The sequence below is a fragment of the Hylobates moloch genome, unplaced genomic scaffold, assembly GCF_009828535.3.
Source record: "Hylobates moloch isolate HMO894 unplaced genomic scaffold, HMol_V3 SCAFFOLD_9, whole genome shotgun sequence".
Classification (NCBI taxonomy): domain Eukaryota; kingdom Metazoa; phylum Chordata; class Mammalia; order Primates; family Hylobatidae; genus Hylobates; species Hylobates moloch.
In genome coordinates, this window is record NW_026652284.1 from 112,178,900 (window position 1) to 112,420,633 (window position 241,734).

The window sequence follows — 241,734 nt, forward strand, 5'->3', positions numbered from 1 at the left end:
TTAGCCAGAGGATTGGAGGCAAATCATTTAACACCGTATATCAAACAATTCCCCAAAACTGGAGTTGAGGTTATTGGAAAATTGCAGCAACTCACATAATCTAAGGCAATCTCTTGTCCAGGTTGGAGAGGGAACTTCGGCTGGTGAAGCCTGTGACATTTTCTTTCTAGGGCAATACCACAGGACATTTGTTCCACTCCAGTTTCACATTTCTACAAGGAAGCATCCGACTGGCTCAGCTTTGATTACTGTATGCAATAGACTGAATGTTTATGTCCCCACCCCAAATTCGTCTGCTGAAATCGAATCCCCAATGTAATGGTATTTGGACACGGGGCCTTTGGGAGGTGACTGGGTCATGAGGGTAGAGTCCTCATCAACAGCGTTAGTGCCCTGATAAAAGAGGTCCCAGAGAATGCCTTTGCTCCTTCTACCATGTGAGGACACAGAAAAAAAAAAAAAAAAAAAACAGTTGTCTATAAATCAGGAATCAGGCCCTCACCAGATAACCCAAATCTGCCTGCACCTTGATCTTCGACTTCCAGCCTTCAAGGCTGCAAGGAACAAATCTCTGTTGTTTGTAAGCCACCCAGTCTACAGTATTCTGTTCTAGCACTCCAGATAGATTAAGGAACTCTCTTTCCCTAAACGGGTCAGCCTTGGCTCAAGGAGAGTTGGGTTGGGATGAGGAGAGTAAAGGGAATCTCCCCGCATAGCAACTGGGGCAATCACTATGGGTGGAGAATGAATGACAGGAAGCACTTAGCTCACTGTCAGACACATAATAGGGCCTCAGTGCAGCACTGCTGTGTGACAGCGTTTTGCAAAGTGTGAGATCCTTATTCTCCTACATGACTATCAGGTTGCTGACATTGTACTACATTCCAGAGGGCAGAGAGAAGTATAAGAAATGGCCCTGCCTTCTAGAATCTTACAGTCTAGATGAGAAAAATAACAACGCATAATTATAGGTTTGATTTTATAATACAGATTATAAGCACAAAAGGACAAAGCGGAGCACCTTAACAGAGGGAGGGGTGATAGCAAATGAAAAAAAAATTCCAAGAGACAAATAGAAGTGTTGTAAGAAAAATAATTTGGAAAAAATTGATTTTGAGGCCAGACTAGAAAGTAATTTTCTATTCCATTTCCTGAGCAGTCTCATACCCATAACAAAAACAGACTTATTTATAACACCATTGATTGTCTTGTATATAGAGTTAAGAATATAAAATAGGAGGGGGGCACATTCCATTTTGACAGACGCGGAAATAATAAGAAAAACGCAGTCATCATTCCTCCACTGCTCCCTCTGGATCTTTTCTGTTTTCTCTGACTCCCTGCCTTGCCAAGCAATTTAGTTTTATCCCTACGAATGAAGCAATTTACATGATTTGAGTTTGGCTTTGTTTGTGTATTACTCAGAAATGTCCTATACCTCCACCATCAATTACCTTGAACGATATTGTAAGGATTTATTCAAAAATAGATTTAAGCAAAATGTATCTTTCACACACACAGAGAATCAGACTATAGCATTAGAAGATAAATTAACATTTCCACTAATCTAATCCAAGCTGCCTGTGAAACATTTCTTAATAAGATAGACGAAAGGGCTGCATTCTGCTTATGCACCAGCCTGTGAATTTTCGCTGGGGCTCTGCCTCGCACCTCTGCTTTATGTTCTTTCTCACACAGGCATTTCAATATTGCCGCATTCTGATTTCCTGCAGTGAGAGGCGATTTCATAATGAACGGTCCTGCAGTGCAGCAAGGCCAAGGATAGCTTGGACATGACACCTTCAAAGGAAATCTCTGTTCTAGAGCTTAGACACTGGAGGGTGTGTGTGTGTGTGTGTGTGTGTGTGTGTGTGTGTGTGTGTGTGTGGTGTGTGTGTGTGTGTGTGTGTGTGTGTGTGTGTGTGTGTGTGTGTGTGTGTGATGCTGAGGCTTCCTTCAAAGAGCTAGCTGGTCCAGGAAGGAAGAATAATTCTGATCTTGTCTCTTCCTTATTCGACAAGAAAGTAAAAATAGCCAACATTTTTCATGCTGTGTTCTGGGATTTTTATACCTATTAATACTCATTAAAGCTTCAAAATAACTGAGTAAGGCCCATAGGATTCTTATCACCATTTTATAGATGAGGAAACTAAGGCATGGAGAAGTTAAGAAAGCTGGCCAGATGGACGAACTGGTGGTACACTCTGGAGGCAGGTTTTGAACAGAGGTAATTTGACCCTAGAGCTTATACTCCTTTTCACTGTTTACTAGATTTATGAGTTACATGTGCATGTTTGCTACATGGCTATATTGCATAATGGTGAGGTTTGGTCTTCTAGTGTACCCAGCATCTGAATAGTGAGCATCGTATCCAAGCTCAGTATACAGAAATAATAATATTACATTATACAGAAATATTATAATGTACAGAAATAATATTCCGTATATTCTTTTTTCCCAATCTTCCCCCTTTTTGGAGTTCCCAGTGACTACTATTTCCCTCTGTAGGCCCATGTGTACACATTGCTCAGCTCTCACTTATAAGTGGGAACATGTAGCATTTGATTTTCTGTTTCTGAGTTATTTCACTTGGGATAATGGCCTCCAGTTCCACCCATGATGCTGCAAAATGATTTTATCCTTTTTATGGCTGTATAGTATTCCACAGAGTTTATGCTCTTTAATCCTTAATCATACTACCAGAAGACATTTTGAGGACCCTCCTACACATACACCAGCACCCAGAATATGATCCTGAAAAAAAAAAATGTAAAATGTAGTCACTAATTGAAATATTCAATTTCAGATCCTTGGCTCCAGACAAAATGGCTACACAGATCAACTTGATCTGGAAACATAACTCTGTCCTTGTATTTCCCCCTCTGCCCCACTTACTGTCAATGATTTTCCATTCCCATTCTCACCAATGAATACTACTATGCTGTACAGATAGGAGAGCTGCCATCCCCCTGCACTCTGCAGAAGTTACCCAATTTAGGGTATAATGGCCTGTTGTGGGTGCCATGGTTATTGTTATTATTATATAGTTATGAAGTGCTCATTATATTCTAGTACTTATATTCTAAGCACTTCATACACATTATATTATTTAAACCACATCCCAACTCCATATGGGTTACTACTGCTATCCCCATATTTTCAGAGTTTGAGAATGAAATGAGATTTTGCATTTAAAGCCCATTGCTTACTTCACTTAGCATAATTTCCTCTAGGTTCACCCTTGTTGTCACAAGTCATAAGATTTCCTTCTTTTTGAAGGCTGTATAGTGTTTCATTGTGTTTTTATATCACATTTTCTTTATCAGTTGATCATTTGATGGACACTTATGTTGCTTCCCTATCTTGCCTATTGTGAATAATGCTACAGTGTACATGGGACTATGGCTACCTCAATTATTATTTGTCAATTAAAAATATTTTTAAGCTCATTGATCAGTAACTAGTTCATAGGAGGCACCCAAAAATGTCAGCTATTTTCATTACCATCATCTTTATCTTTTATTAGTATTGTACTTTTTACTATTGCTTTAATGCAGCTCATAGGGAATGCAGTACAGGTTAGAACTTGGATCTGTGTGCCTCCAAAGCCTATCCCTTCATCATCCCCATAAAGTTTCTTTGCAGAAATTGGCAACCAAAATGGTGAGGGAGCTATGAGCCAGCATATCTGGAGTGGGTAACAGACAGGGTGTGTTCAGTGGGGTGTAGCTAAGACCCAGGGAAGTCGATATAATATTCTGTATATTTTTTGCCACTGAAGGGCCTAAGTGGGACCAACAGTCAAGACTTCAGAGTGGCAATGTTTAACTCTCCTTGTGGAGCATTGTCACAATCTTTCCTTACTAACAATGAAATAGGATTTTCTGCATGGTAGCTGGTATTTTTATCCCTGGGAATACTAACTTAGAAGACATACAACTATCCATCAGAGACCGTGAAAAGAATTTCTTGAGGTAGTGTCATGAGTTAACTTCAACCACCCCCTACAAATGAAATTCTATGATTCATACAGAAGTCTGGCAGCCTAGGAAATTTCCCTTCCTTATCCCAACCCAGACACAAGTTGCAAGCCTTCTCCTTTGTTTACCTTCTATTCCATCCCTTTCAAATTTCACGACCTCAAAACTTATCTGATAAAATAATGGTCTTAATGTATCTCATTTTCAGTGAATCAATATCTTATTCCTTCTAGTGAATTTGTTTTAAAACAACCAAAAATATTAATTACATAAATAAAATATGTATATTAAGGAAAATTAGAAAATATTTTTAAAAGATAATTATGAGGAGATACACCTAATGCTAAATGATGAGTTAATGGGTGCAGCACACCAACATGGCACATGGATACATGTGTAACAAACCTGCACATTGTGCACATGTACCCTTAAAGTACAATTAAAAAAAAAAGATAATTATGAAAAAAAATTATAAAATCTAAGAAAAAGAAAAAAGATAACTTATCTATAATCTCTATCAATATGTTGATACATATTTTCCCAACCCCGTTTTAACTTTTTGCAATTTGAAAGATGAATTCTGAAAACACAGATATGGCTCTAAATATAGAAATGTTCTGTAGAGTGGAAATTATACATATTTTCATTGCAGTAGACCAAATATTGAGTACTTAACAATATGCCAAACATTGTGTAAGTTACTAACAATATACAATCAAATAAGTCAGGATTCCTTTTCCCAAGACTCTCACAGTCTAGGGCAGGAAACAGCACATAAATAAACATTAATAAAAGTATGCGTGTAATAAGAGTTGTAACAATAAGCACATATAGGTTTATTCGTGCTCCTAAAACTAATAATGGCCATAATCACAGTAACTAACAGTGATCAAATTTTTACATTTACCTTAGCTAGTTTTAACCTTAAGACAACCTTGGGAGTTGATGTGCATTTTTATTTTAATCTCCGTTTTAAGGTAAACAGAGAAATACAATGGATAATCTGTGGGCTTTAGAATCAAGGAGATTTACTCAACTCTGGATTCTGGTTCTGACTGGCCACATAGCCCTAAACCGTCACTTAGCATATTCAACTACCTCTCACAGTTGCTTTCAGGTTTAGAATTGACATCTGTAATGCGCCTGACACTGGCAGGTAATCCCGAAAATGCAGCTTTTATTACTGAACAAAGCTCAGAATAAGTCAGTGATTTGTCCAAGTTCACACAAGTAGTGAGCAGAGTAGGAACCCTAAAACAAAGTGTCTGATTCTAATCCTGTCTTCCTCCGCAGCACCGCTTATAGCACTTAGACAATCATCTATTGTAGGCAATGGGACAGTTCGAAAATAGAGCAGGTGCTACATAAATATCTCCATGTATCTATATATATGCATTTTAAATATTTTTCTCAGTTTTCTTTGTTTCTTAAGTGACCAGAAAAAAGAAAAGGTCAAATAAAAGTTGTGTTTTTTTTTTTTTCCCACTGAAAATCTGCTGCCCAAATTCCCAGTTCACAGTCCCCAATGTCAATAGTACAGGCTGCAATTAAAAGAGGAAATGAGAGGGGCTCATTATGCCTATGGAGAAATCCATCCTATAACTGCAAAACCTGCAAAGTAACTCTGCTCATAGGATATGGGCCATTTACCTTCTAGGCTATGACTCCACTGTCCTGTGGACAGGGCTGAAAAGCCCACCTGAGACCTCTCAAGATACCAGTTTAGTTTCCATTTTAATTTAATGGGTAATGAGTTCCCTTTATGGAAGATACTCACTTTCTTAGTTATCTGCAATAATGAAACAGGGCTGCTAAAGAAAACACAGAGCAGTGGTGAAGAGAAAACCCCAGTCAACCAGGCCATTGCCTGCTGACCATGAGTCAGCAGGTAGCACTGTTATGCAACAGGAATGCTAAAATGAGCCGCACGATCTGAGAACAACCACAGAAGCTGGAGTTGCAAGAAACTTTAGAGCATTCTTTTTCAAAACAAATTTTTTAACTCATTCCACAATCAGAAATACATTTTACAGTTACAAGCTAAGACACACATGTATAAATACATAAACAAAAAACTTTCATAAAACAATTTTTATCCTTACCTCATGGGATGCAGTCCAATATTGCCTATTCTGACCCATTCTCTTCTTTACTACTTGACAGTAAATTAATTTCTCAACATGCTATTAATCACCACATGTGGTTTGGTTGAAAACAAAACTGCTTTGAAGAATATCTCATTCAATCCTCTATGCAATGTCCATGCAAATTCTGATCCATGCCAGCATGGGGTACTCTTTAAGAGTGTCAAAATCATTCAAGACATGTGAGTTTACAGAAAATGAGGAAAGAAGAATAATAATCTTCACCTACCATTGTGAACGCTTACTAGGTACTAGGCTCCATGCTGGTGCTCCAAATCTATATACAATTTTATCGTTACAGCAAGCCCTTTAGATGGTTCTGTTATCACCTCTGTTTTGCAGATGAGGAAATTGAGGCCTGCACTGAAGGCTAGCTATTTCTTACAAAGGGTCACTTGGAGCTCAGTTATTTGCAGTTAATCCATTAATCATCATCTAGTCCATTTAATCATCTAATCCATTTGGTACTCTGTCATCGGCAGGAGAGAAGATACTAGTGACTAAAGCTTTTGTTACATTTGCTTTTCCTCTTGGATGTCACTTGACCCTGGCACTTGAGCCCTTTTTGATCTTGCCCTACTTTCTGTAATAGGAAGTTCACTGATGTGTACAGCCAGAGTTAGCCCTGGAATGACAACATGGAATTCAACAAATCATCCCTGGAATTCTATCTGTATGCATTTCTTCCCTCTATCTTCAGCCTGTTCACTTTCATTATGAGGGCAAAAGGCTACAACAGCTCCAGGCATCACAGTCTTACTTGACTGCAGCCAAAGTGGAGAGACAAGGGAGGAAAAGGGCTTTCTCCTATTTTTATTTTTGGTCGTTGTTGTTGGGTTTTGTTTTTGTTTTTATTTTGTTTTTGAGACAGAGTCTCGCTCTATCGCCCAGGCTGGAGGAGTGCAGTGGTGCGATCTCGGCTCACTGCAACCTCCGCCTCCCGGGTTCAAGCGAATCTCCCTCCTCAACCTGCCAAGTAGCTGGGATTATAGGCACCTGCCATCAGGGAGGCTAATTTTTGTAGAGTTGGGGTTTCACCATGTTGGCCAGGCTAGTCTTGCACTCCTGACCTCAGGTGATCCACCTGCCTCAGCCTCCCAAAGTGCTGGGATTACAGGCATGAGCCACCGTACCTGACTCTCCTATTTTTGGATTGGAAAACTTTTTCTTAAAGACTTCAAAATTCTTCCATTGGCCATATGCCAATCACTAGCTCACCTCAGACCAATCACTGATATATCTGCTGCCTTCCCTAAGGTGGGCATTTTGCCACGTGTACAAAATCATGATTCTGTTATTGAGAAAGGGGATTGTGACTGTTGGGTAGGCAACTAACACTACCTGCTCCATTGGCCTTTTAGAATCTGCATCATGTTCAGCTTCCCAGCCATATCTCTCCCCACTTCCTCCCAACATTGAACTCCCACGCAAACTTTACTGACCTTTTTTTCTTTAGTTCTTTCAGTGTACAATGACTTGCTAATCTTAGAACTTTTACTCTTGTTCTTTCCTTTGCCTGAAACATTCCTTACCTGACTTCCATCCTCTTCTACTTGTTAATCCCTATGCTTGCTTAAGGTCTTGAATTAAATGTCCTCTCCTTCAATAAACCATGTCTGCGTAAGGTCTGGGTTAGGTCCCTCTCATACCTACTCTCTATTTGGCTGAAATGAAATTTAGAGGCCATGTCTGTCATTACCTTTCCTGCACCCTCAGTCCCTATTAAGGTACCTTCAATGGTCTTTTGCTAAATATTTATTGAGTAAATGAGTAAAAGCCGCAGTTATTCAGTTGAAAGGGCATTGTATTTTAATATCATTGATTTTGAGTACACATCAGAGACATTACCAAATTTTTATAAACCACATAACAAAATTGCAGACTGTGTTCATCCCAATTTTACTCAATAGGAAATGAGACTCAAAGGGATCATGTTCAAGGCCACACAGCTTGTGGATGACAGAGGCAAGATTGAAAACCTTGTCTGATTCTAGAGCCCGGGGATTTTCCACTCTACCATGCTGCTGTCCAGTAAGAAACACATCAACTCAAAGTCCTTCTCTAGCCCTAGTTTTTGATATGACCTAGACAAACATTTTCTGTAAAGGGACAGATAGTGAACATTTTAGGCTTTGAAGGACATATAGTTTCTGTTGCAACTAATCTACTCTGTTGTACTTTGAAAGCAGCCATGGATAATATGTAAACAAATGAGCTTTGTTGTATTCCAATAAAACTTTATTTGCAAAAACAAGTGACAAGACAAATTTGGCTCATAGGCCATAGTTTGCAAACCCTCTAATCTAGAGCAATTCAATTCCCCAATCTTAGCTTTGTATCTTTCATCCATAAACTGGGTGGTTTGGATTTGATGCCTACTAAGGTGACTTTGTACTCTGAAATTCAAGCATTAATTACCGTTCTGAATTCCCCCAAAATCCTGTTATGTTTATTGTGTTAGTGATAAGAAAGCTACAATGTGTTATTCAATAAAAACATTAACATAAATAATATGTGTGTTCAGAAAAAAAAACTATTAAAAAGAAACACACAATGCATACGGTGAAAAATGTAGCCAATATAAACTAAAGCACAAAAAAGGAAAAACTTTAGCCATGTATTATCATACGAGAGTCTTTTGCTTTATCATTTCTACTATATAAAATAATCTAACACTTCTTTAAAAATAGGCTTTTAATTTTAGCTTGTGCTGTCACTTAAAATGTAGGTGCCATCATTCCCCTTTAAACATCTTAAATATTGATTCTTGCTTTTAGAAGGTTATAATTAACACATATGGAAATAATTATAAATAGACTTACCCATTATAAGCCTTTAGAGATCCATAAATAAATATTTACTCTTATAGCATACAGTTGTTGTAAGCATTGAATAAGATTGTGTACTTGGCAAAAACCTGACCAAAAGGAGGTGTTTCATCCATTTTAACAGTTGTTGTAGTTATCAGTTTTACTGACTTCTATTTAATGTTCATGTCAGAAATAATGTATTATACATTAGAGCTGTGATCCTCAACTGGGGGCAATTTTGACCCCCAGGAGACATTCAGTGATGTCAAAGATATTTTTGGTTGACATGACTAGGTGCTGCTTCTAGCACCCAGTAGGTAGAGACCAGGGATGCTGCCAAACACCCTTCAATTCACAGACTAGCTCCTCACAACAAAGAGTTATCCAGCCTAAATGTCAATAGTGTTAAGGTAGAGAAACATTGCATTAGACCCAGTAACCCCTATTCCTAGCATGGTTCCAAACAGAACACAAAGTATTGTCAATAAATGTTTGCAATTGAATAAATGAATGAGTGGATGAATAAAAGTAGTCACTCTTAGGCCTCTGAGCCCAAGCTAAGCCATCATATCTCCTGTGACCTGCACATACACATCCAGATGGCCGGCTCCTGCCTTAACTGATGACATTCCACCACAAAAGAAGTGAAAATGGCCTGTTCCTGCCTTAACTGATGACATTATCTTGTGAAATCCCTTCTCCTGGCTCATCCTCGCTCAAAAGCCCCTCTACTGAGCACCTTTCAACCCCCACACCTGCCTGCCAGAGAACACCCCCCTTTGACTGTAATTTTCCTTTACACTATGGGCAAGCTTCTGCCCTCCATTCCCCCTTCTTCTCCCTTAGCCTGGGTTCTTAAAAACCTAAAACATCTTCAACTCACACCTGACCTAAAACCTAAATGCCTTATTTTCTTCTGCAATGCCACTTGACCCCAATACAAACTCGACAGTAGTTCCAAATAGCCAGAAAATGGTACTTTCAACTTTTCCATCCTATAAGATCTAAATAATTCTTGTCGTAAAATGGGCAAGTTGTCTGAGGTGCCTGATGTCCAGGCATTCTTTTACACATTGGTCCCTCCCTGGTCTCTGTTCCCAAAGCAACTCGTCCCAAATCTTCCATCTTTCCCTCTCACCTGTCCCCTCAGTCCCAACCCCAAGCGTCCCTGAGTCTTTCTAATCTTCCTTTTCTACAGACCCATGTGACCTCTCCCCTCCTCGCCAGGCTGAGCTAGGTCCCAATTCTTTCTCAGCCTCTGCTCCTCCACCCTATAATCCTTTTATCACCTCCCCTCCTCACACCTGGTCTAGCTTACAGTTTCATTCCCTGACTAGCCCTCCCCCACCTGCCTAGCAATTTCCTCTTAAAAAGGTGGCTGGAGCTAAAGGCATAGTCAACGTTAATGCTCCTTTTTCTTTATCTCAAATCAGATAGCATTTAGGCTCTTTTTCATCAAATATAAAAACCCAGCCCAGTTCATGGCTCCTTTGGCAGCAACACTGAGATGCTTTACAGCCCTAGACCCTAAAAGGTCAAAAGGCCATCTTATTCTCAATATGCATTTTATTACCCAATCTGCTCCCGACATGAAATAAAGCTCCAAAAATTAAATTCCGGACCTCAAACACCACAACAGGACTTAATTAACCTCGCCTTCAAGGTGTACAATAATAGAGTAGAGGCAGCAAAGTAGCAATGTATTTCTGAGTTGAAATTCCTTGCCTTCACTGCAAGACAAACCCCAGCCACATCTCCAGCACACAAGAACTCCAAATGCCTAAACTGCAGCTGCCAGGGGTTCCTCCAGAACCTCCTTCCCCAGGAGCTTGCTACAAGTGCCAGAAATCTGGCCACTGAGCCAAGGAATGCCCACAGCCAGGGATTCCTCCTAAGCCATATCCCATCTGTGTTGGACCCCACTGAAAATCGGACTGTTCAACTCACCTGGCAGCCACTCCCAGAGCGCCTAGAACTCTGGCCCAAGGCTCTCTGACTGATGCCTTTCCAGATCTTCTCAGCTTAGCAGCTGAAGACTGACACTTCCCGATCGCCTCAGAAGCCTAAAGGACCATCACAGACACTCTGGGTAACTCTCAGAGTGGAAGGAAAGTGTGTCCCCTTCTTAATCAATACGGAGGCTACCCACTCCACATTACCTTCTTTTCAAGGGCCTGTTTCCCTTGCCTCCATAACTTTTGTAGGTATTGACACCCAGGCTTCTAAACCTCTTAAAACTCCCCAACTCTGGTGCCAACTTACACAATACTCTTTTAAGCACTCCTTTTTAGTTATACCCACCTGCCCAGTTCCCTTATTAGGCCAAGACACTTTAACTAAATTATCTGCTTCCCTGACTATTCATGGACTACAGCCACATCTCATTGCCACCCTTCTTCCCAATCCAAAGCCTCCTTTGCATCCTCCTCTTGTATCCCCCCACCTTAACCCACAAGTATAGGACACCTCTACTCCCTCCTTGGTGACCGATCATGCACCCCTTACCATCTCATTAAAACCTAATCACCCTTACCCAGCTCAATGCCAATATCCCATCCCACAGCATGCTTTAAAAGGATTAAAGCCTGTTATCACTTGCCTGCTACAGCATGGGCTTCTAAAACCTATTAACTCTCCTTACATTCCCCGATTTTACCTGTCCAAAAACCGGACAAGTCTTACAGATTAGTTTAGGATCTGCGCCTTATCAACCAAATTGTTTTGCCTATCCACCCTGTGGTGCCAAACCCATATACTCTTCTATCCTCAATACCTCCCTCCACAACCCATTATTCTGTTCTAGATCTCAAACATGCTTTCTTTACTATTCCTTTACACCCTTCATCCCAGCCTCTCTTCACTTTCACTTGAACTGACCCTGACACCCATCAGGCCTAGCAAATTACCTGGGCTGTACTGCCACAAGGCTTCACAGACAGCCCCCATTACTTCAGTCAAGCCCAAATTTCTTCCTCATCTGTTACCTATCTTGGCATAATTCTCATAAGAAAACACGTGCTCTCCTTGCCGATCATGTTCAGCTGATCTCTCAAACCCCAACACCTTCTACAAAACAACAACTCCTTTCCTTCCTAGGCATGGTTAGATACTTTCGACTTTAGATACCTGGTTTTGCCATCCTAACAAAACCAGTACACAAACTCACAAAAGGAAACCTAGCTGACCCCATAGATCCTAAATCCTTTCCCCACTCCTTTCTGTTCCTTGAAGACAGCTTTAGAGACTGCCCCACCCTAGCTCTCCCTGACTCATCTCAACCCTTTTCATTACCCACAGCTGAAATGCAGGGCTGTGCAGTTGGAATTCTTATACAAGAACCAGGACTGCACCCTGTAGCCTTTTTATCCAAACAACTTGACCTTACTGTTTTGCCTAGCCCACAAGTCTGCATGCAGGAGCCACCACCGCCCTAATACTTTTAGAGGCCCTTAAAATCGCAAACTATGCTCAACTCACTCTCTACATTTCTCATAACTTCCAAAATCTAACTTATTCCTCACACCTGACACATATACTTTCTGCTCCCTGGCTCCTTCAGCTGTACTCACTGTTTGTTAAGTCTCCACAATTACCATTGTTCCTGGACGGGACTTCAATCCGGCCTCCCACATTATTCCTGATACCACACCTGACCCCCATGACTGCATCTCTCTGATCCACCTGACATTCACCCCATTTCCCCATATTTCCTTCTTTCCTGTTCCTCACCCTGATCCCACTTGGTTTATTGATGGCAGTTCCACCAGGCCTAATCGCCACACACCAGCAAAGGCAGGCTATGCTATAGTACAAGCCACTAGCCCGCCTCTTAGAACCTCTCATTTCCTTTCCACCGTGGAAATCTATCCTCAAGGAAATAACTTCTCAGTGTTCCATCTGCTATTCTACTACTCCTCAAGGATTATTCAGGCCCCCTCCCTTCCCTACACATCAAGCTCAGAGATTTGCCCTCGCCCAGGACTGGCAAATTGACTTTACTCACATGCCCCAAGTCAGAAAACTAGAATATATCTTAGTCTAGGTAGACACTTTTACTGAATGGGTACAGGCCTTTCCTACAGGGTCTGAGAAGGCCACCGCAGTCATTTCTTCCCTTCTGTCAGACATAATTCCTCAGTTTAGCCTTCCCACCTCTATATAGTCTGATAACAGACCAGCCTTTATTAGTCAAATCAGCCAAGCAGTTTTTCAGGCTCTTGATATTCAGTGAAACTTTTATATCCCTTAAGGTCCGCAGTCTTCAGGAAAGGTAGAACGGACTAATAGTCTTTTAAAAACAGACCTCACCAAGCTCAGCCACCAACTTAAAAAGGACTGGACAATACTTTTATCCCTTTCCCTTCTCAGAATTCAGGCCTGTCCTTGGAATACTACTGTCCTCAGTCTTCAGGAAAGGTAGAACGGACTAATAATCTTTTAAAAACACACCTCACCAAGCTTAGCCACCAACTTAAAAAGGACTGGGCAATACTTTTACCACTTTCCCTTCTCAGAATTCAGGCCTGTCCTCGGAATGCTACGGGGTACAGCCCATTTGAGCTCCTGTATAGACGCTCCTTTTTATTAAGCCCCAGTCTCATTCCAGACACCAGACCAACTTAGAATGTGCCCCCAAAAAACTTGTCATCCTTACTATCTTCTGTCTAGTCATACTCCCATTCACCGTTCTCAACTGCTCATACATGCCCTGCTCTTGTTTACACTGCCAGTTTACACTGTTTCTCCAAGCCATCACAGCTGATATCTCCTGGTGCTATCCCCAAACTGCCACTCTTAACTCTTGAAGTAAATAAATAATCTTTGCTGGCAGGACTATGCTGAATCTCCTTAGGCACTCTCTAATCAGATGTCCTAGGTCTTCCCAATTCTTAGTCCTTTAATATCTGTTTTTCTCCTTCTCTTATTCCATTTAGTTTTTCAATTCATACAAAACTGTATCCAGGCCATCACCAATAATTCTACACGACAAATGTTTCTTCTAACAACCCCACAATATCACCCCTTACCATAAAATCTTCCTTCAGCTTAATCTCTCCCACTCTAGGTTCTCATGCCGCCCCTAATCCCGCTTGAAGCAGCCCTGAGAAACATCACCCATTATCTCTCCACACCACCCCCAAAAATTTTTGCTGCGCCAACACTTTACCACTATTTTGTTTTATTTTTCTTATTAATATAAGAAGACAGGAATATCAGGCCTCTGAGCCCAAGCTAAGCTGTCATATCCCCTGAGACCTGCACATACACATCCAGATGGCCGGTTCCTGCCTTAACTGATGACATTATCTTGTGAAATTCCTTCTCCTGGCTCATCCTTGCTCAAAAGCTCCCCTACTGAGCACCTTGTGACCCCCACACCTGCCCACCAGAGAACAACCCCCCCTTTGACTGTAATTTTCCTTTACCTACCCAAATCCTATAAAATGGCCCCACCCCCATCTCCCTTCGCTGACTCTCTTTTTGGACTCAGCCCGCCTGCACCCAGGTGATTAAAAGCTTTATTGCTCACACAAAGCCTGTTTGGTGGTCTCTTCACAGGGACACACATGAAAGTCACCATCATGACAGGGTTTTGCTTTTGCCATATACTTTGCTAAGGAGACTGAGTGTATTGACTTCATAGTATTTAATAGATATATACATTAGATTATAAACTTCATGTCATCTGTGACCCTATATGTAGTGTTCAAGGTTAAACCTCCAATATATGGCATAGCAATGACATGTAATAGGTGCTCAATATATAGTAACTGAATACATAGGTCATCAAAGAATAATCGGGGATATTTCCTTTTGCCTATTGTACTAAAATAATTCATTCAGCCATTATTATTGTGGAGTCTTGCTGTGTCCCGCCTCTGTCGTTTGTAGAGGAATGACAGAGATTTCCCTCTCACCCTCCCTCTTACCCCCCAAAAGTAGGTTTGCATGTTTACGTAAAATTTCATGTAACTCTCAGTTTTTCCACAAACCAGGGTAAGAAATCTGTGCAGCAAACCCTGGCAGCAAAGCACAGCCCTGCTTGCTCAACACTGACAAGTTGTATGCATTTTGATGGGGTAGAAATAATATCTAATTACACTGAAGGAGCTGAGGCAGAAAATGCAAGAATGGCTGTTGAACATGTAAGCACACAATAACCGGAGAATTCCACTGAGCCCCAGGCAGCAAAGGAGACTGCAGGTCCCCCAAGGGATAAAATAAGTGTTGTTAGTTTGTTAGCTGATGGAAGAGGTTGTTATTGCAGAGGGTTTTTTGTTTTGTTTTGTGTTTTGGTTTTGTTTTAAGCCATTGCCTTAAAGGAAGAAAAAGAAACATTTAGAGAATCATCAATTCTAAAATCTCCCATCTGGGAGAGTCTGCCCTTCACAGGAAATATTAACCTTGGCTTTATTAACCCTTGGTTGCCCACACATGTCTGAATCCATAAGGCCTCAGAAGTTTATGTAAGATTATTTTTCAGATTTCTATTTTCCTCTGGACATCTCTTATCAGATTCATGACCTCCCAAGAAAAGTAACCGCTTAACCACTGCTCTTGAATTAACTCCGTCAATTAATGCTTTTTATTAGTATGTGCCAAGTACTATGCTTAAGAATTGTATGCATATAGTCTCCTTTAATTGTAAAAATAACCCTATGAACTGCATAAAGAAAATGTGGTACATACACACCATGAAATGCTATGCAGCTATAGCAAAAAAGAATGAGATAATGTCCTTTGCGGGGACATGGATGGAGCTGGAGTTGATTACCCTTAACAACTAACACAGGAACAGAAAATCAAATACCACATGTTCTCATTTATAAGTGGGAGCTAATTGATGAGAACACATGGACACATAGAGGAGAACAACACACACTGGGGCCTTTCAGAAAGTGGAGAGTGGGAGGAGAGAAAGGATCAGGAAAAATAACTAATGAGTACTGGGCTTAATACCTGGTGATGAAATAATCCGTACAACAAACCCCCATGAAACAAGTTTACCTATGTAACAAATCTGCACATGTACCCCTGAACTCAAAATAAAAGCTAAAAAAAAAAAAAGAAAATGTAATTATTTTACTATGTGATAATGTATCTGTGACACTTTTTAAATGGCCTATGATGATGTTTACTCCTGGCTCAAAAAGAACATTCTATCTAGTAAGTGTCTAAGTTGCCAAATAATAATAATCCTATGAGGTAGGCACTTTTATTGTCCTCATTTTCTGGGTGAGACAGCTGAGGCTTAGAGAGGTTGTCGTACTTAACTATGTGTGGAGGCCAAATTCTGACCTCAGTGGTTTCAACCGTAAATCCCACAACTCAGTGATAACAGTGTTGGAGTGGGTGAATTCCATTCAGATAACCATATGTCTTGGGGTGATTATTTAACTCCTCTGATCCTCTAATTCTTAATCTATAAAATTGAGTTTTATAAAGAATAATAATAACCATTTCATCAGGTTGTCATGAGGATTTAAATAAAAAGAGTTTAGCAGAATGTGTGTCTGGCACAAGCAATACATTGTAAAGCAGGCAATACATTGTCAGTAAGCACAATTACATAGCTCGAAGACTTAGTTTCTCATGACTACATTTCAGATAAGGAAATCAAAGCCTCAAGAAGGCTGGTGACTTGCCACAAGGCCGGAGAGTGATCATTTAGGGAATAGATCTTAAGTCTCCCGTTTAATAAACCAGGGTGATTTCTGCTACGCCTAATCTCATCCAACATCAGGGAGAACCCGCATCTCCCCCAGCCAGACGAAAGCTACATAAAAGAAAGCAAATCCCAAGGCAGTAGGAAAAGGTGGTCCTCAATTGACACATCACAATAGATATTTGTAAACCACTTAAAATGGCATTAAGCAGCTTTGCTCCTTCAGTGTTTTCTTCGGCTTGTTCACTGAGATTGATCTGAGTGAAATGATAAAAGAAAAGGGAAGGCCGGACGCGGTGGCTCACGCTTGTAATCCCAGCACTTTGGGAGGCCGAGGCGGGCGAATCACGAGGTCAGGAGATCGACACCACGGTGAAACCCCGTCTCTACTAAAAATACAAAAGGCTGAGGCAGGAGAATGGCGTGAACCCAGGAGGCGGAGCTTACAGTGAGCCAAGACTGCGCCGCTGCACTCCAGCCTGGGCGACAGAGCGAGACTCCGTCAGAAGAAAAGGGAAGTTAGTAAGGCAGATGTTGAACTGGAGTTCATTTCCTTATAAGAAAATCCTGACTGAATTCCTACCTAAATCATTCTCTCTCCCCAGAAGAATTTGGAAGGATAGAGCAGTCACAGATTCTGAAATCAGACAAATCCTAGCTCTGAATTGAGTGAGCAGTGTTCTAGCTGCTCTGACACTCGTGACACTCAAGTGTAAAAGAGAGGAAATGCCCACTTTCCAGTGTGGGCAGAAGAGTTCAATGACATCATAAGACAATTTGAAAATAAGGAAGTTTAGGCTCTAAAGTTCAACAGACATGAGTTCATTCTGACTCTAACACTTATGAGCTGTATAACTGAGAAAGGTATTTCACCTCTGTAAACCTCATAGTCTTCATCTCTAAAATAGCAACAACAATAATAATATCTGTCTTGTAGAGTTGTTGTGATTAAGTAAGCTGCTATGCATGTAAAGAAGTTGATAAATTACCTGGCAAAAAGTCAGGTTTTCAATAAATGCTAACTAATAACTATAATAAATTACTATCCTTCATATTTTTGTACTGAATAGAAACTAGTGCTGATGGCCTCTGAACTGATCTGTGCATTCACTCATCAAACATACCTTGACTAATCACTATACACCATGTTTTGTGCAAGATTTTGCATACCACATTTAGAAGATCAGAACTAAAACTCAAAAAACAAAACCCACAAAATTCAAGTGGACACAAAAAGTGCCCTAAATATTTGAAGGGGTATGACAAAAAAAGGGTTTAATTTTCATCTTAGCATATCCAGAGAGAAAAATGAGGCCCAAGTACTAAAAAATTACAAGATGAAACATTTTCATTTTGCATAAAAAAAGACTTCTCCTTCTTAGAGATATTTAACAATGAGATAATTAACCTTGAAAGGTAGCGAGCTTCCTCTTACTCAAAACAATACAGTTTTATTTTCCTCCATTTCCCTGCCATATGAATATCCTGGTCTTCCAAACATACCATGCCATTTCACATCTCTGTGACTCTGTGCATGCTGTTCCTTATGCCTGGAAAGATCATCTCCCACCACGTTGACATTTTCTAGTCAAGGTTGGAAGTTTTCAAGATCCTTCCCCAATGTTAGCCTATTCTCTGTGGTCCTATAGCAAGTTGTACACCCTCCATGAAAGCATTTCCATTGTTTTAATTTTGATAACAAATGCCATTCTCACTTGACTGCTTTGGGGATTAGGACTGTGTCTCTCTCAATTTTGTGTTCCCTTAGGGTCTGGGACTCTACCTGAACATAAAATCCCCAATCAATAAGAGCTGAATGATAATTTACTACTTGCTGCATCCTGAAAACATCCCAGAAGAAATGCTCTAACCTATGTTAGACACTTCCATAGGTGGTCTGTAAGAGTCAACAGGATAGGCTAGCCCTATGCTGAGAAATGCAAAGTTCAAAAACTTCAGGTGTTAACTCATTTATTTCTCATTCATGCTGTGACTCAGAAATCAAGGCTGCTTCATTTTGTGACATCATCATCTCAACCAAGACCTCTGACCTCTATAATCTACATGGAACAAAAGAAAACCTGGAAACTCTTAAAAGTAATTTTTCCTACCCAGTCAGAAGAGACACACTTCATTTCCACTCACACTTCTGGCCAGAAGCAGTTCCATGTCTTCACCTAACTTCAAGGGGAACTAGGAAGCATAGTATTCCATAGGCCCAAAGGGAGGAAAAAAATTTGAATTTTTCGAACTTATTCATAAGTATTATCTTATTCATAAGTATTATTCATAAGTATTATCTTTGTCACATGGTCATTGGGAGTTAGTATAAAATATTTTTAGAATGCAATTAATGTTTGCCATGCTACAAAAATAATGTTTCTGAGCCATTTAAAATGTCTACTGAATTTTATTCCAATTACAATAGTTTATCCATTAACCTAAATATTACATAGAAATTAAAACTTACATTAGAGAAAAGACATAAAATATTAATGCAAAATAGTATTAAATAACATATATATCATGTCTTCAATTTTGTTAAAAAGGAACATGTGCTTACATGTACATAAAAAAGACTAGAAGCATAGGAACAAATGAGTTAAGTCTGGTTATTTCCAAAAGGTGGTAATATATATATATATTTTCACTTTCTTCACGTGCTTTTTTAAATTTCCTTTTTCTTCAAGAAAGAACTACTACTTTTGTTATCAGAAAAAATGAAGTTTTTCTTCCTAATTTACCAAAACAATGTACCTGCTGAGCCAAGAAACTATTAAATCACTCAAGGGTGGAATTACCTTTTAGTGCTTTGTGTTCTGAATACTCCTGAGGATTCATAAAATCTGCCCAAAGACAGCAGGGCTTTTGCCTTCTCCTAAAAGAATAGGTCTAAAATTAATACCCTGCAGATTTTAGACTTCACATGTGAGAAATGCCAACCCTAAATTTAAAAAGAAAAATCACCAGGTTGTAAAAACATAACAAGCACGGGCTGTGCCAGGTGTTGGGTGATGGGGGCAGGGACCCAGCAGAGACACATGCCTAGCTAGAGAGGGTGTCAAATTCATCCAATAAAGCACCCTGAGGGTCTTCCACGGGGTCAGGAGCTCAGGAGCATTTTGAGGAAAGGGTAAATAATTCAGAAGAAGGTGGGAGAGAAGTAGAAAGGGAGAAGAGGGAGGAAGTCTAAGGTAGAATGGCAAGAGAGAATGAGTGGCAATGTGGGGTAAGAAGGTGAAGGAAAGGGTGAAAAAAGAGAGAGGGGAACAAGAGGGAGGAGGAAGAGATGAACAGTTTTGGTTTTTCATACTCAAATAAAATACTCTCAAGGTTACAAAGGTGTTTGTTAAACCTGACAAAAACAAGCAATGGGAAAAGGATTCCCTATTTAATAAATGATGTTGGATGTTGGGAAAACTGGCTAGCCATATGCAGAAAACTGAAACTGGACCCCTTCCTTACACCTTATACAAAAATTAACTAAAGATGGATTAAAGATTTAAATGTAAGACCTAAACCCATAAAAACCCAAGAAGAAAACCTAGGCAATACCATTCAGGACATAGGCATGGGCAAGGACTTCATGACTAAAACACCAAAAGCAACGGAAACAAAATCCAAAATTGACAAATGGGATCTAATTAAACTAAAGAGCTTCTGCACAGCAAAAGCAACTATCATCAGACTGAACAGGCAACCTACACAATAGGAGAAAATCTTTGCAATCTACCCATCTGACAAAGGGCTAATATCCAGAATCTACAAGGAACTTAAACAAATTTACAAGAAAAAAACAAACAACCCCATCAAAAAGTGGACAAAGGATATGAACAGATACTTCTCAAAAGAAGACATTTATGCAGCCAACAAACATATGAAAAAAAGCTCATCACTGGTCATTAGAGAAATGCAAATCAAAACCACAATGAGATACCATCTCAAGCCAGTTAGAATGGCGATCATTAAAAAGTCAGGAAACAACAGATGCTGGAGAGGATGTGGAGAAATAGGAATGCTTTTACACTGTTGGTAGGAGTGTAAATTAGTTCAACCATTGTGGAAGACAGTGTGGGGATTCCTCAAGGATCTGGAACCAGAAATACCATTTGACCCAGCAATCCCATTACTGGGTATATACCCAAAGGATTATAAATCATTCTACTGTAAAGACACCTGCACACATATGTTTATTGCAGCACTATTCACAATAGAAAAGACTTGGAACCAACCCAAATACCCATCAATGATAGACGGAATAAAGAAAATGTGGCACATATACACCATGGAATACTATGCAGCCATAAAAAAGGATGAGTTCATGTCCTTTGCAGGGACATGGATGAAGCTGAAAACCATCATTCTCAGCAAACTAACACAGGAACAGAAAACCAAACACCACATGTTGTCACTCATAAGTGGGAGTTAAACTATGAGAACACATGGATACAGGGAGAGGAACATCACACACTAAGGCCTGTCGAGGGGTGGGGGACTAGAGGAGGGATAACATTAGGAGAAATACCTAATGTAGATGACAGGTTGATGGATGCAGCAAACCACCATGGCAGGTGTATACCTGTGTAACAAACCTGCACGTTCTGCACGTGTATCCCAGACTTAAAGTATAATAATGAAAAAAAAAAAATAGAATCTTTTCATTTTCTAGCTATTTTTGGCTATTTGTTAGCATGTTCTTGATATAAATGGATTCAATTTTATTCACTTTTCATATTTATACCTTAGTTTTATGCTGTTTCAATTGATTATCTTTGGTTTCCCAATAAATAATTATAAGTAAAAAATAAAAATAAAAAAGAAAATAAGCAAAAGAAAAAAAGAGACCTCAGAGAGCTGCCTTGCCTCTTCCACCCTGTGAGGCCACAGCAAGAAGGTACCATCTACCAGGAAGCAGGCCTTCACCAGACTTCAAATTTGCCAGTGTCTTGATCTTGGACTTCCAGTCTTCAGAACTGTGGCAAATAAATTTCTGTTGTCTATAAGTCACCTAGTTTGTGGCATTTCGTTATAGCGGCCCAAAAGGATTAAGACTGAAGGGGAGAAAGGGAGGAAGGGAGAGAGGGAGGAAGACCAGTTATTATTACTATAAGCATTCCTATTATTTTTTATTTCCCTCGGATAGATAATGCTAGTCTGGTCAAGGTGCTATCCATACCTGGAACAACCTGATTAATAGCACCATTACCTGGATATGCTGTAAGCCAAAGAGCTAAGTCAAAGTAGTGACATGCTGCTACATTGAAACACTTCTTCATTGTTATAAAGTTAGTTCTTCATGACCTCTTGCCTCCTGCCACCCCTGTAGTATCCAGCTGATACACACCTTCTAGTGCTAGAAGAAAAGGCTCACTTTGCAAACTTTTGCTCTGAGTGTGTGGCTGTCCAACACAAGCTTCCCAGGGGCGCTGGCAAATAATCACATTTCTCAGAAGATTCTTCAATCCTTGTAAACCACCCTCTTCTCGTGGGGCCTTGCAGGAGCTCTGTTAAAGTCTGGTTCACTGAGTGAGGATTACGATGTGGAATTATGCATTTCTTCACTTTGGTTCCTCTTTGACATAATCTTGCCAAATACTTAGGGTTGTATAACTTCCATTAGTCATCTTTTAATTTTTTTCTTCTGAATTCTAGTCCCAAATATTCTTCCATTAACTCTCTCTAATTTAACTTTCATGAATATGCTTCATACAATTTGTCTTATTCTTGGTGAAATAATCTTTCACACATTTCTTTAGCAATATACTTTAACAACATTTTAACACCATTATAGGTACATAAACACGGTCTATTTTAAGCAGTGTTAAAATACCATGTACAATTTATTTAAAGAGTATTATTTTATGAGCCAATAAATGTTTTTAGGCCCACAAACCTGACAGTTAAAATGATTAAAATTGAGTTTCTAATTTAAGAACGTGTCAGTTTGACCCTCCAAGAAGCAAGGATGAGACAGAGTCAGGAGTGCAAGAAGTTTTCTGATGGTAATATTCATAAAAGAGTAAATGGGTGGGGAAGACAGAATTGGGCAGGAAAAACATAAGATTCACGATGTAGATCTGATAAAGTTTCAGCCAACTAAAAAAGACATTTCAGAGCAAAGATTTTCCATTCTAGGAGGCCCTAGTACCCCTGCTTTGCTAGGTTATTGGCTGGAGCTGCCTGAGAAGAATGTAGACTTGGCTCCAGAGCTGAGGCAGATCCTAATCAGGTTGACAGCTGGTGAGCATCTACATGCCAAGGAGAATACAAAGGTACATGTGTGTTTAAAGAATAATTTAAATACAACTAATTTATTTGGATTTTTAAACTATTTTTATAGTCCTAATAAGCCCTTTCTTATGTTGCCCTGATATGAAAACTTTGTACGTACAATCCACTCTAATCAACCTCAGGGCTCACCTAGGAAACACAGTAACCTCAAATCACGGAAGAGAGAAAAAAAGAAAAAACCACCTGAAGTGGTTTTTATTGGATCAAGGTTTTCCTGACCTGAGGCTTGATCTCCAAAGAGTGGGTCACCTCCACCAGGCAGACCCAGATCCAGATAACAGGTGGCTTCCTGAGAGCAATCAAAGTTTCTTCCCTGGCCAGTGCACCATTCTCAAGATGTTTCTTTAAAGACTTTATACAACCTGCATCTTATCATATTTGCCTTTTTTTCTGATCAAAGAGTATCCAGTGGGTTTAATGGTTGCCCCCAAAATGAAATGTCCATGCCCCATAAGCCTCCAGAAAATAGAAGAATTTTTGTTCTCCCTTGATAGTGCAGTCAGTGAGTCATTGAGTCAATATTCATTGAGTATTTATTTAGCACTCAGTTCAATATTAATTGAAAAGAATAAACTTACTCTTGGCATAACTTGGGAGTGTGACCTTATTTGGAAAAAGAACCTTTGAAATGTAATTAAGCATCTTGAAATGAGATTGTCCTGGATTATCTGGGTGGTCCCTAAATCCACCAAGATATGCATCCTTACAAGAGCTAAAAGAGGAGAAGACACAGAGGAGAAAGCCACATAAAGACAGAAGCAGAAATCAGAATTATGCTGTCACAAGCTGTGTCAGGCCATTCCTGCATTGCTGTAAAGAAATACCTGAGACTGGTTAGCTTAAAAGATAGTAGGTTTAATTGGCTTACAATTCTGCAGACTGTCCAGGAAGCATGGTGCCAGCATCTGCTCAGTTTCTGATGAGGTCTCAGGGAGGTTTTACTCATGGCGGAAGGCAAAAGGGGAATAGGTGTCTCACACAGCAGGAAAAGGAGCAAGAGGTGCGGTGAGGAGGTGCCACAATTTTAAACAGATCTCGTGAGAACTCACCAACAGCACCAAGCCATGAGGGGTCCACCCTCATGACCCAAACACCTCCCAACAGTCCTCACCTTCAACAATGGAGATTTGTCAGGAACATAGATTCAAATTACATCTCAAGCCAAGGAACTCCCAGGGCCACAAAAAGCCAACAGAGGATTCTCTCCTAGAGCCATCAGAGGGAGGATGGCTTGCTGACACCTTGATTTTCAACTTCTAGCCTCCAGAACCATAAGAGAACAAATTTCTGTTATTTTAAGTCACCCAGATGATAATTTGTTATGGCAGTCACAAGAAACTAATACAGATCTGGCAGAAAACAGGTTAGCAGATAAAGTCTTGTACCAGACTTAGAAAAATAGACCTTGTCAGCTCCTCATTAAAGCTCCAAAAGGTATTTCAATGCTTCTTGCCTCTGCGTCTGGCACCTGGGATTTGGCAGGGAGCATTTGTCTCACGGTCCCATGAATGGACACAGTTATTCTGAGTCAAAGCACCAGTCTCTGGTTTCTATCAGTGTGAAGTCTAAAAATTAGGCAGTAAGAAATGTCTGCTACCTCTTTGCCTGGGGAATAAGGGTCTTCTAGCAGGCAGGAGGTGCAGAGAGTAATATCACACAGGTCTCTGAAGTTCTCCAAGAAGGTACAATAAAGGTCTGGCTTTGGAACGAGCAGTCAAATGGACAGTTGTATTAGGGGCAACTAGGCTTTTTCCCTGGAATGTTAGAAAAACAAATCCCTTAGCAAGAGACTCAGAAAAGTTTATTACCTTCATAAAATATTTTTCTTTCCTTTACAATGCTTAGTGAAGATTAAAAACAGAAAACAAATTGCACTCCGTTGCTTGTTTTTATGTGTGTGAACAAAAAAAAATCCTGTAAAGATTCAATTAAAAAAAATCAATAATGTTTCCGGAAGAACTGTATGATCTGAAGTTTCCCAGTATAGAACCATAGTTTGAAGGAAGGAGAAGCAACACAGAAGGCTTGCAGAATTATTAATTAAAGAAATTTGCTAAAGTGGAATCATATTTCCCTGAAATGGCTCTGAATCATCAAATCTGGCGGTTGGAGAAGGGACACTAGAGATCACTCTGTCATCTCCTAGCTCAAACACTAAACTAGAAAAATCCTTATCTGTTATTTTCCATGAACCTTCAGAAAATAAAAGAATTTTTGTTCTCCCTTGATAGTGCAGCCACTCAGTGAGTCACTGAGTCAATATTCATTGAGCATTTATTTAGCAACCAGTTCAATATGAATTGAAATGAATAAACTTGTTCTTGGCATAACTTGGGCAGTCAGAAAAGAGGCCTTCTGGGACTTTAGCCTAGTAGGTTCTCAGGCATTGATCCTTGTTGTTCCCATCACTTATAGTTTTATTAGCCTCCATTCCTTCACCACTAACATGAGGATAAAATACTGCCTACTCCACATGACTGATGAGAGGATTACAAAAAAAGAGTATGGGCCTGAAAGTCAGACAGGCTTGACCAAGATTTAGATCCTAGCTTTTCCCTTTTATTGGCTTTCTGATATTGTAAGTCTCTTAATACCTCTCGGATCAGTTTCCTCACCTAGAAAATGAATGAGCGAAATATCATAAAGGGTTGTTGTGGAAATTAGAGCTAATTTACACAATTTGGTGGGTACATGTCTAATAAATGAGTTACTGCTATTGTTGAAAGTACTTCATCAACTGTCAAGTACTGTATAAATTTTGGAAATCCCTGACTCCACCTAAAGCCTTCCTTGTAATCCCCACGTAATTGGTGTATTGGACTGCCCCAACCTGGGCATAGACATGAAAGGGTTTTCTTTTTCTCTCATTGCTTCTTCTTCCCCCATTCACTGCTGTCACCACCAATGGAGCATCTCCAATCCTCTTGCTGCATGTGTCCTCTTGCCGCACATGTCCTCTTGCCTGACTGCTCAAGCCTGAGATGGGGCAGCTCCAGGCCAGTTATGATGTGACAAAAACTCACACATCTTTGTTGGCTAAACAGTGGAAGGATAAGGCTGCTGCACCACCAACCCTCTGCTTGGCAGTTCTTTTCTGCTCTCTTTCCACCTGCCTGGGTAGGCTTGTGCCAGATCCACAGATCCAGTGCCTAAGCAGACATCCAATTAGGGCACACTGTTCCTCTCTTGCCACTGTCTTTGCTTCAACAAGGATTCTCTGGAGTCCCATATCCCTTAGATTGGAACAAGGTAGTAAAGTGTAAGCATGCTAATCCCTTCTCCCCTGTTGGCATAGAGGCAGTACTTGTTTCACCTTCAATACACTCCTCCTAACGATCCCAAAGACTCCTTCCTCTTGGAACCATCTTTATTTATAGAGAGGGAAGATGACGGGGTTGCAAGGACAATGACTAGCATGGCAAATCCAGCTAAGCTACTTCTTAATAAGCTTAAGAGGGATATCTGGACCCAATTTCTGTTGGCTCCTTAGTGCTGCTCTTTTTTTTTTTTTTTTTTTTTTTTCAGTGGTTGTTCTCAGATTTGGGTCTTGGTTGCCAATCCACCCAGCATCCTTGGACGCCAATCCACCAAGCATCCTATGATACTTGACTCACTCTAATTACTCTCAAGAGATGTCAGATCTGTTGAATGGACCATGGAGCCTATACACTGTGGCAACATCAATAGTCTGTTTCTTTTGTTATTCTTTTCCTTCCAACTTTTAGTTTAGGTTCAGGAGGTACATGTGCAGGTTTATTATGTAGGTAGGTTGCATGTCTCTGGGGTTCAGTGTAAAAATCATTTCATCCCCTAGGTAATTAGCACAGTACCTGATAGGTAGGTTTCTGCTCCTCACCCTCCTCCCAACCTCCACCCTCAAGTAAACCCTGATGTCTATTGTTTCCCTCTTTGTGTCCCCATGTACTCAATGTTTACTCCCACTTATAAGTGAGAACATGTTTCTGTTCCTGCTTTAATCCACTTGTGATAATGACTGTCAGCTGCATCCATGTTGTTGCAAAGGACATGACTTTTTTTCCTGTTTATGGCTGCATAGTATTCCATGGTGTATATGTACCACATTTTCCTTATCCAGTCCACTATTGATGGGCATCTAGTTGATTCCATGTCTTTGATATTGTGAAAAGAACTGTGACGAACATAACGTGTACATGTATCTTCATAGCAGAACAATTTCTATTCCTCTGGGTATATACCCAGTAATGGGATTGCTGGGTTGAATGGTGTTCTGCTTTAAGTTCTTTGAGAAATCTCCAAACTGCTTTCCATAGTGGCCAAACTAACAACTCCCATCAGCAGCGTGTAAGATTTCCCTTTTCTCCGCAACCTCACCAACATCTGTTATTTTTTGACTTTTTCATAGTAGCCATTCTAAATGGTGTGAAAGCGTATTTCACTGTGGTTTTGATTTGCATTTCTCTAATGATTAGTGATGTCGAGAATGTTTTCATACACTTGTTGGCCATGTGTATGTCTTCTTTTAAAAAGCACCTGTTCATGTCCTTTGCCTGTTTTTACTGGAGTTGTTTGTTTTTTGCTTGTAAATTTGTTTAAGCTCTTTATAGACCTTTGTTGGATGCAGTTTGCAAATATTTTCTCCCATTCTGTAGGTTGTCTGTTTACTCCATTGGTAGTTTATTTTGCTGTAACAAAGCTCTGTAGCTTAATTAGGTCTCACTTGTCTATTTTTGTATTTGTTGCAATTGTTTTTGGAGCCTTTGTCATGAAATCTTTTCCAAGGCCTATGTTCAGAACGGTATTTCCTAGGTTTTCGTCTAGGGTTTTCATAGTTTTAGGTTTTCAATTTAAGTTTTTAATCCATGTTGAGTGGATTTTTGTGTACGGTAAAAGGAAAGGGTCCAGTTTCAATCTCCTGCATATGGCCGGCCGGTTATCCCTGCACCATTTATTGAAGAGGGAGTCCTTCCCATTGCTTGTTATTGTCAACTATCAAAAAACAGATGGTTGTAGGTGTGTGGCTTTATTTCTGGGTTCTCTAACCTGTTCCACTGGTCTATATGTCTGTTTTTGTACCAGTACCATGCTGTTTTGGTTACTGTAGGCTTGAGGGATAAACATGAAGGGGAATTTATCCAAGGGTCCTCATATAGACATTCTTTTTTTTTTTTAACAAGGCCAGAATTATAAAGTCAAAAAATAATACACTCAGGGCTAACATATATTTAGCTCCAAATCCACAAAGATACTCAGATTCTTTCCCATCATCTACTTTATCTTTGATCAGCTTCTCTAATTTTGGCTTGAGAAGCCAATTACTATCAGTCAATAGACTACATGCTTTATCAAATATTAGCTCATTTTTTCTTCACAATTATTCTGTGGAGTAGCCATTGTTATTGTTTCCTTCTTATGAATTAAAAAAACAGAGCCTCTGAAAAATTAGAAAGCTAAGAGATCACAAAACTTATGTGTGAAATAGAACCTTTTCTGATTCCATCATTTATACTCCTTTCACTTAATGGTAATATGACTACCTTAATTATACTTCCACATTATTCTCAAAATTTGCTTTCTTCAGACAACAAAATATAGGACAAGAGGCTAAGAATGGTCTTGAGTGGATTTTACTGCTCATACAGAGTCTACTACCTACCACCTCAGCCATGGAAAGCACTGATCTCTCTGAATCAGTTCCTTCATTTAAAAATGAATCAGGGGGATGTCTATGTTGAAAGTGGTAAATACTAAATAAAATCACACCTATGAAAAGTGCTCCATGTGAAAGCTTTTTAACTTTATTGCATCGGGATATTGAGTCCTAGATAGGAGTTTTCTCCACTCTCAGGTTTCAAATAAATTAACCCATGATTTCTTTTAATACTAAAATGGGCTCATTATGTACATTCAGATACCTGATTCACTTGGAATGTATGGTATGGAATATGGCTCTCCCTTTAGCTTTGTTTAAATGTCTATTCATTTCAAATCTTTTTAATTAAAATTTTTGTTAATTCAAAAGAATGTATTAAAAACCCCTCCCCCAAAAAAAGAAAAAAAGAAAAGTGCTGTGTAAACAGCAAAGCAATTTTTGAAAGTTAGCTACTATTTTCATTGTCACTGCAGTGTCTCACTAGTTTCTTCACCTTGCTCTCCCCAAGTCATATCTGGCTTTAGAGCTCTTGGATCTCTCCCCAGTCCTGGTCATTAACTGCTTGTATGTCTGTGCCTCTGACTAAACCGAAGGTTTTTTGAGGGTAGACACTTCATTTATTTTTTCTCCCATAGTTCGCCGAGTACCATCACACACAGAGTACGCACACAACAAATGTGCAATAAATTAACTAGAGAATGACTTCTCTCATATACTGCTCTTGGAACTGTAAAGTACATACCTATTTTGGAAAACAGTTTTGCAGGATTTACTGACATTAAATATACATGTATCCAACAACAAAGCAATTCCATTTCTAGGTGTATATGCAACAGAAATGCTTACATATGTGCAGAAAAAAAAAGTTCTGTCAGTACTACTTACAATAGCCAAAAACTAAATGTGAATCAAATATATATGTATAGTTGAAGAGATAAATAAAATGCAGTATATTTACATAACAGAATCTTATACATCGGTGACAATAGGTTAACTATAAATACATGCAACAATATGGATAAATCTCACAAACGTAATGTTGAGCAAAAGAAACTAGTCACAAAAGAAAAAATACTGTACACTTTCATTTGTATAAAGTTTATAAACAGGTAAAATCAACCTATGTTGTTAGAAGCTGGGATGGTACTTATCTTTGGGGGGAATTAGGAAGGTGGTATATAGAGTTTTTGGGTACCAATCATGTTCTGTTTCTTCATCTAGGTGCTGTTTACATAGATCTATTCAACCTGTGAAAACTTACTGAGTTTTGCAGTTTTCTACATGTATGTTTTGTATCAACAGAAAGGTCTGAGAAAGAAAAAGTAGATTAATGAATCAATAAATGAGAAAAACGTGATGGGAAATAGTACGAGTTTTGATAGAGGTGAAGAATTTGAAAAGACCCAGAATAGTATACATGAGACCTTCCATAATCTGGTTGTTTTCCACTTTTCTAGCCCCTCACTTCTGCAATATGTTCCATACACTGTTTCTAGCAATATGAAAGTATTTGGGGGTACAACTGTATTGCATTCACTGCAAGTTCACTGCAAATTCTCCAATTATCTTGCATTCCCTGACCCTTTAGCATATGATGTTGAATCCATTCAGGATAGTCCTACTAAGGACTTAGGTCCAAATCTTTGTTTTAACCTATTTTTTCCCTTTTAGAATGTGTGGATTTACTTTTCCTTTTATGGGTGAATCAAGAAACAAAAGAACTCCAACTTCCTACTACTTAAACTAGAGACAATGTATAATTTTTGTGTTGTAACTAATTATTGTTACAACAAAAATATTACACATGTAGCAAAGATATGTACCCAGTTGTCATGACCCAGGAGTCAATATTTATTCCCACCATTTATTCCCCAAAGTGCAGCATGAAAGAAAATGCAGAGGTCAGGGAAATGCAGATAATATATGCATTTATGTCTCCTGACACCATTATCTCCAGTCAGTGACTTTATCCATATCTTTTGTGTCATTTCTGAAACCTGGATGGCTGTCATACCAAATGACCCCTGGCCAGTTATTCCTCGATCAGCTGAAACATGTGATATCATTTTCTTTCATTTGCTAGCAAGCAAGGAAGGGATAGTCAATTAGACAGCAGAGAAATACTTGTATTGGCAGCTACCATCTGCAGAGTTGATTAATTGTGGACTCATAAGATTATAATGGCAATCAAATGATCAAACAGGTCTAGGACTGTATCTTGGTGTGTGTGTGTTTCTTTGTTTTATCTTCTACTACTATTCCCACCTTAATTTTTTGAGTTCAGAGCTATGTCCATGTTTCTAGGTACAAAGATCAACTTTTTAGGTCCTGGAGGAGAATGACAATGCACTTTGGGGAGTTTGTGGCAGCTCTTGCATATTTTTGTGTGTGTGCTAAGTAGTAGAGATAAATGCTTTTATTCTAACTCCGAAGACCTTATTTCTTGCTCTCTGCCCAGATTTCTAGCTATTACTCAAGTTTTCCTTATTTAATGGAGGTTTCTGAGACCATCCCAGGGAGCTCTAGGGGCTCTAGGTTTGTGCTACTTTTAGTACTTTGCACCTAGTTAGGTTAAAGTCTGTTAGCCCTAATTTTTACTTACCAGCCCACATTTCTTTCCGCTCCACAAGACGCCCTATCTCTCACAGAAAGAGAATGATTATCACAGTATACCTGTTAACATAGCATATGCCCTTGGCATTCCAAAGATATCTGCTGAATTACCCTCCATGTTGAAAAATTCTCATTGAGAAAAATCAAGTCTTAGTAAAGTCAAAATATAATGTGTTTCAGTTTGTCTATCACTCTGTCACAGAAGGAAAACAGGCTAGTTTGATGTTATTGATTCTCTGCAAAGCCCTGCTATTTTTCACCCAAAACCCTGAGCTCTTACGGCTGCTTAGGAATTGATTTCTGGTAAGATATTCAGTTTGTTTGTTTGTTTCACAGTATGACACACTGATGGATCCATATCACAACGCACTATCGTGTCTATGCTTTCATGAGAATGGACTTCAAATTGCTCCTTTCATAGACTTTGATCACCTCTCCCAAGCTTCATGAATCATTGACAGTCATTGCTAGTGGTTGTCATGTCCCTATTTGACCTTGGGTAAACTCGACTTTGCCAGTTAAAACACATTCCACTTACTTAAAATGTAACCAAGATTCCCTCAGGACAAATCAATATAGTGGTTGAAAATAGGATTTTCTTAACACTAATAAAAAGTCTATTTCTCCTTCCTCCTTACACACTACTATGATTCCCATCTGATGCAAATTCTTCCCCACACAGTATCCCTGGGGGTCACTGAAAATGTCACAGATGTTAGTAAACAAATTCTCTTGGCTGCTGTCCCACCATGTTCCTCCTCTCCCACCCCTCTGCTTTGATGTGTCCTGTTATTGCCAGCCACAAAAGAGTCATGAAGTTGCCTATGTCCCTGAGGCACTGTTAACACCCACCAAAAAGTGACATCTGCTACCACATCTTCATGTGAGACACAGGCTAGCTCACCCTGCTCCCAATCCCTCTGTGCCACTCTCTGCCACAGCAGCCACAAAACAGCATTGCCTTAGGGACTTAGCATCTCGTGGTGCTTTTGCTGAAATACCTCCTTCAGATTTGACGCTCAGTCCTCTCTCTGTGTGATCAGACAAAAGTGTGATAATTAAGCCATAAACAAACAGAGTGGCAGACACTAGGTGCTTTTCCAGAATGACCCCAAACTCCTGTACAAACTATTTTTTTCTCTGTCCAAACTGCCTTCTCAGAATGTTGTCTTCCCCAAGAGATTCATGGTCCATCATGACAACAGAGCACCAGTAGGTATGTGCAAGTGGCCCTTAGACATACCCCAATATATCTGCATCATAATGTGACTATAACTTAGGGTCAAACTAAGACTCTCTTCATATTAAATAATAGAAAACTAGTAGCTACAGCTCTATGTTGTGTCTTCCTATTCTCCCATGCTATGTGTCACCCTGTCCACGGATTATAGATGACATTTAACATTTTTCTGTTTTGGGGACTTCTGTTGCCTAGTCAGCTCAATTAAATTTCATAAAAAGTTATTGAGCAATTCCAATATGCCAGATATTTGCCAGTCCATACAATATAACAATAAATAAAGCAGAAACTCTAGACTGTAGGGTTTTCTAGACGATTGGAAAGACACGAAAAAGTATTTACCCTGTAGATTGATGAATTTCATAGGAGGGTTAAATATAGATGGGAGCACAGAAGGGAGGAACTTTTGTTAGTTCAGGGATCAAAGAAAACTTCCTGAAGGACAGCATGCCCCAGTGAAGTGCTGAAGGACAAATAGACCTTATCAGATGGATCAGCATAGAGAATGGTGAGGGCAGGAGAGCATCATGAGCCAAGATTCCGAGGCATGCAGATCTGAGGCACACCAAGCCTTGGTGTTCTTGGGAGAACTCCAAGTAATTGGAGATCATGGGATCATAAGGTGAAGTATTAAAGAAGGGTAGCAGTAGGGGATTGCATCTATTTGTGGCTTCTAAGGCTTATGACCATGTCTTTATATTTAGCTTTTTCCCCAACTCCAAACCATGAGGATTTGCATCTTCTCTACGGGTTTTGCAAAAAAATAATTTAACAATCCCAAGTATCCATTACTATTAGTAAAACATTTGTAAGAGAGAAAAACTAAGAAATAAACAATTCAGTGGGTTAGTATAATAATCACTTTTGCTCACTCACCTCAGAATCCAATACAGTAGACAGCAGGCTTTGTTCCACACAGTCATTCATGTATCCAGGATTCATCCATCTTGTGGCACAACTATCTTCAACAATTGGTCTCTAAAGTTCCATGAAAGATCAAGAGAAAGCATGGAGTATTCCAGGGAAAGGAAGATATTTGGTTAGGAATGGCATATCACTTTTGCACACATTCTGGTATTTAGAACTCAGTCACATATCCTCAACCTAATTGTAAGAGAAATTTGGAAACATGGTCTTCCCATGTGCCCTAGAAAAAAAATGAAACCATTTAGTTTAAATACATGGCATTGTCTCAGACATATTTAGGAGCAAGGAAAAACTAGAGTTGACCACTGCCTTTTGTAGTATTGATCACTGGCCCAAAAGATCACAGAAAAAACATGGGGTTACCCCATCATTATATCTTTGTATTGAACACTAAGCCATTTCCTTGTAATAAAGTCAGGCTGAACACACCATCCTAGGCATTGAGAATGGCAGATGACTAAGTTTTGTGCCTCTGTGTCTGGATCTATATGTGCGAGAGAGAGCTAAACATTTAAATGAGGCCTTGTAAGCTACTAGAGAGAATCAGAGAATAAAGAATGCAGCTTTCTAAGCAAGAAGAGTCTGTGAGTTTTATTAATGAAGACCGTAGTCTGAGAACTAGCTCTTAACATTTTCCCTCTGAGTCTATAGTTTTAAGGCCGTTAGCAATTTTTTCCATATAACAAGACGTCACATTCATAAGAACACTTGGCAACACTCTCTCCTAAGACCATTTCTCATTGGCCATGGTTGCAATAGAATCAAATTAAATTTGAGAGGAAAAAATATACCTTTTTATCTTCCAGGAGCAAATACCTATCTAATAACACAGCCCATGTAACATTTACACATAGATCTAAAATATTAGCTTCTTGGGAAAAATGATAGAAAATGAGGAAGGTCGTTTTGGCTCATTACATAAGATTCTTGCAAAGCTCCACAGACTTTTGAGCTAATCCTACATTTTTTATGCGTATCATTTCAGTGCCTAGCTGTATTTGTGGGGTTGTTTTTCTAAAGACCACTCAAAATATCACAAAACATCTTTTTATCAAGATTTAGATGTTATATATGAATATAAAGCAACAGAATAGCTTGTGAAAGGGCATTACATCTCAAGAAATACCTTTATAATGTTGGTTTAGGAATGGTATTAAAATTCATTTTACAGTGGTTATCATTTTGTGTAAAATATTTGGGATTCCAAACTTCCTTCACTTTCTACCCTCCTCCTTTCACCCTTTGGGTAATTGTAATCATCAGTATTTTCCTAATGAGGATAATGAAAGTCACCTTCTTATAGTGCTGGTATGGGGATCAAATGAGGTAATATGCACATAATCATTTTGTAATAAAATTTTGCATCTGTTATTATCACTTGGTCTTGTCCAGGCAGAAGTTGCTCTCTCTCCCCTGCCCTGGGTGCGTTTCTCCATGACAGTTTTATTCCTTTAAACTGGAATTCTTTATTATAAAGTCAGGACTCTGGGATAGGTGTAAGTTAGCTTAAGGATAAACTGAATGCATTAGCTCTCAAATTGAAAAGTCTGTGAGACTAGGCTTCAAGCAAAACTAAATTTGGGTGCTCAAATTATATAGTCTCTCTCTTTCACTCCCTCCCTCCTTACTTTTTTCCTTCTTTCCCTGTCTCCTTTTCTCACTCTCCATCTCTAGTTATGTTTTCTTTAAGAGCTTGGAAGACTATTTCTGATCAAGAGAAAGCCCATCAAGTCTAAGCTTACATTGTCTTCTAGCTACTAATTTCAGGAGAGAAACACACTCAATCAGTGTTTCTTTTGGTTTCCCCATAATAACTTTAATTGGTTTTCCTGGGTGAGTCACTGTGTCCCAGGGGAATGTGAACATTTGATTAGCCAGCTTAGTCATCCACTCCAGCAGCAGTGGAGTTGGGGATCCCAAATTGACAGCCCCAGCAGAATCACATAGACTGGCAAAAGGGTGATTTTCAAAAGGCATGAGGGGCAGACACAAAATGGCAGATATTGTATCATATTCTATTCCATATTAGACTGTGATCTTCTGAGAAGATGCAAGTTGGACAAAACTTAGTAGTGAGCAGATAATAATAACACTTAAAAATATTAGTGGAATAGAAGAATTGTCCATCTCACTTTTGACTAAATGCAAATTAGCATGGCTAATCAAGAAGATAAGTTTGTAAAGCATAAAATGTGTTGGTATTACACATAAGCAACTAAACCTAGGTATTACTATAACCTGATAATAATCTCAGAACCTTTCAATTACCTTAGTAGTACAAAGCAAATTTAGTAAGTAAATTGAAAGTATGGAATTTGCATTGAATTCCAATGGAATAATAAATAAGAAGGAGAAAACAAGCAGATTCCTTAAAATCATATTAGATCTCAGCAGTTGTTTGTCTTTTTGATCTCCAAACCCAAGGCCAAGTGCACTGGCTCACACCTGCAATCCAGCACTTTAGGGGGCTGAGGTGGGTGGATCCCTTGAGGAGTCTGAGACCAGGCTGGGCACATGGCAAAATCCCATTTCAACAAAAAATCAAAAAAAAAAAAAAAAAAGGCTGGGCATGGTGGTGTGCACCTGTTGTCCCAGCTGGCCAGGAGGCTGAGGTGGGAGGATCATTTGAGTGCAGGTGGTTGAGGCTGCAGTGAACCTTGATCATGCCACTGTACTCCAGCCTGGGCGACTGAGTGAGATCCTGTCTCAAACAACAACAACAACAACAAAAAGCAATAGTTCTGCTTCTAGTACACAAATGACATCTTCAAGTTAAATTCATTTGAGGTGAACTTATTTGAAGAGGGAGACTAAGAGCAACTTCAGGAGGTCCACCTTTAAGTGGAAATGGACAATTCTGTAAAAGGTTGAGGGAAATATGTGCATTACAAAACACAGGCTTTAGGGGAAAAATGGGGTCACTAATAGAGAGGCGTATCAGGTAGACCATGAAAATGAGTTGGACAGAATTAAAGTTAAGAAGAAATTGATGAGGATAAAACCCAATACGAAGGATAGAAGCATGAGAACTCTCATTCCTGATTAGCAAATGAATACTTCAATTAGAGCCTTGGCTTTATTCTCCTCATCTGAAAGAGTCAAGAGAAATGAGAAGAACCGTAAGAAAATGTTAGACTAGACCTTTGAATCTCTTCCTAGTGTCCAAACTTCTAGGACATTATAGTACTCTGTATTCCCCAGAAGTATTTTCAGATCTCTCCATTAAAGATGGATTAAGGTGGGCTAGTCTGTTTCAGATACAAAGCTCCTATTTTGCAGTCATCACTACATACCTTTCAATGGGAGGCTCATACTATCTTCTTATAACCTTATACCCTAGCATCTGTATCCCCATCACTATCGTCAACCATCCTCCATGATTCATGTTGTTTACCACCCTGTCTCCATCAGTAGTGTCAGCCAATTCACATCTACCCTGATGATCTATCTGCTGTGTTGACTTCATGGTCATCTCACTCTCTTCTCAAATAATGTCCTCCTCCTTACCCATTTCATCTAGCCAGTAATGTGCATTTTAATGGGGGTTGTTTGTATGTGATACCTAACACACACAAAAAAATGAGTTTTCAGTTCAAACATACTCAATACTAAGGTAGAGACCAGCAGGAAAGATAATGTTGAACTTAGGGAATCTTTTAGCATGATCAAATCTATGATCTTACTTTACCACCCTCAATCAGTCATCTATAAATGCTCACCTCATAGACCCAAATATGTAAGCTCTTTTTTACCTTTCTACTTGTCTGCTCATATTATACTTTCAGAATAAAGTTAAGACTCATGGGCTCTATAAATTAATATTGTTTTGTTGCGTAACCTTGCCTTCATCTCCTTTTCCAAAACATGAGCTAAATTTAGTCCTAAGATCTATTCTTCATCTTCATTCCTTGCCAACCAGGTAAAAATGAATTGCCACAAGATAAATAAATATGAAAGCAAAATGTTATTTCACATATGGAAATTCAAGGAACCCAGAATAGTAAAACAATTTTGAAAAAAAAAGTTGGAGGACTCACATTTCCTAATTTCAAAACTTCAAAACTTATTACAAAGTTACAGTAACCAAGACATTATGGGAAGGATAAACATATATATTAATAGAATTGGAATGAGAGCACAGGAAGAAACCCTCACATTTATAGTCAACTGTTTTTTGACAAGGAAGCCAAGATGACAATTCAGTGGAAGAAAGAGTAGTCTTTTTAACAAATGGTACTGGAAAACGTGAACATCACATTCAAAAGAATTAAGTTGAACTCCTACCTTACACCATATACAAAAATTAACTCAGTGGATAAATACCTAAATGTAAGAGCTAAAACTATAAAACTCTTTGGAGAAAATAAAAGGTAAGTCTTTATAACCTTAGATTTGGCAGTGGTTTCTTAAATATGACGCTAAGTGAGCAAGCAACAAAAGAAAAAATGGATACATTGGATTTCATCAAAAGTAAAAACTTTTGTCCTTCAAAGGACATCATCAAGAAAGTGAAAAGACAATTCACAGAATTGGAGAAATTATTTGCAAATTATATATCTGGTGAAAGGACTTGTATCCAGTGCTCTTGCAACTCAATAATTAAAAGGCAAATAACCTAATTAAATATTGGAAAAGGAAAAAAGTAACAAAATAAATGGAAAAGGATCTGAACAGAACTTCCCCAAAGAAGATATACAAACGGCCTATAAAGACATGAAAAGATGGTCAGCATTATTTGCCATCAGGAAAATTCAAATCAAAACTACAATGAGATATCACTTCATATCCACTAGGATGGCTAGGATAAAAAAGACAAATAATAAAAAATGTTGAAAAGGATGTGGAGAGATTAGAACCCTTATATACTACTTGTGGGAATGTAAAATCATGCAGCCACATTGAAAAACAGTCTGGCAGTTCTTCAAAAGGTTGAACATAGTGTTACCTATCACATGGCCCAGCAATTCCACTCCTACCCAAGAGAAATGAAAATATATGCCCACACAAAATCATGTATATGACTGGTTATAGCAGCTTTACTCATAATAGGTAATAAGTGGGAATAATTCAAATGTCCATCAACTGATGAATAATGACACAAAATGTGGTATATCTATGCAATGGAAAATTATTGTACCACAAAAAGGAATAAAGTACTGAGACATGCTACAGCATGAATGAATCTTGAAAACATTAGGCAAAGTGAAAGAAGACAATCACAAAGGCCCATATATTGTATAATTACATTTATAAGAATGCCAAGAGTAAGCAAATCTATAGAGACACAAAGTAGGGTCAGTTGTTTTCTAGGGCTTGGAGGAAATGAGGAGTAACTGTTAATAGGTACAAGATTTCTTTTAGAAATGATAAAAATGTTCTAAAATTGATGGTGACGGTTGCATAACTGTGTGACTAGACCAAAAACTATTTAGTTATATACCTTAAATGGGTGAACTATATGGCATGTGAATTATATCTCAATAAAGCTGTTATGTAAGAAAAAAACAGTGTCCCGTCATTTTTATTAGCCCAGAGGAAACTGAAAACTATCACAAGTTTATCGAAAATTTGTCTTTTTGATCCTGGCTTAGTAGTCATTTCAGACTACATGGTTTCCTTTTATTGATATTCTGTTGGTGAGGTTTGTTGATGCCATAATTATCAGGGTTTGAAATACTTTTAAAAAATCACCAAAATACCCTGGTTTGAGGATCCTTTTTGCAAAGCTCTTACAAACCTGTCTGCATATGTCATACTGAGTACTCTCTCGATAGATCATTTCTATTACTTGAAGATAGATCTGTAAATTCATATTTGTTTGTAAAGATAACCACTTACTATGATAACACATGGTAGCTTCTTTATTACTTCAAGTATCAAGAGCTGTTTCTCTAGTTTCTACTACTTATATCACTGGACTCTCCCACTGAATTTTTTATGTTATTTAAGAGCTATTTCTACCAGGGGGAAGGTGAAGAGAAAAATGAGTTAAGCTTTCTGGTTCTTGAGATAATTGGGAAAGTACAGCTCTTTTCTCTAGAATTTGCCCATCTTGTCTTCCTTACTACTTGCCTTTTGGAAGGAGATTGCAATTCTTCATCCAAGACTTCAACCCTACACCAAATGCCTAAGGCACTGTGGCCTAATGTCCAGAAAGCTCCTCCCCACACATGCAGTCTAGAATAAGTCTGATCTCCCTTCACTTCTGAAATTCCTGGAATAAGCCTCATGCTGCCATCTGTCTAGGTCAACAACTTTAACCACTGCCCTTTGATTACTCTTGAGGTCACAGGTTTATTAAAAAGAAGCTCTGACTTCTCACTCTGACTGAAGGCGTCTAAACAAGAAGCTTAAAATTCTGACTAGAATCTATGTAACCAAATAACTAACTAGAAATTCTGACTAGATTATTTGACTACATAAATCAATGTGTTTGTGGTTGGCTGGGTTGGGGAGTGCTGTAATAACACTGTGGGCATGCATGGTAAGTGGGATAGGCACCAAGTATGTCATCAAGACCAATCCATATCCCATGTGAAAATAGAAAGTATATTTTCAATGTCTTCCATCCTTAGACAAGAGGACATTAAATACCTCTAAGCCCACTTTCCGACCTCAGACTATGGACAAGGAGACTTTCACTTTCCTCTCAGCTACAGAAATGTCGGAGAGAACACATCTAATCTTGTCTCTCTTTATCTTTTACTATGCCCCATAAGAGACTGTGAGATTAGAAAGAGTGAGATATGTTTAAGACCATAGCTACCTATTTTCCAACTTTTTCTTTTACCCTCTTTGTTCTTTGCTCTGCCTAAAAATGGGTTGTGAGACAAAATTAACAATTTTCTATATACCTGAATAGATAATGGGGCATCTGCAATCCAGAAGCAGATCTTAATTTCTCAATTTGGAGGAAAGGAGATAATAGGAGAACTTCACTTTAATCTCAGCTTCTAGCCACAATATCTAACCCTTTATTAGGGAGTTATTAGCTATATAATTAAGGTTAATGGTGAGATTATTGTTTGGCTCCTCATATTTTCTCCTTATTGGTTAGAACCCAGAGAAGAGAATGGGTGAGGAATTGGTTCCAAGCAAAGTGGACCCTATGGTGGAGAGTGTCCATGATTACACATGTTCAGGGCCGGAAGAGGCAGGGGCTAATAAAACCAACCACAGTGCATTTCTGTCAACTCAACAAACGTGCATCAACTACGTAAATAAGTAGACAAATAACATAATAAGATTATATCTACCACATTTATTGTAAGATAAATAATTGAAAGAGACATGGCTACAGGGTAAGGAACTTAACTCTTGATACTTTTGGTATACCATCTAGATGACCCTTCCAACACACTGGCCTCTCAGTTCCTTGGAAAATCTCTCTTCCGATGATCTTGTTTCTCATCCTACCTCAGTTACTCAATCCCACGAGCTTATCCTAGACCTCATCATTACCAATAATGGCAACTCTAGTCATTTCATGCCTTCTACTCGCTGGCTACCACCTTTTAATCTCCACCCACTCTCTTAGTAACCTGTCTCCAAAAATCTCCACTTCACAGATCCTTCCATTGACCCACCCCCCCGATGCTCTCTCTCCTCCTAAACCAGCTTAAATGTCATGGTCAATTTGCATTGACCCTTGATGTCCTTGATTCCATTGCCACTCCTCTACTTCATATTACTCACTAGATAATCCACAACTTAGTTCAAATCAACTCTCCACACCCCCATGCTTGGCATTGAGCCACATGTCTAGATATAAACACCCAACCACTGCTGACTAATATCAATTTAAATCTAGGACTGGGGACTCAAGAGGGCCCTTAACACAGCTCAGCAATTATCTTACACTTCCCTAGTCTATTCACTCTTCCATGTTCCTAAATCCCTATTGCAAAATGTCTCCTCTCTCATCAAATCTTCAACGTTGCCTTTCCTAAATTCATTTTCAATGAATAATTTTGCTTTCTATGTTTAGAAAGTGGAAGTAGTCAGATGAGAATCACCACCCCCTCTGACCCATCTGTACTTTCTTCTTATTTGTGCCCACAGATGGACTTTCCACAATCCTAACGTCAATTCTTCCTATGTTCTAGATCCCATCTCTCGAACCTATTCAACAACATTGTTCCAACAATTCTCTTCTGTCTCCTACAGTTTCTCCCTCTGTCCTAGACCACTCCCATCAGCATACATACATGTTAATATCGCTTTTATTTTTATTTACTTAAAAAAGAGTAAATAAACCTTTTCTAGATCCTATATCCCCTGACAGCTAGTGCTTTATTTGCTTGTTTTCTAATGTAGAAACTCTCTTTTTTAAAAGTTTTATATACTTGCTGCCTCCATTTTCTTTCCTTGCAGTCTCTTTAATCCACTCCCATCAAGTTTTCACATTTACTGCCCATTAGAGGTGTTGTTTTCAAGTTTACACAGAGACACCCACATTACTAAATGTAATGGCTCAGTCCTCAGTCCTCTTCTTAACTGACTCATCAGCTAAATGAAGCAACTTTTTTTTTTTTTTTTTTTTTTTTTTTTTTTTTTTTTTTTTTTTTTTGAGATAGAGTCTCACTCTGTTACCCAGGCTGGAGTGCAGTGGTGCAATCTCAGCTCGCTGAAACCTCTGCCTCCCAAGTTCAAGCAATTCTCCTACCTCAGCCTCCCGAATAGCTGGGACTACAGGCACGTGTCACCACGCCCAGTTAATTTTTGTATTGTTAGTAGAGACAGGGTTTTGCCATGTAGGTCAGGCTGGTCTCCAACTCCTGACCTCAGGTGATCCACCCGCCTCAGCCTCCCAAAGTACTGGGATTACAGGCGTGAGCCGCCGCACCCGGCCTGAACCAACTTTTGACATCGTTGGTTTACTTCTTTCTTCTTGACCTTGATGCTTGCTTCTTTCTTCATTTGGCTTTCAGGATATCACACTCTGTGCTGATGAACAACTTCTTTAAAGTCTTCTTTGCTTGTTGCTCCCAACTTCTTTCTGGAATGTCCTTGTGCTTGGAGTTTGATATCCTTCTCTCCTCTATATAGACACCTTCCTATGGTGATCTCATCCTATCTCGTGGCTTTTGATGCCAGCTGTTTTCCAATAACTCATAAGTTCATGAACCCAGATTAGACTACCCTTCTAAACACTAGACTTATGTGTTCAACTTAAAATTTGCACTGACTTGTCTAATACATTTATCAAATACATGTCTAAAACTCAATTCCTAATCTTTCCCACTCTCCCTATAAAGTTTGCTCCCACAGAGTAAATTAGTTCAACCATTGTGGAAGACAGTATGGTGATTCCTCAAGGATCTAGAACCAGAAATACCATTTGACCCAGCAATCCCATTACTGGGTATATACCCAAAGGATTATAAATCATTCTACTGTAAAGACACCTGCATATGTATGTTTATTGCAGCACTATTCACAATAGCAAAGACTTGAAACCAACCCAAATGCCCATCAATGATAGACTGGATAAAGAAAATGTGGCATATATACACCATGGAATACTATGCAGCCATAAAAAAAGGATGAGTTCATGTCCTTTGCAGGGACATGGATGAAGCTGGAAACCATCATTCTCAGCAAACTAACACAGGAACAGAAAACCAAACGCCACATGTTCTCACTCATAAGTGGGAGCTGAACAATGAGAACACATGGACACAGGAAAGGGAACATCACACAGTGCGGCCTGTCGGGGGTTCAGGGGCTAGGGGAGGGATAGCATTAGGAGAAATATCTGATGTAGATGACGGGTTGATGGGTGCAGCAAACCACCATGGCACGTGTATACCTATGTAACAAACCTGCATGTTCTGCACATGTATCCCAAAACTTAAAGTATAATTTAAAAAAAGAAAAAAAGTTTGCTCCCACATATAGCCCCTTTTATCTCAACCAATGGCAACTCCATTATTCCAGTTTCTCAGATGAATAACATTGAGGTTACTCACAACACCTTTCTTTTGCTCTCATATGGCATCCAATGTCAGTAAATCCTATTAACCCAGCCTTCGGAATATATCTAATATCTTATCATTTCTCACCAACTTCACTGCTACCATTCTAGTCTGTGCCACCATCTTCACATATCTGGATGGCTGCAATAGCCTCCTGAAATGGTTTGGATATGTGTCCCCGCCCAAATCTCATGTTGAACTATAAACTCTAATATTCGAGATGGGGCCTGGTGGTGGGTGATTGGATCATAGGGGAGGATTTCTCATGAATAGCTTAGCACCATCCCCCTTAGTACTGTCCTCACAATTGTGAGTGAGTTCTCCCAAGATCTGGTTGTTTAAAGGTGTGTAGCTCCTCCACCCTCTCTCTCTTGCTTCTGCTCCTTCCATGTAAGACATGCCTGCCTGGATTTGCCTTCCACCATGCTTGTCAGCGCATTCTGAGGCCTCTCCAGAAGCCGAGCAGATGCCGGCATTATGCTTCCTGAATAAACCTCTTTTCATCGTACATTATCCAGTCTCAGGTATTTCTTTATAGCAACGTGATAATGGACTAATACGTCTCCTAACTCATCTCCCTTCTTCTACACTTGATGCCCTAGAGTCTGTTCTCAACATGGGAAACAGAGGGATTCTGTAAAAAATATTAAGTCAGATTTCAGATTAAATCTCTCCTATGCTCAAAAAATCTCTTTGGGATCCCAATTTTAGAACTCCTAGTATTCTTTACTATAGCATTCTACAGGTCATACATGATCTGCGCCTCTGTCACTTTCTTGATTTGTTTCCTATTTACTCTCATTTTTATTCTTTCTATTCCAGTCCCCACAGACTTTTTGCCCCTCTTTAAATATGCCAGACCTACTCTCACCTTGGCCTTTGTACCAGCTGTTCCCTCTATCTGGATTATTCGCCTCCATACAAGTGTGTGGCTCAGATTCTCATTTCCTGGATGCCTTCACTGCAATGCCTCCTTCTTTTTTTAAATCTCAACTTTTATCTTAGATATAGTGGGTACCTGTGCTGGTTAGTTACACGAGTATATTATACCCAGGTAATAAGCATATTACCCAATAGATGGCTTTTCAAGCCCACCCTCTCTAGTAGTCCACATTGTCCATTATTCCCATGTTTATGTGCATGTGGGTTCAATGTTTAGCTCCCATTTAAAAGTGAGAGCATAGAGTATTTGGTTTTCTATTATTATGTTAGTTTTCTTAGGATTATGGCCTCCATCTGCATCCACGTTGCTGCGAAGGCTGTGGTTTCATTCTTTTTATGGCTGTGTAGTATTCCATGGTGTATATTTACCACATTTTTTAAATACAATCTACCACTGACTGGCACTAAATTGAGTCTATGTCTGCTATTGTGAAGAGTGTGGCAATGAACATACAAGTGTTCATTTTTGGTATAATAATCTAGTTTCCTTTGGGTATATACCCAGTAATGGGATGGCTGTATCACACGGTAGCTCCATTTTAAGTTCTTTGAGAAACCTCCAAACTGCTTTCAATAGTGGCTGAACTAAATTACATTCTCACAAACAGTCTATGAACATTCCCATTTCTCCTCAGCCTCGCCAGCCTCTGTTGTTTTTTAACTTTTTAATAATAGCCATTCTGACTGGTGTGAGATGATGTCTACCTCATTGCAATGCCACCTTCTTAATGAGGCTTACCCTGGCCACTGTTTAAGATGACATCCAAGCCCCTCACATTTTCTATCCTCTCGCCATGCTCTACATTTCCTTACTTTTCTGTAACACTATCACCTTGTACTTTGTAAAATTTACTTATTATGCTTATTATTTAATTTCCCTCTCACTGGAACATAATCTCCAAAAAAAAAATAATAATAAGTTTGGTATCTTTTGTTCACTGATGTATCCTAGGAACTTAAAACTGTGCATAGCATATATTTGGTACTTAATAAACATTTGTTGAATGCAAGATTTGTGCATGCATTGTATTGTTGAATGCAAGAATGAACTCACAGGGGCATGAATGAAAAATAGATAGGAATTTATGTGTAATGAGAACAGCAGTGAGGCAGAAGCCTATGAAGAAAAGTGTCAAGTGAGAAATGCCTGCGAGTAGGGAAGCCAAAGGACTTTTAAAAATAAGGGTATGTAAAATAAAATGTGGTTTGGTTTGCATCACTACACTGTAGTTCTTTCTCTGGTGGTGTTTTTAAAAAACATCCACAAATTATTTAACACTTCTCTTATTGAGAGGTGGGAGCCTATGTTCCCTCTCCTTGAATAAATACTCCCCATCGATACAAATAGCAGGAGTGAGGCTGTGAGACTTTTGAGGCTGAGTGAGAAATGATTGTTCAGTTGCCAGGCGCGGTGGCTCATGTCTGTAATCCAGCACTTTGGGAGGCCGAGACGGGTGGATCACCTGTGGTCAGGATTTCGAGACCAGCCTGGCCAACATGGCAAAACTCTGTCTCTACTAAATACGAAATATTAGCCGGGTGCGGTGGCGCATGCCTATAATCCCAGCTACTTGGGAGGCTGAGGCTGGAGAATCACTTGAACTCAGAAGGCAGAGGTTGCAGCAAGCCGAGGTTGCACCATTGCACTCCAGTCCAGACAACAAGAGCAAAACTCTGTCTCACCAAAAAAAAAACAAAAACATTGTGCAGCTTCTCACTGGTCGTCCCGAATGCTTGCTTGGGAGACGCTGGCTCTTGGAATCCAGGCACCACGATGTGAGAAGCACAAGTCACCCTGAGAGCCCATGGGTAGGTGTCCAGTTGGCAGTCCAAGCTGGGCACAAGCCTCTGAGTCACACATGTGAATGGAGACTCATCCAGATGATTCAGCCTTCTGCTGACTGAGTCATCCTCTGTGAAGGCGCCAGATAGCTAGAAGCAGAGCTGCCATGGCCACAGTGCACTGTTTGAATCCTTGACCAATAAACAAAACAAAAAAAAGTGCACTTAATAAAGTGATTGTCTTTTTATATCACTAATTTCCATGTTGAGTTTTTAAATGTGGTGATAATAACTGGAATAATAATCTCCATCCTCCAAAGTCACATATATGACCTGCGAGACTAAGTTATATGTTTGTGGAAATCTAGATCTGCATAGGGCAGACAGTAAAGGGCAAACACAGAAAGTGAAACTGATTTAGAGACCAAGCATCTGGCAGGAACAAAAACTCAGAGGTAGAAGCGGCTGAGCAAAAGGTCTCCAGAAAATCTAGGGAAAGCAGACAACTGACCACAGATTGTCAGATGGAGACTTGAGATAACTTACACCAGATGACTTAAACCTGAGTCTCAGGGAGGGATGTAGAGGACCTTTGCATGCTATTTTGCCTGTTAATTACCAACTAGGATCTAAAATGTAGGATGTCATCTGTAGGCATCAATATCCTAGAATTGTATCTATCAGCTGACCTTGTGTCTTGAACTTGAAATCTGGATTTTTTTCCCCAGCTCTTCTCTCTCCTTCAGCCCCACATCTAATACTGGAAGCCGGGAGATTAGAAGTAATTAAGTGAGGGACTTTGGACCCAGCTCTCTGGTTTTGATTCACAACAACTCCAATTTCTAGCTGTGAATTCTTGGGATATTTGTGTAACTTCTCCAACATTCTGCTTCCACATCTGTAAGTGGAGATTATAAAAGTTGTAACTTATAGGATATTCCAAAGATTATATAAACTAACATGAGGAAAGCACTTTAAGAAGTTTCTGGTACACAGTAATTCCTCGATAAATTCTAGCTATTCACCTTATCCGTGATCAAACTTCGTTAGTCTCCCTTCTCAACAGTCTTTTAAATGTGCCTCCACTGTTCTGTCCATACCTTCTTATTTCCTTCCTTCTCCTTCTCCATCCTACTCTCCAGAAACGCTCCTGTATTATCCTTCTATAAAACAGGTCACCAGCCAAGGTAAAAATAACCAGTGACTCCTCATTGCCTTAGAATACCACAAAGACCTTCCCAGTGTTACCACCCCAACCTCACCACTATGATGCCTGTAGTCTTTTTTCTTGTAACTGCCTTTTTTCCCCACAAATTTGTTTCCTTCACCAGCAATGACCTTTGACTGTACTTTCCTCATTCTCTAATGTGGCCATTTATGAGAGAATGTTCTTGGCAAGGCACACTGAAATCTTTGTGAGAACCCACTGACAGAGACCTTAATTCTAAGAATTTTTTTCTGCTTCATTCTGAAGTGAAAGATGGGGAAAGGAATGTAAGAGAGCTCACATCAGGGAAACTCCTTTTAATAAATGATTTTCAGGTTCTTCTCTAAGAGTGCTTTAGGTTAAACGTTCCCTAACCACCACAGGGCTATGCTGGCCACTTTTTCCCTTTTACTTCCCAGCATACGGCCAGGAAAAAAAAAATGCCCATCTGGAGCTAGCAATTGCACCCATTCCTCTAATTCTCTGGAGGGGAAGAGACAGGAAAGAGGGAAAAACAATTCAACAAAAGGAATCATGATAATGAGAAAACTTTTAATATTATAATTATTGGTGCACGTTTGTCTTTCTACCCGAACCTCCTTGCCACCCACCCAAATAGTGCAGGCACACACATGCACACCCATCATGTGATATTATCACCCCCGACATACTAAGTATTTGTGCTGCTGTTGTTTACTGTCTGTCCCCTCCTCCTCGTGTCACAAAATGCAAAACCCTCTAAGACTTAGGTTATTGTTCACTGTTACATATCAGTACATAGTAGTAGCAGCACATAGTAAGTTCTCAACAAATATTTGATGAATGAATAAACGATGAGTGAGTGAATATTGGAAAGAACTCACTAAAATTATAATCAGTAAAAGTTTTGTTACTTCTTAACTTCACAGCCTTAAGTGAGGTGTTAAACCCAGATGGGTCTCAGTATTCTCATCTGTAAAAAGGCACAAGAAGGATTTTAGAAGGAAAAGTCACAGAAGGAAGAATCCACTCTGCCCATGTCTCAAGGATCAGTTCCACACCATCACCCCTATGAAAGATTTGCCAGTCTCTCCAGATAGCATCTGGCATTCACTCTTCTAGATTCCCTCTACACTTTCTACATATGTTTACTGCAGTTGATCACTAAGGTCCAATAATGTGCTCTAGAGAAGAACAGAGTTTAAAGACTGATTGAGTAGAGACCCCGCCTGGAAAACTAACAAGCGCTAGAGGTAAAAACTGGAAATAAACCAGGGGCATTATAAGGACTCTGACAAAAATAAGAAACTTCATAAGAATAAAGGAAAATAGAAAAGGCAATAAGAAGGAAACAATGATAAATGTGCCCTGACTTCCACAAAATCAGGAAATTATCAGCATGGAGTTAGCAGGTATTTTTAGAGCAAAGAGATTACATGCTGAGGGCAACCAACAGTTCCATAGACATTAGGTCTCCCTGGAAAGGGCCATACCGACATCGTTCATTGCATCGAGACAAAGAGGAGATGCCCATTTGTCAGTGAGTCACCTTCGTCCCAGCAGAAATGCTTACACTTACAAAGTGAACAAACTAGATGTGATGTTGGAGGTGAATCTCAGGACTTAACACAGTGCTGAATATGAGGGGCCAGATACATGGTCATTGATGTCATAGTTGAAGAGGAACAGTGCCACCCGGTGTTCTGAAGATTGCTCCTGTCCACATTTAATGTTTTTCATGACTGAAAGAATTTTAGAATTTCTTTCTGCTAAAACATGCTTTGAGCTAAAGTACAGCCAGTTGATTCATTGCCAAGTACAAATGTTGTAGTCACTCATTTCATGCTTTGAGAGAGGGAGGATAAATTAGGGAAGAAAAAAAGAGGTTGTTGTGAGGTCCCAATTATGCATGAGGATACAGCCCTGCCAAAATGGCAAGAGAAGGCAATCAACACAGAGAACTGGTCTCAAAGATGTCTGCTTTGTAGAGGGCTGTCAATTGACGGGCAAGGACAAACAGAAGGTATGCACTAAAGTGATTATGCCAAAGCAAAGACAGCACAGGGGGAAGCTATGCCACAAACCCACAATAGAAATGAATGTCACCATCTGTGGGAACAGAGAAGGGTGAAACTAATTTTCCATGTACAAGAGGAAGATTAAGATGCTGGACCACTGGGGTCCTAATCCCAGCTACCATTTCCTCACTGCAAGTCTTAAGAAAAGCTACCTTAAATCTCTCTGAATCTCAGCTTCCCCTGTGAAAATGGGGATGGTAATAATGACCACACCGCATTGCAAGAAGGATTATATAACTTAATGTATTTGAAAGAGCCTAACGCAACACCTAGGACCTACAAATATTCACCAAATGTGGCTTACCGTTAAAGAAAAGACTTCAGGAAAGGTTTCATTGGAAAAGTAACTCCTGAGCTAGATCCCAAAGAACTAGCACTTCCGTTTTCTTCACTGAAGAATTCTTACCCTCTTTAATTGGAGGAATAGTTCAAACCCCCGGGACTAAGTTTTTTTGACAGATGTATATAGAGCAGTGAGGACTGAGGCAGCCTAGCCCTCCAGCCAGATCAAGTGACTCATTCCAAGGGGTCAGTGGGTGATGGCTGTCACAGACAGATCACCCAGACGTCCCAAAGAATGTGCAAGTTATCAACTTAGAGAAAGACCGAAAATGGAACAAACTCCCTATTCCTGAACACCCTTTTCTGCAAAGCTGAGGCTCTTTCCCTGAAGGCTCATAAGCTGTGACTGAAAATTGCAGGTCAGGGAGGTATTTGTTAAAGACGGTAAGAAAGGTTATTCTTGTAAACTTATGAGGGTGATCTGCTCCTTTTCAGCTTCTAATGAATTCAGAAGGCTTTGTCCCTGGAGAAGATTAGGCTCATTCTATTCTGAAAATACCAATTCCCAGAAATGCCTATGTTTTCCTGGTTGTTGAGCAACACATATTTAAATATTTCTCAGCCCTAACACTGAAATTTACAGATTCCTCCAAGTCCTGATCAACAATCACAGCAACATTTCAGGTGAGAGGAAATAGATATCTATCGTAAAAATGAAAAGGCTTCTTTCCCCACACACAGCTAAGTGGAAGCAAACGCTTCTGTGCATTCTGATGCTTTGCTTACAGCACCACCTAATGTTCTGGATCAAATCCTTTCCTATGCAGGAGAGATCTTTTAGGACTCTTAGAAAATTCATGCTCTTTTACCTTGCATTTGGCAATCACAATAAAGTGGAGATCAGCATTGCACAAGGCAACAGAAGTGAAAGTGACACACTCCAACCTAAGAGGCATTTTTTCTTCTATTTAGAAGGGCAGGAAGAGTCATCAGGGCAGAGGAATAAACTTGTGACTATGTGAAAATTAGATGTAATTCAATACGAAAATAATAATTGAGTGCCTACTGCAGGCCTAGCATTGCGAGGTCCTAATGGTATTGTAGTGCCAAAGAGGGCATAATTTTTGCCTTCAAAGAGCTAATTTCAAAATAGACAATTAAAATACAGAGTGATTAAGTATGTGACCAAGTTATAAAGAGGGTCGTAAGGATTCTAAGGGGAAGACATACCTATGAAAGTCTAGAATCGAGCCAGAGGAGCCCATGTTGAATCTTTAAAAAGCTAGCCAGATAAAGGCAAAAAGAGGAAAGAGAAGAATTGCTCAGGTTGTGGGGCTTAGAAGATATAGACAAGGGTGTCAACAAATCTGGGGGTCACCCAAGAGCTGCCAACTTCACTGATGGGATGGCTCCCAAGTTGCATCACTTGCATGACATCTCCCCAAGCCCTGCTCATGGCTGAATGGGCACCCTTACCCAACTGGAGCTGATAAATTTAGAACTAAGACAAGGCAGTCTCTCAGTGGGAAGAAAGTGACATGAAACCTAAGGAGCTGTATGCAATAGACATGCAGATCTGATAAAGCAGCAGAGAGAAATAAACGCTGCAGGAGAAAAATATAGTTTACCTACTTTTCACCACTCTTCACTACCAGCATCTCTCTCCTGGATTATTGTAAGGGCATCCTAATAGGAGTCCCTGGCTTCTGCCCTTCACCCTCTCAGTCGGTTTTATAAGTACACATGGCAGTCGGAGTGATTCAGTTCCCATTTTAGTCAGATCAGGCCGCTCACTTCTCTCCTCATCTGTTGGCTTTTGATCTCAGAGTAGAAGCCAAAGCACTTATATTAGTTCACAAAAGCCAATATGCTCCCCCTCGTGATCATCCCCTGTTAACTCATCTTTCTTGTCTTGTCCTTGGCTCCCATCTCCCTGGCCCCCTTGCATTTGTTCGGACTTGGACTTGCTGCCCCAGGACCTTTGCTGGGACTTGGACTTGCTGCCCTAGGACCTTTGCTGGGACTTGGACTGGCTGCCTCTGGACCTTTGCACTTGCTGTTCCCTTGGTCTGGAATCTCTCCCTCCAGACAGCCACATAACTCACTGCCTCCTTTAGGACGTGCTCAAATGTCAACTTTTTAGTGAGGTCTTTCTTGATGACCCAATTAAAAATTAAAACACTCAGCCGGACGCAGTGGCTCACGCCTGTAATCCCAGCGCTTTGGGAGGCCAAGGTGGGTAGATCACCTGAGGTCGGGAGTTCAAGAGCAGCCTGACCAACCTGGAGAAATCCTGTCTCTACTAAAAATACAAAATTAGCTGGGCATGGTGTCACATGCCTGTAATCCCAGCTACTCCGGAGGTTGAGGAGGGAGGATCGCTTGAACCTGGGAGGCAGAGGTTGTGGTGAGCTCAGATCGCACCATTGCACTCCAGCCTGGGTAACAAGAGTGAAACTTCGTCTCAAAAAAAAAAAAACTCTACAACATTTCTTACCCCATTCCTGCTGTATCCTTCTCCATAGAATTTATCATTATCCAACATACTGTATATTTTCATTATTTATTTTACTTATTGTCTGCCTTAGACCCTATTGTGACCCCCACTCTCATTAGAATATAGGAAAGCTATTTTAATTAATTACCTAACTAATTAATGAATGGAGTGGGTCCCTAGTGCCTTCCTAGCTCCTGATCTTGATCTCTTTCCAACCCTACACATGCCCATCACTGAATTCAGGGAAATACTCCTGCATCCTTTTATGAAATTCTTCTCTTGTGGCTTAAGGTTTTAAAACAGCTTTAGTGCATGTTTCTTATAGATTTTCAAGCTGAATGCTAACTGATACAATGGAAAGACAGCCCCTAAACTTGCTGTGTCTGTCGTTACATTCCCAGGTATCCTTAAGGCTTGCTTTGTTTCTTCCCTTAGGTCTCTGCATAAGTATCTCTGTAACATTGATCCCTTCTCTGACCACCTTATCTAAAATAGCACGCTGCTCTCCCCATCACACTCTATGCCTATCCATACTTTATTTTCTTCATGGTACGTACATCTAGCCTAATATATATTGATTTATTCATGGTCTAGCCTTCTCACTGGAATGCAAACCCAGAACAGGAACTTCACACTTTTATCACTGTATCTTCAGTGTTTAGAATAGTCTAATATATAGTGGATACTCAGTAAATGTGTATTCATCTATTCCACAAACACGTATTAAATGCCAACCACTATTCCAGTTGTTGGAGAAATTTGTGCCCTTTTGGAATCTACATTGTAGTAGGAGATTTTTGTTAAGTATGAATTCAATGAACTCAAAGATGAGAAACAGATGGAGCCTGCACTGAAGGTGCTGCTGGACCTGAAGATTCACATGGGAGCTAAAATTAGAAATCACTTCAGGGGGCCTGGTGAGTTGTAGGCTTTGACTGGTTGCTTCCAAATCATCTCCCTCCAACCCCTGACACAGGATCCAGATTTACGATTCAAGAATTACCCTTCTTCCATTTTCAGCAAGAGTCTGGACATGAGCGACCTGACCTTCAGCTCTAGGGGGCTGGCCTTAGCTGTCCTAAGCAATCAGCATGTGACCCTCTGGACACTGACACTGGTTTTCAGAAAAGCCTAGGACTCAGTTAAACCAGGAAGACAGGAGGAGACATTTGTTGGAGTTTAAGGGAAGGAAGTGTCTGTTTTCCATGGAAGGTGAAATAAAAGACTTCTCTCCTGCTGTGGACAACTGTGTGTTCTACAAATGTTGCAGCTAATATTGTTACCATAAATTAAAGGGTTAACAGTATAAGGTGACATGTGGAGGTCAAAGCAACATACAGAGAATGACAGAGTCCAGAGACCCGCCCTGATGAAAATCATGAACCGCGGAAGCACAATGTCTGACTGTATTACTCCATTTTCATACTGTTATAAAAATACTACCTGAGTCTGGGTAATTTATAAAGAAAGGAAATTTAATTGACTCACAGTTCCACATGGCTGGGAGGCCTCTGGAAACTTACAATCATTGCAGAAGGCACAGAAGAAGCAAGTACCTTCTTCACAAGGCAGCAGGAGAGAAAGGGGGCAAGCAGGGAAGTGCCAATCACTTTTAAAGCATCAGATCCCATGAGAACTCACTCACTATGATGAGAACAGCAAGGGGGAAATCTGTCCTGAAGATCCAATTACCTGCCACCAGGTCTCTCCCTTGACACATGGGGATCACAATTGGAGATGAAATTTGGGTGGGGATACAGAACCAAACCATGTCACTGACATTTTCATCCAATGAGGCAATCAACTACCTTTATGGATTAAATTCATTTTATAACTTTCAAGCTATAAAAGCAATATATGTTTGTTGAAACATGACAGACAATAAAAAGACTTACAACACAAAGCTAGCCTTTTTTCCATATGGCTTCCCTTCCCACCCTCTGAAATATTTCATACTAACAGATGAATGTTGTTACTGGCTGAATTTCATTCCCCCAACCACCTAAAAAAAATTCGTATACTGAAGTGCTAACCCCTCATACCTTAGGATATGATTGTATTTGGAGGTAGGGACTTTAAAGAGGGAATTAGGTTAAAATGAGATCATTGGGGGTAGTCTTTAATCCCATGTGACTGGTATCCTTGCAAGAAGAGATTAGGGCACAAACACAGAGGGAGGACCACGTGAAGACACAGGGAGAAGACAGCCATTACAAATCAAGGAGAGAGGCCTGAGAAGAAACCAACCCTGCCAACACTAGGATCGAACTAGGATTAGATTTGGAGGCTAGAGCCTCAAACCTGTAAGAACATAAACTTCCATTGTTCAAACCACTGCTACAAACTGAAGGTTTTCATCCTCCAAAATAGGTATGTTGAAACCTAATCTCCGATATGACGGTATTTGGAGGTGGGCCTTTGGGAGATAATTAGGTTTAGTTGAGGTCATGAAGGTAGGGCCCTCATGATGGGATTAGGGCCCTTCATATTCGATAATAGCCCAGAGTTCTCTCTCTCTCCACCATGTGAGGACGCATCCTGAAGACAGCTGTCTGCAAACCAGGAAGTGGAGCCTCACTAAGAACCTGAGCGTGCTAGCACCCTGATCTGGGACTTCTAGCCTCCAGAATTACGAGAAATAAATTTCAGGTGTTAAGCCATCCAGTCCATGGTACTTTGTAATGGCAGCCCTAGAAAACTAAGCAGATTTGTATTTTTCTACCCCTTCCTCCTTGCTTTTCCCTATACCTATAATATAGCTACACATAATTAGCGTTCTATGCTTGTTTTTGTCAAAATAGTCACACTATCCTCATTATTCTGCAATTTTCTCTTGTCAAAAAAGCATGGAAATTGCTAGAAACCAATTTAAGCCAATCTAATTATATCTGTTTTCTAATTTTATAATGCATATATATAAATATAATTTTACATAAACATAATCATATGCATGCTGAGGTTTTGAAGGTATTTGGGTTTTTATGAGATTTATGGGTTCTTTCTTTTGTTTGGGGAGTTTCTTTTGGTGCTTTTTTCTTTTCATTTCATTTTTCTCTGGGCTTGTCCCACCTTCTCTTTCTTCACACCCAAGATAAATCAAATTAAAAATTTCAAGTGTGTCCTTTTAGCCTAGTTTTCTCTGTACCTTATTATTATTATTATTATTATTTTAGAGACAGGCTTTTATTCTATCACTCAGGACAAAGTACAGTGGCATGATTATAGCTTAGTATAACCTCAAACTCCTGGGCTCAAATGATCTTCAGACCTCAACCTCCAGAGTAGCTGAGACTACAGGCCCGTGCCACCACACCTGGCTAATTTTTTATTTTCACTTTTGGTATACATGAACCTGAACTTCTTATTTTGCTTAAGGTGATCTATCTTCAGCAGGGCAAAGACAAAATAGATTAGAGAGACTCCAGATCCAGAGAAATGCTGTGAAGAAAGCAGTGGACTTTCACACAGGGTGGCCTCCAGATCCCTGACATTTAGGAAACAGCTCTGTGGTTGCTGAGTGCGCACCGTTTCATGCCACACACCAGCCTGTCATCAGCGTGTGTGTGCCCTACCATGCTGTTCTATTTTCCAGAGCCTCTGGTTTCACCTCTTCCTCTGGCTTAGGCACATGCTCAAGACTCAAACATGCTAGAAATATCATGGATCTAAGAAATGGGTCATTTTACAAATCTGTGGGAAAAATACAATCTCTTCAAAAAGAGATTATAAGTAAAGAATACACACAGGCTATGCCGGTGACCTGTAAACAGATGAAAAAAATTAATGTTCAGCTTTAAAAGTAAGCAATAAATGCAAATCAAAACCATAACTAAATATTTTTTGGCCAATCAAAAAGCAAAATAAAAAATATAGTGTTGGTAAGTATGTAGGGAAACTGGATTGTCATACACAGTTGATCAAAGTATAAATTACTAAAGCTTCCTGAAAGGCAATTTGGCAATTAATAAGCAAATAAAAATGTGAGTACTTTTGACCCATAATTCTATCTCTGTGAATATAAATTATGACATTTAAGCATTTTATTATCATAGAAAGCTATTCATGAGGTTTTTAAAAAGTATGCATAGAGAAAACGTATTCTCTCTGAGAAAAATGTCAGTATACTCATGTGCACACATACATAAAGAAAATTCTGGAAGAATGTACATAAATTTTAACAATGGTTACTTTGGGGCTATAGACTAATAGATAATTTAATTTTTCTTTTTGTTTATCTATATTTTTCTATGAGCATGTATTCATTACTTTTTGTTTAAGTTTTTAAAAGGTTAAAATTGCAAAACAGAAATGGGGGTGGCATTCTATTAAACAACATACCTACATTCAAGGAGGAAAGAAATAGACTAGCTTTCCCATATGCCTTACTCTTTTTCCAAATTTTCTACAAGAAATGTACATAGCAATTGTTTTTAACTAGGAAGGAAGGCTGGGAGGCAAAGCAGAGGAAATGTGGCACAGCCCTCACCACATTCTCAATAATGGTCTCTCCCCAGGTTTTCCTCCCCTCCTGGCTCACCACCTTCCTCCCTCCAAGCCCACAGCCCTCATAACTGGGACCATATGCAATGAACTGGATGGTTGTGTACCTCTAAAATTCATATGTTGAAATCCTACCCCCTAGTGTGATGGTATCAGGAGGAGACCCCTTTTGGAGGTAATTAGGTCATGAGAGTGGAGTCTTCATGAATGGTATAAAAGGGACCCTAGTGGGGCTCTTTTGCTCTCTTTACACCATATGAGAAGACTACAGAAAGTCAGTATTCTGCAACCTGGAAGATGGCCCTCAGAGAACCCGACAATGCTGGCACCCTCATCAGGGATGTCTAGACTCCAGAAGTGTCTGAAATAAATTCCTGTTGTTTGTAGCCACCCTGTCTGTGGTACTTTGTTATAGCAACCTGAATTGACTGACACCATACTAGGGCTTTTGCCTCTGTTAACTCTGATTCCTGCCTTTGCATTCTGCCTTATATGTGAACTCTACTCTGACCTCCAAATTCTCCCTACAGCTCACCCCTTCTCCAGTCATGAGCATTTGGCTCTGATTGAAAATACCTGGTTGACTGAACACAAACAATACTTCTTTTAAAAGAGCTTAATATAAAACAGTGACCATTCACCAAGCACCTGCTAGATGGCTGATACTGTGATAGAACAGATCAGATCGCATCACTCTTCCATCCTAATGTCTACACTAGCCTCCAATCTCATTCATAATCAACCTGTTATCACAGTGGCCTACCAGGCCTTGTGCCTCATGGCCCTTGGTCACCCTCTAACTGCATCTCTTCCTACTCCTCCCTTTGCTCACTCTTCTCCAGCTACCCGGCCTCTCTGCCACTCCAGAGTATACATGGACACTCTGCCTTGAGGGTTTTCTATTGCAATTTCCTCTGCTCTGGAATTTTCCCACAGATATTCACTTGGCTCACACTCTCAGCTCCAAGGCTTTGCTTAAATGTCTGCTTCTTATGAGGCTTTCCCTCATCCTTCAAATTAAAACCAAAACCTCCCCTGACCTCAGGACCTTGTCCCTTTCTTACTTTTTCTCCATAGCACTCCCCACCACCTAACTCACTATGCATTTCATTCATTCATTTATTATCTGCCTTCCCCCTAAAACATTGGCTCCCTGAGGACAGAAATTTGTTTTCATTTTTGTATCCCAGCCCCTTGAAAAATGTCTGTCACATACTAGGTTCTGAATAGATATATGCAAAATGAAGAAATTGGTGATTTATGGACAATACTGTTCATTCTCATAGCCATTTCTGGAGGCAGGCATTCAAAATTCCATTTACAGAAGAGCAAACTGAACCTCAAATTAAGAGTGTGAAAATGTCACTCAGCAAGAAACAGTAAACTAGATTGCAAATCCACAGACATCAGGCTTCAAGGACAATCTTCTTTCCACTACAGCTGCCTTACAACAACCCTAATGAAACATGTTTTCCAAAGGTGTGGAGGGACTGGGAACATTCTAGTGCCTATTGTACCTTTCAAAATCCTGCTAGCCATATTGATAACCATATGCCAGGTTTAAGGCGCTTAAATCAATACGTGATAAACATCTATTCCATTTGTAGGGCATTCATGCATCTTGCCAGAGACCGGTACTCTTGCTCCAGATGTTCTTTTTGGCAGTGCTGTACCATTGGCCCTGGCAAAGCAATTGGCTTTGCAGTTAGACATACTCGGGCGCCAGCCCCAGACCCAGCGTGCACTACCTGAGTGGCCTGAAGCAATTTGCCTCCCTCTCCTGAGCCTCCACGTTCTCATCTGTAAAAGAAGGTTAATATTCCAACCTCAGGAGATTCTTGCTAGGATTAACTAAAAGCATGCACACAAAACGCCTAGCATAGTGCTTGGCACTTAGTAGTACATGTGCAATAAAAGATCCCCGTCTTCCTCAGGAGGTGACAGACAAGAGTAACAGTGAATTTCTTGGGCCCATAGTCAAGGGCTTAAACACATAGGTGAGAACATATTGATGACAAAGATGCCCTTAGGCTTTTGTACTCTACAAAGATGCTCCCATTGAGTTCAACCACTTTTAGCGAATCATTGAAAGACATTTTGTTGTCTAACTTTTTGCGGTCCCCTCATGAGTGAAGAACGTAATGAAGACAGCATTCTCATGCAGGGGGTCAATGGCCATTTCTGATGCTTCCGTTTATTCCTTTGTAGCAGTTTCTTAACAAATTAGAGTATTTGTATTTTGTCAGAAAAAGTGAATTGTACAAATGTTATACTTCATCCACTTTTTGCTTCAACCTCATGCTAAGGTAATTTGATTATTACAAAGTATGTGTGTGTGCATTGATGGCACATTCACTGTGTGTAATTATTCATATACTATGTCTCAATGTTTCATATATATTACCTCACTTAAGAAGGTAGTGAGACACCCATTTACAGATGAGTACACCATGTGATTTTTTTTTTTTTACTATGGCACTTAGTATTTGAAATTACCTTATTCACTTATTTAAATGTTTATTATCTTTCTCTCCTAAACTATGAGCTCCTTGAGGGGAGAGGCCATGTCTGTTTTTCTTTACTCCTGCATCTCCAGTGCCTAGATCAGTGTCTAGAACATATTAGGTTGGTGAATTAAAGTTTACTTTTAATGGCAAAAACCTCAATTGCTTTTGCACCAAGCTATAATTCGTGTTGAATACATATTTGGCAAAGAGAAAACGTAAAATACATTTTCCTGAAAAGAACTGACCAGCCTGAACCAGAAGTAACCATCCATGAATCCCCAGCAATATGCTTTTCTGAAAAATTACTTGATTACTTGGTTATATTACTTGATATATTAAAATCCTGAACATATTTTCTGGAAAATTACTCAACTATTATGAATATTTAAAATCCTAACTTGTACTATAAGCAACTGATACCACTTCTGGATGATGTGTACACTTTCTTCCTGCCAACTTTACCCCAACTACCCAGTCTTCCTTAGGAGAACAGAAAGAAACATTTTTAAAACCATCCCTGAAATCCCAACTATATACTCAGCAGATTCTCTTTATTCTTTTTACTAAATTCTTGGAGGTTTTTATTGTTAAACCATGGTGAAATTTCATTTGTGTTGTTTATAGTGTAATAGTGTTATAATGAGATCTACAAATATATAAACAGCCTAGAAATATTTTTGTGCATGGCTTGGAGAGGTGTCTTCAAGAGTATCCTTTGAGGTATTCTTAAGAGTAAAAATGCTCTGGAGTTATACCCTTATTGTTGTTGTTTTCTTCCTTATTATTCCCACACAGGAGAGAACATATTGATGATAAAGATGCCCTTAGGCCTTTGTACTCTACAAAGATGCTCCCATTGAGTTCAGTGACTTTCAGCGAATCATTGAAAGACATTTTGTTGTCTAACTTTTTGCAGTAGACTAGGGCAGTAAAAGATTTTCAACATCTTTTTAATAGTCTAACCAGATCTTATAAAACATGCAAGCTGTATTTTGAAGAATACAAAAAAAGCTCTAATATGTACTAAAAACTGAAAGAAGGAAAACAGTAAAAAGCAAGAACAAATAAAAATTGCTAAAGCCTTCCTTTATTTCCTATAAGGATTTTTTTAAAGAATTTTACTGTATATATTTGAAGTTTCCAAAATGATGTTATGGGATACATAAAGATAGTAAAATGATGACAATAATGAAGCTGATTAACATATCTATCATCTCACATAGTTCTTTTTGTGTGACAAGAGCAGCTAAAATCTACTTATTTAAAAACAAATCCCTAATACAGAGAGTCCTGTAAGGTTTTGATTAGACCCAACTTTGTTAAGCCTGGAATGGGAAGAGAATAATGAACTTCTACTTTGGGAGATTATGATAATCAGAAATTCTGACAATACTGATTTACTGCAAGGCACAAGAAAGGCCTGGTCTCAGATGGTGGAGTGGAAGGGCATGCAGCTGCAATCTCTGTGAAAAGGGATTAGGTGCTTGGCCAACACACTTAAATCTGTGTGCAAGAGCTCATGATCACTCCAGTCTATAAGAATGCAGACATTTTTTTCCCATCTTCTTTGACATTAAAAAATAAATAAATCCTCTCATTGATACAGTGGGAAAGAATTTCAGAGGCCATGTGACCTACATCCCTTTTTCAACCAATGGGGTTGAAGCAAAGAAGGGTTTTCTAAAGTTCAGTAAACGAAATAGACCCACGAGAAGGCAAATAGCTTTTTTCTACTTTTAGTTGTTGAAACAACAGAACAAATTAGCAAATTATGAAAAAAATTAAAAATCAAATTCTACCGTCTTAGTAGTTTCATTTCATCTGTGTAGGCATAAAGATTTTTGAAGTTGGGATGAGCAAGATGGATGATTTCCAGAGATTTATGTTATTTTATTTATTTAATTTTATGTTTTATGTTTATGACTACATCAAAGCTTTTATTTTCAATAGAATTGATACGATTTAATCATAAGACTGGATGTGGGGACAGAAGATAGAGACTGAAGATTCCCAAGAATCTGATATGGGTAACTGGGCAAGCACCTTATGTAAACACCATCAGCCCAAGAAACTAATCAGAATCTCATTTTCACAAACTATTCTTAGTGAATACTTGGCTATGTGAGTCCACAAATAGGTTCTACCAACAGACGCACTGGTTCAAGATGTCCATTAAAAAGTGAACAATGGGAAGCGGCCACCAGGATATAGAATTCCTTTTCCCAGAGGTCTGGGAGTGAAGTAGCAGAGGTTCAAGTGTACAGAGGCTAGTATCCTGTGTCCATGTCCAGGCATGGCATCGGTGAGGTCTACTGTATCAGCCTTGCATTGTGGTTTAGGGAATAATTCTTGAAAATGAAGTTTTCAAACATGATTCTTTTGATTTCCTTGGGAGTCCCTAAGTTACTTGTTACTGTAATACATTTCTTTCCTGCTCAAGGATACTAGAAGGGTATGATAACTGACCTCCAAAGATGGCCCCCTGTGAGCCTTACATTCCAGTATCCACAACCTTGTGCTGAACCCTCCTCTTGAATCTGGGTTGGCCCTGTAATGCACTCACAGCTAAATGTAGTGTAGTGATGCTGTGACTTTCACGACTGAGTCATAGGAATTCTTAAGCTTCCGCCTGTGCTCCTTGAAATGACGGCTCTTGGGAAGCTCTCATTTGAAACCCAGCTGCCATGCTGTCAGAAACTTAAGCCACCATCCTACTCCCTCCTCCTAGGAGTTGGAATTTTTTAGATTCCATATGTAAGTGTGATCATAAAGGATACCTGTCTCTCTGTGCCTGGCTTATTTCACTAGTGTAATGTCCTCTAGGTTCATCTATGTTGTCAAAAAGGACATAATTTCTTGTTTTAAAGGCTGAATAGTATTCTATTGTGCATATATATTACATTTAAAAAATCACTCATCCATTGATGGACACTTAGGTTGTTTCCATATCTTGACTATTGTGAATAATGCTGCAATGAACATGGATGCAGAAATATTTTCAACACACGGATTTCAGTCCCTTTGGGTAGAGACCCAGAAATGGGATTGCTGGATCATGTGGTAATTTTAGTTTTAGTTTTTTGAGGAATCTACATACTGTTTTCCAAAATGGCTGTACTAATTTATAATATCATCAACATCGTACAAGGATTCCCTTTTCTCTTCATCACTTATTATCTTTCCTCTTTTTGATATCAAAACTGGGAAAGTGAGGTGAGCAGGGAGAAAGGAGAAGTTACTCAACTAGTACAAAGTTTCAGATCAAAAGGAGGAATTCTAGTGTTTCACTACACAGCATGGTGACTACAGTAATAATGTATAATTCAAAATAGCTAAAAGAGAGGATTTAAATGTTCTCACCACAAAGAAATGATAAATATTTGAGGTGATGTGTATGCTAATTTACTTGATGTAATCATTCCACAATTGATACATTTATCAAAACATCACATTGTACTCTATAAATACATAGAATTATTATTCATCAATTAAAATAAAATAAAACTAATGAAAACGAGAAACAAGCCACATGCAGAAACTATGTATAGTGTCAGGACAAATGCAAATTAAAAGTAAGAGGCTTAATTCTCTCGATTGAAAATAAGGGAATAAATTTCCCTCCCCTTCTTTTCACAGCATTTATTTTGGAAAAATCTGTCATTTTAAATACTTTCTCCTTCTTTGAGGGGATAAGTCCTTTTTTCTAGATAAATGGTTTTAAAGACTAGGTAGGCCTTTTCTCAGCAGTATGATCCAGTAATGCCTTCCTCTAGGGACTGGGAGCCATTTCTTTGAAATGGAACATCAAGGGAGACAGCACCCCTACCTCCCAATTTCTGTGAGAGAATAGTAATCTAACTTTGGTGGGTATCTTGATCCAAGTTGCAAAACACCTCCTACTACAGAGATATAAGAAGTTAGCTACCACAAATGGTCACCCAATTACCAGGTAAAGTCAGGATGAACTAAATATGACATATGGTACTGTCAAGTCATCTTACTTGATGGCTAGTTATTGTTTATCTTGTAAACAAGTATGCAATGGGTGATATTTGCTTGGCTATATAAAAGGGAGAGATTTTTTTTTCAGTCTTTGCAGTGTCTTAGTGGACTGCCTGTGATGTGCATTGTATTCTGGTTTAATGTTTATTCAATAATAAAACTTTTACTTATCTACTACCTTTGTGGACAGATTTTCTGGGTTGGGAAAATAAATTTGTTTTAAATTATGTTTCCCCAACAGTAGATGGCCTGTGTCAGCCCCAGTGGAGGTCCCAGATGACAGCCAGCATCAACTGTCAGCCATGGAGTGAGCAGTCCTGACATCCAGTCCCTTGAGCTCTCAGATGACTGCAGCCCCAGCCCACATCTGACCGCAGCTATGTGAGACCCTGCAAGCAGGAAATGCCCGGCTGAATCCAGTCAATCATAGAACCACGAAAGATAACAACCAATTATGGTTTTAGGCCACTATGTTTTGAGGTCACTTATTACACAGCAAGAGATAACCAAAACAAATAACTCGTTCTTGCAATTAAGAACTCTGGCTGATACAGATAACCTTTCCTCTCCTTGGTGAAAAGTATCCTGAGAAATGAGAGTGCTTTCCATCTCTGAATTCCCCATTGAAACTGGTGTTATTTTCTTCACACAGTAGTTGCTAATAATTTTTTTTTTTTTTTTTTTTTGCTTAAATCTCTTTTTGGACAGATGGGGATTTAAACAAAATAAAAACAACAAGTTGGATGCAATGCTTGTCAGTTGAACAGAATATTTTTATCTAACAACTGCCTCTACAAAGCATTTGCTTCTGTTTGTTTACACACTCTGCAAATAATTTTCCTACAGTTTAAAGCCAATACACAGGAAATTATGTTTAGAAAGTGCCAAGGCATTTTCAAAACCATTTTCAAGCTCTGCTCTTGGTTTATTGGGCATTTCACGCTTATGCTCATTTCAGGTGACACGATTTTGGGCTTCTGTGCCCACCTTTCTTCCATTTTAACGGTATAATTAAAAGCTCCCTATTTGTTCACCATAGGGACCTTTTTCATAAGCATCCACTGAACACTGTAAAGACTGAAACGAAATGAGTAGGCACAAACAAAAAATGCTATCTGGAGGGATTCATTGTTCCCTTTCTCTGGAGCGTCAGCCTGTGCATGTAACAATTATCGGATTATGTTTCTGCAGATGCATACTGTCTCCTGTGGTTTGACTTTCCCATTCCCCTGACAGATTACTGACTCCAAAGGTTTGAAGATGAAAGCAATTCAGACATAGTCTTCATGCTTTTTTCAGGATTGGCAGATGCCTTTTAGTTGAGATTTAAATTGAACTTTGGAAACTTAAAGCTGCTTTCCTTAGCTGATCTGGATCTTTCCTAATGTGATTAGTCCTCAACTGAGATGCTCTGGAAGCATGGGCTCGAAGCATCAATTTCCCATCTTTCCTCACGACCATTTTTAAAAGCTGCACATGACAGGAATCAGCAGACCAGCCATTTACAGATTAAAGATTGTTGTAAAGGAAATATATTGAATGAAAACCAGACTGCAAAGTCTATTCCAGGCAACTACCTCATGGCTGGCTTGCTGAAATCTCTTGTCTTAGCTCTGTCATCCATGGAGCCTCAGAAAATGACCTCATGACAGGGAGTAAAAAGTACTTGAGCAATTTAGAAAAGTAAGGTGAGCAGTGAGGTCAGGGAGAATTCATTCACAGTCTCAGCAATCTTATCTGAAACAAGACAAAATGTTAGTATGTATCTCCCAGAGTTGGCAGAAAGCCTAAAAATGATAAGCACTTAGGTAATAGCCCTAGCATTGTGTCTGGCTCCTTGTAAAGCACTGAATCAATGTTGCCTTTCAGTATTGCCATGTCCAGGATAACAAATGGGAGCAGTGCATTCTGCATTGGGCACTAGGCTTTTTTTTTTTTTAATTATACTTTAAGTTCTAGAGTACGTGTGCACAACGTGCAGGCTCGTTACATAAGTATACATGTGCCATGCTGGCCCCTTGCACCCATCAACCCGTCATTTACATTAGGTATTTCTCCCAGTGCTATCCCTCCCCCCACCCTCCACCCCATGACAGGCCCCAGTGTGTGATGTTCCCCACCCTGTGACCAAGTGTTCTCATTGTTCAATTCCCACGTATGAGTGAGAACATGCAGTATTTGGTTTTCTGTCCCTGTGATAGTTTGCTCAGAATGATGGTTTCCAGCTTCATCCATGTCCCTGCAAAGGACATGAACTCATCCTTTTTAATGGCTGCATAGTATTCCATGGTGTATATGTGCCACATTTTCTTAATCCAGTCTATCATTGATGGACATTTGGGTTGGTTCCAAGTCTTTGCTATTGTGAATAGTGATGCAATAAACATACATGTGCATGTGTCTTTATAGTAGCATGATTTATAATCCTTTCGCTATATACCCAGTAATGGGAGCACTAGGTCAAATGGTATTTCTAGCTCTAGATCCTTGAGGAATTGCCACACTGTCTTCCACAATGGTTAAACTAGTTTACACTCCCACCAACAGTGTAAAAGTGTTCCTACTTCTCCACATCCTCTCCAGCATCTGTTGTTTCCTGACTTTTTAACAATTGCCATTTTAACTGGTGTGAGATTGTATCTCATTGTGGTTTTGATTTGCATTTTTCTGATGACCAGTGATGATGAGTATTTTTTCATGTGTCTGTTGGCTGCATAAATGTCTTCTTTTGAGAAGTGTCTGTTCATATACTTTGCCCACTTTTTGATGGGGTTGTTTGTTGTTTTTTCTTGTAAATTTGTTTAAGTTCTTTGTAGATTCTGGATATTAGCCCTTTGATAGATGGGTAGATTGCAAAAATTTTCTCCCATTCTCTAGGTTGCTTGTTCATTCTGATGGTAGTTGTCTTTGCCGTGCAGAAGCTCTTTAGTTTAATTAGATCCCATTTGTCAATTTTGGCTTTTGTTGCCATTGTTTTTGGTGTTTTAGTCATGAAGTCCTTGCCCATGCTTATGTCCTGAATGGTATTGCCTAGGTTTTCTTCTAGGGTTTTTATGGTTTTAGCCCTAACATTTAAGTCTTTAATCCACCTTGAATTAATTTTTGTATAAGGTGTAAGGAAGGGATCCAGTTTCAGCTTTCTACATATGACTAGGAAGTTTTCCCAGTGCCATTTATTAAATAGGGAATCCTTTCCCCATTTCTTGTTTTTGTCAGGTTAGTCAAAGATCAGATAGTTGTAGATGTGTGGTGTTATTTCCGAGAGCTCTGTTCTGTTCCACTGGTCTATATCTCTGTTTTGGTACCAGTACCATACTGTTTTGGTTACTGTAGCCTTATAGTGTAGTTTGAAGTCAGGTAGCCTGACGCCTCCAGCTTTGTTCTTCTTCCTTAGGATTTACTTGGCAATGCAGGCTCTTTTTTGGTTCCATATGAACTTTAAAGTAGTTTTTTCCAATTCTGTGAAGAAAGTCATTGGTAGCTTAATGGGGATGGCGTTGAATCTATAAATCACCTTAGGCAGTATGGCCATTTTCATGATATTGATTCTTCCTATCCATGATCATGAAATTTCTTCCATAAGTTTGTGTCCTCTTTTATTTCATTGAGCAGTGGTTTGTAGTTCTCCTCGAAGAGGTCCTTCACATCCCTTGTAAGCTGGATTCCTGGGTATTTTATTCTCTTTGTAGGAATTGTGAATGGGAGTTCACTCATGATTTGGCTTTCTGTTTGTCTGTTATTGGTGTATAGGAATGCTTGTGATTTTTGCACACTGATTTTCTATCCTGAGACTTTGCTGAAGTTGCTTATCAGCTTAAGGAGATTTTGGGCTCAGACGATGGGGTGTTCTACATATACAATCATGTCATCAGCAAAAAGGGACAATTTGACTTCCTCTTTTCCTAATTGAATACGCTTTGTTTCCTTCTCCTGCCTGATTGCCCTGGCCAGAACTTCCAACACTATGTTGAATAGGAGTGGTAAGAGAAGGCATCCCTGTCTTGTGTCAGTTTTCAAAAGAAATGCTTCCAGTTTTTGCCCATTCAGTATGATACTGGCTGTGGGTTTGTCATAAATAGCTCGTATTATTTTGAGATATGTTCCATCAATACCTAGTTTATTGAGAGTTTTTAGCATGAAGTGCTGTTGAATTTTGTCAAAGGCCTTTTCTGCATCTATTGAGATAATCATGTGGTTTTTGTCAACAGTTCTGTGATGGATTACATTTATTGATTTGCATATGTTGAACCAACCTTGCATTCCAGGGATGAAGCAGACTTGACTGTGGTGGATAAGCTTTTTGGTATGCTGCTGGATTTGGTTTGCCAGTATTTTATTGAGGATTTTCACATCAATGTTCATCAGGGATATTGGTCTAAAATTCTCTTTTTTTGTTGTGTCTCTGCCAGGCTTTGGTATCATAAAATGAGTTAGGGAGGATTCTCTCTTTTTCTATTGACTGGAATAGTTTCAGAAGGAAAGGTGCCAACTCCTCTTTGTACCTCTTGTAGAATTCAGCTGTGAATCCGTCTGGTCCTAGACTTTTTTTGGTTGGTAAGCTATTAATTATTGCCTCAATTTCAGAGCCTGTTATTGGTCTATTCAGAGATTCAATTTCTTCCTGGTTTAGTCTTGGGAGGGTGTATTTGTCCAGGAATTTATCTATTTCTTCTAGATTTTCTAGTTTATTTGTGTAGAGGTTTTTATAGTATTCTCTGATGGTAGTTTTTATTTCTGTGGGATTGGTGGCGATATCCCCTTTATCATTTTTTATTGCATCTATTTGATTCTTCTCTCTTTTCTTCTTTATTAGTCTTGCTAGCAGTCTATCAATTGTGTTGATCTTTTCAAAAAACCAGCTCCTGGATTCACTGATTTTTTTTTAAGGGTTTTTTGTGTCTCTATCTCCTTCAGTTCTGCTCTGATCTTAGTTATTTCTTGCCTTCTCCTACCTTTTGAATTTGTTTGCTCTTGCTTCTCTAGTTCTTTTAATTGTGATGTTAGGGTGTCGATTTTAGCTCTTTCCTGCTTTCTCTTGTGGGCATTTAGTGCTATAAATTTCCCTCTACACACTGCTTTAAATGTGTCCCAGAGATTCTGGTATGTTGTGTCTTTGTTCTTGTTGGTTTCAAAGAATATCTTTATTTCTGTCTTCATTTTGTTATGTACCCAGTAGTCATTCAGGAGCAGGTTGTTCAGTTTCCATGTAGTTGTGCAGTTTTGAGTGAGTTTCTTAATCCTGAGTTCTAATTTGATTGCACTGTGGTCTGAGAGACAGTTTGTTATGATTTCCAGTCTTTTACATTTGCTGAGGAGTGCTTTACTCCCAACTATGTGGTCAATTTTGGAATAAGTGTGATGTGGTGATGAGAAGAATGTATATTCTGTTGATTGGGGTGGAGAGTTCTGTAGATGTCTATTAGGTCTGCTTGGCGCAGAGCTGAGTTCAAGTCCTGGATATCCTTGTTAACCTTCTGTCTCGTTGATCTGTCTAATACTGACAGTGGGGTGTTAAAATCTCCCATTATTATTGTGTGGGAGTCTAAGTCTCTTTGCAGATCTCTAAGGACTTGCTTTATGAATCTGGGTGCTCTTGTATTGGGTGCATACATATTTAGGATAGTTAGCTCCTCTTGTTGAATTGATTCCTTTACCATTATGTAATGGCATTCTTTGTCTCTTTTGATCTTTGTTGGTTTGAAGTCTGTTTTATCAGAGACCAGGATTGCAATCTCTGCTTTTCTTTTCTTTCCATTTGCTTGGTAGATTTTCCTCCATCCCTTTATTTTGAGCCTATGTGTGTCTCTGCATGTGAGATGGATCCCCTGAATACAGTACACTGATGGATCTTGACTCTTTATCCAATTTGCCAGTCTGTGTCTTTTAACTGGGGCATTTAGCCCATTTACATTTAAGGTTAATATTGTTATGTGTGAATTTGATCCTGTCCTTATGATGTTAGCTGGTTATTTTGCCCATTAGTTGATGCAGTTTCTTCCTAGCATCAATGGTGTTTATAATTTGGCATGTTTTTGCAGTGGCTGGTACTGGTTGTTCCTTTCCATGTTTAGTGCTTTCTTCAGGAGCTCTTGTAAGGCAGGCCTGGTGGTGACAAAATCTCTCAGAATTTATTTGTCTGTAAAGGATTTTATTTCTCCTTCACTTATGAAGCTTAGTTTGGCTGGAATTGAAATTCTAGGTTGAAAATTCTTTTCTTTAAGAAAGTTGAATATTGGCCCCCACTCTCTTCTGGTTTGTAGAGTTTCTGCCAAGAGACCTGCTGTTAGTCTGATGGGCTTCCCTTTGTGGGTAACCCGACCTTTTTCTCTGGCTGCTCTTAACATTTTTTCCTTCATTTCAACCTTGGTGAATCTGAGAATTATGTGTCTTGGGGTTGCTCTTCTCCAGGAGTATCTTTGTGGTGTTGTCTATATTTCCTAAATTTGAATGTTTGCCTGCCTTGCTAGGTTGGGGAAGTTCTCCTGGATAATCTCCTGGATAATATCCAAGTTTTCCACCTTGGTTCCATTCTCCTTGTCACTTTCGGGTACATCAATCAAATGTAGATTTGGTCTTTACACATAGTCCCATATTTTTTGGAGGCTTTGTTCATTTCTTTTTACTCTTTTTTCTCTAAACTTATCTTCTCTCTTCATTTCATTAATTTGATCTTCAATCACAAATACGCTTTCTTCCACTTGATCAAATTGGCTATTGAAGCTTGTGCATGCATCATGTAGTTCTCGTGCAATGGTTTTCAGCTCCATCAGGTAATTTAAGGTCTTCTCTACACTCTTTATTCTAGTTAGCCATTTGTGTAATCTTTTTTCAAGGTTTTTAGCTTCCTCGCAATGGATTCAAACATCCTCCTTTAGCTTGGAGAAGTTTGTTATTACCAACCTTCTGAAGCCTACTTCTGTCAGCTTGTCAAAGTCATTGTCTGTCCAGCTTTGTTCCATTGCTGGCAAGGAGTGCGATCCTTTGGAAGAAAAGAGGCACTCTGGTTTTTAGAATTTTCAGGTTTTCTGCTCTGGTTTCTCCCCATCTTTGTGTTTTTATCTACCTTTGGTCTTTGATTTTGTTGACCTACAGATGGGGTTTTGGTGTGGATGTCCTTTTCGTTGATGTTGATGCTATTCCTTTCTGTTTGTTAGTTTTCCTTTTAACAGTCAGGTCCCTCAGCTGCAGATCTGTTGGGGTTTGCTGGAAGTCCACTCCAGACTTTGTTTGCCTGGGTAACACCAGCAGATGCTGCAGGACAGCAAATATTGCAGAACAGCAAATATTGCTGCTGCCTGATCCTTCCTCTGAAAGCTTTGTCCCAGTGGGGCACCTGCCTGTATGAGGTGTCAGTCAGCCCCTACTGGGAGGTGTCTCCCAGTTAGGCTACACAGGGGTCAGGAACCCACTTAAGTAGGCAGTCTGTCCATTCTCAAAGCTCAAACACCATGCTGACAGAACCACTGCTCCTTCAGAGCTGTCAGATAGGGAAGTTTAAGTCTACAGAAGTTTCTGCTGCCTTTTGTTCAGCTATGCCCTGCCCCCAGAGGTGGAATGTACAGAGGCAACAGGCCTTGCTGAGCTGTGGTGGGCTCGGCCCAGTTCGAGGTTCCCTGGCCACTTTACTTACCTACTTATGCCTCAGCAATGGCAGACAGCCCTCCCCCATCCAGGCTGCCACCTCACAGTTCAATCTCAGACTGCTGCGCTAGCAGTGAGCAAGGCTCTGTGGGCATGGGACCTGCTGAGCCAGGCACAGGATATAATCTGGTGTGCCGTTTGCTAAGACCATTGGAAAAGCACAGTATTTGGGCAGGAGTGTCCCAATTTTCCAGGTACAGTCTGTCACAGCTTCCCTTGGCTAGGAAAGGGAAATTCCCCGACCTCTAGCACTTCCCCGGTGAGGCGATGCCCCACCCTGTTTCAGCTTGCCCTCTGTGGGCTGCACCCACTGTCCCACCAGTCCCAGTGAGATGAACCAGGTACCTCGGTTGGAAATGCAGAAATCACCCATCTTCTGGGTCAATCACGCTTGGAGCTACAGACCAGAGCTGTTCCTATTCAGCCATCTTGGAATGGAAGCTGGGCACTATGCTTTAAGGGGGATATTGCAAAGTGTAGTACTACAAGAGAGGGAGGAAAAGGGGAGGAGAGAGAGGAGGAAAAAGAGGTGCAGAGGAAGGATAAGGAGAAGACAGAAAAGGGAAAGGAAAAGAAGGGAGAGGAAGATAACCAGAAGGATGAAGGACCTTTCCATAAAGCCAAATGAGAATGTCTGCAGGAAACTAGATATCATGCCTGGAGCATATAAAACACAGAGATCATGAGACTTGAAATGCCTTATGGTTAAGGAAACAGACTTCGTTCATTTAGCAATTACGAATGTAATGCTTACTTTGTGCCCAGTGTGCTATGAAGCAGTGAGGATACAAACATGGTCCCTGCCTTCATGCAAGTGAGAGTACAGCAGAGGAGACAGGTAATTTGAAAGGTCACTACTATACCATGTGTTATGGTACTGGGACAGTAGAAGTACAGGTGGCTGTCCTGGAGCAGAGCATTTAAGTAATGTTTTGAGGGAAGGGGAAGGTGTGGGTTTTCCAAAAATGCTTCCACCTGGCACTCACTAGGACTAGGATACCTGGGAAATTACTTAACCATTTTAAGTCTCAGATGTGCATCTGTCAAATGGGAATAATGACAGTTCCTGCTGCCTCACAGGAGTGTTGTGAAGAATCAATACAGCACCTGTATAAAGTGTTTTGACCAGTGCCTGCCACGAGACAGAGTCCCACATTGTAAATCTGTTATTTTCATTTGGGAGGGAGAAGAAACAGAGTACACCACGTTCCTCTACAGCCCTCCTTTCCTAAATGGTCACCTGTTCCCCAGAACATAGGTAATAGGAACATTCATTTCTTCTTCCATTTGTTCAGCAAGAGTTTGTCCAGCTCCTACAGCCCTGGAAAGTTGCCAGTGTAGCAGAGGAAACAAAGAAGTGAACATTGTCATTCTGAGATATGTGCGATTATTATGAGAATATATGATTACATATAATTATTATAAGGCAGAGAGTCAGATTTCTGCTCAATATTGTAAGTAGACTGGCCCCAAAATAAAATATAATTCACAGTATATTTATTATATAGTCTGTGCTTTAGGTTTTCCTGGGGAGCTTTTTAAAATGCAAATACTCAATCCTCAGCCCAGACCAATCGAATTCAAATATTGGATCGTGGTCTGATTTAAAAGCTACCCCCACTTTCCAAAAAGGAAAGGCTATCCAGGTGAGTCCAACATGCATGCAGGGTTATGAACGATTTGTTTAGAATCACTGCCTGCCTTTCAAATGTCAGCGTCCTTCAGAGCCGCCTACATTTTCCTCTTTCCTCCTATTACCTACTGTGTGTTCTCGGCCTCCTGCAGCTTCAGAAATCTTTCCTTCAGCTCCAGACACACATGCCTCACTGCACGATGGTCCATTCAGGGAGAAACAGGCAATTCCACTCTCTGCCTTTATCATCTTCTAACCTCAGTCAACACCCCAGTGAACGGGGCCGCCTTCCACCACATACACCTTTTCCACGCCTAGTCCATCGGCTGGACAATTCCATGTCCCCCGGCAGCCTCTCCCTCCAGTCAATCTTCTCCATCCCCACTGCCCCTACCTTTGTTCCCTGAAGCCCTCATTATGACACCACATTTCCCTCAACTGCCTTCTGACCGGTCCCCTATCAGCCACACTGCCCAAATGCGCATCTGAACATGACTCCCTCACTGGTAAAAATGCTTTCTCGGCTCCTTACGGTTTTCAGAGGAAAATCCAGCTCCTGGGACAACCTGCACAATATGCCACAGCCTGGGCAAGGCCCAGCCTGCAGTCTCATCTTTGCCATTCTCTCACCCGTGCCATGAATCCTGGCCCAGCTCAGCTTCCTCCCACATGCTCCTCTCTTTATCTGGAATGTCTTTTCCATAGTTGCCACTGGACAACTACTTTGTACCCTTTAAAACTTCTCCAGAACTCTCTTCCTGACAGGCAGGCCCCCTTCACAAGCCAGAGTTGAGGGCGAAGTCTCACTCCACTGTGTCCAGGAGCCCCTGTGCTCACCGCTGCCAGATTCATCCCACTTGGTTGAACTACGCCTAGCCCATTGTCTGAATACATCTGGGCTGCCTCACAACATACCACAAATTAGGTGGCTTATAAACAACCAAAATTTCTCTCTCACCGTTCTGGATGCTGGGAGGTCCAAGACCAAGACACTGGAAGATTCAGACTCTGGTAAGGGCCCACTTCCTGGTTCATGGATGGTCCTTTTCTCACTGTGTCTTCGCCTGACAGAAGGGATGAGGAATCTCTCTGGGGTCTCCTTTACAAGGATGCACATTCTGTTCGTGAGGGCTCCACCTTCATGACCTAATCACTTCCCAAAGGTCTCACTTCCCAATACCATAACCTTGGGGGTTAAGGTTTCAACAAATAAATTTGGGAAAAGAGGGCAGAAATACTCAATCTATAACACCCATAGCAGGTGTTCAGTAAAATTTTAAAGACGCCTGATTGATTTGAACTACAAAGATCTTTAAGAAACAGCTGAATGTGTTTCTGTTCCTGAACAAATGCAGACAGCCTTGGAGAGCATTCAGGACTCTAGACCGCCCCATTTGATCATTCTGGAGTATCCACACAGCATTGTGTGTCCAGGCATAAGATGGGGAAACCAAGTGAACAAAAAAAGAACTGGCCCCAGTCACCAATGCCAATGTGGCACAGTTAACTCTAGCATGAGTCAAGTGTGAATTCATACCCAAACAGTAATTCAGAGATCTATTACTAGAGTCAGACAGACCCGAGTTCAAATCCCAAGTCCATATTTAATAGCTAAAGGGCCTGGTGCAGGTTACTTAACATTTCTAAGCCTCAGTTTTTTGAGATATAAAATGGGGGTTAATAAATTAGATGCATTTATTATAAGACTATTGTGGCGATTTAATGAGATTACTTACCTAGTATCTAGCACATCACAGCCCTGCAAACAATATTACAGGAGTGGGACAGCATCAGGCCACCAAGGCAGGAGATTTAGATTTATGAACTTTCTGAAGAAAACAACGCCAGGGTGCCATTTCTAATAGGAATGAAAACTGGGAACCAGGAATCAAGGACAAAGCACAAGGCAACTTCAGCTGATGGGCCACTGTAGAGTTTCCCCTCCTACTGATTCTAACCCCTTTGTTAAAATGACCCCAGCGCAATCAAGAAAGGGCAGAAAATGCCTTAAGAACACTATACTGCCACACTTCCTGGTGTATTTGTTTGCAAGGGCTGCCATAACAAAGTCCCACAGATAGGATGACTTAACAAACATATATTATCTCACAGTTCTGGAGGGCAGAAGTCCAAGATCAAGGTGTCAACAGGGTTGGTGTCTTTTACGACCTCTCTCCTGCGCTAAAAGACCGCCACCTTCTTACTGTGTCTTCACATCTTCCTCCCTCTGCATATACCTGTGTCATGACATCCTCTTTTGATAACACCAGTCCTATTGGATTAGGGCCACCCCAATAACCTCATTTTAATTCAATGACTTCTTCCCTTCCCCAAATACAGTTGCATTTTGATGTACTGAGGGTTAGAGCTTTAACATGTGAACTTTGTGAGAACACAAATCGGTACATAACAGCTGCTTACCAAAATCTCTCCCAAAAGGCCAGGTGCGGTGGCTCACACCTGTAATCCCGGCACTTTGGGAGGCCGAGGCAGGCGGATCACGAGGTCAGGAGATCGAGACCATCCTGGCTAACACAGTGAAACCCCATCTCTACTAAAAATACAAAAAATTAGCCGGGCGAGGTGGCGGGCGCTTGTAGTCCCAGCTATGCGGAAGGCTGAGGCAGGAGAATGGCGTGAACCCCGGGAGGCGGAGCTTGCAGTGAGCGGAGATCGCGCCACTGCACTCCAGCCTGGGTGAAAGAGCAAGACTCCTCCTCAAAAAAAAATCTCTCCCAAAAGCCATGGATCCTGAATTTCACTCTATTCACACTAATAATTACCCCAGGATGCTGGTGCTAGAGGGGTACCATACCCAGGAACTTCTAGCTTTCTTAGGCTCAGAATAATCCCTTTTATCTACATCCTAAGTCTTTCCCCTCATGGATTTCTCCTTTGTCCACTGCCAACATCTATCCCAAATTCCTGCCTGCCTTTCTTCCAAGGTAGAAGTTGTTAGACTACTGTTGCTCCTTTCTAAATTATTACTTCCTTTATTATTAAGGAGTTTTCTCATTTTAATGTCATTAATATGGGGAGAAGACCTTACAACCAGAGCAAGCAGAATAGCAGGTCTCCAAACACTACCCCTGCCAATGTCTCAGTCCTATCTCCCATTTTCTACTTTACCCTGTCTTCTCTGATCGCCCTGGGCCTTGGCTGCTACTCAAATGCACAAGCAAGTTCCTGCCACAAAGTCTTTAAATTTATGTTTCCCTGTGTATCCAACACTCTTGCCCCAAATCGCCACTGAATTCAGTCTTCACTTCATTTGGTTCTCAGCTTAAATGTCACCTTCCCTGAGAGAAGCCTGACTACTCTATTTAACTAGAAAACCACCCATCTCTCCAGCAATACTTTCTGAATTTCTATTCTTGATCAGGCTGAGGCCAAGGAGCAGAAAATCCACAGAAGCATGAGGCGTGACACCAGCCCTACCCAGAGAATCTTACAGGCAGGTGCAAACATCGTGTTAGAAAATAAGCCCAGCCGGGTGCCTGGTGGCTCACTCCTGTAATCCCAGCACTTTGGGAGGCTGAGGTGGGTGGATCACTTGAGGTCTGGAGTTTGAGACCAGCCTGGCCAACATGGTGAAACCCCATCTCTACCAAAAATACAAAAATTAGCTGGGTATGGTGGCACACACCTGTAATCCCAGCTACTTGGGAGGCTGAGGTGGGAGAATCACTTGAACCCAGGAGGCGGAGGTTGCAGTGAGCTGAGATCACACCATTGCACTCCAGCCTGGGCTACAAGAATTAAACTCCATCTCAAAAAAATAAATAAATAAATAAAAATCATGACTAAGTCCTAGTAACAGCCAACATTTGTTGAACACTTCATGTTGAGCTAGTTCCAAAATCATAAACACCAGCACACATCTTAGAGTAGAAAGGGAAAGAGAAGCAAAAAGGTGGAAAATAATAACCAATTCTCATACTTCCCAAAGATATCTGACAAACATCCACATCTCCCCAGCTGGCAACATATAGGAAGGAGGAATACTGAGCGCTAAGAATTAGATAGTGATGCCTTGACAGACTCACTTGCAGGACATTTCCTGTCTGGAAATGGGTCCAGGAACAGTCATATGTTGGGAGCAGTCATTTAACATATTTTAATAATTAGATTTCTAGTATCCCAGGACCCCGTGTTAGCTTCCTATCATATGGGTCTCTGATACATCCTGGTAAATTGAGTGTGATGGTTAATTTTATGTGTCAACTTGACTGGGCCACGGGGTGCCCAGACATCTGGACAAATACTATTTTAGGTATGCCTGTGAAGATGTTTTTGGATGAGTTTAACATTTGAATCAGTAGACAGGTAAAGCAGATTGCCCTTTCCAGTTGTGTGGGCCTCACCAATCAACTGAAGACCTGAATAGAGCAAAAAGGCTGAATAAGAAAGAGCATGTCCTGTCTGACTGCTTGAGCTGGGATATTGGTCTTCTCCTGCCCTTGGACATCATCAACTCTCCTCGGTCTCTAGCTTGCTGACTCTTTGCAGATTGTGGAGCTTCTCAGCCATGTGTGAGCTAATTAGTACGAATGAATGAATGAATGGATGAATGAATGAATGAATGAATCCTGTTGGTTCTGTTCTCTGGAGAAAGCTAATACAGCAAGCACGGAATCTGATCTGGTGGTTTCTGTGACCTATTCCCCACAGGAATAAGGGTGGCTGATGAGGGTGACTCTGTGAAGCCACATAGGGAGCTACGAGGACTGCCAATGACAACAGCATCCTCTGCTGTGGGCACAGTAAATCCCAGCCAGCCACTTCATGAGATGACTACAGCCCACTTGGTGCAGGTACTCTTCCACAGTACTTCATACCCATAATAGCTTGGAGAAGGGGCCCCTGACCACATTTCACTGAGGAAGAAATCAGTCAGGTACTTGTCCAAGGTCTCACAGACATATTCCTGGGACAAAGTTACACTGAATATAAGTCAAAGTACTTAATGATTTCCCATCGTCCAGCAAGGAGCTCGACCTGGTGGCCTGTTGGGCAGATTAACTGACATACACTGACATCTGCAATCAGTGACTCAAAAGGAAATGAGGTGATAATGTTTAAAAATTGAGAAATTTCACAAGAAATTTGTATTTCCAGCTTATCATGGAAAATAGGATAATCCGGCAAATGCTCTCACAGTCTCCATTTAACAGTCGGCTACAAACGAGTAACGGATGACCTTCTGGGCACAGTTTTGGACCTTCAGTTTGCAATGGGCTCTAATTTCACTCTCATTTGTTACTGTCTGGCCCTTCAGGCTTTTTGTTTGTGTGTTTGTTTGTTTGCTTTGAGACAGACTGTCACTGTTGTCCAGGCCGGAGTACGTTGGCGCGATCTCAGCTCACTGCAACCTCTGCCTTCCAGGTTCAAGTGATTCTCCTGCCTCAGCCTCCTGAGTAGCTGGGAGTACAGGTGTGCGTCACCACTCACAGCTAATTTTTGTGTCTTTAGTAGAGACAGGGTTTTACCATGTTGCCAGGCTGGTCTCAAACTCCTGGCCTCAAGTGATCTGCTCATCTTGGCCTCCCAAAGTGCCGGGATTACAGGCGTGAGCCACCGTGCCTGGCCTCCCTGCAGGCTTTTGAATTGACTACTCTTTTTCTTGCCTTCTCCCTCTTCATTTTAGCAATACTAACATATTTCCCCCAACGTCTCTGAGAGCTTTTATACTTTCTCTTGCTGTTCTTGTTGCCTGATGGAGGAAGAATAAATTAACTCTTGCTGAAGTGGACTCAAATCACATTTTCAAGTGTGGAAGGATTTCGCTGGACAAAGCCATAGGACAAATGACACATCATCTTCTGGATAGTTTTAGCCTATTAATTCAAAAGAAAACAAAGGGGCTGGTGGTGCTTACTGTTATTGTTAAAACGGGAACATTTCTGCTCTTTATCTGTTGTTTCCCTCCAGGTGGAAGGAGCACCATCACAGTAACACACCTGGGTTCTCCCAACTTTCACTTAACTCTCTCAGGGAAGAGTATATTTGGGTGAGTTAGGAAGAAAGACTTGCAAATTCACAGCCCAGCCCGTTTGTCTTCCCTTTTCTGCTATGGGCTAATTTGCCTACAGAAAGCATACGTTTTGTTTTGTCTCTGTCACACGGTAAAAGGAACTTACCTCAGTAAACAACAACAACAACAACAAAACTGCAGGTTCCCAGCCCCAGCTGTGTCTAGAAGGGCAAGGCTGTGTGGTAGATTATTTGCTAAAATGGCCACAATTACTCCTTGCCCTGTATGCAGCCCTGTTAAACGGTCCATACACCTTCTTGGGGCAGAGAACTGGGGGCAGAGTTGCAGGGGGCGAGGGAGAGATCATGAGGTTTCTGGATATTACCTTTGAATTCTAACCTTATTTCTGCTTGAAGTGATTAGACTCTTCATTCTGAAGAGGATAATCTGTGGTCTTTACCCATTCAACATTTAAGCTCTCCACAGATGAAAAAGAATCCACCTTCCACTCTGGAATCCGAAATGCCAAAAATTTGCTTTTCCTTCCTTCCCTGGAGCAAGATGGCCCTCTCCACTCCAGAATCTGAAATAAAAGTCTTCCCTGCCCAGAAATGTTCTGCCAGCAGGTCCAAAGAATTTCTAAACGCCTATTCATCATCAAACCATTACACTCCACATTGCATCTGAACAAGAATCATATTTTACAGTGAAAAAAACAAAGACATTTAAGTCCATGGGATTCACTAATCTTGTCACATACCCTATTTCCTGGGCTCTCCTGACCTTCTTGGACTACCTTAAAAGACTGAGTTATGGTTATGCATATAAAATGTAGTATATGAATATGAGACAGATAGTAATACATCGGCTGTTTCTTCTATAGTCAGAGTACATTGCGTTCCATTGCCACAACTCTGGACATCAATGCTTTAGGAAATTTAATGTCCAAGGGAAGAATGTTCCCTCTAGGACATGTAACACTATTTTCTTTAATGGGAAGCTGAGCTGCCACCTCCCTATGCAGGTTCCTTCACTGGAGGAGTGTGGGAAATGAGAGTTAAGGTGTTGGTGGGGGTGATTAATTCTGTCAAGCTAAGCAAGGTGGCACTAATTACCCCACAATGGGAAATGGGAAGTCAAAAGCAATAGCAAATGTGTAGCAGAGAAGTCATAAATGCATAAACACCAAGCACAACCTTATAAAGAGTTACAGTAAATAGTTCTCAGCATCTACTGACACTTTTTCCTCATTGTCTTGCATATACACAAATATATTGACTAATTTTCTTCTTTCTTCTCTGTCCTGCTATGTTCTACAAGGTGGATGAGTGATAGTTAACTTCAGCATTTACTTCCATGGAAGGCAGAATATTGAGACAGGATTGTGACTGGACTGGAATGAGAATAAAGAACCTTCAGACACGCTAGACTTGAAGTTGAATTCAGCAACTTAGATGGCATTGTGTTGGCTTTTTCATGGGAGTAGATGAGAATATTGTCAAGTTTATGAGGCATGTTTGCATTATATTAGGTGATATGCTTGTTGACTGGTTTATTTTGTGGTTTTCTTTTGTTGACAGTGAAAATGTGGAGAAAACGAAGTGGATGTGGTGATGTTGAGCAGTCAAACGGGTGTGCATTTGTCATGATTTTCTGCTGTCCAGAGTGTAAAGCCTCCTTTGTATAGAAAATCTACCCTGGTAAGGCAGACCTCCTCTCCCGTTAGAATTGTAAAATACCATCTATGTACTTTCCCACCATTCTTACAGCTAGGTACTTGACCTCAACATTACCTACCAGGTTTAACCACACCAAACTTTGAATTAGAAGGTAGTGGTGCAAAAGAAAAAAAGGGCAGGGCCTCTCTGAATCTCCGCTTGTGGTGGGAAGCAGCAGCAGTAGCAGCAGGCACCCTGAGTAGCCAGAGGCAATAGAAGCAATGTCCAGTGTCAGTGAACAGTGCTAGTGACAATCGTGTATCCATGTTAGAAGCAACAGCCCAGTGATGCTCCACAGGTCAGTCTCGTGTAACTTGTCTATAGCCACTGAGCTGAAACCTCAGGCTTTCCTGACTACTCTATGAGTTACCCAGTTATCATGTCCTGAATTCCTTTTTGGCTTAAATCAGTCAGACTTGCTTTCTATTGATTGAAATTTAGAACTCTGACTAATACACACCATGTATCTAATGAAGATTAATTGAACTTTTATCATGTGCCTGGCACTAGGGGCTATCAGATGCCATGGATACAATATTGAACAAATGAAGATGTGGTTGCTGCCTACCTGGAACTTATAGGCTAGAGATGGAGATATTAATAGAATAATAATGAAAATACATTTGATATTAATCCTGTTGTCTTTTCCACATTTACAGTTCCTTGAAGTTCATGACATTACTTTCTCCTGGCATTAAAGCAAGAGTATTTAGATCAGAAGGAAAGAGGCAAAATGTTATTCATGACTAGGGGAGAGATGAATTAGACGTAACTAGTACCTTTGAAAATACTTTTCTGCATTTTACAGTTTCTCTATAATTGGCATGCATGTCTTCTTAAAACATTTCCATTAGACAGATTGGACTTTACTCTCCAGCTGGAATCATTGAAACCTGCAAAGATTTTTAGTTAATCCTATCAAAAACTGCTTTTCACTAGCCTGCATCATTATAATAGCAGTTGGAAACTGTAATTGGTCTATGTGAGATTATACTAAATTTGTTAACATAATATGTCTTAATATGATTTAGAAGATATGCTTTATTTTCTTGTTAGCACTGTTATAAAACAAGTAAAGCAGGCCAGACTATATTAAGAACAATTTTATTGAATATTGGAATAAATGACCATGGAGAAAAACTACTCTTAAAAGATTTGCAATTAAATTAGACAATTTTAGAACTGACTTATTAAATGTCTAAGCTCTGTCACCTGCTTAGTTATGTAAAATTGTATTACTTTACCTCCATGGTGGGAGAACAGTCATATCAACAGAAATCAATGACATTTTTCTCTCTTCTCTCTCCCCACAGCTCATTCTTCATGCTGTGCTTGTTTATCTGAGTTGTCTAATGATCCCTTACGTTCAGACTTCTGCATCCTACCAAGCCTGCCTGTAGTGGTGCCATTTGAAAGTGTACAAACTTCACTGTGGTTTTGGACAATTAGTTCAAAACTAAGTTTGAGAGCAAAGTGGGAAATTCCACTGGCCATATATTATGAGTCCATAGGGTTTCCTTGGGTCAACTAACCCCTTTGTTGGGAAATTAGATTCCTTTCCACTTTGCTGCTTAACTTCTATTTCTATAGCCTTCTTTCCTTCCTACCTTGTTTCTGTTTCATTTATTAATTATGAGTTCGTTAAAAAACTCACTCTGTGGTTACCAGTAATCAATCTTTCTTTCTTTCTCCTTCCTTCCTTCCTTCCTTCCTCCCTCCCTCCCTTCCTTCCTTCCTCCCTCTCTCTCTGTCTCTCTGCCTCTCTTTCTTTCTTTCTTTCTTTCTTTTTCTTTCTTTCTTTCTGTCTTTCTGTCTTTCTTTTGATGGAATCTCACTCTGTTGCCCAGGCTGGAGTGCAGTGGTGCAGTCTCCACTCACTGAAACCACTGCCTCCCAGGTTCAAGCGATTCTCATGCTTCAGCCTCCTGAGTAGCTGGAATTACAAGCACACACCACCAAGCCCAGCTAATTTTTGTATTATTAGTAGAGACAGGGTTTGCCATATTGGCTAAGCTGTTCTCGAACTCCTGGACCTCAAGTGATCTGCCTGCCTCGGCCTCCCGAAGCGCAGGAATTACAGGCATGAGTCACTGCACCTGGCCTCTCAATATCAATTGGAAGTATTTAGCCATAGAACTCTGGGTGATGAATGATTGCTTGCTGCATGATTCAGTCACACCAACTGTCCTAGCTTTGAAAATTATCTATTATTATGCTCTATTACCTGCAATCTAAACAGATCTGTGATTTAGAGAGAGTCGTTTTTACTGGCTTTAGGCTCATTGCCTGCACACACAATAACTTTTTGTTTAAATGCTGCATTATAGTGTGGTATTTTCGAACCAATTTAAGGAACAATTAGATTTGATTGAATTCAAATTTACATTAAAATTCAATCACGTGTGATGACATTAGTGCAAATAACTGTCGGGACAATTGCCTGGATCTAGGGGTGGTTGAGTCAGACAGTGACAGCTACAGTGCTAGGGTGCAGAAATTTATACCTTTCCCTCCATAGCTGGCAAGTTTCAGCTAACATCAAATGTCAGGTGTATTCTTATTCCAGAAACATTTAAATGAGGAAAAAATACATCTTAGAATTGGGCAAATCTGGTGTTTTGATTTTGCAACTTAACTCTTTGAGCTCTGAGCATCTCTTGTGCTCACATCAGATACCTCCACAGTAGGATACTGGCTCTCGGATGCTTCCATCACTTCCCTGTTACCTCAGTGCATGTTTCTAGATCTAGCAAGGCAGTTCGATTCATGCACTTGTCAAAAATGTTGAGAATTTATTTTGCTGTGTTAGACCTAATTCTTGCTCTTTTAAAACAAATACTTTGTTGAAAATCTAGGACACAAAGAGACTTATAGACCACTAAAAGTGGTCTATAACGTAACAATGCCCCTGATTCTCTAATAAAAACAATATGATACAACAACCAGAATTATCCACACTAGTTTCAGCAATCTGTTTGTGAGATGTATTTTTTCGTATTTCCAAGCAGGTCTACCACCTCTCTCCCTTATTTCATTAGATATAAATAGGATTTGGTTGAACTGGGTTTCTGCTTTAAAGGTATAAACTGTCTGGCTTTACTTCTAACTACTTCCTACCCCCACCCCCCAACCACCCCAGCCAGTTCAAGATTCAGGGTAAATATAATTAGTAGTGATAATAGCTAATCATAACTCTATTACCTTATTTGAGGCAAATTTAATAACTATCCTCCACCCACTCATCACTTACTAGCTACATTAAAGACCAAGATGGAACAATGTATGGACAAAGATTTCTCATAGGAATGCACAAGTATTGAATGTACAAGTATTGCAATACTTTAGAGTTTATTTTCTGAGAAAGATGAAGGTTGATACAATTAGAACTTGCTTGAAACAACAGTTATAGTTTGAAACCAATAGTCAACAGTCCCAATTTCTTATTTCTATCTTTTTCCCAAATGAGAGAAAAATGATTACATGGTGATTGTAATTCAGCTTCAAGCCTTTAAAAGGAGACTCAATACAAAACCTACTGGCATTTTTTAAGGAATTAGAAACAGATGGAAAGCATGATTCTTCCTCTGGAGGGTTTGACATTCTTTCTGCAAAACAGATTAGAAAAAAGGCAATAATTGCCTCTAAATCCACCCATTGTAAGTATGCATCTCCTATTGGGCCTTCTAATTTGCTCTTCAGATGACTTTGCATACTGTCTGTGGTGAAGATCTTGGGTTTGCGGGGGGCGGGGGGGCAGACAGGCCTGAGTTCAAATTCCTGGGTCATGACTGACTTGGGTGACTTTGGGGAAATTATTCATTCTCTCTATACTTCAGTTTCCTCATACTAAAACAACAGGTATACTTAAGCTTATCCATTCAGTTTTGTGAGGATTATGTCAGAAAATGTACTTAAGGTACTTAGCATATTTGGCACACACTAACAGCTTGATGAATTATACCACTTATGATTATTTTTATATGCTAGTGATTATTAGCGACAGTTATAGTGAAAACTAGTAATAGTGATCAGGGGATACATAACTAACCACTCCCAAACTTAGTGGCTTAAAGTAATAGCTAGTTCTTCAGCTCATGCTCCTGTGTGTTGACAATTTGGGCTGGTCTCAGCTGGGTGGTGCTTATGTGGCTTTTGGCTAGGCTGACTTTTGAATCCTTGTGTAGCTGGGTGACCAGCAGGGGCTGGCTGATATATGGTGGCCTCATCTGGGATGGTTAGGAGGATTGGGGCCTCTCTCTTCAGATAGAAAGATCGGGCTTCTTCACCCTTTTTAAGTCTCTGCTCACATAATGTTTGTCATTGTCTCTTTGGTCAAAGCAAGTTACAAGGACAATGCAGACTCAGAGATGAGGAAAAAATTATCTCGTCGGGGGAGGTATCCCCAAATCAACTGCAAGAGTGTAGATATAGCCAGAGGTAAAAAAATTAAAGCCATTTTTCTTATCTACCACAAAGATCTCCTTTCAATACTTCAACTGACCTCTCTGTGCTGCTTGTCTTGATGCTCTTTATGTTCTTCCCCTTCCTTCCTCCCTCTCTTCCTCAAATTCCCACACTTCCTCAAATATTTATTAAATAAAATATTTCAGGTGCAGGAGTTACAGCAATAAATAAGATTTGATTCCAATTGTCATAAGTCTTGTAAAAAACTCACTGCCTAGAATGAGACCATATTTAGAAGATTTTTTTCTCTCCTTTTAGCAGCTCCACTACACTCTGTGTTAAATGCTAAAGCTAGCTAACATTTTAGTAAATAACAATAAGAGTTAATGCTTTCCTCTAATTGTTTAAAATGTTAGTGTTTCTAAGGAAGGGTTTCCAGCTGTTTTGTCTGATTTAATCAAGAACCCTTAACCTGATTATCTCAAGATTTTGCTCCACCCATTTGCAATTCTCTTTATAAAACAGAGATGACTGAGACATTTGGCTTATGACATGATCGAGAGTGTCTGCCTTGCACAGTGTCCTAGTTGGCACCGAAAAGTTTGGGTAATGACCTTCTGGATTAGAGGCTGTTAAAAGGTAAGCTGGCTGAGCGTGGTGGCTCATGCCTGTAATCCTAGTACTTTGGGAGGCCAAGGCGGGCAGATCACCTGAGGTCAGGAGTTCAAAAGCAGCCTGACCAACGTGCTGAAACCCCGTCTCTACTAAAAATACAAAATTAGCTGGGTGCGGTGGCACATGCCTGTAATCCCGGCTAATTGAGAGACTGAGGCAAGATAATTGCTTGAACCCGGGAGACGGAGGTTGCAGTGAGCCGAGATCATGCCATTGCACTCCAGCCTGGGCAACAAGAGCAAAATTCCATCTCAAAAAAAAAAAAGAAAGAAACAGAAAAAGTAAACTGAGGCATAATAAAATTTTAAGGAGTTTATTTACACAAATAGCAATGCATGAATCTTCTGAGGGAATACCAGGGGAAGGTTTCTATAGGATGGACATAGAAGTAAAGCAAAGAAAATATTTGATTGATTATAATTATACAGTCTCCATACTTGGTTTACTCTGTTAGAAAGTCCCTAGTTATATAAATTTGTTGATAACTTCTGATTGGTTGAGCTTAAGTTCTGTTTTTCTTGAATTTCAGCAAGAAATAGCTCAAGTTAAGTTTTACTTATGTTTGCAAATCAAGCAAGGCTTAGTTCACTCACGAGGCCTAACTGGTTTTATCTGCTCGGGGATTCTTTAGACCTGGCCTGCATCTTACTTTACTTTAGCAAGACTTATCTTTTTCATATGTTTTCATAAGTGTTTCCAATTCCTTTGTGGGGAAAGCAGAATTCAAACTCAGGTTTTCTATGTCTAAAGTCTGTGTTTTTTATGCCTCATAAGAACTGGAAAGCCTTAAGTTATGATTAATCAACAGCAAAATGAAATGGAATGAAATGAAACAAAAAGGGCATATTATTGATATATATAGTGAGAAAAAACTGAGCAATGAGAGCATCAAATTGCATCATTATGACTTTTTTGGAATAAACTTTTAGGAGGAGTGAATCTATAGCCTTATTATTTCCTATAAACTGTAAATTTGCTGGCAATTACCTTTGAAGCACTAAAATGCATGCTAATTTAAAGTGAATTATCTCAGTGCAGGATTTAGAAATTGGAGCAAATACTATACTAAACTGGAAACAGAGCTGTTTTGGACAATTTGAGCTAAAAGCCAATGCTCTAATAGGATATCAACAACAACCTTTCTAATATTATTTTGACCTCTTATTTTCTGAGAAGGAATAAAAGAAGGGACAAAGAACTTGTATTTTTAATGGCATATATTCTGAAAATGTGCCAGAAAACATAAAAAAAGAAAGTACTCTTCTATTTAAGTGCTAGTGAATGTCTTTCTTGATTTGAACTCAACATTGGCTTTTGAAGAGCTTAAACAAAATAAATAGGTACTATTAGTAATGATTAATATATAGGTCATGAGGTAACAAATGTTCCAGTCCTGACCAGCCTGTAGGTATAAATAAGGACAAGTTAATGCCCACATTACCTTGGTTCTTTATCCCACCTGCACATGCAGGCCTCGGCACCCTCCTTAGGATCCACCCCAGTTACTGGGAGTCCCCACTACCTGCTATGTACCATAAGAAGCACTAGGGCCCTTCAGAGACAGGATGGAGGTATGCAAATTAGCTCTGGATCTTGAAAGAAACACCTTCAAGCCAACTTAGAGGTCTTGGAAGGTCTTTTTGTATATAGTGATATTTGAAAATAATTTGTTCCTTTTTTTAAAAAATCAGTTGCAAAGACTGCAGCAATCACATTCCTTTTTCATTGTACATTGTCGTCTTTCTGTTCAAAGCCCTTTTTTTGTAATTTTATTTCCCTATTCTCACTCTGTTTCCCTTGCCCTCCTTATATATCATTGTTAAGATCCATGTTTTCTATGTGCATGTCTTCTAAAAAATTGACACAAATAGTACTATGCTATAAATACTGATGCTTCTTAATTCTGCATTCTTTTTTTTTTTTTTTCGAGACAGAGTTTCCCTCTTGTTGCCCAGGCTGGAGTGTAGTGGCGCAGTCTTGGCTCACTGCAACTTCTGCCTCCTGGGTTCAAGTGATTCTCCTGCCTCAGCCTCCCAAGTAGCTGAGATTACAGGCATCCACCACCATGCCCGGCTAATTTTTGTAATTTTAATAGAGACGGAGTTTCACCATGTTGGCCAGGCTGGTTTCGAACTCCTGAGCTCAAATGATCCACCTGCCTCGGCTTCCCAAAGTGCTAGGATTATAGGCGTGAGCCACTGAGCCTGGCCAATTCTGCATTTTTAAGATCAAGCCATGTTGCTGATGTGCATCCACAGTATGTATGAATCCACCATGTTCTGCAAGTCACAAACACCTAGGTGGCCTCCAACTCCCCATTGCCATGAACAACATTTCAATGAACCTTTTTATCCATGTTCCTTGTGGACCCTGGTGAGAAATTTTCCAGGATATATTCCCAGGAGGATGATCTCCAGGTCATAGGGCATACTTAATTACACCAAACACTCACAAGGACTTTGGAAGTTAGCTAGAGCAGGGGACAGAAAAGCCCATTCCAGCAGGGCAAAGAGCATGGGCAAAAGAATGGAAGAGCGCTACAGCAGAGTGGCTTCTGAGAACTGTGCACTCATTAGAGCCAGGGGAAGCAGAACGTAAGTTGTGATGTGGGGGAACTGAAAAGCTCTCAATGTCAGGCCTTGAAAGGCTTCCTGTGCTAAGCTAAGGGGTTTGAATTGTAGACTGAACACACTACTGAGCCATAGACAAGTGTTAGCAGGTGAGGGGTCATAGTCCATTTCCATTCCTATAAAGGAACACCTGAGGCTGGGTAATTTGTAAAGAAAAGAACTTTATTTGGCCCACAGTTCTGCAGACTGTATAAGAAGCATGGTGCCAGTGATCTGCTTCTGGTGAGGGTTTCAGGGAGTTTCTACTCATGGTGGAAGGGGAAGGGAGGCAGGCATCACATGGCATGAGAGAGGGAAAGGAGGTGCCAGACAATTTTTGGCAATCAGATACTGCAGGAACCAACAGAGAACTTATTCATTACCTTAAGGAAGGCACCAAATTGTTCACGAGGGATCCACCCCCATCACCCAAACACCTTCCACCTAGGCCCCAACTCCAATTTGGGGGATCAAATTTCAATATGAGATTTGGAGGGAACAAATACCCAAACCATATCAGAGGTATCATTAGATTTGCATGTTAGAAAGGGCACTCTGCCTGCCCTGCACCCTGACAAAAGCATCACCTCAAATACCAAGCTCAAACACTAAAGTGGCTCAAATGCCAAGGCAGTGCATCTTCTCTTAAAGGGATCTGGTGGCTCATCTCCATGTCTACCACACACAGTGTCCAGGACAAGAGCTGGGCAGTGTGGGCACCGAGGGAGATGGCTAAATCCTCGTTCCTGCCAGCCCAGACCGGGCTCCAAGAGAGGAGCACTGACACAGAAGGGATAGAAAGGGGAAGGGTGTTTGCAAAAGGGGATAGAAGGAGTGGCCCAAGAGGGGCTAAGACCAAGTACCAAAGATGATGGCAGACTCACTGCTCTCAGAAGTAGGGGGTGGGGGGCCGGGCATGGTGGCTCACACCTGTCATCCCAGCACTTTGAGAAGCCGAGGCAGGCAGATCACTTGAGGCCGGGAGTTTGAGACCAGCCTGGCCAACATGACAAAACCCTGTCTCTACTAAATATACAAAAATTAGCCAGGCGTGGTGGCATGCAACTGTAGTTCCAGTTACTTGGGAGGCTGAGGTGGGAGAATTGTTTGAACCCGGGAGGCAGAGGCTGAAGTGAGCTGAGATCACAACACTGCACTCCAGCCTGGAGACAGAGTGAAACTCTGTCTCAAAAAAAAAAAAAAAAAAAAATCGAAAAAGAAGCAGGGGCTGGCTGGGGGGGATACACCGGCAGAACTCTGATCCAGAGGATAGGTTGGGGAAAGGGTATGGTAACAATGCTACCAATGTGCACTAGGGAAAAAAAAAAAACAACACGTAGGTACTGTATGTATAATCAAAACATTATGACGCTATTATTCCTGACATTCAGCTGTCCTTCCTCAGAATCTTTGGCTGCTGATTTTTATTTCTGGCAACAATACAAAACCAAAAGACCAAGAGGATTAAAAACAGAAAGAAACAAAAAACAAACGAAAAGAAAAAACCAGTATGTGCAGGACAATTTCAGGGCCTTTGGGATCTGCATCTTTTTCAAGGTAACGTAAGCAGAGATGTCTGCCTTTTGGAGTCATGTCTTCCCTTGGCTCCTGGGGCACTGTACCCTGTAGATCTTGTCTCTCTGTGCCTTCACTGCCTCCATGTCCTCCCTAAAAGGGCTCTCTTTGACACCCAGCTTCAGCTCCTGTCCCGGGACCAAAGATTTCCAAATCTCCCACCCTGAGGTCCCTCAGCCCACCTTCATCCTGGCTTGCCCAGCTGCCTTCAGATTCATTCACTCGGATGTCTCCCTCTGATATCACCTCAAGCTCAATATGTCAAGGAGAAACTCACACCTTTCTTCATACCCCTTCCCAAAAACAGCATTTCTTTCTGACTGGTCTACTGCTCTCCAGCACCACCACTTTCCTTGTTCCAACCTTGGAGTTACATAACTAACAGATGCCTCTCTATTGCTCCCAAGTCAGCAGCCAACAAATCCAGGGATTCTTTTCCAAAGTAAGGTTCAGTTTGTTCTTTTTCCACAGCCACCACCAAGACTGAGCACCAAACACTCTCTCCTGTATTGGGGCCTTCCGATTTGGCTGCCTACCTCCACGGTTTCTCTACCACACCACTCCCCCTGCAAGGCCCTGCTTCTGATAATTTAATGCTACTGTTATGCTTTTTGTAAAAATCACAGAACAGTTTCTTAAAAGACAAATTCCAAGGTTGAATGTAAAGTTGTTTATCAGTTTTATTTACCTGTTTTTGTTTTCATACTCTTGAATAAAATCCTTTATTTATACATTGAATTAATATACTCTGGCCCCCACCTGTGTGCCAGCCAAGGATACATAAATATGAACAGAATATGGCTTTTGCAATTTTCTGAAAAGCAAATAGGCCCATGGTAAAACACAAGCACTCATGACAGTTTATTTAGGATGCAGTGGGAAAAGTGCTGCAGCAGAGAGGAATCAAAATATTGCCAAAGTCTTAGGGAGAAAACTGGGAGCAGGAAAGATTTTATAGATGATAAAATATGCAACAGGGCATTAAAACATGAATAAGCACTTGGTAGTTTGGTCTTTACTGTTAGCAAGGGACAGTCTCTTTTTTTTTTTTTTTTTTTTTTATGAGATGGAGTCTTGCTCTGTAGCCCAGGCTACAGTGCAGTGGCCCGATCTCGGCTCACTGCAACCTCCGTCTCCTGCGTTCAAGTGATTCTCCTGCCTCAGCTTCCCAAGTAGCTGAGTGAGAATACAGGCATGTGCCACCAAGCCCACCTAATTTTTGTATTTTTAGTAGAAACAGGGTTTCGCCATGTTGGCCAGGCTGATCTCGAACTCCTGACCTCAGGTGATCTGCCCACTGCCCGCCTCGGTCTCCCAAAGTGTTAGGATTACAGGCGTTAGCCACTGTGCCCGGCTGGACAGTCTCTTTTATAGGTACAGTACACACTCTCCTCTCCCCAGCTGCCATGATTCACTCTAAATTACCCTTCATCCTCTCCCCAGCCTCTTTCAGGGCTCCCCCTAGGCTTTGCTAATTCAAATTCTGCTTTCTTCCAAGTCCACCTCAAGCCAAGACTAATTTCTCCTCAGCGCTTCCTGGCTCTGATCTTCATGTTCTTCATCTTCTCCTCCCAGTACTGCACAATATCATTTCTTAATCAGAAGGTTAGCCCTACTTTTTAGAACAAAGGTTCTCAATATTAACTTTGTATTTAAATCATCTGTATATGTGTTCGTAGGTTTGGCTCGGCACCTAGGAATCTGCTTTTCAACAAGTCCCCAGGGGATCCAAGCACAAAAGGATCCTGGACCACTTTGACCCACTTCGAGGAAGGCTGTGTTAAACCTCTGTGGTTGGCTTTTATATCTCCACATGGGCTGTCCGCAGCCCACGGCGCCTAGCTTAGTGTAGGTGCGTTGCTCAGCTCTCTGGCTCCCGGTGTCTGCTCAGCTTGGTGACTATTAGATACCTCAATTATTAATGACACCCAGAGTCAAGAAGAGTAGCTCAGCCAAGTGCACAGAGCTGCCCTCTCCAGAGGAGACTAACTCCTGAGGGATAAGGTCGCTCTGCAAGTCACAAGAGCAAAAGGAAATTACATTTTCTGCCCTCTCAAAAAATGAACAGCCATCACTCCAAATGCCCTTAGTACATCTCAAATAAACCATGCTTTCAGAGTATGCAAAACGCACTGCAAGTTAAACCGATTGCAAAAGAAAAAGCCCACAGGTACTCCGTGCGCTCAAAGCCATCATCCTCACAAACGTAAAGTGATGCACTCCAAATAGAGATCAAGGAAAACGAATGCCACGCAGGTCACCAGGCTTTGAAAATAGAAGGCACCCGAAGTTGTTCTACGTGGCTGTCCCCAGCCACCCATTCCACCCGCTCGACAAGGGATCCTGGGCCGAGCCCGGCCACCCGCGGGGGCGGGGCCGGGACGGCGGCGGCGCGCTGACGTAACGGGCGTGGGTCGTCCGTCGCGCCGCCCGGCGGGGAGTGGGCTGGCAGCCGTAGCTGTCGCCCGCTTGGTTGCGTGACCGCAGGGTCCGCGTCCGCTCCCTCCACCCTTCGCCCTTCGCCCTTCGCCCTTCGCCTCGTCCCGGCCTCCGCGGCCCGGCAACGGCCGTAATGGTGCGGTCGGCGCTCCCTGCGCGGCCCCGCTGAGCCTCGGTGCGGCGGCGAGCGCGGTCGAGGTCGCCATGCCTACCCGTGAGTGGCCGGCCGAGGGCCGGGGGCGTTGGGAGGCGGCTGCCTGCGCGACGCGCTTGGGCCGGGTAGTCCTCCCGGGCGGCTGGGGAGGCTGGGCCGAGCTGAGCGGAGCCAGGAAGTGTCTGCGAGCGGCGGAGTTAGTTTCGTTTCGGCTTAGCCTTCCGGGGATGGCGTGAGCCCGTTGCACGGATCGGGAAACTGAGGCCTGAACGTTAAGAGAACTGCTGGGACGCGCTGTTAGGAGGCGGCAGAGCTGGTGGTAACCCAGACCCGTGGGATTTCAAAGTTAAAGCCCTTTTCCCACGGCCACACGGCTTGGTGGGACCTTATGGAAATACTGAAAATAACTGTGGTGCCATTGTCAGTCCCTTCTCACCTCAGGGGCCGGACGTCGCTAGTGGACGAGCCGGCCCCGAATCCCTTCCCGCGGCCCCCAGACAGACCCCCGACAGCCTAACTCGGCGTCCGTATCGCGGCCGGGGCGGCTTAAGTCGGCGCTTTCTGTAGAGCTTGTTAGGCAGAGGCACCTCGACTGTGGCTTTTGGACCACACTTCGGATTCACCCGGGCAGATGATTAAAAATGCCGGTTTCGGGACCTTCCCTAGTCCCATGGAATTAGAGTCTGGAGCTTGGGCCCCGGAGTCTGCATGTCTAATAAGCGTCCCTGGGGTTACCAAGGCACCCCAAAGTTTAAAAGTCACTCGGTATTGGAGGATTTTTAGACAGACGCGATACTACAAGTACTACTAATGACCTATTTTAAAATGACCCAGATAATCGCAGTGTGACTTTATAGCCATTGGTCAATATGGATATGTGCAAACTAGGGAAGCTCCTGATCTTGGGTAGAGAGGAAGCAGCTTGGCATTGATGTGAGAATTCAAGTAGGACTCTTTTGACTAAGTGTTCAGTACCATAGGATCTTTACACGCTTGTGAATATATTTCCTAGAATTCATAACTACTTCTAGTTGTCCTTGTTTTTGTAGCCATCTGGGACGCTGAATTTGCAGGTCAGTCTCCAATGCACGTTTCGTCTAGTGGTGGGAAAGAGTTATTTCTTGATATTCGAAAGATTGATATTTTCCTGATATTTAAGGATATTAAATTTAAATTGATATTAAAGATATTTAAATATCGAGATTTAAAGATTTTCCTGTGGCAAATCTTTACATACTCCTGATGTAGAGATTACTTTTAACTCCTCATACATGTGTGGGTACTGTGGATTTTGTTTTCTTTACACACCACTGTGTGTCCTTAACTCACGTTCTTGGACTTCGCATCCAGTAAATATGTCCAGTTTAAATTTCTGTTTTATTCCTTTTGGCTGGAGAAATATCATTTACAATCATCTTCAGTGTTATTGCCAGTTTATTACTTCTAAATTCATGTTCACGTTATTCAGTGAATATTTGAGACTAGCAGTATGCTAATCTTTTATTTTCTGAGAAACCAAAGGGGAGGAGGTAAGCACCTATTGAAAGTTGAGGCTTCAAGTACAATTCATTGGTAACATGCCAAAATTATCCTGTGAAATAAAATTTTTACTTATGTTCTAGGGTTATTTAGCTTCACAGAGTGGATATAGTAAACTCGTTTCTTTTCAAATGTTTAGTTTATTCTGCAAAATGATTTTAGGATGGGCCATGGTGGAGTTTACATAGTTAAGAATGCAGATTTCACACCCTGACTGGAAGACAAGTTAAATGATTGTTTTATCTGTCATTGTTAGTATTTGTCATGGTACATTTTTTATGACTGAATAAAAGTGTGCTGTGGATTGATGGGAGTACCAGTGTGAGGTGAGTAGTGTTCATATTTGCCTTTTCTCTCCTTTGGCAGTCACAGCTGCCAAAATTGCTGGGATAGTGCAGTGGACAATAATATTTCTTTGAAATTCTGTTTGTAGAATATATATCCAACACAGAAATGGCAAAATTGTTGTTCTCTGTAGGAATTTAGGAGGAAGTTCACAGCTCTTAGGAGGAAAACTGTGCTCAGATAAGCTAAGTGTTTTTGTTTGATTGGTTGTTTTAATGTTAAATGGTTGAGAGGCTCAGTGATAAGCCCAAGCCAGTTAATCCGTACGAGTTTTAATTAAAATCAAAGGGTTGGAGGCGATCACTGTGGTCTCTCAGACTCTACAATTCTGAGAGCAATCCTTGCTGTAAATCATAGAATTATTCTACTCTTGCTATTTTATTGCTTATTTGGAATATTGGTACTCATTGAAACTGTTGTTAGTAACTAGAATCCAGTGAAGCATGCAGTAACCCCATTGGCTAAGCAATGATATATCTCATGAATATTAACAGCTACTTCACTGGAATTATTTTGGAGATCCATAGACTCTGAGAAAGCAACCACCTGGAAGGATGCCTGACAGGAAACTGCCAGGACACAGACACAATTTTGTGATTGTGTTACAAGCCTGTCGTCTGAAACAATCCTTAGGCACAGATTTCAAGACTATGCTACTGAATGCTATTTCAAACCTGTAAACGTATAATTTGACACATCATTTTTCTAGAGGCCTTTATTTCATTCTCCATTCAAAGGACCATTAAGAAGCATTTTACTTTAAAGATTTTCAAACTCTGAATCGGAATTTGAGTTGGAACGACTATTAAAGCTTCTTAATCATTTTATTTTGTGTATCAGGAAGCTGAGCCTTCTGTGAGTTTCCATGGAGTAAAACCATGACTTGAACACAGAACTGGTCCTTATAATCAGTAACCACAGTGAGCATAGTAACATTAATTTTTCTCTAGCACTAAATTGATAATAGTTTAGCCTTTTTTTCCCCTTGAGTTACATTAAGACAAATGTAAGCTTGGTCAAAATTTAAATCGTTCTGTGAACTTACAGGAATGTATTTGCTTCCATCCTGTCACAGAAATCTTTGGAAGAGCTGTGGATCCCACTGGTGTGCTAAGTAGATTCTTGTTTATATAGACACAAACTTAAACTTTTAGTAAACTCCTTATGTGAAAGTGGCTCCTGAGTTCGCAGATAACTTGTCTCAAAACAGGTCCAGTAAAATGTGCTCTTTTATTTTATATGAGAAGTTATTCTATATTTTCTAGGGAAAACCGAAACTCTCAAATATTGTTTGCTGTTAAACTATACTTTGAGTAATTATGTGTGTTGAATCCTTTCTTTTCTCATTTAGGTACTGACGTGGAGGTCTAGGCAAATTTCTTAGGCTGTAGTAATAATATGGTTACTCCATGTTTGTTTTTCTTTTGATGAGGCTAATTATATTTAACTTATTTTTTAATTCATTTTTATGAAAGAAATGCAGAATGAATTGTAAAAGAGGGGTGCTGATTGAAGTGTTTTCCTTTCAGAGACACATTACATGCAAACTTGACCTACACTTTCATATTACTGGATTATTAGCCTTTTGTGTTCATTCATATTCTCATTCTTTCTCTCCCCTTTTCCCTTCTTCCCCCCTTTCCTCGTTGTCCCCTTGCTTCCTTCTCCCCTCCCCTCCCATCTCCCTCCTTCCTCCGTTCTTCTACCCACCATCTATGTGTCCTGCCAGAGTTGTAGCTGATGAATTTTCTTTTTTGCAGTGACCTTTGGCTTGGCACTGCCCTGTTTGCTGCCCAGATCTGATCTTTCATTCTGTCCCCACTCATGGGGACATGGGGCTACGTTAAAGATTATGTAGGTGGTAGGAGATAATGCTGGAGAAAGAGAAAGCCAGAATTTGAGGTTTTTTTTTTCTTTTCTTTTTTGAGAGGGAGTCTCGCTCTGTCGCCCAGGCTGTAGTGCAGTGGTGAGATCTCTGCTCACTGCAACCTCCAAATCCCGGTTTCAAGCAATTCTCCTGCCTCAGCCTCCCTAGTAGCTGGGACTACAGGCATGTGCCGCCACGCCCAGCTAATTTTTTGTATTTTTAGTAGAGATGGGATTTCACCGTGTTAGCCAGGATGGTCTCAATCTCCTGACCTCGTGATTCACCTGCCTTGGCCTCCCAAAGTGCTGGGATTACAGGTGTGAGCCACCGCTCCTGGCCATTTGAGGGGTTTTATATGCTCTCACAATCACAGTTACAGTGGCTTTTTTATAGGCTTAGTAGCAGTTTCCAACTTACTGATTATGAAGACTTACAGTTTGCTATTAGTAATAAGAAGTAATTATTGAATATTGATTGTGTGCTAGGCAGTATACTTTGTGCTTTACCTGAATTATCTTATTTAACTCTTCCACTTTGAGAGAGGCCCTATTTGACCTGTTTTAGAAGATAGAGAGATTGAAGTTCAGAAAAGTTAACATTCCTAATGACAGTAAGTGGTAGAGCTGGTATTGCAACTAGATGGGTCTGACCTCTTAAGTCCCAGCTCTTTTTTCATACTATAGTGCTCTGAGCCAGGCAGGAGTTGAATAGGCTCCCATCAATTTAACACTGTCACTTTTGCTTAACACTGTGCCTGGTTATGTAATAGGTGCTTGGTAAATGCTGAATAAATTAATAATTGAATCTTTAAAAAATTTTTAAATTGATACATAATATTTTCACATTTATGGAGTAGGGTACATGTGATATTTTGTTAAATTCATACAGCGTGTAACAATCAGGTCAGAGTATTTAGGGTATCCATCACTTTGAGTGTTATCATTTCTGTGTGTTGGGAACATTTCCAGTCCTCTCTTCTAGCTACTTTGAAATATACAGTACATTGTTGTTAACTATAGTCATCCTACTCTGTCATCAGACATTAGAACTTACTCCGTCTAACTGTATGATTTATCTATTAACCAACCTCTCTTCATCCACCTTGCTCCCCCACACGCTTCTGGCCTATATGCAGAATGGATTGAATTGTAACTGGAGTCAGATAAGTTATTCTTTGGATACCATAACCAGAACTTTTTTTTCCCATGAAGACAGCGTTATAAAAGTTTTATAATTTGGCCAGGTGCAGTGGCTCACACCTGTGACCCCAGCACTTTGGGAGGCCAAGAAGAGAGGATCGCTTTTGGCCGAGAGTTCTAGACCAGCCTGGGCAACATAGACCCCGCCTCTACAGAAAAATTAAAAATTAGCCAGGTATGGTGGTACATGCCTGTAGTCCTAGCTACTTGGAGGCTGAGGCAGGAGGATTGTTTGAGCCCAGGAGGCTGAGGCTGCAATGAGCTATGGTCTTACTACTATACTCCAGCCTGGGCAACAGAGTAAGACCTGTCTCTAAAAAGGAAAAAAAATATATATATAGTTTATGATTGTGTTCTTTGCAGGCCTATCTGTACCATATTTGAGGTCTGAGACGAATACAAATGGAGGTCTGCAAATCATAGTTTAAATCAGGGATTTTCAGTCTTTATTGATGTCTGGGACAGGTTTAGGGGTGACAGGGGCTGTCCTATGCACTATAGGACATTAAACATCATCCTTGGCCTCTACAAACTGGAAGCCAGGAGTAACCCTCCTGCCCCAAGCTTCTGACAACCAAAAGTGTCTCTAGACATTGCCAAATGTCCTCTGGGGGACAAAATTGTCCCTGGTTGAGAACCACTGGCCCAAATATTTAAATGTTGTAGACCATACTTTGCCCGCAGCCTGGCCTGCTTTCCCATGCAGGGTCCCCAGCCTGCTCCCTAGGCATTGCCTTCTCAGTGCAGAGGTCCAAGTAGCTTTCAGGCTTGATCCAGTCAGTAGGACCCTGGCCTGGGATTGACTGTCATTTTCCTTCAGGGAGCCAGGGTGGGCAGGTTCCGCTCCTTTGATACTGTACTTTTCCATCTCAAGATTTCTAGATAGATAGTTGTAAGCATCTCCCAGAACTATACTAGCTGAGTAGCTGGACAGATGGAAGGTGGAAGCCTAGCTTTCTGGGGAACTCAGTCTGCTTAGACTCTGACTCTAGGTGACATGGAATGGGGAACTTGAAGCAAAAACAGCTGCAGCCATCTTTCTCTGGTAATTTGAGATGGAGTCTCACTCCGTAGCCCAAGCTGGAGTGCAGTGGTGTGATCTCGGCTCACTGCAACCTCCGCCTCCTGGACTCAAGCTATTCTCCTACCTCAGCCTCCCGAGTAGCTGGGACTACAGGTGTGCGCCACCATGCCTGGCTAATTGTTTTGTATTTGAGTAGAGATGGGGTTTCACCATGTTGCCCAGCATGGTCTCGAACTCCTGAGCTCAGGCAATCTGCCTGCCTCGGCCCCGCAAAGTGCTGGAATTACAGGCGTGAGCCACTGTGCCCAGTCTTTCTCTGGTTTTCTAGGGCAGTGATTTTCAGTTATCACTACTCCATGCACTGTCCCACCCACACACACCGCTGTAAAAGGAGAGACAGTCCTCTGTGTTTTGCAGGGCAGAGGCCCTTTTTTTCATGGGTCAAATAAGATACTGATTTTTAGGATGAAACCATATTTTACTCATTACATGGCTCAGCTCTGGTGTGGAATGATCCAGTTATCGTTTGCAGTGTTTCTGTTGTGGTGGGATGGATTGCAGTGAATGAATCTTCATTCTATAGTGGATGTAGAGAGGTTTTTATTGGTACCATTGAAGGAAAGGGGTCCCAGACAGTCTCAGAAATAAAGAGGAGGGCACAGAAAATCGCAATATGGCCCCCAACTGCTTCAGAGAAGAAAGAGTGGACCGGAAGATAGGACATGAGTCATTTGTCTAGGTTAAGGAGTCTTCAATCTTTTTGCTAAATGAACCCTTTTGAGAATCTGATGAAAGCCATGATTATTCTTCCCCAGAAAAATGCAGATTCTCACCCAAAGTTTTGCATAAATTTGAAGCAATTCAAAGGCATACTAAGATGGAAAAATGAAGTGAATCACCACAGTGGCAGTTCTCTGAGAAAAGCACCCTAACTGAGGTTGTGGAAGAATATCATTTGCCAAATATATGATGCCAATATAAGTATGTCTTTTTCTACTTTTTTGTCTGTTTTCCCCGTAACCTTTTAACATTATCTTGTTTTTTCTTACCTTCTCTGTTAGCCTACTGAAATCTTTAAGGTATTATTTGATATACAGATGGATATTCAGTAAGGCTTTTCTAAAATTGGTATCTATGAAGAGAGTTAGTTCAAGAATTGCAGGATCACCAGAGAAGGAACTTTAAGAGAGGGAAAAATGAAATTTAATAGAATTTGAACTTAAAAGGCTGTTTTATCCAATCATTAAGGGGAAAGTGAAACCAAAGTAGTTTTGGGGCCAAGGGAAAAGTTCCCCTTTGCCCTCTGAAGGTTCACTGAAAAATCAACTGATAAAAGTCAGATTAATTGGAGAAAAGGCATACAAATTGATGTAACGTATATATGCACGGGAGCCTTCAGAATGAAGACCCAAAGATACAGGGGAAAATGCCCATTTTTATGCTTAGGTTCAACAAAGTATGGACATTATATAGAAATATTGGCCAAAATATGAATGATCTAATGTTAACAGACTGAGTGGGGAAACTCAGCAAGGCCCATCTAGATTTTTCTTGGATTCTCTGAGCATGCATTCCTTTCTTCTGGGTATGGGGCAGGACCCTGTCTGGCTTGGGGTCTTGTGACCCACAGTCAAACAAGGTAGGTCAGGTAATTTCTTTATGATCAGTTTTTACACAGAAAGGCTGAGGGAAAGTTAGAGTAATATTTTCAGTTTTATGACTGGGTTTGGGGAAAAAGGGTTCTGATTTTTGTAATCCACCTTGGAGAAGAGCGATTCTGGTTTCTATAGCTAGCCTTAGGGGAAAATGGGACTGAGAGACAGGAAGGCAGGAGAAGGTCAGAGAAAAACTTTTGCTTTTGAGGCCTTCATTTTGGAGTATGTTTTCTGAGGCCCAACAATAGGTTAACTGTGCCATTCAGCTAGGTAATGGTGTGGTACTAGAACCCAGCTCATCTGAATCCTGGTTGGGTGTGCTCACAGCTACATACTTCCTACGACCTGCATGGCACATGGAAGGGGTGGGAGGTAAGCATGATAGAAAGCATGGCTAACAGTATAAAGAAGGATTCAAAATTAATATCAGATAGGAAAAAAATTATTATTTACAGCATTTGTACAAATCTGAAAGCAAAAAACTATGAATCCTATGTGGTTAGAATACATTTTTGGTCTCTTAGATTACCAAAAGACTTAACATGCAGAAGCAGTGAAGTACAGTAGAAAAGACAGAAGTTTAAATTGGTACAGCATTTTTGGAAAGCAGTATAGCAATATATTATCAAATACGCAAATAATTCTTAAACCATTGACACAGTAATTTCACTTTTGGGGATCTATTCTTTTTCTTCTCTATAATTGGTGTTTTCCTTCTACAGTTAGCATTCTACAATCAGAGAAGAAGATTCTTAAGATGTTTTTACAGCTCAACATAATTTTTTCAACATTTTTATAATTCAGCATTTTATACAAATTTTTATAATTTTTTTCAAAACCTTGAAATGACATGTTAAAATGCTGCATTGAACTGGTTTTTCTTTAGCCTGTAGAAAAGAACTTTGAGTTACCGGTCAAGTAGTTTTGACCATACTGGCTTAGGAAAACAGTGCATTAGCTGTCTGATTGCTATCATGTAAAAATCTGTGAACGACTTTGAGCAGTCATTGGCGGATTTTGTTGTTCAGGAACAGGAATGGGGCTTTTTTCGTATCACTTGTATTTTTTTTTTTTTTTTTGAAAGGAGGAGGAGGAAATAATTTCTGCCTTATTAAGTGGTGGTTTAAATCATGAAAACCTGAAAGGTTGAGATGAGTCATGATGTGGGGGTTCAGTTTATTGGGAGCTGACAGGTTTTTATTTTTCGTTCTTTTTTTTTTTGGAATGATCTTGTGTTATAGAGTTGAATAGAGTTCTAGGGAAGTATGATCACAAAATGAATGTTGGCAATTCCTCCTATGATTAATATGTCAGACTTGTCAAAATTCTCCCATCACATGTATTTGCCAGGTTTATTCAGTTCTTGAAATGAGGCAGCTCTCAAGTATATTCTAAAGCAGACAGGAACTGGTGTTTTTCTTCTTTCCATGTAGGGTATCATATTCTTTTGCATATGTATTTCTTGCTCTCTGACTTTAGGTGTTGTTAGATAGTGTGATTCTAATTTTTATGGAAGAAGGAAACACTAGTCAGGTTTTTTTTTTTTTAATTTTACTTCTGAATCAAGAGTTTTCTGTATTCTTAAATTGGGCATTAAGCCGTTTGCTTTACAGTCTTTAAGAGGAATTCTGTCCTCCTAAATGCTATTTTTGTTTTTATTCTTAGTTGGTGAGTTATTCAGCTGTACCTTTTTATTGTTATTACCTGAACTCCAGGGTATTTCTGCTGCAGTAGTTTTCTGGGTAATGCTAAGTGTTCTTCACATCCCTGCTATTTAATTGGTGTTTTTGAACAGCTGTCTTGGCAATTAGCTACCAAGTTCGCTTGCTGTGGTTACAGTTAACTTCAAACGAATTTCACTCCTGATGAGCCGAGTGAAATGTAAGGTGTCCAAGGTTGGCATTGTCATTTCCTGGAATCTCATAAACTTTGCAGAAGGTACTGTGCCAGGCTAAAGGAATGGCCCATTTATGACATCTGACTTGGATTGTTTTATTTTATTAACTTAGTTAAAAATAATTTTACTAGCTTTTTAACCTACTAACTGGAGAAGATTATATCTCGTACGGATATTTAGATGCAATAGAATTTATGTAACTGTGCTTTAGAGGTGGAAATGCTTTATGAACATGTTGTTAGAATCAGCAGGTTGTCAGTTCTTGCATTATCATCCCACCGTCTGCTGCAGCTGGCTCTAGAAGGGCATCTACAGCAGGGAGGACACTCCGGCCAAATGTATAACACCTAAGATTCTGGCTCTAAGTCCCTATGGCTTCTCCTGGTTTCTTAGCTGGGCTGGAGTATGTGAATTTCAGAGGTCCAATTACTTTTCATTTCACAACTCAAATTGGAAGCAGACTTAAGTGACTTGTCATGACCCCTTTTCCCTTGGTTTCATCTTGCTTCTTTGGTCTTCCAGTGATGGGGGTATCTGCCCCAGGACAGTTCTATTTCTAATACCTATACAGAAGCTTCTTCCCCTGGCACAGCATCCTCATTGTTGGTTCCTGAGGATTCCATGTTACTCTTGACCCGCATTGATGAATACAATCAGTGAGGGTGGCCCAAGGGAAGCTTGAGCTTTTAGAGCCAAGTTTTCAAAATTTCTTCCACAGAGTATAATAAGGACTGTTGTATGGGAAGGATCCCGACAAGACTGTGCAGGTGGCCCTCTTTATCTGACCAGCTTCAGCTGGAGCAGTTCTGTTTTTTTTTTTAACTTTTATTTTAGGTTGATGGGTACATTTACAGGTTAGTTAATAAGTAAACTCATGTCACAGGGGATTGTTGTAATACTATTGTATTGTTGTAATATTATTGCACCCAGGTACTAAGCCTAGCACCCAGTAGTTTTTTTTTCTGCTCCTCTCCCTTTTCCCGGCCCTCCATCCTTAAGTGGGCCCCAGTGTCCAGTGTTCCCTTCTTTGTGTCCATGAGTTCTCATCATTTGGCTCCCACTTATAAATAAGAACGTGGTGTTTGGTTTTCTGTTCCTATGTCAGTTTGCTAAGGATAATAGCCTCCAGCTCCATCTGTTCCCACAAAAGACAGTATCTCCTTCTTTATTATGGCTGCATAGTATTCCATGGTATATATACACCACATTTTCTTTATCCAGTCTGTCATTGATAGGTATTTAGGTTGATTCCATGTCTTTGCTATTGTGAATAGTGGAGCAGCTCTATTTTTATCTCTTATTTGTGACATTCTGCATTTGGTTTCAGTAGGGAAATAATGTTGGCTACTTTTTAAAAGTTTGAGGTTTATAGTATTAGATATTAGAATATGCCCTCTGACAAGAATTTAAGCTGTTTTATAATCAATAGCTCGGGAACCTAGAGGCAAAAATAAAGGCTATTTAGTTGATAGTGCCTCACCTGTTTTGCTCTCATGATCTCCAAGATTGGAGATTTTATAATCTCTTCTTGTAGTCATTTCAGTCATAGGTACTGTCAGTATGTTCCTAGAATCACAAATGTTCTTTCAATTTTTCTTGTTTTCCTGTTGGATTTCTCTTAGCAAATATTTTTGGGCCTACATTTGTAAGGCACTGCTGGCTGGAGAATACAGAAGTGAATAAAGCAGTCAGTAGCTTCAAAAAGTTTACCTTATTTATAGAAGGGTATAAATTGCTATAACACAGAGAATGGCAAGCACGATTAGAATGGCGCTATTGGGGGCCCAGGGGAGAGACTGCACCTCTGATTGGAAGAAGAGAGCAAGGGGAAGATGAGTGGAGGACAGCTTTCTAAATCCGAGTGCCTTAAAATATAGTACAGATACAGTGGTCAAAGGAGAAATGCTGGATTGGGGAAAATGTTTGAGATGAATTATGCAGGTGGAAATAACCATGAAGCAGTTTAAGTGAGACAGTGCTAGGGAAGGTGAAGAATTTAAGGCTGTGTATGTGTGCACATATGCACATGGTAATTTTGTCTTTTATTCACATATTTATTGAATGCTATGTGTCATTTATTATGCTAGACACTGAGGATACAGCGCTATCCTCATACAGGACATATGGACACCAACAGGGGCGTCGTCCCTGCCTTCATGAATCTTGGTCTGATGGGGAAGAAAGGTGCTCAGCACGTAGTTAGACTGATGAGACAGGGAGCTTTAGAGGGCCTATGGTTTCTTTCCTTTACTGCTGTGTTTGTAGTTTTGGTAGTGTCTGGACCATGGCACACATTCAATGTTTGTTTATAGAGTGAGTCAAAGAAATGTAATAGATGTTACTAAAAAAAAGAAACACAAGTTGCTATGAAAACATGTAAGTGAGGCTGGAGGGAGAGCAGTTAGAGGTTATTAAAATACAGTAGTCTAATTGGTGGGCTTTGGACATGGATGGTGGTTGTAGGAAGTACTGCAGCGAACAAATGTGAACACTTTTGAGGAAATACAATTGATAGGATTAATAGGATCAAAGGATTGAGGGAGAAAGGGGAGTAAAGATTTACTCAGGATTCTGGCTTTATCATTTGGGTGAATGGTTCTGGTTCGCTACAGGGACTTTTTGGAGGAGGAGCAGTTTGGGGAAATTGAGATGGAAGATGAGTCCATTTTAGGATATGATGAGTATAGTGCCTTAAAGACATTCAGAGTATGTTTGTAGGAATAATAGTGCATAAAATTACTAAAGGATAGGTTGTGTAGAGGCTAAAGAAGCTGAGGGCAAACTCTTGAGGAACATGTTTATTTAAAGATGGAGTGAGGCACAGGAACCGAAGAGGGAGCAGGTGGGTCATTTTTTAAACAAATACCATTGCAACAAATGTTTGCAGGATGAGAGTTATGAAAGACTCAAATGACTCACACTTATTTTTAGTAGCATTTGAATATTCCAATGTAGCAAGAAGCAGAAACACTGGACAATCTCTTACAGTTTAATCTGATATGATGACAATAAAGGTAATTTATGAAACACTTTTTTTTAAGCTTTAGGACTTAAGAACAATTGTTGTGTCTCAGCCATGGCAGTTCTGTCCTATAAGTCTGGCCTAAACTGTCTTTTCACAGCTTTCTAGCTGGGGGAGGTGATTGTCAAGTTATAATTGGGTGAGAGGATGTAAACTGTAAATTGTGCAGTTTGCAAGTAGAAATTAGGGTGGCTCCACATATGTAAGCTAAAATAAATAATATAGAACTAAACTGTTAGTAATTTATCAACCCCTTGCCATCTTGAGAATCATAATGTGTATTTGTGAAACAATTGAATGATTTGCAGGCAGCAGATGTAATGTTTATGCAGAGTTGCTGGGAAACTGCTTTATTCACACAAGGAACTGAGGGACATTAGAGACTTGAGCTGTCACCTGAGAGTATCAGTCAGCTCTTGGAGTTTTCAGTAAGCTTCCTTTCCCCTTATACAGTGAATACTGTTCTCCTTTCCTCCCCATCCATTGGTTTCTCGGCATCTACTTGGTCTGACACAGTAAACAGGCTCTATTCTCTCTTTTCAGCAACACAGAAATATTGTTCAGCCTGTCCTGATTGAGTACAGCAACCTGCTGATTAAGGGATTAACAATTTTAAAAGTATTTTGTACAGTGGTTCAGAGAAGATTAGAGAGGGTTGAGTATAATTAAGTGTGGTTTGGGTGCTTTGCTTTTGGCAAAAGCAGTTTTATGGCAGTTGTTTCAACCGTTCTTAATATTTTCATCTAAAATTGCACAGTAATTCAATCCTGCTAAATACTTTTAAGTATTTGCAGAGAGGTGAGATAATGTTCTATTGATTCTTTTAATTTGTAAGAGTAAATTAAGTTTATTTTTATAGTTGCAGTAATAAAATGAATTATACAAATGTATACAGATTTCCAGGTTCTTTGTGTATAATGCTACAAAACAACTGGTTGGTTTGTTTTTTTTCCATGCATCAGTAGTAGTAACCCTTATCTTTGAACTTGAGGTAATTTTGTCAGTTGGTAATACATTGAATTCTTAGGGTAGCATCAGATTTTGGTTTATGAGCCATTTAAGAATATTGATTAGAAAAGATTTTATGTTCTTCTTAGAGGCATATGATTAACATAAAAATACCTTGTTCATGTTGTGACCACAGTGTATGTTTGTGATAAATAAAAAGAATAGGGGCCTGGCACAGTGGCTCACTCCTGTAATCCCAGCACTTTGGGAGGCAGAGGCGGGCGGATCATGAGGTCAAGAGATTGAGACCAGCCTGACCAACATGGTGAAACCCCGTCTCTACTAAAAATGCAAAAATTAGCTGGATGTGGTGGCGCATGCCTGCAATTCCAGCTACTCAGGAGGCTGAAGCAGGAGAATCACATGAACCCGGAAGGTGGAGGTTGCAGTGAGCCGGAATCACACCACTGCACTCCAGCCTGGGTGACAGAGCGAGACTCTGTCTCAAAAAAAAAAAAAAAAAAAAAGAATAGGTTAAAATTTAAAGAAGTCTTAGGCTTTTGACTTTGTGTTACTATAATTTCATGTATAAAGTGAGTATAAAATGTTTAGGGTTTCTTGGTTTTAGTTGGAAGATTGGAGAGAATATATCAGGCATTGAACTTTGAATGTTTAAATTAGTAGAATAATTTTTTAATTGAACATTTTACTTAACTAGTCCTACTCAGCAAATCCTGTGTTATATGTTGCTATCTTCAAATGTTGGATAGAGAAATCACTTAAAATATATATTTTATTTAGATATGTAATTAGACTGTTACTTATCTTTTCAGTTACTGTTGAATCAGAAAATGTAATCATCTCAGTTCAAATGAAAATCTCTAACATATGGCGTAGATGCTGTGGGTGTTATGGAATCTATAAGAAGAATCAATGCTGTTGGTATATTAAATGTATTTCCTCTAAAAATAATTTTGGAAGTTACAAACACTCCTACAGATTTAACACTTTTGTTGCTCTGTGACTAATGAGGAAATAAATTTTTTTAAAAAATTTAAGTAGTTAGGGTTTTAAAGCTGTTTTAATTTTGCCTGAGATAACTCATATCCTATTGGTGAATTATTTAGAGGACTTTTAATTAAAGTAACTCAAACCAACTTGGTTAGCTAAGAAAGATCCTAGTCATTGCCTGTGATAGATTCTTTACGCTCATAATGGTAACAAACTAATATTTTTTGATCTAGGGGTTTTCCTAAACTATGGTGCCTTACATTGTTTAAGCAGACACTGTCCTTTGTCAGTGATTTTTTTTTTAAAAGCTTAGCTAAAAATCTGCAGAAAGCCCTAAACCTATCTTTTTTTCCCCCCATATTCAGCTTTTCATTTTGGACAATAGGCTAGTAGAATTTTAAACTGTGACCTTAGTGTTACTAATGCATATTAAGGTCACAGTAAGTATACCGAAGCAAATGATTGATTTTTAAAACAGCTTTATTGAGATATAATTTGCGTACCATAAAATTTACCTGTTTTGACCGGGCGCGGTGGCTCACGCCTGTAATCCCAGCACTTTGGGAGGTCGAGGCAGGCGGATCACGAGGTCAGGAAATAGAGACCATCCTGGGTAACACAGTGAAACCCCGTCTCTACTAAAAATACAAAAAATTAGCTGGGTATGGTGGCGGGCGCCTATAGTCCCAGGTACTCCGGAGGCTGAGGCAGGAGAATGGCATGAACTCAGGAGGTGGAGCTTGCAGTGAGCCGAGATTTCACCACTGCACTCCAGCCTGGGTGACAGAGCAAGACTCCGTCTAAAAAAAAAAAAAAAATTTACCTGTTTTAACGATATGGAGAGACTTAATTTTTACATTAAACAAAATCCCTGGGAAATCACCTGAACCGATACTTTTAACAAATGTGAATTTTCAGATGCTCTACCTTTTCTTCTCCCTAGATTTTGGTTCATTAGGACTCACGCTTTAGTAAGTATTAGGAGACTTGTGAAAACGAAAGGCTCTGAAATCCCAGTTCTTTTTAACCTTTTAATTGTAAGGAAGATACATTTATTTCTGGATTTTATATATATATTATATTATATTTAAGTTTAAAAACCTGAAAGCTTCCAGTATCAGATTACTATAGTGACAAGCATTTTAATATGTGCAGGAAAGAGTAAATGGACTTTTCTGCATGCTGAAGTTACAGTATGGCAGAGGATTCTCACCTTAGTTTTACAAAATAAAAATGGGCCTTAGCTTCAAAACTGGATTTTGCTTGGGGATGGATTTGCTGCTAGAATTTTGTGAAAGATTATGTAAAAATATTTCCATTATTTTCCTTGTCAGTTTTGGGACACTTGTGCCAGAGTGCTTTGTTATTGTAAGCTGAAACTTCAGTGCACAGTGCACTGTGGGTGGAAACTTTAAGACATTCTATACCCTAAGCAGCAATGGCCATTTGGCTGTGAGTTTGTAAAGTAAAAACATTCTGTCCCCTTTTCCTAAGATGTGCATGTAGCAAGGACAGCAAAGTCCTCCCTGTAGCTCTTGCTTGTGGTCTTGGTATGCAGGGAGTTTACCAGGAACTTCTTATGGAGACCCTCTAACAGCATAAAAGGCTTCTTTTTTCTTTCTCACATGTTCTTGTATTCTTAGGGACATTTTTTAGCTCAGAGTAACCTATGATAGGAAAAGAAGATAACTTCTAGAAGTGGTAAGTTTCGTAATATGACAGATTCTCAAGCAGGGTGTCACTTCTCCATTCTCTACCATCTGACTTTAGTTTTGTACGTCTGGAGAGCAGTGGCAGTAATTGTATAATTTTTTGGCAGCTGCGCAATGTTTTGACTACGTTGCTTTAGCCTCCAAAGTAGACAGTTCAGATTTTTTTTTTTTTCCCCAAAAAGAACTTTCTCAGAAGGGCAGTATAGTGTATAAAGTGTTGAGAGTACAGGCTTAGAGGCCCTTAACGAGATCCATTCTCCATACTTCTCGTTGTATGGTCTTGGGGATATTATTGTCTTTCTGATTCTCTATTTGTAGAGTGTAAATGTCAATACCTACCTCATAGGGTCATTCTGAGGATTAAATAAGATCAAACCTAGAATTTAGTGGACACTCAAATATTTGCTAAATACATTTTGAAAGAATCAGATTAGTAGATGAGGGATAGATAGGAGCAGGGAATTCCTGGAATAGATTGGATCTTGTTGTCATTTGGTTAAGTCTTATGATTTTCCACTGTATTTGCACAATATCCATGAAGCCAGATTTTGTGCTTTTGAAAAACACTTGGATTAGAATTTGGTGTATTAGTTTGCTGAGCTGCTGTAACAAAGTGCAACGAACTGGATGATTTATACAACAGATATTTGTTGTCTCACTATTCTGGAGGGTAGACCTCAGAAATCAAGGTGTTGGCAGGGTGGGTTCTTTATGAGGGCTGTGAAGGAAGGATCTGTTCCAGGGATCTCCCTGGCTTTTAGATAGCCATCTACCTGGAGTTCTGACTCTATGTGTGTCTGTCTCTAAATTTCTCCCTTTTATAAGAATACTAGTCATGCTGGATTAGGACCTACCCCAATGGCCCTATCCTAACTTGATTACTACTACAAAGATCCCCCTCTCTCTAGATATGGTCACTTTCTGAGGCACTGGAAATTATGACTTTAACATATGAATTTTGAAGGGATACAATTTAATCCATAACAGAGATATATCAGACATGAGAATGAAACAGACTTTTACTTGCAGCATTTTCCTTTTTATTAATTGTGCGTATTTATTAAACTTTGATATAAATTCATGGTATAATCTTTTTGCTTTTACTGAGACCAGACATTCATTTACCTAAACTTAAGTGAAGTGTATGTAGCACTTGAAAAAAGTTGGTAAAATTGAACAAAAATTCCTTATTTCCTTGTCTTAGTTACTTTGTATGTTACTATTGAGATGAGGGAGGAATGTTTGAGTGACTGAAATATCAAGGAAGGAGTTAAATTCTCTGGAGGCTGACCTAAAGTCATTTTGGCATTTAAACTGGTTTCAGAATGGTACATATCTACTAAATATAAAATTTGCTGGTGTACATGTTGTACGAAATCTTACGTGTATTAGTTTTCTAGGGCTACCATAACAAGGTAGCACAAACTGGGTGGCTTAAGACAACAGAATATTTTTTCTCTCACAGTTCTGGAGTCCAGAAATCCAAAATCAAGGTTTGGGCAGGATCATTCTTCTGAAGGCTCTAGGGAAGAATACTTTTTTGCTTCTTCCAGCTTCTTGCATTTACCGTAGTCCTTGGAGTTCCTTGGCTTGTGGCAAAATAATTCCAATCTCTTCCGCTGTCTTCATGCAGCCTTCTTGTGTGTATCTATATCTTTCTTTTTTCTTATAAGGATACCAGTCATTGAATTTAGGGCTTACCCTAATCCAGTATGACCTCATCTTGATTATATCTGGAAAGACTCGATTTCCAAATAAAGTCACAATGGCAGGTATACGTTGAATATTCCTAACCTGAAAATCTAAAATGCCCCCAAATTTGAAACTTTTGAGCTCCTTTTTGAGCACTCAAAAGAAATGCTCTTTGGAGCAATTTGAATATCAGATTTTTTTATTAGGGATACTCAACTAGTATGTATTCTGCAAGTACCGTTAAATAAAAAAAATAATAAAAATTCTGAAACACTTCTGGTCTCAAGCATTTTTGATAAGGTTAATTCAGCCTTTACTGGGGTTAGGACTTAAACATATTGTTTTGGGGAACGTAATTCAACCCACAACACTTGTCCATTGCTTCTTAAAATCCCATTTACTGTTAATTTCTCTCTTAAATTCTCCAGTTATTCTGACTAGTAAATGGACAGCCTTGTTTCCACACATTAATGTACTTGAGTGTGACAGCTGAGAACTCTCCCACTTTCCTGCATGTTAACCTATTGCCCTAGTTTTCCAGGTAAATAATCATGCTTCATGTTTTCACTCTTTGTCCTTCTGTTTCAGCAGTTTGTTGGAAATTCTTAGGTTGTTTTTGGTTTCTTGTTTTCTTTACCAACTCAGTATCATAAGCTGTATCTAAAATTGTTGAACTTTCTGTTTTATAACTTATAATACATTTTATCTCCAGGAACTTTTTTGTAATTGGAATGCATATTGACTTACTACTGAATGCTTATTACTAATAACACTGTCTGTTGAGACAACAATGTTCTCCATAGAATGAATGGTATGAGCACATGCATTGGAATGAAAACGTTTGAGACTTGATTTGAAAGCTGTATTCACAGGTTTTGCTGTGAAAAATGTTATGCTTTATTGGGAAGTAATGCTGAAAAGGTAGAGATTGTGCGTAGGTTCACCTCCAAGACTGGCCTGTCAATGAAGCATAAATAAATTGGGGAGATCCTTATTTTGGCAAAGTATTATGTGGCTTTACTGTTTAAAATATGTTGGCATGTGTGAGTATAAAGCTAAAATAAGCCATTGATCATGTATACTTTTTAAAATAAGTGATTTGAGTTTTTGTGGGTATGCATTGAAGGAACTATCTTTTAAATTGTCTAATTGTGGATACTATATTAATTATCTTTTCTATTCTCAATGTTTGTGTGACATATAATAAAATGTTTTGTACTCATTCTTTCTAATGTGTTCATTTTGCTCTGTGTAAACTTCACGGCCTTTAAAAAGGCATCTGGGAAAATGTCAGGGTTGGTTTTTTTTTTTTTTTTTGACAAATTGGAAATGCCACATTCAGATGACTTCTTAGGAAGAATAAAATGTTGTTATTCTGAGTCTAGGTTTGAACTTTAAAGATTCATCTCGTTTTAGTATAAAGTGTCTTATTTACCAAGAACTTCAGTAGGCTTTCTTGTCACCTGAATGGCAAGTTAATTCAGAAGGAAAGTATCAAAATATTAAAATGAGAAAAGTTAGGAACCAGCATTAGCTGAGTCACAATCCCCCGCTTAAACTTATTTGCCAGTGTGCACTCAGAAGAACTGCTTCTTACCAAAACATCTGTCTCTTCAGCTTTCAGTAGGAAGCAGTGTCCTTTGGCTTACAAAGCAGTGGTAACAGAACTAAGCGAAGATGAATGAAACAGTTTGAAATTGGCATTGGTCGATTTAGTTTCTTTTTTTAAGCAATTAAAATTTAAAAGCCCGCAGCACTGTGATCGGCATTTTTGACGTTTAGCTTGTGCTACTTAGTATCAGAGACTTAGTATCAGGGACTTATCAGTAAGTCCCTGATACTTACTGTAATTGCTGTATCTTGCTAAGACCTGCTGTTTAGATACTTCTCAGATCATAAAATGAATGCTTATTAGATTGTTTCTCATGAGAACTAAGGACCAGTGTAGAGATCATTTATTACCAAAGTATGATTATTAGCATTTTATGCCGAAGGAATTATTTCTGCATACCCCCTTCAGTATTTTTATATACTCAGAAATAACATTAATAAATATCTAATTATTTGTCCTTGACTCGGCATTTTTCTTCATAGTTGTTAATATAATTATCTTTAATTTTTTCACCAAGTAATTTTTTTATCCTTTGACACGTGAAAAGACTAATCACATAATTACAGTGTTTTCATCATGCTACTGCCCTACTCTAACATTTTGAGTTGTTTACAGTGCTTACAAAGTCCAGGCTTAACATCCATGTATATGTACAAGGTTATCTAAAGTTTTGAGGAGAGAGAAGTATATATTGGCATATATGCTTGTACAGCTACTGCTAAGGCTTAACATCCATGTATATGTACAAGGTTATCTAAAGTTTTGAGGAGAGAGAAGTATATATTGGCATATATGCTTGTACAGCTACTGCTAATTTATCTTTCTGATTCTTCTCTAGGCCCCAGAGCTAAATCTGCAGTTCATCTGGGTTAGTCATTTTATTACTCCAGAACATCCTGTTTCCCTCAGCCTTTCTGGAATACTCTGTTCCCTCTGTTCATTTTCTTCCTTTCTTCAAAGGCTAGCTCAAAGCTCAGATTTCTTGAAAGGAGAAACTTGTCCTAATCAATCCAACTCAAAAGTCTTTTCTTCTTCTGGTCTGTAAGAAATAATCTGTTCTACTCATTTCGTGTTCATGCTTGGCTGAGCTCGTCTTTTACATCTTCTAAGAAGCTTTTCTAGACTTCGATTTTTCTCATTTCTCTTATATTTTATTTATATTGTTTATAGGTGGGTCCTTCTATCCTTTCAAGCATGTAAGTTCTTGTTAGATAATATTTTCCGTTACGGTTTTTTCTTTATCTTCCACAGTACCTTATATACTACTTTCAACAAAAATTAGTTAATGTTTGTTTGCATTTGAGTTGGAATGTCATGTGCTTGATAGAATGAACCTTAGAGAGGTTCCTTAGTCTAACCTCTGGTTTGAGTCTCAGGAATATATTTACATTCAGGTTCGGTCCTTTGAGGATATCACAGACTAGTCCCTTTTTCACATGATGTCCTTTAAATATTTGAGTAATATCTGATATTTTAACATTTACTATGTGATACATCCTGTGCTAAGCATTTTGTAACTAAAATAATGAAGGTTTTTGTTATGCATTATAAATTGTTCTTAGTAGCCTTCAAATACACCACAATCTGTGCAGTTAGTTAAATTCAACAGCAGTTCATTTTTGCAGAATCTATGAAGTGGGGCAAAACGTCCTTCAATTATCAGTAAGATACCTACTTAGCTTTTGCAGGCAGTTAATGCATTGCACTCCATTTCCGATCAATAATGTGTGATGAAGAGCATCCAGAGAATTATATAAAAATGATTATGAAGAAATTATCTTGATTTGATTTGAGGACATTAAATGTGAAAACACAAAAGCATAGAAATGATACAAATATACTGGCTTCTGCAAAAATCTGAATGAGGAAGTTCTTAGTAATATGTTTCCTGTGGCAGAGGGAAGTAATTTTTTTTTAATAAGGTCTTCTCTCTGTGAAGACCTGATTATAATTTTTAAAAGATAATTCTTTATGCTATATTAAGTATAGTGAGTGCTTTTAGGTAAAGTTGCCTTAAATTGGGTTTTAGTAGAAAGATCTCCTTCCTGTACTTTGTCCCTGATCTTGTGTTTTCCTTCACAGTTGTTAAATAATTATCCCCCTCCCAAATTTTGCTAAGGCCTAAAACAGAACAGTAATGTATACAATAATGAATATGCCAGGCTAATGTTGGTATTCATTGTGGCTAGATTATTTTATTCTAGTATTATTATATTTTTTTGAGTTTTAAAATAAATGCAGCAAGGTCAGTAATCACACTATCAAGGCTAAAGCCAGATCAGTCAGTGAATAAAATAGTTAAAATTTGTTATAGGGTTATAGTTGATTATTAGCTTTATTGTGTTGTAAGACTAGAAAAAAAAAAGATGAGAAGACTAGCTTCATGTTATAAAACTTATAAACAATATACTTCAAATATTAAATGAATTGCTGTCTCAAAGGCTAATTCATTGATCAAGAAATGCAGTATATTAGTCATAGAGTTTCAGAATGTATTATGGTGACTTTAAAAAACCGTTTGTATTGTCTATGATTTCAAATTTAACTTCTTTGTAAATGTCTGTGATGTACTATATAGTTAAAATTAACAGACTGAAATTATTACTTTTTTGGGTGTAAAAGTAGCACATTTTAAACACAAGAACCATATCAAAAATGACGAAATTGAAGAAATAAAAAAAATTGTATCTTCTTATTTTGTGTGGTCAAAGGTTTATTGTGGCACAGTGATGCAAAATGACCTATAATGGCATATGTGGGTGCTAGATACTAAAAATTACATTTTAAGATATGTGTCGACTGACTGCCAAAATTTATTTACTTTATAGCTCAAGAAACACACCTGTAAGGTTTTTTTGTTTTTTTTTTTTTAATTTTGGAGGGTTTTTTTTTTTTTTTTTGAGAAAGGATCTTGCTCTGTTGCTCAGGTTGGAGCTCTGTGACATGATTGTAGCTCACTGCAACCTCAGTCTCCTGGGCTCAGGTGATCCTCCCTCCTTAGCCTCCCGAGTAACGGGCTATGAGTGTGTGCCACCGTGTCCAGCTAGTTTTTATGATAATCAGTTTAAACTTTCTATGTACTTTAAGTGTGGGTGTCAAATGCTGTTTTCATTTTTTGTTATAGCATTTTGACTATAACTGATTGCAACTTATAAAATGATTAATATTTTAGTCTAATATATTAGTGAGGACTTCACATTTCCAAGGTTGCATTTTTCTTTCATGGAGGGGAAAGATGTACATTGTAACTGTGGACTTTCTTATCAGTCATTTCTGGATTCCTTCTCAATGTAACATTTCACCCTGTGAGTCTTTCAAAAATGAATAAACCACAGCTCTGCCCTTGAGGAGCTTATAGACCTCTGAGAAAAATAGATCAATAAGTTATTAACCCAAATGGTAATGATCGTGGTAGCAGAGAGAGTAGCACCTGCCTAGCTTTAGGTCATGGTTAAGGACAACTTGAAGAATAATGCTGGGCTGAAGCTGGGAGGTAAGTTAGCTGAAGACAGGGACAACATGAGCAGAAGCCTGGCCTATTCTTCATACATATTAGTTTGCCACTGCCTTTTTTTGTAATGTGGCAGACAACATTGCCTATTTGCTCGGTATCCAAGCTATCAGATTATTAAGCAAAAGTACTAGATGCAGAGCTTTGTGGCACTGACTAGAATCTTCCTCTAGGTTACTGTTCCCCAAACTTCAGAACTCTGACCATTAAAGTGTTGTCACACCCTACATCAAAAAATTGCTGCGTGAAAAGTTAAATATTGTTATTTTAGGTGATTATTTGGTGCTAATATGATTTTAGACACAGAAGTGAACATGGGCAGCAAAATCGGTATAGCATTACATGGTTATAAGGTGGTCATACATATACTCGTATACAAAATGAAATGGTTTTTAGCAAGGCATTTTTTTAGGAACCATAACGTGTGTGCCAATCAGTTCCCAGCTATCAGTTAATTTTTTGGCGTTGAGTTTGTTCATTTACAATTTACAACTTCTTTTGTCTCTTCACTTACTGGAAATTGAATTATCATTTATTATTTTAGAAAAAAAAACAAAACCAAAAAGTTAAAAAGTGAGAGTATAAAAAGATGAATGAGAAAAGCCCTTCCCTTATGAAACTACCTGGAAACAAGTTAAAGAACAGATATAGATGTGATGAACTGTGAAAGCCTTGTAAATTCCCATCCTTTTAGAACTTCCTGTTCATCATGATTTTGCAAGCATTGATAGTAATTCTTCAGCTATAATCTTAAAATTGTCTTCTGACAATGGAAAATGAAATCTGACAACTAGAATTTTTTGAATTTTAGTCTTTCTAGTTTGGGAACTTCTTGAAGACATACATGTTGCATTCCTGGCACTTTGCATGTAGTTAAGTACCTTATAAACCTAATTGATTGGTTGACTAGTCATGAAATACTTAAAATGTTCTTTGAATGTCTCCCCTGGAAGAATGCCTCAAATGTGGAACTTCTGTTACTGTGTGTATTATAAGAATAAGACAGTTGCCCAGTTCTTGATCCTGTTAGAAGAAATCGCTGCTTTTCTCATATGTTCGACATTAAATGCTAAATGAAGGGTGGGGTTTCTGCAGACATTATACAGTTTTTTTCTTCAGCTATTTATCATCAAACTTTCCTTTTGTTGTTATTCTAATCAATTATTTTATCCTTCAACATTTACTAGAAATTATAAAATGTAATCTCAAATTCTGTATTTTAGATAGCAGACTTTTATCTTGCCAAAAGCTGATTAAAGTAGCAATAAATTAGTAAATCCTCATAAGGAAATTTTATATTACCTAAATAATATGTTATAATCTTGTTGTAAACTATGTTATCAGTTTCTCTTTTTTCCATGTCAGATGTCTATAGAACAATGATTTTCAGTCTGGGTATTCTGAAACTGCCACTGTTGTGATTTATTTTGGTCACAATATTTAGTCCATCTCGAAATTTTAAATTACATTATTGTAAAATCATGTTTTCCTTTTTACTTGCATTTAAAATGTTCTTAATTTCTTTTTCTGATGTTTCCTCATTACTGGAGCATTTTTTGAAGTCCATGTATCTTATTTGTATGATTGGTATCTTTGTAAAAAGTACAGTATTTGAAAAATTATTCTTCGCGTTTTCTAACACGATCCTTTTATAATTTTCTTTCTATTTATTCAGAGGTCTTCTCTTTCTGCTCTTATTGTGCCGATCATCCCTTAAATGTTTTCTTTCCTCAGGATTCTCTAAGTCTCCTATTTGCCTTTAGTGATCTCAGCAGATTTGCTTTTGCTATCACTTAAATGCTTTTGGTTTTTAAATTTGTTTCTAGTTTAGATCAATTGTCTGCTACAGGATATCCCACCTTCAAGTTTACCTTAAATTTAATATGTTCAAAACAGAATTCATTCTCTCTTCTTGATATCCTCCTTTTACCCCAGCGTGTATCCTCTTGTGTTCCTTGTTGGTCAGTGACACCAGCATCCAACCAGTTGTCCAAACTTTCCTATCTCCTCCTCTTTACCTTCTATACTCAGTTGTTTCCAAGTCAGCTTCCTGCAAGTTTGCCTAGGCATTTTTCTCACGTTGCAGAACTTTATGCTTACTTTCAAATTAAAACCACATTGTTTAAACCTCTAAAGAGCCTTAATAGATGTGGCTCCTTTTGCCTGGGAATAATAATCCTCTCCTCTTTGCCTAATTTCTGCTTTTTCTTCAAGACTTAATTTAGTCATTACTTCTTGCAGAAAGGTTTGTTATCCCATTAGCTATGATCTCATAGCAACCTGTGATAGTTGTTATCACAGAGATAATTCTTTCTGTATGTGATTATCTTTTCCCACCAGATTACGAGCTACTAAAAGGCCAGGGATTGTGGCCTGTATTTGTATTCCCTACATTTAGTTTAGTGCCTAGGGCATGGTAGGCTTCACTAAATGCTTGTTAAAAGAATACATGAGATTGGGTATTGTTTTTCCCAATTATGTATATTTCTGAGGCACATCTGTTTTTTGGTTTTCAGAGGGTGGCAGTTTCACCTTTGTCCCTCTGAGTTTAGAACCAACTGAAATACAGAAATATAGGAGTCAGTCTGAAGCAAGTCAAAATATCAGTTTTACTACTAGTAAAGCTGGGTTGGAGAATGCATCTTGATCTTTGTCCATTATCAGTCTTTCTATTACTTTTCCTCCAAATCTAAACTTTCCAATGATGTATCTGAGGGACACCCCAAGTTAGCAGAGCAAACACATTGACCAAGCCTTTTGCAAGGAAGGCACATTGATTCAAACTTCCCTATAACTCCGTGGAGATCGTGTGAAGGTACATGCTTCCAGACCCAGGTATGCTTATAAGCAGGAAGAATGAATTGCAGACTGCAGATCTGAAGGAGAAACTCTTAAGAGGTTGTTTATTCATTCATTGAACAAATAGATATTGAGCTCTTACCATATGCTGGGTGGACATTGTGCAGATGGTGCAGATATAGATTTGGTGCTTATGTTTTAGAGTCTACTAGGTTCCTTTTTCCAGACTGATGAGTAAAATAAGTCACTTTTCCTCTTATAGCAGAAGTCTTCTCTAGGGAAGGTAGGAACAGATGAATAGAATAGTTTATCCAAAGGTATAACCTGTTCTCTGGCCATTGCATGTAAAATAATTCCCAAGGACTGATAATTTTAAGAACACGATGGAATGAAATGCGGAGAAACATATCAGCACAATCTTAAGAGAAATTTCAAAGGTCTGGTCATGTTTTAGAAAAACGTGAAAAATTTGATCATAATAATTTCACTTTTCCTTTACTATACTTGAAATATTTGGCTTAGGGTTTAGTCCTGATTTATTTCTGATATGAGTCTGCCAAGTATTCATTTATACAAGTTACTTAGAAAATCTACTCCCTAATGAAGTCTGGTGGCAGCATTTGAAAATAATGGGGAAATTCTAGTGGTCTTAGCCACAAATACCAGCTCCCTGTTGCCAGTGATAGGTCTTTATCACATCAGCATCTCCTGTGAAGTCTTTTCTGAATGTCATAACATTCATTATTTTTCTCACTCATTTGGTCTCCTGGTTCTTTATAGTGCTATTTATGATTCAGTTATTGTAATATAAAAGATGATCTTATGAGGTGCAGTCTATATTATAACTTACCTATTGCATAACTTAGATAAGGACAGTTTCCCGAATACCTGAAGTACACAATAAGAAAAAGTCATATGCTAAATTCTCTACATAATTATACAAGGGGAGTGGTTCTTTAGAGCAGTGGCTCCCGAATGAATGTGAGTGTGCATGAGGGCCGTGGTGGGAGGGGGAGGCTTATTTTTAGAAAGAGGAATTCTGGTATCCCATCCCAGGGATTGATTCAGAAGGTCCTGGGTTGGGGGCAGAGAGTATTCACTTTTAAAAGTACTCTAGAAGATTCTTCTTCAGAGAGCTCATAGGCCACCCTTAGAGAAGCATTGTACTATGGAAACATAGTTTGCTTTGATTGTATTTATTCCAAGGCAACCTTGTATGATTAAAGAATAAATACAAACAGAGAAGATTTTTATGAATGTTGATTTTGTTAGGGAGTTAGAAGTTGTGGTAATTGTTTCTTAGAGATGTGTTAATGTTAAACGTTTGATAGGCAAATCAGTATAATTAGGTATATATAGTTATACCCCAAGACTGAGGGTAAATCCAGTCATTTCCTATTATTATTATTTTGTTTGCATCTAGCTTTGTTTTTAGTAAAGGAACTATATATTTTGTTTTCTGTAATGTTGATTTCTTACAATCTTGATATAAAATTTCTTGATATCAGGAACCAGTTGTATGAATATTTGCAAATTTCACAATGCCTTATATGTGGTAGACATTTTATAAAACATTTTCATTACAAATGTTGAGTAAATGAGCTTTCTATAAAAATTGTTGCATTATTTGATACATGGTAAGTATTATGGTTATAGTTATTATATATGAAAAAAAGCCAGGTAACATCTTAGGGTTTTTCATTTGTTTTACTGGTCTTCCATGTTTCTTTTTGTCTTTATCTTTATCTGCCCTGACTGGATTGTTGCTGCTTTTCTTCATTTTGCAGCTGTAGCTGAAAATTGACTATTTGATACCTTTAGACATGTTCCAATACGCAGGAGAATAAGTAGGATTATCCTGGCTCCTGGTTTGCCTGGGGTGGTCAAAGTTGATGCCACTGATCCTGGCATAATTAATGATAGCACCCCCCAGCCACTCTCAAAATGCCAAATTATATAAATTCCTCTGAAGCTTGAAACCATGTAAATAAGTGATTTGCAAGTTGAGTTCTTGCCTTCACATATTCTTGCCACAATCCCATTTTTTGTTGTACTAATGTTATTGGTTCTTTCTGTATTTTGATTTCTAATTGTGAGTATTTTGGAGACCCCCTAATTTGAGGTGTCTTTATTTTTTATGAGAATTTTTCTGTTTTGTATGTGGAATTTTTAATTTACCTTAATAGTATTTTTAAACTATAGAAGGTTTTAGTTATCTCAAAATAATTTCTTCTTTTAAATTGGTTTAGAAATCAGTGACAGACAGTTCCTGGGTCATTAGCTTATGTTCAAGCATTGATATAACAAAAGCAGTTTTCAAAAAGACATTTAACAATGTTCCTTGGTGTTCCATGAATATTTATTCAGGTTGTTAAAAGTCCTTTACAGGAAATATTTAGCTTATAAATAGGCTAATAAAAGGGAAGCTGTAAGTTCAGTTTCTTTTGTCCTCTTAGTATTAAAGGAAGCTGTTACCAGAAACACAGATCTCAGTTTTTAAGGTAAAATACTCCTATACATGTTGGCTAGCTTTGTTACTTTGTGTATTTACCAAGATTTTCTCTGAGACATGGAAGTAAGTTCCTATAGCAAGCTCCAAAGATATTGATTGATTGGTTGAAATGTACTCTATAAATGGAAACTGTCTCCATAATGACTTTACCAACTGTTTCCCTACAAATATAGGGAAACACTTTTATTTTTGCCAACAACTGCTTTTGTTAGACTGCATTTTAGTAGGACTCTTAGAACATGTTAGTGCTTAGTACTATTATAAATTCACTCTCAGTTCCATTATAAATTGTGGATAGTCTGATTTGCCTTACGCCTTTTCTCTCTTTTTCTCCCTCTTAATCATGATCCCTAACATTGTCTTAGACCACTACATAATTACTACGCTCTTCTAAAACATATTAATTATGCAAAGTAAATTTCAATGTGATAGTACCATGGTTTGCATTAAAGAAGAAAGTCACTGCTTACATCTTTTTAAAAAAACAGTTACAACAATGAAAATGTTCTTTTTTTAATTCTAAGAATACTACTGACATTGTAGAAGACATTAGTCAATCTTTTATATATTAAAAAAGGAATCACTTACTGTTTCAGTTTTTATTTTTGCATCATTCGATTACTTACCTCTGTAGATTGGGACACTGGGGCGGTATAGTCTTCTTGCCAAGACTCTTCCCCCTGAGCACATTGAAGATGGTCAGTGACATGCAGGGTCCAGGGAGATGGTCTTGAAAATAGGGATGAACCATGCAGTGTTGTACAGTGGTGGGGCAGAGGTATGAGTACTTTTCTCTCCTGGTTGCAGCTCTGGTTTCTCTTTCATCCATTGGGTTGTTTCCTATTTTGCGAACTAAGCCAGGATCAGATGAAATGGAAAGGGAATTATATTATCTGATTTTAATATTTGTGTTAATTTTTTTTCAAATGATGATTCTAGAAGCTTTTCGAATGAAATCTCTCAGAATAATATTTTCCAAAAGCCGGGATTATTCTGTATTTTATTGCTCTTGTCTTTGCGTAACTCTGCTGAGTAATATTTAATTTTTTTCCAATAAATATGGTAATACACAGCAAAGTTAAATTGAGGTGTAAGTCAATTATTACTAATAAGTAGGATAATGTCTAAAATTAAAACTTTTTAAATTAAAAATTGTAATAGTGGGAAAAAATCAGATATAAAGTATAAACCAGTTAATTGCCTCAGGAAAAAAAGGTGCTGTTTTTTTTTCTACAGTTTCCCACAGTTGTTTGGAGAAGTGTACAAGAGTTTGGTCTGTGTTATGCCTGTTATAGAGCAAAGTATTGCAATGTAAGGAGAAGACCATCTTTTAAAACAGAATTGGAGCTTTAATTCTATTTATTTTTTGTTGTCCTCTTTTCCATAAGGTTTATGTGCCTAGGAATTAAAAACAAGTAGTGAAATTGAGACTGAAAGGAGAGAAGGTATACGATTATATGTGGAAAGAATCATGTAATAAAATACTCCTCTAATGGATTAAAATCCTTTTAAAAGGAACACTTTTCTGAAGATAATTTTGTTCCCTTTCTTTTGACCCCATATCTAATTAGTCACCAAACTCTTTTCATTTGTCCCACTTTTCTTTCAAAGCTCTGGGACACTAGAATATGCATTTTGTTTTTCCCATGTGCCATCCTGCCTAGTGTTGCTTGTGTTGTTCCATTTGATTACAGTTGTCCTTTACTGTCTCTAGTTTATTCCTATAGTTCAGTCTTACTCGTTCTTCACGGTAGTCCTCAGTATCCAGTTCAAGTTCCATGTCCTTGGTAAAACCTCTTTTCACTTTAGCCACAAGTTGTTTTCTCTCTCCTCTGAACCTCTGTGGTGCTTACGGCCACGCAGTCTATTTGACATTGGAGAGCCTTTGTCCTAAAATGTCCAACTTTTGTTTTAAAACTTAATTTTTAAACCTTTGTCTTTTAAAGTATGTAGTCACCTTTTAAGTCCTTGTAGTTGTCATTTGTAGCATAGTGTGCTAAAATAACACCTATATTACAGGCTTTATAGATAATACATGTGTGTATGTGTGTATATATATAAAAATACAGAATTATATATAATGTGTGTGTGTGTGTGTATTGCTCTTTGGGTAGCTCTGTTGAGTAATATTTAATTTTTTTCTGATAAGTATGATAATATGCAGTACACATACATATTTAGCTTGACTGCATATTACATGTATGTGTATATACACACACATACACACATATGTAAATTGTTTTGGTACCTGGAAAGGATATGTGTGAGTGGAACTGTAATATTGCTAAATATTTTTGATTGTATGAAGTAAATGTCTTGTTATGACATCAACTGAATGAGTAACTTGACTTTTAGTTTTAACCTTGGAGGGAATATATGTGAGGCAGACTCTTTTAAAGGGTTTTGGACACCACAGAGCTAGAGTTCTTGAAGTGGTTAATTTTTAAAATCTTCTAATAGAAAGTCTGTCTCTTTTCACCTTGATTACTGGTGGCCTCTGCTAGACCTAAAAATAAAGCATGAATTGTTCAAAGTGATTCATTTGACATTGTCATCTGTTTGTTGGAAAAATCATATCATTCTGGCACTTATTTAGTGTTTTATGGTGGACAGTGTACTTTATTGATTTTTATAGCATATAGGAGCAGATGTTAAACTCACTTTATATTTTGTTTCCTTATTTATTTAGGAAAAAGCATTTTTATAAATGTCTGCTTTATGCCTGACATGTATAACAATGAGTAAGATATATGGGCTTTGCATTTGAGGGATTCATATTCTGGTGGTGAAGACAGACACATATATGTAAATAAGAGCAGTAGATTGTTACAGGTGCTATGATAGAAATATATAATGAGGGCATGAAGGACCAAAATCCAGTAATCTTAGGCACTGTCATTTAAAAGTGTGAAATCTAGTGAGCCATACAAATCTAGTGAGTCAGTGAATTTCTATTGTTACATGTAAGAATTAAATGAGATAATTGCTACATAGAACGTATAGATACTCTTATTGTATGCTTTTATAGATTATGAAACAAACTTAATTCAAAGCCATACAGTTTCCATAATATTATATTAATACAATCTAAGCATTCTTTGTCTCCAGTGACAGTGTTACTAAGCATTTTTGTTTTGGAGGATAGCTTTATCCCAAGTAGCCAGTGGCATGGTGGCAGTTAGTAGTGGAGACATCAATATTTCCAGTTCAATTATCATTGAATAATATAGTCCCTTGAAAGTGGAAGTTGCTTATTTTTAAAGGGGTCTTTTTTTTTTTTAATGATCCAAGTCCCCAAATTTATAGAGTTGCATAGGAAAGCAAATGTTATCACAAACCAGAAGTACTCACTGGTCAACCAACCACTTACAATATTGGTTCCCAGTATTCAGAATTCTCCTAGTACCTTTGAATGCCTGCATGCCTAATCCACACTATCAGCTTCACCTTGAGTTTCTCTATGCAGCTGCTCAAGTCCTTCTATGAATGCCTCTTTGAGACAGGATGGATTGGAAATTAGCTCTAATACCTCATTATCGAAGGAGGAGGATGTTTCCTCTTCTAGAGGTCAATTGGCATCACTACTGTTTAGGGACTAAGAGGCATTGCTGAATCTATATGAGAATGATGTTAGGGGAGCAAAGGAGAAGAATTTTTTTGGGGTGTTGAGTGGAAAAAACCAACTGCTTGCTGCTTCTACTATACTGTCACAACACTGAACGCTTCTATGATCAAATGTGTGGGAGATTTTCCCTAAGCACCAAGCCAGCGGTTCCCCAGCTGGGTGTCCTCTAACGTAATTCAGTTCTTAGCAATATTTACCTGGAGGTGGTGTCACAGCTCACAGGTTGAGGGCTGTGTCCCACAGGACTGCCTCCCCCCGCCCCCCACCTCCCCAGCACACACACATACTCACATACACACACATACACTCTCTCTGTCTCTGTCTGTCTCTCAAGATGCCAGTTGGAAGCCCCAGGTTGTTTTACCTGTGCTTCTGCCAGCTATAAATCAGGATTCCCACACTCCCTCCTTGGGCTCAGCTAATTTTCTAGAGTGGCTCACAGAACTTAGGGAAATACTTTACTTACATTTACCAGTTTATTATAAAGGCTATTAGGAAGGAGACAGATGAACAGCCAGATGGAAAAGATGCATAGGTCCAAGTATGGGAGAAGGAGTGAGGAGCTTCTATGTATATTTGCTCCAGGTAAGTCGCCCTCCGGGAACTTCCATGTGTCCAGCCACCTGGAAGCCCATCCACACCCAGTCTTTTTGGGTTTTTTTTTTTTTATAGAGGCTTCACTATAAGGGTGCAATTAATTAAATCATTGGCCACTCGTAACCAACTTAACTATCAGTGCCTCCCACATCCTTAGAAGTTAGGGGTTGTGGCTGGAAGTCCCCATCCTCTGGTCATGCCTTGGTCTTTACTGTGACTAACCCACACCAGAAGCTATCCTTGAGCCCCCAACCATCAGTCAACTCATTAGTATACACAATGACACTTGGCACTTTGGAGAACCTAAGGCTATCAGAAGCTATTTGTTAGGAAATGGGAAGACCAAATATATATTTCACAATATCACAGATGTCTTTAAAGAAATGTTACTTCAGGAGTATGTAAAATTTACTCATAAAAAAAAAAAAGCTTACTAAGTGTGTTTAGGTGGCTTCTACACTCCAGGCACTTTTTATGTATTATTAATTTAATACCCTTAACTGTGAGAAGTAGGTAGTAGGATTTTCCTGTTCACTGACTAAGGCTCAGAGAGCTGTATTGAATAGATTACTCCTGAGCCTACGTGTACACTACTATAATATTCAGCCTGGCACTTTTTTGGTTATAATTTATCCACTGTGTCTAAATTCTATTTTCCCAAAGTTATCCCACTTGAGCCTTCCTATTTCATATTCTTCTAGTGTATCATAATCAGTGTTCTGAATTCCACATGCTGTAGGAGGAGAATAGTGGATAGTTTTCTCTTTTATGTGCTGGAATTAATTTATTTTTACTGATAATAGTATTTATTGAATATTTCCTAGGTGACAAACACTGCAAAGGCACTAGACATACAATTGGGGAAAAGAACTGCAATATAGAATTAAATTTAAAGGAAGAATTTATATTGCTTAGACTTGCCAGTTGTTAGAGACTTTCTGTGATATGCTTATCCCCCCCCCCCCTTTTTTTTTTCTTTTGGGAAAGAGGAAGTTGGGAAGAGGTCAAAAATATATTAGTTTTGGGACCCAAGTGAGTTTGTTGGAAGGGATCAGAAGCTAGGATGAGGAGGAACTAAAGGAATGCCTTAAGAAAAGGGGGTATAAGTAGGCTTGCTTTCTTATTTAACCTGTATGAAAAACCTACTTTTATTAAGCCAGCAATATAAGTACTTTAATAGTATCTTATTTAAGCTAGTTGGCTTTGCTAGCAGAACTTGATATGGATATTATCAAGTTCTTGATAGCTTTATATTTGATGTCAATGACAAGTTAGATAAGTTACAGTACTTCTGTGCCCTCTGCTAATTAATTAGAAGTAAAGTGAACTAGGCACTTGATGAACAGTAGGTAAAAGGATCTAGAGTCAGAAAGATCTACTAGAAAATAGTCTGATACAACATGAAGGACTATGTTCAGGTACCTGCAGCTGAACTCGAAAAGCCTTATGAATTTACTTCAACAAGGGAGTCACCTACATTTCTATACTTGAGTAGGTCCAATGATTTTATTTTACTTGTTCTTTTGATATTTATAAGTAGAGTATTCTTATTAAACGTCTAGTAATTTCTTTTGTGATTATTATTGCCAGTTATTTCAACCTTACATTGTCTTTGATATAATTTTATAAAAACCTGAAAATGTAAATGAAAAATTTTAACCTATATGCCTTCTTTATAGTGGGTAGTTTTTTATTTTTAGTAAGTGGTCAAAAAGGTGTTTTTGTTTTGTGTTGGGCCTTCTGAGAAACTCACTGTGATCGTTTATTTCCCTATATGGCACTGCATCCCTCATCTGTTAGGCACACACATTTCTGCAATTATGTTCATTGGTCATGATTTATAGAAGGTTAAAATATTTAAAGTAATTTAGAAATTTGTTGGTGCTTGAGTTTAGTGTGGCAATTACTCTTTGAAGTTATCACGTCTGGGTTGGAATTGCAGTTCCTCAGATCCTCCCCATCTGGGTGTTACTGGACAAAATTGGCCTCTCTAAGCTGGTCTCCTCACTTATCCAATGGAGATGATCATAACCCTCAGAGAGTTGCCATAGGAGTGAGTGAATAATGTTGTAACATCCTTAGTACAGTGCTGCACACGTCATCTTCAGAAAATGGTAATTGTCTCTCCTGCTACTGATATAGTTATGGTTGTGAACCATATGTAAAATTTATTGTGATTTTTAAATTATGGGCTTACAACAAAGATTTTTATACTATTGGAAATCCTATCTTAAGGGCCCTTGATCATCATCTGCTTACCCTGATTGTAATACTCCTCTTACTGCATTACTAATAATAGCTACCATTTTATTGAGTGCTTGTTTAATAAGAGCTTTATATACAATTTTATTTAATTCTCATTATTATGAAGAAGGCATTATTACATCTATTTTTACTGATGGGGAAACTTGAGTGTAGTAAGACAAAGTAACCCACCCAGCCCAGCTGGACGGAGGGAGACTGATTAACTTCCGATCTGTCTATTCCAAAGCCCATGTTCTTTAAACCCATGGCTGTCCACTAGACACTTCACCATTTGCTTATCTGTCTCTCCTGGTAAACCTAAGCTTCCCAAAAGTGGGAACTGGACCTTGTTTGCATTCCAAGGTTACATTTGTATTTCAAGCTCTTTTAAACTAAAAGCAGTGTATAGTGTATAACATCAGAAATATTAATGTAAGTGAAAATAGCTATTAAGAATCTTTCTTATTGAAAATAACAAAGTTTCCCATTCTTATAGTAAACTTGAAGCATTAGGACTTGTTTTTTAGACGTATGGCCAGTCTGTGCCATGCTAACAACTTGAATTTACTATATTTGGCTTTGCATTAGTGTTCACTAAATACTCACTTAATCTTCTTTTCAGGTTATAAGCTTCTTTCATCATTGCAATACAGGACCTGGCTCAGTGCTTGTGTGCTTAATACATATTTGATTTTAATTTATTTCAGTGTCAGTATTAATGTTGATCTGAAGTATTTTTAGATTATATCAGTTGTTTGGGATTCATCAGTGAGCAAAACAATAATCCCTGCCTTCATCTGAGTTTGTCCTGGTGAGGGGGCACAGATGAGGACCAGTAAACACAATAGAAAATTTATTTAATGTGTTAGGTGATAAGTGCTATGGGAAAAAGAAGGTAGAGCAGGGTAAGGGTGGTCAGAGAGGCATAGATGAAGAATTGAAGAAGGTGACAGAGTTATTAGAGCTGTTAGTAGATACTTGGGCGTGCCTCAGGCAGAGGGAACAGTGAGAGCTAAGATCCAAAGGAGGGGGCCTAGCTGGTTAGAATTAGCCGGGAGACCACTGTGGCTGGAGTAGAGTGGATTGCGACAGGTGGGTGGGGGTATGCCGGAGTTGTGGGGAGATGACATCAGAAAGGAGGTAAAGGGGGCACGGATGATGTTTTCACTTTGTCAGATGAATTTGGCAGGATGTGTATGCATGTTACATAAGAATTCTTAGAAGCTGCGTGTCTTTGGAGTAAGGATAAGAAATTTAACTTTGTCTTTTCTTAATCATTGATTACATTTGTATGTCTTTATTTGTGACAGTTTGAACTTTGTATTTTATATAGCCTATTAATATTCAGAAACTTTAATTTCCAGGTCAGTTTACAATATTAATAATCTCTATATTTCTTGTTTTTTTTTTTTAAACAGGAGTATGCTGCTGCTGTTCCGCTTTGCGTCCTCGCTACAAACGCCTGGTGGACAACATATTCCCTGAAGATGCAAAAGTAATTTGATCTACATCTACTGATCCTTCTCTTTGCTGACCCATTCTGCCCCCTGCTGACCTCCCTAAGGTTTCCCTAATTTCATTTCTCTACTTTTACCCTTACATCTCATCATTTATACTACTTTTTTATACCTTTTTTAAACTCTTAAATGACCCATGCATGCTTGTCTAGCTTTCAGATCCTTTTAGTAGATTAGGCACAAATCTGGAAAAATGGACAGTTGATGTTCTTTTATAGTTTATATAGTGTCTAAGTAACACTGTCTCATTAATTTATGTTCATTAATTTATGAACCAGTGCCATATTATTTAAACTAAGTGCTCACGATACCACTGTGAACAGAGAGAAGGTTTTTTGCTCTCATTATGCACATATGTAAGTAAACTGGTAATTACAATTTGTTGTAAAAAAAAATGTTGTCCTAGACAAATGAAGTATGGGCTGTTCCTGGAGTAGATAGGAGTGATACCCAATTTGGGTTGAGGAGAAGAAAGCCTGGAGGAAATAAAATCTAAGCTAAGATCCAAAGAATAAATAGGGATTGACCACACAGTTTTTAGAAGAGAACTGAGAGGTAAAGAAAGATTGTTTCAGGCAGAGTTTTTCTTTTTACTTAAATACTATTTAATTATTTTATAACAATTATTTTGTTTGTGAAGATTACTGGTTTCAAAGCAACTGGTTGGGGTGATTTTGTTTCACATTGCCTCAACTTTTCTAAGACTTCTGTAGTCTCATGTTAAATGAATATGAACAAAAAAAAAGTTACATGGCTTTTGACTTCCAAAATTTGCTTTATTTGAAAATGTAACAAACTGTATAAAACTTTTGGTTATCTTAACATTAACTTAACGTTGATATATCTTATTTTTAACCAAATCTGTTTAAACATTCAGTTATATAGAGGAGGTTAATCAATTAAATATTATCGGCCACATATCAATTAAATATTAATATGCCACAAATTATCCAGGATATCTGGCATATTAAAAACCCTAAGATACAGTACTGCCTTGAAGGACCTTTCCATCCAGTAACTGACATAAAGCAGAAACCTACTAAATATGAAATTACAGTGCATAAATCAGTAAGTAAAATGCTAAGTAAATCAGGTGGAAGGTTTTTGCCTCTAAAGCAGGGAGGTATCACTATGGGTTGGGAACCTCCGGGAAGCATTCACAGAGGAAATGAGATTTGCTGAGCTTTGAAGGATGTTTACCATCTGGAGAGGTAGACAAGATTAGTCTCTTTATTGCAAGTGAGGGGAAAGAGAAAAGACATGGGAAAGCAAGGCATATATTTGAAGCCTAGAGCAAGTTATCCATCAGACTTCAAGCGAAGGTTTATATAACCTAATTGTAGAGTGTAAGGGTGGTAATCATGTTGACCATGATTTCTCATTTGAAATTTCAGATGTTATCAGTTAGTAGACTGAATATACAAATAATTATTTTCCTGAGAAGTCTGGGACATATGGTTACTGAAGGTAGGGTGGAGGCCAGGTTTTAGAAGATTGTGAATGACAAGCAAGGCCTCTACTTTAGTCACTTTAACTCGTAGGCAGTGAGGGAGCTTTGGACACTTGATCATTGAAATGACCACAGGTAAATTAGAGAAAGAATCTTTATTTTTGCCAAGGATTTATATAAGATTTGTTTAAATAGCAATCTTTAAAATAAGATTTTAAAAAAGGAAAAGATCTACATGAACCTTGAATACATATGACAAACATTACTCAATTTGCCATATTTCATATTTTTAATTTATTAAAACAGATCTTGTGATACATCCATAATGGGTCAGATAGTAGGTACCCAAATGCAGAAGCAAACATGTCATAGTCCCTGCCTTGAAAGAGAAATCTAGTAAGGGGGACAGATAAACAGTTTCTTAAAATTAGTAGCTAGATGATCTTGGGCAAGTCCCTTGTTTTCTCATCATGTAATGGAAGTAATAAATAGTACCAATCTCATAAGGTTATCATGAGGACTAAATGAGTTAATGCAGCTCTTTACTCACTGTTGCTTTCCTAATGTCTATTATTGTGCCTGGCACATAGTTGGCACTCAATATTTGTTTAATGAATGAAAAGATAATCTGATAAAATAAAATAGTGGAGATAAGTACCATGAGCTAGAAGAACATATAGTTGGAACATCTCACCCAAACTTGGAGCAGGGGCTGCTGGGAGGGTGCAACACATTTTTGGAGGAAGCTAAGACCTAAAGGATGAGTAGGAATTATCCAGGTGAACTGGAGAAGGGTTCCTGGGCAAAGAGATGAGTTGAGTGAAAGAAGTCTTGCACAAAAGATATGGTTTGTAAACTGTATGATTCTATTTATGTCAGATGCATGCTGATTCATAGTGATAAAAAGCAGAGCAGTGGTTGCCTGAAGAGGGAGGGATGGCCTGCAAAGGACATGGGGAATCTTTTGTAAATGATGAAAATGTTCTGTACATGTTGAACATCCCTAATCCAAAAACCTGAAATCTGAAATGCTCCAAAATCCAAAATTTTTTGAGCACTGACATGATACTCAAAGGAAATGCTCACTGGAGCATTTTGGATTTTGAATTTTTGGATTAGGGATATCTAAGTAGTTAAGTATCTGCAAATATTTCAAAATCTGAAGAAATAGCCAAAGTTGAAACACTTCTGATCGCAAGCATTTTGGATGAGGCATCCTCAACCTGTATCTCATTTTTAGCAGTGTCTTCACAGATGTATACAACTGTCATTTCCAATTATATACCGTAAGTCAATGCAGTTATTCATATATAGATTATTCCTTAATAAAATTAGTAAGGGATTAAAAATATAGGAGAGACACAATTATATTTAAATGATGATGTGGAGGAACTGATACAGAGGGAGAGGTCAAAGAACCAGGAATAAGAGAGGCTAACTGATGGAGCCAGATCATGGAACTGTGTGTGGAAGACAGCTAGAGCAGAGGCAAACCAATTCCTCCTAGACAGGAAAACTAGATTGCTTCACTTTGCCTAGGGCAGGGTTTCTCAACTTAGGTTCAGCTGACATCTTGGTCCAGGTGATTACTTACTTTTGGGGGCTATTTTGTGCATTGTGAGATATTTAGAAACATCCCTGGCCTCTACCTACTAGATCCCAGTACCCACCTTCACCCATCTATGACAACCCATAATGCCTTTAGACATTGCCCGGAGGGGCTCAGTTACCCCTAGTTAAGATCTACTGGCCTAGCAGGCACTGAGAAAGCAGGGATGTTTTGCCAGTAAATACTAATCTGATGGCCTCCACCTTCTCCGGGAAAGAGAAGAGCTCATTTGCTGTCTGAGAGAGGAGAGAGGCACCAAAGTAGCAAGTCTGAGGAAAACGGAGTAGGTACAAAATATGAGGGGGTGACTCAACTAGGGAAACAGCAAAATAGCCAAAGAACATTGAGGGACCAGTTGAAGGTGAAAACACACATCTACACAATTTTTGTTGTAGATTCACCGTCTAACATAGTTTCCCTTTCTCCCTTCTCACCTATTCCAGTGTTCCTAAGCAACACTTACTTGGGTTATATATGGCCAAGAAACTTACGTGGTAATTGGGGAGAACTTATGCACCAGTTGCACATCATCTTTTAAAAGGCAGAGACAAATGACCGTTTTTTAATTCCATATCAGGGACCTGTTGTTGCTTTTTAAATATGTTGAATAAGTATAGATTCTACAGCTCTGAATACTTTCTCATTTATTAATTACAACAAAAACTTATAATGATATCACTGACTTCTGAATCATTAAAAAAGCCATATGTTGACTATTGTATAAGTAAATGAGTAAAACAGGTTTAATAACATTTGACATTTTTTAAATGAAACAAATTTTGTTTGAAATCTTTTTACATCTATATCCCATTCCCTATATACTACAGATAATTGAGCTATGTCTCTATAAAGGAAGATGTTAGAGTCTAATTTACTGTTTGTGCTTTGCATAAATAGGGCATTGTAAAAAATTTTTTGAAAGTTCTATGTATCCATCATGTTGAATATTAGCACTAAGGAGGTTGTGTACAGAAGGGTTCTACATAAATATCGTTTAATCCCCAATCCAAAAAGGGAAATTATAAAGCAGACAACACTTAAAAATATAAGCATGAAAATATAGATAATCTATTTATTTTGTTATTCTTATTATTTTTAGGATGGCCTTGTGAAAGCTGATATGGAGAAATTGACATTTTATGCAGTATCTGCTCCAGAGAAACTGGATCGAATTGGTTCTTACCTGGCAGAAAGGTTGAGCAGGGATGTTGTCAGACATCGTTCTGGGTAAGGAAACTAATGGCTGCTAACATAGTGTCTTTGGAAAATTCTTTCTAGACTTTTAAATCATTCTATAGATTATTTTGCCATTTAGTGAGACAAAGATTATATGTAGAGGATAAAACATTGTAATATTATACAAAGAAATATGTAATACTCCGATAGATGCCGTGGCTTTTATTACTTTCCTGGTGGTCAGGTTTTGTGAGTGGACTGTGTTAGTTAACTGAGTTACCTTTAGCTTGTGTCTATTGATTTTTGAGACTTTTCTAATGGGAAATAGTACAAATTGACTCGCTTAGTCTATCAGTGCAATACTGTAATTTAAAGATCAGTCTCTAAGTTGAAAACAAACAGAAAGATCCTGTTAACCAGCCAATTTTTTTTTTTTTTTCACACAGCTTCAGTTTTACCTCTTGGAGGAGTATTAAGAGAGAACCGTGTTAGGCTTAGATATCAAGGCCCAGGAAATCAAGCATGCTGATTTGGAGCTGTGCTAGCTATACTCCTACTGATAAATAGAAGTCTACCATCCTACTATATTCTCTGTGCTCAAACAATAATAACTTTTCAGTTTGGATTATAAATACTTTTTCATTCTGTCATTTTATGATCCAAGTTTATTGGAGTATTCTATTCTCCAAGTGATATATTAGCTTTCTGTACCTTTGCATTGTTACCACTTAGAACATTTTAGTAAGTCATGGCACACATAGCTTTATGGTTGATTGTTGAAGGCAAAGTATCTAAGGACTGAATTTTAATTTTGTTTTGGATTTACCCTTTAAAAATTGATACATAATATTTTACATATTTATGGAGTACCTGTGAGTATTTGTTACATGTACAGAATGTGTAAAGATCAAGTCAGGGTATTTGGGCTATCCATCACCTCAATTTATCATTTTTGTGTGTTGGGAACATTTCAAGTCCTTTGCTAGCTACTCTGAGATATACAGTACATTGTTGCTAACTTCAGTCACCCTACTGTGCTGTTTAACATTAGAACTTATTTCTTTTATCTAATTTTATAAGTTTGTATTCATTAACCAACGTCTCTTCATTCCTCCACACCCCGCCCCCACAGCCACACTTACACGCCCTTCCTAGCCTCTGGTATCTGTCTGAATTTTAAGTACAAGATGTAAAATCTGATGAATTGTAAAGTAACATTTATGAGATTTTTAAAATAATATTATGTTGCTGATAATGTTTTATCTACTCATATTTAGACATATAAGTAGATGATATTGGAAATTGTCACATTACTTTAATAATTATTTTGGGTCAGATACAAGTAAATATGGTTGAAAGTCTGGAAAATAGAAAATGTCCATATTTACAAAGAAAAATATACACAAAGTTAATGTTAAAGAAGCTCAGATAGTTAAGGAGAAAATGGAGGAATACAGTGTATATTTTCTGTATACTTCGATAAAAGGATTATTTTATAACCTACAAGATATTAGTGCTGTGTGAGAATTAAGATTTTACTTAGGAGTTAATAAATTTGCATTTCTTTCTTCAGTGTATTTCAATAGACTATTTCATTTCTTCCAATGGAAAGCACTTAGGAGAATTAAGAGAGGTAGAAATGCTTTGACGTTCTTTTTCTCCTACACGTAGGTATGTTTTGATTGCTATGGAGGCACTGGACCAACTTCTCATGGCTTGCCATTCTCAAAGCATTAAGCCATTTGTAGAAAGCTTTCTTCATATGGTGGCAAAGCTGCTGGAATCGGGGGAACCAAAGCTTCAAGTTCTTGGAACAAATTCTGTGAGTAAAACTATTCTGTTTACTAAATTTATGCTTAATTAGCATATCTAGAATTAATTGCTTCTTAGAATGACTTTACCTGGTAAAGGCAAATTCCCTGAAAAGGGCATTTGAACAGTCAACACAAATTAAGATAATTAGAATACTTTGCCTCTCACTTTTTCTGCTGTTTCTTGTGAAATCTGTGGTATTAACTAATCATAATAGAATATCTGCCTGTAAATGAATGCATACTTGTCATTTTTATTTTCTCTTGGTCTTTTATTGCAACACTAACTTTGTGTCCTACATTCCTTTTGAGTTTCATGCCTTTTCATTAATTAAGGTTGTTTCCATTTTTATGGCTAGTATGAATAATGCTGCTATGAAGATTTGTGTACAGGTTTTTGTGTGGATGTATGTTTTTCATTCTCTTGGGTATATACTTAGTAGTGTAATTGCTGAGTCATGTAGTAACTGTGTTTAATTGTTTTCCAAAGTGGTTGAGTCATGTAGTAACTGTGTTTAATTGTTTTCCAAAGTGGTTGTGTTATTTTACATTCCCACCACCAACATATGAGTGTTGTTTCTCCACATCCTCATCAGTACTTGTTATTGTCTCTTTTTTTATTTTAACCATCCTAAAGGGTCTGAAGTGGTATCATTGTGGTTTTGATTTTAATTTCCCTAATGATTAATGGTAAAACTCTGCATGTGCTCGTTGACTATTAGGTATATTTTCTTTGGAGAAATGTCTATTCAAATCCTTTCCCTCCTTTTTTCAATTGTCTTTTTATTGTTGAGTTGTAAAAGTTCTTTATATATTCTTGATAAGAGTACTTTATCAGATATGTGATTTGCAGACATCTTCTCCTTCTATGGTTTTGTCTTTTCACTTTCTTCATGGTATGCTTTGAGTCACTAAAGTTTTGATTTTGATGAAGTCCAGTTGCTTTTTTTTTCCTTTTGTTGTTGGTGTGTGTGGGTGTGTATGTGTGTTTGGGGGGTGGTATGTATGCTTTCAGTTTCATCTCTAAGAAACTATTGCCTAATCCAAGATCACAAAGGTTTACTCCTATAGTTTCTTCTAAGAGTTTTACAGTTTAAGTTTGTATTTAATAATCCATTTTGAGTTAGCTTTTGTATGTGATGTGAATTCAGCATTCAGCTCTATCCACATTTTGCACGTGGATATTTAACTGTGCCATTACTATCCGTTGAAAAGGCTATTCTTTCCCTTTGAATGGTCTTGGCAGTCTTTTAAAAATAAGTTTACCATGAAAGTTAAGGGTTTGTATGTTTATTCTTTTTTAGACTACTTCTGAACTATTTCTGCTCACCACATTCATTTTCTTCTACCTTGAACCACTGTTCCTTAAAATAAGTTTGGGGAAAGCATACCTACTTTAAAAAGAAAATACAGTGATAATATTTCTTCCCTTGTCTTTAGTTTCATTGTATCACCTTCAGTCTTTCAGTTCCAACTTCTTCTCTGAGAAGCTTTAAGGCATTCAATCTACATGAATACTGTATGTTTCCATTCAGAGTTTTAATAAAAAAAAAACATATGTTACCTGCTATTGTTTATGGATAATTATTTTCTGGTATAGGAAGAGGAAGTATACGAAGTGCTGACAGTGTGGATTCCAGAGTCTGACTACCCCAGTTTGAACTTCGCCTATATCACTTTCTAGCTGTATACCTTGAGGAAGTTATTTATTCTCTCCTTGCCTCGGTTTTTCATCTGTGAAATGAGGAGAATGAGAATACCAATCTCGCAGGATTGTTGTGTGACATGAGTTGATATATATGATGCTCTTGGAAGAGTGTATGGCACTGTTAGTTATTACTGGTAGCAAGAGCGTTAAATAAACCCTCATTCAAAACTCTTAATATGATTTTTATCACTTACTTCAGCAGGAATATATTGGGTATTTCCAAATGTATTTAGATGATGTGACAAGCTTAGTTTCAGGCAAGGTAGCTACTTAGGCTTCTCCTGTTTTGTTTACATTAGGTGAGGAACATTTTGGGGAAGTGGCTTACTAGCTAGGGGGAGAATTTTAGTGTACATTTCCAGAAATTTCCTTACTTTCACCCAGCAATGCCATTAGATTATTTTAATAAGTCATTTGGGCAAAAGACCAGATTCCCCGGTTACCTACCTTAATTTGAGTGAATTTTATTGAATGAAATGCCATATTATCTTGAGCAACATTAATTACCTAGTATTTCCTGGTGGTCTAATTTTCTTAGTGGTGAGTGCCTTATGTTGTCACACATGACCAGTACTAATTTAAAATTTATTAATGGTCTTCGTACGGTTTAATTTGTCGACATGTTCCTCTTCATGCTAATGCCAACTCAATATGACAGTAATAGATGGAATGTATTTCGGTTCTCCTTTGTTTCAGAAATTGTGCTAGATACTTTTTATTTTTACCTCTTTTTTGTTGTAAACTGTTTCAAATATAGAAAAGTGTGGAGCATAATATAGTATAGCTGATTCAAGAAAGAAAAATATTAAATAATATCAATAAATGATAATATATAATTTTTGTCATAAATAATACATAATGGTAATACATGTTAATACTATGCAACATTGGTTCATGTTTTTTTAAAAGAAATAATACAGTATATGCTAGATATTTTACATATATTAATTATGTCATGATTCTCAACCCTTCAAGCTTAGAAATATTATTTTCATTTTATAGATGAGGAATTACAGCTAAATAACTTGTCCAAAGATACAATGAAGTAAAGCTGTATATAATAGGAGGATTCAGTCTTGTGCCTTTCTTAGTTCAAAGCTTGTGTTCTTTGTACAATGATAAATACACTGTCATTATTATGGATTAAGATTCAGGGAAAGCATATATTATGTTTCTTCTTTTTTCTTCCTCTTGTTTTCTAAAAGTTTATTATTAAAAAGTTTCTTTTGGGTTGGTGCAGTGGTTCATGCCTGTAATCTGGGTGCTTTGGGAGGCCAAGGCAGGATGATCATTTGAGGCCAGGAGTTCAAGAGCAGCCTGGGCAACATAGCAAGACCCCCATTGTTACAAAAATAAAATTAAATCAAAAAATTAGACAGGTTTGGTGGTGCGTGCCTGTAGCCCTGACACCTTGGGAGGCTGAGGCAGGAGGATCACTTGAGCCTAGGAATTCAAAGCTCAGTGAGCTATGATCGCACCACTGCACTGCAGCGTGGGCAACAGAGGAAGACCCTATCTCAAGAAAAGAAAGTTTCTTCTGTATTAATGTCATATTTGATATTTTGTTTGTTATGTATTTTTATATTGCTTGTTAATATGACAATGTATGAAATTAAATGTATTTGGTCCACACCTTCAAGAAGGTGAGATATATTATTTGTGTTTTTTAGTTTGTCAAATTTGCAAATATTGAAGAAGACACACCATCCTATCACAGACGTTATGACTTTTTTGTGTCTCGATTCAGTGCCATGTGCCATTCCTGTCATAGTGATCCAGAAATACGAACAGAGTATGTATTATTTTACTTTATGATCTATAGTAAGTAATTTAGAGATGAATATTGTGTTTATATGTTACATAATGATTACCAGAGGAAACAAGAATATGGCTGAAATATGGCTTTCCGTTGCTGTTAGAAGCTATAATTACTGACTGAAGTAGCAAAATGAGAATGGTTTTCCAGCTCACTAAAATGCAGTCTTTACTGTAGCCTAGAATGTCTCTTCATGCTCTGCTTACTCTGTCAGATCCTGTCCTTCTATCATTTCTTCCTTCTTTCACTCTAATCCTGCCATGTGGATCTCCTTGCCATTTCTTGAACACTTTAGTCACACTTCTCCTCAGGCCCTTTGGACACGTTGGTCTTTGTGCACAGAACAGTTCCTTGGATGCCCACATGGCTTGTTACCTCACTTAGTTCAGATTTCTGCTCAAATGACACCTTATCACAAGAACCCTCCCCAGCCACCCTTTATTAAATGTCACCCGTCTCATTCTACCCCTAGTTATCTTTATCTTCTTATCATATATCTCCTTATTTCTTGCTCCTCTGTGGAATATAAATTCCAGGAGGGTGAGGACTTTGGTTTGAGGACTGCAGTATCGCCAATACTTTGAATAGTGCCTGGTACATAGTAGGCTCTCAGTACTTTTTGAGTGAATAAGTAGATAAATTGAATGAATGTATATTACTGAATCACTATCCATCTGAGGTTGTCATGACAACTGTCTTGGACATTTTTAAACATTTCTTCTAGATATATCCTACTAAAAATCTGGAATCAAATATTTTATAAACTCAATCTGTAGGTTGATAGAATGAGAAATACAGAAATGAGAAACTTTAAAGTTAAGAATTAAAGCCAAAATGACTTTAGGAAATATAGAAAGTAATTTGAGCATTACTATCTTACACCTAAAAAACAAGAAATCAACCAGGATTTAGAGTTCCTGTGGGCAGTTGATAATCAAGATATAGCATGCTTTATAATTTTTACTTTTATTTTAAAATAAAGGAATGTACAGAAATATAACTAGATTTCAGTTAAAGTATGCAAGCTACAGTGCTGGTTTACATGAAACAAAAACAAGTGTAAATTTATTTTAACTTGGAGAAAGAAAGCTTAAAGGTGATTAAATAGTTATTTTCAGGTCTAAGATTTGTTTTTGTCTGTGATGCTGCTGGTATGATTTTTGATCCATAGAGTATAGGCCATTTAGAGTCCTGCTATTATTCTTTTATTATGAAGTGTAAAGCCTTCTCAGAGGTAAAAAAAAAAAAAATACTATAATTACCTTACAATAATTAGTTTTCTATTTGTCTCCATCACCAGGAAAATTCTTTTTTCTCTCTCTAAAGGATATCTTTTAAATGTTTATGAGACTGTTCTCTCTCTTCAGAGGCTGATAATAAGTTTTTAATGGGGCAAAAAGATACAAAGATTAGCTAAAGAAATTGGCAATTTTTTCAAGATTTTAACATTTTTGCTTTCTTTCAAAAGTATGTTTTTCTAAGTATTTATCATCCCCTAGTGAAATATCTTGTCTTTTGAATGTGTTTTTACCTGTTTTTCATTACTGCTTTCAAAAAGAAACTTTGACATTTTCTATAAACCAATGAAAGGACTTATAGTACAATTTGCTAACTCTAGGTCTTTCCAATATTATATTTGAAGTTCCATAATGCCAACATTGTATTTGAATTCCTGTAAAACAAATGAGTAAATTAAAATGCTATTTAATATAAAATACTTAGTTTGATTATGTCTGCTTTAACTTAAAAGCCCTTTTGATTTTCTTTAAGTATATTTATATTCTCTTTTAAGTTCTAACTTAGATAAGTCATCAGTCCCTTTATTTTTTTACCAAGCTCTTACCAAGTAGAACTCCAGGAGACATGGACAGTAGGAGATGAGGCTGGTAAATGTTAGGATTTTCTTATTTTCCTTGAAGAACTGGCTCCCACTTGTAGAGTCATGCATCACAATCTTTTAACTCTAATTTTCTGAAGAAACTTCAGCTGTGGTAGAAATTACCACCACCACCACCATCATTGTCATCGTCCTCATCATGGTTAGCAACAAACAGGAACAGCTAACACTGAGTGCTTACTGTGTGCCAATTATTGTTTAACCACTTTACGTGAATTAGCTCATTTAAATTGTTCAACATTTCTATGCTGTAGATGTGACAGTTGTTCTATTTTACTGATGGGGAAACTGTAGAATTCGTTTTGGGGGGTCATGGCTAGAATGTGCTGATTAGTCTAGATGTTAGATCTGGATTGGATGAAGCTGTGTAGCTATAGTAGCTATTGGTAGTTACCACCAACACCGCCCTTTAACCTTGAACAAGGGCACCACTATCTGCTGCTGCACCATTTAGGCTGCAGTCTCACATCATCTTGTTTGTTAATGTGCTCCATGCCACCTTGTGCTTGGCCTTCTCATCACCCAAGGTGTAGCAGGAGGTATGTAAAGCAGGCACCTTTTGTAGGAATGTAGGCTTGCCCACTGTGATAGCTGCACGAGAATCTCTCAAGACTTCTTTATGTTTGGGGTGGATCACGAGGTCAGGAGATCGAGACTACGGTGAAACCCCGTCTCTACTAAAAAATACAAAAAATTAGCCAGGCGTGGTGGCAGACGCCTGTAGTCCCAGCTACTCGGAGAGGCTGAGGCAGGAAAATGGCGTGAACCCGGGAGGCGGAGCTTGCAGTGAGCCGAGATCTCGCCACTGCACTCCAGCCTGGGCGACAGAGCGAGACTCCGTCTCAAAAAAAAAAAAAAAAAAAAAAAAGCAGCATGTATAGACACGACTTTGAAATAGGCAAAAGTTGCCTTTATGTCTTCCAATTCATTTTTCTCAGCTGTTGGGTATCATATTACTGCCAACTCCCATGCTCCATCTGCTACTCCTGAATGCCTGCATTATTTTGCCATGGGGATGCAAAGCAATGTCACCTCCCTCCCCATGTCTTCTATTGTTTAAACCTGTTTACAGTTTTTAGAAGACAATGCTAGGTAAACTGAATAAACAACTAATTGGTGAGTATTTTAAATAGTAGAAAGAAAGAAAGTAAATAGCCATCATATTTGACCAGAAGGAAAATGTTTTGAGACTAATTGGGCCACCAAGTTAGCTCTGCTTGAGACTTTGTTCTTTTGCAGTTTTTAGAAACTGTTTTCTAGTCACTTTTCTTCTCATTCTTGAACCTATAGATTTTTATTTTCTTTTGCTTTTTTAAAGAAGTGTAAGGAGGAGCTTGAGGAGGTTTGGTGCTCTGATCTGGGATGGGAGGATAAGGCAGCATTCTCTCACTACTATATTGATACATTTTAAGTCACATTATCAGATTATTATATGATAATGTATATGTGTTTATAGACACATTTGTATATATATTGCTGAGGTTATCTGTGCTCCATTTCGATAGTTCTTATTTGTAATACCTTTTAAAAGAACCAGCTTAGTCTTCTATCCAGGTGGTCAAAGGGAGTTGAAGGGCCGTTAGGGAGGAACAGTGAGAGAAGTCTGAAGAAGCATGAAGGGTGTTCAGAACAGTGAAATCATGTTTTCACTCAGCTCTTGAGACTTCTAGGTAAGAAATGGAGTATCATTATCATTTTAAGAAAACCTATGCTGTTGATTTTTTAAAATTGAAAAATAGGTATTTCTGTATCTTATTGTCCTTTTAACTTTTTAAATGCTGATTTTAAGAACATGATATTTAAAGTAAGCCTTTTTGGGGCATATCTCTGTCTCTTAAATTTTTGAAATTTACTTTCTTAGACTTGTGTGCTATTTTAAGATATTTTATTAATAAGATAACAGTATTTACTTGATATCCATTCTCTTAGCTAGGCAAACGGACTTGTTTAAATAATTTTTTTATGGCTCATTTTCATCCTTTTTTTTTTTATAGGATACGAATTGCTGGCATTAGAGGTATTCAAGGTGTGGTTCGCAAAACAGTTAACGATGAACTTCGGGCCACCATTTGGGAACCTCAGCATATGGATAAGATTGTTCCATCCCTCCTGTTTAACATGCAAAAGATAGAAGAAGTTGACAGGTATTTAAAAACATATTAGTGTTGAGACTGTATTACTTTTATATATATATGTATGTGTGTTTGCTAGGATAAGAATGTTTTATCTTTAGTACTCTGTAAACAGTAGTCTCATAAAGTTAAGTGAGTTTAAAAATATGTACCTTTCTAAAAAAATTTTTAGTCTGTAGTGATCGTATTAGGCTTAGTAGACTACAGATTATTATTCATACACTTAAGCCTTTATTTTCTTTTAGAGTAAGTTTACAGTTTATTTGCCACTAATTATTGAATGTCCAAATTGCTGTTTTAATGAATACTACTTAAAGTTGCAAATGTGAGAAACAGAAATTCTAGCTCTACTTTTGTTAATCTAAAAGACCCAGCATACTTTTGTGCAGGGTGTTAGAACTAACCAAAATAATAATAATAATGATAATAATAGCTACCCACACTGTATTTTATTTTTTCAACAAATGGTTAGACACTGTTCATATTTGATTTGTCCTTAGATATTTTGGAATTGAATATTGTTTTGGGATATATGCTTGTTTTTTCTTTTTCCTCTACAACATTCACTTACAGTTCTAAATTTAAATTTTATGATTTTAGTGATTATATGTGTAATAGCAACATAAAAGTAGTCTAGAAATGAGATGTAATTGATAACTCTATGGTAACACACGTTCATGTTAATTTACACTAATTACAGAAAGGATTCATGCCTGATTCCTTAGATGTGACTGTCTCCAGCTTTGGGAACCTTTCCTAAAGTGTGAAACTTGTTGTATTTTAGCACTATCTGTATTTTTCCTATTCTTGGCACTGTAGCTGAGGTGAAAGTTTCCTTATCTAAAATATTTACTATTTAAAGGATCACTAGCTAGTTGGGAACCCATTTTCCATAATTATGGCTCTTGACGTCCAGGATTAGCATAAGTAATATACAAGAAACAGAGCTCATTGGTTGTCAATTCTTAAGAAATTACATTTTTTCATGATATAATCCCTGTGCCACATATACATTTTTAGACTTATTATTCATAAATTCATTAGCCTAAAATAATGTTTCAGGATATGAACAGAATATTATCTGCTGAAGACAGCTACATATACAGATATTCTAATTAGCTTTTAAATTTTATTTTTTATTTACAGGCTAGGTCATAGTTTTTCACTTTATTTTTGCCCATTTACAGTTAAATTAAGGATACCTAAAGATGGTCTCTGGGCCCTGTGTTCCTACTAAGATTTTGCTATAAATATAGAAAAGTTGAATGAAAGTGAATAGCAAGCTGCTGAGTATTTTAGTTATATATAAAAGACGTTCTGTTAGCTAGAAACAATTTGCACTGCCAAGTTTATTTCTTCAATTTGAAAGAGCGTATGATTCATTTTGGTGGTGTTAAATTCATGAAATTAGAATTAAGCTTTATATTTACTGGAGGATAAAAAGAAAATGCCAGTTTAACATTTCTAAAAAGTAAAATATATTCTGTTTATTAGAACTAATATTAAAATTCTTGTGTTTTTCTTTATTTCTCATTCTTTTTTAGTCGCATAGGCCCTCCTTCTTCTCCTTCTGCAACTGACAAAGAAGAGAATCCTGCTATTCTGGCTGAAAACTGTCTCAGAGAACTGCTGGGTCGAGCAACTTTTGGGAATATGAATAATGCTGTTAGACCAGTTTTTGCGTAAGTAGTTGGTGTTTTCCTGGTTATTTGTGACCTTGCTGTATTAATTCTGTGTTAACTTATTTATAGAGGACAACTACTTTTTTACTTGCATGAGTGAGTTATTAATGGAATCAGTGTAACATTGTGAAAGTTGTACAGGACTGAGTCATGCATGATATGTTTGAACAGTGGTTCAATTACTTAATTAGCTTTTTCCCTTTAAGTATGAAGTGTAATAATGTGTTTAATATCATGTGCATTGTTTAACTTGAATATCTGCTTACAGACCTTGAAATGCATATGTGCGGTGAAATATTTAAACAGTGTCTAAGTATGATGTATCTTGTTCTACCAACTTTCATGGTCAGTTTTTCCTGGTCCCTGGCTTCTATTTATTGGCTGTCTTTTTGCTGTGGCTGGGCTGCCTTAGATCACATTCACATCTCTGAGTGAATTCATCTTTTACATAGTGATTAATCAGAGCAAGAATATTAGATATCTCGTTGGTACTTTCATGCTCTCCTCCAGGCAAAATACATTAATGAGCTTTGAGTTTCTCCACATAGATATGGTCTCTCAAGCCTTGTCAAGCCTTTGTGTTTCTAACTCAATCACCAGATGATAGATCTACTATATAATATTCTATGTAATTTCTAGACATTTTTGCTAGTCTGTCTTTTGTTAAAATTCACCTTGTCCTTTTCTCCTTCTGACTATAATAGTGGCTTTGTAGAATATGTACGATATTCTAAATGTAACATCCAGAATTCTTTATTTAGGACGGATGGATGTTCTTAGCCTAGGGTTCAAAGTTGAGCCTTAGTTACAAGAATCTATAAATCACAAAATTGTATTAAAAATTAGAGAATCGTTAGATTTTTGAAGGGATCTGTGTTTCCTCCCACCTCCAAAATATTGAGATCTACTGTTTAAAGGCTCTGTAAGCTTATGGAAATGCTACTAAAAATTACAGAATTACACCAAATATACTTAGAGCAAATTTATTTTTTTAATATCTAGACATGCTGACTTAACGTCAGAATTCCATTTTTTATCTTAATACTCTTAGAACTAATCTATAAGGCCTTAAAAATCTAGAGAGCTAGCTTGGAAGAAAGAATTTACCAAATAAGTTGTACTTGAGTTGAATAACTTGAACTGAGTTATATTCTTTTCTACATAGAACTTAAAATTTCTGATCATGTATTAATTAGTTTAATTAATCTTAAGTAAATATGTGATTACACATTACCCATTTACCCATTTAGTTAATTAAATATTAAATGCCCTCTACAAGTGAGGTGCCAGATATTTTGGGAATATATGCATAAATAACAAATTTGATGGATGATTGACATGTATAATATTTATAAAATAATATATGGATTATGAAAAAAGGACAAAAAGTGCTCTAGCAGTTCAAAACAAATAATTCATGTCTAATTTGAGAATTTAGGGCCAGTGTCTTTTTTTTTTTTTTTTTTTTTTTGAAAGTTTTTTTTTTTTTTTCCCCGGGGGGGGTGAAAAGGCATTATTTTGGCTCACCACAACCTCCGCCTCCTGGGTTCCAGCGATTTTCCTGCCTCAGCCTCCCGAGTAGCTTGGATTATAGGCACGCATCACCATGCCTGGCTAATTTTGTATTTTTAGTAGAGATGGGGTTTCGCCATGTTGTTCAGGCTGGTCTCGAACTCCCAACCTCAGGTGATCCGCCTGCCTTGGCCTCCCATAGTGCTGGGATTACAGGCGTGAGCCACAGCAGCCTGCCAGGGCCAGTATCTTTTAATGCAGATGAAGGTAGTTATCAAAAACTGCTCTGGAAATGGTATTTTATTTGTAAAGAATGCTTTTGTTTGACATTGAAGTAGGTTTTTAATTTCAATTATTATTTGATCGAGTAAAGAAAATAGATGAGTTAAAAGAAATTTTGAATATCATATTTTTAATCAACAGCACAAGACACTGATATTGTTGGCTGGAGTGCTGGATATAGTTTAGGGGTTACAGTGAGATAAGAGGGAAAATGTTTAGGCTATACTGTAGAGATCTTAAAATTTTATATTTAAGTTTATAGATAATTAGTGGAGATCTTAGCTCAAAAGTATGAAGTGGCTAGAATTTCCCTTTGAGAAAGTTAATCAGATAGGGCTATATAGGACAAATTTGAGCCACGGCCAGTATGTTAGCAGGTTACTGTAATAAAATTCTTGACAAGTACATATGCGAACTATAAGTAATTGGTAGCATGCTTGAAGCGGTAAATAAAGTTTCTTTTTCTGCCTCTTAGCAGATAAATATTGTATTGGACGATATTTAACTTGACTATTGGCTAAGAATTCATAAGATTATGATAATACAGGTCATATTAGCGTTAAAGATTTATTTTATATCTTCTGAGAGTGAAGATGGAAGAATTTGCCTCAATTATAAGACAAACTACCCAGTTTATCAGATTCAGGTTAACTGTGCATTTGTTTTCTGCATTTTGTTCTGTAAATTCTCTGAATGTGTTTCTATCACTGCTTCTGTCCACTTTATTTTAATTAGTGGGTTTCATTTCTGCCTTCTACTCTTCATTCAGGCTTCTTTAGAACAGGTAGGCAAGTTCAAATGCTTCTTCGAATGCATAGAGCCTAGAGCATAGCATGTAACACATAGTAGACCTTAATAACTGTGATGATTCAAGAGGGATTTCAGGTCTTTTTTTTTGTACCATTTCCATTTTTAATGACCCAAAAAATAATTATTACTTTCAAGGAAATGAAAGTTATAAGAAGCAGCACTGATGTTAATATAGGTCATATCAGGATGTGCTGTTTATTAGTTGTATGAACTTGAAAAACTCATTCAACCTCTCTGAGCTCCAATTTTTTCACCTTTGAAGAGTTTTGAATGCATGCATTAAATGGTTTATTTATATATTAAAATAGAAGCTACCACTTATCAAGTGCTGGCTGCACCCTGTGACTATGCTAATAACCTTATATACTTTATCTTACTTAATCCTTTTACCTTGTGAAATGGATGTTGTTATTATCCCCATTTTCCAGGTCAGAGAACTAACCCTTAGAGAAGTCAAGTAACTCACTCATGGACAAGGACATATAGGTAGAAAATGAAGTCAGAATTCAAATTCTGATCATTTTATTCCTGAACCTATGGTCTAGAATAACCATTAAGGTTGATAATATATGCCTAGCATAAAGTATATTTTCAACAAATTATAGTTATAATAAAGTTAGTTTTGATATGGAAGGACAATTTTTAAAATTTAATTTTGATACAGTAGGTGAGAAGTATATCTGGCCATCTGTGAATATAATCTAAAGCTGTTCCCCTGGTGTTTTCCAGCCTTGTATTTGTCCTTCATTCACCCTCTTTCATTCAGATTTATTTGTTAGTTAAAATTACCCTTTGAGAGAAGTAAATTAATAAATCACAACATTAAACGGAATCAATAAATATTTGTTGAATAAATGTTCACAAAACTACTTCTAGTCCACAGCATTGCTTTAGAAATAGCTTTAATTGCAACATATATTTCACGAAGTTCATTAATTACGAATTAAATTGAAATCTTGCTTTTCTTTTAGGTAATATTCTCACTATTAAGCTTTTCCTATTGAGGTTTCTAGAGGAAGAAAGTATAATAAAATAGAGAATTTAAAAGTAATTTTTGTTATTTGCAGGCATTTAGATCATCATAAACTGTGGGATCCCAATGAATTTGCTGTTCACTGCTTTAAAATTATAATGTATTCCATTCAGGTAAGGTTTGATTAACTATTTACTGTATTTATATAAGTAATTTTGGTTCTGTATGGATAAGCACATTATGAAACAGATGTGGGAAGCTGTAGGATATAAATCATTGCTCTTAATTTAGCTCTTTTGTCTCATTCATTTTCATTTGCTACATATTTTCTTCTTGGCCAAGATGAAAAGATAGATCTAATAAAAAACAGCTAAATCATGTTATCATGGTTCCCCTCAGAGCCAAGGCCAACACAGACAAGCTTCTTGACAGTCTCCTGCTATCCCCTGATTCATTGAGGGTGTTGTCTTTTAGGGATTCCAAATTGTCACAGGGATTTCTGATTTCATAGCCTTCCTTTGCTGGATGGGCCCTAAGCTTTGTATCTAGTCTCCTATGTATACGACTATTTAAATGAGTAGCTTTGGGCACTGGAGAGCTGAAGATTTGCCTGGGACTGCTGCTGGCCTCAGCGTGCACTTGCCTTTCCAGATGGTTACCTTCTTGTGGAGTTTAGACTAAGGGACTTTCCTTTCTTGTCACTTTATCTGGATATCAGAAAGTCTTATATATAGCTGACCCTTGAATAACATGAGTTTCAACTGTGCAGGTCCACTTATAGTATAGTTTTTTTTTTTTTTCCCAACAAAATGCAGATAGAAAATCTATTATTTGTTGGATTCAAAACCCCACGTATATGGGGGCTGATTTCTTTCCTTGCAGGGCCAACTGCAGGACTTGAGTATGTGCAGATTTTGGTATGGGGTGGGGCTGGAACCTATCCCCAAGTATATCAAGGGATAGCTATAGTCTAGTATTTTACTATTGTTTTATGACAGGATTTGGCAATTTGGGAAAACATGTATAACATTTCTTGAAATGGTAGTATATACTAGAATAGGAATTTCTGTTTATTATCATTGTAGAGTTAAAACTTTGGATAGTTTTGATTGTTTTAGTTGCCATTTACAATAAAATTGGTGTAGGCATCATTCTTAGGTAATATTTCACCCTCTCTCCATAAAACAAACTAGCTAGTCTTGACCAGGATTTATATCCTTAAGGGTTTACGTAGACATAGTTTCAAATATAGTAAGACATTTGTGGTAAAGGGAAAATATTTTACTTAAAGCCTATCTGTTGTGCTAAATTTATTTCTTGAGGGTAACAAGATGTGATTAAGAGTTGTACTCTGGGATCAGACAGAGTTCACTTTTAGGCTCTTCCTTAAGAGTCTCTGCAGGCGGCAACATTTGCTGTTCACCAATATTCACTGTTCTGAAGCCTCCACTGCTGATACTCAGGCAAACAGGGTCTGGAGTGCACCTCCGACGAACTCCAACAGACCTGCAGCTGAGGGTCCTGACTGTTAGAAGGAAAACTAACAAACAGAAAGGACATCCACACCAAAACCCCATCTGTACGTCACCATCATCAAAGACCAAAGGTAGATAAAACCACAAAGATGGGGAAAAAAAAGAGCAGAAAAACTGAAAATTCTAAAAATCAGAGCACCTCTCCTCCTTCAAAGGAACGCAGCTCCTCACCAGCAACGGAACAAAGCTGGATGGAGAATGACTTTGACGAGTTGAGAGAAGAAGGCTTCGGACGATCAAACTTCTCCGAGCTAAAGGAGGAGGTTTGAACCCATGGCAAAGAAGTTAAAAACCTTGAAAAAAGATTAGACGAATGGCTAACTAGAATAACCAACGCAGAGAAGTCCTTAAAGGACATGATGGAGCTGAAAACCACGGCACGAGAACTACGTGACGAATGCACAAGCTTCAGCAACCGATTCAATCAACTGGAAGAAAGGTTATCAGTGATGGAAGAACAAATGAATGAAATGAAGCGAGAAGAGAAGTTTAGAGAAAAAAGAATAAAAAGAAACGAACAAAGCCTCCAAGAAATATGGGACTATGTGAAAAGACCAAATCTACGTTTGATTGGTGTACCTGAAAGTGACGGGGAGAATGGAACGAAGTTGGAAAACACTCTGCAGGATATTATCCAAGAGAACTTCCCCAATCTAGCAAGGCAGGCCAACATTCAAATTCAGGAAATACAGAGAATGCCACAAAGATATTCCTGGAGAAGAGCAACTCAAGACACATAATTATCAGATTCACCAAAGTTGAAATGAAGGAAAAAATGTTAAGGGCAGCCAGAGAGAAAGGTCGGGTTACCCACAAAGGGAAGCCCATCAGACTAACAGCGGATTTCTTGGCAGAAACTCTACAAACCAGAAGAGAGTGGGGACCAATATTCAACATTCTTAAAGAAAAGAATTTTCAACCCAGAATTTCATATCCAGCCAAACTAAGCTTCATAAGTGAAGGAGAAATAAAATCCTTTACAGAAAAGCAAATGCTGAGAGATTTTGTCACCACCAGGCCTGCCTTACAAGAGCTCCTGAAGGAAGCACTAAACATGGAAAGGAACAACCGGTACCAGCGACTGCAAAAACATGCCAAATTGTAAAGACCATTAAGGCTAGGAAGAAACTGCATCAACTAACGAGCAAAATAACCAGCTAACATCATCATAACAGGATCGGATTCACACATAACAATATTAACCTTAAATGTAAATGGGCTAAATGCTCCAATTAAAAGACACAGACTGGCAAATTGGATAAAGAGTCAAGACCCATCAGTGTGCTGTATTCAGGAAACCCATCTCACGTGCAGAGACACATATAGGCTTAAAATCAAGGGATGGAGGAAGATCTACCAAGCAAATGGAAAACAAAAAAAGGCAGGGGTTGCAATCCTAGTCTCTGATAAAACAGACTCTAAACCAACAAAGATGAAAAGAGACAAAGAAGGCCATTACATAATGGTAAAGGGATCAATTCAACAAGAAGAGCTAACTATCCTAAATATACATGCACCCAATACAGGAGCACTCAGATTCATAAAGCAAGTCCTCAGAGACCTACAAAGAGACTTAGACTCCCACACAATAATAATGGGAGACTTTAACACCCCACTGTCAACATTAGACAGATCAACAAGACAGAAAGTTAACAAGGATATCCAGGAATTGAACTCAGCTCTGCACCAAGCAGACCTAATAGACATCTACAGAACTCTCCACCCCAAATCAACAGAATATACATTCTTCTCAGCACCACACTGCACTTATTCCAAAATTGACCACATAGTTGGAAGTAAAGCACACTCCTCAGCAAATGTAAAAGAACAGAAATTAATAACAAACTGTCTCTCAGACCACAGTGCAATCAAAGTAGAACTCAGGATTAAGAAACTCACCCAAAACCACTCAACTACATGGAAACTGAACAACCTGCTCCTGAATGACTACTGGGTACATAACGAAATGAAGGCAGAATTAAAGATGTTCTTTGAAAGCAATGAGAACAAAGACACAACATACCAGAATCTCTGGGACACATTTAAAGCATGTGTAGAGGGAAATTTATAGCACTAAATGCCCACAAGAGAAAGCAGGAAAGATCCAAAATTGACACCCTAACATCACAATTAAAAGAACTACAAAAGCAAGAGCAAACACATTCAAAAGCTAGCAGAAGGCAAGAAATAACTAAAATCAGAGCAGAACTGAAGGAAATAGAGACACAAAAAACCCTTCAAAAAATTAATGAATCCAGGAGCTGGTTTTTTGAAAAGATCAACAAAATTGACAGACTGCTAGCAAGACTAATAAGAAAAGAGAGAAGAATCAAATAGACACAATAAAAAATGAAAAAGGGGATATCGCCACTGATCCCACAGAAATACAAATTACCATCAGAGAATACTATAAACACCTCTATGCAAATAAACTAGAAAATCTAGAAGAAATGGATAAATTCCTCGACAAATACACCCTCCCAAGACTAAACCAGGAAGAAGTTGAATCTCTGAATAGCCCAATAACAGGCTCTGAAATTGAGGCAATAATTAACAGCTTACCAAGCAAAAAAAAGTCCAGGACCAGACGGATTCACAGCCGAATTCTACCAAAGGTACACGGAGGAGCTGGTACCATTCTTTCTGAAACTCTTCCAATCAATAGAAAAAGAGGGAATCCTCCCTAAGTCATTTTATGAGGCCAGGATCATCCTGATACCAAAGCCTGGCAGAGACATAACCAAAAAAGAGAATCTTAGACCAATATACCTGATGAACATTGATGCAAAAATCCTCAATAAAATACTGGCAAACCAAATCCAGCAGCACATCAAAAAGCTTATCCACCATGATCAAGTGGGCTTCATCCCTGGGATGCAAGCCTGGTTCAACATACGCAAATCAATAAGCATAATCCAGCATATAAACAGAACCAATGACAAAAACCACATGATTATCTCAATAGATGCAGAAAAGGCTTTTGACAAAATTCAACAACGCTTCATGCTAAAAACTCTCAATAAATTAGGTATCGATGGGACGTATCTCAAAATAATAAGAGCTATGTACGACAAACCCACAGCCAATATCATACTGAATGGGCAAAAACTGGAAGCATTCCCTTTGAAAACTGGCACAAGACAGGGATGCCCTCTCTCACCACTCCTATTCAACATAGTGTTGGAAGTTCTGGCCAGGGCAATCAGTCAGGAGAAGGAAATAAAGGGTATTCAGTTAGGAAAAGAGGAAGTCAAATTGTCCCTGTTTGCAGATGACATGATTGTATATCTAGAAAACCCCATTGTCTCAGCCCAAAATCTCCTTAAGCTGATAGCAACTTCAGCAAAGTCTCAGGATACAAAATCAATGTGCAAAAATCACCGACATTCTTATACACCAATAACAGACAAACAGAGAGCCAAATCATGAGTGAACTCCCATTCACAATTGCTTCAAAGAGAATAAAATACCTAGGAATCCAACTTACAACGGATGTGAAGGACCTCTTCAAGGAGAACTACAAACCACTGCTCAACGAATTAAAATAGGATACAAACAAATGGAAGAACATTCCATGCTCATGGGTAGGAAGAATCAATATTGTGAAAATGGCCATACTGCCCAAGGTAATTTATAGATCCAATGCCATCCCCATCAAGCTACCAATGACTTTCTTCACAGAATTGGAAAAAACTACTTTAAAGTTCATATGGAACCAAAAAAGAGCCCTCGTCGCCAAGTCAATCCTAAGCCAAAAGAACAAAGCTGGAGGCATCACACTATCTGACTTCAAAGTATACTACAAGGCTACAGTAACCAAAACAGCATGCTCCTGGTACCAAAACAGAGATATAGACCAATGCAACAGAACAGAGCCCTCAGAAATAATGCCACATATCTGCAACTATCTGATCTTTGACAAACCTGAAAAGAACAAGAAATGGGGAAAGGATTCCCTATTTAATAAATGGTGCTGGGAAAACTGGCTAGCCATATGTAGAAAGCTGAAACTGGATCCCTGCCTTACACCTTATACAAAAATTAATTCAAGATGGATTAAAGACTTACATGTTAGACCTAAAACCATAAAAACCCTAGAAGAAAACCTAGGAATACCATTCAGGACATAGGCATGGGCAAGGACTTCATGTCTAAAACACCAAAAGCAATGGCAACAGAAGCCAAAATTGACAAATGGGATGTAATTAAACTAAAGAGCTACTGCACAGCAAAAGAAACTATCATCAGAGTGAATAGGCAACCTACAGAATGGGAGAAAATTTTTGCAATCTACTCATCTGACAAAGGGCTAATATCCAGAATCTACAATGAACTCAAACAAATTTATAAGAAAAAAACAACGCCATCAACAAGTGGGCGAAGGATATGAACAGACACTTCTCAAAAGAGTACATTTATGCAGCCAAAAGACACATGAAAAAATTATTATTATCACTGGCCATCAGAGAAATGCAAATCAAAACCACAATGAGATACCATCTCACACCAGTTATAATGGCGATTATTAAAAAGTCAGGAAACAACAGGTGCTGGAGAGGATGTGGAGAAATAGGAACACTTTTACACTGTTGGTGGGACTGTAAACTAGTTCAGCCATTGTGGAAGTCTGTGTGGTGATTCCTCAGGGATCTAGAACTAGAAATACCATTTGACCCAGCCATCCTGTTACTGGGTATATACCCAAAGGATTATAAATCATGCTGCTATAAAGACACATGCACACATATGTTTATTGCGGCACTATTCACAATAGCAAAGACTTGGAACCAACCCAAATGTTCAACAACGATAGACTGGATTAAGAAAATGTGGCACATATACACCATGGAATACTATGCAGCCATAAAAAAGGATGAGTTCATGTCCTTTTTTAGGGCCATGGATGAAACTGGAAACCATCATTCTCAGCAAACTATCGCAAGGACAAAAAACCAAACACCGCATGTTCTCACTCATAAGTGGGAATTGAACAGTGAGAACACATGGAAACAGGAAGGGAAACATCACACACTGGGGCCTATTGTGGGGTGGGGCGAGGGGGGGCGGGATAGCATTAGGAGATATACCTAAAGTAAATGACGAGTTAATGGGTGCAGCACACCAACCTGGCACATGTATACGTATGTAACAAACCTGCATGTTGTGCACATGTACCCTAAAACTTAAAGTATAATAAAATAAATAAATAAAAAGTAAAAAAGAGTTTCTGCATGACCTTAGACAAGTTACTAACACTTGCCTTATTTATACTGTGAAGGGCATGGAGTAATTGAGGTGAACCTACCTCCTAGAACTGTTTGTGTATATAATACATATAAGTACTTAGAATCTGAGTGCCTGCTTCTGGTTACTTCTGAATGAAATGCTCTTTTGTCGTCATTGTTGTTATGTTCAATGTTATAGTCATATATTTGCTCACGAGTTACAAATTGAATAGTAATAATAACTAATACGTATTAAGCATTTTTTGTACAATAGACACAATTTGGGTGCTTTATACAAATTAACTCATTTAATTGCCCCAAGAATCCTATGAATAATTGTTATTGTTTAAATTTCGTAGATGAGAGAAACTTAGTCTTAATCTGAGAGCTGTTTAGCTATTAAATGATAGAGTCAGAATTCAAACTTCGGCGAGTTTGACTCCAGGGCTTATGTACTTCCCCACCACTGTATTATGTTGCATCTTAAAGCGATTCATCTGTTAACATTGCCTTAAACTTCAGTGTAAAGGCAAATTTTACCATAGGTAAATGAAAACTCAGTACACGTGACTTCTACATACTGTATTACATCTTCTCACTTTCCTTCCTTTCACTCCATATTCTTTTGTTTAATACATGATATCATTCTTGAGTTCTTTTTAAGTAGAAAGAACACATGCTCTGGTTTGCTTAGTATAGTCGTACTTTATAATTATTGATAATACCTCCTTCACTCTCTGCAGTGTCCTCATTTGGACCACAAATCAAATGGCTACCTTACCTATAAAGGCAGACTAATAATTGCACAAGGTTCATATATCAGAAGCACGCAGCTTCCTGGACAAGAAGTTCAGTTTCAGGTTTTGTGTGTGTCTTCCTGCCTAACATTCATCTATTTTAACATAGCTTTAAATGAAACAAAGTGAAGATGAAAACACAAATTTAGTTTTTACCTTGGGTGATTTTAAAAGTAGGTGTGTATTATGACAAAAATTTGAGAAATACCTAGAGATGAAATCTGTGACTTGATAGAGAAGGAGGGGAACTTTTTGCTTTTGAGCAGAGTGGCCATTATGCATAGGGCACTCCTGCTTCTTATCAAACCACACATTCCAAAGGAAAGAAAGGTAACCAGCCTGAAAACAGGGCAGAGGGACCTGTCTGAAGGCAAATACAGACAGGGAGATTGAGAGCCACAGGCGCTTTTTACAGCTTGTTGCATGATAGTAGACCGATGGTGACTCATGGGTGTAAGTGTAGGTTTTAAAAAAACAAAACTTTGATATTCAAAAGAAAAAAAACCTCTTCACTGGAGTTAAAAATAAACATATTTTAGGCTATCCTTTTTTTGTATTAGGCCCCAACATCATTCACTATGGTTGATCAAATTTATTTATATGTGATAAAATTGCCTTTGTTAATTGCACATCTTTTGATACCTCCTTGATTTAAATTTTGTCAGGTACACATTGATAATATTTTCATTTTGACCCTAGCTCTTGATTACATGAGAGTTTTGACTGTTTAGCGTTGTTAGGTGTCCATGTTAAATAGTATTTATCTAGTTTGGGTATGGGAAAATACTGTGAATGTCATAATTTATGTTTTTTACAAAATTTTGTCCTATTGTCAGATTATAAAAGTGTATAAATGCACTTTGTGAAATTACAGAGAAATATAAACATAATAAAATTTTCTCATAAATCTCTTTCTCAGAGGTGGCCAGTGTTAATCTTTTTATATATAATTCTAATTTACTTTTTAAAAACTAGATTGAATTTTATTAAACATAGAATTGTGCAATATGCTTTTTTTCACTCAGAGTGTCATAAGTATTTTCCAGCATCTCTGTTTATTCTTCAAAAGAATGGCTTTTGTATTGTGGCTATTTATTGTCTCATAACATGACCATCAGTCACTAATTGGACATTTATGTGTCTGGTGGTTTTTTTATTCTTAGGAATTCTGCCAAGGTACATGTACTTGTTTATACATCTTTGTACTGTTTTGTCTCCTTCAGGCTCAGTATTCTCACCATGTGATCCAGGAGATTCTAGGACACCTTGATGCTCGTAAAAAAGATGCTCCCCGAGTTCGGGCAGGTATTATTCAGGTTCTGTTAGAGGCTGTTGCCATTGCTGCTAAAGGTTCCATAGGTGAGTGCCAATAAATAAAATAGTGCATTAATCTGGTTCAAAGTGTCCTTTCAGTAGGTATAGCAGTATATGAAGAACTCTTTAAGAATATTTCTGCACATTTTTTGGTGTACAATAATTTTTTTTTTTGAAATTTGGGTTCATGCAATTATTTTCAGGCTTCTTCAGTGCACAGTTAAGTATTTTCCTGCACATCAATTCCTCCTCCCTTTCCTTCTTCTAATAAAGATTTTTGAGTATTGATTATATACTGAACATTGGGAGAATGCAGGTACAAGAAACTGATAGTGTACTTGTGATTAGACAGCTCCACCTAATACTGTAATATGTGGCAAGCTTTGATCACATATCATTAAAAAAGCCAGGTTTATAGAAGGTAGGGAAAATGGATTTGCACGAGCAAAATTTTATGTGGCCCATTTTGGGTAGAATGTATGGTGTTAGTTTAGAAGCCAGAGAAGTGGCTTTAAAATTAAGTTGTAGCCAAATTGTGGACATAGTTCTTTAGCTGATTAATATTCCTTAAAGATTTACTGTAATCTTCATGAGAAATGTGCTATAGGATAATTTTTCTGGCAGCAAAGTGTGGGGCACATTAGAAATAACGAGTCAGTGTCATTGTTGTATCCATGAGGGAAAGAACTTGCCCTTGCATGGAAGCAGTAGGAATGACAATGTCAAGTTGATAGGATTTGATAATGGGTTAATGAGAAGAAGGGATAGTTCAAAAATTATGATATTTTACCTGCATGTAACTACAAAAATGGAATAGTGCATATTAGAAATACAGAAGTTTGAAGGAGAATCTGGCTATGGTTTCTTTGCTTGAAATTCAAAGTGGAAATATATTATCTAATGGTATAGTCATCCCTCAGTATCTGCAGGGGATTGGTTTGAGGACCCCTGAGAATACTTAACTCTGTGGGTACTCAAATTCTGTATATAAAATGGTGTGGTGTTTGCATATAACCTATGCACACCCTCCCATATACTTCACATCATCTTTAGATTACTTATAATACCTAATGCAGTGTAAATGCTCTGTGATTAGTTGTTACACTGTATTGCTTTTTTATTTGTGGTTTTTTTTTTTTGTCGTGGGTTTTTTTTTTTTTCCCTGAATATTTTCAACCCATAGTTGGTTGAATCTGTGAATCCAGAACTGCAGATATGGAGGACCAACGTATTCTGTTGTTCTTTTATTGTCAAATAAAGGTGGGCATCTTGGATATGAATTTTCTGTTTTATCTTGTAACTTGAAGAGATAAAACTGGTTATTTAATTGGAAAGTTATTTAATTGGAAATATGAAATAAAACATAGATGATACATTGAATCATCACGTCGATTAATGTCTATTGTGTGTTAGGTACTCTGTGCTAGGCTCTGTATGTTTGAAGAGGCATTTAAACATGGCTGCCTTTCCTGAAGAAGCTTAAATCAAGAGTAAAAGGCAGAAATGAAACCCACTAATTAAAATAAAATGGACAGAAGCAGTGATAGAAACACATGCAGAGAATTTATAGAACAAAAAGCGAGAACAAATGCAGTTAACCTGAATCTAATAAATTTGGTAGTTTCTGTCTCATAATTGAGGCGTATTCTCCCTTCTTCAGTCTCAAAAGATACAAAATAAATATTTGATGCTTCTGTGAGCTATATTATATAATTTCGTAGATTCTTACCCAGCAGTTAAGTTAAATACTGTCCTAGTACACATTATTGTGAAACAGATAAGATTAAATAGGTAGAAAGTTTTTGGTAATTCTTATATGTATATACACATTTTTTAAGGGTGGAACCAGAGATTCAAACGGTGAGATGCTCATAAATGCCCAGTAAATGTTTGTTGATATAATGAGGGGCTTTCTTAATTATTTCTCATTTACCCTTTTTTTAAAAAATGAAATAGTTTATAAATTACTATGGATTTTTGACTATTTAGAAAATTACAAAAACAATCTGTGGAGAAATAAGATAATTGACTTCAAATATGCAATATTAGAAACATGTATCTTCTTACATAAGTGATCCTTTATAGGTCCGACAGTGCTGGAAGTCTTCAATACCCTTTTGAAACATTTGCGTCTCAGTGTTGAATTCGAAGCAAATGATTTACAGGGGGGATCTGTAGGCAGTGTCAACTTAAACACAAGTTCCAAAGACAATGATGAGAAGATTGTGCAGAATGCTATCATCCAAACAATAGGTGAGTACATTTCACTTTTCAAAACTGTCATGTAAAACAGTGGTTTACAAAGCTCTCACATAAGGTCCTGGACTATTATAGTACATTTGTCAAAGATGAATCATAGCCTAAACTTCTGAAAACTTTATTTTCGAAAATAAGCAAGCATGAGAATGGAACAAAGAATACTATGTTTTTCCTTTAAATCTGCAGGACACAAATTCATCTATTGTTGACATTTTATGGCATTTACTTTTTCATTTGCTTTTACTCTGTCTTTCCTGCATCTCTTCCTGCCTTCTCTCTCTCCCTCTCTGTTTCTTTCTCTCCCTATGTGTGTCTCTTTGTGTGTGTATATATATGTGGGAATACACACATACACATGCATATTTTTTTCTAAACCACAAGATACGGGAAGTTGCATACATCATGGCCTATTACCACTAAATACTTCGATGTATTTTTCCAAAAAATAAATGTATTTTTTAATATAACCAGAGTAAAATTGTCAACATCACTAAATTTAACATTGATCCAGTACTTGAATCAATCTTTCATATTTCAGTTTTATCAGTTGACCCAATAATGTACTATATTGACTTTTTTCCTTGAGTCCAAGATTCAGTCTAGGATCATATATTGCATTTAGTTGTAACATTTCTTTAGGTCCATTAATCAGGAACATTTCCATTATGACATGGGCATTTCTTATGAGTAAAGTCCCCCTCCCAGTTTTTTAAAAATAGGAAGTTCTTCATTTGGTTTTGTATGGTGTTTCCTTGTGATTAAATTCAAGTTAGATATTCCTGGCTGGAATACTATATATGTGATATGTTCTTCTCAGATTAGCACATCCAGAGGTACACACTGTAACTTGTTCCTTTTTCATTATATTAATTTTGATCACTTAAGGCATTATTATATTCCTCCACTGTATAGTTTTAGTTTTTTCCATTGTAAACAATAAGCAACCTCTGAGAAGACACTTTCAGATCATGCGGATATTCTGCTTTTCATCCAGACTTAAGGTTAGATTTAGCATTCATTCATAATTCTTGTCTGAATTAGTCTTTACCATGATGGCTGCAAAATGATGGTTTTTAAACTCTAGCACTCCTTCCAAAACTATCAGTTGCCTCTCAATGTTCTATTGTAAACAGGAGCCCCCTTTTGTACCTTTCTATGTATGTAGGAATGCATGTATTTGTTTATTGGTATGAACTCAATGGATTTATATTTTAATGGCTTATAATTCATTTCTGTAGTTAATCATTTTGGTGCTCAGACTGTCCCTGATTTGGCTCATGGGAGCTCCTTCAAGACATCCCCCCACCCCCCTGAACCTTTTTTTTTTTTTATTTAAAGCATTGCCTTACTTGAGTAAGCTGTTCCAGACGAGTTCTGTACTTTCTGCCCCAGCCCTGCAATCAGTCATTTCTCCAAAGGAGCTGTGGTGGTTTTTAGTGGGTAATAGTATTAGAGACTAAGATCTGGATGCTAATATCTTGGACTTTAATATCATATGCTTTTCTTTCTTTTTTAAATTTTCTTTTTTTTTCCCTGTCGATGGTCAAAGTACAAACAGTGAAGAGCCTCCTTAAGAAAACAGCCATGAGAATTTACAATTTTGTAAATGAAATAATCTGACTGTGTATAAATACAGATTCAAGCAAGCAAGCTATTTTTAACTTTTTTCTTTCAATATTTTCTTCAGGATAGCCAGATCATATTTTAATATAACCACCTGGTTGCTATGATAATTTCACAATTGGATTGTATTCCTGGGGTTTAGTACCTAATTTCTAACCTAATAATAGTTTCAATTAATAGTAGCGTCGTATATATTTCTTCTGAAACTGGGCTTATGCCTTTTATCTGGGTATTTTTTCACTTGTGGGCTACTTATTTACAATAATCCTTTGGGATACTTAATACAGAGTTTCTCTTGGTCATCTTGTTTTTAAAGTTTTATGGATATGCATACATGCATTGTGCATCTCCATTGACACCACCTATTTATTTATTGGACATATGCATACACCAGTTCTTGTACTAGGGCCTCATGATACATGGGGCTCTCACCTTGTAGAGGCTTGGAGTGGTACCTCTATTTCATCTAGTTGCAGTCTCATCACATGTCTAGAAATTGTCCTCATTAAGGGAAATACCCAGGAGTGTCTCATTCAACACACTAACACAAAATAGGCACTTAAGATTTTGAGATTGGCTGAAAAGACAAAATGTTATAAACTCCAACATTACCATGGAGTCATAATAAAGCATAGACATTCTAGTTATTGCTTAAAATAGTTGGTATTAATGTATGGTGAACCTCGCTTCTGTGGTGACTTTTACATTTATTTGGGTTATTTATAGATTTTTTGCGATATTCGAGGATGTTAAATCAGCTAATCTTGTTTTCACAGAATTGATTTAAATTGCTTTAATGACTTCTAATTAATTCAGTGTTACTGTTTCACTCTAGAATATTTATTGTTTTTTAAGTATTTTATTATAAAATGTATATACAGCAGACTCAAGCCGTATTTCTGTGATACAACACATTCAGAATAACATGTAAGAATTTAAAAATGAGAGGAAAGAAATGCAGTGTGGCACAGTAAGATTTCTCTTTTAAAATCAAACTTAAAAAAAAATCTGGTTTCCTTAATAGTTTCCTTTTTAATTTCTCAGTATTCTGGCAGTTGTCAGATCATGTGGTTATTCCTGTCGGTGGGCCATGGAACAGGGCTGCTGTAGCTTTTGCACTTTAGGTTATCAGGCTGTTGGCCAACTCCTCTTTCTTTTAAAATAGTGGAGAACATAGCTACCTGCTGTGTTCTTTTCTTCTAGGCTCATTTCTGTTCAGTAGTTCAAATACAAACAGTAGGTATAGTGACTGAGATGCTTTTGGTGACTCTGTCCTTGGAGTTAATCATATTGAAGACTCCTACCCAATTTTAAGTTAAAAAAAAGTCAAAGCAATTCTAAAGCATGTATTAGTTGCATTTCTTTCCTACTATTATTATTTTTAGGTCTTTAATAGTCTTTTGTCTAATTAACATCAGATATAGTGGACTCAGTTGACCATATACTTGGGAGACAAAAATAAGAGTTTTTCCTTAGGACAGTGGTTCTTAACTTTGTTGCACATTGAAAATTACCTCAGGATCTTAGAAAAATACTGATGCTTGGACTCCCACCCCCAGATATTCTGACTTAATTACTTTGGTATGTAACCTATGCATCAGCATGTTAAAAGCTCCCCTAAGTAATTCTAATATGCAGCAAAGCTTGGGAACCACTGGATTAGAGGACAGTATTCCATGCATTTGAAAAGCATGAAGAATGACCTTGAATCAGAGATACAAATGTTGTTGAATACAGGGAAGTATGATAGTGCTTGCTAACTCCAAACTTTTACTGTAGTTAGGTGCTGTGGTAAAGAGAAGTGCAGGGTACTTTATGTCCTTGTGGTAATAACTAACTTGTTTGAAACAGAAGGTCATTGTCTAGTTTTCTGCAAGACTAGGAACGTATCTAGTTGTATGGAAGAAGTATAGAATAATAATAGCATAAGCTTTGGAAAGAAATAATCCTTACCTCAGGCCCTAATGTTAGCTGTGTAATTTTTTGGTAAGAGTTCTTAACTTCTCTTATCCTCATTTCCATAAGAGGAAACTGAGACAAATAATAGAACCTAGACTCATAAGGTTATTTTGCAGATCCAAATACAAAATAGTTTCTTATTCCGTAAATATGCATTCCGTAAGTGTTAACAACAATATACTTTATGGAGATGGAGTCATGTTAAGGTTATGAGATTTTTGACTGCTAATGTACGTGATTGTGGAAAATGACTTTTACCCCTAGGTCCAATCAAAATGATGAATAGAACAGTTTGAGTTTGTATAAACACATCATTAACTCCAGTAATAGAAGCTGAACAGTTACATTGAAAAGTCAGCTTATTCTTAAAAAATACTAAAAATGCAGAAAGTTTCTGTAATGACTACATTGAATTTTAAGAAAGGAACATAACAGCCGTGATTTGATAGTCTGTTCCAATCTTTCAAAGAAATAAGAAACTTTTAAAATGTGTGTAAATGATAATTAAAGGTTATAAATCTTTTGTGACCAGGAAGTATCAAAAGCTACAGCAGATAAATTTAAAATATTCTCAGAAACTAGACTGCATAAGAAAAATGACAAGTAAGTTATTTACTTATTTTTTACATCAGTTGAATTATGTATGTTGAATTAATTCACAGGGGTAAACTATAAACTTGGCTTATTGTAATGACATTAAAATATTTGAGCAATCCTGGAAAACCAGAGTAGTGACTAATTATTGACTTCTTTACCAGACAATGTGTGGCCTGATTACCGGAACAAAAATTCAGGCTTACAATGTGTGAACTAGAGTTTCATCAGAAATACTACCAAAATATTTTTCCTTTTTTTTCTTTCCTTTTTTTTTTTTTTTTTTTGAGACAAGTTTAGCTCTTGTTGCCCAGGCTGGAGTGCAGTGGCACGATCTCGGCTCACCGCAACCTCCACCTCCCAGGTTCAAGCGATTCTCCTGCCTCAACCTCCTGAGTAGCTGGGATTACAAGCATGCACCACCACGCCTGGCTAATTTTGTATTTTTAGTAGAGACGGGGTTTCACCATGTTGGTCAGGCTGGTCTCGAACTCCCAACCTCAGGTGATCTGCCCATTTCAGCCTCCCAAAGTGTTGGGATTACGGGCATGAGCCACCACGCCCAGCCAATATTTTTCCTTTTTCTAAAACTCCAGTCAACTCAAGTCAATGCTGGTTTGTCACTGTTACAATTGTATAAAAAAAGACTTAGATATATTTATCATTTTATCTATCAGTCCATTATACACAGTTTATATTATACATAACTAAATCATTTTGTACAAATGAAATTGTAATATCCTTTAATGTTACATGTAGCTTACAGACTTGTCAGTGATTGTTTTACCACATACTGAAAACTTTGGCTAAAAATAATTTTGTATTATATGGAAAAGTAGACTTTTTCAATTTCTAAAATTTATCTTAATACTTTCATAGGATTTTTTGGAAGTAACCTACCAGATTATCAGAGATCAGAAATCATGATGTTCATTATGGGGAAAGTACCTGTCTTTGGAACATCTACCCATACTTTGGATATCAGTCAACTAGGGTATGTTCTCAGACTGTAAATTTGAACTTAATTTTGAGTTACATTTTATACTAACGAAATCTAGAAAATGTTAAAGTTTTGTTTTTTTTTAAATCATTGATAATAACATTCCTATGGAAAGCCGTTAGTATTATTATGGCAGCAGATTGCTAAGCAATTGAATTAACATTTTTAGGTCTTTAGGTCATTTTCAGCTTATAAATTCCCAGATTTTTCCATCTTTAGAAATTGTTTATTTGGCCTGGACATTGTGTGTGTGCCTACACATTCAGGGTAAAGCTTCAAGTTTCCTGTATAAATTTTAAAAATTAATGTCAGTATATCAGAAATAGTGGCTTATTCCTAGAACAAAAGTGATTTTAAAGATTATGTGCTCTGACCCCCTTATTTTTGACCCCCTTATTTTATACATTTAATTTGATTTTATAACATGCTAAAGTTTTTGTTTGTGAATGTTTTTGTTTTGTTAATTTAATAAGGAAGTAGTAGAATCTTGTTCGACTTACATTTCTTTGACCATTAATTTATTTTTTAAAATTGTTCTTACCTGTTTATTCGTATTTGTTAAAGAGATATTATACTCATCAACTATGTTTGTAGTAATTATTTTCTCCAATGTAAGGTGTCTTTTAATTTGGGTTGTTTAGTTGTCTGTTTATATGATTTAATTTTCTTGTCATCACATGCATAGGACTGTTTTGAGAGCCAATAACAAATTTTTTTGTTTGATAGTTTTAAATATAATAGTTTTAATTCTCATGAAATTTACTTTGGCATGTAAAGTGAGCCGTGACTTAAACTGTTATAAAAATAAAATCTATTTAGCCAATAAGAATAGAATTTTAAAATCAGTAATTGAAGTAAATGAAGTAATATAAATGCTAATTAGTATAATAATTCCAGCCTTTTGTATATTTTAGGGATTTGGGAACCAGGAGGATTCAGATAATGTTGCTGAGATCTTTGCTTATGGTAAGGCATTTAAGACAATAAAGGACACACTTAAAAAATAAAAGGACACACTTAACCTTAAATTACTGAAAACATTAATTGAATAGCTTCATGTTACAACCTTTCTTTTCTTAAGTTACTGTTTATGGTTAGTATTTTATTATGTTCTTCATTGTAAAGATTCTCCTATATTTTTTACCATTTATTTCTCACTTCTTCTGTCATTGTGTTTGATGTTCATAGTGATGAAACATACAGAGGGCAGAAACTATTGCTGTCTTATAGATGAAGATACTGGGCTCAGAGATTGTGAGTGGAAGGAGTTGATGAGGTCCACCAAAGTCGCTGGGCTAAAAAACAGAACTCAGACTTGAAATCCAAAGTTCTTTCAACATATTATGCTAATTCTTTCTCATACTGACCAAATAATTGCTTCTGATTGGGAAAATAATTCATTAAAATGAACATTTGCCATTTAAAATTTGAAGTGGCTATAAATAGCTGAAAAGGAAAAGTATACCCAGAATGAAAGGTCCTCTGGTTATTTTCTAGCAATTGTACTCATGTTTCATTCAACCATTGCTAGCACATATGTGTCCTTTGGAAATCAGTATCTTTTAGATTTATCCTAGAAATGTTTACTATACATGATCTCATTTTTTAAACGGACTCTCTCATGCCTCAGCACAGAAATACCTTGTATGGTTTTATTTTTAATTCTTTTTAATTTTGTTTATGGCGCTTATCATATAGAAGTTTTGAATTCTAATATAGCCAGATTTATCACCTTTTTCTATATGTTTTGTACTTTTTCATTTATATCTTATATAAGAACTCCATTCCTCCTCTAATGATATAAATATATTTGTTTGTATTTTCTTATAGCAGTTTTAAAATTTTAGCTCTTTATATTTAGAATTTTAATCTGAAGTTTATGTTTATATGTGGTATGATTTTCCTGGATGGGTAGACAGTTGTCCCTCCAGTTTCCCAGCTGACTTAGAAAACTACCTCCATCCTATAATAAATCCCCAAGTATAAATGTTAAGTATTCCATATATGTTTATAATCCTGAAAATATGTTGAGATCTCCCACCTGCAATTTAATTTGATCCTAAACCTTTATTGATATTAGATAAATTCCCTAAGTAAATTATTTTGCCTTGCCATCCTGATTATACCATATAATCAACTGAATGAATATCTACATGGTATGCTTCAAATGTTTAATAGCTGCCGGGCGCGGTGGCTAACGCCTGTAGTCCCAGCACTTCGGGAGGCCAAGGCAGGTGGATCACGAGGTCAGGAGATTGAGATCATCCTGGCTAACACGGTGAAACCCCGTCTCTACTAAAAATACAAAAAATTAGCCAGGCGTGGTGGCAGGCGCCTGTAGTCCCAGCTACTCGGGAGGCTGAGGCAGGAGCATGGTGTGAACCCGGGAGGCGGAGCTTGCAGTGAGCGGAGACCACGTGCCACTGCACTCCAGCCTGGGTGACAGAGCGAGACTCCGTCTCAAAAAAAAAAATTAAATAGCATTTAAGTATATTCTCTTTTAAAGTTTTATATTTAGAAGATATCAATATACTCTTAAATGTCAAATCAAGTAACTAAGTACAGCTCTCCAAAATGAAAATATATTCCTGTTAACCAACTGCCTACTTTAAAATGAAAGAATAATTTGCAAACTTAAATTTAAAATTTGCAGGTCTTACTTTTACTGTTTGTCACCTAATGTTTTGTACTAACCTTAACCTCTCTGAGCCTCAGTTTCTCCTTATGAATGGAGATTCACTAGTGTCTACCTTACAGGGATATGGTGAGGACAAAGTTAATACATATGCAGTGCTTACAATCATGCCTAACACATGGTAAATATATGCTATTATTAACTTTATTCTCCTCATGAATGATGTTTTTGTAAATTCAGCAAAATCCTTCATTAGTTTGCACATTTCCTTTATGTCTTTTCTCCAGGCTTCTGTCCACATTTTCTTTCCTAAGTTTATGGTTCTTATAAAACAATATGAGAATTTTACAAAAAAAGGACTCATGACAAAAGGTTGTTTGTTTTCTTCTCGATAATCAGGTGACCTCTGGATACAAAGCAAAAACGATTGTTACTGCACTGCCAGGGTCTTTCCTGGATCCTTTGTTATCACCATCTCTCATGGAAGATTATGAACTGAGACAGTTGGTCTTGGAAGTAATGCATAATCTCATGGATCGCCATGACAATAGGGCAAAGCTTCGAGGGATCAGGTAATATGCCATTTTGAAATGGACCTAATGATAATGTTTTTAAATTGCTAAATTAGTGTATTTAAGTATTGTGATTTTTAAAAATCTAGCATGTTCAGGTTTTATTAATCCAGAATTTTATTTAATTGGTATTGAGATAATTTAATCAATATATTTTAAGATAGCAGATTTTTGGAGGGCACATATGTACTCTTCAGAAGCAATTCAGTAGTATCATTACATACAGGCTTATCAAACTCTTAAGTATAAATACAGTTTTCCATATAAGATGTGATATTGTAAATAAATGTGCTATTGATTAAAAATGATATATTGATTGTCTCTAGAATAATACCGGATGTAGCTGACCTAAAGATAAAAAGAGAAAAAATTTGTAGACAAGACACAAGTTTCATGAAAAAGGTAAGACATCTTCTAAAAAAATAAATGCATAGTGTAAATTACAGCCATTTGAATTGTTAGGTGGTTTTGTATTGATCTGCGACCTTGAAATGAAGCCATAGAATTTTGAATTTGAAAGACCTCAAGATGCCATCTTCAGCCTCCCTCGAGTATAACATTCCTGGCAGTGTCTCCTCCAGCCTGTGTTTGAACATTGTATTGCTGGGCTGCTGTAGTAGTTCTAAATTTCTTCTCTGAGTAAAACGTCTTCCTATAATTCTTGCCCTGGCAATCCTCTCCCACTAAAAATCACACATACTGATTCCTCATTTAGCAGCTCTTTTATAGACAGCTTCAAGTTTCTGAAAATAGCTATCACCATCGAATAAATTAACTATGGTGAATTTTTACTGTCTATTAGGCATTGTTTTCTACACTATTTGGGATATAAAGATGAGTTGGGCAGGATCTCTTCCCCTAGTTTTAATGGTTTTAGCTGGATTTTCATGATGATAATTTTAATTCTGTAGGTCTACTGGCAAATGGCTGAATTTAGAAAATTATGATATTTATGGTTATTTGCATATTGAGTAAACTTTCTGTGCAGTTATTATTCGTCCAAAGCTTGGGCACCTAATATTTGCCAGACACTGAGTCAACATTGAGAGATATGATAACCATGACACTGCCAGCTGCTCTTATAACTAACACAGTATTGCCAGCTAAGGGAGCCTGTTTTTAGAGGTGCGAGGAGCCCCGTAGGAAGCTAGGTGCAGAGACCTGTAATCCATGTTCTTTTTTGCCTCTTTACTAGACCATGCTTTCTCCCTGACACCGTCTTTAATGTTGCTATCTCTACCATTACTATTGATTGCTGTGTTTCAAGTTAACTCCATTTTAAAACTTCATTTGAAAAATAATTTACAAAATATCACCCTTCCTAAATTAATGTGATTCCTTGAATAAAATATTTAAGTGAGGTCGGCCGGGCACGGTGGCTCATGCCTGTAATCCCAGCACTTTGGGAGGCCGAGGCGGGTGGATCACGAGGTCAGGAGATCGGGACCATACTGGCTAACACAGTGAAACCTCGTCTCTACTAAAAATAAAAAATAAAAAAAAAAGTTAGCTGGGTGTAGTGGTGGGTTCCTGTAGTCCTAGCTGCTCTGGAGGCTGAGGCAGGAGAATGGCGTGAATCCGGGAGGCGGAGCTTGCAAGTGAGCCGAGATCGCGCCACTGTACTCCAGCCTGGGCGACAGAGTGAGACTCTGTCTCAAAAAAAAAAAAAAAAAAAAAAAATTTTAAGTGAGGCTATACTGTATATCAAAAAACTGGTTACTAAATAGGACAGTTACATTAATTCTTCTCAATTTTTATTTCTTATTTCTTTATATCACCTAATGAAAGAAGTTATTCTACATAACAAGGAACTTCAAACAATTTTTTAAAATATTTTTTATTGACAAATTATAAGTATACATTTATGGAATACAATATGATGTTTTGATTATATGTGTATAATGTGGAAAGTTTAAATCCAGCTAATTAACATGTTCATTTTCTTGCTTACCTATCTTTTTTTATGGTGACATATTTGAAATTTACTCTCTTAGTTATTTTGAAATATACAATACACTATTATTGACTATAGTCACTGCTGTGCAATAGATCTCAAAACTTAACTCCTTCTATCTGTCTGAAACCTTGTAACTTTTGATCAATAATCTCTCCATACCCTCCTCCTCGCTCTCAGGCCCCAGCTCTTGCTAACCACCATTCTCTACTTCTGTGAGTTCAACTTTTTTAGATTCCACATGTAAGTGAGATTATGCAGTATTTCTTGTGACTGACTTGTTTGACTTAGCATAACGTCCTCCAGGTTCATCCATATTGTCACAAATGAAATAATTTTCTTCTAGTGTAAGGCTGAATAGTATTTCATTGTATATATATATATGTACTACATTTTCTTTATCCATTCATCTGTTGATGGACACTTAGGCTGATTCCATACTGAGGAACTTTTAATCATTACTGATATAATGAATTTTGAAAACTCAATTGATAGCTTATTTTTGAGTTTTTGACTTTATACAATGACATTAAACAGTCATGAACATTGAGACTGGATTTCATTTTATCCGTTGTGGGTTATAGAAATAATACTTCTGCTGTTTATTTTGCTAGTCAACCAATTTGAAAGGTTGTAGTTTAACGGCAAGATTAGACTATTATTTCATGTTAGATTTTGAATCGTTAAACTGTTCTCTGAATTAGTTATTCCTCTGTTTTATAATTCAAAATAACTTTCCTTGCTAAGCGTTTGTTATCATTAATGTAAACCATTCCTTTTTGGGTCTTTCTCTTTAGAAGCAATGCGTTCACACTTTTTTTCCTTTGTCAAAATTTTATTTTTATAATTTAACACTATTTTTCATTTACCTTGCAATTTGTTTTATCAGTAAAAATGTTGTTTGATTTTCATATGAAACCTTAACTAGCAACTCAGAGAAGTTCCTGCAAAGAACTAAAGAAAAAAAATCGGGTTCTGTAGCCACAGGATGATGGACTGGCCTTTAGTTAAGAGAATCCTAGTTTAGCATAGACAGTATATTTTCTATGTTAACATTGTTTAGGCAACTGTGTCTTAGATTACTACCCAGCCTAAAACGACTGCATCTGAATGTTGTAGGGACATCTTATATACGGAGTCTGTTTGAAAAACAGTTCCAGGGCTGGAATCCCTTATACATTGGGAGGTATCACCACATTGGGAGGTGAAGTGTCACCTGTAATTTCCTAGTGAAGCGTATTCTTCCAGAGAAAGCAGCTGCCACCACTGAGTCTGTGACTGAGTATATAGTATGTAGTTTCTCACCATGTGAAAGAGCTCTTGTTAATGTTTCACCAAATCAAGGAATTATGTAGAAAAGAGTACTTTTTATTATGAAATATATAATATATGGGAATTATTACTTTAATTATTTTAAGGTGAACAACAGTATAACCAAAAGCATCCCACATGTTCTGTCTTCTTCATAACTCCATCCTCTCCCCTACAGGTAATCACTATCATTGCTCTGACTTTGATGGAAATTGACTCCTTCGAGTTTTTTTTACAGTTTGGTAACCTAAATATACATTATGTCCTTGAACTATATTGTTTAGTTTTGCCAGTTTTTGTAATTTGGGTGAAAGGAAGTGTATATTATATATTCTTTTAAGTTTAGTTTTTTTTTATTCAGCTCTATTTTGGTAGAATTCCTCCATGTGTGGCTTTAATAGTATTCCATGATATGAATATACCACTAATTTTCTTTTGTTGGCAGACATTTGAATTGTTTCCAGTTACTGAATTAGTTGAATTGTTTCCAGTTACTGAGTGTTATGAACTGTGCTCCTAACATGCTCGTACATGTGTTATGCTGTATGTAACTCCCATTTCTCCAAGGCCTGTAGGAGAGGAATTGCTGAGTAATAGGTTATGTATTCTTCAAATTCACTAGATAATGCCATACCAATTTGTAAAGTCATTATACCTATTTCTATTTTTACATTACATATTACAAATTTTTTATTTCATCTAATATGGTGAGTATGTAGTAGGTAATTTTTAAAGACAAACTTGAATTACTTAAGGAACCTGAAGTCTAAATTCTCACATATGTATGCACCACTTTAATGTTTGTTAATGATGTTTAGAACCATAGAATTCAAGAATATTCTTAGGTTTTGAGAGGACCCAATACATAAAGTTTTTTTTTTTCCCCACCCAAGTATAGAAACTATATGTGTTTGAGAGAGAGAAAGAACGAGAGAGACAAACTCTAGATTCAGAAAGGTGGAAACCAAAATAACAACTTCAGAAATAAAGGAATCTGGTGGGTAGCTTTATATCTGTAGCCAAAAAAGGCTTGCTAACACTGTACCACAGATTTATGCAGACTTAACAAGTCAGTCATTGTCACAGCTGGAGAACTACAGGCCTCCTTACTGGGATGGGACCTTAGTGCATATTAAATAGAGAACAGAGCAGAATGCACACTTGTTACAGACAGGCTGGCTTCAGAAGAGTCTGTGCTGTTCTTGCCCAGTTTCTTTTCCTAAAATGATCAGAAGAAACTTTTGAGAAACAGGCTTGGAATTAAGCCTAAAGTCTCTCCACATGGGAAAAATGAGTGTTCTTAACCCTGCCTGCACATTATAACCACATGGGGAGCTTTATACTTGAAAAATAATGATGCTTGTGCTTTGCCACTGACCAGTTACATCATATTGGAGGAGAGTGGACAGTGGTGAGAAGTGGGGAGGGCAAGAGCATGGTGGTCATTCCAGTTGTCCAGTGATTCCAGTGGACAGTTAGGGTTAAGAGCTAATTGAGTTGATGTCACCATTGTGACTGGAAATGGCATTGTACCTATAACCAGGAATGCTTTAGAAAGGAAAGGCTTTAATAATCTTTATTATAATAATCTTTACTTAGATCAGTCTAGTTTAGGGGAAACCTCTAAGCAATAATCTTTACTTAGATCAGTCTAGTTTAGGGGAAACAGGGGAGTTTCTATAACCTCTTCCCTGTTAATAGGCATTAGACTCGCCTTCAGAGACTCCATGCCAAAATGTAACAGAACCTGCAGATGCTCTTCTCTGTACGGCTAACCCACAGCACAGGGATTGTTCCCCAGTCAAGAGAGCCTCAGTACATTTCCTCTCAGTATAATATTCTTTATCATTGCTGAGGCTGTATTGCCAAAGTATCTCTCAGGATTCTGCCATCCATTTCACTTTTTTTCTCAAGTCAGTCCATAATTTGCTTTTGTTTTTTTTCAAATTACTATTAAAAAATATTTTCATTGTTAGCACAGGAACTGTTTTTTACTGGTTATTTTTATTTAAGGTTTGTCTTCAACTTTAACATTAGTTTGTAGTTGTATATTAGCATGTTGATTGATATTAATAATTGGAATTTAACCATCTGATCATCAACTTAAATTTCATTTCCATGTGAAGCTATATAATAACATAGCTACACTGTAAAAGTGTATGTATGTGAAATCTGCCTTTTCTACATTGTAAGCAAAGTTACCTTTTTCCTTTCTTTTTTCCTCAGAATGGGCAACAGCTATATCGGCACATATATTTGGGTTGTAAAGAGGAAGACAATGTTCAGAAAAACTATGAACTACTTTATACTTCTCTTGCTCTTATAACTATTGAACTGGCTAATGAAGAAGTAGTTATTGATCTCATTCGATTGGCCATTGCTTTACAGGTATGCTTTCATAACCATTCACTGCAGAAAACATTTTTTATAAAGCAGACACTATCTTCGAAATGTTGCCTTTATCCAAGGACATGCATTTTAAAAGGGAGGTATCTAGTTGTAAATCTAAAATACTCGAGACTATGATTACATTCTTCATTTATTCCTTTTACATATGTTGCGTAGCATCAACTTGTGTGCTAAATATCCTTCAAGGCCATAGGGATATAGTGTGATGAAGAAGACAAACACAGTCCCTGTACCCACACTTCCTATGCTGGGGGGGGGGGATAGTCATTAAATAAGAATGACATACATGCAGTTGTTGAATTAGAGTTGCATAAGTGTTATGTGATAGAAGGACAGTATGCAATGGCTATATATGCATGTGTATGTATATATATTTATATGAGAACAGGAAAGGCTTTCCTAGGGAAGAGAGTTTAAGTTGAAAAAATTAACTCTCTTGTAAAAGAACATTTATTTTCCTTTCAGAATTGTTTTAGAAAATAACTTCTGATAAAGTGGCATTTTTGTTAGCTTTCCAAACTACCTGCAGTTTTCCAGTGTAATCAGAGAAAATGCTGGTGAAGTGTAAGAACTTGATCTCTCTGATGTGTTTGTTTCTTATTAAAGGACAGTGCAATTATCAATGAGGATAATTTGCCAATGTTCCATCGTTGTGGAATCATGGCACTGGTTGCAGCATACCTCAACTTTGTAAGTCAGATGATAGCTGTCCCTGCATTTTGCCAGCATGTTAGCAAGGTAATGTATTTAGAAAAGTCCTTAAACTTGAATTTTGTACAAAATTGCTAATTTTATTCCAACGATGATTATTTTTAACTTTGGTGATTATGTATCAAGTTAATTCTATAAAAATATACAGCCAGTAAACTGAAACTACAGCTACAACTGTAGCTACTGTTTTTATATTTTCTTAGATGCATGTTGTTTTATTATAATAGTTTAATGTAGTGGTTGAATGGAATATATAGTTTTCTTCTAGAATACCTTATGTGATTTATTCTATGGCTTTTTTCCTTTGAACCCTTATGACTCTTAGTATCTAAATTTTCTTAAATTATACTCTTTTGTTGTTTATTCTAAACTACTTGAGGCAGATCTCAAAAGTTGAATAATTAATGTGTATCTCAGAGAATTGTCCTGTGTCTTTCAAATATATTTAGTTTTCTTTAGCAGTAACTCTTACATCGTTATTTGCATGACTTAATAAACATTTCAGTGCCCCAAGTTACCTAGCAGAAAAAGTCCACTTTTAAAGACATCTGTAAGAGAGAACTTTATTTTTCTTAAATTGGAAGCACATCGTTTAGTCCTTGCTAAAGTGTAGGCTTTTAGTGTACTCTAAGAAACAAAACTCATCCATTCATTAATCAGACATTTGAGTGAATATTTAATGCCCACCACTAGAGAAGTAAACACTACAAAAGCAGAGTACCTCTTGGCTCACAGTTCATTGGAGGAGCCAGACCACACAAGTGCCTGGAGACCTTGTACACAGGCTGCAGAAGGTAATGCGGCAGATGGAGGATGGTGATTTGTAAAGCGATTTCCAAAATAGTGCATTTGAGAAAATAGATATTCTTGCTTTATTATACTAGGCTTAATCAAATGTAATGTGTCATCATTTTTTGCTTTATAGATTATTTTGTTGTCACAATTTTATCTGCTAAATTTTAAAAATAATAGATGTGAAAACAAAACAAACTTTACATTTGGGCTGTAAACTTAGCGTAAATTCAAAAACAAAGTGATGGTATTTCTTGTAAATGTTTAAAATTGTTTTGTTTTTAAGCTGTTATTCCAAATTTTTATAGCAAGGTCCTGAGGGGTGGGGTTTTTGATTTTTGTTCTGTTTTTGAATATTTTTTAGGTTATTGAAATTCGAACTATGGAAGCCCCTTATTTTCTACCAGAGCATATCTTCAGAGATAAATGCATGTATGTTAATTCTTTACATTTTAAGGATGGGGTACTGACTTGATAAACCAATCAGTAATAATTATAAAGGAGTAAATATTGTTACAATAATTCCTGGTGCTTTATACTAATCATCATTTTTGTCTGTCATTTAATTCATTTAATTATTTCCCTTGTTATAAAAGGGCCTGCACATTATGGATGTTGACTCATGCACAACATGGAGTCCATCTTGAAAAAATGTTTTAAGAATAAGACTTGGCCGGGTGCAGTGGCTCGTGCCTGTAATCCCAGCACTTTGGGAGGCCGAGGCGGGTGGATCATCTGAGGTCAGGAGTTTTAGACCAGCCTGGCCAACATGGCGAAACCCCATCTCTACTAAAAAATACAAAAATTACCTGGGTATGGTGGCATGTGCCTGTAGTCCCAGCTACTCAGGAGGCTGAGGCTGGAGAATCGCTTGATCCCAGGAGGCAGAGGTTGCAGTGAGCCGAGATGACACCACTGCACTCCAGCCTGGGCAACAGAGCGAGACTCCATCTCAAAAAAAAAAAAAAAAGAAGAAAACTTACCCCATTTTTAAAAAAATGTTGGATATGTCTCTTAAATATAGCATATTTTATGTTCTCATATGTAAATCATCAAACCTTTAAGAGTACAGTATCCTGTTGAAGACGTTCAGTAATAGGTAACAATACTCAAAATATTGTGGAAGAAAGAATGTATTAAGGAAAATCAGTGTTATTTCCTGCATTATTTCTTGTTCTCTGAAGAAAAGTATATATGTGAATAATACTTTGTTTGAACTTTTGGGCTATAAAAGCAGTTTATATTGAAAGCATCAGCGGAAGATAATATCAAGCAGTTTGCAAGGAAAGTGAAACCTTATGTGGGTGGGCAAGTACTTCCTAACACTTAGCTGGCTAATGTGGTTTTCATTAACAATCAGTGGGCTACTGATTTTTTATTTTGTCTCTCAGTACACTTTTTAATTAACATGACAAGCTACACTTAATGTTCTTTATTACTTAACAAGTAAAGATCAACACAGTAATATAAGGCTGAATTCACTATTGGAATGTTACTGGGAGAAGAATCACTGCAGAATGCTTAATATATGGGACCACATACTGTGTCGTTTTTAAAGAGCTCAAATTAGTTGCCTGAAATGTACTGATTTTTCTGTTACTGCAGTTTACATTGTGTTTATATTTAGAATATTGAGGCTTTTGCTCTGGAATGTTTTGCGTAGTAACTTATTTTTGCTCAGTAATTTAATACTGAATGATGGTTGTTTTGATGAACTTTGCAGGCTTCCAAAATCTTTAGAGAAGCATGAAAAAGATTTGTACTTTCTGACCAACAAGATTGCAGAGTCGCTAGGTGGAAGTGGATATAGTGTTGAGAGATTGTCAGTTCCGTATGTACCACAAGTAACAGGTAAGAGGAGGATAATTAGAACTCTCACTCTGGTGATTGCTTATGTTATAGTAATTTTTTCATTACCCAGTTAGCAATGAAAATTAATTCTGGTATGTGTCCTTACTATAGCCCAGCCATTTTCAAATGCTTAAGAGTATTTACTTCTGTTTTTTAATTTTGCTATTGAAAAGCTTCAGTAAATTTCTAACGACATAGATACGATTTTACCACGAGCAAATCAAGTCCTTGACTATTTATTGTTATAATACTTAATATTTTATTTAATAGTATATTTTAAAGTGAGATCTTTTCTCACTAAATGATATTCTATTTAAGTTATGGAAAATGATGAAAATTGTATAATGATAAGTGATTATTCAGGTTAATGAATTAGGCAACTTTTGTTATTTGAAAGAGTACAGACTGTTGTTATATAAATAAAACTACAAACTTTTTGAGTTAGGGATTTTTTTTTCTCTGTGAACTATATATTTCCTTCTATTTTTCCCATTGCCTGAAATAATTCTGTTTGAAGGCAAAATTGCATAGTGTCTTGTATTCAACTTTTACTGTAAAAATTAAAATCAAAGAATTTATGTCTTGTGCTTTCATTTTAATTTGGTGACTATATAAATATTAAATTTTGTAAGCGAATTTGTTCTTTGGGGATACCTCTGTTCTACAAGAGAACCATTTGATTTCACTTAGAAAGATTTCTGGATTAGTCACTACAAGTAGCGCAGTCTTTGTAAGTGGCTTTTTTTTAATAACATGGATCCAAAATATATACATTTAGTACAGTAATAGTTGTTCATAACAGTCTGAGATGTTAATGAGTGCTTTTGCATTTTCTTTTAAATTTTATGCTATAAAAGATTGTGTTCCTCAGGAATTCCTTGAGGAAATAAAAGTGCTAAGAATAAAACATTATTAGAGCTTTATAATTTAAAATATTTTTAAAAAATTTAAAATATTTTACTCTTATAATTTGAATTTAGCTCTCTTTCCTTCAAGCAAAAAACCTCTTAAACCCAGGCACAAGCACAAAGGTAAATCCAGTTGTCAGTTTGGCCTGCCCTTTCCCTCACCTGTCCTCTAGGAAAATAGCTTAATAAAATGTGCCTTTTAGAAAATGGGGCCAGTGGCCTGCATATTTTCTATAATTAGTTTAATTATTATTTTCCTATATCTTCCTTACAGCCCTAGTTTATTTTTACCCCTGTTATTTCTTTTTACCCTGTTCCTTTAACTCTTAACAATTTTTAATGAAAGCTCTGGTACTTCTAAAATTTTTAACAAATGGTCTGCACCTCCCTGATTCCTCCCACCCCTAAAAAAGATGTATTCTCTCATAATGCATCTCTACCAATGACTAGAAGAATTCTGAATATTTTAGTGTCTACTTAATTGTATAACTGCACTACCAGAAATCCTACTAGATTTTTCTGATTTGTAAAGACTGATAGTTTAGAACTTGTCTGTGGCATGAGTATCATACCTTAATGCAGAAACAGAATAAGCAGTGATATTTTATGGGTTACTGAATCTGTAATTAACTTTCCTTTTGCTGTGTAACCATCAGATATTCATTTAAAAAATTCAAGGGACTTAAGAACAATGTATTAAAATAAAAAGCAGAACATATTTAGTTTATTGTGTATCATGCAGTACCCATCATCATCACAATGGTAGCTACCATTTATTATGCACTATGTGCTAGGCACTGTGATAAGTGCTTTGTATTCATTTTCTTATGTAATTCTCATAATGGTTTGGTGAGGAAGGTAGCATTATCTTTGTTTACAAATGAGGATAGTGAGGCTAAAATTGAATTAAATGATTAGGTGACACCACTAACAGCCTCTCCAGTTAGTTGCTTAATAAATTATTTGATTTCACTATTTTTCAGGGGCTCAAATATTGTTCAGGCATCCAGAAAGATCCAGATTGATTTTTATCATTTATTTCTCTAACTTCTACTGACTGCCTACAATTTAATATATATTAGGCACTGTTATGACTTTCATAGGGTAGAAAGATGTTAAGATGCAATTCTTATCCTCAAGGAATACAGTCTAGTGGGAAAAGCAGATGAATGATTGAGACACAATGATAACTAGATCTAGAGAAAGAATGATGATCTACCTAAAGTTTATTGAACTATTGATGCCTGGCATCATAATAATGTGGTTGATAAATATTAGCCGATTATTGTATTTTACTTATCTCTAATCAACCTAGAATTCGAATGAATAGTGTGTGTTTAGGCCTGTGCCAAGTACTGCTTTATGAGGGGAAAACAGTAGTGTCCCCCATCTGAATCGTTCAGAGGTACCAGTGGCTTCAGTCAACTCATACAGTTATTTAAGTATTAAATGAGCACCTCCAGTGTGCCAGCTGCTGTGCAAGCAAAAGCCAGAATGAACAAGACGGGTAGGTCCCCGCTTTCACAAAGCTCACAGTCTCTGTTAAATGTATTGTTCACTTGAACCACAAAGCACAGCAGATGATTTGGTATTATTCTAGGTGCATAGGAAATAAGTTAATTTCATTATATAATTTTTCTCTAAGAAGATAAATAACCAGGCAATTGTAATATGACTATACAGCTATGATTAGGGACATTTAGGGTCCTCCAATAGCACGTACAAATATTTAATCCAGGTTTGGCGGGCCAGGGATATCTTCCAGAGGAAAAAGCCTCTAAGATGAGCTTGAAATAGGTGTCAGGCAAGTGAACTGTGCTTCATATGGTAGGTAGTAATAACACGTGTGAAGGAATGAGGTAGGCAAGAACAGGATTTGTTCCGTTAATTAATATAGAGTGACGACAGACTTCAGGGAGTGGAGTTAGGAATTGTAAAGCAAGGTGAACTAGTTTGAACTCTGTTCTGAAGGCAATGGAGAGGCATGCGTGATTTTAATCAGAGGATAACATGATCAGAGTTGCATTTTAGAAGTAGTACTTTGGTTGTAATTTTGCAAACTGGAGATGGGGTGACTATTTATTTTGATGGCATCGTTAGTCATCCTTAGGAGAAATGACAGTGGCCCATAATAAAGAGGCATCAGTGAGAATACAGAGTACGTAGATTCTAGAAAAATTTATGAGAGAGAATTTATAGGTGTTTGATTGGTATGGAGAGACAAGGAGAAAGCCAGGGATTTTTGTCCAGGTTTCTGGCTTGGGCACTGGAGTGAATGGTGTAAAACTGAGGGGACGCATAGGATTTACTTACCATTTCATTTGCTTGTCTTTTTGTGTATGTTTTGTTTTTCTGGGAGGGGTGACAGACATGACTGGTGTATTAGTCTGTTTTCACGCTGCTGATAGAGACATATGAGCTACTGGGCAATTTACAAAAGAAAGAGGTTTAATTAGACTTACAGTTCCACGTGGCTGGGGAAGGTCTCACAATCATGGCAGAGGGTGAAAGACAATTCTTACATGGCAGTGGCAAGAAAGAATGAGGAAGAAACAAAAGCAGAAACCCCTGATAAACCGATCAGATCTCATGAGACTTACTCACTATCACGAGAATAATGTGGGAAACACCAACCCTCATGATTCAGTTACCTCCCACTGGGTCCCTCCCACAACAGGTGGGGAATTCTTGAGATGCAATTCAAGTTGAGACTTGGGTGAGGACGCAGCCAAACCATATCAGCTGGGTTCAAGTGAAGAAGGAAAGAAGCACATATTTCAGCTGAAACTCTCTATAAGTAGTTTTGAATCTGGGGTGGTAGAAGGATAGAGTTTTTATTAACAGAAATGAATAGGAAAAAGTGGCTGGTTTTAGAGATAAGCCTCTTGTTGAGTATTTTTGACAGTGGAGCATGCAAGTAAAGTAGCTTGTAGCCAGTTAGGACATAGGACATAGGACTGGGTTTTCTGTGAGGGTTAGAAGGTTATAATGAAAATTTTGAAAACAGCAACATAGGGGATTTTGCTAAAGCCTTCAGGGAGGATGACTTCTCACAGTGAAGGCATGGAGAGAAAGAGGATGGAATGGCTTTAGACAGTTCTGTTTTCCTGAGGAGAGGCCATGTTGGGAAGGAACGTAAAGCTCCAAAGCTGAAAGTCTCCAGAATGTGAAAGGAAAGTAAGGTAATGTTGGAATGTGGGTGCTAGGAGGTTGGGGGGTGAGAAGGCAGGTAGAGGAGCTTCCAGAGAGGGAAAGGTAACTTGGCACAAATTGCTGAAGCTTCAGAGAAGTAGAAAATTAAGACCTTTCTTTGGATTTTCCTGGAAGGTGATTATTAATCACCTTTGAGACAACACTATATTTCCTTTTTGTTCCCAATGATTTTGCTGCTCAGTGACCACTTTCCTGCCCCCATACTTCTCTTTTCTTTTTTATTATTGGCTTCAACATGACTCTCTTTCTGCAACCCCTTAGCTTTCATAAATTAACCCAGAAATTATTTTATAGCCTCCTTTGAGAGAAGCCCTTATTTTCACTTCCAGTGAGACCTTGAAAGTTAATCTGCCTAGATGCTGTAAGCAGATCAGCAGGGATGACCACATACTGCCTTGTGGCAATTCCATTGATGTCTTTATGTCCAGTTATTTGTATCAAAGCATACAATTATGGAGGAAAAGCAAAAAATACAGGGTCTAGGTTAACTCAGCAGTAGCCACATGCAGGATATAAAATATTCTCATCCTGAAAATTCTTGCAAAACAATGTGTCCTGTTTTGTTGCAGTTGAGTATGTATTGATTCTGTACCTTCAGCCTTCATGCAGTAGAACCTGAGTGACTTTTGTATGGGAGATAAAAACTCAGAGTCTCACTGAATTTTGTGCATGGATATATAGGTCAGACATCAGTGTACGTGACGGTAGTACAAGGCTGAAGGATGATGGAAGGGAAGTTCATTAATAACCAGTAGTAAGTTTTTGTAGCTCAGAAGAAAGAGGGACACGTAGAAATAATTGGAGTAATGTTTAACACTTTAAGGAAGCGATGTGATGTTCGAATAGGCCTTGAAAGATAAGAATCTCTATAGTGAGGAAGATGGCAAAGAAGGGCAGGTAATGACGTGATTCTAGAAAGCAGATATCCCACAGCATGCACAGAGGTTAGAAAAGTTCAACCATTGTGGAAGTCAGTGTGGCGATTCCTCAGGGATCTAGAACTAGAAATACCATTTGACCCAGCCATCCCATTACTGGGTATATACCCAAAGGAGTATAAATCATGCTGCTATAAAGACACATGCACACGTATGTTTATTGCGGCACTATTCACAATAGCAAAGACTTGGAACCAACCCAAATGTCCAACAACAATAGACTGGATTAAGAAAATGTGGCACATATACACCATGGAATACTATGCAGCCATAAAAAATGATGAGTTCGTGTCCTTTGTAGGGACATGGATGAAACTGGAAAACATCATTCTCAGTAAACTATCGCAAGGACAAAAAACCAAACACCGCATGTTCTCACTCATAGGTGGGAATTGAACAATGAGAACTCATGGACACAGGAAGGGGAACATCACATTCCGGGTACTGTTGTGGGGTGGGGGGTGGGGGGGGCGGGGACAGCATTAGGAGATATACCTAATGCTAAATGACGAGCTAATGGGTGCAGGAAATCAACATGGCACATGGATACATATGTAACAAACCTGCACATTGTGCACATGTACCCTAAAACCTAAAGTATAATTAAAAAAAAAAAAAGAAAATAGGCATCTTTGAGTTGAAGACTAGATTAATTAGGGAAGGTTGAAGTTACTGTTGGTAAGATGAGAGAGCCTAGGATGTCCTTTTAATTCACAAGCAGTTTGGGGGGCATAGCTTGGGGAGTTATGTGGTTAGTGTTTTAAGAAGCTTAGTTAATATGATGGTGACATACAGGTAAAATTGTAGAAAGGTCTCTCATTAGGATGGACTGAGTTACTGGTTCTCAACCAAGCGTGAATTTTGCAGTCTTGGGGAAATTTTTAGTTGTCACAGCTAGGACAGAGAGAGGGGATAGGCCTATTGGCATCTAGTGCGTAGAAGCTAGGGATGCTGCTGAACATCTTATAATATAAGGGACAGCTCCCCACAACAGGAGTTATCTGGCCAAAAATGTCCATAGTGTCAAGGTTAAGAAACCCTAGCTAGATTATGCTATAGTAGCAAACAATCCCAAGTTCTTAATGGTTTGAAACAGTAAAGATTTATTTATTGCTCAGACTCGCTGTACATAACTGTTCATCATCCACATTCTGGAATCCAAGCAAATGGAGCTACCACTGTCTGGCACATTACTCATACTGTATTGGCCAGGACTTGTTACAGAACCCCTCCTAACCACAGAGAGGACAGGAATTGCAATCCTGTAGAAAAACACATCCCCAGAAAGAGGCAAACTATAATATTGACTAACAGCATTAGTTACAACCATGGAAGTCTACCTGGGAGTAGAGGAGTAGTCAGTAAGAGAGAAACCAGTTTCTTGCTGATTGCTTTTAATTCTTCAATCTTTGCCCCTTCAGTAAAGTAAAATCACAGTATATACAGAATGGGTTTAGAAAGATGGAGCATAGGCTGGGCACAGTGGCTAACACCTGTAATCCTGGCACTTTGGGAGGCTGAGGTAGGGGGATTGCTTGAAGCCAAGAGTTCAAGACCAGCTTGAGAAAAAAAAAAAAGATACCCTGTCTCTACAAAAAGTTAAAACAAAAAATTTAGCTGGTTGATTCCGTGTCTTTGCTGTTGTGAGTAGTGCTGCAGTGAACATACACGTGTGCAAAAACCAACACAAGAACAGAAAACCAAATACCACATGTTCTCACTTGTAAGTGGGAGCTAAATGATGAAAACACACAGACACATGGAGGGGAACAATACACACTGGGACCTGTTGGATGGTGGAGGGTGGGAGAAAGGAGAGCATCCAGAAAATAATTAATGGATACTAGACTTAATATATGGGTGATGAAATAATCTGTACAACAAACCCCCATAACACAAATTTACGTGTATAACAAACCTGTGCATGTACCCCTGAACTTAAAAGTTAAAAAAATTAACCAGGCATGGTGGCACGTGCCTGTAGTCCTGACTGCTCGGGAGGCTAAAGTGGGAGAATCCCCTGAGCCCAGGAGATTGAGGCTGCAATGAGCTTTGATCACACCACTGTACTCCAGCCAGGGTGACAGAGAAGAGACACTGTCTCAGGAAGAAAAAAAAGAGAGAGAGAGAGAAAGGTGAAGTGTTGCCAGATGATACAGTAACTCTGCTGTTATGCTGATTCTAGACCTGAGCTTCCCTACTGTTTTGGGGGAACATTATAGGTGTGTCTGGGTATTGTTCTCCTTATCTCTTCAGGTAGCTGGAGAGGGCCTGGGGCAGTCTGAGCCTGCAATATGAGCCGGCCCTTCCATTTATCTCTGTGTACCATGCATGCATTATAATTTAATATGTGCAGTGAGGTAGAAAACCTTGGGAACTCTGCATTAAGCAGTGGGCTGCATTTGTTTAACAATTATAATTAGGACGGAAAATGATCTGTTTTAGAAACAACTCTATTGGTAGTATAGAAGGGAGAAACATACTAGGAAGACCCACTTGAAAGCTATCCTAAGAGTTTAGGTAAGAAAAGATGAAGATTTTGAATGATGGCACTCTTGAAAATAAATAGGACGATGTGGAGATAAAGATGGCTTATTTAGAGATGCGGAATTGGATTTAGAACATGTCAAATAGAATTGATTAATAAGAAATTAGAAATGTTGAACTCAGAAAAGGAGACGACAGAATCCTGCTTAGTCACACAAGTATTTATAGAGCACTTACTAGGTGCCAGCTGTAACCCTAATAGTACCTGGGAACTCTCTGAGAGAGTTAGAGGTCCTGGGATGTGACCTGGGTGAGTACATTCCTTTTAGGACTGGGAGTAGAACAGTAGCCAACTTGGCATCATTATCACCCTTCCTGAATTCTCTTCTGTATCGTAAAGGAAAAATTGGGAACTATGTTTTTTTTCAGAATCAGAGACTGGCAATGAAAAGCACTCAGAAAAATTTGCAAGTAGAAGAGGAGAAACTATTATCTTTGAAAGGCAGTGTAGCATTCAAATGGGTGGAGATCAGACTAGAAGCTTCCAGAAGCTTGTTGAGAATTACCGTCTCCATGCTGCAGACTGAGACTATCCGATGGGTAGCCTTTTACTCACTTGGCTTTCCAAGGGTTGAATAAGCCTCTAATTCTTATATTGGAATACACAAAGTGACTTCCTTTCTTCGGTTATAATCATGATTATTTGATATTTTCCTAGCATCCTGTTCTCTCCATCACACTTTAATAATTTGTGTGATTTTATTATATATTTTTCCTGTTAAACTGTAAGCTGCATGGAATGTGTAATGTCTATTCAGCAGACTGTCCCTAACACCTAACAGGGTCTCTAATCACTTCCTAGATTTGTTGAGTATTGAATGCTAAAGTAGAAAAACAGATGTAGAAAAGAATGTATGTAAGGACATTATGATCAGCAAATTCAAATGTTCATGAAGTGGTTAAGCAGAAAATGGGCTAGGAATAGCTTTTGAATTTAGTGATTTGGAAGACCGTGGAATTTTATTTAAAAGCACTGTCAGAAGAGTGGTTGGGGTTGGGATTATAATTACAGGACTTAAGCATAGTCAGTAGTGAAAAATCAGAGCAATTTGTTCAGACTGTACAAATGAATTGGGGGCACAAAAGTAGCTTAGCTAGAGCACTGAGGTAAAGACAACGTCTTTCTGGAGAAGTGGTCAGATTATAAAGCAAAATAACAACAGCTGATGAGATGACTGAATGGACAATGCTGGAGAAGGAGATATTAATTGAAACAGCAAATTATTTCAGTCCGCAAATTGTAATGCACTGTAAACACCTTTAGACATTGCTTCTCAAACTGTCATCCTAGGACCATAGTTAGTTGACAGCTTTGACTGTTTCGTGAAAATATTAGAGATATAAGGGCAATATTGTCAGTTTTCAGGTAGGCTAAATGTATTAAGTTTAGATTATGTACTTCCTTCGTTTGCTGTTACATTGACTTGCTTTTTTTTAATTAAACTATTCGGTAGTGGTTGTTGATGTTGGTGTCCTAAATGCCCCTTTTTGAAAAATAAAAATCCAATAACCTTATTTCAGTTCACCCCATCAATTTTACTTTTTAATCTGCTTCACAAAATGTAAAAGTCCGAGAACACACTGCTTTATGTATTTAGAAGGAACAAAAAAGACAAACTGTCTTAATTTTTTGACAGTTTTTGAAATCTGAAATAAGTAGAGTTTATAAATGAAAACCAACATAACATTTCTAACAAATAATGGGAGGAAAACAATTTTATTTTAGATGAAGATCGACTTTCTAGAAGAAAAAGCATTGTGGACACTGTATCCATTCAGGTGGATATTTTATCCAACAACGTTCCTTCTGATGATGTGGTAAGTTACTGAAAGTTTATGGTAGAGTACTGTCTTGATAGACATCATTTAAAATAATTTTTTGCCTTCCACACTTTCAAACAGGAGAAAATACAACTCTAAATTATCCTCAGATCAACTAAATTATTAGTAGAAATTAATCTGATTTAGCTTTGAATTTATTTATAATTTATTTTACTGAACTCATTTCAGCTGTCTGTAAAGATATAAACCTAACATTATATGTTATGACGTTGTCAGATTTCACATTATAATTTAGTGTAATAAAAGGAACTGTAAAGTATAAGTTTTTTTTTTTGTAAGCAACTTTATACAAAGCCTGTCATTAAATTAGTGGGCCCTCTAGGTCCTACTTATTTTTAAAAATCTAGGAAATGCAAATTACAGAAATAAATAGAACTATACATCCTCATGTGAAGCCAAATGCTCACTACCTTTGAAAAGTTCTAAAACTTCATCTATAACGGAAAATGTTTTAATTGTTTTGGATAGTAAGGATGTAGTTTAAGCTGTGTCAGTGAACTATGTACCCTGTAAGGACTGTGGCTTATTTAAAATATCATAGATTTCATGCTCTCCTCCCGTTTCAAAAGAGCACAAGAGTGTACCCTCCTGAGTTATAGGGGAAAAAGCAGCCAGTATTCTCCAGGACTTATTCTACACAAATCGCCAGAGAATTTTTTCATAGTCAAGTAAAAATGCCGAAATGCCAGTATGTCAAGTCAGCCTCCACCTTGTGGTTTATCCATTGTTTGCCTTCCTAAGTATTTTATTATTTCTCATTGGTACAATATGCATAATTAAAAGAATATCCATATAGGGAAAGGGAACGGAAGTTATCTGAATTTATGCTTTCTCAAGCCTCCCTCCTACCCCCTTCCAATTCCTGTTGATTTATTTGTCTTCAGGTACTAAACCTATTTGGTGGCCAGAGTACAGCCAACTGACTTATGTTTTCTACGCCATTCAACTCCTCATTACATAGAAGTCACCAGTTTTATTAAGAACTTACCAGCATGGCATCAAGAGTAGTTGAAGAAGCACTTAGTGTTCATTTTGAAACTCCACGCATTAAGGCTAAAGTTTCTTAGCAATTTAAGGCTTAATAACAACCTTTCCCAAATTCACCTCTTTCTTCAGAGCTATTTAATTTATACACTCCTTACTAGTAAGAAGAGTATCTTGCTAGTTTTGTCTTTTAATGATTATGAATTTGCCGCTATTACCTTTCTAGGGAAGAAATTCATCCAAAGTCTTAGTTTATAAACTTAATTTTGTTAAGAGTACACTATGTGTTATTGACTGGTATTTTCTTCACCTTTCTCCTTTTGTTAACTATTCTTATTTCTTTCAAAAATATATAGAGAACACTTGAAACTGTTGGAAAGAGTCAGTCTATTTTGTTAAAATCAACTGAAAAAACATTTGCATAAAGACTCGATGTAGGGGAAAGATTCTTGATACAAATCTTACATTAAAAGTCCGATAATATTTTTATTAACTTTTACAAGATCCTGTTGTTTTTCATTTACTGTAAGTCCTAAGTCAAATATGCCTCACACCAAACATCTGAAAAGTTAAGTACAGTTTAGTGTCACATTTACTTGAGCACATTTGAGTTTCAGACTCATTTACCATTGTGGCTTCTGCTTTTGGATATTAGAGATGTTTGTTCAAATACCAGAAGACAGAATAATACTATCTTCTAGGCTAAAACTAATTATTATTAGTTTATATATGCATTGGGAAGCATTCCTCTAAAGTTAACCACCAATTTATACTCATATAATGGACAGAAGAAATTCACATCAGATAGATATTTACCAGTTAATGGTGCAGCAAAATACCAAACTATTTTCTTAAAATGAATCAGATAAGAACATTGCTCATAAAAAATAACTTTTTTATTTGATCAAAATTATTCATAGTTTTCTATGTATAATCCTAGTTTATCCTCAGATGTATTTGCTTTTGCTTTTTAAACTTATAATTTAAAAAAAGAGAGTCAGAAGGTTGTTTAGATGGAGACCATAACAAACTTCTTTTTCCCTAAACTCAAATTGTTACTCTAGTCTATTGAAATACCTGGTCCACTTGAGATGTGCCAGTTCTGACATTTGCAATTCCGACCTTGGCCTACTGAGAATCATTTGGTGAACTTTTTCTAAAAGTTGCCATATATAAAAAGATGTATATTATTATTTCTTCTAAATAATACATTATATCTTCTAAAAATGTGCTGATGCCATAAAATGTATTATTGATATTTTTATCATAAAGTAGTTGATTTTATACCTTTTACATATCTCAAAGCGAGAGGGAGATTTGAGAGACTCAAGGTAAAAGGTATTTTTAGAGAGTATAAATTGGTGACTGACTTTAGAGGAATGCTTCCCAATGCATATATATGCACACCACACATATATATGCATATATATGTACACCACACATATATATGCATATATATGTACACCACACATATATATGCATATATATGTATACACACACATTTTTATAACGAAACCTAATTTAAATTAATGTATTCAAGAAGATAAATGACTAAAATAGAACAGAGGCATCTCTGTCTCCCGAGATGAAATTATCAGCTTGACTAATAGAATAAAGCACTATAGGCATGATTTTTTGCTTCCTTATATATGCATAATTGATATGAGTAAAACCTGAAATCACCACACTACTTTTCTCTCTAAAAGCGTATAGTAAGTGCTTGATTATTTAAGGGCGTGGGTAGGATGTTATATTTATTAAATTTTGAGTATATGTTACATTTTTTGATACAAAATTAAGTCACTGGTTGACTGAAAAGATTGTTGTTTTTTCTAGTACAAATAACAGATCTTTGTTTTATATCCATGTACTCCTGCCTTTTTTGCCCAAATACAACTGGAGAAACTTGTGTGTATGGCTAGCATCTAGTCAATATTAGTCACACTCTGTGGTGCTAGATGCTATCAAATTACTAATATTAGTAGAAGTGACATAGCAACTACTATAATTAGAAAAAGATGAGTGGCAGATTTTATGTAGGCCCAAGGGCATTATATAGTCTAGGTTAGTGTTGTAGATCATAGATGAAGCAAAAATCATAGATTATAAAGGGAATGTTGAAATTCCTTTAGGATGGTGCCTTTTCACCACTTTTCTATAACTCCAACATAACCAGTTTTTTCTCTAGAGTTGGAACAGATTGTAGTTTAGTAGATCACCAAATAAAGTACGTAGCTTGTATTTACCAGCTATGGTATATAAAAATATGAATCATTAAATGCTAGTATAAAGCAGTTAGTCTTAAAAAAAAATAAAAAATCCACAAAAGGGACGAGCGGGAGATAAGATTGAAGCAAAATTATAGAAAGTTGTATACCAGGCTGAGGGCTTTGTATGTAACTTCATAGGAAGTAGGTAAACACTGAAATTTAGTCAGTGTCATTATTAGAGTTGTGCTTTCATAAAAAGAATCTCTCAAGTGTGACAAGGCTAAATTAGAAAGAAGAGACTGGAGGTAAAGGCCAGTTAGGAGATCCTTGTAGTAATCCACAGTTGATGGAATGAGGATCTAGAGTAGCCAGGCTGGAGGTAACAGAGGGACAGGAGGGCAGGAGTACTCTAAAGTAGGATGAATAGGACCAACAAATGACTTAAAGCGATTTAAAGAAAGGAGATGTTAAAAAAAAGAAAACAAGTGGACACTGATGGCATGACTTGGGGGTTCTTTTGTTTGTTTGTTTTTTGAGACGGAGTCTTGCTCTGTCACCCAGGCTGGAGTGCAGTGGCACGATCTCGGCTCACTGCAAGCTCCGCCTCCCAGGTTCAGGCCATTTTCCTGCCTCAGCCTCCAGAGTAGCTGGGACTACAGGCACCCACCACCACGCCCGGCTAATTTTTTGTATTTTTAGTAGAGATGGGTTTCACCGTGTTTACCAGGATGGTCTCGATCTCCTGACCCCGTGATCCACCTGCCTCAGCCTCCCAAAGTGCTGGGATTACAGGCGTGAGCCACCGCGCCTGGCCTACTTGGGGGTTCTTGATGCTAGGAAGCTGCATCATAATTATCTGAATTAAGGCAAAAGGGACAAAAAGAGAAGAGTTAGTAGGGTAAGGTATTTTAGCTCTTATCTGCGATTGACAGGTAAGTAAAAATTATATGTATCAAGAATGCTGGCCATCTAACTTCTCCCATGTTCTTTTTCCTGTACTGTAGTTGTGTCTCAAAAGTCAGAAGCTCTCAGCCAGTTCTAAGAACAAAAGCAATTTCTTTTTTTCACTGAAGTACTAGAATGCTTAGAAGTACAAATAATTGACCAGCCAGAGCCTAATCTTATATGTCTGCTCCAAATATCTAGAAGAAAACAACTGAAGATTCCCAAGTTTAATCTGACTTCAACTAGAAATATGAAGCTCAGTAGCAAAACTGAGGGAGTGAAACTCTTGCTGCTTGATTTCCAGCTAAAGCCTTTGTATTACAGAGAAGCTAAGGTGCAGAGAATGAAGTCTTTTGCTTTCATTAGTCTTGCTGCCTTAGACTTAGCAAAAGAAGCTCATGAGCTAAAATTAGGGATGACCAGATTCCCAGGCAAGTACTCATGTATCGTTTCTTAATTTTTATTCAGAGATACTATAGGAACTGGATATATTATTTCTCCTAAAAATGTGCTGATGCCATAAAATGTATTACTGACTTTTTTATCATAAAGCAGTTGATTTCATACCTTTTTACATATCTCAAAGCCAGAGAGACTTGAAAGACATAAGTTAAAAGGATAGTTTCAGAGATTATAAATTGGTGGTTAACTTTGAGAAATACTTCCCAAAGTAGCGGTTCTTACTTTTAAATCATTTAAAATCTTAGTTTTACTTTTGATGTGTAAACTGTGTGTGGTACCGAAATCATAGAGGCTGTAGAGTACTTAGTTGTTTTTTATCACATGGCTACAAATGTATTTATATATAATCTCAGCCTTCACTGTCTCAGAGCATTGTTTACTTACAACACAGTGTTCAGTCAGTGGGACTCAAATCTTCTTGTACATCACAGTACTGGAGACTGAGTTCTGTAATTCAAGGGTGGTTTTGTTGCCTAGGGTATGTTAATTATTGCAGTCTAATGCTAATCTATAGACTTGTTTTGGGGAACCACTGCAATAGGCCATTGTTAGAACCAATGAAAAAGTGGAGATTATTTGGTACTGTGGAGTATAATCACAGCTCACAGCTCAGACCCAACACAAAGAAGAAAACAAATCTGAAAAACTTCTTAGATGACTTGTAACTAGGTAAAGGTATTATTTATATTGACCCTTTTTAACTCTTGATTTCACTTATCATTTTTCTCTAGGTTAGTAACACTGAAGAAATCACTTTTGAAGCATTGAAGAAAGCAATTGGTGAGATACTTTGCACTTGTTAGTACTACCAATATTTAACTTATCTTTATCTGCTGCTTTTTTCAGTGACAGAATACGTAGAGGGGACATTACAAAAACAAAACCAAAGAAACTTGTTGGCTTCTATAGAAATGTATCATGTATTTAGCTACGTGTTTTAGGCTTCAGAATTGTCTTGTCCCATCAGGGTCATATTCCTGAACAAACAGACACAATTATGGCAGTGATATAAAAGAAGACATTTATTAATTTACTTTCTCAAAAACTTTGGCCAGACCATACATCGTCATGAGACCAAGAAAATTCCTTTCCAAACTGTGGTAAATAAATGGAAAAGGCTACAACAACATGGTTCCAAATGACCTCATTCTTATTTCAGTTATTCCACTCAGTACCAAGATTCAATTTAGCAAGTATTTTATGTAGTACCTCATATGTGCAAGAACATAGTTATATAAAAGAATCATCCTTCAGGAAAGGCCATGAAGTAGTTCGACTTGTAGGAAGTTCCCATTCCCTTGCCATTTTTTGGTAAGAGAGACAAAGGCATTCTATGAAAGAGAATCTTGTGCTGCGTAGTTTTAACCCTTAGATTTTTGGGGTTTTTTGTGTGTGTATGTGTGCTTTCTAGCCTTAAACAAGACATTTCATGGATGTTAGGCCTTTTTATTTTTTTCTTATAAAAGTAGCCCTGTAAATTGCCCTTAATTTTGGATGATATATCATTAGCTCTTAACGGTCATTGACTGGGTTCTGTGAAATTATGTATTCCCTTTAATGAGTCTTTATAAATATTTGTATAGATACCAGTGGAATGGAAGAACAGGAAAAGGAAAAGAGGCGTCTTGTGATAGAGAAATTTCAGAAAGCACCTTTTGAAGAAATAGCAGCACAGTGTGAATCCAAAGTAAGTGAACAAACGGTGAAGGGATTGTGGGTGGACTGTTGTTTTATGGAAACTCTTACTTGGTGATTGGTTGATAAGTTCCAAGCTTTAGTTGAATCAACAGAACACAGGAAAATATATCAGATAAGGACTGAAAACTGTGAAGGCATATCTATGAGGCCTAAATAATTTCTTTGTGTGATGTAAGCTAATGGAAATGGTGGAACTGTTTTCCCAAATTAAGTATTAGTGATTGTTATTGTTTTGATAGTTTTTTTCAGTGGTTTTCCATGATTTTGCTGCAGGTATTTTGTTTTATGTGTTTGTTGATTTGTTTTTAACATTGAGACTAGGAAAGGGAAAAAAAGACAACCCTTACATTAAATTCTAATAGGTAAGACTGATCAAAACGTTAAAGCATTGTATACTTAATAATTAATCAGTTTAATAGTCACCATTATACTTTGTCTCTTAAATTACATTGATATTATTATATATAGATACTTAGAAAATAAACCATTCTTAACATTTTTTTCTTTTTTGCAGGCAAATTTGCTTCATGATAGACTTGCCCAAATATTGGAACTCACCATACGGTAAGGGTTTTGTTATCACAATAGCAATAACACACATACACGAATAGAAACTGTCAGATCCCTATGAATTTGTGGTTCATTATGTTTATTATGATGTTAAAGTAATGCTTTTCATTTAGGATTAACATAAGATCATATAGGTGATCCTTTGCTTAATAGTGATTCTGTTTTTTCAGCAGAGTCTGATACCCTTTCTTGACTAGTTGTCCTCTAGCTTTTTAGCTTCTTTTTTAGATTATTCATTCCTTCCTGATGATCTCTTAAGGACATCTGGGTAATTTGAAAGACCCATATTCTAATATTATGCTTAATTAGGAAATTGCTCATGTTGAATCGTTTTGTCCTGCAGAAACTGCATTTTAATATGTCAGCCTCGTGGTTCTTTTCAGGGCAGTAATAAGTCTACTTATGCAGATGGCTCATTTGAATTATTGAACTTTCCTTTAGCTTTTTTACATCATATTCGTTTGAGTTCTGTCGTGAATTACTGTGCTCTTTGATTATCCTATGTCTATACATTAGAAAGAAATGTAGCACCTGAAGGAAGGAGAGGCAAACTCTAGGTTTCATCTAAAGAAGGGACTTGCACATAGTCTTAAATTGACTTCATTGTGGAAACCTGCCTTTATGAGAAGTGGGCAGTGGAGATGTCTATGCTTCTGGAAATTTTTTCTATATCTGCTGTATCTTTTATATTTTTAACTTGATTAATTAAGTCTGTTTTGCTTCAACCCTGTATTATATTAATATTAGAGACAGGTAAATGCTCTAGGCCACTTGCTTTTTTATTTCAGTCTTTTTTCTGCTTTCATAAGCAAGGCACATTTTTGTCATTATATATTTTACTCTAGACATTTCCCTCCCATTCCTGCTACACTCTGTAAGTTGAGAATCACTCATTTACAAAATTTAAGAACAGAAAATCAGACTAAAATATTCAATATGTGCTAGACAAGGGGTCCCCAACCCTCAGTCCAGAGACCTGTACTGGCCCATGGCCTATTAGGAACCAGGCTCCACAGCAGGAGATGAGTGGCGGGCAAGCGAACTTTACTGTCTGAGCTCCGCTTCGTATCAGATCAGCACGGCATTAGATTCTCATAGGAGCAGGAACCCTATTGTGAACTGCTCATGCAAGGGATCTAGGTTGCATGCTCCTTATGGGAATCTAATGCCTGATGATCTGAGACAGATCAGTTTCATCCTGAAATCATCCCCCCAGTCCCCATCCATGGAAAAACTGTCTTCCACAAAACTGGTCCCTGGTGCCAAAAAGATCAGGGACTGTTGTGCTAGACTTAGGATTCAATTAAAATTGCTGGGTATGGGCATTTACTTCTTTGATGACTAAATGTCAAACATTTAATAGTAAATGTCTACTGTGTACTTGATCTTATGCTACATGGTTTATATCTATTATTTCTGCTAATCCTTACCATAGCCCTGAAAGGTAGGTAGACACTATTTTTTTCATTTTTCAGGTGAAGACACCAAGGCTTAGAGAAAAGTAAAATAACTTGCTGAAGGTCATACAGCTAGTGAGTGGCAAAGTTAAAATTCAAATCCATAACTGATGTTCTTAAAAGGAATGTTGCTAGAGATCACCATATTACATTTAGTCAAACTGACATATGAATTTAATATTTTAGAATAAGTATTATAACTAATTCTGTTTCATTGGTACCACAACTACTACTAATACTTACATTCATTGAACAGTTACAACTAATAATTAACATTTTTAAACACCTATGTTGTTCTAAGCACTGTGCTAAATGCATTATTTTATTTAATATCTGCAACAGACCCTAACAAACAGATAGTGATTATTCTCATTTTACATGTTTATAAACAGAGATACATGGAAGTTAAGTAACTTATACAGGGTCATCTATTTGGGAAGCAGTAGCTCTGGAATAGCTTATGGAGAAACTAAATAGACTTTATAGAAATATGTCTTCAGAGTTTTTAGGTCCTGTCTGATACATTTCCTCTTGTTAACTTGCCTCACCCTAACCATCAGACAGTGGAAAGAGTTTGTATTTTCCATAAAAGAAACAGAACACTCAATATTATACTTCGCTCCCACTGTTCTTTCATTTACATTTTAACCATACCTGAATATGGCTAAAAAAAAAAACAAGAAAGTCAAAGAAGTGGTAAAATACAGTGAGAATAAGCAGCCTCATGGATAACCCAGTTATTGGAATTAGTAGAAAAGGCCCTTAGAACACCACACACCCACACCCCCCACCCAGGCCCCACACACACACATCGAAGAATTTAAAGGGCAAGATACATATAGTTTGGAGAGAAACGTATGTGACACTGCTTATTCTCATGATAGTTTCCTGTTTCTTTGCATTATAATTGCAAATTTTAATGTTCCTCTCATAAGAGTACTAAAACATAACTAACAAGAAGACAAAAATGCAGAAAGGATATAAGGTTTGAACCATTTCAGTCAATTTAAGTGGCCTTTAGAAAACACAATGCTAGGCAAATACAGAATATAGATTCTTTTGAAGTGCACATACCACGTTCACAAAATAGACAAATGTGGGACTATAACAAGTGTTAAGTAAATGTCAGGAAACTGACATGTTAAGACATCATGTTGAGTATGTTCTTTTGCCACAAAAAAATTATAATGCATTAACACATATCTAGAAAATTTCAAATATCTGGAAATTAAAAGACACCCATACCTCAAAGAAGAAATGACAGGACGAATTAGAAAACATTTTGAAGTTTTGTAAGATGAAGCTAAAATCGTGCTCAGGAGCAGTTTTATATCTTTAGATGCTTTTGCTTGCAAAGAAGAGAGATCTGAAAGCAGTGAATTAATGACTTTTGGTGAGACATTAGAGAAAGAACAACATAAGCTAAACTAAGTATATCAGAAGTCAATGAAACAGAAAATAGGCAAACAATAGAAAATATTAACAAACCTAAAAGTTTGTTCTTTGAAATGGTTGATAAAATTGGTAAACCTCTAGTCAGTGTTAAGGAAGAAAAAGAGAGAAAACACAGATTACCAGTATTACAAATAAAAAAGAATTACAGATAATAAAGGAATGTTATAAACAATTTTATGACAATAAATTCAACAATTTAGATGAAATGGCAAAAATTATTGAAAGTCAAAACTAACTAAAATTGACACAAAAAGTAGTAAAACATCCAAATAACCCTATAACTGTTGAAATAGATTTGCAGTTTAAAAGCATCCTACAAGAAAAAGCATTCACTGCTTACTTTTATCATACATTTAGGTAAGAAATAATACCAGTTTCATATATATTCAGGAAAAAAAGGAGGTAGAAACATTTTCTAACTCATGAGGCCAGCATAACTTCAACACTAAAATGAGACAAGGATATTTTAAGAAAAATGAAATTATAGACAAGTACCCCTCATGAATATAGTCACAGAAATCTTTATCAAAATGTTGGCAAATGTATAAAACTGATGATATGGCCTAAATCAATGGGGTTACTATGAGGAAAGCAAGATCAGTTTTACATTAGAAAATTGATCAGTCAGCAAAATTCACCACATTAGCATAGTAAGAAAGCAAAGTTGCATGATCACACCAGTAGCAGAAGAAAAAGCATTTGAAAAAGCTCATTTAAGACAAAAATTGTCAGAAAATTTGGAATAGAAGGGAACTTAATCTGATAAAGAGTAATTATAAAAAATCTGTTGCTGATGTTATGTATAATGGTGAAAGTCTGATGCCTTTCACCTAAAACTGGGTCAAGGATGTCTACTCTCACCATGTCAACATTGTATTGGAAGTCTTAGGTAAGTAAAGTAAAAAAAGGAAAAATATAAGATGAGAAAGAAACAAAACTATCTTTTCACAGATGACATGGTTGTGTATGTGGAAAATCTTAAGTAATCAAGGAAAAAAAACACTACTAGAGTTAATACGTGAATTAAATGAATTTTAGTAAGGTCACAGGATTCAGGGTATTCAAGGTCGGTATTCAGAATTCAGTTGTATATCTATATGTTAACAATAAACAATTGCAAGAGTAAATTTTTAAACATAGCATTAAAAATATTAGCCATAATTGAACAGTATGTAAGATTTCTGTTATGAATATAAAATATGAATGAGAGAAATTAAAGAACACCTAAACAAAGGAGAGATATACCATGTTCATGGACTGAAGGATTAAATATTGTTTATATGCTGTTTCTTTCAAGTTGATCTGTAGCTTCAATAAAATCTCAGTCAAAACCCCAACAGACTTTTTTTTTTGTAAAAACGTATAAATTGATTTTAAAATTCAGACGAAAGTACAAAGGACCTGGAGTAGCTAAACTGTTTTGAAAAGGACAAATAAAGTTGAAGAATTTATGCTGCCTAATTTCAATACTTGATTTATAAAGCCAGAGTAGTCAAGACATTATTGGTATAACAGTACACAAAGAGATCAAGATAACAGAATGGAGAGTCCTATCAAAAACTTAAGTGATTTTTGATAAAGGAATCAAAACAATTTAATGGGGAAAAGAAAATATTTTCAACAAATATCCTAGAACAACTAGATAACCTAAGAGAAAAATACTAATCTCAATCCCTACCTTCCACCAAACACAAACATTAATTATTAAGTTGGGTAATCAATGTCTATGTAAAAGCCAAACCCAAAATATCTAAAAGAAAACATAGGAAAGAGTCCTCTCAGTCTTAAAATGAGCAAAAAGATTTCTTAGGACGCACAAAGTACTAAACAAAATTGGTAAATTGGTCTTCATCCAAATTAAAAATTCACCCTTAAAAGACTCCAGTAAGAAAATGAAAAGCAGACCACAAACTGAGAAAATACAGTATACACAATACCAATATCTGATAATCCCTACAACTGAAAAATAAAAAGACAATTTTCAATGGCCAAGACAGTAGATGTTTTACAAAAGGAATGTTTGAATCGCCAGTAAGCATGTGTAAAAGTGTTTAAAATCATTAGTTAACAAGGAAATGCAAATTTAAATAAGATACATTTTGTGCCCAATAAAATGAGAGAATTGAGTATATTCACAAAAAGACATATGTGAATGTTTAGGACAGCTTTATTCATAGTTGCCAAATGTCCATTAGCATGAAAACAGACAAATGGTGATAATATAATGAAATACTATTCAGCAATAAAAAGGAACACAATTTTTGGGATAAATCTAAAAAACATATTAAGTAACAGAAATCAGACATAAAAGAAGACAGTTTGTTGGACTATTCATAGACCATTTATGGGAAGTTTAAGAACAAGCACTACTAATCTTCAGTGATGGAGATCAGAACATAGTTGTTGCATGTGGATATATGTGTATGGGTATGTCATAGTGGGGAGAAATTGACTGGTTAGGGACATGAAACATTTTGGGGGTGATTGAAAGTGTTCAGTATCTCTCGAACCCAGGAGGCAGAGGTTGCAATGAGCCAAGATCACACCATTGCACTCCAGCCTGGGTGACAAGAGTAAAACTGCATCTCAAAAAAAAAAAAAAAGAAAAAAAAGAAAGTGTTCATTATCTCTATTGGACTATGATTTACATGGGTGTGATTTACATGAGTGTATACATTTGTCAATTTTTGTCAAACAGTACACTTAAGATCAGTTTATTCTGTGAAAATTATCCCTTAATAAAAAATTTAAGTGTATTATAAATACTGGAACAATTGCAAAATTATTGTTAGTTACCAAAAATAGATATATCAGGAAAATATAAGAAAACCAACTGAATAACTTAACAATTGAGGACAGTTTGCAGTTAAAAATAATTATATGAAATTAATATCTGTGCATTTATTAATTAAAATGAAAACATTCTTAACCATGAGCTAATAAATTCAAAGAAGTATATAAGACTTACATGAAGAAACTATATATCTCTGAAATGTGCCTAAGAATATTTATATAAATGGAAGCATCTTATTCTTGAATAGGAAGTTAATATAGACATCAGTTTTCTGTAGATTAAGCTATCATTTTAGCAAGGTAATTTTTTTTAAGTATTTGAACAAATGATGCTAAGGGCAATGTGAAAGAATCCACATGCAAGAGCAGTTGGGAAAATGCTGTAGAAAGAAACAAGGAAGCATTTGCCTTGCTTAGTAGAAAAACGTAAGACAGATCTTTGGTACTTACATCAGATTGGACCTGCATATGGGTAAGTGGAAGAGAGGAAAATTCAAGTGTAGAAGGTATCTGTGGTAAAGATAAGATTTCAGATTTTCAAGGAAAAGAGCAACTGTTGAGTTAACCTCGTTTGGACAACTGCTAAACACTACCGACCAGCGAGGGAAGGTGGGGGGGGCAGATTTCCACTTCACTTCTTTTACCAAGATAGACAACTTCACTCATTGTTTAGAAAATTACATAAAAACACTAGAATTAATACAGGAGTATTTCTTGTAATCTTGATGTAGAGGGAAAGTTTTTCTTAGCACAACCAAAAAACTAAAAAGGAAATAATTGATTTTTTTGGTAAGGTTTTTAAGCATTTGGCAACAAAAAAACTTGAGAATTAAATAATGAATCGGAGGAAAGCATTTGTATCATATGACAAAAGGTTAGTTTCCCAAATTGATAAGAGAAAATATCTGAGTAGGATTAGAGGCAGTGGACTTAAATAGGCAGTTTACATTTTCAAAGAAATGTAAAATGGATACTACAAAGATACTTACCATTAATAGTAACATAAAAATTAAAAATGAAAATAAGAATGAATTACCTCCTGCCTCTCAGATTGGCAAAGCTGTTTTAAAAAGACTGACTATATCTAATATTTGTAACAATGTAAAAGGTATACTGAAATGCTGAAAGTGTAAATTGCTGGTATTCCGGCAATATGTATGTACCAAAGTCAAAATTTTGAGTACACTTTGATGCAGAAATTCTACTTGCAAGACTGTAAACCAAGGTGACAACCAGTCGGAATAAAATTATGCATGTGTAAGAACAGACTTGTTAACATTATTTATCATGATGAAAAAATGAAAATGAACCGCATTTGTTCTCTGGATTAAATCAAGTATGATATATACATATATAATGAAATACCATTCTGTCATCAAAAAAGATAATATCTGTATACATGAAATAATTTTTTATTAATGAAACAAAGCTCACAAGAATGGGTAGAGTGTAATCGCATTTAAAATTGTATATACATATTTTCCAAGGAAAATGTCTGCTTTGGACTTAAAAACAATTTGACACTACTGTGGTCTGTTTCCCATGCAGCCTTGTAGCTGGCCAGTAACTACAATGGCATTGATCTCTGCAATTAAGGAGTCTGACTTTGATATTCGCAGATAGTAGATAGAATACTCGGTGAAATGAACAGCTTGTAAGTACACCTGCTGACAATGTTTTTTTGTTCTTTTATAGTCCTCCTCCCAGTCCATCAGGAACACTGACCATTACTTCTGGGCATGCCCAATACCAATCTGTCCCAGTCTATGAGATGAAGTTTCCAGATCTGTGTGTGTACTGATTGGCTCATGAAGACCTCAGCATAGGATCTGTAAAGCCTAAAAATTAAGGCCAAGCTGAGGTTTCAGGGTTTACTTAATGTGTATTAACATACTTCTTGAAAATAATGATGGAACATATCTTAAACCAAATGCTTGGCATACCATATTAGAAGTTTTGGAGCTATATATAATTTTGAGTACTTTCGAAGATAGATTTATGCCACGTTAATTTGCTTTGAGGTTCTTGTTGCCTTTTTAAGTTGAACATGTTTTGGTTTCACTTTATTCCACTGTTAAGTAGTATATTTTAAACTTTTCACAAATGTAATGTTTTTTAAAAAGTAAGCCTTCAGAGGATTGAAACTGTATAAATTGTTTATCTCTTAAACACCTACACAGCCGCTTAGATGTAGAATTTTTGTTGTTGTTTTCTGCAAAGGCAGATACATTTAAATATATTCCTAGTCCTGGGGCTGCAAAACTGTTCGGTGGCTTTTTGTCCCCATGCTTTAGATAAGCTGGGATAGGCACCCTGCTATTCAGTTACTGTAATAATATGTGATAGGCATTCCTCATCTTCTTCACAATAATAGGACATCTGTTGAATAGCATTCCTCGAATATGACCCTTAAAACGCCATACTTTAAATTGTCTGGTTCTTGTAATACTGTGTTTCCTGCCAAGAGTTTGATCATTCTGCTTGAGAAGTGTAGAGCTTACTCTTGGAGTACCAAACTGTGCAATATTTTTACATTGTAAGATATATTAGTTTACAGGCTGTGCTTTGAAATTATAGTAGTATTTTGCTGTGGCTCCATTAATTAAATGAGATAATATATTTAGTGCAGAAAAAAGACATTTAAAACAGCTATTAGTTCACCTGTGAAGAGTCTGTACATTTTGATTTCCATTGAGTACATTTATTTACATTTGTATATTGTTTTAAATCCTCATAGTCAAAAAATTCTCCAGATGGACTTTTAATTTGTAAGGTTTGAGCTGTGACTTGTACACATCTGTTTAGAATCAATTATATTATATTTGAAAAGCTGCCTGTGTTTTAACAATCAAGTGTGCTAAAGTTTGTCAATTTAAGCTGCTTTTGATTTCAGCTACCAAGATCACAGGTGCACTCTACACATACACTGACAGACCCATAACATTACATACATCTTAGTGAATTCTATCACATGGTAAAATGAACAGCTTTCTTTGTAACTCATAAAATTCTCTTAGGACATTTTTATAAAGTCACCTGTTTATAGTTCTATCTTTTCAGATTCCATTTCTTTTTACATAAAACAGCATACATATCAAAAACTGTAGCCTAGAAGACAGTTTAATTTTTGGCTTTTGTTTTTGTTTAAAAAATTGCAGTGAAGAATGGGATGTTTGTGTTTATGGCTATTTGGGCACCTTTAGTAGAAACAGAAAAAAGTAAGGAAACGATAATAGGACAAGCATACTTGAAAATTTCTGAATACTTAAACAAAAGCGCAACATCTTGAAAACCAGTCTAGTCATTGAAACCTATGAAATGACACTGAAAGATCCTGGGCTGCTTCTTAAATGTAGATCAACAAGACTTGTTTCAGACTGACAGTGGAGTCGTTACCACTGGAGGACTGAAGGGCCCTGTGGCAGTTGTCCCTGGAACTTTGCCTCTTGATCAGGTAAAATGCTTCACCAGTCAGTAAAGCCAAGTTGTATTTTTTTTATTGCCCTTTTTTCCTTCTGTATTTTTAAAGAAGGATGTTAATTTTTGACTATATATTTTAAAAAAATCTAAGCAGGGGGACATGCAAAAATAATCATCATCCACTTGGATGTCATTTTATAGATTAACACTGTGTGCTTTTGTATGGAAAAATATATAATTTAATAGTATAAAAAATAAAATATATATTCATTTGCACTTATGTGAAACACAAACTTTGCTCTACAGAATTTCGTGTTTCTTAGTGATTTTAAAATGCATGTTTTGCATGTAAAGGAAAACCATTACAATTAATGTTTATTACACCTTTATCTTGGTCTTTGTTGATTTGGGTTTTGTTGGGGTTTTTGTTACTGTTTTTAAATTACAGTAGGCTTCTATATATCCTGGATTTCTGAACTGGTCTTGTTGACAAGGATTCCCAAGAAACGGATCTTTTCACTGGCAGACTCTCCCATATCTGCAGGAGATTCTGCAGGAACTGGGTGTGCACACGGTGTTGTAGCCAGTTCAGGTACTGAATATTTAGGATTTGGTGAAGTTCACTGTATTGCTATATTTTTGTAGATAAATAAAACTCAATAAATTGTTAATCATTCTCTTTTTGCTGCATAGAGTTGCTTATATCACCCTTTCTTTCGTGACATTGAACAGTTAACATTTAAATGTTCCTCCTGTACTTGTGTTGTCTGTGACCACTTACAGAGTTGTATTGTTATTGGAGTTTACCTAAATACCTATGTGCACACACACACACATACTTCCTTAATACTTCTGAACTCATTATCTTTTAGAATAATAAACTACACTTTACCAGCAATTAACTTCTCCCTACCCAAAATGTTTTTCTTCCTGTCTGAAAATGGAACTAATTTGTCTTATTCATGCTTATATCTGCATTAAATGTAATAAAGTTAGTTTTTGAAATGTAAAAATTCACTGTGCAATTCATATGTGAGCAATAAAACAGATTACTTGTATATAAGTTCATTTTTTATAGCTATTGTTACATTTAATTAAATTTATTCAATATTTGCTTAAATTAAAAATGAAATGCTTCTTTTGAGCCCAATAGTTCAAGGCTGCAGTGAGCTAGGATCATGCCACTATACTCCAGACTGGGTGACAAAGCATGATCCCATCTCAAAAACGAAAAATGAAGAGCTTTAGTAAAAATCAATTTGCCAAGTGAATTCATTCCCATGTACATTGGAAGTATCAGAATGATAACTGCTAGTCATGACAAGACGTAGTAAGGTAAAGTTCACAGTGTGTGCTTGTGAAAGTGTAGTTGCCATCTCTGTGTCAGTCTTAATGATTGTCTTTTCAACCTTACCTCCTTGTCCTATAAATTACACAAAGCAGCTCTTAAAAAAAATTTTATACACACACACACACACACACTCTCTCTCTCTCAGTACCCTATCCCCCCCGGTTTGCTTATTCTACTACCTACAAAGATGTGCATCATAGCCTGAATGTGGTTCAGGAACCTCCTTTGTTAGGCAGTGTAGCATAGCAGTGAGGAGCTCAGGCTCTTGTTCACAAATTCAGCACACCACTACCTAAGTGACCTTAGGCCAATGACTGAACTTTGACCCGTGAAGTTCTCATCTGTGAAGTGAGTATGGTAAGTTCTGCCCTCCGAGGTTAGCTGTGAGAAGTAAGTGAACCACTTAGAAGAGGTTCCCTGTGCCACATCTACGTGACACAGAGTAAGCATTCAATAAATGATTAATAATCATCTTTGAGTTCACTACACTGGGACGTAAGCAACTGGGTAGCCCTCAGCCCTGCAGTCTTAGGCCAGCCATTCCACATTTCTGAACCTGTTTGCATGGGTATAAAATGAGCACTGTGTTTGCTGTGCTATCCCATATACTTTCCTTCCAACTCTTAACTTGCTGTGATCCTGTTACCTGTTCTCTCATCTGATAAAATTATTGATCTCAAGTGCCAAGTTCAAATGAATGAAAAAGCAGAGGCAAGGTGGAACATCAATCTCTGCCTCTTAGTTTTGCTGTATTCAGCCTTTTACCTGTACGTTGAATCAGAGGCAGACTCTTACAAAGGCACTGTCTTAGCCTAGGTTTCTCTAAGGCAGAGCCTGAGACAAGGTGTATGTGGAGGTACTACTTTGGGAATTGATCTAACATGGAAGCAGAAAAAGCTGATTAAGAGGATTTCTTAATTGTCTATCACTTGAGGTGCCTGGATAACCATTCCACTGGACATTCTAAGGAGTCTCATAAAAATAATCTCAAAACTTCCCAGGGGATGAAAAATTGGGAAAGCATTTATTATTTGGCTTCTCTTCATGGTTGAAGGTGGCCCTATGGTTATTAACTCCCTCACATTTTTGGACTGTTTGTGCTTGAGTGCTGAGCTGTTACCCCAAGCTTCCCATACCTCATTCTCAGGGAAGTCCTGTGCCAGAAGGCAGGAAGTACAGCAGTACAGCAAGCAGGTGGGCATTGCCATTCCACTTCCATGAGGCAGTCAGAGTCCATGTGGAAATTGTTATCACAGCAGGGTCTGAAGGGATATGTGAGGATTAGAGGATGTGAAGTCGAGCAAAAGATGTCCAAGATAGCACCATCTAGTCTGGTATTTAAGAACAAGACTAAATCTGGGAGCATTTGGTTTATAATTTCATATGTTCCCCCATCTTGCTCACTGGTTTTGGCCATAATACCTCTTGCACCATTGTATTTGCTGACCCTTTGCTTTTCTTATCCTACTTCACCTGCATAAAGGTTAAAGCTGTACACTTGTAGAATTCCTGATTCAAGAGACGTAAGAGCTGAAAGAATCTTAGAGTCAGGTTCATTCAAAGCTTATGTTTTACAGATGAGAACATTGAAATTCAGACTTAAAGCTGACAGTAGTCATTCACCAACTAACTTTAAACTAGTAAACTTCTGATTGTGACATCAACTTTAGTATATCTGAAAATAGAAATACCATTCCATTCCCTAATATAGCAAGAAAATGTAAAAAGTAATCATCTCAAATATGATAATTATAAGTCATCTAAATGAATAAAGAAATTAGGGATCCAGGGCATTCAACTCAGTGCACAGTAGGCTCCTTTAAAAAAAATGCTTTACTGAAATATAATTCACATACCATAAAATTCACATTTTAAAGTGTATAGTTCAGTGGCTTTTAATATATTCACCAAGTGAAGCACTGATCACCACTATCTAATCCCAGAACACTTAAATCACCCAAGAAACCACATACTCCTTACCAGTCACTCATTTCCCCTTCCCTGCCAGGCCTTGGCAACTGCATTTCTCTAGAGACTAATGATATTGAACATCTTTCCATGTGCTCACTGGCCATTTGTATATCTTCTTTGGAGAAATACATATTCTGAATCTTTATTTTTTATGGGGTTGTCTTTTTATGGCTGTAGGCTCTTGTGCCTAGTCTGCACTCTTTCCAATTTTTTATTTTGCTGCCAGATACATCTTTCTGAAGTGTAGGAAGCACTACTTAAAATACTTCTCAGACTTTGCTATACACAATAGGACCCAAATTTCCTTGCCCAACATTATAGGGCTTCCATCATCGTTACAACAGCCTTTCTGCTTCCTGAGGACGTGACTCTAACATGAGTCCTGTTTTGGATGTATTACATTTAAGGTGCCTGGGGAGCATCCGAGTAACATATACTAGCATGAGGTTGAATATTCAGGCCTGGAATTCAGAGATTTGGTAGTGATTCAGAAGTCAAAAGCATATTGACAATAATTAAAACTGAAAATGAATGAGCGTGTCCCAAGGAAGAGAGGGTTTGTGACTTGTGAAAAGCTGCTGGCCCCACATAGACACCTGGGGACACATAGCTTTAGAAAGAGGGGCTGCAAAAGGGACCAAGAGAAAGATACCAAGAAGTTAGAAGAGCTGCTTGTTCATGTGTTTGCCTGTTCCCTTGTTCAAACTATTAGGATTTGAAATCTAAAAATAGCCTAGAAACCATATAAACTCAAAGTGGGGTAAAAAGTCTTTCTCTCCACCCATTATTGATTTATACTGCGGGGGGAGAAGTTACCATCAGAATTCTATAATCTCAGGGAAAGTATCACCTTTAAATTCCCTTTCAGCTCTAGCTTTTTGTAATTCAGTCTACAGTGTAGTGCTATGAAGACTATTTTCACTGTCAGACCTGGAATAATCCTTAGAAGTCATCAAATCTAATGCCTTCACTCTGGCCTTCTGGAGCAGAATGGGACTGTCGCCTCCCTCCGCTATGCAGCCAGCAAGACGGGCCCAAGGGAAAAGACATGAAAGGAAAAGTGATTTAGGAAACTAAACAGGATAGAAGTTGGTGCTTACTCCAAGACACACAGCGGGGAATGGGACATGGCGGGACTTTTAAGTTCTAGTTCAGTTAAGCACTGTCAGAATCATCTCTTAAAATATAAGTTCACTACTTCTGCTTAACAGTATTTATAGGGAGAACCATTAAAGATTGTTAAGCAGAAGTAGTGAACTTGATGTGTTTTAAAAGAACCAATATGCTCACTTCTTAGCCAGACACTCAAGGCCCTTCACAATCTAAACCTACCCTGCAGATTGTTAAGCATAAACCCAGAATTTTTTATAAGATGGTATTTTTACCAGGGATCTGGGATGCCTGAATCCTGCCTTTACCAGTCAGCCAACCAAGGTGAAATTCTTGATAAGCTGTTAAGATAAAACAAATGTACTTTATTCCCCCATTATCTGCAGGTGATATATTCCAAGACCCCCAGTGGATGCCTGAGACCGTGGATGCTACCAAACTCTATATACCACTATGTTTTTTCCTATCATACATACCTATGATAAAGTTTAATTTATAAATTAGGCACAGTAGGAGACTAACAACAATAAGCTCATGGAAAAATTATAACAATATACTTCTATAGACATAAAATAAGGGTGACTTTAACACAAGCACTGCCATACTGCAACAGTCAATCTGATAACAGATAGTTTCTAAGTGACTAATGGGCATATAGTGTCTACAGCACAGATAGGCTAGGCAAAGGGGTGATTCACATCCTAGGTGGGATGAATTTGGTGGTGAGAGATTTTGTCACACTACTTAGAAGAGTGCACAGTTTAAAAACTCTGAATTGTTTATTTCTGGAGTTTTCCATTTAATATTTTCAGACCTGAATTGTCCACAGGTAACTAAAACCACAAAAAGCAAAACTGCAGATAAGCGGGGGACTACTGTAAATAGAAAGCAAACTACCACTTTAAGCTGTACCTGAGAGACACTGCAAGACATCCCTGTAAAAAGCTCTCCATATTGGGAGGCCGAGGCGGGCAGATCACGAGGTCAGGAGATCAAGACCATCCTGGCTAACATGGTGAAACCCCGTCTCTACTAAAAATACAAAAAATTCGCCAAGCGCGGTGGTGGGTGCCTGTAGTCCCAGCTCCTCAGAAGGCTGAGGCAGGAGAATGGCCTGAACCCAGGAGGCAGAGCTTGCAGTGAGCCAAGATCACGCCACTGCACTCCGGCCTGGGCGAAAGAGCGAGACTCCGTCTCAAACAAAAAAAAAAAAGCTCTCCATAAAGGCTTTCTAGTCCAAATACCGCTCTCCCTGGCAGGACTTTTCAGGAATCTAGACCTACTTCATTCTCAGTACCTAAGCAGCTGGTTGTTGCTGGTGAGATGTAGACCAAGGGAGGTAGAGCCAGGAGAGTGTACTGATGGGTTGAATTGGGAAGATACAGGAAAAGTTTCCAAGGTTTTAGTCCAGATTAAGTTTGATGATTGGCTGTGTCATTCACTAAGGCAGGAAGAGTGGGGCAAGAGCAAGTTCATGGTGGGAGAGGATGCATCAGGCTAGGAATCAACGGGTTTGTTTTGGCCAAGTTAAGTTTCAGATGCTTACAGACTATCAAGCAAAAATCCAAGTGACTATTCAAATAAGCGAGTTTGGAGTCATAGAAAAGGCCAGCATTTGAGCCGTAAATATGGAAATCATCAGTAGGTTGCATGAAGAGAGAAGAAGAGAGTACTGATAAAGACTCTCCTTGACCAAGGAGATCAAGTCAGGCTGCTCTGAGCCCTCGTCTCAAGTAGGCCTCAGACTAGGCCTTTGAGAACTTCCACTCTCACCACAAACAATTTTGTCCACTCCCCACACTAGGAGGCTTGAGCAAACACCAGTATAGCTCCTAATAGCTCAAGGCCACACCCTTAGGATAAGGACCCCAGCCCCACTTAAGTCGTTCTGAGTTTAGGCCCCAACCTCCATTTTCTTAGAGCATTTACTTTACAGAACTAGCAACTATAAATCTTTTCCCTGGCCCTTTGAGATATAAATCTTCTACCACTCAGAAATGTCTCCTCACAGACCTAGGAGCCATCTCTTTGATAGGCCAACGTTGAGGGAGCGAGCTCTCCTGTCTCAGTTCCTGAGGGTGGGTAGGCTCAGGAACTGAGACAGCAGAGCTAGCTCCCTCAACGTTGCTCCAGTTTACAAAAGAGCTATCTCCCACCTTGCTCTCATTTGCAAAACTGCCTCCTGTCCTTAACATATGAGAAATTTGTTTTGCCTTCAGATAACCGGCAATTAACAAACACAGATGGCTAATCACGTAGACCAGTCCCCCTTATGTCCTTCAGTACATTTCCTTTAGCACACCCCAGCCAACAAACTATCTAAGGGGAAATTAAGAAAACAATCGGATTTACATCTGTAACAGAAAATAAAATACTTAGGAATTAACCAGAGATGTAAAAGACCTATTTAATAAAAATTATGAGACCTTGATGAAGGAAACTAAAAAAGAATCAAATAAATGGAGAAACATTCTTCAAGAATTGAAATAATTAATATTATTAAGATGTCCGTAATACACAAAGTGATCTACAGATTCAGTGCAATCCCTATGCAAATCCTTATGGCATTTTTTTTTTTACAGAGATAGAAAAAACAATCCTAAAATTCATATGGAACCACAAAAGATCCTGGATAGCCAAAGCAATCTTGAGAAGAACAAAGTTGGAGGCATCACACTTCCTGGCTACAAAGTATATTACAAAGCTATAATAAACAAGTATGGTGTTGGCATAAAAACAGACACAAACCAATGGAACAGAATAGAAAGTGCAGACATAAATGCACAAACTAATGGTCAGCTGATCTTATACAAGAGTACTAAGAACATGCAGTGGGGAAAGGAAACAAATGGTGTTTGGAAAACTGGATATACACATTGAAAAAATAAAGAAATTAGAGCCATGTCTCACACCATACACAAAAATCAACCCAAAATGAGTTAAAGACTTAGACATAAAACTTGACACTATCCTAGAAGAAAATATATGAAAAACCTTCTTGACATTGATCTTGGCAATAATTTTTTTGGAGATGACCCAAAAAACAAAGGCAACAAAAGCAGAAATAATCAAGTGGACTACATCAAATGAAAACTCTTCTGCGTACCAAAGTAAACAACAGAGTAAAAAGACAACCTACAAAGTATGAGAAAAAATATATTCTTAGATATTTTGGTTTGTATCCAAAATATATAAGGAATTCATATAACTCAACACTAAAAATACAAATAATCTAGTTTTAAAATGGGCTAAGGACCTAAATAGACAGTTCTCAAAAGAAGACATTCATATGGCCAACAAAGCATATAAAACAGTGTGCAACATTCGTAATCATCAGGGAAATGCAAATCAAAACCACAATGAAATATCACCTCAAATCTGTTACGGTGGTTAGTATCAAATATACAAAAAAGTGTTGTTGATGTGTGTAGAAAAGTGAACTCTTTTATACTTTTGGTGAGAATTTAAATTGGCACAGCCATTATGGAAAACAGTATAGGGATTCCTCAAAATATTAAAAATAGAACTGCTATACGATCCAGCAATCCCACTCCTCTCTATAGATATAGATAGATAATATATATCCAAAAGCATTAAAAATAGGCTTCAAAGAGGTATCTGCACTCCTGTGTTCATTGCAGCATTATTCACAATAGTCAACATATGGAAACAACCTAAATATTTTTTGTCAGATGAATGATTAAAGAAAATGTGGTGTATATATGCACAATGAAATATTCAGCTACATCCACAAAAAGAAAATCCTGCCATTTGTGACAGCATGGATGGAGCTAGAAGTCATTATGCTGAGTAAATTAAGCCAGACAGAAAAATTCTGCACAATCTCACTTATATGTAAAATCTAAAATTCTCAAACCTGTAGAAGCAGAGAAGAGGGACTTAAGGGAGGAAAGAATGGTGTGATGTTGGTTCAAAGGATACAAAGTCTCAATTGTGCAACGTAAGTTCTAGAGATCTAATGTACAGCATGGGGACAATAATTTACAATATTGTATACCTGAAAAAAGGCCTCTCACCTTTTGTTTTGGCTGAGTTGAGCTCAAGTTGCACAGAGGTCTCTCCTCTACTGCAGTAGTACTGAATAAAATATGCCTTGCCATTTTAACAAGTGTCTAGTGCAAAATTTTTCTTTTATAATGCCTAGGACTGAGCCCTAAAGTACACTAACATTTAGAGGGTTGCTAAAGAAAGAGGAATAAGCAAAGAAGACTGAGGGAAAGTAACCAAAAAGGTAGAATGAAAACTAGTAGAATGTGTAGTCATTACTGATAAGAGGAAAATGTTGAAGAAGGAAGCAGTGGTCAGTGTGGAATTATGCTGGAAGATTAAGATGAGAACAGAGGTGTGTCCAATGGTTCAAGCAGCAATATGGAGGTCATTTGTGATTTTGACAGGAACAGTTTCTGTTGAATGATGTTATGTGCCTGATTGAAAAGATGATGGGGAATGTAAACATTTTTTGAGAAGTTGTCTTATGAGAACAAATAAATAAATGGGGGGTGATATCTGGAGCAGAATGTAGAGTCAAGGGAGGGATTTTTATAGATGGGAGACTTTAGGCTGTGTTTGGAGCAGAATGTAGAGTCAAGGGAGGGATTTTTATAGATGGGAGACTTTAGGCTGTGTTTTTACACAGATTAGAGTGATACGGAAGAGAGAGAGAAATTGATACAGAACAAAGGAGATACTTGCAGTAATCAAACCCTAGAGAAGGCAAGAGGGCATTGTACTAGATGATAGGTGGAGAATTTGACTTTTGATAAGGAAAAGGAACACTTACTTCATTGTAACAAGAAGGAAGAGAAAGACTGTGGGGAATTTTGTAGTTTTGATGGCAGGAAGATGAAGGTATTCCCACTGGAAAGTTTCAATTATCTCAATAGAGTATTAGATGAGATCTAATTAGATGAGAATCGTACTGAACAATTCTCCATGTGTCTCTTGCATTTCTGCATGTCTTGTGAGCTGAGACATCAACTACCTTTATTCTGGACTAACTTTTCAAGGATGTGGTATAGCAAACAGACTGGGAAGATAGGGATAATGTTTCCCTTTGGCTCCATAGGCAGACATACTTATTTTCCTGTATTATAAAGATAATGTCTCCTTCTGGGATATAAGACAGGCAGTCTTAAAGCCCATTTTAAAACATCCAGGTTCTCTAAATTCAGAATTCTCCTGTGTAATTGAAAGCACTGCATGTGTAGGTGTCCCCTGGCTCTCTCTACACTGCTTCAGGTTTCAGGAAAGCAACATAAATGCTGGGACTCAGGTTACTGTCATTGCTGTAAGAGAGTCTTGTCTCTGACCCAAGCATCTCAGGTCTTTTGCCAGCATCCATGAAACACAAACTTGTAAGGTTGTAAGTAAGGTAAAATTTCAAATTCTTGTTCTTGAGTCATCAGTTGAGAGTGAGGGGGAGGCAAGGGGAGCTTGAGGGCAGAAGAGAAGATACCAAACAGTTGTCCTGGAGAGCAGAAGAGTCAACTGATTAGGAAAAGGCTGAGCATCCATTTGAGGTTTCGTGGTCCTTAACTTGAAGTGAAATGGCTCAGCTCAGTTTCATTTTTTTCCTCCAGTCACATTCAGCTGCCTCTAGTGAAGATGTGGAGAAGGCAGATGGTCATCATACTGTGGGTGACCTAACACAGTGATAGCCATAGTGAGTAGACCCTTAGTCAATTCCTCTTGGATTAAAGGGAGGGAAGAAGGAGCCAGCCAACAAGCAATTTATTACTTGCAGCAAATGCCATGGGGGCATGCCTCCATCCTTGCCATCTTAGTGCATGCTGGCTGATTGCCAGCTGCTGACAGCTGCATTTCTTTGCCTAAAGACTTCTCTGGCCACCGGAGCCCACTTTGCCCCCAACTGTGCAGCAGGCCAGGAGGAAATAGCACCCTCCTCAGGAGCAATGACTGATGGAAGTTTGTCTCCCTCCATCCCTCTCTCTCACTGTCTCTGCTTGTCTCTCTCTCTCTCTCTCTCTCTCTCTGTGTGTGTGTGTGTGCCTCTGTGTGTGTGTGTGTGTGTGTGTGTGTGTGTGTGTGTGTGTGTGTGTGTATTCCACTTTTTTCCCTTGGATGAGATGACTTTGAAATGTGCATCCTATCCTGGCTCCCAAAGTCTTGGATGGCACTTCTAATGGGAAGTGGTCTAGGCCCCCACAGTGGTATTTGGCTTGAGAAAGCACATTCATTGGCTGCCTTTCCTTTCCTTTCTTACTTCTTCACTCTCCTCACAGTGTTTTCTTCAGTTTCCAAATAAACTACCTGCCCTCACGTCCTCGTCTAACGGTCTACTTCTGGGACAACCCAAACTTAGGCTAGTAGTTAAGGTCATGTTGTTGAAAAGATATCAGTGTGTTGTATTCATCAAAAAAAAATTATTATCACATGGTTTCCCTAGAAGGTAGGGAAGGATATCAACTGTTGGTTTGGCACCATGACCTTTTGATTACTTAAGGTGTTGCCAACCTTGGGATATTTTCATGCCATGAAAGTCAGCAAACACTGAGCTCTTTAGAAGTTCTGCTTTCCTGTCGGAGGAGAGGGAGAAAAGGAAATATCCTCTCACTACAGGACACCTGATGTATGGGGGTTGAGAACCACAGATGTGATAGGAACCAAAGAGTTTGTGTCCTCATAGAATATTAAGGGCAGTTCTGGTAGAACGTTGCCTTTTGCCAGGTACACCATACAAGCTCAATAACTATTGGGTGGGTGAGTGGATACATGGATGGATGAATGGCATTTAAGTTTTTTTTTAATCACCATAATATTAAACTGCCTATGTCAGAATGGGCACCTGCATCCCTGGAACTTCTAACCACTGAGATAAACCCTATTTTCAAAAAAATGAAGTCTAGGACCCAGGACAGGGTGATCAGCGATTTCTCGTGGTGGTCGCTGTGACACAGGGTCACTCTCTTAGGGTGCCAAATGTATTTTTTAGGGCACACACCAGAAAAGCTGCCATCTCAGTCCTCGGCATTGGTGGGTTATTGGTGGCCCACGGGCAATCTCATAAGATTGATAAAATATGCTCTCTTCTATTTCTTTTTTTTTTTTAAGAAAAGGAGAAGTAGCTTTCAGTGATTAGGAAGTTGAGATATTTTTTCCTCCATTGTCTCCATCTCACTTTTATAATCTACTCATGAGACAGTATCTAAACATGTCTTAAAAGTAAAACAATCAGAGCATGTTGATTGGAGTATTTATTGAGCTTCCACAGTGCACTAAAGGAGCATGGAGGTACTATGGTCTGCCTTCTCCAAATGTACATTGGCTTGTGAGGTGACCACAGCTGATGATGCATGGGCAGGGCTCACGGCCTCTGTTCCCTCTTGGCCTCTGGGTTAAAGGAAAGGAAGAAGGCTCCAAGGGACAGAGGAGGCTGAGAGATAAAGAGCTGAAGGTGAAGCAGGAGCTGCGCTACTGAGGGTGTTCGCCATTTTCTCTGGGCATCTATCTTCCACGAAGGGGCCCGATCCCCAAGGGACTCAGTGACTTCCGCAGAAACCTCTTGGCTCTGCCGAGGTCCTCCTGTGGAGGGTCCTCCTCGCTGTCCTCCTCAGAGCTGGAGCCCAGGGTGGGGGCTGTGGGCACAGGGTGCAGGCTGTTTTCACAGGTTGCTGGCTGCCCAGGGCACCCGAGTCTGCTTGGGGACTTGAGGCTTTGGTTAAAGGAGGCAGAGGCCATGCACTCAGCTGCCGTCTGGTCACAGGCACAGAGCAACTTCTCACACAGGCTTTGGCCCCCACCTTAGAAGGAAAGAGCAGAGTAGGAAACATGAGACCTCTGAGGATGGCACTGGGAGGCCCCAACAGCTCTGGCCACACCTCAGCCCTTCTCCTTCCTCCCCATCTTCCACACACCCTCAGGGTGTCCACCTTATATGGCTGGTAACTTTCCAACTTTCTCCTCCTGCTGGGAATGATCCCTCTGCCAGGGATGCTCTCAATGCTCTCAGCTGGTGTCTGTCAACACTAGGCTGGCTTCCCCTTCTCCAGAAAGTTTGCCTGAGCTGCCAGGCTAAGGGAAGTGTCTTTCTTGCGGGCTCCCATGGAATCCCACTTCGTGTTTTTTTCTATCACTGCAGGTTATGTGTTAATCACATTGTATAGTCATTGTCTGTTTATGTATCCATTTTTTACTCCTGGTGTTAGAGTAGGTAGATAGGTAGATATGAGCAGGGCAGGATAGGGCCCCAAAGAGTATCAGGCAACTGTCAGGTGACTGTCAGGCAATTGTAAGGCAGCTGGCAACAGGGATGAGAAAATTTCCTAACAAACAGGAGACACCTTGAGCTTGCAGGCAACTTCCCAATAAAAACTTAAAATGGCAAGTTTGACCTTCCTCTGGGGACATGTCCAGGCATGCACAGTAAGGGGAAAAGTGGCAGCATTTGACCCATCTATGGCCTTCTTCTGAGGGTGCTAGACCAGTAAGGAGAAATTTCCCTAAGAGAGTATGCACAAAACTTCAACCACAAAGGGTGCCTGTGACCCTTCCTAGATACTGGCAAGTCATTGTGCATGCAGTGATTAGCTAACAGCCTGCCCAGGGGGAGGGACGAGAGGAAGAGATTGAGGGAAAAAGACGGGAAATAGTAAATCTATGAGTCCTCAGCCAACCATCAGGCAGGACACTCAAATCTTTCAAGTTGCCTACTTGGCCCCTTCCAAGTGTACTTTACTTTGCTTCAGTAAACTCTTGTTTCTGCCTTAGATGTACTTCTGTCTCTTGGCTGAATTCTTTCTCCCAAGAAGAGAAGGATCAAGGACTGCAGAACCTGCCAGACTTGCTGCCAGTAACACTGCTGGACAGAGAACCTTGCTGACAGAGCAGAGTCCAAGCGCCTAACTCAAACCTTGACAAATATTTCCCAAGTTAGTGCTAAGGAAATATGTGTTAGATTTGACGGTTACTTCTTCCTTCTGTGGGCCAGAATTTCCCATCATTCATATTGCCAGATAAAATACAGATGATCAGTTAAATTTTAATTTCAGTTAATACGTTTGAAGGTACATCCATTTAGGACATACTTATACAAAAAAAAAGTTCATCGATTATCTGAAATTCAGATTTAACTGGGCATCATGTATTTTTATTTGCTAGATCTGGCAAACCAACCCTATTTTTTTCAGTGTATGAGTTGCATGCAGTGGGAATGGTGTGACTCAAATGAAATAATATCTTTGAAGGTTCTAGACATACATAAGCTTTCTGCAAATATTATCCTTGTTATCTGTGGTTTTCAGTTAAGCTAAGGGATTTTTTTTGCATCTAATCCTACTTTGAAATGTTCATCAACCAGATTTTTTCCTATCGTATACCACAGAGGACTTCCAAGCCTCCTAACTTGGTCTCCACGTCAGCCCCAGACATGCCAGTTGCATTTCAGCAGCAGGAAGTGACAAGAAGAGGAGGAAAATGTACCAAGTGTGAGAGCACAGTGGAGACATGCAGAGGTCCTGTTCCCCAGAGCCACTCTGTCCTTCCTCCCTGCATTTGTCTTATGACAGCACAGGCCAGGATTTGAGACGCCCTCATTTCTCATCAACTAATACCTGGCATCTGGTACAGGAGGCTATCCTTAAATCTCACAGAGGGTCAGAACTGGTTTACTGAAGCTGTGAATCAGTTCAATCTTCAGATGCAGTGTTCCTGGATTCTGTCATATTGGAGGAAGGGAGAGCAAGGCTTCAGCCCAGCAGGTGAGACCTCCTGGCATGATTGCATCATGTGACAATTCATGGGCTCTAAACCCTCCCCTGGCTCCTCATCCCCTATAGGAAAAAATGGAAATGCTTCAGTCTTGCAAATGGGTTTCTTGGGCTCATGATCTGGCACCTGTCTGTCTCCCCAACCTTACCTTGTGTTACAACCGGGCCTCCCACTTCCACTTTCTGTTCCAGCAATACAGAACCACAGCTCAGTTGTCCCTGCGCTGCCCAGCATTCCCCAAACACCACTATTTTTCCTTTTTCCCTTTGCTTGGAATATCCATGCCCAGTATGGCCATCTGGGAATGTGGTAAATCTCACCTCACACCTCTCCTGAATTTTCCCAAATTATCCTGCTCTCACTGTAACACTATAGACTCAAATACCTTTACCCGCATTCCCAGGGCCCCTATGCTACCTGTTAGCACATACTACGTGAGATTAGAATAATTGCTTGCCTACGTCTCTTCCCTCCAAGCTGTGAGCAATTTGAGGCAAGGATCATGAAAGTTCATTGTTTTCCTGGTTCCTGGTGAAGATTTGTTGGTTAAGCGGATAATAGAATGAACGAATGAATGAGTGAATGAATGAGAGAGTGATATGTAAACACAAAGCTCCTGGGATGTGATAGACATACCTGATCGTACAAGGCAAGATAATACGGCATTCCATGTACTTTGCTAAGGTTGTGTGGAGGAAGAAGGAGGGATGGAAGGTCCAGCCAGTGGGCTTCCCCAAATGAAAATGAAAATGAGAACAAACTCTTATAGGTCCCCTGTGAAATTCTAGGGCAAGTGTTTCCTTTTAAACTGCAAAGCATAAGGGAAATGCGTCCACTGATATGAATGAGGAAATGGAGCTGGAGAATGCAGATAAAGTCAATTTTACAGCAAGTCTCCATTTGCTGTCAGGGGCCTGCTCATGGGGATTGCAGTTTTCAGAGTGGTCCCCCCCTGAGGCCCTGAAGGGATACAGAGGAGCCTCTGGCTTCCACCATAGGGAGGAGTGGAGCTGCAGGCAAGCCTCGCTCTTCAGCTAGGGCCAGTCCCCCATTTTAAAATAGTATTCCTCAAATCTCCCTTGGGAAAAGGACTCTGCTTCTTAGAAAAAGAAAAAAAGTTACTTAGAAACTCACTGGTATGGTGAAGAATCAGCTTTAGTTCTGAAGTGATATGGTTTTACAATTCAAATCTCAATTCTCCCACTTATTTCTATCTGTGTGATCTTGGGCCTCAGTTTCCTTATCTGCTAAATGGGAAGAATAATAGTGCTACCTCGCTCGTTGTATTGTCTTGAGGATTAATTCTGTTAACACACATTAAGAGCTGAGAATCAGTAAGCTTGGGCTATTTACATTAGTCCCAGCCTGCTCGTCACCAGCTCTGTGACTTAGACAGCTCACCCCCTTGACAGTGAATCTCCTCATCAGTGGAAGAGGTGTGATAATACGTGCCTCAACATTAAGAAGGTTATTGGTTGGGCACGGTGGCTCATGCCTGTAATCACAGCACTTTGGGAGGCCGAGGTGGGCAGATCACAAGGTCAGGAGATAGAGACCATCCTGGCCAACACAGTGAAACCCCGTCTCTACTAAAAATGCAAAAATTAGCTGGACATGGTGTCACGTGCCTGCAATCCCAGCTACTCGGGAGGCTGAGGGAGGAGAATCACTAGAATCAGGGAGTTAGAGGTTGCAGTGAGCCTAGATTGTACCACTGTACTCCAGCCTGGTGGCCGAGTGAAACGCCATGAAAGAAAAAGAAGAAAGAAAGAAAAGAAAGGAAGGAAGGAAGGAAGGAAGGAAGGAAGGAAGGAAGGAAGGAAGGAGAGAGAGAGAAAGAGAGAGAGAGGGAGGGAAGGAAGGAAGAAGAAAAGAGTGTTAAGTCACAGTTAAGTGCTTGGGAACATCCACAAGTCTGAACTACAGTCACGATGCTGACCCCAATGAAATAATAACTCACTGTGCAACCAACAGCACTTACACTTGGGCGTATGATCCACACACACCACCGGTGACCGAGGAAGCCTCTCGAGCAGGCATCCCAGCCTTCTCACTTGCTCTAGGCAGCAGTGATGGGAGAAGCAGCACCTAAGACCAAGGAAAACCCTTTACTTCTCAGAGCTCTTGGCTTCCCTAGGAACCCTCTCAAGCACAGCCTGCTTCTCCCACATGCCCTATAGTAGTGAGGGAAGCCAGTGCCTCCTTTCCAGTGCACACAAGGCTGACTCATATACACACCAAGGGCCATCGTGTATGGTTATTCGGGTTGTATACTACACAAAGGCCACGTCTCAGGTGACATCGCTTATACCATATGCATCTTATTATTATAAAACATTATTTTTGATTTTTATTGTAACTTCATGGCAAAGATAGGTTATTTACATATTTATTTAAATGATTTTCTAACAGATGGAAATGGAGTCTTAAGGAAGGGGTACCTTTTTAAATTTATGCAAAGGTACCATACGGGCTAGCAGTAACTTTACTCCCTCCAATCTTTGACACAGAGGAGTTAATCTCACATCCACAGTGCACTGTCATTTGTCCCTAGCCTTAAAAAAGAGCAGAGTAACCATGCTGAGCATAAAGAACTGCATCTAGAAATGTGTCCAGCATAGATCAGGACCTCGTAAATACATGAAAATGAACCAATGTCTTCTTTGTATATCCACCCATCTTGGCTGATACGGCCTCACAATAGCCAGTGTCTCCCCTTGCCAGGTGGACGTCCTTAAGAAACTTGTGATGACTTCAGCCAATAGGGAGCTACAGTTGCTCCCCATATACTCCCTTTTCAACTCTTCCCTTTCTTTTAATAACTCTCACTCTGTCTGGGAGGCCACAGCTCCAGCAGGGATGAGTCGTAGACTCTTGTGGCTTTTTTATTGCACCTCTTCTCAACCAATTATCTGCTTATTAACTTTTCCACATTGCTAGCCATCAGAGGAACAATCCCCCTCGTATGCTCACATAGCCACCGGCTAGAGTTCAGCGTCTGCTTCCTCCAGCTATTAGCACAAAAGAGCCACACAATCTTGTGTATGTATTTGGCAGGGATGGGTGGGGGTGGATACTTGATATAATAGTTAAAATCTAGAGTCAGTGAGTGAATCAGAAATCATATATAAATCAAAATACTCACAAAGTCACTGAACTTGTCCATCATGTACAGTATATGTGGTCTTAAAAATACATTCTTATAAAAAATTATATCAGTTTGACTAACTTTTCCTTAGTCAAGGGTTTCCTCTTGTTGGCCTCGAGTTTTTCAATTTCTTTCTACAGACGTGAAGTAGCCATATCATAACTTACCTGCCCAACCGGTCAAATTTTATATTTTTGTGAAATATGGTCAGTTATCAGGAAACACCTTCAAAATCATCCCCACTTTTTCCCAAGGGGTTCAAAAGAATACAGAAACTGCTACTGGCTGTTTCTATCTGTTGCCTTGTCTCCTTGAGGGCTATGTACTCAAAAACCTTGACACTATTTAAATTGTCCTCTGTCATGGAGAGCAGCGGGCATACGGTTGAACCTCACAATGTAAACATGCTTATGACTCCACAGTGTGACATCACCTTTGCTAGAGTAAAAACTTCTTTAGGGTCCCCTGGTGGGAGGTAAGTTTTGAAGGTTGTCTGTGCAGCAGAGCCTGGATTTCCTTCACTGAAAATCTCAGAGGTAGATAATGAAGCTGGGATGGCTGAGAGGTAGAGGCAGGGGAAAGAAAGTGGATGGGTAAAAAACACAGCCAACCACACATCCAACCTGCAGTTGACATGCTCCATATTCCTGCCATTACTGTGTCCTTTGTGTTAGCTATGACAAGCTTCGTCTTTTTGTGTTTCTAAAATTCATCGATAGTTGCTGATTTTGCTTTGGCAACCATACCATCTGAGAAGGACATGTGCCTTTTGAATGCAGGTCTCTCCATTGGCCGTGGTCAGGGGCTGTCCCCACGTGCAATCTTTAAACTTGATCAATGCTACTTTGAGAAAATTCCTCAAACTCAGGTTGAGTCCTCCATGGTTTCCTCTGTTTACCCTACTGTATTTATTATATTGGGTAGTACTTTTGTTTAATTGTCCATCTCTTTCACCAAATAAGCTTCTTTTGGGCAAAAGTGTTTGCTTTATGTTGCTTTGTGAAGGTTTAATCATTGTTGTATCTCTACCACCTAACATAGTGGCTGGCACAGAGCAAAAGCTCAAGCGGTATGGGTTGGATGCATATTTAAATGAATGAATACATTAATAAGTGCATGTGGTCAATGAAAATTCTTTCAAGAGTGGTACATATGAAAATTAGCGGTTAAATTTAAAAGGTGTTAAGAAAAGTTATACTTAAAAGGCTAATTTTAATGTGGCCTTCTGGAGGAAAAACCAAGTGGAGACCTCAATTCTACTTGTTGGTTATTGCAAAATAGGTGGACTTGGGGTCATTTGAAGGGTATTTGCAGATTGGCCCTCTTAGGGTAGCTGGGCAGTATTTGTCAAAGTACTGAAAGGGCTCTAGGCCCCCAGATCAAAAGACGTGGATCTTTCTGGCTCTGCCTTTTCCAAGGTGAATGACCTCAAACAAGTCAGTCCCTGAGCCTCAGCTGCTCACCAGGAAAATGGGCCTATAATGCTGAAGAGCCACCTGAGTGAGCTACTGTGTGCACCAAGCTTTTAGTGAGGCCCAAGGTGCAGCCTGGTGTTCAGGAGGGCTGTCACTACCCTCTGGTTCAGACAGCATCAGCACTACTACACCAGAGCTGTCACCGCTGGCTCTCCATACCTGTCCAGGTCATCTCTTGGCTCGCCTCTTCCTTCTTGTCCACAGTAACAGCCATAAGACTCAAATTCCTCCGGGCACCGGGATGTCAGACAAAAGAGCATCTCTCCAAGCTGTGGCATCACCTGCATGTTGTCCCCACTTCCCAGGTGCAGGAAAGTGAATCTGTCACAGGCTGAAAGGAATAGGAATTGTCAGGAGAGCAAGGACTGTCGGGGCAGCCACCGCAAGAGGAAGGCCATGTGAGCTTCTGGGTTGTATGTGGACAACTCTAGGCATGCGAAGGAACCCCATGTCCTACTCCTTGGCTCGCCATTCTTCTGGGAAACCTGTTATGGCTCATCCCCTGCTTGGGATGCATTGTCTTTCAGAGGGCAAGTCTTTTCTCCCTAGGCTTCTAATGCTCTATAAGACTCTTTATTAAATCCCCCTAAGGGATGGAGACTTGTCAGGACCCAAGATGCTGTTTGGGGCCACGTCTTATTACTGAGTAGACCTGGCATCCTGGGAGCATCCCAGCTGAACTCTTATGCTTTCTGGTGGCATCACATTAGCACACCTGACTGGGCTTGCCTTTCTCTCCTCTGCCTCTCCATCTCCCGACTCCCCTCTCTGTCTCTATTTCTCTTCCTTCTATCCTTCATCCTCTGTCCACAAATCTCAAATGCAGCTTTCTCCATAGCTCCCCTTTGGACACATGGAAGGCACACCCAGATACTAACAAAGCCCCTCCTCTGTATGCCCAACAGGCCGTGGCCTCCTTGCAGGTGCAGGGGCTTTTTTAAGGCATCAGAGGGAGGAGAGACAAAGGAGGAAGGTGATCAAAACCCAATTGCTTCATTCTTTCCAATAAAGCACGGTGTGGACGATGCCAAGCTCTTTCGCTGTGGGCCAGTAAGTGGTGGCAGCACAAGGTCAGGGGCTCAGAAGACTGTAGCTCCTTCCCCCAGGCTCAGCCTCCCAGTGGCTGAGTGGCTACAGGCAGCTTACATCTCCTCTGAGCCTCAAGGTGCTCATTCAGTCAGGGGGATGATGTCTTCTAGATACACCCCCATGAGAAGGTCACAGTGTGAAAAGGTGGCCTACAGTGATTGTTCACAGCCTCACCAAAAGATCCCAGCAGTGCAGAGGACAGACACTGCTTCTGCTCACCTTTTTCAGTTGTCTCCTCAGGACCATTTTCAACAGATGACACTGCCAGCCCCAGAGATTTGATGCCAGCAGGGACAAGGGTTACAACTTCAGCTGTAACCCTTGTTACAACTATCTCTGCAGATCCTGAAAATGAAAAACTTCATGATTCAGACTCAAAAAGTGGCTCAAGGAAAGATTTGCAGATGGACACATGAAAGCCAAATGCAAACAGATAGAACAACATAGTGTTAGGAGAATGTTCCTCAAACTGGGTTTGCAGATATCCAGGCAGAGTCTTAGGGATCCATGAATTCTACCTGAGAATTTCCGTATTTTCTATGATAACCTTAACACTGTTGGGAGCCTGTGCTAGACCACCTGGATGATATCCCAGGGATGAGGACTGCAGAGGCTCCCAGGCTTGTGTTTGTGTCATGTTGAATATCACATGCCTGCCCAGTGAAGGGGCATTATGGCGCTCACGGCGAGTGAAGAGGTAAAGAAACTGGTGGAGAAATTAAGGCGACTCATGGTACACAACAAGGTACACAAGCAAAACAACTGCTGGAAGCCCTTATTTCCTTTTTCAAGTGCAGTAATAGCTAATAGCTTCTCATTATTTACAGAATCCAGTGCAAGTTCCTTCCTGTGGTCTGCAAGGATTGCCTGTGACCTGGCCCTACCTTCCTCGCCATCACATCTCTTACCGCCTGCCTGGTACTCTCTCTGGATCTCCCTTTGCTCTGATGTGTCAGTCTCACCTGCCCTCTTAGCTGGAGGCAGCAAAGTCTCCCATGCACAGGCCAAATTTCCAGCCTTCCCAGTACAGGGAAAGAGAACAGCAGCAGGCTCAGCCCCACCCATCTGCTGACCCAGGCTCAGTTCCTGAAGTATTGGGTAAGGTCTGGCATATTTGTGCCTGCTGGATTGCAGTCTTTCCCCAAATCCACCATATTGGTTTGCTTCGTGCATCTGGTCATCTACTTCCCCTTACTCAACTCCAGTTCCTATGAGACTAAAGCCCTGTTGTAATCTCAGTCTCCTAGGTTTAGCATCCTGCCCAGTTCTCCAATCCCACAAATAGAAGCATGTTATCTAATTTCTTTCTATCATGTTCTCCACTGCTGGAAACTCACCTAGTCAGTGTAGTAGAGTAGAGAGAGTTCATGAGTTAGTGTTAAGGAAATCTAAGTTTGAGTTTTAGCTTAGCTATGTACTAGATGTATAACCCTGGGCAAATCACTTCACCTCTCTAAATCTTAATTTCTCCATTTGCAAAATTATATTAATAATACCTCTTTTGGTGTTTGAATAATCCTTCTAGCTAAATGCCTAGCAATTAGGAAATAGTCAGTAGTAGCTATCAGAACTGCTCAGTGAATGAGAAAATAGCCATACATCTAATCCGAGATTAAGACTCTCCAGCTAGAACATTCTACAAGCCAAAGGAGATCCCAGAGCCCAGTGTCTGCTCTCTGCTGAGTCTGAATAGCCTGAGGAAGAACTTTCTGGATTATTGGTGCTAAGCTAGTTTGAGATCCCCTCACTCTCTTTAGATCAGGGTGTTTGGTGTTAATCACCCTGCCTGGGCCAGCTGCCCCATTTGGGGAATAAATGCCTCCGATTCTTGCCCCTGTCACCTCCCATGCTGACAAGGTCACAGTGCATTTCATTTGGAACCCAGTTGATGTCATAAATGTGTCAAGGACAAAGGACATAACTGTGTCATGAACATAGGCAGGTGGAGCCCAGTATGCTTACCTGGAGGGGACGTAGCCCTAGCAGCTCCCACTCCTTCCTGATCTTGGCCTGCTTCTGTTCCCCAAAGAAGAGAGACAGCATGAGCATCCACCCCAGCCTGTCCCACCTGGGTTTTCAGAGGCTCTTCTCACTCACTGCACACAGGCAGCCATGTGCTCTTCACTCTGCCCCTCGCCCACTTCGCACCATGAGATTTCCTAGGAGAGCTGGTGAGACCAGGACTGCTGCTGAGCCAAAGGGAACCCCCCAGATACAGGCTTGCTGGCAAATGCAGCTGCAGCTTGTCAGGCTGGAAGCAAGTGAGTTTGTGCAAATACTTTGGGAATGAAAGCTTCTTTAGAATTTGGAGAAAAATTAAAAGAAAAGTACATTTTGGAACAGAGGAGCATTGCAGTACAGAGACAGCAGAATTGTGTGGTTGAAGTTGTTTGCTATGTGACTCCAGGAAAACCACTGAGCCTCAGTTTCTCTGTAAACCGAATTTGCTGTTATTGTTATTTGACAGTTATTAAGCTCCTACTACATGCTAGGTATGGCAGCGAGGGCTTCTTGTATTAACTTACCACAACCCCTTGAGTTGGTTCTATGCTCACCCTCATTCAGAGATGAGAAAGGAGACACACAGAAAAGTTAGGTCCCTTTTCCAAGATCACAGAGCTAGGAGGCGGCTGCAAACCCAGGCAGCCTGGTTGAAGTTGGTATGCTTAACCACTAGGAAGACTATTTCACTTCTGGCTGTGCCACATGAAAAAATGTTAGAGATGGTGGCTAAAGAGTTCTTCGGAAAGACAGAAACTACCTTAGGTTTAATGTGTTCAAAAATCAAGACTATGCTAGTGTTCTATGAAAACCAGGCTTTGAAGTTGACTGATATGGACACAAATGCTCCATGAAAGAGGGAGATTCTGGACCATTCTAAACTGGGGCAGACTGTTCTATTCAAAAGCAAAGCCTATAGACTCAGAATGAAAGGACTACCAAGCTGAACTACCCTGGGCAAATGACTGTACTTCTCATTGCTTCTTGTCTGTAAAATGAGGATAGGCCTCCAAGGACCAGGGAAGACTAATTCAGAGGATGTTTGTAAGGGGCTTGGGAATGATATGCTGGCACATCGGAGGCCCTCAACAAGATCACTGCTCGTTAACCAAAGAACCCATTGACTTACTTATTCATTCTAAGTAACTGGCAAATAATTATCATTGATTTATGCTTATTAATAAAGGATCCATAGTTATTTACACAAGCAGAGTAAATGGTTAGGTTAACTCTGCTGATGAAATTTTGGCCTAGATATTTTTAGGAAAGACAGTGTTCTCTATGAGCCACTATTGTATAAAAGAAAGGAAACAGTCTTACGACCTAAAGTCTGGGCTTGGAGAACAGCCCAAAAAGTTACTTGCTGAGTGAGTCGCAACTTTTATTCTTCCTGAGCCTCAGTTTCCTACATATTCTGTAAAATGGGTATAATAATATTTATTTCAGGTTCCATTAAGAAGTGGTCACAGGACTGAACACAGATATTTAGATATTTGAAATATTTCTCCACTGGATTCCAGGCTGTCCTTTTCCAAATTCCCCTCTGCTTACGTGTCTTTGAGATGGTGGTCAGTCTGTCAGCCTTAGTCTCTGCAGCCACTGTGAAAAGAAATCACCCAACTTTAACGATCGGTTCAGCTAGTTGCCAAAGCCAAACAGAGGAAACCGATTTGGGGGCTAAGGATGGAAGAGAGGAAGCTTAGGGTAATCTGATCAGGGCATATGTCTGCACAGTAGTGTTCAGCAAGGTCTCAATTCAGTAGGAAAGGGGCCAGACTACAGCTAGGCCTGTGTTTAGGCACAAATACCAGCAAATGCCATCTTCAGGGGTGAAGGGCTATTATTTCCCTGAGGTTTGGAACAGGTCCCTGTGGGAAGGCAGCTTAAGAGAGTTTAGAAGGAAAAAGTCTCTAATCACAGCTTTGCCACTCAGCTCTGTGTCTTAAACAATTCATCTCTGAATCTCAATCATCTGTCTTAAAATGGAGGCTGTAGCAATTATTCCATAGGGGTGTATAAGCATTAAATTAGATTATGTATTTTAAGCAAACTGCCCAGTATCCAGCCTATGATTTGATAGTGTGTGCTGTTTTTTATAGCCATACCTGGGAGAAGATACTGATCTAGAATCTCCCCATGCTCACTCTCATTTAGTTCTTATGCCACGCTAAAGGATAGGTGTAATCATCCCCTTTCAGGGATTAGTGAATGATAGACCAGCTCTCAGCCAGTTTTGTAAATAAAGTTTTATTGGAACACAGCCACTTGCACTAATTTAGGGGTTGTCTGTGCCTGCTTTGTGCTACAGTAGCAGAGCTGAGCAACTGTGATAGAGACCCTGTGGCTCACAAAGCCTAAAATATTAACTGAGATAGTTTGGATATGTGTCCCCACCCAAATCTCATGTTGAAATATAATCCCCAGTGTTGGAAGTGGGGCCTGGTGGGAGGTGATTGGATCATGGGGGTGGATTTCTCATGAATAGTTTAACACCATCCCTTTGGTGCTGTTCTCATGATAGTGAGTTCTTGTGAGATCTGGTTGTTTAAAAGTGTATAGCACCTCCCCACTTTCATTGTGTGTCTTTGGGTTCCACACTAGCCCCTTTTGGCTCACCTTCTCCTGAAAAGGCTGTCAGGCTGGTGTCTGTGGGCTCCACAGGAACCACTGGAAAAAGAGAGTTCCCAATAGCAGTGACTCATGCAACACAGTGTCAAAACCAAGCACAGGGTCTCAAAGGAGAACAGGCTGGTTGCTGGCCCAAGGGAGGAAAGGGGCTGAGAAAGGGGTTGCTAAGAAGAGCTGTTCATCCTGTCTTAGGAGTTGCTTGCCCCTGTTACTCCTCCCAGAGCACGGGGTGCCCTGCAAGATCCCAGCCTGTTGGACCCAGGCTGCCCCTTTTGCTGCAGGCTCTGGAGAGTGCATGGAGAAAGGGGAGGAAGGGAGAGGAGGAGGTAGTGGGTCTGCTCCTGGGAGGCTGTGGCAGCCAGGAGCTTACTTAGCTAGGAGGGACCTGACTCCACCTGAGCACTACGTCCTGTCCCAGTCACATGACATACCAGGGCTCTGACTAGAGTGAGAAAGGGGAGAGAATGAACTTGGGGTCTACATCCACACTGGATTAAATTCACACCTGTCCACACAGCATGAGGCTGAGTTTGCACTAGGGCCATTTGATGTTGGGCATTTGAATTGGGTTTATCAGAAGTAACACATCTCCTAGCCAGGGAAGGCAGGACCACTTCCAGTGTCATAGTCACTCCAGCTCCAGTGAGGCAGGCCTGGTGGAGGAGGTATATTCACCGGCTCCCATCAGCATCTGGGCCCTTGTGGTTCAAGAGCCAGCATCCCTGGGAGGCCTTACCTCTGGGCAGAAGTGTTGTCAACTCTTCCTTGATGGTTGTTTCTGAAAAGAAAATACATTGGAAAGTCTGTTGAGAGCAGTGGGTTTGAGGGAAGTTTTAAAGATGCTGGACTTGGCATCTAGAGACATGCAGCAATGATAGATCCCAAACCAGCTTCTGTCCAGATCCTCAGCCCCACGGCTGATGCAGCCAGGTTCCACCTACCTGGAGTCTGAGCCAGGCAGAAGGAGGTGTCCAGAAAGTTCAGGGAAGAGTTGAGGTTGGACCGAGCCAAGCACTCTATGGCAGCCTTATCACAGGTACACAGCAGGTGCTCACAGTTGTCCTTGGACTCTGCACACAGCAAGAACATAGCCAGTTGGAAAGATCTCAGCTGGAATCCCAAGAGGTAATGCAAGCTCCAAGACTGAGTTCCCCATCTCCCCTGCCAAAAACCCACTCCCCTTGCAATCTCCATCTCATTCATGTCAGCTCTTATCTCTTTGGAGTGTAGACCCAAACGAGGTCCATACCCACTCCTCTTCTCTCACACTCGCACCCAGGGCAGCACTATTGGCTCCACTGTCAACATGGAGTCTGACCACATCTCCGCACCTCCACTCTACCACACTGGGCTGAGGCCCTGTTGTCTCATGCCTGGTCATGGTAGTGGCCTCCTAACTATGCCCCCTGCTTCTACCCTGCTGCTCAATCTACTCTCATCCAGGAGTCAGGACAATCCTTCAGAAACTCAGGTCCAACCATGCCTTTATTATGTTCGGAACTTTCCAGCGTCTTCCCACCTCAACCTACAAGTCTCAGTGTCACCTAGGAAACGTCACATGATTGCTCCCCCCACCCACGGCCCCTATTCCTTCTCAGGCCACATCCTCTTCCACTCCCTCCTCATCAACCCATTTGTGTCTCACTGCTCCCTTATTTCTCAACCACAACAGGCATCTCAAGCCTCAGGGCCAGTCCATGAGCTGTTCCTCTGTCTGCTTTGCTCCTCTCCCATATATCTGCAAGGATGGCTTCCTGCCCATCCTTTAAGTCATCCTCAACTCTCATCATCTCAGGGAGGCTTTTCTTGACCTTGCCATTTAAAGAAACCCCCCCCCTTTCCCTCCACAGGCCTTTCCCCTGATTCATTTTCCTCCACAGCTCTTGTCCCTCTCTAACATACTATACAATTTGTTTTGGATAGCTTCAGTGTCTGACAATGGTGAGGACATTCCAGAAGGTCAGGCTATCCCCAACACAGAAGACTGTCTTGCATTGGTGTAGGTACACAATACATATATGTTGGGTGGATGAATGAATCATGTTTTCTGGGTTCACTGTGCCTCCCACCTAGTGGTTCACACCTCCCTCCTCCCCTCAATTCCTCCTTGATGCTCCATACTCCAGCCAGTCCATGTTATACAGACTTGAGTGTTAGTCAGATCTGGGTTCAAACCCTGGCTTTGCCCCTTTGCAGCTGTGTGGCTTTGGGCAAGTTATTTAAGCTGCAAACAATGGCCCCTTTCTAAATAGGGTTGTAAGGAAGATCAGAGTTTCTGTGTATAAGCCTACAGCACATAATAAACACACATAAAGTATGGCTCTAATATAGGACCCCCTACATGCTGTGTTCTGTCTTCCCTCCATGCCTTTGCATATTCTACCTCTGCCAGGGTTGCCTAGAGACGTGAAATAAAATTCCTGGAGTCACATAGCAAATAAGGTGGGAGCTGAGATTTGAACCTATGTGTTTCTGATTCTTACTGGCAACCACCACCGCAAGCCTTATTCACATATCACTACTTCCACCTCCACGTCCATCTCTGAGTTCTTAACATATGTCCGTCCCTGTGCTAACCATTTCACAAGCATTGTGTAATTTGATTTTCACAACTAATCTCTGAAGTACGTTTCTCCTCCCCTTTTTGAGGGTCAGAGGAGTTAAATAATTCTGCAATGTTACACAATGTGTAAGTAGCAAACAATTTGCCCTTCCCAAGGTCTCAGGGTTGTACAAGTATGAAATTGTAAATCAGATAACTTGCTGATCAGCTATTTCAACTCAAAAACATTTATTGTGCATCTACTCTGTGAAAGACACAGATGCCACTGATCCAGCCCTCGTGGGGCTCTAAGTGCTGCCAATGATGCTGCCAGTGGTGACGATGATGTGAGAGGATCACAATGCTCTCAGCCTGGTCCAGGCTTGGGGTCCCTGGACTGTCATTTCTGGGCCTAGGCCCCTGGGACACCTGGAGATGCTTACCACATATGATCTTCTTGCCGACACAATCGACCTCTGTGCTAAGCTTGGCAGGGTCTTGGAGACAGTCCATCTCAGCGGCCTCCTCATAGCACCTGCGGTGCTGGAAGCAGCAGCTGCAGGAAGGCCGGGAGGAGGCAGGGTGAGGGTGTGGGTTAGAGTGAGGGAGAGTAGGCAGCTTATGATCTTTCTGTGTCTCTGGATGGATCCTGGCAGTGGTCTGTTTTAAATATTCAGTGCACTAAAATGAAGTTTTGCATAACAGACATAACATAGGATCTTAATAACTTTTTAGAGTGAGAGCTGATCACAGATGACATTGCCATGTAAAGATGAGTCACCCAACTAGTAGGTAGTGGAATTAAACCCTGTCCTGAGTCCCAAGTCCAGGAGCTTTTCCGTATTTGTGCTCTTGCCAAGGTATCAACCAGGCCTCCCATGAGCTCACCTTTTTTGGTCTTGCTCACCTGTGGAACTCGCTTACCTGTCAGATTCGTCCACAGGCAACCCTTCCATCTCAAACCTGCAGGCGCAACCATAGTCTTCAAAGTCTCGGGGGCAGAGACCAGCCACACACTTCATACCATTGACAAACTGGATCAGCACAGGGAAATTGGTGAAGACAGCCTGCAGCCAGGTGAAGTGGGGGCCCAGGCAATCTGTGGGGGTGGGGGGCAGGGCCTGATGAACACTGGGAACTAGGACTAGGAGAGAGTCCCTGTTCCCTGGACTTCCTATACCTCAGGCTGATGGTGCCTTATCAACCTAGTAAGCACCTACTGTGTAATAAGACTGTCATCCCTGCTGGTTTTCTGCCTAACAACCACTTAAACCTTCTTCCTTACTAACAAACCTAGAAAGTTCTTAAGGAAGGTGAGCCTTCTCCCTAAGTTCCTGAGGGTATTTCATAATCATTCTTAGCTGGTCATGGTAATCCAATGTTACCAACTGATTGGTCTATGGCTGTGCATGTGACCCAGATTTGGCCAAAAAACCTTAAGGGAAAGTCTTTAAGTGTCTTCTGAGAAATATTTCTTTTCTAACAAAGAAAAAAGGCATGTGAGAAGATCCCTTTGATCTACACCTTTTTCTACCTTGAATGTGGATGAGGATGTGCTAGCTGGAGCTGCAGCAACCACATTATTATCAGGAGGCCCCAAGTCTGAAGCTGAAAAACCAATATGCTCAGGATAGCAGTGGAGCAAGATAGGCGGAGCCTGCTGGCTCTTTGACACCTGTGTTGAGCTACTACATGCATCCTGGTGCCTTCACACCATTTGAGGTAATGAAATGTCTTTATTCTTGTTGTTATTTTTTTTTAAAAATCAACTTTTATTATAGATTAAAGGGTACACAGGCAGGTTTGTCACATGGGTAAATTGATACCAAGGCTCAGGCTCCCAACGATCCCCTCACCCATGCAGCAAGCACAGTACCCAACCGGGGTTTTTTTCAGCCTATGACCGCCTCCCTCCCTCCCTGACTAGTGGTCCCCAGCATCCATTGTTCCCGTCTTTACGTTCACGTGTATTTAATGCTTAGCTCCCATGTATAAGTGAAAATATGTGGCATTTGTATTTCTGTTCTTGCATTAAGTCACTTAGGATAATGGCCTCAAACTCCCTCCATGCTAAATGCAAATCCAAACCGTAATGAGACACCATCTCACACCAGTCAAAATGGTGATTATTAAAAAATCAAGAAACAACAGACAGTGAGGCTGCAAAGAAAAGGGATTGCTTTTACACTGATTTGTGGGAATGCAAACTAGTTCAGCTACTATGAAAAGCAGTTTGGAGATTTCTCAAATAACCTAAAATAGAACTACTATTTGACCCAGGAATTCTGCTACTGGGTATATACCCAAAGGAAAATAATTCATTCTGTCAAAAAGACACATGTATCTGTATGTTCATTGCAGCACCATTCACAATAGCAAAGACATGGAATCAACCTAGGTTCTCATCAACAGTGGATTGGATAAAGAAAATGTGGTACAAATGTCTTTATTATTTGAGTCACTATTAGTTCGCTGAATGGATCCCAAATAATATGGTGATGACACTATAAAACTATAAGCCAGTATGGGAAGAAATGTGGTACAGACATTCACAACTTTTGAGCACCCATTAGGTGTCAGAAACTGCACTAGGTGCTTTCACTAGCACAATAGTTCAGCCTGGCAGAGTGTGTAATGCATTGGAAAGCATTTGCTTTGTCTGTTGTCCCAGGGGCCTCCTGTTAACCCTGCAAGGCAGATGTTTTCTGTCATTGCCAATTCATAGTAAATAAACTTGCTTTACATTTCACAGTAAATAAACTGAAGGCCAAAGGCATGCCCAAGGCATCATCCGGGGATAATGATTTGCCCTAAAGTATACAGCAAACAAAATTGGCAAGAAAACCATATATCAACTGTTTCCGACTCTAAATCTCACATTCTCCTCCCCATTCTCTACCTTTCTGACTAGAGGATCCTTGAGTGCTGCATGGGTTACCCCTCACTACTGATTTAACATGCACAGGGTCACAAGACAGAGCTTAAGGGGATCAGGAGTAGTTTGTGAGGACCAGTTCCACCTCATACTATTCACCTCATTCAAACTTCCTTTCCCATGTTTTGTACCCACAAGGCCTAATGAAAAAAAAAAAGACAGAATTCTATGCTGATTGAAAAAGCAACACTAAGCTTTATGCATGTGTGTATTTATGTAAATATGCATTTTCATTCAGAAACTTACAAGGCACCTGCACTTAGTTATACAACAGTTTAAGTGCAGCCTTATGCCCAGCATGGCCCAACCTAAAAGTAATTCTGAGTGTCTTTGTTCATGTCAATCATATTATAGTCTTATTTTTTTGGTACTTTTAGTAGCTGATGATAGGAACCATCATAGTGTCCTGATAGTCACATAATAGATTTTCAGTTGATAAATGGGATTCTTGACACACTTTGACATTCTTAAACTTTATATTTACTAGTCAGGGAAGAAAAATAAAACTACTTTTGTGTACAGGACTAAGCTCTAGACTCTAAGAAGAGCTCCTCCCTTCTAGCTGGGTGGTCTTGGGCAAGTCACTCAACTCCCTTAGGTTGAGTTTCCTTTTCTGTAAAATGGGGATACCATTCCCTTCCTGGAGAGTTGTGAGTCAGGACTAATGAAGCAAGGAATAGGAAGGCACATGGTAGCTCAGTGGCTCACCCTGCAATAAAAGACACCACTACTCTCATTGGAACTTGGGTCTCCTTGTTTGGTGGTAGCTGTGGAGGCCATGGGAGCTCCGAGGGTTGAGACCAAGGCCCTTGCAATTTCCTTTGATTTTTCCACACATGCCCTGACCTCTGGTGGATAAAAGCAATTTTAGACTTAACTTACCAAAAATTTCAGCCACGCTTTCCACATTTTTAAACATCCCACTGAAGAATGTGATATCTAAGTGTAAGAAAGAAAACAAATGAGAGTCTTGGTTTTTCTTTTTTTTTCACCTCCCTGTCCACCCATTCTCCAAAGACAAAATTGACCTTGGGCTAAGCTAGCTTTCTACTAACACAGGTTACCATGGAAACCTGACAGAGATGAAATGTGAATTCCATTACTGGGCAGCATTGCACAATGGTACAAATGAACCCTGGGTGGTAAGGTATATCTGAACTGGCAGGAATTATGGGTGAACTATAAATACCTGGTAGGAAATCATCATCTTGGGTCTCATTCAGTGTGATGACTCTTATAAACAGTCATCCTACTGGGTGTCCTAGAAATTATACCCATGAGGTCATTACTAGAGATACTGATTCCTATGGAGAATGAAGCTTCTAAGCCAGGGCTGGTCATACATCTGCTCCACATAAGTCCCATTCTCTTGTACCTGAGCTGTTTGTTATCTGGGATCCCCAGGAATGCTGTGTAGATTGCTGTGAGGGCTACTCTTGTTGAAGAGGAGTGGCTGCCGTGTGGCCTGCTGGCATGCTATGTTCCTTAGCTTTGATTCTTCTGAATGCCAAGTGTGGCCTGTGAGTCTTTTTTTTTTTTTTTTTTTTTTTTTCTGAGACGGAGTCTCGCTCTGTCGCCCAGGCTGGAGTGCAGTGGCGCAATCTCGGCTCAGTGCAAGCTCCGCCTCCCGGGTTCACGCCATTCTCCTGCCTCAGCCTCTCCGAGTAGCTGGGACTACAGACGCCCGCCACCGCGCCCGGCTAATTTTTTTTTGTATTTTTAGTAGAGATGGGGTTTCACCGTGGTCTCGATCTCTTGACCTCGTGATCCGCCTGCCTCGGCCTCCCAAAGTGCTGGGATTACAAGCGTGAGCCTCCGCGCCCGGCCCTGTGAGTCTTAATGTCTAACTAAAGAAGCCTCCTGGTGGGCATTGCACTTCCTCTAGAAGTTATGCCATTTGGAGACAGGCCACTTGTCATTTGCATTTGAATGGGACTGATTACTTTGCATGTATGGACTCACGCATGAATAATTTGGTTGACCCAACTCACTCCTCTGAAAGGTTGGAAATGAACACTTGATTCAGGGCTGACATCACCAGTGAATTCACTATGCATGATGGTCTTCAGCCATGCCCACCTTCAGGGACTCACCTGAGAAGTGTTTATAAACTATGGCTGAGAAAATTTTCACTTTCCCGGGAAACAAATATGGATCCTCCTTTTTTACAACCAGAGCAAGCAATATATCATTTATCACTCTTGGTCTTGCCTTCTTGGAAGCTCAGAGCTCAATCTGAAGTAAGATACAATTAATATATAATCTTCACGTCAGCCCATTTCCTGCCTTCTCCTGGTTTCCCTTTTCAGCTGACCTTTGTCTTTGACAGAAATTTTTAGACTTTGTCTCAGTTGAGAGACAAAGGTTGGGCCAGACACCAGGGGAGATTGTTGGGGAGATGCTTTTGAGTCCCACTTCAATCCCTTTACCTACAAATGCCACAGCAGTGTGTGGCTCTAGGGTGTATTCAGAAGGGGTCATTTTCTCTGCCAATATCCTAGACAACTTTCTACTCTACCCCTAAGAAAAGTTCTAAGAATCCTTACTGATATTGTTTGGGAGTCCTGGAGGCAGCTCCTGTGGAAAATGTGGGGTGTCCAGAGGATGGCCCCCTATAAATAAGGAAGAGAAAGTAGGGTAAGCACAAACATTGATACCATTCACTTGCTGGACTAAGTCCAGAAGGCGACAGCCAGACAAACAATGGAAATTCACATAAATTCAATTCCATGCTTATTTCCTAGAGCCTGCTATGCACCAGATTTGGGAGGTAGTTCCTGAAGGAAATAAGGGGATGGGTGGGGTAGCCCTGATGTCTTATATTCGTAAGCCTTAACGGTGGCATTCTGGTTGGGGATGGAGAGGTTTGGAGACTTATCTTGAAGCTGTCTTTGTGTATGAAGCATCCTGTTTTATTTAGATTGCAGTTTTGTTTCGGACTTTCTTGACTTAAAGCATTGGTGGAAAGAGGTAAATACATGAAAAAGAGCCCAACCCCCAAGGAGTTTATATAATAATAGAGGATAAGGTTTTTCCCCAGACTATCAGCATCAGAATCACCTGGGATGCAGACTCCGTAAACATTCTGACTCCTATGCTCTCACTCAAGTTTGATTCAGCTAGTCTGGACTGGGACTCAGAAAGAAGAAATTTTAGCAAGCTCCCCAACTAGTTTTGAAGCTGATGGTCTTGAAACCTCACCTTGAGAATTATTGCTTAACAGTATAATAACAATAGTGTCCTAGTACTACCAGTACCCAAATACAACCACCACCTTCAGCCAAGACTTCATCATGCTGGGGATGTGAAGATGCAGCCTGGGCCAATGGGGCAAATATATGGGAGTTGGAATCCCAGGTTCAACACAGATTTGCTCCCTAAAAGCTCAGAGAGCTTATAGACTTCTTCCTGCTCATATTTTTCTTTCTCCAGCAATATAAAGCTTGTAAGTAGTTGCAAATGGTCAAAAGAGTTTTGTCTTTCTTCGTCAAGTAGAGAGTTGTGGAGTCAGCACTGTCCGTCTGACACTGTGTAGAAGCCCTATCAATCTGAAAGTCACAAAGGGCCATCCCTCACAGAAGCATGTTAGACTACATCTGTTCAGGAAGATGCCCCCAGGTGGTGTCTGAGTTGGCCTTGCTTGGCTTAGAGCAGGTTTCTCAGCTTCACATTGTTGACATTTTGGGTTGTGAAATTTTCTGTTTCTAGGGATTGTCCTGTGCATTGATATTTAGCAAGATCGTTCTATGTTGTATATTTAGCAAGATCCTTGGCCTCTAGCCACAGATACCAGCAGGAAACCCTTCCATACGCACTTTCTTCTGATAAAACTCATTCCCTTGGAATTTCCACAACACGTAACTGAGGGAGTCACTGAGGCTCGCCAAGTCCTTCCTAGTGGAGACAAAACCACCACTGGTGAGAGGAATAACAACAGTGGGTGCTTGTCCTTGCTACCAGTACCAGGACTGGCACTACCAATATACCATCCCACAAGGTTCCTCAAACTGCAGTCACTAGCATATTGCCTCTACTATTACTTCTTAATGCGTATTTTTAAGTCAGCTCACTTTTTTTTTATTAAAGGAGAATTTGATTTACTTTTCAATTATAAAAAAGTTTGTTTCATCTGGGAGTTACAGTGACTCTAAATTTGTATGTACATAATAACATTTCTTAATGCAACATTTTAAGTCAACTCACTTTTTTTTTATTTTATTACAGGGTAATTTTATTTACTGTCCAATTATAAAAAGTTTGTTTCATCTGGGAGTTCCAGTGACTCTAAGTTTGTATGTACATAATAGCATGATCCAAAATATATAAAGCTAAATTTGACATAATTGAAAAGACTATTTTAAATCTGTCAGTGGGAGATTAAAAAAAAAATAAGCCACATTGCTTCTAAAAAGGTAAGTATTTTTACTTTTAAAGGAAACTTTCATTTGTAAATGGGAAACTATGGTAAAGTGCTGACTAGAATGAACAAAAATAAGTTATAAAAATTGTAAAACAGTAAACATTTAAAAATTAGAATTATAAAATGGTCATCTATGCATTATCCACTATCATCAATGTACCCTGCTATGGTTTGAATGTGTGTGTTCCTCCAAAATTTATATCTTAGTACTTAAACCTCAAGGTGATGTTATTAGAAATCAGGACCTTTGGGAGGTGATTAGATCTTGAGGCTTTGCATTCATACATGAGATCAGTATCCTTCTAAAAAGACTGGAGGGAAATAGCTAGGTCCATTTGCCCTTGTGCACTTCTTTCATGTGAGGACATAGCACTCATCCCTTCTGCCATGTGAAGATAAAACGAGAAGGCCCTCACCAGACACTGGATCATCTGGTGCCTCAATCTGAGACTTTCCTGCCTCCAAAACTGTTAGAAGTGAAATTCTGTTCTTTATAAATTACCCAGTCTGTGGGATTTTGTTATAACAGCATGGACAGACTAAGCTAAATTTGACAGAATTGAAAAGAAAAACTTTCAAATATGTCAGTGGGAAAAATTGTTTTAAATAAGCCACCTCACTTTAAAAAGGGTAAATATATTTGTCTTTTAAAGCAAGCTTTTATTCATAAATGGAAAACCATTGTAAAGGCCCAGGACCCAGGATACACAGAAGGAACTGAGAGCAATTCGGGATGGTTGGAGTATGGAGACTAAGGCAGTCATGGTCCCAGCTGCACTAACCCACTGTGGTCCCCCAGATACACCGCACATTTTCACAGTATTAAGTCCTTGCTTTTGCCTCTTTCCTACCTTTCCTGACTGAAAAACCCTTGTCCTCTAATGACCCTATGTAACTTCTACCAAAACCCCCTACACCCTTAGTCACACTCTGCACCTTAGCTGTCTTTCTATCAGCATCAATAACTGTCATCAAGGGAATGGACAGAATGACTGGGGTCCTCGTCCTTTGATCTGGAAAGTCTCAAGGTGACTCTTTTGTCCCCACTCCCCCCTGTTTTACAGGTAAAATATCAGAGGTTTAGAGAGGTGGCACCTGCCACAGAGCACAGCAGGAAAGGGAATAAGGATCAGTGTTTGGCCAACTTCGTCACAAGGGATGGCTGGGGCACGGTCTACAGGAGGGCAGCTGCAACCCCCCATGGCCCATCTCACCAAAGGGCCTGGCTGCAGGGGGCCTGAGGCTGAGGCACCCACAGGGTGTGTGGGTTGGGAGCCTGCTCTTCCACATGCTAAATGTGTCTGTGTCCCCAGAGAAAATTCCATAATGAGTTTGCCCCCCAAGATAATTCCATGGTGAAATGATGAGGTTGACGATGAAAGTAACATCCAACAATGCAACCCATGTGTTAATGAAGAGGGGAAAGAGAACAGTGAACGTAAGAAGTTGTTAATGATAATAGTAACAAATAACTGGCTTAACCTTTAAGCCCCTGTAGCATGCCTTCTGATGTTATTTCCTTCTACCTTCACAACACTTTTTCGTGTCAATGTTATCAAGTTTTGCAGACCTAAGTTTGTCTCCTACCACTCCAGTACTCCAAACCTTCTGTAATTCTCTAAGATCTCCAGCTTCTTAATGAGTAATCAAGGCTCTTGGGGAAGCAGCCCAGCCTAGTGATCATGGCTGGAAGAAGATCCAGTCCAACCAGCTACCTGCCTGAGGATCTCACGCAATTCAAAACTTGCATCTTTATGTTTTCACAGTGAATAAGTGCAGAGTAAAGGGCTCCAGGTCAGGGTGTATGAATGCATAATGGTTATTGTTTAGAAGGATATTAGGGAGCAGGAAGGAGTGTTGATCTTACAGCCATGGTATCTCCCACCCTTTCATTCTCTGAAGATGTAAAAGTGTGCCTGCTTTAAAGCAGCTTTTTGTTCTCTCAGAACATTGATAGTATTTTGTAAAATGCTCTCAATTAATAGCCTGACATACCTGAGGAAGGACAGCCCTTTCCATAGATTTTTTAGCTATATATCCTTCTTTACACCTTCCATTCCCAAGTTATTGGTTTGAGGTTGCATTTCTTAGCATGACCTCAAGCCAAACCACTTAATGAACAATTACGTGTTGCCATGGCCTCGTGACATGGTTGTAATGTATCACAGATGATAACTTCTTCAGCTGCCATCTTTGGACTGCTAAGACGTGTGCCAATATCCATTATTTTGAACTATTTGTATAAATTAATGTGTCATTAGCATTTTCTGTTGCACCATCTCACCTCTACATGATTCAAATTCACATAAAATATGACTGCATTATAAGGGTTTTTTGTCCAACAGGTCTGACTTAAAACCTTATCTCTACCATTGTGTCACCCTAACAAGTCACTTAACTCTCAAAGCCTCATTTTTCTGTTGGATAGAATGGAAGTAATAAGCCTTACCTCACTGGATCATTACAGAGGCTTTCTAGGTAAAGGGGTCAACATGAGCAAAAGCCGAAGGGTCTGGAAGCAGTTGGCTGTGGGGAGGGCAGACTGGCAGGAAAGAAGACTGCAGAGGGAGGAGGATATCAATGCTGTGGACCCTGAAGGCCTCATAGGGGTAAGCTGTGGAAGGTTCTAAGTAGGCACAGTGATGGTGGAGTCATAGGAATGCACGATCCAGGAAGACTTGCTCACTAGGGGTGGGTAACTTTGGAATCTGTCACTCATGTTCTCAGTAACATAAGCCTCTTCCTGGGACACGGGACATGTCCTACCTCTAAGTAAGATCCCAGGGATGTTCATGAAACTCACTGAAGCCACCTCTGCCTTAAGGATTCTGAGAGGCTGCAGGGGATGGAAATAGACACTGAATATATCAGGAGACGAGGTTAGAGGCTTCGCTTTCCTACATGCCGGCTGTGAGACTTCGGGCACATGTTCTTTCCTCGTTGAGCCTCACTTTGATCCTCTGTAAAATGAGACAATTGTATCTGCCTGGCAAGATGCTTCCAAACACAGAATGACTCAATGTATATAATATAACTGCATAGGCCAGGCGCAGTGCTCACAACTGTAATCCCAGCACTTTGGGAGGCCGAGGCAGGCAGATCACCTGAGGTCAGGAGTTCAAGACCAGCCTGACCAACACGGAAAAACCCCATCTCTGCTAAAAATACAAAATTAGCTGGGTGTGGTGGCACATGCCTGTAATCCCAGCTACTCAGGAGGCTGAGGCAGGAGAATTGCTTGAGCCCGGGAGGTGGAGTTTGCGGTGAGCCGAGATCACGCCATTGTACTCCAACCTGGGCAACAAGAGTGAAACTCTGTCTCAAATAATAATAATAATAATAATATAACTGCATAATTCCAGGTTCATGGAAGATCTCAACAGTCTGCATTTGTTTTTCACACTGAAGAAAGGAAAAACAACAGGGTTTAAAGAGCTCTAAAGACGATCCTATTCAGTCCCCACTCTAGAGATGAGAAAACTGTTGGATAGAACTTGAAAGCAGAGTGGGATTCCTGACCCCCAGCCAAGTACTCTCACTGCTATCCCTCTTCTGGCTATGCTGTTCCCTGCAGCCCTCACACTTGTCCCTACATCCAACTTTACTTTCTCTGTTCTTTTTTGAAGCATCCTTCACTCACCTATCTAACTCCTATCCAATTCCTGCCTTCTCTTTAGCCAAGCTCAAGGACACCTTCTACAATTATTCTGAGGCTAATAAGACCTTCCTTTTATGAGGCTTTGGCATTTATGTGTGTCATGGCACAGAAGAAAAAGCATGGGCTTTAGAGCACAACAAATGTGAATCCACATTCCAGCTCAGTAACTTCTTGGTTTTGCGACCAGGAGCGAAGTTCTATATCTCTCTGACTCCAGGCTTCTCATCTGTAGAATGGGGTTAAATATTTGTGCATTTATATTACAGGACATTGTGAGATTACATGAAATCTTACCGAGAGATAACATGAAATGACATGTGGACTCCTGGCGGTAACATGTTGGAAATGGGGTCCCACTTAAGACCGAGGACTGCAGACCCAAATCTTTGCAGGGATGGGCAGATAATGTAAACAAGTAGCAGTCCAATGCTGGGAAGCAATAGGGAATGGTGGGGAATGTGGAGAACCAGAGAGACCCCAGTTACAGCGAGACAGGCAGTTGTGACTCAGCACCAGGGCTTGAGAAAGGAGTCTCACCATTTTTATTTTTCAAAAATTATTTTGAAATCTTAATTTTTTGGTAAAATCTTCCAATTTTAAACTCTTGGCTCAAATGTAAAATAAAATATTTTGCTGACTAAACCAAACAGCCTGATTTCCATTTGAAGGTGAAAGGAAGGTGCATTGTTTGGGTGTTTGTGAGGCTGCGTGGGACGGCCGGTGCTCCATCTAGGGGCAGGGATGGGAGCTGACCATGCATTTCTCAGGTTCCAGTGCCAGCCATGTATTCCCTTTGCCAGGTTCTCGGAATGGTTCCCATGAACAGGGAATTCCCTCCTGCCTGAGAACTACAGGCTTTGAGGGGACTGTGACCTGTAAAATGTAGACTTTCAGGCAGGGAGGGAGACTGGTGACTTCAGTTCCATTTGAGCCCTTGTCACAAAGCCCATGTAATTGCTGTGGCACATTTTTCACTGGGCATAATTGCCTTGGAAATTAATCAGCATAATAACCAGCAGCTAAGAATATCTGCGGCCCACTTTAGCAGCAATAGTAAAATCTCACCTGTTCCTTGGCGATTACTATTACCGCACTCTATTCCTTTGTGCAACTGATAATTAAGTTCCTCTTCTGGAGGGTGGGAGATAATCTTATTACCTATAGATGTTAATAAGGTGTGCTTTCTTGCCCACACTCACGCTTACTTTCAGGATATAGATGCCCACATGTTATTATTAGCAATTAAAATAGACACCCTGGATGTGAAACTCTTTATCCCCGAGGACTAAATTAGTTCACTCACAAAGTCCAACAGTGCAGTTTAGGGAGATGCATGATCAGAGGCAATGTAAGGACAAAACTCACAGAATGACATTGATTCTGATTCAGTAAGCTTGTTACACGCAGAAGGTGATGAGCATCTGTCCTGTTCCAGGAGCAGGACACTGCGTTTTCAAGCCATCACCTTGTCTGATCTTCTCCTCAGTATTGCGAGGCACATTCTGTCATTTCCATTTTATAGACAATGAAACCGAGACTCTTGGATGAAGCTATAAAGCTTTTTCTCACCAGGTATGTATGGCTTTCCTTGATCTGGCCCCTGCTGCCTCTGCTGAATCATCTCCTACCTTGAACTTCATGCTCTGGAGATGCTGAAAAGCTTAGGTTTTCTGGACAGCAAACTACTTCTTGCCATCCTGCCTTTGCTTGTACTGTACCCTGGGACCTGGGATGCCTTCCCCTTGTCTGTTCCCCTCGCGTTACTGACTCTCACTGACATTTTATGGCTCCATTCAAAGTTCAAGGAGCCCTGCCTGACCCCCAACCTGGCCTGGGTCAGGGATGCTGCCCCTGTGCTAGCATAATGTTGCAGACATCCTTCTCTCATTGCACCTGTCACCCCATGTTGCAATGATCTGTTTATGTAACCATTTCCCCCACTAAACTAGGGACTTGAAGGTAAGCACTGTGATGTATGTAATATATTGATATATGTATATACTTACATTATACATATATAGCAGAAACCACAGGTTCAACTGATAACTGTTTAACGAAGGACAGAACATGCAATAGTTGAACCACACCATCAAATGGCCAGTGAGTGATGGCCTGCTAGAATCAGAGAATCATAGTCTCGCATACTTGAAGCAAACTTAGAATATAACATCTTTAGATAGTGGAATGATAATGTCTATTGGTGCTTTAGAATGGGATTTCATGGTATTATGTATTCTACCAAAAAGGTCAACCAGGATTGCACAAAACCCACCTTTTTCCTCAGGTCCCTTCTCAGAGGATCTGGAAGGAAACAAACACGCAGAGGACAAGGGGGAAGTGGGAGCCAACACATGGTGGTGTGATGTGGGGGCTGCAGCATGAGCTTCAGTGCAGAGCTCCCCGACAAAGGGAGCATGTGCTTAGGGGGGAGGGCCAAGGGATCTCCCTCTCCTAACACCAATGTGGCCACCATCCCACTGGCTGACGCCTGTCCTTGGAAGTCACAAGGCAGCTCCAAGTGAGAGTAGAGGAAGCACAGCAGTCACTCTGGCTGTGTTGAGGGAGCCAACATGGAAGCTGCTGCCCGTCCTGCTGCAGGGACAGAGACCCCT

General features: G+C 38.7%; 2 protein-coding genes across 10 annotated transcripts; one reads left to right on the plus strand and one right to left on the minus strand.

Moving 5' to 3' along the window:
• Window positions 1-91,701: 91,701 nt before the first annotated feature.
• EFR3A (EFR3 homolog A) lies at window positions 91,702-209,611 on the plus strand. 9 transcript variants are annotated; one of them, XR_009214734.1, is made up of 24 exons: window positions 91,719-91,938; window positions 128,108-128,184; window positions 132,365-132,492; window positions 134,113-134,263; window positions 137,631-137,752; window positions 141,668-141,817; window positions 143,350-143,487; window positions 147,159-147,237; window positions 155,845-155,980; window positions 158,021-158,188; window positions 163,250-163,364; window positions 164,285-164,336; window positions 166,405-166,577; window positions 166,904-166,979; window positions 172,069-172,230; window positions 172,858-172,989; window positions 174,119-174,186; window positions 175,478-175,605; window positions 184,938-185,029; window positions 190,386-190,434; window positions 191,238-191,341; window positions 191,867-191,916; window positions 199,176-199,281; window positions 208,062-209,611. XR_009214734.1 is itself a non-coding variant. In XM_032760447.2 (23 exons), the coding sequence occupies exons 1-23, from the start codon at window positions 91,929-91,931 to the stop codon at window positions 199,426-199,428; spliced, it is 2,466 nt and encodes an 821-aa protein (XP_032616338.1). In that variant the 5' UTR covers window positions 91,702-91,928; the 3' UTR covers window positions 199,429-202,060. The 9 variants fall into 9 exon arrangements, 7 of the variants coding, with proteins under 7 accessions (XP_032616338.1, XP_032616340.1, XP_032616339.1 ...); XR_009214735.1 differs by lacking the exons at window positions 199,176-199,281; window positions 208,062-209,611 and adding exons at window positions 193,398-193,454; window positions 199,323-199,397; XM_032760447.2 differs by lacking the exons at window positions 199,176-199,281; window positions 208,062-209,611 and adding an exon at window positions 199,323-202,060 and having other exon boundaries at window positions 91,702-91,938.
• Window positions 209,612-212,697: 3,086 nt separating this feature from the next.
• Window positions 212,698-237,655, minus strand: OC90 (otoconin 90). The gene is made up of 14 exons (XM_058443682.1): window positions 237,592-237,655; window positions 233,591-233,656; window positions 231,927-231,983; window positions 229,034-229,208; window positions 228,553-228,665; window positions 226,509-226,637; window positions 226,304-226,345; window positions 225,556-225,606; window positions 224,491-224,538; window positions 222,901-222,954; window positions 221,158-221,283; window positions 220,009-220,180; window positions 217,208-217,314; window positions 212,698-213,260 (listed from the first exon to the last, which is right to left on the minus strand). Exons 1-14 carry the CDS (start codon window positions 237,653-237,655, stop codon window positions 212,965-212,967), a joined length of 1,500 nt encoding a protein of 499 aa, XP_058299665.1. The 3' UTR covers window positions 212,698-212,964.
• Between the last annotated feature and the right edge of the window lie 4,079 nt (window positions 237,656-241,734).

Coding starts and splice junctions, on each gene's coding strand:
- EFR3A (XM_032760447.2), top strand. Junction 174,187..175,477: donor ATCTTCAGAGATAAATGCAT/GTATGTTAATTC, acceptor TGAACTTTGCAG/GCTTCCAAAATCTTTAGAGA. Junction 191,917..199,322: donor ATATTGGAACTCACCATACG/GTAAGGGTTTTG, acceptor GTTCTTTTATAG/TCCTCCTCCCAGTCCATCAG.
- OC90 (XM_058443682.1), bottom strand. CDS start 237,655: ATGGCAGCTGAAGAAGTTATCATCTGTGATACATTACAACCATGTCAC. Junction 233,657..237,591: donor TCACGAGGCCATGGCAACAC/GTAATTGTTCAT, acceptor CCTTATTTATAG/GGGGCCATCCTCTGGACACC. Junction 224,539..225,555: donor GACAGCCTTTTCAGGAGAAG/GTGAGCCAAAAG, acceptor TTCTTTTCACAG/TGGCTGCAGAGACTAAGGCT.